Source organism: Acanthochromis polyacanthus, chromosome 14, assembly GCF_021347895.1.
Source record: "Acanthochromis polyacanthus isolate Apoly-LR-REF ecotype Palm Island chromosome 14, KAUST_Apoly_ChrSc, whole genome shotgun sequence".
Classification (NCBI taxonomy): domain Eukaryota; kingdom Metazoa; phylum Chordata; class Actinopteri; family Pomacentridae; genus Acanthochromis; species Acanthochromis polyacanthus.
This window is the reverse complement of record NC_067126.1, coordinates 6,928,671-7,217,028: the sequence shown is the minus strand read 5'-3', so window position 1 is coordinate 7,217,028 and position 288,358 is coordinate 6,928,671. Positions and strand designations below refer to the sequence as shown.

Below are 288,358 nucleotides of genomic sequence, written 5' to 3'. Positions count from 1 at the left end.
GGGTAACTAACTGACTGTAATATTTAGAGGGAAGGGGAGGTTGCATATAAGAGTATGCTGAAGGGGTAGACATGGAGTCCAAGGGCTGGCCAACAGTACCAAACTTTAAAAAACTATTCCTTTAGCTTAGCTTAGCATAAACACTCAAAACAGGGGGTAAAAGTTAGCTTGGTTCTGTCCAAAGGTATCCCTTAAAACTCATTAAAAAACAATTATATCTAGTTAAATTGGTACAAAAACCACAGTTAAAGATGGGCAATCTGGACGATGATATAACATAGATGATCCTCATAATAAACCAAATGAATTCTCCTAATACACTATGTTGTTGGAGGGGTGCACATGGGGACTCAGTTTTGTCTGAGGGCTGACCAACAGTACCAGACTTCAGAAATGTCTTTTACACACAAAATATCACACTGTTCTTTTAGCTTAGCTTAGCAAAAAGACTCAAAACAGGGGGAATTGGCTAGCTTGGTTCGGTCCAAAGCTACCTCTTAAACCTAATTATAACTAGTTTAATCTGTACAAAAACAAAAATGGAAGTTACAGGTGGGCAATGTGACGATAATAAATCATAGATGATCCTAACAATAAACGTAATGAATTCTCCTAATAAACTATGTTGTTGGAGGGGTACACATGGGTGCTCAGTTATGTCTAGCACCAGACTTTAAAAATGTCTTTTGCACACAAAATATGACACTAATCTTTTAGCTTAGCTTAGCATACAGGGATGGGATCAGCAAGTTCTGATTCTAGCGGAAAGTTGTTGACGGGGGGCGGGGGTGTGTGTGCGGCGCGGCGACTTCCAATCGCTGGTCCGTTTACAATCGTCGTTAACAAGCTATCGTTAACGTCGTTACCATTAACAAGCTATCGTTAACGTCGTTACCATCGCGCGAGAGTATCAGCGACAATAAAGTGTTCAAACTTGAAATGAAATCTGCGGAAATCCGCGGATCCACGGTAAATTCCCATCCCTGAAAAAAAGCGGAATTCCGCGAATTCGCGGAAAAATCACATCCCTGAGCATAACAACTCAAAACAAGGGGGGAACCGCTAGCTTGATTCAGTCCAAAGTTCCCTGTTAAAGCTTATTATCTGGTTTAATCTGTACAAAAACAAAAATGGAAGCTGGACAATCTGACAATATTCTAACAGAAGATTCTAATAATAAACCTCACAAATTCTCTTAATAAATGTACTGCCTTTGTTATCTAGGGTGTTAGATATAAGGGTATGCTGGTGGAGTCTCAGTTTCGGCCAACAGTACCAGACTTTGGCACACTACTACTACTCTTTTAACCAAACATGAAAAGTGGCTTTGGAGCTTTCACCAAGGAAAAGCTGACAGAGATGGAGGTTAGAGGTGAAGATCAGAAGAGATGCAGTGAGAGAGGGAGAGACGGATGGAAAGAAAGCGAGGTGGTGAAAGTAAGATGAAAGATAAGAGAAAGTGAAAAGGAGGTGAAGATGAGGAGAGGGAGAAGGAAGGAGGGCTACAGCTGGGTGACCTAGATGTTTGAGGGGAGAGAACACAACAAGCTTTCACAACGCATGACGTTATTCCTCTGAGCGCTGCGTTTCACTGTGTGTGTGTGTGTGTGTGTGTGTGTGTGTGTGTGTGTGTGTGTGTGTGTGTGTGTGTGTGTGTGTGTGTGTGTGTCTGTGTGTTATTCCCCTCTGCCGGGTCAAATCTGTAATAAGCTCGCCGCAGGATACTCCGTCCTTCCACAAGAGACACACAAAAAAACGCACACGACTCAGTTTAAATGCGGCGCAAAAATCAACACATCAGCCATCTGTGTGGGCGGATTTGTCTCTGAAGTTGAAGAAACCTGTAAGATGCCACTTCAAACAGGCATTCAGGACACAAAAAGACACAGCAGGGATTCACCGATGTGGGATTTTGAGGGCCGATGACGATTATTGGTAATCAAGAAAGACCGATAACCATTATTTGGACCCAAAATACATTCCATGTGATAGCAGAGAACCTGTCATTCATAACTAGACTTCTTCATTAATAACAGTGACTATAACTGAATATGTAAAATAAGAATAGGAGGGATTAGCCCTGTTAAACTCACTGGTGCAGAAATTGTATTTATTTATACATATTATTATTTATATATTTACATTTTTTGCTAATTTTTCGGTCATTTTCTCAATATTTGAGTTAATATAATTTTTTTTTCTATTTTGTTCGTATCTTTGGGTTTATATATATAAAATTATTGTTCATTTTCTATTCTATATTTGGGTCTTACAGGGTTAAATGATCTCCTCTGCTCAGTTTGTCTCCTGCAGTTACATCTGCTGTTCTCCATTTTATTTCTCTTTCACTGTTTTATCACTTTTATTGCCCACTAAGGTCCAGATCTTAAAGCTTTAATAATTATTGCTTTCCAGACTCTGTTTCAGGTTAATCTGTGACTGCCGCTGGCCGTTAGCATAGCATTAGCCTCTGTGAGAGATGCTAATTTCCTGCTTGAGAGACATTTCTGAGACCACAGAGTGACAACAGAGAGACAGTGCACCTGGTCAGACCTGAAGTAGAGCATTTAATTTATCAATAATCAGTCACTAAAAATACCAACGTCGACAATCAGGAGAATGCCAAATATCGGCCATGTTAATCAGCCAGGTCGATAATTGGTCCGTCCTTAAAACACAGGACAGAAAAAGGAAAATCCACAATGTACACTGAATAAATTCACTTACATGAAACCATTAAAACACAAAGGATCAGTTCAGGTAATAGACAGACAGACAGAGATGACATAACAAATCTATGAAAGAAATGTATGATTCTTTTTTGAGACAATGATTCCATCAATGAAAATTTTGAGTTACTGGAGTCACTGGAAACTCAAGACTGCCATAACATATATGTTCTTTACACGTGTGTGGAGGCTTTTGTTCATGTGCAGGGGTGCTACCTACCCTAAGATGCCCTTTCCTGCCCTCGGAGGGCTGGGCGGTTTCTGGGTGGGAGGGTTGGACCTGGACAGACCTCCTCCTAGCTTCATATTCTGCTGGCCGTTCACCTGTGGAAACACACAATGCTGAAGGTTAGCACTCGGCTCGACTTGTCTTACAAAAAGCCCAGAACCTCGTTATGTGATTTCATACTGATGACCCATGAAATCCGCTGCAAATCAGCTTCGACCCACAGAGTTCTGGACTCTACAAGGTGGTGTCCTTTGGTATCATTCATCAAGATGTTAGCAGCCAAAGTCCTGGAAGTTTTGAGTTGAGTTGCCTCACATTGGACTCATTCCAGTGCCTACCAACACCATCCATCCATTCTCTATACACCGCTTTATCCTCACTAGGGTTGCGGGGGGTGCTGGAGTCTATCCCAGCTGACTCGGGTGAAGGCAGGGGACACTCTGGACAGGTCACCAGTCTGTCACAGGGCTACATATACAGACAGACAATCACACTCACATTCATACCTACGGGCAGTTTAGAGCAATCAATTAACCTCAGCATATTTTTGGACTGTAGGAGGAAGCCGGAGTACCCGGAGAAAACCCACACATGCACAGGGAGAACATGCAAACTCCATGCAGAAAGATCCCAGGCCCAGGCCGGGATTTGAACCGGGGATCTTCTTGCTGCAAGGCGAAAGTGCTAACCACTAAATCACTGTGCAGCCCCCGACCAACACCTTATTTCTGAATTATGATTCTTCAAAACTCCACCAATGTCTTGTAATATATATAAAGAAAACATTAAACCTTTCTATTACTTTTAGTAGGTGCACTGTAAAATAAGAAATATTAAAGACACACACTTTTCTCATGAAGAAGTGTGTATTCACTGTCCTATATTTTTGTGGTGATAACTTACATAATTTTTTACATTTACAGCTCTGAAATCTTTCCATTCACTGTGGGTTAATTTTTTAATATTTTATTTACCTCTATGGAAACAGCACAAACACGAATTTAAGTAGAGAAAACTCATCAATGTGTTTCATCAACTGTGGCAAAACTATATTGCTATAAACCATAAAATCTGGAATGAATATGTACAATTTTTTTTAAGTGCCAAAAGGTGTTCCAGATAACGGGGAAAAATGGTGGCTTCAAAAGCTATAGATTTTAAACTATTTACATTTTTACAAGCTCTACAGACTCTGAGTTTCTTAAACTAACTGATGGTTGAGTCAATTATGGCTTCTCAGTTGCGTAGAGGAACTTGCATGTGATTTTTGTTGTTTTTTGCAGGATCTGGTGCAAATAGCTTATTTTTGTCCATTTTTTTTGATTGAGACATGCAGAATAAACCGGCTTTGATGAAATGTCACCATTTTAACTTTAGATTTGGTCGTTCTTCCTGAAGGAACTGTAGGAAAACCGTCCAGTTCAAGTATCGACGATTACACTTGTAGAGTTTCTGATAAATGGTGTAGTTTTGGGACTGAAAAAATGATAACATACCTTTAAAACAGACTGCTGGCTTTTACGGTTTAAATGGTTAATAGTACACGTCATGTGCAGTTAAAGCCACTAAACATCCTTCTGTGAGTTATTCATCATTCACTGGACATTGTAAAAACAGGGAGAAAGCTGGTGCAGAAAGAGGTTAACAATAGCAGTTTGTTTTTTATTTTCAGCTCACTGTCATGGGTTGCTCTGTGATCATGGCAACCAGAGAACCCACACTAAGAAAAACACTGCAGGAAGTGGGATGCTGGCATCACAGCATCCTGAATTATACACCTCTTCACCAGCAGTACATGCTAATTAAAAACAGCTTTGGAGTAGCGTTAGCTGAACTTGCTATATGACGTGTGTGATAGTGTTGATCATTTATCACACTTCAAACTGTAAACTGTTCTGTTGTTTCACACAGTAAATGCAGAGCAGGTTGTTGTTGATTAGAGATGTTTAATTCAATTTAATTACAGTTAATGATCCAATTGATTAAAAACACATTAACCGATTAGGAAGAAGATGAAGGACGTGACAAAGGCAATCATGACAAATTCTTCTGTGAAGGTTAATGGTTACCAGTCAGGAAATCAATTAACAATGCATCTAAGCCAATGTAGTGAATTATACAATCTGAGTCATGTTATAGATTGATTACTGATTGGTAATGGTTTTGATCATCAGTTAAGAAAATTGTTAAAAATTCACATCCCTAAAAAATGTCACTCGGCCATTTCTTTTGGTATTTATTGATGCTTTTGTGGGGATAGTTTACTGTTTAATACTGTAGTGACGACTGAAGCTCAGCTCATAAAATGCAACCATGACAAATTGATTGATTGATTGATTGTAATGATTAATGGTTACCGTGGTGTCATTTCTCATAGGAAGGGACAGTCTGTGTGAATAGTGTTATTCTTCATCAATCAACACCGCATCAAAGCCAATGTAGCAATTTATATCATGCAAGTCAGGATATTTATTAATCGATTATGACTGATAACGCCATTAATAATCAGGTGGGAAAGCTATTGCAAAATTTGCATCCTTAATAAAGCGTTACTGGGTCAGACTGGTCATTTCTTTCATTCCTTACTGATGAAACATGGGGCTGCACTTGCTTTGCATGTCATCATATATGCAGCGGGCCTGTTTGGTTTTTTTTTTTTGCTTGTTTGTTTTTACTTTGTCTATAAAACTGACCAACGCATTGACTTGAGACATTTTCATGTTGTAAGACTTATTCCTACTTAGCCCTTAACAGCATTTCCAGTTTTGAGTAACTTGACAGACAAATGTTGTCATTGCAGGTTTAAAGGAAAATGAATGTGACAGCCTAATGTTAAATCACATTTACAACACAGCTACCATGCATGGAACACTGAAGTACAGACGATCATTATGTGGCGATCAGCGTACGTTTGTCCATCTGTGTCTGTGAGCAACATTAGTCAAAAAAAGGGCTAACAGATTTGGATGAAATTTTCAGGGAAGGTTAGAAATGACACAAGGACCAAGTGTTTAGATTTTGGCGGTGATGCTGCTTATAGTCTGGATCCATGGATTTGTTAAAGATTTCTGTATCGTTGTAAGATAACGGCACGGCGTCACTTATCAGGACTTATCCATTGGCAATGATACAAGGAAAAATTTATTAAATTGTGGGAGTGTTTCTGAATCCCATCAATTCCCGCCGCCCGCTACAAATTTAGGTCATGTGATTTGGTATCCGTACATAAGGTAGACATGCATAACACACGCCTGTGCTCAGTACAAGGTAATTATTTATTACAGATTTCAGACGTCGTAAATGATACGACTGAGCATCCTTGGTGGAGGATTGCACTCTCTTAGTGCTTTTCTTGTTTTTGTTGCTTTAGTCAAGATATTTTACTGTTTAATAGTTTTTCAACCAGAGAAGGAGAAGGCAGTCACTCAAACTACAAGCAGTTCTGTGTTTGCAGGCAGAGAGCATTGTGGGAGTTGGCTAATAAAATGCAACCATGACAACCGTGACAGTTAACGGTTAACGGCCAGGAGATGAAAATCTGCTGGGATATCGTTCTTTTTAACCATTTAACAATGAATCTGAGCCAATGTAGTGAATCACATCATGAGTCATGTCATTGATTAATCAATTACTGATTAAAAACACTGTCAATCATCAGTTAAGAAAATGGTTCACAATTTGCATCTGTCAAGTCATTTCTTTTGTGTTGCATTTGTAACAATATTTTCTCCCTTCAGTTCCACACAACAGATGAATTTTCCTTGTATTGTGTGAAGGAGTGTTGCGAATCCTTACCTTGAACCTCAACAACCACTTAACGCGTCAATGACAGCAATGGGAGGAAGAAAAGAGGAGAAAAAAGTCGACTAGAGATTAGTGAAAGTACAACAGCATCATGCAAACATGATTAGAAACAGAGCTGGAATAACAAAACAGAAAGAGACTCAGATTAGACAAACAGCAGACAGGAAAAGATGAGCAATCTGCTGTGAAAGGATGTGAGGCAGCTCTAACAATGAGAAGTGCACTTCAATAAATAATTGCTAAAACACAGCAGCTAGATAATTAATGCTACTTGTCCCACACATGGGCTTTGTGTAGTTTTACAAGTGTGTAGTCTACATATATTTAGACACATGGTAGGTAGAAGTTCAACACACAAACATGCACATTTTGATCATGCTGTGCTTGTTGTTATTATTTGTACTATTGTTTACTATTTGTGTCACTGTATTCTGGTAGCATCTGTAAATATCTGCAAAACATCAACAAAAACGCAATTCAGAGACACTGATAACCTATAAAATGATGCAGTTTTCAAAAATACATAATTCAGAGACAGGATTACATAAGTCCAGGTCCGATGTCTTTCCACTGGATACGAGTTTTAAAGAGGATTTTTAAGATTTGCTGATCACTTTCAAAGCACTTCATGACTTGGTTCCCAGTTAAATCTTTGACTTTTTGTAGCACTACAAGCCAACATTGTTATTATTCGTATGATTGTTTTCTCCTTTGAGGACGATATTTCTGTTAAATTTGCTCAGGAAAATATCACTCCTCGTAGCGTTTTTTTAATGTTTGCACCAAGATTCTTGCTATGTGGAGTTGACAGCCTGCAACTCAATTCAAAACCTATAAAATGATGCTTTTTCAATAAATAATTCAGACACAGAATTACATAACTCCAGATCTGGTGTCTTTTCACTGGTTTTAAAGATGATTTCACTTTGAAAGCACTTCATGACTTGGTTCCTGGTTATACTTCTGCAGGCCGAAAAGCCAAAACTCTTTGCAGCTGGAGACAGAGTGAACTAGAAGCACATGCTTTTATATGTTGTATGTGTGTGAGTGCATGGCTGAGTATACATATGAGCAGATATAAATACTTCAAATGTGTAAGTGTATATACGGATGTGCATATTCTCTCTGGAGGTTTGGAATTTTGCCTGAAGGTTCACAACAGGTACGTGAGCGATTATCCCACTGAACGATTAAACTCTCTGAAATACAAGTCAGTTAAAGTATTTATTAATATTTCATCTGCTTAACTGTTGTCCTCTCATAGTGCTAAAGCCCACGTGTTGTAAACCAGCCAGGTAAGTGGGACGGATGGTGTGTTGTAAAACTAGCACAGTTTGATTTCACTTGTGAAAATAAAAATAAGGTTGTATGTAGGTTGTATCAGAATAAACTGGCATTTAACCACCTGACTAGAGCAATGTGCAATGACATTTAATACAAGCATGTGCTCCAAAAAACTCTAGTGAAAGCATTTTCTAACTTACAGACTATTGTGAATTTTAATTTCTATTTAATCAAACGGGAAATTAGGGAAATTTTGAACACTGGCACATACAAAAACTGGAAAAGGAAATATTACAAAGCATATTTCTTAGTTATAGTTTGCTTAATCCAATTCATTAGACATCCCGTTGTGCTTTCAACATACATTTAATTGTTTATTTTGTTGTCATTTTAATTCAAATTTTTCATTTGAATTGGAATATTTAGATTTTTTTGGGTGAGTATTTTATTCTTTTTTTTTACACATACTTTGACACATACTTTTTTCTAATAGTAATAACTGATAATTGGTTTTAACTTTGCTTTCCTTCAGAATATTGTCTTTTAAAGGTGCTACATTCATGATAATCTCAATCATTTTGATCAGTACTGAGATCACGATTGTTTATCACAATCATTCATAGATTTTTAGGGACAAAATGCTTTTATTGCACTAGTTTTGTTTGCATGTTGTGCAACATTCCTGCTGATATACAAGTATTTGCATCAAAATAAGACTTAAAATCATCTTAGTTGTAGGTATAATGTAAATAACACTGTAACCAAAACTCCTCAGTTGCTAAAAATCTGCTTAGCGATGGGAACTAAACTTTGCTGATGTTCCAGATTCTGGCTATGGCAGACACTAGTGATGCATCAGTGCACAGAGAAGCCTCCAGTCTCCAAAATAAGCTTGAAATTAGTCAAAAAAGGCGTTCTAATGTCCTATTTACCCAACTTGAAACCAACTGATTTTATCTAAGCAGACTGTTTTGTATGATCAATCAAGCAGTTGATTCTGTTCATTTATTGTGGGAAGCTAAAACCGTGATTATCAATAATATTTGATGCCTAGTTCTACGTAAATAGAGCTTACAGTTTTATTACTATTGTTAGAATTCACCCTGACGTTTTTATCTTTCTGCTCACCTTGACTCCGTGTCCAATATCGTCCAGCACGCTGTAGTCGATGGGCTTCCTGATGTAACGCACCGGCCTCTCGGGATTCGCCGGAGCAACGATTTTATGGGAGCGTGTTGTGTTTTTGTTGGTGGTCAGGATGCCGATCTCCCGTCGAGCCACCTTCTCCTTGTGAATGTCGACGGTCTGAAAGGAGAAAAATGGGAGTGAATATAGCGACCGAGTTAAACCACTGCAGGTTGAGTTAATAACGATCACAATAAAACATAAAATACAAAAGAACTAATGAAAAGAAGAGGCATTGGGTTGATAATGTTTGATCAATCCAATCTGAAATCCATTTATACTCAAACTCTTTACACGGAGAGTCTGCAGTCCTGCTCGTTAAAATGTAGGCATGCAAAGGCCATTGTTTGTAGTACTGCAGATTAGTCATTTATCCAAAATTCTGCCCAAATTTTGTGTCTGTGTGGTAATTACCCTACAAGGCATACTTGGTAGCAATGTTCATGTATGGAATATGCAGATACAACCTACTTAGCATGTCTGGAACAGAGTGTGGACGTCTGCGGACAAAGAAGTGGTACAAAAACAACAACTACAGCTGTCCGTGTTTGCATCCGAATAAGACTATAATCATAGCTTAAAGTGCTCAGAGTGAAAATGCTAACATACTGCCTTTGCCTACTGAAGCAGCTTCATAGTTACAATGCTCCAACGGAGGTTTCTGAAAGGTTGAGACTTCATACTCTATAACACAATATAGTAGCTATGATATAATGTGACTTCTGTGAAATATGTGATACAGAGTAGGTGACCATAGCACGAGACTTCTGGAGAATTCAGAACTTCCTAAACCGTTGATGGAAAGCATGTACAAATCAAAGCAACTTCAGAGGCAAATAGAGCCAATCTATAGCTTCTGATGAGGACTTTGAAAGCGGACAGTGGACGCATACGCAGTTTTATTCATACTATAACAGGTAGGCGATCGTTTTCTCTGTACCCCTCATACTGAAAACAGAAAAACACACAAGACTCAACAGGATCTTTCTGAAAGGATGTGATTTTGTGCTTTTTACAGAATATAGCAGTTACAGATTGGAGTGTAGCACTGTGTAAATTTTGTTGGGGTATGCTGAGCACAGTGGGCGCAGGATTTCTGGAGAATTTAGAACTTCCTGCTGTGTTTGGGAGCCATGGGTGGAAAGCATGTACAAAGCACCTACAGCAGTCAACTGCTTTACCATTACAACTCTTTAATTATGAATTCTAAAGTTTCTGTTGATGGAGAAGTTCCTCACAGAGTCACTCATCAAAACAAGCATTTGTTTACAGCAACGTTTGTTTTCCTCGGCTCATTGCAATGCTCGTGCAGGCCAATGCAGAGTTTTATAAATGACTGGATTTAAATCATACGTTCCCCCTGCAGGCAAGCATGAATTTGCCTTGAAGATGTTAACTCTGCTAATTAGCAGTAAACACAAAGACTAGCTGAGAAAGTTGTCAGTCATCGTTTGACTTAATGGATCCCCAAAGTAAAACACTTCATGTTTAGGTGAACATGAGCATCTGAACCACATTTCAAGATATTTTACTGCTATTCAATGAGCCAAAAATAATGTTTGACAGAAAAAAATTAACATTAATTTACAGAATGTTTCTCTGCTGAATGAACCTGTTGGTTTAACAAGCTGCTGATGTTTGTAAAATAACCAGAGTCACTCTTTAAATGCTTCCAAGCTGCACATTTCTCCTTTTAATACATCAAAACACCTGCACAATTCCTCAACCTTGAGCAGAAAGCCATAGACTCACTGATATTTTGATACGAAAGCTTTCTGGATGGCTTCTGTGTGTGTTTTAGCTCCACCACAGTGACAGACTTTAAATCCCTTTTGTTCTGGATGTGCCATTTCTGTCAACATTTGACTTTGCGGTTCTTCCTCATAGGAAAGTAGCTTTAATTAAAAACTTGGGGCTGCAGCTGACTATCATCTGAAACAATGATCATCTTCTGCTGCCGATTCATCTATCATATCGCTGATAGAAAGTCTGTAACTTCTGAAACTCTGCAGTGATGTCTTTCTTTTATTTTCTCACCGACGGCTCCAAAACTCCAAATTTATTCAGTGAGAGAAACACATTTCACATTGCTCTGTGCTCTCACACTCAAAGAAAGCATTTGAATATGGATGACAACCTGTTCTTCAAGCCTGCAGTCAGGACGACTATTACTCATATTTTCAGTGGTGCATTACAGGGGAATTTATATTTAGATACAGGTGGATTTACTGTTTATCTACTGTAAATTAGTTCTGTTTGGGTTTGAGACCGTCTCACAAACGAGATATACAAATAGGTCACTGGCTTTTATTTTCAGTCTTATTGGATATTTTCTAAGCTAAAACAGTGGTCAGCAAGCAGCAGACTCAAGATCTAGTCTGGACTCCAAGGTGTTTCATATTGAAATGTTAATAAATACCATTTTAACGACATTTTTTGACAGCCTGAGTGGTTCGATCATGGATGAACTATTTGCCCTGCCTGTAGCGAGAAAGAGAAACAAATGAAAGCTGTAGAAAGTGCTACAGTTAGCACACTTTGGAGAAAATTTCCTGCAATTTCTAGGGCAAAGATGGAATAAAATGTGTGCAAAGTCCAGCATGATTAATACTTAACAGCTCAACAACAGTACAACGAGCATTTTGTTGATTATGGGAAACAATAAAAAGCATTTCAAGAAGTTGCTGAATATAATCTTTACTGGGAACTAAACAATTAGATTAACTGTTCTACCGTTAATCTATGTAAATCCTTTGCGATACTTTTTCTTCTCTGCTCTTCTTAAGAACGGCTGAGGTGATTATTGCTGCTTATAGCTTTGCAATCAATCATTAAAAACTGCATCAGTGATCTAAATTGAAATGTGGTAAATAGCTGTTTTATTACAAAGCTAACGAGCATCACGATGACACCAGTGTGTGTGAACTTACAAAAACAAAAAAAAACCCAAGATGTACGGGTGTTTCAGCGTGGTGTAAAGTACATGAGCTTAAAAATTACGATATTATGATGTCAAGGTCTGGACATAATAGCCCCACGCCTGACAATGTTCAATTTGGCAGACTTTTATTTAAAGTGTTGATTATTGACTGAGTTAAGTAAAATCTGAGCTCATGGGTAACATTAGTTTTTGAGTAAAAATTCTTAAAGACGGTGAAGTCATGTTGATTTTTGCAGGGCATGGTGGTGGCAGTATCATGCTGTGCATCAATGTTTAAAGAGCCATAACGTGAGAAATAATGTAGCTGGAGTCCTGAAATTTTGCAAGTTCATCTATATGCACATCTAGTCTCCAACAGTGAAACCCTGCTTTGATAGAATAATAGAAACCAGTTACATGATGGTGCAAAATCGGTTGAAAATATCCATGTTTCTGTCTATTCTGATATTCTACCAACCATAAAATCTTCATTTTTCATCCTAAGAGGCAGAATTCTTTCCCTGTGACTGGCACCAACAGGGGCTTTAAAAATGTAGAGTATGGTGCCAGCTATGATTACAAAAAATGAAATAATTTTTCCATTTACGGCCAATATTAGGACAATAACTGAGCCGGTGGGATGCTGAAACCACTCTGTCTGAATTGGAAAAGTTTTATTATATTTATGCTGGGCTAAAAGAAAAAATCATGGTTTTCCAATTCATAGTGCTTCAAATAATTTCATGTAAAGTGGTAATTTATTTATTTTTCCTCTTAAAGTATGCCTCTGACTGGCACCATACTCTAGCTACTTTATTTCTCAAGTTATGCCAAAGTCAACATGACCACACCCATCAATATAATTTTTTATTCAGAAAGTTACAACACCTGTGACCAAAAATTTAGCAAGTTTTACTTAATAACATACGTATCCAGAGGATTAAAAAAAAAAGGTGAAATGAGGTGGAATGACCCAGTGGGTAATAAAGTCTAATTTAGAATCCAGCCTGATGTGCATATTCCTAGAATTTAAAGTACACATTGCTGCGGCACAGACATAAACAACTGCGATAGATCAACATGGTCATAATATACCATGTTTAAAAAGCATATTAACTTGTGCAATCATACTGGGCAATGCAATAGGCCATAACTGTGTCTGGATTTCTGGAATTATTCTGCTAATCTAGCTATATGTTGTTATCTCCTTTTCATAGATCTACCAATCCCTGTATAGACTCAAAAGCTTCCAACGTCATCTTTCTCTTCTGAGTTGCTGTATTTTCGGTAAAAGTAACCGTTGTTCCACATTTATTAGCCTCAGCTCCAAAATAATCAGCTTCGTTTTACCTGCTATTGCTTGAAGAACACAGAGAAACTCAACACATTGGCACAGAAATCCCAACGCTAATTAGTATTTTGGATTTTGAACCAGCATTTTTAGAACTTTATCACTCGTGTAGGTTCTTCATAGATTCAACAAAGGAGTGTAAATCAAGGTTAAGTGAACAGACTATATCAAGGTCAACTTTGAAAGTGGTCTGAGTCTGGATAAACTCTGATCTGACCTGGAGTTGGTGAATTTGCTGCAAAAGTCTGATCCCGGACTCATAACTTACAAGAATTAAAGGATCTGCTGGTAACAACAAGAATTACTTTTACTCAAAGACTGCCTCTAGTAAAAATCCAGCTTTCTACCTAGTTAATGAGTCTGTGTATTTTATAAGCTGGAAGACACATCATGAGCACAAAAAGCAGTCAAAACCTTGGCTGAACATGTCCAACTTGAAATTGAAGTATTTCTTACACAGCACAGACGTATACAGATTCAGATATTAGGAGTTTCATACGTAACAAACCTAACCTGCACCTTCGTTCTTCTTCAGAATTGGTGGATTTTCTCTATTAAGTGACTCAGTTCTCTGACACATGCTGTATCTATTTACCTACTTATGTCTATTTTATTTTTTATTTGCTTAACTTAGTCCCTATTGGGAATGACAAGTTGAGTACTTCCTCTTATAAATGATCCAAAACAAATTCTTTACATAGACTTAACAATACAGGCCTCAAAGTTGAAATTAAGTGCTCAACTCCTCCAATATTTCTTGCTATTGTGCAACCAAGAGTAGTTTTATAATATCTGAGCAGTAAAATGTTTGGAGAATGAGGTAAGAACTTCACAGATCCACACAAATCCAAAGCAAGCAACAGTGTAGAGTTACATCTGAGCCATTTCCAGGCATGAAGGGATTATTTTTCACTAAAAAAAATCCAAACATGTAACTCTGATACACAGAAATGAGTTTCTAGGGGTTTAATCAATGACTCTTGGTTCCAGATGCACCTGTAGAGTCCAGAGTAGTCAAACGTCCAACAACATATTAAGCAGGTGGTCAGAAAATAAATACAAGTGAACTTTGCACTGCTTTAGTAAATCACTGCTCACTTTCAACCACAGTACTCCATCAGAAACAGAGATACTTCAAATAAGAGCAAATGAAAACAGTACACTCATGTGGTCAAATGTCAACACAGATAATTATGAGAGACATGTAATGGATTTATAAGAGCAGCTGGATGGTATGTGGTTTAAGAGAGTTTGGGGCCACTAACTGTACATTTATAGTACAAACCTTTTTACTTTTTACAGCCTAAATCGTCTGTTTTAAATGAGACGGAGCATCTGGTCGGTGCTACAAGTGCGCTTCATGTTACACGACTGCTGCAGCTGGACATGCAAACTGCATTACAGAACATCATGTCAGTGCGATTCCTTATGCGAGGAGCCTTTGCTGCATGTAGCGCTCCGCCTAAATAACAGATGCGACTGTGTCTCGGTGAACAGAAAGCGGTAATTATGACGTGCAACCACAGCCTGACCTGACATAACAGAGACAGAAGCATCTCATTATTTCTGTATGCAGAGTATTCTGATTATACTGATTATTCAGAGGTCTGAGGAGGAGAATGGACCCTCTGTAGCCCTGAAAACTACCATTTCATTCCTTTTGCGCACACAGATTCTGCATAAAGGGACTGTTTAGGATTTCGGTGAATGAAAACGCGTCCTTTCCTACAGAAGTGTCGTCTGAACAGAGAGCACTGAGCGACTGTCAGCGCTCCCTTTTGAGCCATCCCGAGTTAGTCGAGGAATATGAATGTGTTGGACCCAGCTGCAGAGCGAGATGTGTGGGTGCAGAGTGTTGTGTAAGTCCGATCGCATCACCGCTGATGCCTCGCGATTACTACGCTCCTGGGCACGATCGCACCTTCAGGTGGTTTTATGTGACTGACCAGCTGACAAACACAAAGAAGAGATGTTTGCTTTGTCTCCTCACATCTCACACTGAAAAGAAAGTGGTGAAATTTTAGATACAATCAAACAAATAATGTAATTTCTTGAATGGGGTAATAAAGGATTCAGACAAATCCTGCAGGAGAAAGCTGGCTTTCTTGTGGCTGTCAGAATCCCCTCTCAGTTAATCTACAAAATCTGAATGTGCCGGCTTCATCTCCCTGCTCAGTTCTCCGTAAAAATCGTGACAGCAGTCTTACTAGGTGGCACAAATCTGAACTGAATGCAGATAGACACGCACAAGCAACATATTTGGAGGTGTGTGAAGCAATGTGGGCAAAGATGTTTCCACATTTCAGCATCAATATTTGTCCAAAACATCAGGCACAGTTTGCAGCTAAAACACCGACAAGGTCACGTCTATTTCCAAACTGAATGACTGAGATGAAGACAGAGCCTGCAACAGGTGACGTTAATGAGACTCAATAATGAATGTAATCCAGGAGATAAAATAAGATAGAACTTCACTAATCCCAGAGGAAGGTGTGTGGTTCACTTATTTATTATTATTAGCATTTACTTCTTCTTTTTTTTTTTTTTTTTACAGCTTTTACATGGTATTTTAAAGCTCTTTTGCACTGATGAGGACTGAGGGCTTCAATTTCATTCATATATACAGTGACAATAAAGATATGTTGACAATGAAATGATTGAATTTAGGAAATAAAGTGACAAATACACTCAGAGAAACTCTAAAACTCTGCCACATGCAGTCAGCTTTTCCAAAACGTTAACAGGAGCTGAAGTTTAGTTTGTTGCTTCCAGCTGTTTAGGACTATTTCCTCTGAGTTTATTAAACATCAGCGGCAGCAGACAGCAGCAGGATCCATCTTAAAAGTTCATGAGAGTTGCACATATTTTCATACAAGGAACAAAAGTAGTAACTTCATTGACTACTTATGATCATAAATGATCCCCAGCATGGAGACAGGACTGATCAGGATCTAACAGCAGGTCAAACTGTGGGCTTTTCATCACACTTTATCATCTGTTAGTAAACCATTAGTTACATCATAGTTGTCCCCAGGTTCAGTCCTGAATTCTATCACAGCTGTCAGAATATTTTTCTTTTACTAACTTTTAAGATGCTCATATGGATTTAGCTTCTGTTTAATGCTGCAGGTATTTAATAAAGTCAGAGGAAACACTCTTGAACAGCTGGAAGCAACAAACTAAACACTGTCTGATATGGAGAAAGTGTGACCTGCTGTTAGATCCTGATCAACCCTGTCTCCATGTCAGGGATAAATAATAATTACAAATTATTGTTGAAGTTACTGCTGTTGTTCTACATGTGTAAAAGTGCACAATGTTCTCTTTATGTAAACACTCATATGGATTTTCCTGCTGTTTAGTGCTGCAGGTATTTAATAAACTCAGAGGAAAGACTCCTAAACGGCTGGAAGCAACAAACTAAACAATGTTCTTGTCTGATCAATTCTGTCTCCATGTCAGGGAGAATTTATAATCAAAAGTAATTGTTGAAGTTACTGCTGTCGTTCTACATGCATAAATGCACACAACTTTCTCTTTATGTAAACACTCATGTAGATATTGCAGCTGATTAATGCCTCAAGTATTTAATAAACTCAGAGGAAAGACTCCTAAACAGCTGGAAGCAACAAACTAAACTTCAGCTCCTGTTAACGTTCTGGAAAATCTGACTCCAGGCCGAGCCATAAGAGTATTTCTGTCACTTTATTTCCTAAATTTAATAATTTCAGTATCAATATATCTTCATTGTCATGGTATATATGCAACAAAATTGAAAATGCAGTCCCAATCTGTGCAAAAGAGCTTTAAAATACCATGTAAAAGCTAATTGGATTAGATTTTATCATCACACATGGACGGAACTTCCAGTATTTTGGAAATTATAAATAAATGAGGCTATTAGCTATGTGGGCAGTTTAAACTTTGCTATTTGTTTAGCGTTTTTGCTTATTAATTCTTCCTGTCTCACTGTGTCACTTTGGTGGATTTGTCTGAATAAAATCGTCCGAAAAGGGTTTAAATGTACTTATTAGGTATGTTTACTCACATATTAGTGTCCTGATTTTGAGTCTTATAATGGTTTTTATCACAATGTTTTCATGGAACATTAACCTGGTTAGTGAACTTTCTACTTGATTTTAACATCATCCACGTTTTTATTTTTACTCCTGTTGAGCAGGTGGCGTACGCTGGCTTTTGAAGGCTTGTTCTGTGAAAACAGCTGCTGATAATGACGCTATGAAAGCAGAGAGTGAAACAAAAAATAGTTTGAAGTTGCAGCCAGACAGCCGAACAATGAGCCCAAACTCATTACAGCCCTCCGTTAAGCCGAGAGCTGCCGATAATTCTCCGTCTCCAGAGGCACCTTTCACATCACACGCCGTTTTCACGTAGTCATTTCAGACGTCATTACAAAAATATTGATTTCTTGCTGCTTTAAAGATCTCTGGATAGAATTCTGTCTGCTTCTACACTGAACCCCTAAGAAAATATTACCTTTAAACTGCCCGTTTATCAGACTTTTACGAGCATGGAGGTAAAAGAATTCATGTTTCTGGACTCCAGCTGCTGTAGTTTCATACTGTTGGTCTGTATTTCTGCTGAGATCTTTTCTGGGCTGCTGCACTCCATATTATATAGCGAGCAGAGCAGCGTCCAGAGAGCGCTGAACATAATTGAGCCCGCATGCATACATGATTACATATTTTGTGCTTTTACCCACGAGCCCTTCACTATGCAGAATACAGCCATGGATGACTTCATGCACCGTGCACACACATGCCGGCAGATTTTAAAGTCAACGTTTATCGATTTCAAAGCATTTTTCAGTATCAGCGTGGCTGCAGACACCTGGCTCGGATAATTAAAGCAGCGTAGGAGTGTAATGATGTTAAGTTTTGTCTGATTTTCACCAATCTGCATCATGTTACTGGTGGGAGATATTATTTACAGTTTTGGACATTTGTTTTGTTTTGTTTTTTTAATACAGTGACTTCACTAGTTATTATCTGTAATCTAACAAAACAAATCTGTACAATAAAAGTAAAAACCTATTTACTACTTTTCAATCTTTCATGTCTTTCAAATAACAGAAAATATCTGTATAATCAGGATATTTTTGCTGGTAAACATGGTTTAATTTTACAGTTAAATGTTGTATAAAATGTAAATAAAATTAGTACCATTTATTTAAAAAAATACAGATTTTTGACATGGACATTATTTACAGTTTGGGCTTGTTTTTTACAGTTAGCATGGAATTTAATACTACTGTCTGTGATTTTATTATGTGCGATTTAACAAAAATTGTTTACCACTTTTCAATCCTTTGTGTAGAATTTTTCTTTAAAATAACAGCAAATATCTGTATAATCAAGATATTTTTGCTGACAAAAACACTGTAAAATGGTTTAATTTTACAGTTAAATGTATAAAATGTAAATAAAAATAGTACCATTTATTTAAAAAATACAGATTTTTAACATGGACATTATTTACAGTTTGGGCTTGTTTTTTACAGTTAGCATGGAATTTAATACTATTGTCTGCGATTTTATTATGTGCGATTTAACAAAAATTGTTTACCACTTTTCAATCCTTTGTGTAGAATTTTTCTTTCAAATAACAAATATCTGTAAAATCATGATATTTTTGCTGATTTAAACATTTATCAAATGGTGCAATTTTAAAGTTAAATGTAATTTTTTTAAATTTCTATTCTTAAAAAAAACAAACAAACTTTTTGATATGGACATTATTTACCATTTGGGCTTGTTTTTTAGCAGTTAACATGTAACTTAACACTTTTGTTTATTATCCTGTTAGTAATTGTCTGTTAATTTAAAAAAATCTGTAAAATAATAATTCAAAAAACTATTTTTTTGATCCTTCATGAGCATAATTTTTCTTTCAAATAACAGCACATATCTGTAAAATCATGACTTTTTTGCTGTGATAAACACCATTAAATAATAGTGTCAATTTAAGCTATAAAAAACTGCATTTATAATAAAATACTTTTTTAAAAGAGGTTAGCATGAAAATTAAGACATTTGCCTCTGATTTTGTTATCTGTTATTAAACAAAAAATGGAAACTCTACAAATAATAGTGTAAAAAAACTATTTACTATTTTTCAACCCTTTATGTGCAGAATTTTTCTTTCAATGAACAGCAAATATTTGTATTTCTGCTGATTTAAATACTGTAAAATGCTGCAATTTTACAGTTAAATGTTGTACAAAAAATGACATGACAACCGTTGACATAGACAATAGGTACAGTTTGGGCTTGGTTTTGTACAGTTAACATGAAAATTAATAATTTTATCTGTGATTTTATTGTTATTTAACAAAAACAATGTGCTACTTTTCGATCCTGCATGTGCAGAAGTTTTCTTTCAAATAACAGCAAATATCAGTAAAATAATGTTTTTGTGGATTTAACTACTGTAAAAATGGTGTGATTGTACAGGTAAATATCATAATTGTTTTATTGCTATTTCTAAAAATATAGATTTTTGACATGGACATTATTCACAGTTTTGGCTCGGTTTTTACAGCTAGCATGGAAATTTATGTTTCTGTTTGAGATTTTATTATCTGTTATTTAACAAAAACTATTTAGTACTTTTCAATCCTTTATGTGCAAAATGTTTCTTCCAAATAAGGGCAAACATCTGTAAAATAATGATGTTTTTGCTGATAAACTTGTGTAATTTTCCAGCTAAAAAATGCATTACCATTGAGAACAAAATACTGACCTTTGATATTGATATTATTCACAGTTTGGGCTTGATTTTTTACATTTATCATGGAAATTAATACTTTTACCTGTGATTTTATTATCTGTTATTTACCAACAAAGTGCAAAAAGAGAAAATCTTGAATATCTGACATTCAGGATTCCTCTCAGCTTGCTTGACGCTCTCAGAAGAGCGTTAGAAGGGGAGCAGACCTGTGAGATGTGGTTGACGGAGCTCTCCATGCGACGGAGCTGCGAGGCCTGGATGTCCAGCATCTGCAGCACGTTGTTGGCCAGCGTGTTGATGAGGTAGGCCACGCTGGCCAGAGACTGGGTGGTGTAGCTCTTGGTTTCCTCCAGCGCTCGCTGCTTGTCTGTGGACTGCAGGGAAACGAGAGACAGAATCAGGACAGTAAGCCACCGTTTTATCCACATATGAAGGCCGGTAGCGGAGCGTACGGCTGATGTAAAGGGATGAGACGCAGGAACATGCTAATCATGTATTTCTTAAGGTTTTTCTTTGATTTGAATAGTCTCTCTCTGTACATTTTTGACATCAAGGGCAGAACACAACCCTGGGGAAAAGAAAAGATGTTGGAATTTCTATTGGATGGCTTGTTTAAGTGCAGCAGCTCCTTAAAGTAAAACTGTTTGTCACCCAATTACTGAAACCATTTCTGCTATGTCATTACTTTTGAAGGAGAAAAAGGGAAGGAGAGTGAAGGAGAATAAGAAAAAAAGAAAGAGGAGGAGGAGGAGGAGAAGAAAGAAGAGAAGAAATAAGGATAAGAAGGAAGAAGAAGAAGGAGAAGAAAGAAGATGGATGGAGAAGGTGAAGAAAAAGGAAGAGAATGAAGAAGAAAATAAGGAGGAGGAAAAGATGAAGGAGAAGAAGAAAAGAAGAAAGAGGAGGAGGAGGAGGAGAAGAAGAAAGAGAAGAAAGAAGGAGAAGAAGGAAGAAGAAGGAGAAGGATAAGAAGGAAGGTGAAGAAGAAGGAAAAGAAAGAAGAAGATGGATGGAGAAGGTGAAGAAAAAGGAAGAGAATGAAGAAGAAAATAAGGAGGAAAGGATGAAGGAGAAGAAGAAAAGAAGAAAGAGGGGGGGAAAGAACAAAGAGGAGAAGAAGAATAAGTAAGAGAAGAAGGAGGAAAGGAAGGAGAAGATCAAGATGGAGAAAAGGGAGAAGTAGAAAAAGAGGGAGAAGAAGAAGGAAAGAAAGGAGAAGACGATGGATGAGAAGAAGGAGAAGAAAAAGAAGAGGAACAAAATAAGGAGGACAAGATGAAAGAGAAGAAGGAAAAGAAGAGGACAAAGACACGAAGCAGAAGACGAAAGAGGAAAAAGAAGAAAGCAGAGAAGAAGAAGGAGTAAGAGAACAAGGAGGAAAGAGAAGATGAAGATACAGAAAAAGGAGAAGTAGAAAAAGAGAAAGATGAAAAAGGAGAAGAAGCAGCAGGAGGAGAAATAGGAGAAGGAAAAGAAAGAAGGGAAGAAGATGGAGAAGGAGGAACAAAAGAAGGAGGGCAAGATGAAGGAGAAGGAGGAGGAGAAGAAGCAGGAAAAGGAGAGGAAGGAGACAAGGAGGAGCAGAAGTAAAATAAGAAAGTAGAAGAAGAAGGAGGAGGAGGAGGAAAAGAAAGAAGAGAAGAAGATGGATAAAGAAGAAGAAGAAAAGGAGAAGAAAAAGCAGAAGAAGGAAAAGAAGACAGACAAGAAGGAGGAGAAGAAGAAAGAAGTTGAAGAAGAACTCCCCATTTCAAGTGTTCACAGTTTCTCCAGCAAAATGGTAGTATGCAGTAGTACTACTGCTAGTAGTCATACTACTTTAGGCTTTAACCAACAACTACTACAGCTATCCTCCAGTCGTTGAACTGTTTGCTCTACAAAGTGCTATTTTCATGACTAATTCATGTAACTTTAAAAACAGTCTGTTCTGATTAATCCCTGAATCGTTCTTCACACAGACAGACAGTAGATTCCTCTGATTTCTGCTGGAATGCCACATTCAGCATCTTACAACCACAGACCAACTGCATGTGTGTTTGCATGACTGCATGCGTCACAGTGCATCAGCATGTGTGGGACTGCATGTGTGAGTGGGTTTATGTGGTGTGTGCACATGTGTACTGTATGTGTACATAATACAGTAGTGGGGGTGTTTCTGCTCGTACATTTACTCTGATGGGGACGGATTTGAGATTTAGAGGATGTTTATACAAAGTGCGGCCATTCTGGATCAGTTTTTAATCAGGTTCAGGGTTTTAAATGATAAAATCAATGCAGGAAAGTGTTTTACATCAATTATGGTCCTCACAGCTGGCTAAAGACCGACATGTGGGCGTGTTTGCTGGAACACGATGTAGGTCAGCGCAAACTCATTCATGCCCGAGGTTGACAAGAAACACACTGACACCCACGTGTGTCTCCCGTCTACACACACACACAAATACACACATGCAAAAACACTACAACAGGAACACACATGCAGACTTTGTGTGGTAGGTCCAGATGACCCACAGCCCTACATCCACAGCCACAGCTCCCAGCGCTGCTCCATCCAACCTCTTCAATTACATAAGAAAACACTCAGCTCTGATTGGCTCCAAGTCGCACCGGCAGCTCCAAGTCAAAATAACACGAGTGAGACGGCATGAAATCACAGCGACACAGCAGCAGCTAAATAATGGACTTTTACTGCACTTAAAGTCGCAATTATTACAAACTAAAAACAATGAGGAAGTCAGAATAAACAGTGAGAGAGCAGATATCAGATACAGATATCAACATTATTCACTTTGATCAGTTGTAATTACACCATGACTGGTCAGCAATTAAATTCTAAATATCTACAAAGTCATTCTGATTAGTCTTAGTGACAAATAGAGCTTTCTGTAACTCAGTTTTGACGGATCAAGGAGTTTGTACAGAAACAGGCGGAGACTTCTGTTGAAATTTAACAGAAATTCTGATGTAGCTAAACATATCTGCAACGTGATTTCAATCAGGCAAAACTATAACTCAATCTGTTAAAAAAATAAAATTAAATAAAAATGTGCTCGTAGGGGAGCCAGAAAAAAATATATCAAAAAATGATGGAATACTCTGACGTTTAAAAACTGCAAAAATGTTGAAAAGAAAATTTAAAAGCTGAAACTAACGATATTTCTAGCTTATTTAAATCCAGAAAAGCAGTGTAATTATTATTGCTTTTTATTGCAGTAAAACTGGCTGATGTTTTATTATTATTTCTCTAAAAGAGTTTACTGTTTTTTTCAGCCCTTCATGTGCAGAATTTTTCTTTTAAATAACAGTAAATATCTTTAAAATAATGATATTTTTGCTGATTTAAAAATTGTAAAACTGGTGTAATTTTACGGTGAAATATTTATTTTTAAAAATATAGATTTCTGATGTAAACATTATTTACAGTTTGGGCCTGTTTTTTACAGTTGGCATGGAAATTGATATTTTTGTCTGATTTAGTTATGCATTATTGAACAAAAATGGTAAATTAATAGTACATTTATTAAAATTACAGTTTAAAGGTTCATTTTTTTACATTTTTTAAAAGATGAAGAATAAGACAACTACACTACACACGGGAGCGGTAAATAGTTCATGCTTTATCAACATACTAATTATCTGTGATTTAACAAAAAAATTAGAAAATCTGTCAAATAATAGTTGAGAAAAAAAACTGTTTACTATTTGTCAATCCTTCATGTGCACAATTGTTCACATGAAATATCTGTATAATCAGGATCGTTTTGCTGATTTAAAGACAAAATGATTAATGAAAATGATTAATTTTACAGTTAAACATTGTAAAAAAAATACAATTTATAAAAAATACAGATTTTTGAAATCGACATGTTTTGCGTTTCACATCATAGTTGATACTTTTGTCAGTGATTTTTATTATCGTTAAGCAAAATAGCAAAAAATCTGTAAAATAATAATTAAATATGATTTTAAAAGAAGTCCAATTCTTGCTATTTTTTTTTAATATGAACTACATAAAACTGCACTATATACATTTATGCCAGCTGTAGATCTTCCAGATGCTGCACTCTGCTATTACAAAACTTGAATTTTATTTTTGAATTTGTGAATTAAATCTCCTCTTTCAATCTGTGGACCAATTTACACTAATTTCAGTCACATTTTCAGGATTTTCATGTCAGCTAGCTCCTTCTACAGGTACACACACCTTTAATAAGACACAAATCTTATCTCCTTGACCTAAATTATCTTTTTAACTATGTCTTCCTCTCGCCTGAGTCTCCTCCTGCTCCATCTCTGCTCACTTTGCTTCCTATTCTCCCCTCCTTATCTTCTCCACCATCTCTCTTCATTTCATCCTCTCCTCCCAAACATCCTCCTATTTTTTCCTTCCCTCTTTCCCATCAGCCATCTGATGTCCTGTTAGCGGTGACCTACTTGGATTTCTGCCTCCTCTGGCCCGAGGCGAGGGCAGAGCAGCACACACACACCGACACACTGATGCTGTTGATATTTTTTTTCATTACCAACTAAGTTCGTGTACATGAATCATATCAAATCTACATGGAACCATATGCACGCTCCGATTCCTCTGACCTCTTTTTTTTTTTAACGAAGACAGACTCCGGTCGACTAGTCACGTTTATTCTCTATTATGAATACAAATAGACTGACAGCATCGACATGAAAGAGGCTTCTCTTGTAAAGACAGTTTTAGATTCAGTACTGAGCTGAAAATGTAGGCATGTTAGGATCGTCTGATCAACTCTGTAGTTAAAGGCCCAAATGAACTGAACTGAGTCACAACAAGGAGGAGTCCTGCAGCAGATGGTAGAATAAAGATCTCTGCTGCATGGAGTCAGTCTGGATTCATGAGGTGGGGTTGCAGTGAACCGAAAAACATCTTGGTCAACTGAAACCCCACCGATTTATTTTGAAAAAATGTAAAAAAAAAAAAAAATCTGCATCTGGCCACAGTAACCTGAGTGTCTCTACCTACCATATTTGATAACAGCCTAAATTAATTATAATTCAGGTTTAGAACATTATTTGATTTCATGGATTTTATTTAATTACTCTATTTTTTTTTTAGTTTATTATCTTGTTTACATATTTTAGTCTAATCAGTGTATTATTTACTATGTTTTTCTAAATTTATTACTCTGCTTTAATAATTTTTTCCCCCAGAATTTCTATTTCGCCCTTCACCTAGCTATCTGTGCTTCCTAGTGTTTTCTCATTGGATGTATTATTAGGACAGTGTTTCCTCAGTTCCTCACTCTCTGTGTTTTATCTTTATAACATGATGTTGGGGCTTGTTTGTTTTGTTTTATTGCATGTTTCCACTTCATTTTGCATGTAAAGCACTATATAATAAAGTCAGATAAATAAACATAAAAAGCTAATATTTGTAGAGTATGAAATCATTTGGACCTGCTTGTTTCATACTGAGATGACAAGAACAGCTCAACATGCACGAGCTGTCTGCAAATAAGAGGTATTATTCCACTTTACTGTCATTGCACATAGTACAATGAAGTGCTGTTTTTGCATACTACTGTGTGATAGAAAGCTGGAGTCAACCACACTATGATGTCCCTGGAGCAGGTTCAAGGTCTTGCTAAAGGGGCAGCAGCCTGGTGGTGCTGGGGCTTGAACTCCCAACCTTCTGATCAGCAGCCTAGAGCGGTATAACACCAACCACTTACAATGGACTACATGAACTCATAGAAAACAAACCGAGGGTCATAATGAAGCCCTATATTGTGACCTTTTCGATTTACTAGTTGTTGTAGCTGACATCAAGTAAGTATTCAGCAAACTCTGCCAGAAATACTGGACTAATTCTGAAGGCTATTGCAGTTTCTTATGAAAGGGCCACCTACGATTGTTCAACAAGTGATAATCTAATCGAATGAGAGCATATTTACCAACCAATCCATCTGGATGATAACGTAAAGAGACTCCAGGCACTGACAGGGTTCACACTAGGTTCTGCATGATGCTGGAGAAGTCACATCAATAAAGTACTCTGTATGAAACCTATAGCTTGTTATCTCATCACCTCAACTGGGAAACTTTATTAGATGTGTAAAGCTACTGAGGGCCAACACATTAACCTAAGCTTATGTGTCTATAGCATAGACACAAGGGTAGCTGGTTGTCGGTACGTAAAGACTCTATAAGATAAGATAGACTTTATTAATCTCACAAAGGAGAAATTTAACATTACAGGGCTCTTAGAAACAAAAACAAAAAACAGGAGTGCAAAAGTCACGAAAGTGCAAGAACAAGATAATAAATATTGCACATAATAACAACTACACAGTAGTGTTATACAGTTTGATGGCAGTGGGGATGAAGGACCTGCGGTAGCGCTCCTTCTTGCACTGAGGGTGTCTGAGTCTCGTGCTAAAGGAGATGCTCAGCTCCACTACAGTCCGGTGCAGTGGGTGGGAGCTGTTGTCCATGATGGCTGTACCGACAACAAACGACCCAAAAATTGAAACACAACAGGAAGTGTCTTGTTTGAATAGTGAGGTAGCTTGTTGTCAGTACATATAGACTCTATACATCCCTACAACCAGCTACTTGACTATTAAACCACACCAGTAAATGTCTTGTTTGAATAGTGAGGTAGCGTGTTGTCAGTACATATAGACTCTATACATCCCTACAACCAGCTACTTGACTATTGAAACACACCAGTAAATGTCTTGTTTGAATAGTGAGGTAGCGTGTTGTCAGTACATATAGACTCTATACATCCCTACAACCAGCTACTTGACTATTAAAACACACCAGTAAATGTCTTGTTTGAATAGTGAGGTAGCGTGTTGTCAGTACATATAGACTCTATACATCCCTACAACCAGCTACTTGACTATTGAAACACACCAGGAAGGGCATTCATGAAAACTTGTTTCTAAGATGGTGTTTTGATCTCAAAGTCTTTAAAGAAACACAAACTTCAGATCATGTACAGCCAGGTGAACAAGTGTTTTTAGAGTAATAAGTAACACTGTCGCTTCAAGGTTTTTGTCGGTAGGTATTGACTCTGTATTTACCGACAACAAGATACCCGACTACTGAAACATGGCACTTCCTGGTGTGTTTCGATAGTCAGATAGCTTGTTGTGTGACATATAGAGTCTGTACCTACCAACAACAAGATACCCTTGTGTCTATACTACAGACGCATAAGCATAGGTTTGTTATGTGTTGGCCCTCAGTAGCTTTATAGATCCAATAAAGCTTAGTAGACTCTATAGGTACCAACTACAAGCTATCCAACTATTGAAACACACCAGGAAGGGCCTTCACGAAAAAATGTTTTCAAGATGGTGCTTTGATCTCAAAGTCTTTAAAGAAACACAAACCTCAGACACATATGTAGCCAGGCGAACAGCTGTGGTAAGCAACACCATCGCTTTAAGAGCTTTGCGACTTCAGATCCGGCAAGATTACATCATTCATGCAGTCGACATAAAATAACCGTGAAACATCGGGAACACATAGGTGTATATTTTGTCTTAAGGGAGGAAAGGTATCCATCTAAATGTCAACAAAGCACAATAATCAGTGTCAGCAGATGAGATTATGACCAAGCTGAGTAAACTTAGCCTAATACAGTAGAGATACAACAACCAAGTTTGATGTTAGACGTCTATATTTTGGGCATTTTGTGGTAAAACGTAAACCAAATCACTTCATTTTTGGTTGCAAAACCTTAACTGCAAGTGACAGAATCCTCTCCCTGCCCTTGTTTTCTGTCTTTTTGCACTGTAAATTGTGAAATAAAGGTAAAATCTTTGCAAAAAATGTTGTAAATGGAGTAAAATGAGGACAATGTTAACCGAGAGGGAGCAGAAAGTGTCCCAACTCTTGGCTTTGACTCAGCCTCATAAAGTGGCAGCTCTGAACAGTCAGAGGTCTGTTTGCAGCTTCTGCAGAGCGACGGCCACCAACCGCCAACAGTCTGCTTTTACCTTACAAGGACAGGTTCCCCTCATTGTGTGTGTTCACCACTGCAGGAGCTATTTCCACTTCAAATACACGACATTATTCGTATATTACATTCAGTACCCAGACAGTCCTCTGCAGAAGGTTTCACGCACTGAGATCAAAGAGAGGCGGCTTTCAGTTATATTAGTTAAAAATCATGCAAAGTGCAGTAAAGCTCTTATGTTTTGTGTAATCAGCACCAATCCTTCAATCACTTTCTCTGTACTCACTCATTATGGTTTTGTTCATTCTGTCAGGCAATAAAATCACAAAATAAAGAGAAAAATTAGTCAATATGTGAGGATTCTTTTTCTGTTTCTCACAAACAAGAGCTTTTGCTAATAAAGACATATGATTATTGTTGTTATTATCAGCAAGACAAAACAAACTAATCAGTGAACATCTCTTCAATACATTATTGTTCATGTGATGCAAACTGGCATAAAAGTAGACCTAATCAATGCCTAGTTTCAATTCAATTCAATTCAATTTTATTTATATAGCGTCAATTACAGTGAAATCGTCTCAAGACGCTTTACAGAACCCATATGCCTGACCCCCAGAGCAAGCCCAAAGGCGACAGTGGCAAGGAAAACACCCTTTTAACAGGGAAGGAACCTCGAGCAGAACCCGGCTCTATATAGGGGGGACCCATCTGCCTGCTGGCCGGGTGGGTCGAGAGGGACAGAAACAAAATCAAAATAGTTGGTGAATAACTGAAGAAATCTAGCTTGGATTGCTGAAAGGTGTCCTGGGAAATGTAGAAAATGAACATTTAGGCCTACATAACAAAAGTTGGTCTTTTAATGACTTTGTGAGGACATAAAAGACCTGAGAAACAATGAATCCACAGAGAAAATAGTTTAATCGGTTAAATCTTTTCTCTCGTAGAAGTAAAAATGAAATGCAGATAAATGTATTTGTATTTCTAGTCAAACCTACTGTCTCCTGTCTAGCTCTTGAAGAGACCACAGCAATGTTTCTCATCTGTAAGAGCCGTAATTCTTTTCTTCTCGCTTTATATTTGCAGTAAAGACATCAAGAGATCCAATTAGTTTGCTGACAGTCATTATGAATTTATTTCCCCATTGGTAATACAAAAAAAATACAGGTGGGGTCGCAGTGAGAGACATCATAAAGTTAGTTATGGTGTCTTGAAAGTCGTTTTTAAGAAGCTGTCCAACCCATAGACTGTATATAAAGATGGACATAGCATCTGGCTCCAGAATTGAAGCCCACTCGGAAGTGTCAAAAAACTTGCAATATCACGCCGTCCGCTAGGGTTGGCTCCAAAAAGCTTTTGCTCCATAGACCCCAATTCATTTTTGGAAAAAATAAAATTTGATAGGCTGATTTTCTACAGCTCAGGATTTTTTTCCCGTTAGTTTTCATGGTCAAAATGAGAGATCAGGTGGCCGATCTTAAAATAAATCAATATTGAATTTTAAATAAATCGTTAAAGTTGGCGGAGCCAGGGGGCGTGGCTATACTTGATTGACAGTATCATAGACAGGTCCTGCCCCGAGTTGCTCTCCGGTCCAGCCTGTTTGATGACACTTTTTACGTCACTGGCTCCAAAAATCCAAAATGGCGACCAGGAAGTAGCAAAATCCGGGCTTCATTTTCTCTGCGTTGAAACCAACGGGTGACGTCACGGTTAGTTCACGCCTGGTCCAACCACAATGAAAATTTAAATAATTGAAAATCAGTTGGTGAGACAGTTAGTGGTCAAAACAATTTTTTTGCAATGCTGCTATTTATCAATATTTTGTTGTTTAAAGAAAATCAAAAAAATGTTAATGAACTGAGAGTGATGTGTGCTGTTTTGTTCCATAACAACCCTCGAAAACTCAGTTTACAATGACATTTGACAAACAGGAGACAAATATTTTTTACTATATCTGGGGCTGGGCAACATGTGTGAGAAAATTATTACAATAAGTTGTTTCATGTGAGCGGATATCAGTAATTAAAGACTAATTTTTGTAACCTATTTTTTTTTCAGACCAGGAGAAAGGACTTTATTTTGAATTTAACCACTTTGGCTTGTTTATCAATAATCTTGATATTACCACAATAATGAAATTAAATAAAAATAAATGTTTACGTATAAGCACAAAAACTGGGGGCAGCATTCTTAGTAACATCTCCCAGATATCCCAATCCTTTACAAATGTTTACTCTATAAAAAAATATATATAAAATGTAACTGAACCGAGAGTGACATTTCCAAATGTCTTTTAGTCCATGAGTCCAAAAACCCTTGGCAAAATCAGTTGAACGATTACAACAAAGAGGTTTATTTTGATTTTAACCACTTTGGCTCATATATATATATATATATATATATATATACACACAGGTATACATATATTAATCCTCATGCTAACACAACAATGAAAATCATATTTTGTGTTTCTATGACACACCTTAAAGTCAAACTCTCCAACACTCTATTGAACTATTTTCTTATCATTAGTCATCGTTGGAAGGCCTGGCAGATAAAACCCCATTGTTTATCGAGAACTGGAGGCAGCATTTCAAGCAGAGTAACCCAGGTGTCCCCATCCGTCATCACTTCCTCCAGCTCTTCCTGGGGGAGTACAGTTTATTCCCAGGCCAGATGGGACATATAATCCCTCCAGTGTAATCTGGGTCTGCCCCAAAGGTCTCCAACTGGTGGACTGTTCCTGAAAAACCTCCCTGGGGACACATCCATGTGGAATAACGGCCACGTGTTTGAACTATCACTGCAGCTAACAGTGATTTCCGCTGCTGATTATTTTCTTTCTCAATCAGTTAGTTGTTTGGTCTATAAAATAACAGAACTTTGTCCAAAAAAATGTCAACTGGTGTTTCACCAAGTGTTCAAATGTCTTGTTTCGCCCACAACCCAAAGATATTCAGTTCACTGTCACAGAGTTGGAAGGAAACTAGAAGTTATTCAAATTTAGGAAGCTGGAATTCAAGATTTTTTTTCTTTAAAATTACTTAAAACAATACATCAGTTCTCCAAATACTTTTCTCGATTAATCAATTGGTTGTTTGGTCTGGAAAGCGGCAGAAATTGGCTTTCAAACCAAAAGATACGAGAAATTATTCAAATTTAGGAAGCTACAATAAAAGAAATTTGCCTTTCTTTTGTTTAAAATAACTCAAAATGATGACTCAATTATGAAAATACTTAGCGATTAATGGCTCAAATCTCTTTCTTTTTGAAGCAAAAGGGCTGTGTTTCTCATTAGGGATGGATCAATACTGATACCGATGCAGATTATTGGTAATCAAGAAAGGTCAATCACTGATATTTGAAACCGATATTCATTAAATGTAATGTTTTAACAGCATGTGATAGCAGAGAACCTGTTATTCATAACTATCATTAATAAGAGTGACTATACCTGAATATGTAAAATAGAAATAGGAGTGATTGAATCGGGACGCTCCCCTCTGTTTACGTGGATTCATTGAGATTAATCAACTTGTCTCCTGCAATTCCATCTGTTGTTTTCTTAATATTTGACTGTTTTATCATTTTAATTGTCCACTCAGGCCTAAATCTTAAAGCTTTATTATTATTTTCCAGACTCTGTTTCAGGTTCATCTGTGGCTGCCTTCTAACTTAGCTGCTAGCTGTTAGCATAGCATTAACCACTGTGAGAGAAGCTAACGTCCTGGTTTCTTGTTCGAAGACATTTCTGACACCACAGAGTGACGACAGACAGAGAGAGGAGGCTGATTAGACTTGAAGCAGAGCATTTATCTGTCGACGGCCTGTAAAAACACAGATACCGATAATTGGAAAAATATCGGCTACGATAATCGGCCAGGCCCATAATTGATCTATCACTAGTTCTACCTTTGATAGAGTAACTGATCACCTAAACAGATGCTGATTGTGGATCTAAAATAATGTTCCACTAACTGCACACAAACAGAAGAGGTTTCTCACATCCACACCTGTAGGAGGCACATTTTTTAATAAACTAATTGTTATATAATTGCAAACTGCAGTCGCACTAGTCCGAGCTGCACTGGTTGAATCTCACACGACGAAAGAAGAACAAGAACCAGTTCTGCTTTAACTGAAAAAACATGAAGTCATGTCAGCCTTCATGTGCGATCAGCTCAGGTCTGCCAAGCTTCTGATCACAAACCGATCTTTTTCCAGCCCGCTTCGCCCCCGCAGGAGCTGTTCCTGGCAGAGGCGCCCAAACGTGGAGGCCGACACTCCTTCGGCTGGAAAACTAATCGACACCGTTTCCAACCCAAACGCCGGCGTCCAGCCCTCCTGCAGCGGCTCCATGTGTTTCCAATGAGCAGCGGGAGGTCGAGTTACGTTACCTCTGCCGACAGCTAACCGGTACCAGCTGTGGACGACCCAGAAGGAACAAAAACAGGACGGGACTGTGAGTCGGAGGGGAGGGACGGTCGGTACATGCTCCGAATAAAAAGGCCACTGAGGGGTGAAGAAAACGCACACATCCCACCTTTGGGATGCATGAATACGAATGCTGATTAGAAGTGGACTTTAGAGCTTCACTCCCCTCCGTTTCACATCCTGTTCACCTGTTTTTATCTGGAATTCTGATATTTTCACTTCCAGAAACTACCCAGATACTCCAAGTTTCCCTCTGAGAAGAAGAAAGCAGCAGTTTAAGTTTCTGACTGTGTACAACGGAGCTTCAACTCGTGTCTCAGCGGACATGTGGGTGGTGTTATATTGGGCTAACAGGTCTCCTGCAGGAACAGTGCATTGCATTTTTCCCCTGACAGACAATGTTAGATTAGCCGCTCGAGTGTTTTCAACCCCTGGTTTTCCCCCTCATTCTTCAAAATGAGCCAAAGTTCTCAAAGCCTCAAACATATTTTAGGATTTAATGTGCAAACGAGCTCCTCTACCTGCAAGGCCGGCATTGTTATGCACAAGAAAGAAAAAAAACCCGAGTCATCCCACACAGCTATGGGCACTCGCAGCCAGATGCTTCAGCTGAGCAGAGCATGCAAATCCACTTTAATTACCAGTTTCAGCAGAGACGGAACAGAAAAGTCAGCGCAGCAGTTCATCTCCTGCTGTTTCCTGACAGCAGCCTGATATCTGCAGACAGCTGGTAGCTACTCCGCAGGTACAGACAGACCGAACGAAGTCCCACAGACTCACATTATGTTGCCCCTTCAACCACAAATTAAGACATCATGAAGAAACAGGTCAGCATGCAGAGTCGTTTTTCTGTTTTTTACCGCTCAGATCTGACTACGTTTGAGTTCTGTTTTGGTTTGTGGTTGCAAAACTTTGATGCCAACTCATTTAGCCATTAGCAGCTTTGAAACGAACGCTTTAGCTACATCCATCTCCATCCAGATAAGCAGAAATCTGTCAAAACCAACATGCTTTAAAAGACATAAAGACATATGCACAGGAGAAAGCATGGAGGTCACTTCCTTAGCTGTAGGAAATGCTAGAGGTTTTTCTGCACCAGGGCTGAGCGACATGGCAGAAAATTACAATGAAAACAATAAAATTTTTCATTTCAGCCAATATGGATTACTATTAATCCTATTTAATTACCTGTTGTTTGTTTCTTTTTTTAAACCAAGTACAGAAAAAATAAATATTTACTTTGAATTTTACCATTTTAGTTCATTTATCAGGTATTAACTTCCGATGTTAACAGCAATGGAAACAGACAAAATGCATAAATTTACACACAATATTAAATAAGGACACAAATTAAATAAACAATGCAAGTTAAATCCAGAGGTGCCAGGATGAAAGCACCACACCACGCTGAGGTGAAGGTTTAAAGTGACTAAACTGGACTAGTATAAAGGAATAAAGCATATATAAGGGGATTAGAGGCAATTGAGTTTTATAGGGCTGGACCCGAATATCCCGAATATCCGTTCGCTACGGCACTATCCGGATATTAATTTTGGTATCCGAACAAAACACCTCAGTTTTTTCCATCGCTGTACAACCACCACTGAACCGGGTTTCTTCAGCTCAAACTTATGAATCTACAAAGAACAGCTGCAAAAATGTCAATGTCAGCCAGTAATCAGATCTGCTCAGATCATTTTCAGGCTGTCAACATTAATTAGGCTTCAGGAGAGGTGATGCTGATTCATCTAGCAGCAGCTGAGAAACTACAAACAGCTGATCCCAGATCTGAACCCAATCCTCACATTATCTATACAGGATTTGTCATTGATGAGTGGATTTTATCTTGAATTTAGATTCAAACAACCAACCAACACATTTAATTAAAGCCAGAACCTAAGTGACAAAGTTAAATTCACAAGAAAGGTAAAGTCACTAGAGTTCTGTTCTATGAAACAAGTTCAACACATCCAGACTTTCTTTGTGTAAATCGACCTAGAGAAAAACTAAAACTCCAGTCAGCGATATCAGATATCATGAAGGTCATCAGCTTTCTTTGTTAACTCTGACTTTCTGTTTCACATAAAAGGAAAAGTTTAATGCGCCATGCGACTCTTGTTCAGCACCAAATGAACCAATCACGTCCTACTTCAGTCAACAGGTTGTTTTAATGTAGAGCTACAAATCTAAAAATCTATGTTAAAAAGTTCTGCTGCTGTAAATGATGCTGGACAGGAATGCTGGTAGAAAACTGTTAATCATGTGTTAATATATTGATTTTAATGATCAATGCAGCTGATAGAACACTGATCAGAACATTGGTTATTCTACTGGTATTTATTACAGAGAATATTCAATCAATAACATTAATTTTACTTTGATTTGGACAAAAATTCAATTTACATCCTGCATTATGGGACAGTGTCAGACCTAAATACCCTTCAATACAACAGCATGTTTAAATATATGAAGTTTAAAGTTTAACAGCTCTAATGTGCAGCTGTCAGTTATCAATAATCAGCACCAGCAGTGGAAACGGACCAAACATATTTATGTGATTTCTGCATCTCCAGCTGAATACATGTCAGGTTTCCATGATGATACTGTAACTACACGGCTTCATTTGGTGGTTTTTGTAACATACAAATCAACAGGTTTACAGACAAAACTGAATCTGAATCATCAGGAAACCATTTGGTTAAAGGGAGATGGAACTCTGAACAGAACCTGATCTGGACCAGCATCAGTTACCATGGAGACCTAGTTCTGTAGCATCAGTTGCCATGGAGATCTAGCTGTGCAGCATCAGTTACCATGGAGATCTAGCTCTGCAGCATCAGTTACCATGGAGATGTAGCTCTGAAGCATCAGTTACCATGGAGATGTAGCTCTGTAACATCAGTTACCATGGCGATCTAGCTCAGTAGCATCAGTTGCCATGGAAATGTAGCTCTGTAACACATACATAGCAACAGGAAATTCTGATTTCAGCTGAAAATTATTGACTTGATGGGGGGTGGGGGGTGGGGGGGGCTCTGAAGCTGAGAGATAAAAATAGAAGTCAGACTGATAAAAATGATCAAAAACATAATACTAGACTTGTTTAAGTCAGCAAATTTAATGAAAAGTTCACTTACATGTTCTTCAACTAGAGAAAAGAGAGTTTAATTCTCACTTTGAATGAATTCTGTCCAAATGAACATATATACTTTGCCTAACTTCTTCTATATATATGTGAATGTGTGGAAAAGACCTCTGAGCTTGCATTGTGATAAAGGGGATCTTTTTAAACTTGAAAAAAAATGTAGGGAAAAAGAAAACATACACTGGACTTGTTTAAGTCAGCAAATTTAATGAAAAGTAAACTTACATGTTCTTCAATCTTTTCTCACTATCTTCAGTTCAAAAATATTTCACAAATCTATAAGAGTTCTATACTATTATGTACACTATATACAAGGCAGTTCACTGCAACACTCCTATTTTGCCAATTTTATTCTCTTTGCAGCAAGCTGTGTACGTCTCTGGACAGCCTTCCTTTTCAACTCCTGCTGGTGGGCTTTTCTTGCAGCTATTTCCTTCTCTTTCAGTGTATCTTTTGCCTTGGCACTTGAAGTAGCTGTTGATGCTGCTAGTGTAACTAGACCCTCCAGAAAAACGTGATTATGCGATCGCATGAATTCCCGCATTAATCACCAAAATGCCACTGATTATGCAGGGGTCAATTATTTCCCAAAAGGCCGCATAATCCTCGCAGAACAGCGCATAATTCCCGCATGAATCTCACATTTCCACAAAAAAAAAATAGAGAAATATGCGGGTCCCGCTTGATTTCACAATTTCCGCATAAAATGAGAAAACTATAACCAATATAAATGGAGTTGTGAGTTTTTATACGCCCGGCCTGACATCATCAGTTCGCGCATTCAAACACACACACTAGAAGCACCAGCTGATGCGGAGCGCGGCACCAGTGTTGCCAACTTAGCGACTTTCTCGCTAAATCTAGCGACTTTCCAAAGCGTCCTAGCGACTTTTTTTTTGTCAAAAGTGACTAGCCACAAATCTAGCGACTTTTTCTGCCGTTTTGGAGACTCTGACAAGAAAACTCGGATCATTCTGCAGTTACTGTTTTCAACAAGCAGCAGGTGCTGCTGTGAGCTTCTCCCCCTCCCAAAGCACAGGCTGTCAGTCCAGTAACCCCGCAGCAGTCCCAGTGTCTGATTAGAGGACACATCCCTTCGTGGCCAGACGGCAGGTGAATCGCGCATATTTTTGCACATTTCACAACTACTCGCTTGAGTTTCGTTAACATCAGCAACAATAAAGTACCTAACCGCCCCCTAAAATTGTCTCAACGGATTTACACAATTCACAGAAATGTTCAAATTTGAAATTAAATCAGCGGAAATCCACGGAAAATTGCCATGTATGGTAACGCAGTTACCATGGAGATCTGGCTCTGCAGCATCAGTTACCATGGAGATCTAGCAGGTTAAAAGAGCGACACCTTTGTTCTACTGAAAACTCCAATGTTTCAGCATACCTGCTAACAGAACAGAACTCCGTAGCCACATGAAGTCACAATGGAGTGTTTAAAGTCTAAATAATGCAGTTTACAGAACTTAAGTGACTCAAGGTGGTTTTGTAGCCATCAATGCACAAATAAATAACTTAAATCATGATCAGAGCAGATACAGTAAGATTCTTTTTATCTAACCAGATGTTCAACAGCTCAGACAGTTTGTATTAATTCTGTGAAAACATTATTATTAACCGTATAACGAGCAGCTGCCCCACTATGAATAAATCTGTGGCTGAACACGGGTCGACCCTGAATCCAAATATTTAGCCCTTAAAACAGGATCAGCGGCACCATGACATTACATAACAGCTCCCATCATCTGCTGGCAGCACAAATGTAGGACATCCTCCGAGTTAGCGCCGTTAGGACCCATTTGGACGAGAAGGATGAAGAGTTTAATGAAGTAGAAAAGAGGGCTTTTTTTGAGGAGACATGATGCGATCGCTGAGAGGAGGAAGTTACTGCTCACGAGTCACTTCAACAAAAGGGAAAAAAGGAAGATGGAAGGAAAGAAAGAAAGAAATTCAACAAAGAAAAGAATAAAAGAAGGTTACATTTAAAAAGGTGCATGAAAAGAGCATCCAGTTTAGTCTTCTGTGTAGTGAAGACAACTGTAGCACTGACGAAACAGATCCTAATGAACAAAAAAGACAAACTAGCAAAACCTTATTAATAAGATCAGCTGATCGATCCAGATAATAATGGACAATGACGGTTCGTTAGTTGCAGCTCTACCATGAGGACAGAGATGTTTCATGTCACTTCATTTCTCAGCTGATGAACCCACATACGTATGGGTTGCCATTCAGTGTCTTTTATAATATTCTCTTTATGCAGCAGCTGTATAAAGCTCAGGGCTCCAGACTAACTTTTTTTCCGAGGAGCACAGTGGCCCCCAACTTAAATTTTAGGAGCGCAAGCAGAAAATTTAGGGGTGCACACCAAAATCGACTTGCAAAGTAAATATTCACATTTCCTCTCATTTTCACTGCATTACTGATAAATACTTGCACAATAAATGCAGAGACTATGTTTTCAATTCAAAATTTATAGTGCAGCAGTTGACACAACATAACAAGAAAAGCACTCAGAGAGTGCAGTACTCAACCAAGGCTGCTCAGTTGACGTATAATTTCCGATGGATGAAATCTGTAATAAAAAAGACCTTGTGCTGAGTACAGACATGTGTTGTGCATGTGCACGTTATGCATTTATACCAAATCACATGTAAATTACTCTTATAAAGGTCTGTTGATCAGTTCATCAATTTGGCAAGCCTTTGTTTTGCTACTGTTAAAATAACCGTTCCCTTCAGGCTTTTATTTTGAAGGCATATTTTTAATGCTACTGGCTTTTATTTTGTGACCATTTCAGCAGCACAGGAAGGGTTTCTCTAAGAAGAGGTTTCTTGACATGACGAAGACGCTGCCGAAAAGTCTGAAAATTCACATAAAGATGAAAGAAAACGGTTCCACTGTTGCCGTCTAGCAACTTAGAAGCAGGTAGCTGCAATGGAGACAAACTCTTATGGTCTTTCCTGAAGAAAGGACTGAAGGACAAAAGATGAAATTGTGATGAAAACAAGGCTGAACATACATAGAGGCTTTGTGAAACATCAGGAGCTTCACCATCATTTGTCCCCTGGTCTCACACACATTGGCCCTCTTTCTTCTTCTTTGGTGTTCGTCTTCTTTCTTCTTCTTCTTTTGGAGTTAATGTCGGTTAAACCAGCTCATTTGCGCATTACTGTGTATTGGGCTGAAGTGTGGAGCAGAAGTTTGTCAGCAACAAAAAATATTCAATAGTAATTTAAAAAAATAAATTAAAAAAAATCGGCAAATTTACTGGTCGCACATGCGCGAGTAGATGAAAAATTTACTCGCACTCGCTCACATTTTGGTCACAAAATGCGACCATTTAGTCGCAGTCTGGAGCCTTGAAGCTCATATAATTCTGTGTAATTTTCATTTTCAACTGCAACTACTGTAAGAAATCCAGTTTTTCCCTGCATTTACTACAACAGTTTACTGTTACTTTGCAGGTTTTCACTGTTTTGTTAAATTAAAGATACTAATGGTGAAATCACAGAAAAAAAATGTATTATAATTTACTATTCAGCTTTAAAAAGACATACAAAAACAAGCAAAAACTGTCAGTATGCTCCACATCATAAGCCAGTAATTGTATAGATGATTTTTTTCTTTTATGTTTTACCATAAAATTACAGCATTTTCTAATGTGTTTAAATCAACAACAAAAAAAGCAAATATGTTACAGATATTTGTCATTGTTTTTTTTTTAAATATTGATAATATCTAACAAAAAATCATAGGAAAAAGAACAAATTTATATCTTGACTCTAGAAGAAAAAGGTCAATATTGGATTGTGAAATTACACTCAACAAAAATATAAACGCAACACTTTTGTTTTTGCTCCCAATTTTTATGAGATGAACTCAAAGATCTAAACCTTTTTCCACATACACAATATCACCATTTCTCTCCAATATTGTTCACAAATCTGTCTAAATCTGTGATAGTGAGCTCTTCTCCTTTGCTGAGATAATCCATCCCATCTCACAGGTGTTCCACATCAAGATGCTGATTAGACACCATGATTAGTGCACAGGTGTGCCTTAGACTGCCACAATATTGTTTCTTACAGTAAGTGAGCGTTTACATGGTCAGTTCTAAGGTTACAGGATCAAGCATCTTGTCCTTGTATTTGTGCGTGAACCAGTGTAACATTTCAAAGTTACCTCGTATTTATGCTGCAGAACCACATTTCACAGTGTCAGCGGACTCTGATGCATCATTACTCCGTTTAGAAAAGACTTGGCTTTGACTGACGGTCAAATTCACACTCACAGCTGCACAACTGTGTTGAGTATGAAACGTGGCGACGAACAGGTGAGTATTTAGAGCCGAGCGAGGAGGAACAGTTGCCGGTAACAGCATCGTCTGCCCACACACTCCTGCTGCAGTCACGTCTGCACGAACCAAACAGAGGGGGAGAATCTCTGCTATATCTGAAGACGCCTTCAACTGAAGCTAGGATCGTTTCATAGGTGCAAAAACAAATCTGCAACTTCTGAAGCACACTATCAGGCAGAAAATGCACAATATCACCAAACTGCTGCATCTCAGACTCACAGATTTGCTGAATTTCTTTGTCGTATTTGATATGTAACCCAACATCTTTGGGTTTTGAGGCTCTAATCAGGCAAAAATCACAGCCAGAAGATGTCACGATGGACTCTCACCGTTATGTCACATTTCTTTGGACTAAGCAACAAACAGATTAATAAAGAAAATACTGACGTGATGAAAATAAACCTGTTGCATCCTGACAGAAAAGCAGAACGGAGCTGCAACTAATGACTGTCTTTATTTTTAGTTTCTCAATTAATCAATTTGTTGTTTGATCTAAAAAATGGTCAGAAAATGGTGAAAAACGTGGATTCTGTCTCGTTTGTCAGATATTCAGTTTACTGTCACAGAAGAGGAAAGAAACCAGAAAATACTCACATGTAGGAAGCTGGAATCAGAAAAATTAACTTTATTTTCTGAAACTGGTTAATCGATTACCTAAACAGTTAGCAGTTCATTTCATGTAATAAATGGTAAGTAGCATATTTGAAGAAATGTCTGGCTAAGCTAATAAATTGTAGACTTTTGACATTATTTTCAGTATATCTTGTTTTCATCCTCTGTGAGGCACTTTGTGTTACTGTTTTGTATGAAAAGTGCCATATAAATAAAGTTGATTTGATAAGTCTATTAATTATCATTTTTACATTTTCAGTCATGGAATTAGGGAACGTAGCACTGTTGTTTTTTTTTTATAAAGAACTGAAATTAGTTTAGCAATTATCTAACTAGCTGGGGGATCATTTCTTATAATAATTGATAGCTAATCAACGAATCTTTACAGCTCATTTAAAGAAACGTCCTGGTAAATATATATAGTAGACCTTAAATTAGGGCTGTAACGCACATTATTTTCAGTATAAATCAATTTTCTAATAACCTTTTTTTTTTACATTTTCAGTCGTGTTTTTTCATCTTTAAAGTCTATAAAATGTCAGAAAATTGTCAAAAAATGTAAATTTTACTATCACAATTCTCATTTGTTCTAAACCAACACTCCAAAAATATTCAGTTTACTGTCATATAAAACAAAGAAAAGCAGCAAATTACATTTTAGAAGCGGAAACTAAACGAAATGTACACATTTCTGCTTGAAAACTATTTTCAGAATAGTTGTTGATAAATTCACCATTTTATTCACTAACAATAATCACTTATTTGCATCCTCAGTTTTTTCTAGCACCACTGTTACTCTTCCTTATAAGAAACAGCACCTGAACGCACCATCAGCGTTGTGAGACCACATTAGTGCTACAATTAAAAAAAATATTTTCACAAAAAAAAAACTGACCAACAACTATTTTGTTCTTTCTCATATTTACATATATATATAAAAGCTTTTCAGATGTCGGGATTCATCTGTCATAATATAATAATAATTACTACAAAGCTCATAAAACTGGTAACATTTATGTACTTAAAGCTAATTTCTGGTAAAAAAAATAAAGGAAAGAAAAATGTATAAATATGTTATTCACAGTGGGGCACTGAAGTTTTTGCCAAATACATTTTATAAAAAATGTTTTTAAAACAAATATAAATAATACAAAATATGCATATATAATTGTTAATCAAGTGTTTTTGAGTCAGGACTGTTACACTTCTTATTTCACTATTTTTGACATCTAATAGGCTAATTAACAGATCAATTAACCAAATAACTAGATAAATGACATTACAGGAAACAGGCTCAGTTCAGTATTCAAAAATCTGGTTTTCTAATTCATGTTGTCAGAAAAAAACAAAACACACCAGCAGCAGTAAAACCCTGCAGTTTAAAGCTGGAGGGTTTTACTTTATTTAAGGTGAAAACTAATTAGATATCCTGCTTCAATTATGAACCAACTAAGAATCACACCAGACTCCCATTAATACATCTCTATCTAAGGAATCCCTGCTACTTTTATATATTTCACAAGTGGCAGAAGATGATTTAAGACATTTTATGAATAAATATGTGTTCTTTAGTAGCTCATCCCTCATGTAGTGCAAAAATGAAATATTAAATCAGCAAAGTAGAAACTCTTAGACTGTCCAGCTCAACATTCATGACATCTTGCTCCAAAAACATAGAAAAAAATTCTGCAGAATTTTACTTAAATTGAATTAAATTATTATTTCAATAAAGACTTGCTGCAATGTTGTGGTTAAATTGGTTTATGGTGCAAATTAATTAATAAATCTCTATTTAAATGAATCCCTGATATGTTTTACATGTTTAACAAGTTGCAGAAGATGATTTAAGACATTACACAAATAAACAGGAACGTCTTTTTTAATGTGGCACACATAAAGTGCACAAATTAGATATTTAAATTAGTAAAATAGATTGTGTAGCTTTTTGTCCATGACATCTTGATCCAAAAATATAGAACAAGTTTATGCTTCGCTTCAATCAAAATTTCTCAACATGCTGTAATGCAAAATATACTCAAATTGAATTAGTATTATTTCAAAACAGACAGTAAATATTAAGGTTAAACTGGTTCATGGTTTAAGGTGCAAATTCATTAGATATCCTGCCACAATTAAGATCCAATTAAGAATCACACCAGACTCCCATTAAAACATCTCTATTTAAATGAATCCTTGCTTATTTTTACAGGTTTAACAAACTGTAGAAGACGCTTTAAGACACCTTACAAATAAAATCGACCCCATTTTTAATTCAGCACATATAAATTACACAAACTGAATATTAAAATCAAAAAGACTGGAACTTTTGAAACTGTCACCCCACAGCCGCCAGAAGTCGCAGCGGCGTAAACCAATTATAAAAAGTTGATTTTTCATCAAAAGAGATCTTTAAGGTGCTAAATTTAAAAGCCGAATTCCTTTTTGGGTGTCTTTTATTCATTCGGACAAAAAGTTAGCTTGGAAATTTAAATTAAACTTGACTTCCGTGCTCTCCGTAAAAGCTGACGATAACATAACGGAGTTCGGTGCGGTCATTCCAACACTCCTCTCCCCCAGAACCGCCTTCTCCACCTCCGACTACTACTACCTCCGACATGTCACTCTCCCGGGCCCGGTGTTCCGGCAAGCGGCTCCTACCTGGACATAGTTGCTCTCGCAGTACTCGGCGACTCTCTCTAGGTTGGTGAAGCTGTCCAGTAAGGCTCTCCGTCCCGCAGGAATCTCCTCCTCCAGCAGCATCTGCAGCTCCGCCATCTTTACATGGTCCAACTAACCATAGCTGCGGCGCGAGACTCCACTGTAAGTATCCCGCTGCCTTCAGGGTCCGTGGGAAAAAACGTACACCGTTGCGAAAAAAGGGGAGGGAAAGGGGTTTTTTTCTTTCAAGGAGTAGATTCAAAGCCCAAGTGGTCAGTTTGAAAATATCTGTTGATCACATGATAAAACAGAGACACAAAACAACCACAAATCACTTAAGGTCTTCAAAAATGTCGACACACGCATGAAAAATGACCTTAAACACACCAGCACACAAAACAATTACAGTGATTGCAAACAGATGTAAAATTATTTTAAATAGCTACAAACTGATGAAAACAGTAAAAATAAACACACAAAACCATTTTAAAATGACTGTATACTAATTTAAAATTACCAAAAGATGTAAAATACCCATAAAGACACCCAAGATGATAATAAAGTCACTCAACGCTACTTCAAAATGCCAAGAAATGGATGCAAAGCTGGTAAAAAAAAAAAAAAAAAGAAGATGGAAAAAAAATTGCAAACAGGTGTACATCTTCGGTAAAATGACCAAAAAGACACCCAAAATGACAAAAACAGCACATAAAATAATCATAAAGACACGCAAAAATGATAACAAAAACACAAAACTATTTCAAAATGACTGCACACAATTTAACACTGCAAAAAGATGCAAAATTACAATTAAGACTTGCAAAAAGAGCAAATGCACACACAGACAAAAAATAAATTCAGACACCATGTAAAACTGCAAAAATGTAAAATGCCCATAAAGACACCAAAATGATAATAAGGACACTGAAAGCTACTTCAAAATGCCAAGAAATGGATGCAAAACAGCTGAAAAGATTCACAAAAAAAACTGCAAATGGGTGAAAGTCTTCAGTAAAATGTCCATAAAGACACAGAAATTGAAAAAAAAAAACCACAAAACAATCATGAAGAAAATTATAAAAGTAAACTAACTCTAAAACCCAAGTAGATGCAAAATTAGTACAAAAAGGTGATGCAAAATGACACCAGACACACAAAACAATTTCAGAATGATGGCAACTAGATGCAAAATTACCAAAAAGACGACCAAAATGACAAAAGAAAATCACACAAAACAATCACAGACGTGCAAAATGACAAGAATGACACACAAAACGATCGAGAAATGACTGTCAATAGACGCAAAAATAGAAAGAGATTAAAAAAGGACCATAGAGACAGTCCTGTTAACAAAAAGCACACACAAAATGATCACAAAGACTTGCAAAAACATTTAAATATGTCCGCAAAAAGATGCCAGCCAAACTACACAAAGATGAAAAACTGATAAATAAAATGACCAAAAATAAACATAAAACAATCACAAAATAATGCAAAATGACAGAAATGACACAAAAATAATTTTTTTTAAAAACTGCTACCCTACAAAGAGATGCAAAACGACTAAAATGACACTTAAGTACTGCAATTACTGCAAGTGATCCAACTGTTACCAATTTAGACTTTAAAACTGTGAAAGACACACCTAAAAACAACAAATACACACATGATAACTTTGAAATCACCATAAATAGGCATGAAAAGACTGCAAAGAGATGCAAAACAAAGAGAAAATTAATAAAAAGAGTTGAAAAATGTCTAAAAAGAGACAGAAAACGACTGCAAAGAAGTAGCAGAAATTAAAAATCACTAGACACAAAAAGACAAAATAACTGCAGATGCATGAAAATGCACAGAAAAGACACAAAACAAGCTTTTACTGTACACGTACTGTATTTCTTTATTTACAAAATCACAGCAATACAAAGTGCTAAGTAATATGTGGCACAAAAACATACATTAAATGAACAGATAAATGATCTTTAAGTCAGAAGGAGACAGAAGAGCTTCATGCAGGGATGTCCAGGGTCTCGTCTCCTCTCGGGTATCCCTCCACCTCCATCGTCATCAGAAACTCTGCAAAACAAAAAACCAACAAGTTATATTTTCATGTAAACCAAACAGCGACTGACTCACCTGTATGGGAGGAATTTAAATCTGCTTTTCTTTGGTGCCATCTGGTGGTAAAGTCAGGAAGAAAACGGCAAAGAAAAAATCCTATTAAACTGAAAGATGCAATACATGATAATGTGCAATTTTGTTCTGTTGTTTATTTCCATGGTTTGAATGACAAAATGCATTTTTGTGTCCTCATAAAAGGAAACGATTAAAGCGTTATGTGACTTTTCTCTGTTCTAAATCAACCAATCATGTCCTACTTCAGTCAACAGGCTGTTTGCATGTAGAGCTACAAGGAATATGAAAAGTTCTGCTGCTGTACACGATGCAGGACAGGAATGCTGGTAGAAGACTGTTAATCATGTGTTTAGGTCTGAAACTGTCCCACAATGCAGGATGTAAATGGAGTTTTTGGACAAATCAAAGTGAAATTAAAGTTACTGACTGAATATTCTTTGGAATAAATACCAATAGAATAATCAATGTTCTGATCAGTGTTCTATCAGCTGCAGGAAATCAAACATTAAAACATATTTATGTGATTTCTGCATCTCCAGCTGAATGCGTGTCAGGTTTCCATGACAACACGATGCATACAGTGTGTGATACTGTAACTACATGACTTCATTCGGTGGTTTTAGTAACCTACAGATCAGCAGGTTTACAGATAAATAGAATCTAAATCATCGGGAAACCATTTGGTTACAGAGAGACGGAACTTGAACAGAACCTGATCTGGACCAGCATCAGTTACCATGGAGATCTAGCCCTGCAGCATCACTTACCATGGAGATCTTGCTCAGTAGCATCAGTTACCATGGAGATTTAGCTGTGCAGCATCAGTTACCATGGAGATGTAACTCTGTAGCATCAGTTACCATGGAGATCTAGCTGTGCAGCATCAGTTACCAAGGAGATCTAGCTGTGCAGCATCAGTTACCATGGAGATCTTGCTCAGTAGCATCAGTTACCATGGAGATCTAGCTGTGCAGCATCAGTTACCATGGAGATGTAGCTCTGCAGCATTAATTGCCATGGAGATCTAGCTCTGCAGCATCAGTTACCATGGAGATCTAGCTGTGCAGCATCAGTTACCATGGAGATCTTGCTCAATAGCATCAGTTACCATGGAGATTTAGCTGTGCAGCATCAGTTACCATGGAGATCTTGCTCAGTAGCATCAGTTACCATGGAGATCTAGCTCTGAAGCATCAGTTACCATGGAGATCTCGAGAGCTAACTCTGATTTTAAACTCAACATACCTGCTAACACACTAATCTCACTTCATAGTTCAACAAAACAGAAACTCTAAACCATCTGTGGGTTAATTTCACTCTGAAACTGATCTACAGAAAGATAAATCTCCACCTGCCTTCTGTGTAGTCAATGTCCGGCCGTGTGGAGACGACGGCCCAGGCCAAACCCACCAACAGCGCCACCACCAGGTTCACTACGATCCACGGCCGCAGGATCTGCTGCTCCGAACCCGGAGGCCTGTAGGAGGAAGAAGGAGACCTGGATTACTAACCAGGTAAAACTGGCCACATCTGATAAGTATTTTGGTGATTGTTAGAGCTTAAAATGTCAGGAAATAATATTAATATTACTACGTTTTATTAAGTTTTTTTTTTTTTTTTTAAAAAGCAACAATTCAGATTCTCACCACAGAGTCTCGTTGGCAGTGGGGTAGAGGTTGATGCGATCGCTGGTCATTTGCTGGCTGAGGGACAGGATCAGGGCTATAAAATACACTACAAACACAGAGACAGATGTTGCTAAAACACCTTAATAGCCATCTTTATTAACATCTAGTCTTCATCTTGTTGTCTCACTTACAGAAAGACGCCAGAGCAGCCGGGTCCAGGGTCAGGAAGCCTCTCAGGGCCATGGAGGCTTTGGCCAGGTTCACTCTGCAGGTCAGACAAAGCACAAAACTGTAGTTAAAGTTGTGTTTGATACAAGTTTAGTTGAACTATGAGTCAGTTTTGTTAAACCTGACCTTGGGCACTACATAAACACACTATTTAAGAAAGCATACATTCCTCTAAATAACTTAAATGGCATATCTGTTCCAGTACTGGACGTGATCGATTGGTGGTCAGCTGGCAGTTTTTGCTGTTTTTGCACAATGAGTTAATGTTCAGTATGATCTTTCTGTTAGATCCCCATTGGTCTGCATTTGTAATAGGGATCGACAAATAGTCTTGCAGGTAAAATAGAACCAGGAGTGAATAACTTAGGATGTTCTCCTCTGTTTGTGGATCCACTGATCAGTTTGTCTCCTGCTGTTTTTCACGGTTTTCTGAATCTTTCACTGTTTTATCTATTTTATTTCCCACAAAGGTCCAGATCTTAAAGCTTTATTAATTATTGTTGTCAACATTCTGTTTCTCTTTATGAGCAATAAAATCATGTTGGTCTGTTCTCTCAATAACATTTTTGACTGCAGTAACAGAAATGTGGGTACATTATCTTGTCAATTCACTGCCTTGCACTTTGTCTTCATGAGACCTTTATTCTATCTTTATTTCTAGCCTGATTGTACTTTTTGTATTTCTTGTTCTGCTTCCTCCATGCCTTTTCTGAATGTTGTTGCTGTAACATGGAAATTTCCATGTTACCATGAGTGAAAGGAAGTCGTGCTATTTGTGTTATTTTTGATTTGTTTGAGTAGCATTTTCTGCCTTTAGTTCCTCTTTTTTTTGCAGAATCTGTGAGGTTAAATGTGTCTTTATCCTTTTAGTTATACATGTAAGTTATATTATAATAGCATCCATCCAGCTGTTTCCTGGACTCACAGGATATTTGTGCATTGCCCAATCAATGTGTTTCAGTCTCCAGCCTCCAAGTTGAAACACATCACAAAAATATGTTAATAAGACGGGTACAGAGCCAAAAAAATGCAGAAATCACACCTGTAGTGCATGAATCCAGAATATGTTTCATCACTGAGAACGGGAAGAAAATCCTCAGTGACAAAATAAAAAAATAACAGCAGAATAAATGAAGTGTTGAGTGAAATAACACTGATAAATGGGTTATGAGTGCTATAATGTCACATTTACTAGATTTTATAAGGTCAGCTTCTTTATGGGAAAGTAAACAAAGTGTCACAGAATCATGGAATTAAAGTTGCACGGGTTTGATAGAACATGCTCCCTCACTGGCAGAGAGTTGAAAGATGCAACTGAAGCTTGTACAGATGAGGTGTTAAGCAGCTGTTTGCTGCAGACAGACCTGTCGAATGCAGACACGGTGCTGATGGCCAGCAGCAGGTAGAGCAGAGACTGAGCCGGGTAGGCCAGAGGGTGATACTGCTGCAGCAGGTTGGGCAGCGTGGTCATCTGCTCACCGGCCAGCACGTACACAACGATGATGTTCCACACAGCGTAGCCGGCCAGGAAACCGTGAGAGAACAGACCGATCACCCTGCAGGTGGACAACAAACCACAGGACTGCATGGTTCACTCATACTCGGTTCACTCCTTTGTTATTAAACATGCATTATATTCAGAGCTCAAGTTTCTGAGAAGTCTAAAGTGTCTCGTGGTTTTACATGTGGGTGCCCTGCTTGTTTTTTCTTGTTCTAAACGCTCTCATGATGATGCACAACTTTATATTTCATCAAAGTATTCAGCAATCAATAAATGGAGGAGCAGCAACTTTTTAAAGCTGAACGACTGAAGTACTTTCAATTGGTTTAATAACTAAACTAGATCTGATGTTTGAGAAACTCTGTAATCTTTGCTTTCATCTTAGACTGAGATTTAAGTTCTATACATCATCAACAAGATAAACATACTGCTTTTTCAGATTTCTGTCACAGGGCACATTTTACTGCACAATCTGTTAAAGAGCCCATTTAAAGTGCACAATTACAGGTTTAACATTTTACTTTTGGGATATACTAGAATATGCTTACATGAAAAACATAATTTTTCTCATGTTGTACATTGCCAAACCTCCTCTTCTCACCTTTTGAAATAGTCCCTTTCAGCGTCTGTCTCTTTTCGACTCCCCTTTGGAGAAAAAGCTTTTTCCAGAAGGGCTTGGTTGGTTGTGTACTGTAACCCCAGATCTCTGAGTATAGGGAAGCAGCTCTAGTAAAAGTCGTTCTGCTTTTAGTTTGTTTAAGGGCCAAACTAGTATGTGGACAGGCGTCATGCAAATGTGTTACATGGTGATGTAGATAAGAAATGGACTTCAACAAGGAGTTTAGAGCAGAATTTTCTAAGGGAGCGAAAGACTTCCTGTAAAATGTGCAGACCTTTTACATGCACTAAAAGGCAGCTATATAACACTCTTTTGAATTTGGTTCTGGTACTTCAACAACAGTTAAACTTTGCCGAAGTGGGTGTAAATATTTAGCAACAGGAAATCTGTGTATAAGAACTAGTTTATGTTCTGAAATAAAACTAACTCCTGGTCAACGGAACGCTAAGTGATGCAAACAAGGTGTATGTAAATATATATGTTTATGTCTGACCTGAAGCAACTGTGGACCTTCATCGCGACATCTCTGGTGGTCCAGAACTGTCTGGGGTCCATGTAGTCGTCCATCATCTCCGAGTGTCGGAGGTGATCTACTCGTTCTGCCTGGAAACGTCCTGAACACATACGGTCGTGTTTACATCATTTCAAAGGACAAGAAATTAACTTACATGCATTTCCATGACACTAATTCCAATCCTAAACCAAACTTAAGAACTTAAACTTTAAAATTGAATAATTTATGTTACGTGGGTGTTTTGTCCCAGTTGCCGATAATATTAGTAATTCAAGTACGCACACTTGTTTATGTCCAGAAAGCAGCTGCTGGGACATTCCATTAAACCAACCAGTTCAGAAAAAGCAGGGTTTTCTTGGGCAATAATTTCAGTATAATTAATGCAAAATGCCACCTTCATACTATGAATACTGCCGGGCTGCAGTCATTCTCTGAAATCCACATTTTCTCGCCATTTTTGCTGGAATTTGCACTTCCCCATTTCCCAGCTCTCCTCCACTTTCCAAACATGCAGTTTTTGGCAGCTGTACCCGACCGGCTGGAACAATTATCACAAAGCTTTGGCATGCTTATGCAGATGCACGTATCTGATGAATCGCAGTTTATAATTATATATTATCATTTTATGATCAAATATTTTTCTTGAAAACAGCAGAACGAATTTTTAGTGTCACGGAGAATCAAATTAAATGATTTTTAACACCTTTAAAAGCTTTCATTTTCGCAAAATCAATTTAATTACTATTAATGCTTTTCAATGCCCTGCAGAATCCCTGTTGAAGTACATGTAGAGTAAAGATATATCAGTATTTTGAGCCTCATAACTTCATCAGTACAACAAACAGACATGAAAGTTCTGTTAAAACCTGAAAACAAGTGAGTTTCACATCCACTCCATGTGTCACAATCTGAAGCCAAAATCTCATATTTGCTCAGCACGATTTTTGCTGTAACCAACTCTAAGCATCAATATCATGAGATGTATCTTAGTTTGAACAGTAAAACTGCAGCAGTTTAATGTAAATGACAGAGATATAGAAACAAGTATTGGTACTGTTGTCCTGCAGGTCAACCTTAACTCGTTATATAGTAAAAATCTATATATTTTCACAGTGAAACTTCTGATGTTCACATTTTCAACATTTTTGGGAAATTTTTGAACATTTTTTGGTGGAAAAAAAGAAATGTTAAAAAATGTTTCTTTAGAACATTCACATAAAAATCAACCAAAATCCAGTGAAATTCGCTGGATTTTGGTTTGTTTTTTTGTGAATGTTCTTAAAGAAAATATTAGACGTTCTACTGATATATCTGTAATCACTTCAGATATTTTTAGGATTTTTGGAAGATTTTTACAAATTTTTAAAAATATTTACAAGAATTTCCTTGCAAAATTTGGAGGATTTTTTTCAAAATAAAATTTTCAGAAATTTGGAGAATTTTTTTGCTGAATTTTTGGAATTTTTTCAGACAAGGAAACAATATTTTTTTGGTGCTCATAAATGACAGGATAGTTAAGGAAAAATATTGTGCTGGACAAATTTGAGGTTTTGGCTTCTGTGTCACCTGGAAAGGATGCAAACTTGATTTACTTGCAGTTTTTTTTTTTGTTTTTTTTTTACCAGAGCTCAACTGGGTTTTTTATGTAGCTTTATAATAGCTAGTTAATAGCTAGTTTCATGCAGCTATGAAATTATGAGGCTTAAAAATGCTGCAAAAAATAATACAAATTAAGAAGCGCAACATTTTGACCTGTGCCTATGAACTTGAAAGGCCTGTAACTCTAAAAATATTAACAGTATGAAGAAACATTTTTGCATGGTTTCATCAAATACACTAAAATTCTGATTTTGAGGGGGTCATTTGGGAGGCACTGACTGATTTTTCGTGGAACAACGTCGTTATAAACGTTACGACTCTTTGCTGTGTCTTTTTGGAAAACCCTAATATAAAACAATGGCTTAATTGTACACTGTGGTCACTTTTGAGCCTGAACTTAGTCCAGCCAGACCAAAGCAAACGCTCTGAGAGTCTCTGAGGAGATTTGGCAGGTCAGGTGAGACCTTGTCTGCCAGTGACCCACATAGACAGCAGCACTGCTTCTGCTGGATTAGAGAGGCTGCTGCTGTCAACAGGAATGCTTTCCTACAACTTCTGTCAAAAACACTAAAAAACCAGCAAAGATGCTTCCAGCTGAGCGACATTTTAACGTAATTTTGCTTTGCTGAAGTAAATAAAAGTCAGTTACTGCTTTTAAAGGCTTTTCTGTGGAGCTTTAGACCTTTAGTGGTACTGTGGAGGTGTTTTACTTCAGTGTTTGTCAAAAAAAATCCCAAATAAATGTCAGAGTACCTCCAGGTGTGTGTTGATTTTGCTGCTTATTTGCTCATTTCTAAATCTGTCTGTATCTGTCTTATACACACGTGGACAAAATTGTTGGTACCCCTCAGTTAAAGAAGGAAAAACCCACAATTCTCACTGAAATCACTTGAAACTCACAAAAGTAACAATAAATAAAAATTTATTGAAAATTAAATAATCAAAAACAGCCATTACTTTTGAATTGTTGATTAACATAATTATTTAAAAAAACAAACTAATGAAACAGGCCTGGACAAAAATGATGGTACCTCTATAAAAGATTGAAAACTATTTGACCAGAGTGACATGATTAACTCAGGTGTGTCATTTAATTGACATCACAGGTGTTTCCAAACTCATAATCAGTCAGTCTGCCTATTTAAAGGGAGACAAGTAGTCACCCTGCTGTTTGGTGAAAAGGTGTGTACCACACTGAACATGGACAACAGAAAGCGAAGGAGAGAATTGTCCCAGGACATCCGAAAAAAAATGATAGACAAACATCTTAAAGGTAAAGGCTATAAGACCATCTCTAAACAGCTTGAAGTTCCTGTGACAACAGTGGCTCATATTATTCAGAAGTTCAAGACCCACGGGACAGTAGCCAACCTCCCTGGATGTGGCCGCAAGAGGAAAATTGATGACAAATTGAAGAGACGGATCGTTGGAATTGTATCCAAAGAGCCCAGAGCAACCTCCAAAGAAATTAAAGGTGAACTCCAAGGCCAAGGTACATCAGTGTCAGATCGCACCATTCGTCGTTGTTTGAGCCAAAGTGGACTTCATGGGAGACGACCAAGGAGGACACCACTGCTGAAAAAAACTCATAAAAAAGCCAGACTGGAATTTGCAAAAATGCATGTTGACAAGCCACAAAGCTTCTGGGAGAATGTCCTTTGGACAGATGAGACCAAACTGGAGCTTTTTGGTAAGGCACATCAACTCTATGTTCATAGACTCAAAAACCAAGCATACGAAGAAAAGAACACTGTCCCTACGGTGAAACATGGAGGAGGCTCAGTAATGTTTTGGGGCTGCTTTGCTGCATCTGGCACAGGGTGTCTTGAAAGTGTGCAAGGTACGATGAAATCTGAAGACTATCAAGGCATTCTGGAGAGAAATGTGCTGCCTAGTGTCAGAAAGCTTGGTCTCAGTCGCAGGTCATGGGTCTTCCAACAGGACAACGATCCAAAACACACAGCCAAAAACACCCAAGAATGGCTGAGAGAAAAGCGTTGGACTATTCTAAAGTGGCCTTCTATGAGCCCAGATCTGAATCCCATTGAACATATGTGGAAGGAGCTGAAACATGTCATTTGGAGAAGACACCCATCAAACCTGAGACAACTGGAGCTGTTTGCTCATGAGGAGTGGGCCAAAATACCTGTTGACAGCTGCAGAACGCTCATTGACAAATACAGAAATCGTTTAATTGCAGTGATTGCCTCAAAAGGTTGTGCAACAAAATATTAAGTTATGGGTACCATCATTTTTGTCCAGCCCTATTTCATTAGTTTGTTTTTTAAAATAATTATGTTAATCAACAATTCAAAAGTGATGGCTGATTTTGATTATTTCATTTTCAATAAATTTTTATTTATTGTTACTTTTGTGAGTTTCAAGTGATTTCAGTGAGAATTGTGGGTTTTTCCTTCTTTAACTGAGGGGTACCAACAATTTTGTCCACGTGTGTATTTGGCTGCTTCTGTGTCATATATTTCAGCATGTAGAATATGATTCACACTCACGGTTCCTCTCCACAAAGACTCTGCCGACCGGCTGGCTGTGTCCATGCGGGGCAGAGAACAGGGAATGCTGGGGGATCGGTGACGGGGCGTCGGCTACGATATCGTCGTCTTCAGCTCCCAGGTCGTTGCTGTAGTGCTCAGTCGTCTTCGTCTTCCTGCCCAGATGACACAAGAAAGGGAGTTTTACACAGAGAAACTTGTATTTTAAAGTGCACTAGCTGAGTGCAGTGATGATCTGCAGCCCGTCAATCCACTTTTGTCTGGACTAGGGATAGACCAATAATCGCTGCCGATATTTGGCATTTTACAAATTATCAGTATCGTTTTTTTTGATTTTCCAATTATTGATAAATGAAATGCTCTACTTCAGGTCTGATCAGCCTCCTCTCTGTCTGTCGTCACTCTGTGGTTTCAGAAATGTCTCTGAACAAGAAACACAAACTAGGAAGTTAGCTTCTCTCACAGTGGCTAATGCTACGCTAACAGCTATAGAAGGCAGCAACAGATTAACCTGAATCACAGTCTGGAAAACAACAAATAATAAAGATTTAAGATCTGGACCTTCGTGGGTGTGAGGGCAATAAAAGTGACCGAACAGAGAAAGATTAAGAAAACAGAGAAGAATAACAAGAGATAAACTGATCAATCTCAGTCAATCCCACATAAACAGAGGAGATCATTTAATCATTCCTGTTTCTATTTTACACTTTCAGTTTGTCATACTTTATAATAAAGAAGTCTAGTTATGAATGACAGGTTCTCTGCTCTATTATGCTGTATAAACATCACACTTAATGCATATCAATCTTTTTTAATTACCAAGAAAGCCCAGCAAAAAACAAAAAAACAAAAAACATATTGTCAACCCCTCATCTAGACTGAAATATACACCAACCAGCCACAACTTTAGAACCACCTGAGGCCTGAACTCCACAGACTTCTGAAGATGTTCAGTGGTATCAGACACTAAGACATCATCAGCAGATCCTTAAAGGTTCAGAGTGGGGCCTCCATGGGTTGAGCTTGTTTTTCCATCAGAGCCCACAGATTCTAGATCAGAATTAGATCTGGAGAATCTGGAGGTCTGGTCAACACCTTGAGCTCTTTGTCGTGTTCCTCAAACATTCCTGAACGATGTTTGCAGTGTAGCAGAAAGACAGGTCGGTTTAGTTAACCTGTTTTTTCAGTTAAAGCAGTAAAAAAAGAAGATATTCTATTCCCACAAACATGAGACATTCAGGAAGCTTTGCAGTGTTTTAGATCCAGAATCAAGGTTTGTCACCACCAATAATTTCCTTTCATTGTTTTTACTGATTTTGTTAATTATCTGACACTGATTGACCTTAAAGTGTTGTATTGCTTCATCTATTTACTGCTTCGTGGTTGTTCTATTTTTCTGTACTGGCACAGTGACGACAGATGCAAATTAGCTGATAGCTAACTCTAATGCAACTACTTTTGATTGTTCATGTCCCTGTATCAATGAACAAACACACTAAAGAAACATCTACGCTACCGTTCAAAAGTTTGGGGTCATCCAGGCAGTTTCACGTTTCTCAGCATCTACATTTTCAGGAACTTGTGCTACAGTTGCTGTTCTGTAGGATCAAACCACACGGATCAGGCTTAACTCCTCTGTGCATCCAGTTCACCAGTTGTTCTTCCTTGGACCAGTTTTATTAACACCTGCTGTTCTTGAGATGCTCTGATCCGGATGTCTAGACTAAACAGATGATCCTCTGGCTGCCGGTTTTTCCTGCTTCCAACACATCCACTTCAGCAGTTGAGTGTTCAGCTGCTGCCTGATAAATCCAACCCACTGACATGTGCCACTGCAACAAGACACCATTATGATTCACTTCACCCCCCAGTGGTTTTAATGTTGTGGCTGATTGGTGTATAATTGCAGTAACTTTTCTGTTTCTTGAACACATCTGAGGCTTCATCTTTCCCACATGCAGTGACTGGAATAATAACTGGGGAACTTCTGTACCGATGTTGTCATGCTGTGAAAACTCGATAGAAAAAGGAGCAGTGGCTGTATGTGGTTATATCTGACAGTTTTAGGGGAGGCAGTAGGTGTGCAGGGTACAGATGAGGAAGCAGATACGAGGCAGGAAAGACGAATTTAGACGTCTTACATGCAAAAAGTCACAACAAAGAGGAAAGCATTTTGTTATTTAGAGGATTTTGCATCAACTTTTCCTTGATTGTCCCTCTTACTGAGATTTAGCTACCATTTAATGGACCAATTATGCTTTGTGCCTGCTTTTCAATAACAGTATTTCATCATTTGTTGTTGGTCCTAACCTCTTCTTTTTTGTCCTTCTGGTTACAGCAACAGTCGTCTCCTCTCCATCCAAGGTTGACTCGGCCATGGTGCCGTTTGGCATTTCAGCGTTTTCGGTTTCCTGGTCTGGCAAAACAAAACACGAAAGTTTCCAAGAGCAAGAGTTCTCATCATATTTAACAGCTCAGTCATTATGATAAAACATGAACTCTTCCTTAAAGATGGCGTGGCACCTGAATCTAGTCAATTTCATAGTTTGACGTGTTCATAAGGAAGAACAGCAAAACATGACATAAAGTGCATTAAAAACAGCACCATAAACGACACAAACAGGTGGGATGACCTCTTCTAGCTCTACAGTACTTATTAAATGTAGCTAAGCCATCATTTTTAATACAGCAGATAGTGTACGGCAGTATAGAAATGTAGAGAAATAAGATTAAAGTTAAGTACCCTAGGAAACAAGTTATACCTAACAAGCTCAGATCTTATGGTAGGATGAAGCAGTACTTTTTTACTAGACTTTTTAAGACCCTACAATATTTTATACTGTACCAAATTATTTGAGCAATTGAACAATTAATAAAACAACTTGTATGCAGCACAGGTTATATATTATCTTGTAAAATATACTTTTATTGCAAATGTACCAATGTGTACTCTAACACAAAAAGAGCAATTTATACTCTGTGTCTCCAGAACACTACTGCTACAAATAAGTAAATGAAAACTGACTTAAAATAAAGATAATAGAAGGCATGTTTGAGAGAAGAATGGGCGTTGAGAATTGGAAAATTCAGAAACAGCAACTCTGCTTATGTGAAAGGAAATTTGAGTGTGTAAAGTGCATAAAAATAAAATGCTTCCGCTGATTAAACCTGAGAAGGAGAACACAAAATGTTTCCTTCTTGTCATCTTAGAATTGGTATTGTTTTAGGACACAGTGTGCATGGAGGTCATCTGCAGCTGTGTTTTTTTTATAAGACATCACGAGGGGAACAAAACTGCAGCGGTTAAAGGGTTCACCACATAGCAAACACTTCCGTTTTTTCTTCTTTTGTGACGTAACAGTTTTTCTACCTATCGTAGCAGCCCTCTTCTTTTTCTTCTTCTTCTGTGGTGCTGGATCCTGCGGTTCAGGGGTTAAAGGCTCCTTGCTGTCAGAATGGCTCCTGTTGGGCCCTTCCTCCATCTCCACCTCCAGGCCCACTAGAACAGAACAGGAGAGAATCAAACAGAACACCACAGAGCGCTGTGTGGAGCTGCAGGTATTTATGAAGGTATTTACTGCCTCACCCTCTCCCTGCTCCTCTCCATCGTTCACCTCCTTCTTCGTCTTCTTCTTCTTGCTCTTGACGGTTGGCATGGTGACTTTTCTCTACGAGAGGATCAGAAGTTCAGTCAATCACAAAGATCTCCCAGCGTGCTACACACTGTCGCTCTTTTGAAGGTAATTTAGGTCACTTAATTAATCTCTGACGAGGATCCTGAGGTGGCCGGGTGGTGATGCCTGTTAGAGATAGTTGGATTATCTGTGAGCTCTGTGGACAGGTGGTGGAGCAAAGCTTTTCTACAAAGAACACCATGTGAGTGGACACTGACACCAAACCATCCTCCATTCTGGTCTTTTCTCTTAGATCTGAACCTTGAAACTTTTTGAGCTCTTCATCCAAAGGTTACTTACTTAGATTTGGGGTTTAGTCTTTTTATTTCAACAGCTACACTGTAGATCATGCTTTTGTTTTTATTAATTGGATTTCGGTTTACCCAGCTGAGAATACACACGTGGACAAAATTGTTGGTACCCCTCAGTTAAAGAAGGAAAAACCCACAATTCTCACTGAAATCACTTGAAACTCACAAAAGTAACAATAAATAAAAATTTATTGAAAATTAAATAATCAAAATCAGCCATCACTTTTGAATTGTTGATTAACATAATTATTTTAAAAAACAAACTAATGAAATAGGGCTGGACAAAAATGATGGTACCCATAACTTAATATTTTGTTGCACAACCTTTTGAGGCAATCACTGCAATTAAACGATTTCTGTATTTGTCAATGAGCGTTCTGCAGCTGTCAACAGGTATTTTGGCCCACTCCTCATGAGCAAACAGCTCCAGTTGTCTCAGGTTTGATGGGTGTCTTCTCCAAATGGCATGTTTCAGCTCCTTCCACATATGTTCAATGGGATTCAGATCTGGGCTCATAGAAGGCCACTTTAGAATAGTCCAACGCTTTTCTCTCAGCCATTCTTGGGTGTTTTTGGCTGTGTGTTTTGGATCGTTGTCCTGTTGGAAGACCCATGACCTGTGACTGAGACCAAGCTTTCTGACACGAGGCAGCACATTTCTCTCCAGAATGCCTTGATAGTCTTCAGATTTCATCGTACCTTGCACACTTTCAAGACACCCTGTGCCAGATGCAGCAAAGCAGCCCCAAAACATTACTGAGCCTCCTCCATGTTTCACCGTAGGGACAGTGTTCTTTTCTTCGTATGCTTGGTTTTTGAGTCTATGAACATAGAGTTGATGTGCCTTACCAAAAAGCTCCAGTTTGGTCTCATCTGTCCAAAGGACATTCTCCCAGAAGCTTTGTGGCTTGTCAACATGCATTTTTGCAAATTCCAGTCTCGCTTTTTTATGAGTTTTTTTCAGCAGTGATGTCCTCCTTGGTCGTCTCCCATGAAGTCCACTTTGGCTCAAACAACGACGAATGGTGCGATCTGACACTGATGTACCTTGGCCTTGGAGTTCACCTTTAATTTCTTTGGAGGTTGCTCTGGACTCTTTGGATACAATTCCAACGATCCGTCTCTTCAATTTGTCATCAATTTTCCTCTTGCGGCCACGTCCAGGGAGGTTGGCTACTGTCCCGTGGGTCTTGAACTTCTGAATAATATGAGCCACTGTTGTCACAGGAACTTCAAGCTGTTTAGAGATGGTCTTATAGCCTTTACCTTTAAGATGTTTGTCTATAATTTTTTTCGGATGTCCTGGGACAATTCTCTCCTTCGCTTTCTGTTGTCCATGTTCAGTGTGGTACACACCTTTTCACCAAACAGCAGGGAACTACTTGTCTCCCTTTAAATAGGCAGACTGACTGATTATGAGTTTGGAAACACCTGTGATGTCAATTAAATGACACACCTGAGTTAATCATGTCACTCTGGTCAAATAGTTTTCAATCTTTTATAGAGGTACCATCATTTTTGTCCAGGCCTGTTTCATTAGTTTGTTTTTTTTAAATAATTATGTTAATCAACAATTCAAAAGTAATGGCTGTTTTTGATTATTTAATTTTCAATAAATTTTTATTTATTGTTACTTTTGTGAGTTTCAAGTGATTTCAGTGAGAATTGTGGGTTTTTCCTTCTTTAACTGAGGGGTACCAACAATTTTGTCCACGTGTGTATATCTGTGAGAAAGACATCTGAGTGTGCATTTTCCCACCTTTGGTTTGAAATTTAGATTGAATTGTTTTCATATATCGACACAACTCTCTGCTCTGTCAATAAATACGGTGCTACAGTCAGCCTTAGCTTAGCATAAAGGCTCAAAGCAATGGGAAAAGCTCACCTGGCAGTGAACAAATGACTCTTACACTCTGCAATTAACATGTGGCATCTCTTTTGTATTGCATGAACTCCAAAAAAAGTGTAAATCAAGTTGGATTTTATGGATGCGCACATGCCAGATAGTCTTTATAGGTTCTTATTGTTGTTGATGAGAATAATAGGCAACAGTTAATGCGCCCGGCCAAGAAATACTTCATTTTTACCAATGGACAAAGTTGCACTAACTGTTTTCTTATAATCAACACATTAAGAGAGCAACTCTAAAGACATGCCGCCAGTTTCTCACTGACCACTAATAGAATTTCAGCAAAATATTCTCTGCAGCAAAAACAAAAGCAATTCCCCAGTAGACTACCTATCATTCATGTTGGATACATGGCGGTTTCATGTTTGGTAAATGTCCCCAGAGCTTAGAGATGTTAGTCTTATTTGTATCAGGTTTTACTGCCAGGCAGGTTTTCACATACAAGGAATTTGACTGTTTACACTATTTCTTTAAAAGTCTGGAGTCACCCAGATAATTCCATGTTTTCCATGAAAACTCACACTTTTATCCATGTGCTAACATAACTGCACAAGGGTTTTCTAGTCATCAATGAGTCTTTCAACACCATTAGCTAACACAATGTAGCATTAGAACACAGGAGTGATGGTTGCTGGAAATGTTCCTCTTTACCCCTATTGAGATATTTCATCCAGCTAGAACAGTCATTTACCACATTAACAATGTCTACACTGGATTTTTGATTAATTTAATGTTATCTTTACTGAAAAAACTGCTTTTCTTTCAAAAATAAGGACATTTCTAAGTGACCCCAAACATTTGAACGGTAGTGCAAGTACATGACAGTAAAAAGCAACAAATAGATTACAGTGCTACAAGATGAATAAGACGCAGTGTTAGAAATCAAATTAGCAGTAAGTGTTTAAAAATTACAAAAAGCATTAGAAATAGAAATATTTTCAGTGTGTATGAATGTGCAAATTGTTGCAAACATCCATGGTTTGTAGTCTTTACGCAAGGCTAAGCTAGGCTAAGCTAAGCTAATCATATCTTTAGCTTCATAATTAGCACACAGGCATTTCCCAAAAGGTTAGTCTGATTTTTTAAGGGTGAAAAGTGTCCAATGAATGAGGCCCAGTTGGTTCATGTTATATTAAATTACAGACCGTTCCTAGTTCAGAATAATTTTCCTCCTGGTTCACTCGTATTCTGTTTCTATCTTGTTTCACTCATTTTTTTCCATTTTTATCTCATGTTTCACTTGTTTTGTTCCATTTTTATCTCATAGTTCACGCTTTTTGTTCTGTTTTTTTTCCAGTTTACCTGAATAGTAACTAAAAGAATGTGAACACAAGTGAAAGAGGTTAAAGTGAAAGATGAGACACAAAACGTCTAAATAAAGTTTACAAAAATATTACTGCTCAGTAATATCAGCGAGGATTGAAGAAACAAAGCAAAACGTTGTCCTTGAAGCTAGACAAGGCATTTTTAGTGATATTTATTTAAAACCTCTACAATCTACAGCACTCACAGTCCTGTAAAAACTTCTTCCAAGCTGACTGATTTGTTGACATCTCATTTAATCCATAACAAGAAGGCATCAGACGCACAAATGACCCACTCCCAACCTGCAGAGGTAGCGTGAAAAATAACAATACAGGACTCTTTCCAGGCTCTGTAATTGGAATCAGTGACCTTTAAATCCTTTAACGAGGATCAATTGGAGGACAAGTCTGGAGCCAGAGACCGCAGTAATTCCACCTCCAACTGTTAGGATCCAGAAATCAAGAGCAGAAGGAAAGTTTCCTCTGCAGCAGTCATCGGCCGCTGCTTAGTGGCACTAAGTAGATCAATTCTGCTGCACAATGTTGGCATCAGCTGGTCGTTGGTGATATCACAGAGGAGCTGAATGGAGTGAATGAGCTGCTATTTGTGTTTTAAAGTGCGCACAACAGTGTGATGTTAGGACAGAAGCAGTGTGAGCGAAACACACTTCTTATTGGCAAAAGAGACAAGAGGTAATAGAAAAACTGAAACTGAAAAATATGAATATCTAAATTTTAATATTTAGTTCAGCATCGGCGCAAAAAGCTGCACTTAAGGACACTTTGAGAGCAGCGAATCAGTCAAGTGCACTTCAGTACGTTTTGCATTTTAAGCATATTAGTCCTAAGTGCACATAATAAATTAAAATTAAATGTGCTTTAGTGCTTTTTTCTGCATTGCATTGATGCAAAATAGTATCCTTTGACAATACACTCAAAAAATGAGTGCATTTACAGTAATAGACGGATTAATCGGTTGATCAAATGCCAGTTTAAGACAATCTGCATCAGCCGGCTATTATTTTATGAGGCCACTACACTAAAAAAATGAATGTAGAGTCTGCAGGGAGGCAGCTTTGTCAGTTTCAACATATTCAGTGAAAATGTGCCAATGCCAACGGGAAGTTACACGAGAGAAAACAGAAGCATTCTTAGCTTTTAATCCTTAATGTAATTTGCAACTCTTAATAGCCTATAAAATAGTAAATGTCTGTATAATTAGACTAATTTAGGCTGACATTGTAGTGAGGGGAGACTTCAACCAGTTAAACCAGCTTAAAGGCTCGATAAACTACTGACTCCAAGTCCTGGGAAAGTTTTGCAGATTTACCTGCTAAATAAATAAAATTTCACAATGGCATTTCCTTTCTTGTTACTAATATACTCGACAGCTTTTTACTATTATGACTACTGGGCATTACTGGTGTAAAAGACAGTTCAATAACGAAATTATGATTTATTGCTAAGTTCAACCATCATAGAGTGACATAAAGTTTTAGTACGGCTGCAATTTTTGAAAGCAAGTGATCTGAATCCACACCAAAGCTTGATGAAATCCTGCCTGTTAATTGGCAGCGACAATCATTGCAGCTTTTGTCTCCTTTTTCTTGAATTTGCTGATCAGAAAAACAATCCATATAGGACTCAAAAGTCAATCTGAACCGTGAGTTTTGGGATCCGTTATGTGTCTGAAGTGTTAAATATTGTAGCTGCCCAAACCAACAAATCACTGCCATTATATATGAGCCAGCTCTCAAAACAATCAGCACAAGCTACTGAAAAACACTGAGCATAAATGTATTAATTTTGTGTCTTTTCCAGAGTAAACCCGCTAAAAACAGGCTGTAAAACACTGAATTGTTTGGATCTGGCACACTGGTCAGCTGTGGGGCTGCAGCGAACAATTATCTTTGTTGTTTATTATTCTTTTGACTATTTTCACAGTTAATTAAGTAATTGTTTGGTCTATTAAATGTCACATAAAGCCCAAGATGACAAAAGATGTTCAGTTTACTGCACAGAGGCAGAAAAAAAGACACATTTTGACATTATTTCTTTAAAACATGATTACATTTGGTTAATTCATTAGCAAAATGGCTGCTTATTAATTTAATAATAGACAACTAATCTACAAATTGTTGCAGCTCCAGTAAAATGGCAAGGGCCTAAAATGACAAATGATATTCAGTTTACTGTCACACAGGAAGAAGAAAGACACATTTGGCTTTATTACTTTAAAAAATCATCAAATTTGGTTAATTCTTTAGCAAAATAGCTGATAATAATTAATAATATACAACTAATCAACTTATTGCTGCAGAGACTGACTGGAAATGAACCAAATCCACAGAAGAGGAGCATGACATGAGGGTAAAAGTACCTGATAAAACTAATATTTGAAGCTTTCCTTAAGATTGTCTAATCAAAGAATTTTAACACTCAACTAAAGTTGCATCTTTTCAACCAAACACCTTTCAAAAACTGCACAAATCAAACCAAATGTTGCACCATCAAACACAAGCTATCTGCTCTTTGAGGAATTAAAGAAAAGCACATTTTTAATTAAACTTAGGACCAGGGTTGCTTAAATTGTCTGCTGCTGCTCAATAGTACCTTTACTTTGGCTCACTGCCTTTAAAGGATGACCTAATTAAATGTCTGCATGAAACACATTTTTAAAGAGATATTTCCAGGTGCATTTCAGAGATTTTTGCTCACCTGTGCAGCTGATTCTGTCTGCGGCTGTAAGGAGCAAACACAGCAGATGATCCTCCTCTGTGTCTGGTGTCTTAGGATGAAACTTCCTTTTATTTCTCCGTCTTCAGTCCTTGTTTAACCCCAGAGGTGCATTCAGGATGACTGCAGGACGAGTTAAATGAAAAAACCTGCAGCATAAATAAAGTTGAGGAGGTAAAGGTGAAGCAGAAAGCAGGAACAGAGGGGGGAGGAGGCTCATGTGCAGCTTTGAGATCCTGCAGGGTTTAGACAGGGAGGTGGATCATGTGCTGAGCCCTGCCAGCCGGTCCCGCTCTGTGATTGGCTGATCGGATGTGATGTCACCTGCTGGCAGAGCTGCAAATTAGCCATGGATGCTAATAACCTCGCAACAACGCTTCCTCCAGCAGGTCCACTCACTTGTTACTATGCAGAAGGAACAGAATAAAGTTAGTCTGAGGCCAAACTTCTTTTTCAAGCACCTTTCATTCAAATATTCTCCTGTAATCCTGAAACACAATGTGAATATCAGTGCATATAAATAAACCCTCAATTATTGTTTTCAAAACAGCATCTATGAAATATGATTTCAACAAGGCATGATACACACTGAAAGCAATAAAAAGTAATTGTACTATTGTATCCTTCAAGTTAACTTCAATAAGTTTTAGACACAATGAATATCAGTGGAATTGATCTCTAAAGAATACTTGTATTTGGGGAATTTTTCTCTATTTTTGGTCGTGAGAAAGAAGTCAGAAAAGCTGAAAAATACAGGAAATCAGATGATCAGACCGTCTGGAAGCAAAGTTTTACATGATATTATATAATAAACATGTTACGCCAAGGTTAAAGTATAAATTAGCCTAAATGTTTTTGTTTTAGCTCTTAAGTGAGACTAAACTTCCTGATCTGTTACTACATCTTTGTAATTCTTTTTTTTGGTTACATCAAAACTTTTCAGAATTTCACATATTGTAAACAAAATAACAGTCCTTCTATTTCTCACTCCTCTGTGCCTTCATGTTGTTGTTTTCTTCTTCTGTGTTTTAGGCATATATTAGGCCAAACTCCTCATAAGTGGGCCTCCATCACAACAGTAAACATGGTGAAGAATGCCTTTTATTTAGAGGTACAGTCATACATGGCATTACTACTTCTACACTGGCTCCACATATTAATTTTTATTAAAACATGCAGACACTAAACAGAGCCTTTTAATCAACATGGCTTATCAGAGGGACTGCTTTGTAACTGCTTGAGGTGGCTGTTATCCAAAAAAATAAAATAAAGTTAACTAGGCTGAGGCGAAGAAGAGGAAACTCAGAGTCGACAGTGACTGAGAGCGCTAATTAACTGAACTGATCCATGATTAATATTGAATACTAACAACAATACACAAACACAATGGCAATACAATGCAGAGAATAATATGCAATTCCAGTTCCTGTGGGGTTTTGTGTGTTTTTCTTCTTCAGTTGTGTCTAATTCCAGTTTTTAGGGCTGTTTTTCTTCTTCACTTACACTGGTATTAATACACATTGTACATAACTGTCCTGCAATCACAGACTAATCTAATATCATCCATCCATTCTCTATACACCGCTTAATCCTCACTAGAGTCGTGGGGGGCTGGAGCCTATCCCAGCTGACTTAAGGTGAAGGCAGGGGACACCCTGGACAGGTAACAGTCTGTCACAGGGCTACATACACAGACACACAATCACACTCACATTCACACCTACGGACAATTTAGAGTAATCAGTTAACCTCAGCATATTTTTGGACTGTGGGAAGAAGCCAGAAAACCCACACATGCACAGGGAGAACATGCAAACTCCATGCAGAAAGATCCCAGCAAGGCCAGGACATGAACTGGGGATCTTCTAGCTGCAAAGTGACAGTTTTAACCACCAAGCCGCTGTGCAGCCAAATCTAATACCAACACATCTGATAATCTGTGCTATTGTCAATTCCCACAATTTTGCAGCTTTTTGGTAAATAGCAGCATTTTTGCCACCTTGTATCTGTAGTACTGCAGAATCATTGTATCATGACACCATCGTTATTGTTGGAAATGTGTCGTGATAGCACTGCATCATGAGTTACTGTGTGATTCCCAGGTTTAGTTTTAAAGCAAAAGGATTGTAGGGTGCATACTGCATGTCATTTCCCTGCTTCTTGTCCCACATTCGTTGTGAATCTCTTCTATAACAAGCAACACAGAAGAGTTTTACTGTTATTTCTTGACAATTTACTCTTTAACTAATGTCTTTTTCTGTGACTAGCATAAAGGGAAATTTGCATGTTGTAAAACTGTGTGAGGCATGAAGATAAACAGCATCTTAAATGAATCAAATAAAATGTTGGATTATGAAATGTGATTCAGTTCAAGTGAATAGTAACTTTAACTTGATCGTCATCTTTAGGTCACATTTTGCTTTCAAACCCTTTAAGCCGTATAAAACTGCTGGAGCTGAGCAGGTGTGCTGGTTCTCCAGTGAAGCTAACAGGTCAAAGGTCAAACCTTCACACAGCAGAAAGCAGGTCAACAAAACGAATCCTATTAGAGCCACACACATGCACACAGAGTGACCTTAAAGAGGCTGGAGTGTGCCACTGGAATTATCATGCAGTTAAAAAAAAGCTAATTATAATAACAATATAAATGCATTAAGGACATTTGCATTTAATTATGCAGTTTTAAATGATCAATTAATGTCAGCTACCAATTAACTTCACATTTCCAGCTGTTACAAGAAAAAAACATTGAGCTTTAAAAAGGAAAAATGCTTTTAATGGTTTACCGATACACTATATAATTCCTATTGTACATTTCCCTGTGACTTACACCAACAGCTGAAGTTAAATCTCCTCTTTGGGTGTTGTTATTGCAGCTTGTGACCGTACAAACACCGCTGCTTACACATTCTCCACCCACTCACTGCGTTACGTATCTGTTTTGTTGTTACACCGACGGTCACTCGCTGCCGTTTGTGTGGATGACGGTCGGGCTGAACGATGCAGGGAGAAGACACTAATCCTCCCCTTAAATCGCCTGAGCTACAGCTGCCCTGCAAAGGATTAGGCTGAGAAACACAGGAAGGTTAACCCACAGCGTCCACACCAAGTGTGGCTGCACAGCTCCATCACAGCTGCTGGAGACTGCAACCAAACAGCCGACAGCTCATTTAAGTCCAGCTGCATGCTTACTATGTCATGATTCTATTCCAATACAAGAGTTTGAATGGATTTTAATCAACAACTTACTTGTCCTGCCCCTCAGCATGCTCAGGTGACGGCTAAGCAAAGCCATCTTCAGTGTTTAACAAATATTAGCAAATTAGCTGAAGAAAAAGGACTTTACAAACTGCACTGACTGCACATTGATTGTGCAGATCCTCATTAGAACACAAAGGGAAGGACTGCACAAGAAGCAAAAAAGTCCACTGAAAGCTCTGCATTTTCCATATATGCCACACAAACGTTTATGAACTGAATAAATGCAGAAATTAATGAACTGCTTTTATTTAAAACATGCTTTTTGTATCAGAAGATGACTAGACTTGAGTCCAGTAATTCACTATTTTATCTTACAGATAAAAACCACCACATAAGATACACAACACATGGAATTAATCAACTATTTTTTTGACTAAGAATGCTTTTCAATTTAAATGTATAAGGCATGTCTATTTAAACTGCAGTTTCAGTTTTTAGGGGGATTTCTTCATTGAACTACATGCTATTTTATACATAGGTGTTTTGATAAGCATTTATATCGTAGGACATGTAACCTGTGTATGTAATTAGCATTTGGGATGTCTTTAAGATAGGATAAATAAGATAACATAAACTTTATCCCTCATTGGGGGAATGTACGTTACAGCAGCTGGATACAGACGAGGCACTAAAGAAGGAGGAAACAAATCACAAAAGCCATAAAAGGGACACTGTGTTGTTATTAGAAAGCCTTTTGGAACTTGTGCTACATAAATAAAAGGTCGTTTTTATTGTCTGTATTTTAGAACTTGTTTGGGTTATTATTTTCTTTTAGAAATGACAGTTTTTACAAACAAAAGACATGATGAGCTGGTGAAATATGAAGCACTTTTACAAGCTGCGATGTCCAAGAGTGAAGCAGTGAACTCTTTCAAACAGTACTCCCAATGTATCTACAATAGTTAACCAACAGAAACAACCACACAATGGTGGTTTAATTCCACAGTGCGTGCTCGCTTGAGTTTCAACGGCTGAGTCGCATTGTCTCAGTATGTTGCTTCACCGTCCATATTGTCATCACTGTCTGCAGCAAAATCTTCGCCATTGTCGAAATAACTGTCAATGTAGCCTTGCTTTCCCACCCCTCCCTCTTCTCCCATCCCTCCCCCTTGCCCTCCTCTGTCCTTCTCAACCCGCCCGGCCAGCAGGCAGATGGGTCCCCCCTATATAGAGCCGGGTTCTGCTCGAGGTTTCTTCCCGGTTAAAAGGGTGTTTTCCTTGCCACTGTTGCCTTTGGGCTTGCTCTGGGGCTCAGGCATATGGGTTCTGTAAAGCGTCTTGAGACGATTTGACTGTAATTGACGCTATATAAATAAAATTGAATTGAATTGAATTGAATTGAATTGAATTGAATTAAAAGCAGCTACAGGGCTAAAACAAGCACCACTAGACCTTTGACTGTAACTTTAAATGTATTTGCACACAGAAAGACAACAACAAACTCGGTGCTAGACCTACTGTGCGTCTATGGCTTGCAGACGGTAAAAATCCCACTCTGAAAGGTGGAAATTAATCTGAAAAGAAATGTTTGAAACAGTTATAATTCTGGTTTTGTGCCATTTTGTGTGCAAAGTTTGTGTTTTATCTTGTTTTGAGTTATTTTGAGTTTCATTTTCAGCATTTCTGAACTTGAAAACTACAAAACAGTTCAAATCAGCTCCAACTTGACCAGCTTAGAAGTAAAACAAACTTTGGATACACACCACTACTCCTTTGACAGTAACTTTAATAATTTGTTTATATACAAAAAGAAACCCACTAACCTAGAAACCCATCACTGCTATTAAATTCATTGTAAGAGGTAACATTTCAAAGGCTGATATGAACAGGAAGAACGATTACAGCAAGCAAAGCCTGTTTTAATCTTCATTTAACCACTTGATTGTCATTTCAAAACAGCCTTCATCGAACCACACATTGATTAAGTGGCGGGTAAGTTCTCCTATTACACGAAATAAATAAATATATCCAGATTCAAAATGACTTCGGCAACTAATTCCATTAAAACACCAAGTGATCCTACAAGCAAGCAGTGTCAATGTGTGAAAATGTTGCAGTTGCAGCTTGTGGCCTCAAGGTGTCAGCGTAACCATTCAGTAAAAAGTGTGACTTTAGATCTGGGAGTAGAACAAGAAGGCGTTAATGAAGGTGTTATGTGTTGAGTCTAGCTGACTTTATAGATCGAAGTATAAGATTTCAGACCTTTTCTAATGAAGTTTCTTGTAATTATCTCTGGTTTGGTGGTTTGAAGTCACGGTTTTAGCCATTTTAAGCAGCTTTTATCTCCTTATTTGTATGCGTATTTGAGGTAGAACAGTTCAGCTAACAGAAAAAACAAATGAACAGGTGGATTTTGTTTCAGCAGGACTCGGCTGACTTAAATGTTAGTGAATAATTAATAAAAATGCTTCCATTAACGGACATTTAGTCACATTAGAGCTCAACAACATGCTTTATGAAACACTCATTGCTGTCATTATGATTAAAGTCATGATTTTAGTGGGAATTTTAGCATTTCTTTTCCACTGAAAGAAATATAAAAATGATGATGTGACTTTTGCTGAAATATGTAGTTTCAATGATATCTGGAGAATAATATTTATCAGTCATCGATTCTCTGTGGCACAACAAAGCTTCATTTATTATTTCATTTAAGTCATTTTCATTTGAATTCATTCATTTAATTCAGAATGTGTGAGCTTATTAAATTTGTCCTGTACAGTATCTGCAAGCACCTCCTTAAAACTGAAAACATTCACAGCACAGTGCAAATACAAGAGCAAACAGTCAGTGTATCCTTCATTCAGGCTGTACAACAAAGAAATGAACAGTAAATGTGCGTCTATAATCATCTTGAAATGTGCCATTTCATCAGAATGTTGTTTCTAAATAGTCCTAATTCTGGTTTTCTGCCATTTTACATGCAAAGTTTATGTATTATCCTGTAATTTTTTATTTTTTTCAGCATTTCTGAACTTGAAAATTATGGTAAATGTTTTGGAAATTGACATTTGATATACAAAGATACACTTTGATTTTGGATTCACACAGAGAAAGGCAGTACCTATTAAAACTAAAGCATGTAAGTCATCAGTGAACAATGAGGTGCAGCTCACTGACAGAGTGCACTGCCAAGCAGCTCTGCTGCAGAGCATTACCTACTAATAGAAATGACAAAGGTTTTGACAGTTAAACCCCACAGACTTTAACAGTTTTGTCCTAACCAGTGTGTTTTTTCATATTCAAAGTTCAGACAGTGATTGTGTTGAGCACTACGGAGCAGATTTGGCCGATTTGGAGCAGAAGGAAGAGTTTGAGAGAGAGCTGCTGATGCTTTTGTCTTTTATACTTTCTCATTTTGCAAGTTTTAGTTTTACTGTTAATTGAAGTAGTCACCTTGAGGGTTCCTTCAATGCTTACAGTATCTGTTTATAAAGTCCTGATCCATGTATTTATATCATACTAATATATTTGTATTCTACATTGAATAAAGCGATTGAATACAAAACTCCAATATACATTCTATTCTATTCTATTCTATTCTATTCTATTCTATTCTATTCTATTCTCTGATGCACCAAAACGTTCTCCAGTTCCAGATGTGTAAATCTCCATGCTGCAGGTCATTAAGTTACCCTGATGGACAAACATTCTTTGTGTTTCCTGTCAGATGGATCTGTACCTTCCACCACTTCAAACACTGACCAGGCCGAGGTTGCTAAGCAACTGTTGTGCAGCATCCTGTTGTCCTGTTGTATTTACACAATGATGAGAGGCTGCACTGCTGCTCCTGAATGTGACCTCCTCTCTGAGCTGCCCGCCACACCAGGCCTCCTCTTATTCTGGTGAGAGGCAGCGACAGTGAATCAGACAGAACCAGACGTTGCTTCCACGTGTTTTAAGCATTTTTCAATTCAAAAAAATATGTCAGTGTGAGTATCTTTACTAGGGCTTAAACTACTGATTAGTTTGTTTATTATCTGATTAGTTGTTGGGTCTACAAATGTTTAAAAAATTGTGGGGAAAAAAGCCCAAGATGACTTCATCAAATGTTTCATTTTGTTTACAACCTGAAGATATTCTGTTTGCTACAATACAGAATACGAGAAACGAGAAAATATTCCAAGTTAAGAAGCTAGAATCTGACGATTAGGACCGTTTCTTAAAATTACTCAAACTGATTAATATATTGTCAAAATAGTTGACAGTTTACTTCATAGTTGACCAGTGATTAATTAATCTTTAACATAATGTTTAACATATAAAACGTTATTAACTTGGTAGCACTTAGAGAATTGTTGGATTATTTAATATAGGATTTTGAACACAGAATTGTAAGGGAGTATTTTAATGAGTGGCATCCAGTGTTTCTTTCACTATCAGGTTCCATTTGTGGCAGCAGCTGAATTAATACTGTATGTGAGGTGCTACAGTGCTAATAAATCACTGAACTGCTAGGGCGGTTGTCGTTCTGGTAGCATGGTTGTGAAGCAGGTGTAGGATAGTGGTGGTTGGTTGTCTCTTGAACAGTTATTTTGGGGATCAGAGGCTAAACATTTAGGAACCAATGTGCCATCATAAATGACTTCTACATAAGGACCAGGATCATCTGAACGATGTCACCGTTCAGTTTCTGTCCAGTCTACTTCTCTTTGGTCATTTTTGCTGTGGCTAACCAGGAAACCACACTGCTTCCACACAACAGATCTAAATGTCAGTGGAGTATCATCTCTCCTGCGTTTGTCAGCAGCAGCAGTAGCCCTATAGGGTCAGGTTAGCTATCCCTACTAGCATGCAGGTTGAACCTATTCCACAGGAGTTGTTGGAATGTTCAAAGATGAATTTCAATCAAAAAAAGATTTAGCTCCATTTCCTACCAAACCAATCATCAGATGGCTAAGTATGAATACATTTACTGTTACATCCCTAGTGGAGACCAAAATATGCCTAAAAGGAGAGGTCCATGCAGTCACTGCTCACTTTATTAGCTACACCTTGCTGGTAAAAGGTTGGACCCCTTTTGCCTTCAGAGCTTCCTTAATTCTTCGTTGCATAGATTCAACAAGGTGTTGGAAACTTTCCTAAAGAGATTTTGGTCCATATTGACATTAGAGCATCACGCAGATTTGTCGGCTGCACATCCATGATGCTAATCTCCCGTTCCACCACATCCCAAAGCTGCTCGATTGGACTGAGATGTGGTGACTGTGGAGGACATTTGAGTCCAATGAACTGTTCAAGGAACCAGTCTGAGATGATTTGAAGTTTACTGCTGGAAGTAGCATCAGAAGATGATCCATTGTGGTCATAAATCGATGGACATGGTGAGGAACAAAACCCAGTTAAGCTGTGGAGTTGAATGATGCTCAGTTGGTACTAAGTAGTTCAAAGTGAGACAAGAAAACATCCTTCACATCATTACACCAGCAGCAGCCTGAACCTTTGATACCAGGCAGGATGGATCCATGCTTCCATGTCGTTTACACCAAATTCTGACCATCTGGATGCAGAGATTGAGACTCATCGGTCCAGGCAACATTTTTCCAATCTTCTGTTGTCCAATGCTAGTCAGTTGTTTGTGGTCTTCTGTGGCTGTATCTGCTTCAAGGTCGTCGTGCCTTCAGAGATGGTCTCCTGCAAATCTGCGTATCTTGGTTGGTTATTTGAGTTACTGCTTCCTTTCAATAATCTTGAACCAGTCTGGTCATTCTCCTCTGAGCATCAACAAGGCATTTTCACCCAGAGAACTCCTGATCACTGGATATTTAGTCTTGTTGGACTGTTCTTTGTGAACCCTAGAGATGGTTGTGTGTGAAAATCCCAGCAGTAAATAGTCAGACCAGCCAACCAACAACCGTGCCACATTCAAACTCACTGCTCACTAGCAAATGTTTTTATTTCAATTACACTTGAGAAATGAATCATTTGTATTATTTGCATCTATGTTTAAATGTGATTGTGTGTAAAAATTGTTGTTTTTAACCATACGTACCATCATTCTTGGTCAGGTCTCTCTTGTAAAAGCGATCTTGCATCTCAATGAGACAAACAACTTCAGTCACCGTTTTTCTTCATTCTGATGCTCAGTTTGAACTTCAGCAGATCGTCTTCACCACATCTATGTGCCTAAATACACTGAATAGCTGCCGTGTGATTGGCTGATTTGCATTAACGACAGATGAACAGGTGAACCTAATAAAGTGTACTTGGTGAGGGTAAATACAAGACTTATTCACACTGCAAAAACTCAGAATCTTACCAAGTTTATTTGTCTTATTTTTAGTCAAAATGTCTCATCCCACTTGATTTAAGATAAATTCACTTAACAAATGACATTTCAGCAGATGGAGGGACTTGTTTTAAGACAATGTATTGTAAATATCTTGTTAAGTCAAACCATCTTGAAATGATCTTGTCTTAACCCTCGTGTCGTCCTGCGAGTCAAAGTAACCCGTGTTAAAGTTTGAAAATGTGGGGAAAAAAAAAATTCACAGTGAAACTTCTGATGTCCACATTTTCAACATTTTTGGGAAATTTTCAGACATTTTTTTGTAGAAAAAAGAAATGTTAAAAAATGTGGAAGAAAAATATTAGAACTTTTCTTGATATATATGGAGTCATCATCAGTTAGGATTTTTTTGGAAGATTTTTACTCATTTTTTTTGAAAATATTTACAATTTTGATGTTTTTTTAATTTTTTAAATTTTTTATTTCTTGCCAAAATTGGGGATTTTTTAAAATAAATATTTTCAATGGAAACTTTTAAGGAATTTTCCTCCATGAAGATTTTGCAAATTTTTTTAAATAAATTTTGGGAATTTTTTTTGTTGATTTTTTAAAAAATTTTACAGACAAGGAAACAATATTTTTGGTGAGTGTAAATGAGGACAACAGGAGGGTTAAGACACCTAAGCTTGACAATCCTGATAAGATAGAGCTTAAAATAAGTTTTCCCAGCTAATTTTAAGATCTCAATATTCTAAATATCAGATTTTATTTCAAGAAGTCTCACCAAGCCATTTTTTACTTGTTCTATCGGCAGATTTTTTTCACTTATTTCAAGGTAAAAGTTCCTTGAAATAAGTTTCTTTCCTTGTTTTGAGGGGGGCTTTTTTCCCAGTGTGTGCCTATCAGCTGCAGTAAAAGCCTTCCTTTCCACCTTCACTCACACCGTGGATGCATCCTTCACACACCGCAGACCTTTCCTCGGTGTGATAGCGTATTTTGGACTCGCCGCCTGACGCTGTCATTTGCACTCACACACAGCTGTCATCCAGAAGCAGCGCCACAATAGCCTACATATGATTCCACACAAGAGATTTCCCACAGTAATGGCTGCCAGGTGTAATGACAAGCAGGCGTTGGTGATGAGACATGACAGCGGCGGGGGATATGAAGGAGCATCTCAACACCGCGCTCGACAAAGAGAACACAAAGAGCTGTGGCTAATTACAGCTGCTGTCAACAGGCCTTATTAGAGATGCTGCTCCCTCTGCCTCCACACAATGCTGCTGCTGCTGCTGCTGCTGCTGCTGCTGCTCAACACATTATTTATAGACCAGCAGCACACGCACACTTCCACATCAGGATGTTGAACAAGTAGATTTTTTTTGGCCAGGAGGCAGTTGGCTGCTGAGCTGATTTTTTATTCTGCTTTGAAAGTAGGGAGGATTATAAAACAAGGCGCCGCAGCATCTTACATGACAAAACGTCCCAGCTGGAAGGTGTTTCAGATTTATTAACCCTCGTGTCACACTGTGGGTCAAAATTAACCCGTTTTAAAGTTTGAAAATGTGGAGGAAAAAACATTTTCACGGTGAAACTTCTGATGTCCACATTTTCAACATTTTTGGAAATCTTTGATCATTTTTTGGTAGAAAAAAAAGAAGTGTTACAAATGTTTCTTTAAGAGAATTCACATAAAAATCAACCAAAATCCAGCAAATTTTGCTGGATTTTGGTTGATTTTTATGTGAATGTTCTTAAAGAAAATGTTAGAAGCTTTACTGATATATATGGAATCACTTTAGATATTTTTAGGATTTTTTTGGAAGATTTTACTCATTTTTTGAAAATATTTACAAGAATTTTTTTTGCCAAATTTGGGGGATTTTTTTTTTAAAATAAAACCTTTAAGGGAAATTTTTAAGGAATTATTGGAATTTTCTTCCTGAAGGTTTTGCAAATTTTCAGAGATTTGGGGAATTTTTTTAGCAGAATTTTTGGATTTTTTTCAGACAATGAAACAATATTTTTGTTGCCTGTATGAGGACAACAGGAGGGTTAAGGGCCACTTCAGCCTGCATGCAATCTTTGATCTGATTCAGCCAGCACTGCAGAGAATGTAATATTCACAGTAGATATGGGTTGGAAATACTTTATGAAGTATAGTTTTGTGCCTTTTCAAGTCCTGCTTCTAAGTAAAGCACAAACAGGTGGAATCCAGATGTAGCTGGTGGATTTAGCTTTTCTAGAAGCTGCATTTATCGCATGTCGGACCGCTTTAGACACTCCTCCCCTCACACCTTTCCAATGAAGGATACAGATGCTGTCTGTAACTTCATAAAAAACGCAGTCCCACAGTCACACCTTCTTCACGTTTTCGTCGGTCAGCTGCTGTTTGGAGGTCTGAGAGTGAAAGAAGGTGTTGTAGTTCTCATTCTAGCTCACTATTTTTTGTTATTCAACTATTTGTGGTGCTTTTCATGTGAACAACCGAATGCAGCAGCAGCCAGCAGCTTCTCCCTGAACAGACAGTCTGAAAATGTGCCTTTATCTCCTCTGTTAAATGAGATCTGGTCTCCAACGTCTACTGTGGATATTTGAATCAACTACATTTAAAAAACAGATCTGCAGGGTTTCTGGGGGACTTGGTTTGCTGTTATTTAAATAAAACATCTCTCATTCTCCCGTAGCTATGACAGTCTAACAACATTTGGCTTCTTGCACATTTGATTAGAGTGTCCGAGTTGATTCATTTTCAGCTTCGTTTCTGCAGTAACAACTTCAGAAAAGCACTCGTTTTCACTTGTGAATTTATTTTCTCTATCGCAGCAAATGACTTACAGGAGCCTCCACAAACCCCAGCTAAATGAAGCTGGGCTAACGAAGCACTTTTAGGGCTCATTAACTCTGAAAGGCTCACTGTAAACAGAACGAAAGCTCACCAGCCACAACGTTAAAGCTACAAACAGACTCTCATTTCAACAAGAATAACCAAAGTGTCTGGTGTATATTCAGGTCAGGGTGATGTCATTTCTCTCAGACAAGCAGAGAACTTTCAGCAATTTATTTGACTTAGCCGCTACACAAAAACACTGGCGGATGTGTCCAAATCTTGTAAGGGTAGAAAAAATGATGATGGTCCAACAGCATGTCCCAAGAAATAATTCTGAGACACACAAAGATGGCCTTTGAAGTACTAATACCACATTGTACTCCAAATCCATCCCCTGTGCAGCAGAGTACACAAAGAGGGCAGTATGAAGAGTTCATTTGCAAAAACAGATAACTTCATTTTAGAAATTTCCAGAAAACTTTTTTTTATTGTTTTCCTGAGATAATAATAATAATAATAACAATAATAATTTAGTTTTTCTCTATTTGTGATATATTTTTCTACTGAGTCAAATCCACTCAACTTCAGTTTGATTGATATTATCTGAAGTAAACAATAAAAGAAAAAGTTTTCTGAAAATTTATCAAAACGGAGTTATCTGTTTTTGCAAATAAGTGCAGTAAAGGAGTACAGTAGAGCACAGCAAAGAATAAGGCTGTAGTGAGCCAAAGGAAATCTTGAAATCATATCTAATGTTCAACTAATCGATTGGCGACAGAAAAACAATATCGTCTTGCAGCAAGAAGATCCTTGGTTTAAATCCCGGCTTTCCTGGGATCTTTCTGCATGGAGTTTGCATGTTCTCCTTGTGCATGTGTGGGTTTTCTCCGGACGCTCCGGCTTCCTCCCACAGTTCAAAAATATGCTGAGGTTAATTGAGTACTCTAAATTGTCCGTAGGTGTGAATGTGAGTGTGATTGTTAGTCTGTATATGTAGCCCTGTGACAGACTGGTGACCTGTCCAGGGTGTCCCCTGCCTTCGCTCGAGTCAGCTGGGATAGACTCCAGCACCCCCCATGACCCTAGTGAGGATAAAGCGGTGTACAGAGAATGGATGGATGGATGATGTCCCTATAATAACTAAACAATAACTAGTGACTGTACCTGCTAGCCTTATCAGCCTAAATGAACTATAAATAAACACATAAAGATGGTATTTGAAATATATTAAATCATTTTAACTTGGTTAAATTATACTAAAATACTAGCAGATATTTACTGATATTAAATGACTTCAGAAAATAAAACTGCATCAACTGGTGATCAGAGCACAAGAACTATTCAGGAATATAATACAGACTTGTTAGTCAACCATTTTTGAGGTGTGATATAGAAACTGTAGAGTTTGTTTTCATCTGTTTGAACAAAATGCAGCCACATAAACGACTTCTTTGATTCTGTGTCAGTTAGTTTGGAGCTAACTTAGTAAATGTTGAAAACAGATTCCATCAGCTTGGGTGAGTTCAAAGTTGTGAAAACACAGAATAGTTTACAGGTAGAGTCTTCCTCCCCCATCCAGAAATAATGATAAACCCAAGAATGGTGTTAATGCAGTAATGTTTCCTTTTAAAGGTAAAACCATCGATTGACCAACCTATGAGACCTGATCAGATAAGAGAATATTGACAAAGAAAAGGACAGATCACATTTTGACCTAAGTCTCCAATTACGATAATTAAACTTTTCTACCCTCCTCTATATTAGTGTGGTTCTCGTGGATAAATCAACAGCCAAACAAAAGCACCCGGTAAATGTGTGGAATGAAGTCGCTGCCAGCTGTTGTGTACAAACGCAGACATGAGCAGTGAAGAGCCCACAGAGAGAGGCAGAGCCTGCTGTTGACACAGTAAACCTAACGGAGCCATAAATACTGCAGCCAGCCAGCCTTCCTCTCCTGCACAGGCCGCCCTGTGATTATGCATGCTCCCTGTTCAAGAGTGGAGTATAAATAGTAAAGCGCTGCCCCAAATTGTGAAATTGGTTTCTCTCTTCAGTCAGGCCCCGAGGAAACCAAAGCAGCCGTGCAAAACCTTCCCGGCTGCTGCTTAAACTTGTGGACAAACAGCAGCATTGGGGATGCAGCGGTTAGCATTCAGACGAGACGTTTCTGTCATTTAATAAACTAAAACAACACGTCACCACATTACAGCTGACAGCAGAACACAGCACTGTCAAATGAATGTGTTAATGGACTAATAGACCGGAAATGATCCTGCTTTGATCAATGTCACGAGGCTAAATGTAGAAATGATGGAATTTGCTGTTAATGATTTGAATTGATACGCCAGTGCCCTGAAAACGACGGCAGCAGTGATTACAAAGACAGCGTCTCATAAACACATAATGCCATTTCACATTAGCAAAGTCATTGCTTTTTGTTCAGGGGTCTGCTGGCTGTAAATTACAAGAATATTTCCAGGAAAGTCCAACACAATTTGGCACCAATTATGAGTGAAATGAAGCGTTACAGCTACAAAATACTTACTCATTATGTTCAAGTGTTTAAGAGAACAAAAACACAAGTGACGTTCAGGTCAACATTTAAAACACATCTGATTCTATAAAATTTCACCCACTCTGCAGTTGATGTCATATTCATTCACAACAGCTATAAAACACATGTTTATGATGGCACGGTGCAGATCCCACACGTTTAAAAGTGATCGCAGCTCCTGGATTGTGTCAGAAATGTCATAAATACGTCAAAACGACTATTTATGAGGCTTGTATTTTAAGGCTCAAACTCCATAAGATAAAAAATGAGTTAATTTCTTCATAAACAAAACCCATCCAAAGGAAAGATAAGATAAGATGAGATGAGATGAGATGAGATGAGATGAGATGAGATGAGATGAGATGAGATGAGATGAGACTTTATCAATCCCGGAGGAAATTATTTTGCCAGATATTGGTTGAAAAACTAAATTATGTAACATGAGAAAATGTAGTGCAGAAAAAAACAGCAATAAACTATAAGCACAATACATTAGCAAGTATGTAAAAAATTGTGTATTTTCAGTCTTAAATGCTATAAGATCATTTCAAAGGTCTCTATTCAATTCTGACATAAAATCCCTTTGAAACTCATGTTGCAGTACGTGTTAGGAAGGCAGTTTAAAAGACAGAGTACACATAAAGCACTGAAATTGAGAAAATTTACTTAATTACATTCCACATTCACCTACACCTCTGTTTACAGTGGATTAGTTTGTTATAATCAACATAAAACAATGTTAAACTGTGATTCTATCCCAGCAGCTGCAGCAGGATCAGCTCGGCCTCAGCGTTTGTGTGCACCTGTCTGCATCTGCAATTCATCCTCTTCTTGCATTTGCTTCAGTCTCGACACATAAAAAAAAGGAACTCCAGGCTTGGTGGAGACTGCAGTGGCAGCGTGTGCAGGCCTGCAGCAGAGCAGTGCATCCATGAAAGCCGGTGAATTCCTTTGTGTGAACTTCAGTGAGTCAGTGATTCCTCCCTGGAATTAATTTTTCTCGAGCTGAAGGAGATTCGCAAGCAGGAAGAGAGAAAAACGATCATGCATTCTGTGTGAGGCTTTACTGAAGAGAGGGGAGCCGTGGCCTAGATTTTTATTTAGATATCCTGCATGTGCGTCTACATACCTGCATCCGTTAGCGGCAGCGTGTTTCGCCTGCGTTGCATCAGGAGCAGCTCTGTGGTCATGAGCAGCTTCTTACATCATCCTGCTTGAAGCCCCTCACAAGCATTTTACACAAATCTTCAGTGGAAAAATGTGAATCTGAACAAATACAGTAAAATTTATGGGAATTTTCCAGTGAATTTTCCATTAATGTGTGTATTGTAGCCACAGGTGAATAGAGCCACAACAGCTTGGGACGTTTAATACGCCTTTGTATGAGTCAATTTTTGCTCAAAATTCATCCACATATGATGCCACAACTTCTCTTTGTTACATGAGTATGTTTTATTTTTAAATTAATCAAAAGAAACAAAGCAGAAAATGAAATAATACTGATAATATGCTTTAAATAAATGGGCCATAATTGCGCTGTTTGTGTGAAAAAAGTGCCGCTTTCACAGTTTTCTAAGGGGAACGTTTCTCTCTGTGCACCATAAATCTGAGTTCAAAGCACCAACAGTTGTAGCTCAGTATGCAACTTGCAGAAATTTGACGTGGAAACTCAAGCCTGCACCACAAATACACTCGGATTGAAGCATTTCAGGAACAAAGCTTTTCATTTCAAGTGAAAAAGTGGGCATTTAACTCAGCTTTTAGTGGGAAATGATATATCAGACACAATTTATTGAGCAGAGTATTTTCATATGTCTTAAAACACATCCAGAGGGGATATTTAATAATGAAAGAACAAGAGTCCCCTAACCTTTATGGAGGTGCAATACAAAATCACCTAATTATCATTTCTAATACATTTACAGCACTGTGGTCTTTAGAAACACTAGAAATGAAGAGGAGTGTGGCATCTTCTCCTCGTCTATCACACCGCTCACCTTCCTCCAGAAGCTGAACTAAACTCTTATCAACTCTGAGACGTACAAACAGTCTGGAGCATTTTTTCATTTCATCGTATTTAATTACAATATGTAAGTCGTGGCAGTGAGACCCTTCGGTCTGCTGCCTTCAGTGAACAGTTTCTTCATACAGTATAATGAAATAAATTAAGCAGAATGACTGAATTCTCTGTCCTCCCTCCCTCACATCGTCCCGTCGCTGAACATAACTCTTTTCTTTCTTTGTGTCCATTATTTTCCTGCAGTTTCCCCCAAGTATCCCCCCCCCCCCCCCCCCAGGATCTTAAACAGGCCTGGAGTGTTTTCACACTTAGTCGCTCAGATTATTTTAAACCCCTGGAGCGGTTTCCCTGCTTTATTATTAAGTATTTTTAAACCCGATGAAGTCTGGTAGTAAGAAATTATAATATGGTCTCAGGTTTGGGGGATGAGTTTAAACACCAACTCTAAAACTGTCGCTCATCATCATCCAGGAGCAGCAAAGCGTCAAACTAACATCTACATGAATGCCAGGACCAAAGGTTTCCCAGCAGAACACTGGACTGTAATGAGGTAATCAGTGTTGTTCACCTCACCTCCACCAATGATCGTGTGCAGTAAATGTATGTAATTAGGTCCCTAAACTTTCAAATTAAACCCGAAACGAATGCAGCAAGACTGATGTATGATTCTTTAACCTACTATTCTATTTCCTAGTCCACTTGGATGACTCTGTTCCATGCATGCACAGTACATCAGTATCTGTGCAACAAAGACTGAATGATAGCTCCTGTGTTTGTCTGTGTCGGATGGCAGTCATGATCAAGTTTTGCAGCTCTGAGACATTTAATATTTCAATTCGATACCAATTTCCTTTACAGTACACACTTCAAGTATTGTAGATTAGCTGTAGTACCTGATTGCATCACCAGGTGGAGCTTCTTACTGTTTAATGTTGTAGTGACCAAAAGACGGAGGCAGGTCTGTGTTGGCAAGCAGATAGCATTGTGTTTAGTTTGTAAAGGGGCACCATGACAAAGTCTTTTGTGACACGTAGTGAGCTACAGCTAGCGCATTTGTGTTAAATCTGATCAGGATCAGCTAAGATTAAAAAAGACACGGAGATGAGGTGTCCTGATCTGTTTTATTTTGACCCCAATTTGATTCAAGTCATTTGAAATTTAGAATCTGTCAATCCCATTTTCCTTTATAATGCACACTTCAAGTATTGTAGTGTTGTTGTAGTACCTGATTGCGCCACCAAGTGGAGCTTCTTACTATTTAAAGTTGTAGTGACAAAAAAAGGGAGGCAGCTTTGTGTTGGCAAGCAGAGATCATTGTGCGGGTTTAGCTTGCAAAGAAGCACCGTGACAAAGTTTTCTGAGAACTCCTGCTAGCGCATTTGTGTTAAATCAAACTGGGAGCAAAGATACTAAGACGATCTTTTTTTCTGCTTGATTCTCTTATCAAGTTTTGTTTTGCCCCTGATTTCATCCAAGTCATTTAAAATTTAGCATCTGTAAAAACCATTTTCCGACACATTGCACACTTCAAATATTGTAGATTTGCTGTAGTACCTGGTTGTACCACCAGGTGGAGTGTCTTACTGATTACTGTTATTGGCAAGTTGGCAAGCAGAGAACATTGTAGCTGTGATGTTTAATAAAACCTGCCCAGTGTATAGTTGTGAAACATGCTGGGATTAGTCTGACTCACTGGATGTAGGATGCAGGTTTCAGACTGCTATTGGCCTCTCAATTTAGCTGGTTATCCGCATGTTTTCTTCACTCCTGGAAACAAAAACAACAACGTCCTTGCAGCAACCTATCATGCTAAATATTTCAAATTTTTCCAAAGGAATTTGATGGTGCAGAAAGGCAGCCCTGCTCTCTACACGGAAACGTTCAACCAAAACTCATCATTATTTTGAGGGAAAGCTCATCACAAAGCCGCATCCTTCTCTTAGCCCCGCCTACAACGACTATGAGTGGTTTAAAGAAATACGAACAAGTCAGACTGGTTTTCCCCCTATAGCACGATGGTAGAGGTGTGCAGTCGGACAATTATGTATTACAGAATGTTTTGGCAATGTAAAACTACGTGTTGGCAAGTGTAGAACATTGTAGGGGTTTAGCTAGTAAATGGGCACCATGACAAAGTCTGCTGTGACGCTTAATGACCTCCGACCAGTGTACATACATGAAGAACAGCATTCTCAGCCATAATCTTAACCTTTGCAGTCTGTATCATTTGTCAGTGACTTAAAACAGCAAAATCAGTCCAGAATATTTATTCTGAACATTTGTTCAGTGTAATCAATTTATAGGATAAATCAATTATTGATTGATATTGATGCATTTTTTTGACAAAATTATTCAAATTTGCAACACCAGCATGACACAGATGTAAACAAAGAATAGGCTTAAGTTAGCCGTGATTGGCCCCAATTATAATCCCAGCATCGATATCAAGGACACCTTGAAGTAACAGATGTAGAGTTGGTGTACAAACTCTTTTCCAAACTGGACCCAAATCTCATAAAAGGAAGTGATCTATCTGTGGTCCCATCAGGCCAAAGGAAGCCCAGCAGAAACTCCCCTGTTCAAACAGTTCCTGGACTGCAGTAGGAGAACGAAGGCTCCATTTGTCGGCCAGTGAAATGAGGTTTGGCATGAAATCTCTGAAGGTTCAACTTTGGTATAACTTTGTTTCTGCTGAGTGGGTTGCTGCTGGGTGTTTCAGGCTCCAGGCTGCCAACAGCAAGACAAGCGAGGACCAGTCTGAAGCGCAGGCAGAAGGAGTGCCTTCACTTTTCTGTCTGTAAGCTTGCAGTTCATCGTGATAAACATCTGCAGAAAGGTTTTCACCTGGACTCAAACATGTCGAGGTTTTGGGATTCTTCCCGTGGCTGAACATCCTCCAAAGTTTCCAGTGTCTGCTTGAATGAACGCCATCGCTGCTGGAGGTGTGAGGATCGCGCACACACACGTATACCAATAAAGCTCAGAGGCGTGTTCAGTTGGTGTGTTCATGTGTTCACGTGTCTTCCCGGCGTGTGTGTGCGCTGTCCCTGCGTCACGCCGAGCTGAGGCTGTCGAAACCGCAGAACTTCCAGCGTTTCTCCAGAGTGGCGCCGACGCCGCTCAGCTCCTGCCTGAACATGTTGGGCAGTCGGACCATGAGACGCTCCAGCTCCCCTGCAGACACCTGAGAGACGAGTGTGAGATGGGTGAAACTAAACGCTGTGTGTGCAATATGTGATACATAAAGGTGGTAATATGTGGAGCTGTTCTTTGATAACATATACAGTCTGCATTTTAAACAGTCTGCTCATTCATTTCACTTCAATTTTATTCACGCTATCATTCAAAAGTTTGGGGTCACCCAAACAGCTTCATGGTTTCCATGAGAATTAACACTTTTATTCATGCTAACATAGCTGCACAAGAGTTTTCTAGTCATCAATGAGCCTTTCAACACCATTAGCTAACACAATGTAGCATTAGAACACAGGAAATGTTCCTCTGTACCCCTATGGAGATATTCCATTAAAAATCAGCCGTCTCCAGCTACAATAGTCATTTACCACATTAACCCTCGTGTCATCCTGCGGGTCACAACTGAAAAAAGTTTGAAAATGTGGAAAAAAAATATTTTCACAGTGAAACTTCTGATATCTACATTTTCAACATTTGGGAAATCTTTGAACATTTTTTGGAAGAAAAAAAGAAATGTTAAAAATGTTTCTTAAGAACATTCACAAAAAAATATCTGTACATGTTATACATGTAGTCACATTTGATATTTTTAGGATTTTTTTTTGAAGATTATCACTCATTTTTTGAAAATATTTCCAAGAATTTTCTTGCCAAATTTGGGGGATTTTTTAAAATAAAACTTTCAAGGGATTTTTTAAAAGAATTATTAGAATTTTCTTCCTGAAGGTTTTACAAATTTTCAGAAATTTGGGGATTTTTTTTTGCAGAGTTTTTGGATTTTTTCAGACAAGGAAACAGTATTTTTTGGTGCCCATAAATGAAGACAGCAGGAGAGTTAACAACGTCTAGACTGGATTTATTATTCATTTAATTGTAGCTTCATTTAAAAAAATGCTTTTCTTTCAAAAATAAGGACATCTCTAAGTGACCCCAAACTTTTGAACGGTAGTGTGTACAGCGCCAATTCACAACTTCTGTCATCTCACAGCGCTTCACATATTTTAAACAAAGAACCCAAAAATCCAAGTTCCCTTCGCTCAGCGGCTAATAGAGGTTAGCTAGCGTGAACTTTGGGACCAACATTTTCAATTTAGTAGGATTTTATTTCAAATGTAAGTAAATGTTTTGTGTTTCTCAATAACAGCAGAAAGCCGCGTCTTTACCTTTGAGTCCAGTCTCTGTATGTACGACCACAGATACTCGAGGTTGGCTCCAAACGGATGGACGTGGAGGAAGGTCGATATAATACCTGCAGAGAAGAAGAAGAAGAAACATCATCAGGCCAATCTTTAGTGCAAACAAGATAAACAAACTCAGCATCTTACTGAGACAAAGTACTTTATGACAGATTAGGAATGCTCAAAAACTCATCAAAATGGCCACACACATTAAAACTGGCAAAAAAATTGATATTTTAGGGGAATTGGACAAAATGGTTCCGTAGCACCACCTGGAAAATTTCAAACAGGATCTACAACAAATACGTGTCGCCTACAGCTATGAAATTTGGTAGGCATATGTAACTGGTCAAGACGCACAGAAATGTAATTGAAACCCATGTCCAAAACACAACAGGAAGTCGGCCATTTGTGTGTAATATTTTGGATGATTTTGTGTCATTTTTGTACACTTTCAAAAGCTATAAACTCAGACACGATAACCTCGAGAAAGCAGCCATGGATGATCAGAGCTTATCAAAATTCTCCACAAAAGTCTGCACTGGAAAAAATGCCCCTCTCAAAACAAGAAAAAAAACTTATTTGAAGGAACTTTTACCTTGAAATAAGTGAAAAATCTGCTAATAGAACAAGTGAAAAATGGCTTGGTAAGATTTCTTGAAATAAGATATTTACAATATTGACATCTTAAAATTAGCTGAGAAAACTTATTTTAAGCTAGATTTTACCAGGATTGTCAAGCTGTGGTGTCTAAAAATAAGCCAGACATGTTAAAGAAAATATCCATTTTTCACTCAAAAATAGATTTTTGCTTTCATGTACCCTCCTAATGTGAGATGTATTAAATTTGAGTTTTCTTGTAAAATTCAACTCAAAACAAGATAATTTCAAGATTTTTTTGACTTCACAACATATTTAAGATGTGTTGTCTTAAAACTAGTCCCTCTATGTTGCTGAAACGTCACTTGTTAAGTGAATTATCTTAAATTGAGAGGGATGAGACATTTTGAGTGAAAATAAGACAAACAGACTTGGTAAGATTTTGAGTTTTTGCAGTTTGAGGTCATTTTTGCACCGACTGCTGCATTCCTAGTGTGTACAAATGGTGGTGAAATTTGTGTTTTCAGGGATGTTAGTATGCAGGAAGATTATATCAGAGAAGGAGTGAAAACACACGTCAGGATTTCATGTTAAAACATCATTTCAAAAGGATTCTGTGTATATAGCATGAGATGTCAGCATGGATCCCGATAAACATGCTTTTAATTGTGTAGATTTACTGTTTACCATCAGTATTTAAGATCATGGGCTTGGCAAGCTAAAGGGAGAGGGAGCTGACAGAGAGGTGAGATCCACTCCAGTGGATATTAGACGTAAAGGTCCAGGCTCCAGCAGAGCAGCCAATCTGCATCCTCATGAAGCGCTGCACAGTAAACAAATGGCTGCACGGCACCATAAAAAAAAAACAAAAAAAACGCTGGCCGGAGCAGAAAGCACTCTCGTCGAGTTGATTACTTCTGAGAGGTCCTGCAAAGGTAGGCAGTCAAGCGGCGGGAGGGGCTGAAGAAATGGAGTGGCGTCCCCCCGAGGATTCGCCGTAGCCAATATTTATTTCCTTGATTTATGTGGCGAAACGTTGGCAATTACAGACGGGGCCTAATTCAATTCCTTGCAGCAGACCTGCTCACATGGAACAGCGAACCAGAGGAGAGCTGCAGGGTGAAGGAGGGGAGGGAGCCGCTCTCTTTAGCAAGCTAAATCTCCAACTCACACCAGAGAAACTCCAAACTCTGTTGATAAAACAAAGGGAAAAACCTCAACACATGTGGTACCAGAAGAAGTTACGGTGCCAACTAGCAAAGTGTAGGCTCTGAATTGTTTTCCGCTCAATGAGGGTTGATCAATGCTGCTGATGGAGTGAACACACGGATGTACAATGTGCGAGTAAAAGGGAAAAAGAAACAAACCTGATCCGTTGTTTACAACGACATTTGTTACCTGAGGATGTCCTGCACCTGATCCTGAGATTATAACAGGACCCAGTATTGACTCAATCCTAAGCCTGATCCTTTATTTACATCTGTGTCACACTGGGGTTGCAAATGTGAATAATTTTGTCATAAAATGCAGCAATATCAATCAATAACTGATTAATTTAGCAGAGAAATTACTTAGACTGGACATTTATCCTGCACCGTTTTTTCTGTTTTACATCACTAATACATGATAACGAAAGCAAAGGTTAAGATTAAGGCTAACAACACTATCTTTAATCTATGTGTGCTGGTCGGAGGTCATTAAGCGTCACAGAAGACTTTGTCATGGTGCCCATTTACTGGCTAAACCCACACATTGTTCTACACATACCAACACAGAGACTTGCACTGCCAGGCCCTTCTGCAATACATTATAGTCTACAAAACACTATGTTCTCGCTATAGGGGAAACAACAGTCAGACTTGTTTGTATTTCTTTAAACTAATCCTTGTTGTAGGCGGGGCTAAGTGAAGATTTGGTGTTCCTTTAAAATTGCGACAAGTTTTGGTGGAACATTTCCACGCAAGGAGACCAGCGTTGTCATTAAAATGGATGACGTACTTAAGGAAAAACTGCAAACTCTGTTGATAAAATGAGGGGAAAAACATCAACATATGTGATTTCTAGAGGAAATTAGGGTGCAAACTAACAAAATGTAGGATCTGAATTGTTTTCCGCTAAACGAGGGATGATCAATACTGCTCACAGGGTGGATACATGGACGCAAAACGTGCGATTTGTGAAATTAAAATGTTACATTCAGAAAATTTGGCAAGTAGTCTGTTCTGTGCAAAACTACTACATGTACATCTATTAGTGAACAGAATAAGCTCTGTGTACGATGAGGTGATATATAAACTAACCTGTTTGCTTTGCAGATCATCAGCCCTGTATGCAAACATATGGTTTACTGCAATGCGGACACTTGCATATTTACTTTTTGCAGAATTTCCACAACAGTGGGTCTGCAGCTACCATCAAGAGAAGAAAGAGTGATTTTGACAGTGGAAGAGCCCTTTTTCTCCTTTAAACCAGGAGCATACTGATGGGTTTCTATAACATTTACATGGTTGTACGGCAGGAATTCCTCCCCCAGGGTTGGACTGTAAAAGCAGAGCTCTACAGTAATGTCCTGGAGGAGAACATTCAGCAGGAATGACCTGAAGCGTGGCCTTGTGGCAGCAGCTCTGGTGCACAGCAGGGTGACTTTTCTTTGACCAGAACATCACCATCATTGCTCTCTTCCTTCCCTTACTCGCTGGATTTGGCTCCATGTGACTTCTTCCGCTTCTTCGACGTGAATTCGAGCTGAAAATCCACAGTTTTGACGCTGTTTAGGGGATTCATGGCTCATTGCAGATGGTGACATGTTTACATAACTGAACGTCTGGGAAAAGCTGCAGCATCATGATCCAAAGAGACCAATTTAAATCAGATACAACCTAGAACATTCTGTTTATGCACCGCTACAAAGGTGTCACCTGCGGGTTGTAGCTTCATATGTACTGTACAGATCTGCAGCACTCTCTCGTTTAAACGCTACGCAGTTTTTAGAACCTGCTTCATGCAACGATTGCTTGAGAACTGGCTGGAACTGCACTTTTCTTTCTGCTTTTGTCGATACACCGAGTTTAATATTTCCAGATTTTTTCCCTCTTCTTCGCGTTTCTATTTGGGGGATAATGACGATGGAAATTCATGCAGCTCTATTTGATTGTGTGTGAAAACAGGCCACATGTGTCCTTTAAAGTGATTCTTTGTGGTGGAAATCTCCCAGTAGCAGCAGCTTGCAGCAGCCAGGCAGGAAGACAGAGCGCCGGGCCTCCTCTTCTTCTTCTTCATATTTGGATTTTCTCTGCGCCTCTAAGGGAGATAAATGTGCTGCTGTTCCTGCTGCTCTCCTCTGCTGAGGACAAAGCGGTACAAATACAGATCTCTCCCTGCTCTTTCTCAATACGGCGCAACACGAGGGTTTACGAGACGAAAACAGAAAGAAAGCGCGATGCATTCGGTCCAGCTGCTGTGTGAGGCCCAGCGCAGACAGGACGGCGTGTTTGTGAGTTTAGAAGAAGACAGCGGGTTTATGTTTGAGTCTCTCCTGTGGTGGAAGGCTTCAGTCTGCTTCACCGGTTCTGCTCGAGAGCTCTCCGAAGCCGCAGACAGCGAACGCAGCGCTCAGAGCCGAGAGGAGGGAAATGTCAAGAGCTCTTCTGCACTTCATTTACGCGTCGGTGTGTTCAGTCATCTTCGACTTTCTGCTGCCAAACGCTCACAGAGCTCCTGCACGGCCTCACTGGAAATTAAATTAGGCGCAACAGCCGTCAGCCAGTTGCAGTCAAACATTTCAGAATCCCAGTTTGTGCGTGAGCCACCTGGAAACAAAACGCTCAGAGCGATAATCGAGACAAATTTACCTCCGCAGCCAGATTACATTCACATCTTTCCTGGGGTGGAAACGGCAGAAGAGTAAGAGGCAAACCGGCCAGTGGGCAAAAGGCTTCAAGTATAAACCAATATTTTCCATGAATAAGATAATGGAGAGGAAGCTCTGAACCCAAAATCTGCAAATTGTCTTTAGAAAGTGTACCACAGCTATTACATTAGTCAGACTGAAACTATATAAACAGAAACAATCACTGGATTTCAGTTTTTAAACTGATCATGTGTATTCTGCTTCTCTGTTCATGAAAATAACAAAATCTGAACTCAAAATTGTGCTTTTTCATTACAATTACTTAAATCTACATGCCTCTTTAAATAATTTACCTTTGCTTCAACCAGATTCTGTAAAAAAAGCAAAAATAAATTACATTCTTTGTTACAACCATGGATCCATTTGCCACTCAGCTTTAATCAACAGCCTCATGACAAAAACTTACGTACTTTTCAGCTTAACTAGCATGAACTGCAGGCAGTGTAACACAGATCAGACTGGAGAAAAGTATGGAAATAGTCACTAATTTAGTGAAAAATAACCAAATCTGAACTCAGAGTTGTGCTTTTCCATCAAAATGACCTTAGTTTGCATGCCTCAATAACTAATTTCACCAAAAATTAACACTTTACTTCAACCACATTCAGAAAAAAAACTAAAAATTCTGCACTCTTTGGTACAACTGCAGATCTGGTAGTGACTCAGCTATGATCAACAAAAAAAATCAGAGACTTTTCAGCTTAACTAGCATGAACTGCAGGCAGTGTAACACAGAGCAGAACGGAGAAAAAATGTAAAAACAACTTAAAAAATGTAAGAATATCTCGAGCATGTAGAGTCACTATTTGGTAAAAAAAATAATCAAATCTAAGCTAAAATTGTGATTTTTCATCCAAATTACTTTTGTCTACATGTTTCATTCAATAATTTGACAAAAATAAACACTTTGCTTCAACCAGATTCAGTAAAAAACAAAAGTCCTGCATTTTTCTGGTGACAGTAAGACCTGTGGGCACTTGGAAAATGTTTTTATGTCTAGGATTTAGGGCATTATAACTGCATCGTTCTGCACAGGAGACATTTCTGAGTTTTCTCTACTTATAGCTATGATTTTTCAGTTTCCATAGAGCTGCAGGACTTTATGTTGCAGTGAAAAATGAGCATACAGTGAAGGAAAACCGGCCAGAAACAACTCATACTCCGACTGTAGCTCACCCTGCATGGGTCGAGGCACTCATATTCCTCAAAGTGTTTTTCTTTAACGGTGCTCTGATGTCAAAATGTCAAAAATGATCAAATTCCAATAATTCTGCAAGTGAAGATGTACAAGAATTCTGCAGTTTTTGTGCCAGTCGTGACTCAGATCATTTAGAAGCACAACAGGAGCGTAAAATTGTCAAAACACGTCCAAGAGAAGTTAGAACTGATGAGAAAACCCCTCAGCCGCCTCAGTTTTCCAGGACACAGTTCCAACTTTGGACGCCAGAAGATCTGACAGACTGTCCAGGAGAGATTTGGGCTTCAGCTGCTGCAGAAAAGGAAAGAGGAGCAGCGACTTCCAAAAGCTGATGGAGGCTTTAGAAAGTCGAAAGTTTGTCCAGAATCGGAACAACTTCAGCTGAAAAAACGAACAAAAAAACAGTGGAGATGCTTCATGTGTTCGTCTGCACTCAACTGCAAAACAGTGGAGCTTTGTGCGACAACGAGGCCACAAAAAACACAAAGATGACATCTTTAGAAGCTACTGTGTGATGGATTCTGGTTTGGAAGGTGAGAAGTTACAACGAACCCTGAAATATATCATCTAGATCAGAGGCGTCAAACATACGGCCCACATTATTGTTGGTTCTAGACTTATACATTTAAAAAAATCTGTGAAATAAAAAGGATATTAAAATGGGAATGACATTAGGTATAGTTTATTCGGTTACTTTATTGATAATTTTGTGCATTTTCAAAAATACGGAAAGATAAATCTGTAAAATAAAAAAGAAAACCTGGTATTGTCATACTGCAATCTGAAAAGGATGCAAGCAAAATGACTTTATTTGGTTTTCAATGTTTAATAAAAGATATTTACATGCATGTAAACAATGGAAATACCCCCCCCCCCACACACACACACTGTTAGATTTAATAATTTATCGTAATTCGATAATTATTTTTGCCACTGATGGTATCAAATTATAGAAACATATTTACACATGAATGAAACCATTTCATCTATTAATTTAAAGAAAATATTTGTAAAATTAAAAAAGCAATGTCAATAATTTTGTGTATTTTCAAAAATCTGTAAAAAAAAACAGTGTTTTTAAAAATAATTTATTATATTATGTATATTTAACAGACCTACTCTGCTTTTACATCTCTTTTATGCTGTTCAATTTCATTTTTGGTGTTTTTATTATTATCTTTGTACCAGTATAAAAATGTATTCATATTTAAATGTTGCCTTTTATATCTTTTACCATGTTTAACTCTATTTTTTCCACTTTTGCATCTCTGTTTGGCCTTAATGACTTCTGATGAATATCCTCTTTCTGGCTCGTTATTTACAACCCTTAGACAGCTCTGTTTTTAAAATGTCCCACATAAATGACGGTCTTATTTACCCAGAAGAAGAGCTTCTTTCTCCGATGCGACTCCTCCTCTCACGATGAGTTCACCTCTTCTGTCTCTGCTGTGATAAAATGAAGGAACACATCCATTGATCCCCTGCGAACAGATCCAAAAAATAAGGTCAAATAATCCACTTTAACAACCGATATTTGACCGACACAACGCTGGAAACGCTTCTTGTATTCAAGTGGGACTGTAAATGCATGACTTCTACTGGTAATGGAGTATTTTTACTGAGCATCTGACTGTTTCTTTCAGCGCTGATTCATAGAATTACCGCGAGCACTTAAACATACGGACAAACCCTCATCATTTAATAAACGGCATCATAGCGACGCACACAAAGGAGTTTCCAGGTTTAAAGACAAACACAGTGAATACACAGCAGCTCGGCGTGTCATGTTTTATGTATCCGTGTCCGTCTGAATTCTATCAGTTTCTACTTCAGCAGCTTCTGGGCTTAAAGGTGGCCTCCCAGCAGACATGCGTATGCTCGCTGTATGTGCTAACGTGAACATAGCGGCTCAGTAAAGTGCCGTAAAGGAGCAAAATAACAGCCTGAACTCTGAGCATTTATTCTCTTCAACTCTGACACAGTTTTGAACTTCAGAGCTTGTTTGTTTTTGGACATCAGAGCTCTAACATCTCAAAATTTATCTTTTTTTTCATGCTGCAAATATGCTAACAGCTAACACATTCTAAGCACTATTTTTGTGGCGTCATCCCATAAAAAAATAATCTAATATACACAACAATTCCTGCTCAACCATCTATATTTTTTCTAGCATGAAATCCGGATACTTTTAAAGATATTTGTGAAATGTCAGCTTGATATGTCAAATATTTTCCAAAAGAATTTGTTTGAAATAGTCCCTTCGACCGACTTTCAGCTGGTTTCTTTCACGAGTTGAAATTTGAGGCTGTTTGAACGACAACATCTCAGGAACTATTAAAGATGAAAGCCTGAAATTTCCAGTGCTATATCTCATCATGACATTTATTTAGAATTTGTAACTTTGAACAAGTTGATCAAATAGTCTCTGATTATGGGTGAGTTGAAGTGGGGGGAAAAATAATCGAAGCCGTCACGAAAAGTCCCGTCTGTGAACACAAAATAACAACAAAACTGATGTACACACGTGGACAAAATTGTTGGTACCCCTCAGTTAAAGAAGGAAAAACCCACAATTCTCACTGAAATCACTTGAAACTCACAAAAGTAACAATAAATAAAAATTTATTGAAAATTAAATAATCAAAAACAGCCATCACTTTTGAATTGTTGATTAACATAATTATTTAAAAAAATAAACTAATGAAATAGGGCTGGACAAAAATGATGGTACCTCTATAAAAGATTGAAAACTATTTGACCAGAGTGACATGATTAACTCAGGTGTGTCATTTAATTGACATCACAGGTGTTTCCAAACTCATAATCAGTCAGTCTGCCTATTTAAAGGGAGACAAGTAGTCACCCTGCTGTTTGGTGAAAAGGTGTGTACCACACTGAACATGGACAACAGAAAGCGAAGGAGAGAATTGTCCCAGGACATCCGAAAAAAAAATGATAGACAAACATCTTAAAGGTAAAGGCTATAAGACCATCTCTAAACAGCTTGAAGTTCCTGTGACAACAGTGGCTCATATTATTCAGAAGTTCAAGACCCACGGGACAGTAGCCAACCTCCCTGGACGTGGCCGCAAGAGGAAAATTGATGACAAATTGAAGAGACGGATCGTTGGAATTGTATCCAAAGAGCCCAGAGCAACCTCCAAAGAAATTAAAGGTGAACTCCAAGGCCAAGGTACATCAGTGTCAAATCGCACCATTCGTCGTTGTTTGAGCCAAAGTGGACTTCATGGGAGACGACCAAGGAGGACACCACTGCTGAAAAAAACTCATAAAAAAGCCAGACTGGAATTTGCAAAAATGCATGTTGACAAGCCACAAAGCTTCTGGGAGAATGTCCTTTGGACAGATGAGACCAAACTGGAGCTTTTTGGTAAGGCACATCAACTCTATGTTCATAGACTCAAAAACCAAGCATACGAAGAAAAGAACACTGTCCCTACGGTGAAACATGGAGGATGCTCAGTAATGTTTTGGGGCTGCTTTGCTGCATCTAGCACAGGGTGTCTTGAAAGTGTGCAAGGTACGATGAAATCTGAAGACTATCAAGACATTCTGGAGAGAAATGTGCTGCCTAGTGTCAGAAAGCTTGGTCTCAGTCGCAGGTCATGGGTCTTCCAACAGGACAACGATCCAAAACACACAGCCAAAAACAGCCAAGAATGGCTGAGAGAAAAGCGTTGGACTATTCTAAAGTGGCCTTCTATGAGCCCAGATCTGAATCCCATTGAACATATGTGGAAGGAGCTGAAACATGCCATTTGGAGAAGACACCCATCAAACCTGAGACAACTGGAGCTGTTTGCTCATGAGGAGTGGGCCAAAATACCTGTTGACAGCTGCAGAACGCTCATTGACAAATACAGAAATCGTTTAATTGCAGTGATTGCCTCAAAAGGTTGTGCAACAAAATATTAAGTTATGGGTACCATCATTTTTGTCCAGCCCTATTTCATTAGTTTGTTTTTTTAAATAATTATGTTAATCAACAATTCAAAAGTGATGGCTGATTTTGATTATTTAATTTTCAATAAATTTTTATTTATTGTTACTTTTGTGAGTTTCAAGTGATTTCAGTGAGAATTGTGGGTTTTTCCTTCTTTAACTGAGGGGTACCAACAATTTTGTCCACGTGTGTAGCTGAAGACAACTACTGATGTTTTCTGAATCACGTCATAATAATACAAAACTAAACATATAGAATAACTTTAAATATGAAATACTTGGTAATTGGAATGAATAAAAGTTATTTTTGTTGAACCTTCCGTAGTGTTTGAGCAGATATGAGGAGTTGCACCACAAAACCAAAAATATTGCTAGATCCGATGGCTTTAAGATAAATAACAGTATAAATGTGGACTTTTATCATTAATAGTTGATTAGATATTGTCTTTTAAACATTAAAACACCTTTACATTCCAATGCTGTAAAACACATGAGGGAAAAAGTGGGCCAGCTTAAAATCTCTGCATAAAATTTCTCACATATCATTTTCAAAAATCTATAGTTTATGATAAAAAAATAAGATTAAAAGCAAATTAGCAACAGAACACTGATGATTTGAGATGGAATAACCCAATAATGTGTTTTATTATGAAAAGATAATATTTTAAATTCTCTGTGACTGATGAGTAACTTATTTTCTGCATTAAATGTTCTACAGTAAAAACAAAGGTGAAAACTTTCCATGTCAGTGTTAGAAAGTCCTTTTGTTATTCTTTCAGGTTGGTACATGTCTTAAAAAACTTTCACATTTTGAGATGATGCCTAACCTCATGAGAAATCACACTGACCTTCACATATTTAAATACTATTTTGCGTATTGCTTCCTCATTTTCAACATCTATTATCCAAATGAAGGATTTCAAGCAAACTCTGAATCTTCCAGCTAATTTTTTCTGCTCAGGTTTTACCTTTTCATGCAGCTCCCCGTTGGTTCCCTCCACAGCTTCACCGTTTCCGCTCAGCAGCTGCAGAGACAGAAAGAAAAAGAGAAAACAACATTTGACAAGTTACAGCCAAACTCGAGACTGAGAAGAACATTAATCTGCAACAGAGGAGGTTTGTTTTCTTTGCTGTTGCTTTATAGATTTGCTCTGTGAGAGGAGAAGGAAGACAGAAGAACATCAGTCCGACAAGGACGAGAGTGTTCGTTGGCTACATCTGGAAAATACAAAAATTCCACGAAACAGAAGCGTCCAAATGCGAACGAATCACTTTTTAAATTAGGGAAGTTTGTGCAGATGGCGGCCTGGGAACTCTGGTACCAACTGGAGACCAGAGTTCCCAGTAACACCAGTAAAAACAGAAGCAAATAGACAAGATAGCTCGAGTTTAGTTTCTGTTCTGGTTTCTAAGTACTCTTTAAGTTTAGAAAATTATGTTATGGACAGATTAATTGGACTTCATTACTGTAAGATTTAATTCAAACTCTGCTGCTCTTCATTTTTTGTCCAACTCATACAGTAATTAAGTAAATAAACATACAATTCAACTCTAAAACACATTTTCTAACTATTCCGTTAAAGTGATTTTACACCCAAAAACACACCAAACAGGATGTTAATCCTTATGTATATAGAATATGTGACAAAAGATGACTTTTTTGCCCAGTACAATCAGATACACTCCTCATCTTGAGCCTAAACTGGGCGACAACCTGTGGAGCTGAAAAACAAAAGGTAAAAACTGCTGTTCCTCAAATGACCACTAGAGGGAATGAATCCCCATAGACCCCCCCCCATACTAAATGCTCATATTTACATCTGAAATAAACACGTTTGTAGTTGGGTACAAACAGCTGTTTTGGTCTTTATAGCCAATTTTCCACTCAATGGCAACTGTACAGGTGTGTAATGTTGATATAACTCATTTGTTTAAATAGTTTTAAGGCCTAAAGTTGCGTATAATTAGGGGCTGCTCTAAATGACACAGGACAGTTCACAGCTCTATTTTTGCTACATTTCTTTCCTCATTTTTTGGGGATTAACTGGGAGTTAGGAGGAGTCAGCGTCAGATGGAAGCTGGAAAAAGCACCCAGAGCTTCCAAACCACTCTTCAGGAAACCTATGGGTGATGTAACTAATGGTTCGTCCATCTTAATGTACAGAAAACCACATCAAACATGAGAAAAGCTGCCGCTAAGTGACAGCTGCAGCTCTGCTTAGCCAGTTGTTCTTCAGCAGGAGTCTGACCACCTTCTTCCCATTGCAAAAACACACGGTTTCACTTTCAGCCAGCTGTTTTCACTCGACAGTTTCTGGGCTATAATCTGTGTGTTATTAAAACACAGACCTCTGGGCAGATCGCACGCTTTAAAACTCACAGCATGTAGAAGTATGGGATGCTGGCTGAATTTCGGAGGGTTTACGTTTGCATACAGCCCGATCTCACGAGGATTCGTGAAACTGTCACGTAAGTTTTAGTTTCGGTTTCGTGCGCACCAACACGATTTCGTCATGTTTTTCGTGCCGCTCACCACGAAATGCGCACCAATGTATTTTAAACGGCGGACTTTTCGTGCCACCCAGAACGTATTTCAAACGAATGTGTGTATTATATTTTTAATGTAAAACCATGGCGAATCCAACGCTATATTTTGCATGACATCGTCCCTAACCATAACCCTAACCATAACCATAACCCGGTGGTACACTTACCTTTTTTTTTTTTTTTTTTTTTTTCCCAATTTGCATAGGAATTTCAAGAATGTCCGGCGGCCGGCGGCCGCAAACGCGATCACACAAGCAGTATACGCCGATGGACAGCTTAGATCGTCATGAATCCGCTGGTATAAACCACTTTCAGCTGTGATTACCACAGCGGGTTTCGTTGTGAGCAACACGAAAAACATTTCGTGGTGAGCGGCACGAAAAACATGACGAAATCGTGTTGGTGCGCACGAAAAAGAAACAAAAAATTTACGTAACAGTTTCACGAATCCCCGTGAGACCGTGTTGTTGCATATGATGCATCCCTTCGTTATATTTGACACAAACATCTCCAGAACAACATCCTTCCACTGCTGCAGACGCTTCCCACGCCTCCTGTGGACTGTATGGAGGTTTTTACGACTCAAACTGCCACTTCCAGCCTCTGCTACAGCTTTAACCCCCAGGCAGGATCCTCAGGTTTGCTGTCCTCGTTCAAAGAAGCTGAATCAGCGACATACAGCTGGAAGGAGTGCGGAGAAGCTCAATATTTGCCCCAAAAGCTACAGATATAAGCTCAAGTGTAGATGAAACTGGTGATTGATGTATGTGCTTCCTTTGCCTACAACCTGGATTCATCTATAAGCACTGTAACATCTGCAAATCTCAGCCGTGAAAACCTCTGAATAAATAAAACATGCCGTCTACTTCCTACAGGATGCATGTAAATCAATGGAAGTCTGACATCAGCCCAGAATAATGATCAGGCTTGTATTATATTCAGCCCTGAGCTGACTGTAAATAAACATTCTGAGACAATCAATAGACAAAGACTGAGGGAAAATCAACATAAATTTCTATAAAAAGAGAAAATCATGTGTATTTACCCGAGAGAAGAGAACAATTCTCAAGCAGTGGAGGCAACACAACCAACCACGTGTCAATTTTGTTAAGTGTCAAGAAACTTTATATTACTATTACTATTAATATGATAATTTCTACACTGAATTTTTCATTTCACATAACCATACCTATCTGCATAGCAGTGTAGAATGGTCTACCATTCCTCTATAGAGAAATAAAATGCTTGTTTGCATGTCTTCAAACCAATCACAGTCATGTTGGGCAGTGCTAAGCCCAGGATGCAGTGATGGTGCCCCTCCATAATAGTGTTGGGTGTTTTGGTAGAACATTTACATGTAAGGAGGCGAAAACTTTCACTTAGTCTCATATCAGACCAAATAATACCTTCTAGTATATTCAACCCTGGTATAGAGGTATTAAGCAGAGTGCATATAAGCTTTCAGAAACAATCAATACACACAGACTGACAGAAAATTGACCCAAATTTCTATAAACAGAGGTAATCATCTGGATTTACCCAAAACAAGAGAACAAGTCTCAAGCAGTGGAAGCAACACAACCAATCTCATATGTTGGTGTTGGTAAATATCTGAGGAAACTGTATTGTTATGACCCATTTTAGACTTAATTTTTAATCTCAAATAGCCATACCCATCTCCACAGCAGTGTAGAATGGTCTATAATTCCTCTATAGATAAATAAACACTTGTTTGCATTTCCTTATAAGAATCACAATCATTTTTAGCAGTCCTAAGCCCAGGATGCAGTGATGGTGCCCCCTCTATAATAGTGTTGGGTGTTTTGATAGAACATTTACATGCAAGGAGGTAAGAACTTAAGCCTAAAATGGCTAATTCACCAAAATTACTGCAAGAAAAAAAAAACTCTAAAATTTAAATCTTTAACCATATAGTATTTTTTGAGATGTAAGTTGCTGCTTTGAGGTTGTTGTTTCACGTAACTTCCTTTTAGACCACTTGAATTACAAGATACTGAAAGGTTATTATTGAAGTTTTGCCCTTTAACCCTTTAAAAATACTGCCTACCACAGTTTTAACTGTTTTCGTTTGTAGAACATGTTAAATATAAAAGGATTCCGTCATCTAAAGGCACCTGACGCAGTAATCTAACACTTCACTTTGCATCTTGTAATTGATTCCAGCTTTCTAGTAAACTGCCAGAGTTTTATCCACCAGCATGTATTTATAAACCACATTCACGCTGTTTTGGGTCACACCACTCGACTCTCAGCAGGACAGCACTGAAAAACCTCCTGGCAGGGCTGTTGCCATAGCAGCCCTCATGTCTTTCCAACCCTCTTCATCCTCCATCACATTCAACCTGAGTGTCCCTTATTTGTCATGTTGATCCTGAAAGAGTCACAGCTGAGAGACGAGGGAACTGAAACACTAAACAAAAACTGACATCTGCACCAGCTGGTCCACAACCTTTATGTCCAGTACCATTAAAACATATTCAATATTATCATCTTTCAACACTGAATCATAGTCAGTTTATTTGGGCTTTTTTTTTTTGACAAGAATGCACAATTAAAGATTACTTTCACGTCAAGCTGTCATTTAATATAATATCATCAAACAGTTCATTTAATATCTAAAATGTTAAATAAGTGATAAATGATTCAGATAATTCAACACATGTGCAACCAATTGGTGCTGGAAGTCACATAATTAGTGAAATGAAAATCGTCTGAGGTCACTGAATGTATCTCAGTGATAGTAATATAAAGACTCCTGTATCTGGACGGTCCAGTCACCAGTGGATCAGTAATCATGGACAGAACTACACCATGAAAAACCAGGAACACTCCAAGAAACTCAATGAAAAGGTTTGAAAAGCAAAAGCAACATTTTGACCATCAAACAAGATACTAAGCTTGGTGGACGCCTAGCAATGCACATGACTATAAACTTGCATCTTCACTGTGAAGCATGGTGATGACAGCATCAAGACGTGAAGCATGGTGGTGGCAGCATCAAGACGTGAAACATGGTGATGACAGCATCAAAACGTGAAGCATGGTGGTGGCAGCATCAAGACGTGAAGCATGGTTGTGGCAGCATCAAGACGTGAAGTATGGTTGTGGTAGCATCAAGACATGACGTATGGTTGTGGCAGCATCAAGACGTGAAGTATGGTTGTGGCAGCATCATGACGTGAAGCATGGTGGTGGCAGCATCATGATGTGAAGTATGGTGGTGGCAGCATCAAGACGTGAAGTATGGTTGTGGTAGCATCAAGACGTGAAGTATGGTTGTGGCAGCATCAAGACGTGAAGTATGGTTGTGGCAGCATCATGACGTGAAGCATGGTGGTGGCAGCATTATGATGTGAAGTATGGTGGTGGCAGCATCAAGACGTGAAGTATGGTTGTGGTAGCATCAAGACGTGAAGTATGGTTGTGGCAGCATCAAGACGTGAAGTATGGTGGTGGCAGCATCAAGACGTGAAGCATGGTGGTGGCAGCATCATGATGTGAAGCATGGTGGTGGTAGCATCAAGATGAGAAGCATGGTGGTGGCAGCATCATGATGTGAAGCATGGTGGTGGCAGCATCATGATGTTTCTCAGCAGCAGGTCCTGGAAGGCTTGCAAAGGTTGTTCAGGTGTTCAGGCTTGATTAAGACCAACATAGAGTCAATGCTGTAATTACAGCCAAAGATGCATCTACTAAAATCTGATGTGAAAGGGATGAATACAAAATGTGACAAATGTTTGTATTTATTTAGCGCTTTAATCCAAAGCACTTTACATGATATGTCACATTTACCCATTCACACACTGATGGTGGAAGCTGCCATGCAAGGTGCTAACCACAACCCACCAGGAAGCAATTAGGGGTTCGGTGTCTTGCTCAGGGACACCTCGACATGAGCACAACGGGCCGAGGATCAAACCGGCAACCTTCCAGTTCCAAGACGGCCACTCTACCCACTGAGCCATGCCGACCCTATTTATGCAGTCAATTATTTTACGTGTTTTTAAGAGTATTTTGTTGTGAAGTCTTGTCATAAATGCTAAAATACATCAGAGTACCGACCTTGTCTCGGAGGGTGACAACCTCCCCTTCCAGGTATCGATGCTCGTCTCTTGCCTGCTCCAGCTCGGCTTCTTTACTCGACAGCTTCTCCTGCAGACTCAGGAGTTGCTGGAAAACAAACACAGATGAACAAAGAGTTATTGTTAATGGAGTTCAAGCAACATGTAGAGAAACTTAAACACAATAACGGACGTGTCTTTAGAATAAACCCAAAAGTCGTCCCAGGAATTAGGAATTAACTGGATGAACCAAGTCTAATAATTAAGGTTGAACACCTGCTGACCCCGATTATAAATGTCATTTTCATTGTTTCCCAAGAATCTATGTGAAGTAATATACAAATGAAATCAACGGACAAAACATAGGAAATTTGTTCAAGTCTTTTAAAGCAAAATTATCTGGTGGCAGCTTCTCAAATGTGCAGAATGAAGCTTCCAGTTCACAGAGATACCTGGAACTTCATCATCTGAATCAACAATTGTTTTGAAAATTCTTCAAAACATCATGATGCTGCCACCACCATGTTTCATATCATGTCTACTAAGATATTTTGCTTTCATACTTACATACATTTACTCAACTGTAGTATAAAATGCAGCACATTTACCTGTAATGGATTATTTTTACATTACCGAATGGACAGTTTCATTTCAGCAAAAGATTATTTTTTCTGTCACTGCCCTCAAAATGTCTTCAGATAATGTTGCAGATTAAAGTCGCCGCAGTAGAAACTGTTTTGTGTTCTGACTTGTTCAGTTAATAGTTTGTTTATCCAAACGACTGGACCAGAAAATGTTTGCACCAGAAGATTTTATGCTATTATATTGAAAAGTGCATAGACGGTACAGAAGTGCATTTGTTTTTATGCAAATAAATAATCTTTCTGTAGGTGTTTGTGCTAGTGAAAGTGATTTATTTTGGCTTTGGATTCAGTTGAGACTCTTGCACAGAATCCTTAAGACAGTAGAGATGAAATCTGCTTTGAAAAACTGGAAAAAGACTGAATCATAACCAGAAGAAACAGAGAGATGTAATTTTCATTGCAATTATTTTGAGCTTCATCAACATTTTAAACGTGTAACTTAAGCAAAAATTACAAACAAGCTCATGATGCTGCTCTAATGCTTTTCTGTATGGTGGATTTGCCTGCATATGTAAAAGATATGAGCAATTTACAGCTAAAAACCCTTTAAAAACAGTCAGATGAGCTCATTGTTGATGCACCGACTACAGCAGTGGTTCATTTGAACATCCATGGAACAGGAAATGTTATTTATCTCCACTAATTAGCCTGAAAAAGGAAGCTGATGGTACTGAGAAGCTGTAGAAGGAGAGTTTACTCCGCTAATAATCAGCCATCGATGAGAAAACGTCACGACTCTCATATTATGACTTTATTCTGAGCACCGTCCTGATGCTGAGGCTGTGTTTTAGTAAAGTTATGCTCTTTTTCATCATATGAAGATGCTCAACATTCACGTTAACTAACAGGTATTCACTCCGTATGTGTGTGAGTGTGCATTTAAGTGTTTTTGCTTGATCTAATTTCATCGCCAAAGTGCATCGAGGGAATATTTATTTCAGCAGAGCTCTTAGTTTGTTTGTCACGGAGCTGGAAACTAACAACAGCAGCAGGTGACAAATGAGATGCGACAGCAGCGTGACTTCAGCTCACAATGTTAGGAGTGGAGAAAGCAACACATTTACAACGGCAGAGCGTGTGTGTGTGTGTGTGTTGGCGGTTGTCTCTAATGTGTCTCCTTCTATCAGCGCTGTCACTTCAGATCGAGGAAGACAGGAAGTCGAGTCACATCAGGCTAACTCACAGCGCTAACGAAGCTCTGTGAAATGAGCGGAGTGAAGGATTATGGGAGAATTTTGGTGTAAATTCAGCTTCCTGCCCTTTTCTGCATTAAAAAAAAAACACTGTGAGTTTAAATGGTAAAGAGTATCTTTACAGAACTGAATCAAAGCAGTAATTTTTAAATCTCGACTGTATTTCTGGTCCAAAAAGAAGAATTTATGTCACTCTGATTGATCATCTTTGGGAAGTTACACTATTAAAAAAAAGAAAAAAAATTGAATAAACTGACAAAGAGTATTAATCTACATATTGACTACTAATAAAGTAGTAGTATTTATATCAATAAATAAAATAAAAGAGTAAATTGTACAAATCAACAAATGTCATGTCCATGAAAAAACAGTATTACTATAAACAGTAATTTCTCTTTTACAAGGCAAAACAATAAAATGATACAGTTTTATTGTATTTAAATGAGCAGAAGTGTAGTTATTTTACAGATATTTACCATTATTTGCAAAGAAAATTGTACATTAAGAACGAAAAATATGGATTCTAATTTTTTAACGGTAATTTTACAGATTTCCCCTCAGAGAAAAAAGTATTAACCTACATATTGACTATAAATAAAGAAAACTAAACAAAGTAAATTGTATAAATGACCAAATAATAACATTTGCATGTCAAAAAAAGTTATTGTAAATATTAATTGCTTCTTTTACTATTAAAGCATAAAATTACAGTTTTATTGTATTTAAATGAGCATAAATATAAACATTTTACAGATATTTACCATCGTTTGAAAAGAAAATTATACATTATGGACTAAAAAGGAATATACATTTGCAACTGTTATTTTAAATATTTTTCCTGTTTCATTAATTTACAGATAACTAATAAAATCACAGAAAAAAGTATTCATGTACAGTTTTAAAAAAATCTGTAAAAAAAATCAGTGAATAAAAACATAAAAAACAGTGAATATCTGTTTAAATATGGCATTTTTTTCTGATTTAAATACTTTAAAACTGTGTCTTTTTGTGATTACATTTTTGTAAAGCAACAAATTACTATTTGTAAAAGAAAAGATTGTTAATTTGGACTTCATGCACAGCTTCATCCTCTTTTTTTTCTCCAGTCAACGTATAAATTAATAGTTTTTCCTGTGATTTTACTCGTTCTTTTGCAATTCAAAAAAATGGAAAATCTGCAATAATATTTTTTCAGTCCTTAATACACATATTTTTTAAGAACAGCAAATATCTGTAAAATAATCTTTATGTTTTGCTAATTTAAACACAGTAAAATAAAATAGTGTAATTTTACAGCCAAATACTGTAAAAATAACAAATTGATGTTTGGAAAAGTACTTTTTAATGTTACAGTTATTTATAGTTTTGTCCTGTTTTTTCAGCATGTAAATCGATACTTTTTGGGATTTTAAAAGATATTATTTGTGATTTTCACAAAACAGGGCAGATCTGTAAGTGCAACTGTTTTAAAATGTATTTTCTGGCCTCTTTATTGCCAGATATTCACCTTTTTCTTGTTGATTCCTATTTACAATATTGTTCCTCTGACACACTTGGTAAATGCGTGTTGTGCAGCAGCAGAATAAGCTGATTGTCTGCAGCTGAGCCCACCTGCTGCATGTTGTGCATGTTCTGCTGCAGCAGCTGGATCTGAGCCTCTGGATTGTGGCCGTGGGTCGGGTTGTGATCGTCGTCCGGTCGGCTCGTTCCTCTCGTCTCCTTCCTCAGCAGCTCCACCTCGTTCCTGTAGGCGTCCAGCTGCCAGCGCAACGAGTCGTTCTCCTCCTTCAGGGAGGCCTGGGTCTGATCGCACACTCCTGAGGAGGAAAACATAAAATTTTATTAAGGCTCAGGTAGAGTATGGTGACAAATACTGATCAGAAAGGAGAGGAGAAAGGAGAGGAGAAAGGAAGGAGGAGAAGAAACAAGATGAAAAGAGAGCTGAGGAAACAAGAAAAAGGAATGAGAGAAGAAGAGGAAACAAGAAAGGTAAAACAAGTGGAGGAGATTAGAGTTATAAGATAAAACTATTAATACTGAAGAAAACGTATGTACCAAATACTGTTCAGAAAAAAACAGCAAGATGGGAATAAAAACAGTGTCCAATAGAAAATCATTAACATATAATAGTAAAACAAATTGTAAAAAATGTAAACAAATAGGCAAAAATAAGACTGAAAGAGAAAAATTAGAAGTAATAAAGTAAACCTAAACTCATGAAAATGTATCCAAATCACTCTATCCTATGCCTTGTTTAAAAATTCACCAAACATAAATAGTTTAAACTAACCAGATTCTGTACAATATAAAAATTCTGTGTTTTATGGCACAACCAAGACGTTTTTAGTGACTTATCTGCGAGCAACGGTCACATAGCAAAAATTAAGGAACCTTTTTGCTGAACTGCAAGAATTGTTTACACAGAGCAAACAAAAAAAGCCTTACATTAACCTCACTGTGAGTGCGAAAAGGCAAATTATGCTTAGAAAATTGCCAAAATAACACCATTCTGAGACTCTGAATTTGGTTTTGATTTTCAAATTTCTGACCTAAACTCATAAAAATGCATCAAAATCACTTGACTCTACGAGCCTGGGTTAAAAATTCACCAAAAAACAGGTTGACGCTATCCAGATGCTGTAAAAATACTAAATATTTTGTGTTTTATGGTGCAAAAGAGAAATTTTTAGTGACTCCTTTGCAAACAACAGTCACATGGCAAAAAAAATGGGGAACCTTTCGGCTGAACTGCAGGCAGTATTTACATGGCGCACAGAGGAAACAAGAAGGAAAACTAATTAAAGATGCAAATAGTAAAATATGTAGAGTCATAATTTTCTTCCTAGTATTGAATTTCATGATTCATGGCTTAATTAATTGTTGTGTTGTTTCCATAAAGGTTCAGGATTTTATGTTGCAGTGAAACATGAGCAGAAAAGTGAGCAAAACATGGTCAGACACTGCCTCTGGATCTTTTTAACTTAAATATAAAACCTTATTGCCACACATATAAATTTGCCTTGCCTTAATTGCATAAATTCAAAGAACTTGATTTTCAATAACTGAGTGCATTAGGGGCCAGTGAAGCCATGTGTTGTGTGGGTTCTTGACTTTTTCCCACACAGGAGGCTGAATTCATCTCAGAAACACACTTTAACAGCATAACTCAGTGTGAGACAAAACAACAAACGTCATGTTTTTATCTCCACTCCATTGTACCGTTTTCCTCCGTTCTCATCTTCTTGCAGGGGTTTTCGTCCGAGTCGTCGTCGGACATCTCCATCTCCTCCTCTCTCCTGATGCCCATGATCTCCTCGCTGTGGGCGTTCCTCAGCTCCTGAAACATCACAAGCAGCAGACAAACAGGGACAGCATTCTTCAGCACCTCCATAACTAATCAATCACCGATCTGATCCGTTTACCTCAGTTCAGAGAGAAGCAGGTCGTAAGCAGGACTGAAAAGTGAGCGAGGCGACTAAAACCAGGTGCAAAATGCTCCTTTTAGTTATTTGTAGGAAATTAACAACCTCCAGGAGCTTTATTTGTATGTTGTCTTTATGTTTTCAGTTATTATATGCTGCAAAATTTTTTAAAAATCTCTCAAAAAAAGGCACAAATGTGTTAGGGTGCCAAAAATTTTTTGTAACATAAAGACTTTTTCTTGGGTATTTTTGGGTTGTTTTTTGTGGCCTTGCCTCAAAACACATCCTGCTTTATCATCTATTTTCCTCTGAATGAGGTCATCATTTACAAAATAAACATCATGATTTGTTAAAAGACAATCAAAAATAGCAAATGAGACCATAAACTCATTTAAAAAATGTTTACAGATGTAATAATTTAAGTAAGAACTGGGGTCATTTTCACATAGACTGACTGCTTGTTGCAACCACAGGAGTCACCCCCTGCTGGCTGTTAGAGAGAATGCAGGTTTTGCTATGAGCAGCAAAACTTTTACTTTAAAACTCCTAGCTTGGTCATTATAAGGACTAGTCATACATGTTACATCTTATTTTTTTTCAGTACAGTCCAGTCTATACAGATCATCCATCATTTGACATCATAACTCTTCATATTTGTTTTTGTATAACTCTTTATATCAAGGGAAAATAATTTGGAATGCATTTTACCACACAGTGCTGGCAGTAGAAGCATTTTTTTCATAATTATGTCTGGAGCCACGATTATCTGATACAGTATGACTAAGAAATTGGGAAAAATATGTATTCAATTGAAATTTTGTGGCCAATTTCATACTGTAAACTTCATTTCCATTAATATTTAAACACCTAAAGAGAAAAAAGTTGATTCATTTTCTCATTAAAATGCATAAATAATAGTAATATGTTAATTTGTCATGAAGCTTTTTGACAAACATGCTTTTTATTGACCAGTCGCCACCATGAATCTACGAAGAGAACTCAAAAAATGATGTCACTGCTGCCTCTTTTCTACTACTGACACTTAAAAAACACCCGGTTGCCCACTTCACAACTCATTCCCACGGCTTTAAGGTGAAGTATTTACATGCATGTGAGCAGTAACAGAGAATCTCAGCCTGCCTGCTGCATTATCTCTCATCATTCTTACATTCCTGTGTTAATCGGCTCTCGAACATATTCATCCGCATTCATTATCTCTTCATTTATGAGCTGTGATTTCGCGGCACAATTCAGACGGTCATTTCCACGGTGGGAAAAATACGAAGGCCGTTTCCAAACAGTTTGCAAAATAGCTGTACATGTACACTTACCACCAACACTAGGCATTAAAGGAGGAGCTCACAGCTGGACTGGAGGGTTTATTCACCAGATGTGCTGCTTCATGTGCTGCCTCTTACCTCTGAATCGACCAAAACTATGAACTCTGGTGTTAACTGAGCTGACTCAGATGAAGCTTCATGATAGCTGAGATAATTTTATCATTGTACCAGATTCATTTGTCTGAACAAACAAGACAAGTGAGCTTTCTTTTTTGGTTTGTCTAGTAACTGCCACATGAAAATCAAATCATAACACAAAAGTAAAGAGATTTAGTAAAGAATCTTATGTATTAAAGTAAAATTTCAACATAAAACTTCATGTTACTGGAAGAAACAGACATCAAAATGAATGAGTTTGTTGGCAAATGCAGACAATTACAGCGTCTGCTTTTAAGGTAAAATAATCAGTCTGAACCAACATAAAATCTATAATTACAGGCATGAACAAAAGCTTCCAATCTCTTGTAAAGACCATGTGTATCATGACAGTTTTGAGTTTCCAGTGACTCCTATAAATCAGAACTTTCGATGATGGAATAATTGAAATATATAAATCTTTGTCAGAAACAGCAATCATGCATTTTGGTTCTTTCATACCGTAGATTTATTAAAGGTATCCTGGAAATATGACAAAATCTGCTTGATCAAAATTATACATACAGCAACTTTGTAGAAAGTTGTTGATCTATTTTTAGTTTTAGTTTTATGGCCTCTTAACTTCTTGAGTGATTACAGATGACTACAGCTGCTGACTCCTCTGAGTCAGTTTAATCAGAACCCATCTGATCCACTCATTGGATCTCTTATCTTCTTGTAAGTGATTACAATGGATTACAGCATTTTGGTTCTTTAATAGATTATTAATGTATTCTGGATATATGACAAAATCTGCTGGGTCAAAAATATACATACAGGAAAACAAATATTTGGTCATTTTCACCTCAACTAGAAGCCTTTGGTTTCTGTTTACAACCTTCTGGTTTCTCTTTGACTCCTCTAGACAGACTTGGTTCAGTTCTACTAAACTTGTCGTCTTTCTGACTCAGACTTGTTTCTTCATCATTCTTGATAGGTTTAAGTCAGGACTTTGGGGAGAGCAGTCCAGAACCTCTGTTCTAACCTGATGGAACCATTTCTTTACCACGTCTGATGTGTGTTTGAGCTCATTGTCTTGTTGAAACATCCAACTGTGTCCAAGATCAACCTTCCACTGTTGGTTTTAGGTTTTCCTGAAAAATATGGAGGTAATCCTCCTTCATTATTACATTTACTTTGTGTAAAGCTCCAGTTCCACAGAGCATTATACTGCCTCCACCATGTTTGATGGTAGGTTTTGTGTTCTTGGGGCTAAAAGAAGACCCAAAACAGTGTGAAACCAGTCCTAAACCAGTCTTAAAAAGATCTCAAACCAAGACCAAAATCAAACCTAAACCGGTCAAAAAAGGATGTTCAGAACCAGCCAGAATACAGTCTGAAACCAGTCCACAAACAAAACTGAAACAAGTTTTAGAAACAATACAAAAATTGGGGCCAAAACCAAACCTACACTACTCCTAAAAAAATCCAAGACAGTCTGAAAGGCAGGATCAGATCAGATCAGAAAATAAAAATAAATCCTAAACCAAATTTAAATAACAGAACCAAGACTGAAACTACTCCCAAGAAAGTCCAAAATAAGTCCAAAAAAATTTTCAAAACCAGCCAGAATTCAATCTGAAACCAGTCCAAAAGCACTTCTAGAAAGCCCCAGAACATGATACTGCCACCTCCATGCTCCATGGTAGGTTTGGTGTTCTTGGGGTTGAAGGCCTCACCTTCTCTCCTCCAAACATATTTGTGTTCAGTTTTTGGTCCATTTCACCACAGAACTTTCCCCCAGAAGGTCTTTTCTTTGCCCATGTGATCAGTGGAGCTTTAAGGTTCTGCTTCTAGATGAAGAACTTCCTTCTTCATGGATCCTCTCACCTCATGTTGATGTAACACTGTGGACACTGACAGCTTTGTTCCAGTAGCTTATCATTCATTCAGACCGGCTTTTTGATGATTCTTGGTGGACTCTTGACCATCCTGACCAATTGTCTCTCAGCAGCAGGTGATAGTTTGTGTTTTCTTCCTGATGGTGGCAGTAACACAACTGGACCATGAACTTTAGACTGACAAACACAAGATTTAGGATCTGAAGCTGCTTTGAAATGGCTCCAAGGGACTTTCTGACTTGTTAATGATTTACATTTTCAGGTCTTTTTTGAACTCCTCAGACTTTCTCATTGTAGTGCTTGAGTCTAATGAGTGGATCAAATGAGCTCTATTTAAATTGGCTCAGAGGAGTCAGCAACTGTAGTGAACTGTAATCACTCAGTAGAAGTTACAAGGTCATGAAACTAAGAAATCTTGACCAAAACTGATAATTCAAGTTGCAGTATGTTTACTTTTGACCCAGCAGATTTTGTCATATTTTCAGAAGAGCTTTAATGAATCTTTTAAGTAACCAAAATGCATGATTGTTTTGTTCTTCAGGGATTCCATGATAGAAAATTCAGAGTTATAGGAGCCTTTAGAAACTCTAGACTAGTGAGATATACATGGTCTTTACAAGTGCAGGAAATGTTTGTTTATGACTGTATGTGTTTCATATTCTGCCTGTAGAGGGCAGCGTTCACCTCCCCATTTTGTTTTTGTGTTGTGATTTGATACACATAAAACAAAGTGTGGTGTATTTTCCTTTCTTCGTTGTTTGATTTGCTTTTATGCCTGCCTTTTAACCCTGACAGAAGCACTAAGGTAAAACTCCTGCAGAGCAACAGGCTGCTGAACCCGCCGTGTTTGTTGGTGTTTTGTGCCCTCGAGCACCAGCTGAGCTGGAAATGGACAAATCCTCCCTCCTTCACACGCAGCCTTCTCATGCTCGTACTTGTTATCTCGATTTGACTGTGGATGAATAATTGATTAGAGACTTAATCCTTGAAATCACTGTTGCCATAGCAGCACCTCACACTTTCGAGGAGGCATCAGATCTTTTGCGTTACATCTGGGCTGCAGGGAGAAGGTGGGCTTAGATCAGAGGCCGCCGTCGTTGCCGGTCTGTCTGTCTGTCTTTACCGTCTGTCTGTCTGTGAAGGCGAAACATCCAGCAAAAACGACAACAACATGGGCAGCGAACACAGCAGATCTACAGGCCTGTCTGTCAGCTCTCTCCTGGGAGCTCAGAAGTGACAGCAGTGAAGAAAGCAGTGGGCCAAGAAGAGACAATAAAAAAGGGTATACCAACCTCACACTGCTTGCGCCAAATGTCTATGTTCTTGCGCTGTGCTTTTGAGAAATGGTCCCATGCCTTTTGCCTGGTGGCGGCGGTGAAAACGGCGGTGATCTGCTCGACTTTGGGGTTGAACAGGGAGGAGGAAGAGGAAGAGGAAGAGGAAGAAGAGGAGGAGGAGGAGGAGGAGGAGGAAGGAGGAAGGAGGAGGAGGCAGGGAGGGTCAAGACAAAACAAGCCATTTATGTAGCGTCGTAGCACCGACTGGAGGCTCGTACAGCAGACAGAGGAGAGACCGTGGACATTCACCGACCACAGGCTGGACCACCTTTGAACACTTCACTCCAAAATGGAAACTGTTATTGTTTGCTCAGGCCAAACTCTGCAAAAGTATTTTAAATCAAGTATTTTTGGCTGATACTCCTTTCATAATGCTGTTTATCCACTGCAGGAACTTGAGTTTTTTAAAGGGATACCCAAACCTTTGTGCATGTTCCGACAGCAAGAATTGTCCCTGGAGAACCTTGTTTAATGTCTTTATCAGTGAAGAAAATATACCTAGTCCAGGGTAAGTACTTCTCAGTGTTTGAAATAAGCTCTGCCCCTAAACATAACCTACTTTGTCATCTAATTTTTCTCTAAATTGGACAATAATTGACAAAACAAACACTATGATGTGTTGTAGGAGACTAGTGACTGAGACCATGAACTCACTACAGAAATGTTTACCAAGGTACTAAATCATGTAAGAAGTCGAGTCATTTTCATTACAATCTAACTTTGTTTTTGCAACCAGAGGAGTCGCCCCCCGCTGGCTATTAGAGAGAATGCAGGTTTGTAGGGAATCGTCCCGAGAGAACCTCGACTATCAGCTAACATAACAAACCCTTGACTGTTTTGTTACCTACATTCTAAAAGTAATTCAAGGTACCTATTCCCATTACTTAATTGCATGGTTGCGTGATAAATAGACTATATCTTGATCTTTTTAACTGGATGTGACAAGCAAGAAGTCAAGCACACTCCATATACCACCATTGGGTAGCAACTTGTCAATCATAAAGTAGCCCCACCCATAAATATACCCTGCTTTGTCGTCTTTTTTCCTCTGAATGGGAAACTAGTTTACAAAATAAAAATCATAGCACACTGAGGGAGACTGGAAATTACCAACTGAGACCGTAAACTCATCACAAAAAGGTTAATTAAGGTCATAAATCAAGTAAGAAGTCAGGTCATTTTTTGTACAGTCTAACTTGTTGCAACCAGAGGAGGCGACTCCTCTGGTTGCAACAAGTTAGACTGCTGTCTGCTGGAAAGAATGCAGGTTTATAGGGAAAAATTACTAGAGAAACTCATTCAAGGTTGCTTTTAGGGAAGAAAATTTCAGAATAAACCTTTTATCGTCCTTGTTGAGTCGCAGTTTTCTCCTCTCCTATCAGATAACATCAACTCTTGACTGTTCTGTTTCTTATATTCTATAAAGTAATTCAACAGACGTATTCCCATCATTTAATTAAATACATGGTTGCAAGATAAAATATATCTTGGGCTGACATAATATTATTGCATAAACTTAATACTGTGTGGAATTTGAGCTGAAATTTCTGTGCTAGTTGGTTTAAAACTAAATTCAAATTGAGGTAACTTAATGAAATCGGCTCTGTAACTTCATTTTAAATGAACTTTTTAAAAAAAACCTGTACCTTAATTTGAAGTATTCTTGGAAAACTTCAAATGGTTGAGACTTTATTAATTGTAACAAAAAATACCCCAGAAATTAGAGGAACGTCTAAATCTCCTAACTCAGCGAAGTATGTCATGTTGAGTCCAAACCCTATTTCTTAGAATGGACATCCTCATAGAGTTAAAGTTATGTCCAATAGCTACTATTTATTACTATTTTGTACACTCTAGTTAACGTTGCAGTCAAAGCTGTCAGACTCTACACTGCAATGGAAAAAAGGAAGGCTAAAAGGGCTGATCACAGGACTTCATCTGAAAACACTGTTGCCACCTCGCAAAAAAGTTTGTGCAGTGAAACCTGCTTTCATCAGCTGACAGAGTCCCATTAGATTCACCTAAATATGCCTCATGGCCTTTCGAGCAAATTGTGCCCAATAAAATTAAAACACTGTAGAAAATAAATGTTGAAGGTCATTCTGCCTCGTTTACACACAGCTTTGTTTGGCATCCATATTTGCACACAATATGCAGACGACACTAAACTTTACTGCAGTAATGGAAATGCTATATTGTAGTGAAAAATGAGTCAACAGTGAGTAAAAATGTGACTATTTGCAATTCAAAGGTTTCAATGAGCTAAACTGGTCTGTTTTTAATTAAAGATTTACACAGTTTGACTGTCAATACAGTCAAGCACCTGAAAAACCTGCTAGGTGATTAATTTTTTGTCTGCAATCCAAGACAAAAATTCAAATTTTTCATCATGCTTGAGGGAAATTCTAAAAAAACCCTGGAAGGATAGACAAAGCTTTGTGGAAATGAGGAGCTAAACATCCAAATTTCTGCACATTTTTGAGTGACTGAGCAGACGATGAAAGAATTGCAGCATGTGGAGTAAAGTGCTTCCAGATGATTGATAAAAGCTTTTATCTACAGAATTCCTGACGTGACTGAAAATTATAATAACAGCCTGTCAAACAGTCAAATATTTATGTGATCCGGATGTAAATTAACATGGAAATGGAGGAAGAAAAACAGAATATTAGTGAGTTATCGTTGAAGATATACACCATAAATGGCAAATATTATTCGTCCTCGCTCAAAGTAATAAATCAAATAAGAAAATAAATCCTGTTGGTGGCTCATTCGAGGGAAATTCTGGCTTATTTCAGCTTGGTGTATTTGCCATAAATGTGGCTCTATGTGCCTTTTTATTGGAAACTAATACGAGCCTCCCTAAATCTAAATAGACATGATTTGAAGTTAAAATAGAAAAGTCCTGAGTGCCTTTGCTTCGCAAACAAAAGGTAAAAACTCAGCGAAGGACCGAAAAAGGACTGAAAAGCAAAAAAGAAAATTCAAGGTGCTCTGAAACTTAGCAGCAAATATTGAAGGTTTTTCATGATTATACTCCAAAGCTCAGAGTACTGAGGGGTATTTTTATGCTGTAAACATGATCTTTGTGTGAATGAGTTCTCTGAATGTCAATATGGAAAAACTGAACCATTCAACATATGAAAGTCTTACTACTTTCTTTGAAGAAAACTCTAAATGGAGTTATGTATCTTCTTGTATTTACGAGAATCAGTTTATAGATAACAACAAAAGATGGAGGCAGAGACTCAACCAACTCTGGAGGAAAACTTCCCCAGATTTGATTCCAGACCCAGAAAACAGATGTGTCCACTGATGAGGGATCCCTCGCAGCTCATCAACGCAGACTTTTGTTTCACTTCCTCAAAATCAGCCGAAGGAAAAAGCATGATGGCCTCAACGAAACGCTTTCCATACGAAAAAGCAATTAAGAGAGTGTCCCGTCGGCAGTAAACACCAGCATCTGGTTATGTTTGAGACCCATTATGAGCTGGAATTACAGGCTTGGCTGAGAGGACACGCTACAGTTGTTGTGGGTAATCAGCCCTCGGTAAAAAAAAAACCTTCAGAAAATAAAGATAACGCCAAAAAAAATCCTCCAATTACAGCTGAAACCAAACAAACCAAACAGAAACCAAACTTTCAATTGTTTTTGGAAAGCTATCCACTTTCAAGGCTTTTTTCTGCGTTAAACATTTGAAATAATTCATGTAAAAAATTATGCTTGTTGAGTCATGTCATTTTTGAGTCCCACTTTCCCTGAGTGCAAAGACTAAGTTCCAGTATAAAAATCTCATTCAAAAACATAGGAAGTTTTACGCTTTCATTGCTTTTCATTGAATCATGGTCAAATTATTTTAGTTTTTTTTTTGACAAGGATTCACAAAAAAAGAGTGCCAAAGGGAGAAAAATCTTGGTGCTGCCACCACCGTGCTTCACATCATGATGCTGCCACCACCGTGCTTCACATCATGATGCTGCCACCACCATGCTTCTGTCAGGGCCTCCTCCTCTCCCTGCCCTTCCTGACATCCCACTCCCTTTTCCCTATCTCTCTCCCTCTATCTCTCCCTCTCCCTCTTTCTCCTCCGCTGTTCCAAGTGGAGCCAGCCATGAGGCTGGGCTCCACTTGGCAATCAGCGCTCTCCACAGAGTCCGGGCAGCTGTTGCTCATTCGAGTGATTACACCTCCTGCCATAAAAAGACCGGTTCCTGCATCCAATCTCTGCCAGATCGTAAAGTCTGCCTATGCAGTCAGTTTCCCTCTCGCATCTTGAAACCTGTTTGATAACTAAGTTTGATATTAACATTTGTTTCTCCTCTCCTTCGCCTAGAGCGACCCAGCTGCCCAGATCTCCTCCCGTCCCGCCTGCCCCCTCGTGCTCCTCTCCGGATTCCCCTTCTCGGTTCCCTCCCTGGACCATCAGACCCTCCTGCCGCCTCATCGCCCCGGACCCCCTGCGCCTGGCTTCCCCCCTCTGGCGTCCAAGCCTTCTGTCCTCCTGCCGCCGCGAGCGTCCACCCAATCCCGACCGCCGCACTCTGATCCCCCCAGACCACCCGCCGACCGCTGATCCCCGGCTCCGTCGCTCCTTCCCCGGACTCCTCCTCTCCGTACCCTCTCAGATCCTCTTCTGGCTCCTCTCCCCTCCACGATTCGCCCCACCTTCCCAATAAACCAGCTTTTCATCCTGTCTCTGCCTTGGTGGTATGTTCTCTGCTTGGGCTCGCCAGTGTGAAACCGTGACAGCTTCACATCATGATTCTGCCACCACTGTGCTTCACATCTTGATGCTGCCACAACCATGCTTCACGTCTTGATGCCGCCACCACCATGCTTCACATCTTGATGCTGCCACAACCATGCTTCACGTCTTGATGCCGCCACCACCATGCTTCACGTCTTGATGCCGCCACCACCATGCTTCACGTTTTGATGCTGCCACCACCATGCTTCACACTGGGGAAATATTGTGTGTGATGATGTGCAGTGTTTGGTGTCGCAGGGTCGAGTCTGATGGACAAAGAGCTCCCTTTTGTTCTCCTCAGACCAAATCTTCTTTAAGTTGACTTCAGAGTTCCAACATCTTCTGGTGAACTCTAGCCAAGATTTTATATGATGTTTTTTCTGCAGTTGCTTTTTCTTCACCACTCACCCATAAAACTTTGACTGGTGACAGTTCTTCCCATCTCAGCTGCTGGATGGAGCTTGTATCTTCTTCAGAGGAGTCATAGGTGTGTTGGACGCCTCCATCAATTTTTCCATTTCTTGCATGGTTGCCCAGATTTACAAAGGTTCCATATTCCTTCTGTTTCTTCATGATGGACGTAACTGTAGTCCAAAAGATATTCAGTAACTTGACCATTTTCTTGTTTCATCCCATGACTTATGCTTTTTAGTAACCTACATATGAGTCATTCCATGTCAATTCAACAAATGCTTGTTGCACCACTTTCTCAGATCCTCCCAAAATTTTTTTTGGGCTTTATTTGGGTAATTTTATGAACAAATGCAAAGTATTATGGTTATAAACATACAGTATAAGCAGTAATGATCTAATCTAATACCCATAGTCAGTCCAAACTTAATCCTCGCCTATGATTTTAGGGTTTTAAACTACTAAAAAAAGCAATTTATACTCCTTTTACATGGTCAGAATTTTTTCCCCTTCCAAAACTTTTACCCTTCTGGTGAGAAAAGTATAGAAATGAATGAAAATAAAAAAATACTGGACTGTGGAATTTCCCAAAATATCCTTATTATTTCATGGGCGACTTTATTTTGGGTTTTTCATGCCTCTATTTTAGGACTTATTCTTGTGAAAAGACATTGAAAGAATGAATTTTCTTCTTTACTAAGGAAAGTTGCATAAGGTAAAAGTTTTAAAACATTAAAATAAAGCTTATTTATTGATTTATAGGCTGTTGAACTCAGGTGTAGACCCAAAATAGCCTAACTTTAGGCATTAAAAAGTGCATGTGGGATACATGGTACGCGGTTCAAATTTTTTTTGGAGGAACTAGTATGTGTGAAGTATGTGTGAACTTACTTTCATATTTGTTTCTTGTGCCAAAGATGAGCAACTGCTGAATCAATTTACTATACATTTTGATCCTCGTTTTTGTTTTTAGGAACCATTTACATGACCAACTAAAGATGAAAGATGAATCTGAAGCATCAGCATCGTAGTATAAGTTACAAAGGGCATATCTGAAGTTAATTATTATATAGACATTGTTTTTTCTTTCATACAGTAACTGAATAAGAAGAAATGGCATCACTCCCAGACTGCATTCTCAGGACAGCCTCGGTATCGTATTTGACTTATCAGCTGAATTTGAAGATTTGCAAGTGAAATTCATGCACCCAAAAGGTCCCAGCAAGAAGTTCACATGGCCTAGAAAGGATGACGTAGTGTGGATGCCTACAGCCCACATCCTCTGTCCAATCACTGCTCCTTCAACACGCCGTGGTGGACAGTACCACATATCTGGTGCAGATGATGGCCTGATTTCAGAGAAATTCAAGCAGTTCAAAGGACAGAAATAGTGGTGTGATAAGTTGGGGACAAATTACATGTTTTACATGGGACCTAAGGCAATATAACTCATTTTAACTGCAATATATTAGTTAGAATTCCTAAAAAAAACGCCTATAAAACATAGTGCATTTCTTGGTTAAATTGGCCATGAAGGATTCAAGAAACAATGTTGATACTTCAGATATCAATTATTCGGATGTTTATTGTTATACAGACAAAGTTTCATGTTTCTACTCCATGTCCCACATTGGTTTCTGTGCCAATATATGTATGGTGTTTTTCAGTCTGTTTCATAAATAGGCATCGTTTTGAGGTCTAAGGAGACTAGCTAGCTCTTGGATATTTTTAGGTTAGAGAGAACTTTTAAGGTACTTTGAGATTTTTATAACATATGAACCTTGTTACTTATTAAAATTTGTGAAAAAAATGCCTAAATTCTTGAAAAATGCCATTTTCGCCAAATTTTTAAATTGCCCTGTACCACAGAGAAATGGGTATATTCATTCCAAATTTTTTTTTCCTGCTCTATTGTTAAGGTGTTTGAACCCTTCAGATCACTTGTAAGTCTATATCATCAGTCAGTTCCCAGTATTATCTTCCTAAATCAAGCCTTTCTACCTAACATATCAATTTCCGAGTGGAAAAATAGGGATTTAAATATTTTATAACTTAGCAAATAGCAATCATATGATGTTAAAACTTTGCAAGTAATCTATTCTTATGTTGGGATAGTTAAAAAAAAAGTTTGGAGATGATCAGAGGAGGTCATGCAACAAAATTTCCTCAGATTTGTTGAAATGAGATGGAATGACTCATATGGAGTTTCTTGGAGTGTTCTTTAGTCTTCATGGTGTAGTTCTATCCAGGAGTACAGGATTTTCCAGACACAGGAGTCTTTGTATCACTGACATACATTCCCTGCACTCAGATGATCTTTGTTTCATTAATTGTGTGACTTTTAGCACCAACTGGCTGCACCCGTGTTGAATTAGGTGAGTCAATTTAATTAATTTGACATGAAAGAGTCTTTATTTTGGTAAATTCTTGTCAAAACAGCCAAATTAAGCTGACCATGATTCAATGTTGAAAAGCAATAAAAGGAGCAAACTTCTACAGAGGGTGAATACTGTTTATAGACAGTGTAGAAGACCCCATACAGACAGATTTAGGGTAAGTATTCCAGGTTGAAATAAGCCAGAATGACCCTTTAAAGACTAGTATACGGCATTTAAACTGTGTGTCATGTGATGGGCAGGTCTCTCTCCTGGCCAGTGCTCTGTACTTACATCTCCTCACCTGCAGCTTCACTTCCTTCACGACTGATCAGGGCTGCATTTATCCAGAATGGAAGCTGACTTTTAGACTTTATACACAACAGAAGTGCCATCCAACGTCACATTTTAGGTCAGTGGATGTTGTAATGTAAACAAATAGTGAGCTAAAATTACTGCTAGACTGAATACAGTGTGACTTTTAACAGAGAAAACTTCCATTCTGAGTGAAAATGCTGCCTTTTAAAGTTTGGCTCTGACATCTCATTTCACTGTAACATCTGCAGCTTTATTTTAATTCACCAAACCTGAATGAACATAAAGCAAAATCCAAACAACATCTGTGTGCTCAGGACTTTCTCTGATCGTTTCTTAGTTTGATCTAAAGTCGACATGAAAACAAACAATATATGGACAAATACAACAACAGCGCTGTACTTACCTCCTCCAGGTTTAAACGCACAGTGACCCACATGATCTTTATATTCTGAATGAATTGCTCTGTTAAATCTGCATTAAGTGATGTGTTTATAATAATGTGATCAAAATGACAGAATCGCTCCTAGTTTTGGTTTTCCAGTTGCTTCTTTCAGCTCCTGTGAAGTAGATTTAAATTTACAAAGCTCGTCTTTTTTGTTTATTTTGGATATTTATATGAAAAACAACATAAATGAACATTATCATATCTAGCTGTTACTGTACTGTCCTAGCCTAGCTTAGCTAGACTGTATTCCTGTATTCCCGTTATAAGGGATATACGGGAATATGGGCTAGCCCTCCTCCATTGACACATTTTGACAGGTTTTCAAGCTCCGAGCAGATCAGACCGAACCAATCAGAGCACCAGAGGCGGGAGTTAACGATGCGACCGCAACAGAGCGAGGTTTCTCTCGTGCGCTTTCCTCTGTTTTGCACGGGCTGAATTTGTCCTTAAAACCTCAACAAGAAGCAGCTCTTAAAGCTTTTCTTTTTAAAAAGGATGTATTTTTAATTCCGGCAGGCTGTACGATAGAATGCGTAATGCTGCCCTCCACTGTTGAGAGGGAGAGCTTAGATTTTCCTCAGGACCCCTGTACGGCGAAGGAAGCTGTTAAAACTACAAAACATCATGGCGGAAAGGCAATTGTTAGGTCGCTTAGTGATTGCGTCACACATGTGTTACGCTGATTGGCTCTCTCCAATTCCAGCTGTGATCGGTAGTCCCGCCTCTGGGCTAGATTTGGTTCAATGGAGCAGTTCCAGACTGACTTTATGTGTATTTGTAATACACAATATAAAGGCTGTCTGGTCCCCAGGCAAGTACTGTCCTTCAGCTCTCCATATAAACACAATATTATATCCCATGATATTATATGAAATACAAACAGACCTGACTGATTAACTAAACTATTAAGGTTGAGATTCGACAATAATATTTAATATATTGATACATGATTTATTTTAATGAATGAATGAATGAATTAACTAATTTAAGATTCTACAATAATAATTATTATAGAAATTATCCTGACAAATTTAATTATTAAGGTTAAGACTCTACAACATGATATAAATTGCAAATGTACTTGCATAGCTTAAAAAACATTAATTACTATGTACTAAAACAGATGCAGAGAGTACTTCCTTATTTGAGGCATCAAATGCCCCAAGACAAATTTTTATGAAGAAATCCTCATTTTTACACCGATACGATGAATTTCTTAGTAAATTACTAATTTCTTTCACATCTTAAAATGATATTTTCACCCCTGTTTTACATTGTAGTTTATGAGATAAATAATAACTTGATTCAATTTCAGAAAACAGTCAGAAAGGAGAAATCAGAGACTATCTGGTGATTGAAGTGAAACATTTAGAGGTGGTGGAGACCAAAACGGAGCTAAAAGGAGAGTGGATTTGGACATCAGCTGGACACAAACACAATTTTAGTTTAATAATCAAGTCTGTTGCTTCATGTCTGCCCTTAGTGGCCAAAAACATTTAACATAATCATTTAGCGGTGGTGGAGACCAAAATGGAGCTAAAAGGAGAGTGGATTTGGACATCAGGTGTATATAAACACAACTCTAGTTCAAGAATTATGAATTTTCTGTATCTTCCTTCCAACAGGTTAAAAAATTACCTAATGCAGCTTTAGGTGTAAATATTTCATTGTGTGATGGTGACAGGAATGTTAAAGCAGCTAACGTGGCTTTCGGTCGCTGTGTTTTCTGATGCCGTTCTATTAAAAAGGTCACAGTGTTGACTCTGAAACCTCAGAGAGACCGACCTAATCGCCAGCACACAGCGAGCTGAAGATAATGGAGCTGATGGTGAGATGGATGGGGGAGTGTTGTCATGGAGACCAGGGCCGAGATGCTCGCAAGGAGGAGCGAACGACTCGCATCGGCTTTAAAGTGGATGTGGTAAAATGGCTTCACGGCCTGCACCTCGGTTATCTGCCGCCACACCCTGCAGCAGCGTCGCCTCGGCAGCACTCAGTGTGTCGAATGGAGCGGTGATGGGGATTACACGCAGCTGAAACTGGCCATTTATCAGCCAGATTTCTGCTGAAAAACAGCTTTTTACGGAAAGTGGGCCTGAAAATTGTTGCATTTTAAGATATGAAACATCAAACCTCAGTGTTTAGCAGCTGATAGTGTTTGAAAAGACCCCTGTTTATTTCCACCATCAAATCCAGCACTTATTAGCCAGATTATTGGAGAAATAATAAAGTGTTGGAGGTGAACTCTGTATATGGCATCAATTAGACTGTCAACAGTAAATTAAGTCCAGTTTTCATGCAGTGTTTTGAGCCTAAAATGATTTATTTTGACCTTTCAGTATTATACTGGGTGTTTTCCTGTAATTTAAACTTGGATATTGTTTAAATTTGACTGATTTTCATTTTATTTCACTTTCCAATTGAGTAGCAGTCGATCAAGAGTGAAAAATGGATGATAAAAAGTTCTCTTTTAATGAAATGTTTGTAAAATTCATATTAAAAAAAGGGGAAAAAAGGATTTTAATTCTTAATTCAAATGTGTTTTAAGTTCCATCCTTGATCAGTTTTTAATTTGTTTTGTGTGTAAAAATGTGTACAGTATGCACAATGTTTGAATTAAAATTTAGTAAAATAGACTTAGTGGTTACTGAGCACTGGCTTTGATCAGTTTCATGCACATGCATCAACTATTGTTAATCATTTTTCCTGTTTACTATTAAATTCTTGATCTAAAATACTATTTAAATATCTAATTGTGATTTACTTTTACTTATTAAACTTGTCAGTTAATGAAGAACACCAAACGTTTTGTGGTGCAAAACCAGAAAATTACACAATTCTGTAATTTGACATAATGTGCTTTTGTATGGAAAGTTGTAATATTGAAATAATCCGACCAAACTTGTTCAAAACTGAATCTGAAGAAAAAAATAACGATAAAATATGCACTGTTAAAAAATTAAAAAAAACATGCTCCATTTATTACTGCTCTTTAAAAAATCATTTACGGTTGTTTAACAGATTGTTCGTATTTTGTTAAATTACCTATAATTATTATTAAAATCATAGAAAAAACATGAATTCACATGTTAAGACTAAAACAACTCAACCAAAACTATAAATAACAACCACATCAAAAATGTATATTTTTACAAATGATAAATAATTCTTTTACAATATTTTACTGTAAAATTATACTATTTGTTATTGTATTTAATCAGCAAAAAAATCTATATTTTACAGACATTTGCTGTTAAAAGGTCCATAATAAGGATAGAGAAATGGTAAATTATTTTTTAATTGTTATGTTACAGATTTACTGATATTACACATAATACCTAGTATAAATTACAGGAAGAGAAATACGAATTTACAAGTAAATTGTGCTACAATCAAAAAAAATCTGTTCATCTAAAAACACTAATTTGATTTTTCTGAACACGTAAACATAAAATTAACACTTTTACTGCATGTAAATCAGCCAAACACTTGTATTATTCTGCAGGTATTTGCTCGTCTTTAAGCATTTTTTTTTAGTTTTTGAGCTATTATTTTTTTAAACTTTTTTTCTGATTTTCACCATTTTATTACTTTTCTGTTTTTTTACAGTGCAAAAGTTGACAAAATTGGTTAGTCATTTTTATTATGTGGGAAAATCCTTGAAAACCTTTTTTTATGAGTTTAAAACTACAGTTTCAAGGCATAATAAAAAACACAATATTTACATGTTTGCTGTTGACAAGCTGGTTGGTCGAACATGTTCAGGCTCTTGTATTACTTTCAAATTGTGATTTATTTTCTCAGTCTTTCATTTGCTCTCGTTGGTTTTTCCACCAAGTTGTTTCTTTCTGTTCAGAGATTTGTGTCTGAAATGATGAAATTCTATGAAAACATGCAGTATGAGCTGAACTTACCTGTCATTACAGCAAAAACATCCCACTCGTCTGTTGGTCTGGAAGCTTCTCTCACTCTGACTGTACGAGTTTAAAACAGTAAAATGTTCTTACACTGAGTTAAAATGGCCATCAGGGCGTTCTTGAACACCTCCTTGGCTCGCTCCATCTCCTCCTCGTGCTGAGCTTTCTCACTCATCAGCCGGCGCACGTGGCTGTTGGCCGACTGGATCATGGAGTAGAAATGGTTGGCAGTCCGCCGGTTGACTTCGCCGCGGTCGATCCAGGTGAACAGAACCGCCGTGGCCTCGTTGAAGTTGTGGTCGTCTGAGGGAAAAATGTCAGAAAAGGTGAAACAAAGTCCTACAAGGTGTTTCTTTTTTGAAAGACAGTCTCCATTCACAGCTTTTAAAACAAAACATGATGAGTTTTCTGTATTTCTGTCTCACTAAAAGCAGCTAAAAGTCCCTGAAGCTGACTTCCAGAAGTAAAAGTCCCATTCATTCTCCCCACAGACAGCCTGAGTGAATCACACTAGGAGTTTTCTAGAGTTTAGACAGGATTTGACTCTCCTGGTTGAATCATCAGCACCAAAGATGAACAACTCAGTTAGAAAATATCTGGTTCTTTGATAAAAAATAAATAAATAAAAGCCCAAAGACCTAAAAACTGAAGGAAAATATTCAACATATTCAATATTGATTTTTTTAAGGCGTATTTATACAACAAACATCCAATCACAGAGGTTGAAACCTGCCAGGTGTGTCGCTAACGAAGAAGCTTAAAAGCTAAAGATGGCAAAAGTTGAGTTTAAAGGGTTAAAATCTTGACAATGATTGAATATTTGGTAGTTATATTCATGACTGACGTAGATGAAGAGTAAATAAACTAAGCTAAGCAGGATAAGACAAGATGATGTACAGTATATTGAAAAATATTAACATTACATTCAACATTTTGAGTTTTTAGGCATGGACATTTTTGTCTTTAAAGACTTTTATATTAAAATCTGACACTGTGTAAAAAATAATACTATATAAGATCAATGTTGGAGTTAGTCATTGACAAATCCCTGACTGGTCACTAAATAAATTTTTTATGTGTTTTTTCATTCTAAAATAACTGTGGCATCATGTAAACAAACTGGCATTTAAAGGGTTAAAATCCTGAAAATGAATACATATTTGGTAGTAATGATCATGACTGATGTAGATATAGTGTAGATAAGATGAGATGAGATGATAAGATGATGAGATGAGATAAGATGAGAAGAGATAAGATACAATAAAATAAGATCAGATGAGAGGAGATAAGATAAAATAACATAAGATGAGATGAGATAAGATACAATGAAATGTAAGATGGGATGAGATGAGATGGGATGAGAAACGATATGATTGGTTAAGATAAGACGATGAGATAAAATGAGATATGATAAGATGAGAAGATATAAGACGAGATGATTGGTTAAGACAAGACATAAGATGAGATAAAATTAGATAAGATATAAAATGAGATATCTTATATCATCTTGTGAGATAGAAGATGAGATAAGACAAGATATAAGATGAGATAAACAGAAAAAAGGATAGTGGGTGTAGCACTATTAAATGTCAACATGCAGAATCGTCTTAGAACAATGATGAGGACTGATGTAGAAGATGTGTAGATCAGATGAATTTGGGTTGTAAATATCATATAGTTCTCATTCTGGTTCTGATAAATTCAATGACTACATCTTATCTTATGGTTTCTGCTGCTGCCATCAACACAAACTACCTCAGACTTTCACAGCTTTGTACACCAAACTACAGCAGATTTGTTCTGACTGTGGTTCTGTCCAGTCTGAAAACACTATGGCTGTTTTATTGCAGTTCCTCTGTTCTTATGAACGCTTCAGCTCAGCCAGTTAAAGGATTCCTGGAGACATTTTCCCTGAACTCCGTCAGGACAACATGTTAGCACCAGTCTTCATATCTTCCTCCACCACTCCTTTGTTTAATATCTGCTCCCTCATTGTTCCAGTAAGATGGATGAGCTGATTCTGCACGCTGACATTTACCAGCGCTACGCCCAACACGACCCGAAGCGGCCTGGTTCTGGACAGACGCAGTCCAATTAATGTAAAGTTGCAGGAATGTCAGAATAAATTGCAGGTTTGTGCAGCGCCACCAGCACTCGGTAATCAGTAACCAGGATACTGGTGTTTATCACGTCTCCAGAGAAATGGAGACCCAGAATTCTCTGAGCTTCATGCAAACACCCCAAATATGATCAAAACCAGAGATACTGCTGGGCCTGGAAATGAAGAAATGTGGAAGGTCCTCAGTAGTAACACAGCAGCTGTTTCATATCAATACTTCATGATGGCAGTATTGTTATTTTCTACAATTAGGGGAATCTTTGCAACATCTACATTAGAAAAACTTATATCATGTCAACAATTCTTTTGTATATTTCTTTTTTCTTAGCTTTTTCCCCCTCCATGTTACACATCACCTTGACTGCTACAACTGCAAATTTATCTTATTTTATATCACATCATATCGTATCTACTCTTCATCAACATATCTACATAAATATTTATTTGCGTTCAGGATTTTTAACCCTTTAAATACCAGTTTGTTTACATGATATTAGATATGTATTATGAATAAACACACTATAATTTTTTAGATATATTATTTTTGTTATTTTATATTTCAATTTTTATCCATATAGTAAGGGCTAAGTGGATTTTTTTTTTATTTATTTTTTTTATTATTTTTAAATGTGACACTGAGGACTTTAAAGACAAAAATATCCTTGTCTGAAAAATCTCATAAAAATTTACTTTAAATTACTATTTTATAAAATACATCATCATATCTACACCTCATCTACATACCTACACAAAGATTTCATTCTTTTCAGGATTATTAGCCCTTTATTATTAGCCCTCACAGTTATTTATGATGAAAAAACAGACTATTATTAAAATTATTTCATTAAAAAAAATCTTTACAATTATTTTCTATACAAAAAGTGCTCAGTGGATTTTTTTAAGCAGTTTTCACATTTTTTTTAGTTATTATTCTTTTTAATACTTAAAGACAAAAATGTCATAGTCTAAAAAAACACTATAAAAACATATTTTAAATGGTTAGTATTTTATATATATATCATCTTATCTGATCTTTTTTATTTTATGTATACTTTATCTACATATCTAAACAGATATTTATTTATTTTCAGGATTTTAACATTTTAAATACTAGTTTGTTTACATGATGTCACAGTTATTTATCATAAATAAACACACTGTTATTTTTATAATTTCATTTTTAAATTCTTATTTTTTCAATTATTTTCTATACAATAAATCCTAAGTGGAGTTTTTAAAACCAGTATTTGTATTTTATTTTATTTTTTAGTGTCAAGATCTTATAAACAAAAAGGTCCTTGCCTGAAAAACAATCTAAAAATGTACTTTAAATTACCAATACTTTAAAATATACATAGCTTACCTTCATCTATATATCTATTTTCAGGATTTTAACAGTTCAAATGTCAGTTTGTTTACACGTTGCCACAGCTATTTATTATGAATAAACACACTGTTATTTTTATTATTTCATTTTTAAATTCACCCACTCCCCTAATTATTTTAATTAGTGACCTAAGTGACCTAATTAATTTTCCATTCTAATAATTGTTAAGATAAGTGGATTTTTTTTTTAAAAGTAGGACTAAAAAAAGCCATGTCAGGACCTTAAAGACAAAAATGTCCTTGTTTACAAAACACCAAAGTGTCTGCTCAAATGCGTCAAAGGACATTTTTCTGAACTCTTTAACCACGTCCACAAGTAATTTCTGCTGAAGCTCAGACTAGCTGGCACTGGAGTTCAACAACTTTTAGCATTTGGTCGTCAAAGGTGATACTTAAAGATTCTTTAACATCCTCCTGAAACCATCTGCCTTTAAAGTCCTAAATGTGCTTGAACAAAGAAACTGATGAATGTCATGAAGGAGGATTGTTTTCATATTGACAGCCGCTCTAAAATGCCCGTTAATTTCATTTTCTTTTCAGAACTTCTGAGCTGAACTCCCTCCTGATCTGTATGGTGACTGAGGAGTGCGAGGTGGAAGCTGTTTCATGGGACCTTTAACATCCAGTCAGGCTAAACAAACAACAGAGCAGCGAGTGAGGACTGAAATCCCTCTCTGGGGGCGCTCGCTCTTCACGGCTCCGTGAACCACACCGCAGTCGACGAGCACAAAGAAAAGTCATTTTTGATTTTCGACTTTTCGAGCAAAGAAAAAAGCTGCATTCCGGTCTGAGCCATAAAAAGCAGCGAGTCTCTGCGGGCCTCCGTCGAGTGCATTCTCCCCCATTTGAATAACAATGTAGCGGTGCCACGGAGCCCAGAACAGAGTGAATTAGGGAGCGTTTAATGAGCTCGGTACCCGTCGCAACACAACCTGTAAGAAGACACTTTCTGATAAAGGCCCATTCACACACGGCGGCAGATTACAGTCACATTACAGCGAGCACAATGAGGCGCCGCCAAACGGGGACGACTCGGGGAATAATGGAAGTTTATTTCCCCCGCTGTTTGAGGCGAAGAATGAATTGAAAAGGGTTATTCGGAGAGAAAACATGCTTGTTTATGTTGGGTATTAGAGGATGGATGGGGAGGCTGAGCTTTGGGTGTTGGAGCTAAACTGGAGACGCAGAAGCAAATACCAGAGATTCAAAGCAACCTGCTGCTGGTATGGAGGAGATAAAACAACAGAGAAAGGATAAAAGCAAGAAACTAACTTTATTCTTATAACTGCTGTGAATTATTGCTTTTTAATTTTTTAAAATGGTGTTCCCTACAGTTTACACGACACTGTTTGCTTCTATAACTGCACATTTATCTTGTCTCAGATTTTCTTATCCAAACTCATAGTCAGGACTTTAAAGACAAAAAAAATGCCATTTTCAAAAAAAACCAAAAAACATTTAAACAGATTAAAAAAAAAAGATTAACACCAAAATTGATTCTTTTTGTTGTTTTTTTATGCAGTGTCAGATTTTTAATAAAAAGTCAAACTCAGGACCTTAAAGACAGCCATAAAAATATCAGATAGTGATCTTGTTGTCCATTTTAAGTTTAACTACAAAATATTTATTATTTTCAGGATTTTAACTCTTTAAATGTCAGTTTGTTTACCACTGCTATTTATTATGAAAAAAATTGGCAAAAATATATCACAGTCAGGACCTTAAAGACAAAAATGTCCTTGTCAGAAATAACACCATAAAATGTTATATATAAACATTATTTTCAACTATTATTGACTCATATTTTTAATAAACAGCTTATCTTATCTTATCTTAGCTGATCTGATCTTGTTTCAGATTTTTTAATACAAACTCACAATCAGGACCTTAAAGACAAAAAACTATCCCCATCCAAAAAAATAAAAACACGTAAATAGATTTTTTTTTAAAAAGAGATTAACACCAACATTGATTCTGATGTACTATTATTGTTTTATGCAGCGTCAGATTTTTAGTAAAAAGTCACAGTCAGGACCTTAAAGACAAAAATGTCTGTGTCTAAAAACGTTATATATCAACATTATTCCCCACTATTATGCACTAATATTTTTAATATACATCATCTTATCTTGTCTTATTATCTGATTTTTATACAAACTCACAGTCAGGACCTCAAAGACAAAAATGTCAATATCAAATTTCGAAATCACAGCTTTAGAAATATCCAGTATTAATCCTGTTTTCCATTTTCACAAAGTTAGATTTCTTTCTTTCTATAGTTAAACTGGAGACAGACAGAAATACCAGCGATTCAAAGCAACCTCCTGCTGGTTTGGTGGATATAAAACAACAGAGAAAACACATAAGACCACTTTATTCTTCTAACTACTGTGATTAACTGCTGTTTATTTGTATTTTTTAATGGCATTCCCCACATTTTATACTACCCTCTTTGTTGCTAAAACAGCAAATTTATCTTATCTTATGTCAGTTTTTTTTAATAAAAACTCACACTCAGGACCATGAAATGTTATTTGGTTAAAGAGACATTTCAGAAATATGGTAGTTTTCGGGAATTTTACCGTTTGTCCAAGGTCAGCGGCTAATGAATTCCTGTGGTTATGGACTTAGTGTAGGCTTCTGTTCTGTTAAAAACTATCTGAGCTTATCTAGGTTGGTTGCTCACTGTTTATTGGATCAAAAAAATGTGTAATTATGAGTCTACAAGCACCCAGACTAGTTTAAGACAAAACAAAATGTGATACTTGGTTGCTTTGCCTCATTTTTACTTTAACTGACACTACTTCGTTGAAAATGATTTGATGTCTGTATTCAGTTTTGATTGCATGTTTATTAAAATTGAACACACAGATGCAGAGAAAGGAAAGGTTATACTGACACACAATAATAAGACTTGATGATTATGTCTAATACCAGACAGAAAACTTTCATTTGATCATAAATATTACCAACTGTTGCATTAAACATGGACCATCTGTTTTTTTTTCTACCTCTGGCAGCTGCCATGGAAATATTTCTGCAAGACAAGGTTTGAAAACATCTGATTCCCACAGTCGGTGGTATTGTGTTGCCCGGCAACAGGTTACTAATACCAGAGATGTGCGACCGAATAAATACTTTAACTGTGGGTGCAAAATGATAAGTCAGTGGTGAAAAATATATTCAAAAATGTTTGGTTTCCTTATGATTCTATTTCAGCTGTTTGCAGCAGATTTTAGAATAAATATCTGGGATGTTTTACATGTAAAAATGACACCAGTTTGATTTTAATGCAGCAACACTGGAGGACGATGTTTGGTTTCCCTGATGAGGAAACAGGAAACGGTAATGAGCAGCGTTCTGGAGCTGGATGGGGTTAAATTACACCAAATTACTAACATGATTCCAGCTTCCTACCACACATATGCAGTAGTATCAGTCAGGAGTTTAGGATTCAGCCGCAGCAGAGAGGAGGAGGAGGAAGAAGATGACCTTCACACTCCTCCACACTCATCACTCAGTCATCACACCTCCGTCAGCCCACGTTTCCTTCACATATCCTCACGTGCACAGACAGCAGGTGAGAGGCAGCTTCAGAGGAGGACAGGAAGTCACCAGCATTAAAGTCAAAGCTAAAACACGGCAGATAAACGGGGTGACGCTGAACGTTCAGAGCCTGCAGCGAACCAAACATCGAAGCTGCCTTTGAAATGAATTATTCATCCTCACGGTTGGTTCTTTTACCAGACACATTCCTGCTCAGGTCCTAAACAGGGTGGAGGAAAAAACTGCTGACTCCTGTTAGAGCACAAAGTCAGTCCAGTTAAACCACGATAAACGTTTTAATGTATAAAATACTTTGTTTTAATATGAGATGAGCTTAACTGATCCCTAACTGGGGAAATTGAATGTTACTGCAGCTGGATAAAGATGAAAGTAGCAGGACAAGATTTTAAAAAAACTACAAAAAATAAAGATATAATAGTTTGTTCACCAGTTTTTCTTATTGAATGCTCACATAAAAGCAGACATTTAACATGCCATGTGACTGTTTTTCCGCACAAAATGAACCAATCATCAGTCAACAGGTTGTTTTAATGTAGAACAACGAGGAATATTAAAATATATTATAGCAAGAAGTGATGTGAGGGAGGAATGCTGGTAGGAAACTGCTAATCATGTAAATTAAGTTATTTATTTTACCACTTAGAGACTCTAAATGCAGGAAAATAAACCATTAAAAACGGGTTTTTTGCTTGAAAGTTTTATAGCTTACAATATGGATATTTATAAAGATATTTGTGAAATTTTAGCTTCATACATCAAACACTTAAAAAACCTTTTTGACTTATGCTTATTCTTTTAGGGCATATTTTTCCACTCATATGTATCTTGTATTTACTCTGCTGATAATATTTCTAAGACTTTAACTCAGCAACTGTAACTTGGGCAATTTCCCCTCAGGTACCAATAAATTATTTCTGAATATTGCAAATTTTGCAGGTTTTTATCAAGGAGACTTACATTGAAGTCGCATCGTGAATCATAATTTATCATTTTATTTTTTCAAATAAGTCTTATTTAGATTTTTATTTTGAAAATATAACATCATTCTGTACTGAAAGAGGCTTTAGACTAGTGATTAGAACCATAAACTCATTAGAAAAATGTTTACTGAGACAACAAATCACATCAGAAGTAGCCTCTTTTTCTCATAGACTTCTATACAACCTGAAACCAGAGGAGTCGCTTCCTGCTGGATGTTGGAGAGAATAATAAGACTGCAGTTTTTTCCATTTTTACATGCAGATTATGAGAAAAACAGCATTTTACTCTAGATTGAGGTTGAAAAATCAGCAAGAAAGGTGCATTCATGGAAACTAAAAGTCTAATAAATGGATTATATCAGCAGTATTGCACATCTTGTGGGATTGAAGCAGATAAAACTGAAAGTATCTTTGCGAAATCAAAGTGAAAATTGCTCTGTTTTTGTTTTACATTGTGGATAAGAGAACTTAGAGGTAACTTCATGTTTTCATTTTAATTTCTGCTCCATGTGTCCTTCTTAGTCATTATTTTCCTTAGCAACCTTTTTATTCTGTCCTCTCATTATGTAAACCATCAACATCAATGCTTTTCTTCTATTTTACCAGTGCAAAACCCCATTTTTTTCCTATTCAACACCTAAAATGATTCACCTCTAACCTCACAACCACATATTTTCAAACACACCTGTCACTTTCTGTGCAGACTTCTTTAGCAGACGCCCCAAACAACTAATAATAACTAAAAATCCCAGTTTGCCGTGTTGAAGCTTGAAAGATTTTTTTCTTTTATCAATTCCTTTATTGTCACAAAATTCCTGTTTTCTGTCACTCAGAATCTGTGGAGAAGAATCCGTCTCCGAAAAGTGAACTCACAGGATCCCACAGCAGAACAATAACAACAGATAGCTGCTAACACGCCACGTTAAATCATTATGGAGCAGCTCGACTGTAAACAAACGGGGATGTAAACAACAACAACAGGGATGTTTGTATCAGTGCAATGGAGAATATCAATAATTGTGTAGCTTCCTGAATCATTCATTTGCACTTCTTGCTATTCGATATCACAGCAGGTGGAACCAGACGGGAGATTACACACACACACACACACACACACACACACACACACTGACAATCACATTTAGAGCTTTGTTAACTGTGACCTCTAAATCGTTTTTGTTCGAGCCGATCGTGGTTTTACTCTAATATATTTGATAAAAGTGATTTTCTTTAGTCATCGTATCCATGACGACGCCAGCAGGTTTTGTTCTGCCTCCTGAATACGCATCAGATGTCTTATTTTTCACAGCTACGTGAATCAGAGTCAACCTAAGCCTGAGAGTCCAACACAGTCGGACTTTTTACATCAGCTGGCTCAACAAAACCTAAAACCCAAAACACATACAGTGAGAATCAGGAAGATGGTTATAAACTTTCTTTGATAATAAGGGTTTTTTTGTATGCTCACATAAAATTGGACGTTTGATGCATCTTGTGACTATTTTTCTGCCCAAAATGGACCAATCCTGTGCTTCAGTTGTTTTAATGGTGGACTATGAGGAATATTTAGATATATTCTGATAAAAAAGTGTCAGTTAAGTTATTTATTCTACCACTAAGTGACTCTCAATGTGAAAAAAATAAAGTATTAAAACTTGCCTGAAAATATTACAACACAAAATATGGATATTTCTGGCTCTGCTGCTCAGAGATGGGACTTTTTCTTATATTTCCAGAGACACTCACCCATAATCGGATATTATTTGATATACTTGTCCAATATTATACATTCTGTATTAATTACATGATGAGAAATAAGAGTGAAAATTTTGTTTTGTTTTTTATCTTTAGAAGTTCCTCAGATATTGTCGTTCAAAACCCCTCAAATGGAAATGTTGGAAAAAACGTGCTCAGAGGGTTGATGGGCAGTTTTTTAAAGGAAATCTCCAAAAGTATTTTAAATGTAGAACTGAAATTTCACATGTAGCTTCATCAATATGTAAAAATTTATTTTTTTCTCTTTAATAATTCCTGGGATGTCATCATTCAAATGTAGCCTCAAATTTCACTGCATGAAACCCGTGCTGAAAGTGGGTCAACGGGCAATTTTTAAGAATACAATTACCTCAGAAAGTACTCCAAAAATCTATCGAAACTTTCACAGATACCATTTTAAATACCCATCGTCAATAATCAAAAAGTTCCTAGCTAATCAGAAATGGTTGAGCAGCAGGTGATGATGAGAGGTGTCAGTTGCTAATATTAGTTTAAAGAAATCTGCAGAACAATCAGAGTTTGAAGTCTTAACTGGCTATCAACATCAGCTGACTCAGGACACTAGTTTCTATATTTTCCCGCCTCCTTCCTCACCTTTCAGTCTGTCAGCCAGCAGCGCCGCCTCGTGTTCAGAGTAGTGGACGATGGGAGGAGGTGACGGCGGCCTCAGTCGGTCTTCATGGATCTTCCGTCGGTGTCGTTCCTCCCGGGCCAGTAGTCTCTGTTTACACTCCCACTCGTACAGGTCGTCTCTGGCCTGAGCGAAGTCCACGTGGATCCTCCCCGAGTCCTTCTTATCGGTGCTGGAGCCGATTCTCATCCGGTAGCCTGGAGAACAGAAGAGGACGAGTTGTTTTCCAGCTGCACTAACACTACAAACATAACATTCACCACAGGAAGTAAAGCCTGACGCCCACCTGACAGGTAGAGGGCCTTGTCCACCATGAACTCCTCGCTGAAGCGGATGTGGCAGAAGTTCTTCTTGCTCTTGCGGATGGCGATGATCTCCCCACACTGGTCGAACACCTCCCTGATGATCTCCTCCGTGGCGTTCTCTGGCAAACCGCCGACAAACACCGTCTTACAGCCGGGAGGACGCTCACGAGTGGACGGGGGAGGCAGATCTGAAGCACGACATCATCACATATGTCATCATCGTCATCATCATCATCGTCATCATCATCCACAGTTTATATACAGATTCACATCACAACATATTATAATTGTTATTTGGTCTCACAATAATAAATATATCACACTGTATAATATAATGTAGGGTCAGGCTTTGCTATTCATACAGTGTGTTATAGTGGGTGTGGGGTCTTAGTGGTGTTCTATAGATGTTATAGTGGGAGTGGGGTCTTAGTGGTGTTCTATAGATGTTATAGTGGGTGTGGGGTCTTAGTGGTGTTCTATAGATGTTATAGTGGGTGTGGGGTCTTAGTGGTGTTCTATAGATGTTATAGTGGGAGTGGGGTCTTAGTGGTGTTCTATAGATGTTATAGTGGGTGTGGGGTCTTAGTGGTGTTCTATAGATGTTATAGTGGGAGTGGGGTCTGAGTGGTGTTCTGTAGATGTTATAGTGGGAGTGGGGTCTTAGTGGGGTTCTGTAGTTGTTATAGTGGGAGTGGGGTCTTAGTGGTGTTCTATAGATGTTATAGTGGGTGTGGGGTCTTAGTGGTGTTCTATAGATGTTATAGTGGGAGTGGGGTCTTAGTGGTGTTCTATAGATGTTATAGTGGGTGTGGGGTCTTAGTGGTGTTCTATAGATGTTATAGTGGATGTGGGGTCTTAGTGGTGTTCTATAGATGTTATAGTGGGAGTGGGGTCTTAGTGGTGTTCTATAGATGTTATAGTGGGTGTGGGGTCTTAGTGGTGTTCTATAGATGTTATAGTGGATGTGGGGTCTTAGTGGTGTTCTATAGATGTTATAGTGGATGTGGGGTCTTAGTGGTGTTCTATAGATGTTATAGTGGGAGTGGGGTCTTAGTGGTGTTCTATAGATGTTATAGTGGATGTGGGGTCTTAGTGGTGTTCTGTAGATGTTATAGTGGGAGTGGGGTCTTAGTGGTGTTCTGTAGTTGTTATAGTGGGAGTGGGGTCTTAGTGGTGTTCTGTAGATGTTATAGTGGGAGTGGGGTCTTAGTGGGGTTCTGTAGTTGTTATAGTGGGTGTGGGATCTTAGTGGTGTTCTATAGATGTTATAGTGGGAGTGGGGTCTTAGTGGGGTTCTGTAGTTGTTATAGTGGGTGTGGGGTCTTAGTGGTGTTCTATAGATGTTATAGTGGGAGTGGGGTCTTAGTGGTGTTCTGTAGATGTTATAGTGGGTGTGGGATCTTAGTGGGGTTCTGTAGTTGTTATAGTGGGTGTGGGGTCTTAGTGGTGTTCTATAGATGTTATAGTGGGAGTGGGGTCTTAGTGGGGTTCTGTAGTTGTTATAGTGGGTGTGGGGTCTTAGTGGTGTTCTATAGATGTTACAGTGGGTGTGGGGTCTTAGTGGTGTTCTATAGATGTTATAGTGGGAGTGGGGTCTTAGTGAGGTTCTGTAGTTGTTATAGTGGGAGTGGGGTCTTACTGGGGTTCTGGGGGAACAAGGTGCAGCTCTTGCAGTGGATGATCTCCTTGATGATGGGCAGCTCGGAGGGAACCGGAGGAGGAACCAGACTGATTCCTGCCATCATGGGGTTGATGGGGGCGATGAGACCGAGACCAGGATCGAACCTCTGGATGCACAGAGAGTCTGGAGGACAGAAAAGATGGAACACCTGAGTGGAACAATTATGAAAACAGTCTTTAATGCTTTGTACAAATACATGAAGGATGGACAGACATGAGGAAGCAGACTGATTTTTACTCATATCACATTTTATAGCAGAGCTGCAACGATCATCCATTCATTGGTTTGATTGATTGCTAAAAACCAAATTAGAATCTCTGACCAAAACTTCTTAAATGTGAATGTTTTCTGGTTTCAAGACATTTTCCAACATTCTGCAACAGTGAACTAATTAATTGCCAACTATTTTAATGATTGACTCATTGGTTTGAAGGTTAAATTCTCTGATTCCAGCATCTTAAATGTAAATATTTTCTTGTTTCTTTCCATCTTCATGACAGTAAACCTTTGGGTTGTGGATGAAATAAGATATTTTTATTGTCTTTGGGAAACACTGATTATGATTTTTTTTCAACTTCTGACATTTTATAATAGAGCTCGAGTCGTCAACCGTGAAATTAATCACCAGCTACTTTTATAGTACATTAATTGGTTGAAGTCATTTTTACTAAGAAAAAAGGAAAATCCCTTCATTTGAACTTGTTAAATCTGAATATATTCTGTTTCTTTCCTCCTTTATCACAGCAAATCTTTGTGTTTTGGACAAAACAACACATTTGAGGACGTCATCTTGGACATTTTTCACAGTTTTCTGACATTTCATAGTAGAGCAGCAAATGTGAATATTTTCTGGTTTCTTTCCTTCTTTATGACAATAAATCTTTAGGTTGTGGACAAAACAGGACATTTGACGTCTGATCGACTTTTTTTTGTTCGTTTGTTGTTGTTTTTTTATTCGACCACACAATTAACTGGTCGGGACAATAATCGACAGATTAATCAGCAATGGAAACAATCTGAAATAAGTGTTGGCGAAGCAAAGTTGTGGAGCTAAATTCATGTAAACCTTTGGTGTGTGTTTTCTTATTGTGTTAGTCTTTACTTGTGTGTTGCCTCACAGAGCTGCAGACTCTTGGTTAACATGATTAGTATTTGTTGATTTAACAATGCACATTAATTAAAATAGAGGGTTATCAATCATCTGTGGTCCCTGAACAGATGTTAAGAAGTCACTCTGATAACAGAATATATCACTAGATTAACAGTTCCTGACATAATTTATAAATATGCAGAGAAAATTTAAAAAAAAAAAGTGAATTTAGAGGCCAGTAAATTAAGAAAATATCCCACAGGACACATCATTCTTCATTTTAAGACACTGTGCAACAAAAACACATAATAAAAGGCAGACAAAGCAATAAAATGAAGAACATTCATGTAAGATATGAATTAAATAACAGAACATTATTTGAAACTGATTGAAAACACAAAGAGCATCAAATACATGAACCCTGTGTTCTGCTGACTTTATTTTTATTCTTAGGAACATCATTTAATCCAAACAAACAACCTTTAAATCCTGCAAAGCTGATCTACGTTCAGAACTCACAGATTATGTTCATAAAATCAAACATGTAGGCAGCAAGTTAATACAAGAAGTCATTATTTTTATTGTGTTTTTGTCCATTTCACTAAAACAGTAAAGATTCAAACAAGAAAAGATCCTAGTTCTGCCTGAACATCTGCAAAACAACCCATAAAGTCTCAACAACTCAAGAATCTTCCATGATAAACACCTTTTCTTCTATTTCAGGCTTTTTCAACACATTAAAATTCACCAATCCTTCCAGTTTTTCATCATCTGTCTACAGGCTGTGTGATACTTCCTTTACACGTTAGAAAATAAACTTCAAACAGCTGATGTGGGAGGTTTCTGACTTTTTATGGGACTGAAAAAGGAGAAATTAGCATTTGAAATGGAGCCAGATAAGCTGCTTGTGTGACCTGATTCAACTTTTAAACGCCAACAATCCTCTGCAGAAAGTCACATTTACTTTCCCCCCAAAACATTCATATGTTTTTACCAGAGAACATCTCCAAAATAACAAATTATATTTGGACTTTATTGTTCAGATGCAAATACATTCAAATGTTTTCTTGAGTCTGATCTGATGGGTTTTTCCAAGTTTTCTTCCAGAATTTATAAAACCTCAACTTAGACTTTAATTCTTACACTATGGAGCGTTCTTCTAAACCAAACTGAACCATGTTTTCCTTTAAATAAACAGATTTCTGCACAGTAACAGACAAACAACTTCTACTGTCATGTAAATATAATAAACAGAAACGAGAACATGCAATGAACAGAGAATATGTGACACTTTACCTTTTTGATTTAAATAATGTTCTTCAAGATTCTAATTATTTGAGCTGTGTCTATATAGGACAAAAAGGGCTCATTACGTCTGCACACACTGTGAAATTATTGGACCGGTATGAGACAGATGAAAGCCAAAGCATTTGACAAGAACGTTTTCATTAATCAAGACGCTGATCATAAACCGTCAACAAGATCAAACGTTTTGCAGACGATGCTGGACTGTATGTTTTTAATATCGATCATGAAAAGTCAGATTATGTCATATTTGCTGTTTTTTTTTTCAGGGACGTGGTTAAAAGATGCAACTGTTGGTCAAAAAAAATCTCACAGTTTCTTTACTCTCTGGATAAATACGTCTGATGATCATGTTCAATCCGATCAGAGAAGCATTTTCTGTTTGTTCTTTTGTAAATAAGTTGAAAATAATCTGGAAAACCAATTCTTTACTGACTTTTAAAAGCTTTGATTCTCTTTGCGTTTGTCTGTCAAAACCACTGGAAGGAAACCAGGACTAAAGGGAGGAGTTTAATCGTTCTGTCCGTTAACGGGTTCCACATTTAAAACGACGCTCAATTCATGAGTTTATCATAGTTTTATTTCGATTCTCATTCTGTGACATGAATTGTGCATGTTATGACGTCAGCATGGTGTGTTTTATTTGTTTGTTTTATTCTTTTTTGCCGTATAACTTTGCTTTCTTTCAGTCCAGTGAAGATTGTTCGGGAGCCGTAAACTAGCATGCATCCATTTTTCTTGTTTCTTTATCAGGTCACAGGCAAGAAAAGGTTGAAAAACTGTAGTCTCGTAAATCAAAAGCACAAAAATGGAGTAGAAGTAGAGCAGGAGAGGAAAGTAAAGCATCACTATCTGGGAGAAAACACAGATAAGAAAAGAGAAAATGGGGCCTGGATCTGCTGGAAAAGACAATAAAACATCATCTCCGGAGCGTTAATGGGAAAGATGAAATAGAAAAGCTCTGCGAGGAGGAGCAGAAGAAAACGTCTGTTCTCCAGGACAAAGAGAAAACGAGGAAGATAAACAGCGAGAGGACGGAGGCGACAGCAGCAATGCTTCAGCTGTCGGGGTGAAAATAGAGCAGGCAGCTTTGGAGGAGCAGCGTCGCATGTTTCCCATCTCCAACGCTACAACAACAAGGCAGCGGGAGGAACCAGACGTCAGCAGAAAATCCCTCAACGCTGCCCACACAGCCTCAGCAGCCACTGATTCAGATTGCAGCCGAGGGAAGCTGTCACACAAGCAGAGGACAAACGTCCCTTATAGTAATTTAATAGAAAGAAATGTTTCTCTTTCTGCTCCGGCCGGAGGATTGATAGAATGCACCATTGATTCGGGGTGAAAGCTTCAACTTCTGCAGCTCCAAACTGAAAAACAATCAGCAGCAAACACAGAGTGAAGCTTTTTACATTTCGAGGTGGTTTCAGATGGAGAGGGGATAAAAAACTGAGCTCTGAAGGACTAAGTGACAGAGAAGGGATGAATTTCAGAGTATTTATCCTCACGTCTGTCCTTGAGTTGGGTTTTTCTGAATGTAGTGTTGTAGAAACACGCTAAACAGTAGACCTTTGTTTGCAAATTTTATTTTTCTCTCTCAAATTCTTGCTTGTTTTTCACACAAATATTGGTGTAAATGGAGGTACAAGGACTTCTGTCCAAATATTAGCTTTTTTAGCAAATTTTCTACATTTACATGACCTAATGATGTCTTTAATAAGAGGTTTGAGTGTTTGTGTTTTTTGCAAAAAATAGACCTCTTGTGGAATCTTTCTTGGAGATAAATGATTTTTCAGCAGGTAAACATTGGTCACAGCAACCTTAAAGATTCCTAACATCTTCTAAAGCAGCATGCTTCCACAGCAGTGTTCCTGCATCTGTCCTTGCTTTGGGTTCTTCTGAAGACAATGTTATAAAAACACTGAGATATAGTCATTTGTTTCCAAGTTTCGCTGATATTTTTATGCTTTTTCTCTCTCAAATTTGTGTTTTTGTTCAATATTTAAGGAATCTTGCATGCATATATTGGTGCAAATTTAGGGATGAGGACTTCTGTCCAAATAGTAGCATTTTTTAATCACATTTTCTACATTTACAGGCCCTAATAAAGTATTTAATGAGTTCTAGTGTTTATGCAAAAATAGACCTCTCGTGGAATCTTCTTGCACCTTTGTTGGAGATAAATGATTTTTCAGCAGAAAACAGCTAAATATATTTAAAAAAACCTTAAGTTTGGAGGACAAACTGACAGTGAAACAGAGGATGACAGTGACTAAATGCTCCCTCCAGCAGCGTCCCTGAGTCTGTCCTTGGTTTGTGTTTTTCGGAACGTAATGTTATCCTTTTATAGAAGGTGAACCAGATAAAGTTCCAGCCAAAACAGAGAGAATGTCAGTTTGTACATCCACTGATTTGGTTCATATTTAAATGTCTCTGTAATTATTTAACAGATTGTCATTTCATCACTTCAGATGCGATCATTGGTACGGTATTATAAATGGCTTTTCAGCAGGTATATGTTGGTCAGCACAATCTTAATGATTCCTAACGTCTTCTAAAACATGAAAACAACAAAATGAGCTTTATGGTGAAGTTTTGGCAAAATGACAAAATTTGATATTTCCATTGTGCAGGTTTTTGTTGTTTCCAGCAGTAAAGAGGATTCTGAAAACAGTAACATGCAGACCTTCTACATCCACTCAGTCAAACTACACCCAAGATTAAAAAACACTTCTTTTTTATTTGATACAAGAGATTCATTTTTTAAAAAGAGCAGATTAAGGCAAATATGTTCTAAAGTAAAGCTTGCAGTTTAATTTAAAATGCTGATTGAGCTAAAAGGGATGGACATGTCCATCAGAATAAAATATCTCAGCCATAAATCCTGCAGCAGATGCAGTATTTATGATCCTCACAGGATGAGTTGGGATTCTAGTTTTTTGATAGGTTACCTAAATAACTGACAAATCAATTCAGAAAAATGGGGAGGGCTTCCAAAGATGTTTAAACATCTGAAAATTGCCTCAGATTTAGTACAGTGGCCCCTCAGGTCACATCACTGTGCGCTCCCTGCTGGGCTGGGAGTGTGCGGAATCACATTAGTGCCAAAATAATCAAAAGAAATAAAGGTTTGAGAGAGACAGAAAAATCTGACGAAAGGACCTGTTGTCAAACAAACAAACAAAAAACAGAACAGCAATATGTTTTCAGGTTATAAGTTTCACTTTTAAGAGCTTTTTTTTTGCTTCTCTCGCAGAAATTCTGGCTTCTGTTTAATATTTAAGAGGTTTTGCACACACATATCGGTGCAATTATTATTCTGGAAGATAAAAGGCGGGCTTTTTCTAACGGCTTCTAAAAGATGACGGAATCTTCTTGCACCTTTGTTTGAGATAAATGGTTTTTCAGCACGTACACGTCGGTCAGCACAATTCTAATGATTCCTAACATCTTCTAAAGCATGAAAACAAAAAATATATAAATATATATAAAAAACTAACTATAATATATTAAAAAACTAAGCTTGGTGTGTAACTTTTACTTTTTTTTTTGCTTTTTCTCTCTCAAATTCTTGCTTTTGTTCAGTATTTAAGGAGTTTTGCATGCATATTTTAGTGCAAATGTTCAAATATTAGCACTTTTTTTGTACATTTTCTACATTTACATGTTCTAATAATGCATTTGATAAGAGTTTTTAGTGCTTGTTTTTGCAAAAAGAACACCTCATGAGAGATGTTTCTTTTGAGATAAATGGTTTTCCAGCAAAAAACATCAAAATACATTTAAAAGGGAAAAAATGAGATTTTTTTTGTCTTTTTGTCTCACCAATTCTTGCTTTTGTTCAGTATTTAAGGAGTTTTGCATGCATATATTGGTGTAAATGGAGGGATGAGGTCTTCTGTCCAAACCTCAGAACTTTTTTGCACATTTTCTACATTTAAATGCTCCAATAATATATTTAATAGGAGGCTTTAGTGTTTGTTTTGCAAAAAAAAAAAAAAAAATAGACCTCTTGTGGAATCTTTTTGCACCTTTCTTGGAGACAAATGATTTTTCAGCAGTTATACATTAATCAGCTTAATCCTAAATATTCCTAAAATCTTCTGAAGCATGAAAAAAAATCAATATAGGTAAGAAACAAAAACAAAACTGAGCTTTATGTTTAAATTTTTACTTAGTTGTTTTGCTTTTTCTTTTTTTTGTTCAGTATTTATGGAGGTTTTCATGCATATATTGGTGCTAACAGAGGGATGAGGACTTCTGTCCAAATATTAGCATTTATTCACATTTTTCTGCCTTCACTTTCTCTGATGATGTATTCAATGACAGCTTCAAGTGTTTGTTTTAGCGAAAAGAACACCTCTCGTGGAGCCTTTGGAGATAAATGGTTTTCCAGCAGGTTTTCTGTGGTCAGCACATTCCTAATAATTCCTAGCATATTCTAATTCTCACCCAGCATCAGAGCTCCCGGACAAAGAGCTGTGAAACACTTCCTACACAGCATTTTGTTTGGCAAAAAGGAGGAAAAAAGCCACATTTTTTTTATTAGATATCTCCAGGCTTATAAAACGGAAAGAGTAAAGAAGAAAAAACACTTGGAAAGATAATCTTCCATAAATCAGGGCCTGGGCAGCCGCGATGCATTCAGAGATTCTCCAGGTCTTAGGAAAAACTCATTAAAGCATCATGTGCGATAACCTCGACAGGTAAATTACCCATCTTCCTGCTGCACATTCGTCATAATCACACAAGGCTGCTTTTGCTCGCGGCTTTTCTGCTCGGAGCCAAAGCAAGTCGAGCCAAAGCGAGTCGAGCCAAGTTCATTTCTCTGGCTGAGAGCTCGGCGACGTCTGCCAGAAACTGAAAAAACAAAACCAAGAAATGCAGAGAAGAAAAGCAAAATGCAGGAACACAGGAAGGAGAGAAACTGCCAGAAGATGGAAAAAGAAGCTCTGAGAGGAGGAAAAGGAGTATTTATGCCTTTAATTGTGAATATTTTATAACTGTGTGAGTGTTTTTAAAAGCAGAACCACCATGAGAAACGCCTGGAAACATCTGGATGGAGTTACCCTCCAGGTAAGAGTCAGAGCACACCCAGACGTATAAAGGTTTAAATTAATCCTGAATCTAGTCTTAACCTAAATCAAACTGTCTCTGGTCTCGTTTTTACCTCTGGATAAAAGCTGAGTGCAGCAACGGAAAATGAGTTTTTCAGAATATTGGTATCTGTACCTTTATTTTTCAGATTATTGATCATTTAAAAGCTCTACTTCAGCTCTGATCAGCCTCCTCTCTGTTTGTCCTCACTCTGTGGTCTCAGAAATGTCTCTGAACAACAAACACAAACCAGGAAGTTAGCTTCTCTCACAGTGGCTAATGCTACGCTAACGGCTAGCGGCTAAGTTAGAAGGCAGAGTAACCTGAAACAGAGTCTGGAAAACAATAATTAACAATAAAGATTTAACATATGGACCTTAGTGGACAATATAAGTGATAGAACAGAGAAAGATTAAGAAAACAGAAAAACGGCAGGAGACAAACTGATCAATCTCAGTCAGAAACGGAGGAAAAGTGTTCTAATTTAATCACTAATATTTCTATTTTATAAAATTAGCAGAGTTCTGAGTCACTTTGGAAACATATTTAGCCATTACGATCACATTTTTAGTATTTTTTGGATGACTTTTTCAACCATTCTCAAGGTTTTTGAGTCAGTTTGTAAAAGTTTATGAGCGTAATGGAACATTTTGCATCACTTTTGAAAAGTTTTCAGTCACGTTTTGAGTCATTTTGGAGAATTTTAAATAATTCTGAAGACATTTTTGTCAATAAATCCCACAAACAAAGGAGAGTGTCATGATTTTATCACTCCTGTTCCTCTTTCACAGAATTAGCCGAATTCTGAGTCACTTTGGAAACATTTTGAGTAATTTTGAACAGCTTTTTTAAAAAATGACTGAAGATTTCTGAATCCCTTCGGGAAACTTTTAATCATTTTGAAAAGTGCTGAATCACTTCGGAAATGTTTTTAGTCATTTCTGTCACATTTGAAGTTATTTTGGACAGTTCTGTAACAAATTTGAAAACAAATCTGAGTCACTTTGGAGAAGGTTTGAGTCATTTTGGAGAATTTTAAGTAGTGTCATCTTACTGCAGATCCTTTTGGAAACATTTTTGTCAGTCGATCCCACATAAACAGAGCAGAACGGCATGATTTAGTCACTCCAGTTTACATTTTACAGAATTTGGAGAATTCTGAGTGGCTCTGGAAAAGTTCTGAATCATTTCTGATGACTTTTCTAAAGAATTTGAAGATTTCTAGAGTCACTTTGGAAAAGTTTGAATCACCATGTAGAATTCCAGATCACCTTGGAAATGTTTTGCCAAATTTTTGGCAGATTTTGAAGAAATTTTGGATAATTCTTTAACCATTTTGGGGGAGTGACTTTCAAAAAGTTTTGAGTCATTTTAGAAACATTTTTGTCAGTGGATCCCACATAAACAGAGGAGAGTGTCATAATTTAATGACTCCTGTTTCTACTTCACATATTTAGTTATCGTCACCCTTACTGATGAAGAAGTCTAGTTATGAATGACAGGTTCTCTGACATCACATGATGCTTTTACTACAGCATACTTTACAGAAAATCGTCATCAGCACCAAATATCGGTTATCGGCCTTTCTTGATTACCAGCATCGGCGCTGAAAACCCCCCATAATGATCGACTGCTGGAAATTCACAATGACTTATTTTTAACAAATTAGAGAGGGTCCCTGATGATTTGAGACAGAATAATGCATAATTAAAAATAAATAAATAAATAAATGAGACCCTAATTACTCTAATTATTAACAAATTAGAGATGGATTTGAGACAGAATAATGCATAATTAATAAAAATTAAAATAAAGAAATAACCAATATAATATTTATAGTCACAGGAGACACTGAGTACTTTGACTTTTGATACTTCAAGTACATTTCCTAGATTACACTTAAACACTTTTCTTTAAGTTGAACTTCTACTTGAAAAAAACCTTGTATTTGTCTGAATAAGTGGAGCCACATGTTTTTGTGATCTGGATTGAAGTGACCCTTTAACACACCTCACATCCACTCGTCAACCTTTTGTTCTGTTTTGTCAGTTCTTCATCGCCTAAACGTTCCCACGTGTGATTTAAAGAGGGAGGAGACGTGCAGCTGCTGCCAGAGGTGGAGTCCGATCAGCATCACATCATAACATGTCATCGCTCTATTATTCCACCTCTGCTATTTGGTTGCTATGTTGCCGTCCAGCCCTCCTTTACAACAGCTCTGCTCCTCTTCGCTCCGTTAAATCCATGCATTCTGGTATTATTTCTGGCTTAAAACTCCACAAATCTCCCCACAATGCAGCACTTGTACAGCAGTCTTTACACAGCAGCAACACAAATCCCCCAAAAAACAATTTCATAAATAGATCCTGAGGTGAAATTAAGCCGAGAGGAGCAGAAAATGAAAGACTCGGAGCTTAGTGTAGTTCTTTGGAGTGTTGTGTTTGGATGGCGGCCACGCTGGACGCACCGCTGAGGGACAAATAAAGCTCCAGGACTTCAGGAAACTCTGTTTACATTCGACTCCGCGGGGATGTCTCAGGGTGTATGGTTTAGATATCAAGAAATGGGGACGAAATGGAGGTATTTATTGCCTCCAGATGTCTGAGGTTCGGTTGTGTTGAGCGTTTTTCCAGCCTTCGCTCTTTAGCAAAGTGTCACAGTTTGATGCGTCTGGAAAAATCTCTGCTGCATGTAAAGTGTCAGAAAAAGGACTCAGACCTTCTGTCAGTACAACAGTGTGAAAATATTCCTTTACAAAGACATTTATAAAGAGTGCATAAGTACATAAACACAAATGATATCTGCTTTGTGTTGTTAAATCATCAGTAGAGGAACCTAAAGTCTGAGTTTCAACACATTAGTCAGATAATTAATGCTAATTAATTCTTCAGTTAAATTAATAAATGTGCTATTACAAAGACAATCATTTCCCTCTTTTTCTATTAATCCCACAGACACACTGAATAAACTGTTTTCTTGACAAATCATCCAGTTTCAGATCTTTTTGACAGATTTTATAACAACAAAATGAGAATCCCTTTATTTATACTGCAGCTTTCTAAAGTTTCAATGCTGCTGCACACAGTAGACATTAATATGAGACCGATAAAACCAGGCAGACGAAACACCAAATATATTAAACGACAGAAAAAAACAAATGAAAACAATGAAAAGAATAAAAAGCACAGCAGCTCAACATGGTACCACACAGAAGAAAACCACAGTAAAGCCAGTTAAATGAGGAACTATGATGTCCTAGTTGATACTGACTAATTTACAACAATGGTGCTGGCTGGAGCTCACTAAGCATCACAGAAGACTTTGTCATGGTGCCCCTTTACGAGCTAAAACCCCACAATACTCTCTGCTTGACAACATGGAAACATCTGCCCCCTCTGGCCCCCATCAGCTCCTACAGCTGATCTACAATACTGAAAGTGTGTAACATGTAGGAAATGGTGCAGGCAGATACCAAACATTAAACGACTTGGATAAGATCAAGGGCAAAACAAAACTTGATCGGGGTATCCCTTGAATTAGGCAGGAAAAAAGATCATTTAAGTGTCTTTTTATACTAGTTTACCCTGATGTGATTTTACAAAAGTGTTCTAGTTGGAGCATCACAGAAGACTTTGTCATGGTGCCCCTTTATGAGCTAAAACCCCACAATACGCTCTGCTTGGCAACATGAAGCTATCCGCCTCCTCTGGCTGCTACAGTATTAAACGGTACAAGGGTCCACCTGGTGGTACAATCAGGTACTGCAGTAATTCTACTATTTATTTATAAAGCACATATTGCCTAATAGGAGTTGAACCAAAGTGCAGTACAAATGTAAATACCAACCCTTGAGGATGCAAATCCAATGGCCAATTATCAGATGTGAATGAAAATAGATCAAACTAAAGACATTAACATAACTCAGTGGGATACAGAAATGCAAAAGATCCTGATTTGATACAAGACAAGCGTAGTTGGTAGAGCTCACTAAAGTGACACAGAAGACTTTGTCATGGTGCTCCTTCACTAGCTAAAACCCCACAATCCCCTCTGTTTGCCAACATAGAACTGTTCATCTCCTCTGGTCGTGACGGTCTAAAACACTACTTAAAACTGGACCGGGACATCCATGGACTCAAGCAGAGAAACGGATCACCTAAGTGTATGTTTTTCTGTGAGAAACACTGATAACAGCCACACTAACGTCAGCGCAGACTGATCTGAGATCAGAGATTACCGCTGCTTTCTCTTCCTCACCTCTCGGTCTGTTTCTTTCTCTATTACAGCAGAAGATCAAAACCCTGATAACAGCCTGTTATCGCCTCTTCAGCCTGGAGCCTCATTCAGACCAGATTTCAGTGCGTAGGAGGAGGTGGTGGGATCGTAACATTACCAGCTCTGGTCAGTGATTTTTATTCAATCCAGACATCTGGGAGTCATTTTAGTGACATATGTGGTCATAATACAGTAATAATAACAATACAGCAACACAGAAGAGCTGTAATAAACACATCACATCAACAACTGTGAGTAACTGCAGGAATGTGATGCCTGAAACTGAAAAAAAGAGAAAATCATGGCTTCATATAAAAATTCCAACCTTTAAAAGTACCTTAAAGTGTAAAAACATAAAGGCTGTCGGGCGCTATCTCCAAAAAAAACTTCAAAAATGAACCTAAGCTGTCATCTTCTGTCATAAAATACTGAGTCGATGCATGTTTTTCACTAGTCATCATGATAAAATTAGAGAAATTCACTCTGATTATCGTGAAGGTGGACAGTTTGCAAATAAATCAGAAATTAACTAGATATTAAAGAGAGCTTATTTGAAATGTCTTTTTTGAAGTAATTGGCGAGCTGAATGAACACAATGCACACATTTGGGTATATTACAGGTGTAAATAAAAAAAAACAGCCACGCAACTTAGTGTCGCTAACCATGGTGTCAGAACAAATTCATTCACTATTACGATAAACAATATCAAACTAATATGACAAATAAACACCATTTTACGGTCACACATTGTAATTTTAACCCTCATAGGTACGAAATGCAGTCTCAATTGATCCTGATTTAAGACAAGTGTGCTGGGTAGATCTCACCAAGCGTCACAGAAGACTTCGCACCAACATAAGCAAGCTGAGGCCAGTAACACACATTAGAGTTCAGTAAAACATCCAGATATTAATCCATTAAAACACGTCTATTTCATTCTACTTTCCTCACATCTGCAGTATAACTAGAAAACACCTGGAAACACAGAAAAAACAGAGGACTTCCTATTACATTGCACTGTGTATCTCAAATGTAAGATATTCAAATACTGTTTTTAATTCCTTATCTTCTTCCTTCGTCTGTGCATATCTGTTTCGTTTTAACTCGGCTTCATTTGTCTCTCTTGAACTCCCAGCAAACTCCCAGCAAACTTCAGATCTGCTCCAATTTAGTGATTAATAATTTGTAATGTACTCTATGTAGTGCTGCAGTGCAATTTGTGAAAGACACGCAAAGGTGATGATCATTTTAATGAAATAACATCCACATATTGAGTGGCCGGAGGTGAAATAAAAGGAGAAGAACGTACCTGAAACCAGCTGCTGCCCGCTGATGCCCACCGGCATGATGCCAAGGTTGTTCATGGCCGTGGCCCAGGCTCCATGGTCGGCTACCGGGACGCTCAGGTGGTTCTGCTCAGCTCCCAGACTTCCTACACCATCAGCTGCTGCACCACACAAACCAAACACAGAATCAGAGACTTTCTGATACTTAGATCATCTTACGTTGGGCCGAGCGCATGTTTTTCTCTGGAAATCAGTATGAAAAAAGTAACATTAATATGACATCTATCAGAGAAGAATTGTTGCATTTGCAGCTTTCTGACTGTCCCTGAATGCATCATGCGTGACGTGTGGTTCTATCACGACCAAATCTCAGATTACAGCTGTGATATTTCCTCAAAATCCCTCTATTCTAGATGTCTTATTTAAAATTCACCAAAACTTCCTGCTGTGGATCAACGCTTGCAGACCAGACTAAGCTAAAGTTGTTTTCCAACTCTAGGATGTGTCCACAGATGAGTCCCTGAGTGTCCCCACTGCAGGGAAATGAAAGAAGTGGTTCACGTAGATAAATATCAGGGCGTCTGAATTGATGACTTCATCACTTTCAAGCCGCATGTGGAGAAACTTGTGAAGAATCTGAGGCTAAAACTGGGTGAAGTGGTGTTTTTCTTTTAATGCAAAAAAGCAGCTTGTCACTGCAATTTTTTACAGAGATCTTCTGTATATGAATGCTTCTGCTCAATGTCTTCAAATGGTTGACACTGTTTACCATGCTTCTCTGAGGTTTATTATGAAGTGTCGACACACCACTGCAAGTTACACTCTCAGGTGGAATGGCAGCTTTAGCCAGCAGACGGATCCTTCATTGGCGTACTTTCACATAAAAGACAATACTTGGACCACTGCCCGCCTACATTTGGTCTTTAACTGCCCAGAAAAGTTCTGATCTTCTCCCTCTCCATTCACAGATCTGTCCCATGTGGCTTTACTGAATTACACCTTTTGCAGAAAGGCTGGAAACTAACCGAGTTCATCTGCTTTTGCGCTTTTAAATCCAAACTGCGAGTTCTCGAGGCCGATTCCACAACACGCACTTGTTTGTCATAACGTGCTTTTGAATGTAATTTTTTTTTTTAGCTAGTGTCTTAATTGTGTTTTAATTTTGTGTTTGCTGCTCCCTATCTTGGCCTGGACTGACTTGACAAAGAGGTTCTCAGTCTCAGTGGGATTTCTCCTGGTTGAATAAAGGTCAATAAATAAGTAAAACGTTTAATAAATAACTATATCTGTGCTGCTCAGTGGAACCGTGACTTCACTGGCAACCATCAGTCACATGAAAAAATCCAGAGATGTTTCAGGTGCAGACAGTAGTTGGGTTTTTTGCAAAATAAAAGCGATATTTCTAAAATTTCGACAAAGTATATATGCGCTTTGAACGTGTTCCATTGAAGGTTGTTCTGGGCAGAAGCATCGTAACTCTCGTAAAATATCATCCTGCGAGATTTCACTGCAGGAAGATGGACGCCCAAAACCAGTTTCTATCTCCTTCTAACACTCTGCATTCCTCTGCTGTTTGCTGTCTAGTATGGCAGTGATGTTTTTCTCAAGAATAATGGCAAGAAAAGTCTCGGTCTCCTCTTCTGTCCATACGTACCGCGGTATGTTTACTCTGAGAGAACTGGTCATGTGACCAGGTACGTCATTTCCGTTGACGTATAATTGCGGAAAAAGTGTTTCCATTGCGCTTTTGCGATATTTTTCAATATCGAAACGTCTGAAAAACCACCTCATGAGAGCATAAAAACTTTTTAGCGATATTTTAGTCCTTTTTCGAAATTCAGGTGTTTCCATTACCAGTTTTTTATTGTACTATTTACATTTTGCGCATATCTAAGGGTAATGGAAACGCAGCTAGTGTTTCTGTAGCATGTGAAGTATTGGTGACAGCTGTGAGCATTTTTTTTTTTTACTTTTTTACAGAACTTGATGTGAATGGTTCATTTTTTAACCATTTTTTAAGTGACACAAGCTGATTGATGAAATATTACAATTTTAAGGTTTGATTTGCAAAAGTTTTCTGACAAGTTGAAGGTTTTTGCAGTTTCTGGCTGTGATGCATGGTGTAATTTTGATATTAACAAAAAAGGTAAGACTGGGGAAATTCAAATATTACACCAGCTAGAAAAAAAGAAATTCATGATGACCCAAAACACATTCATCATCTCCTGATGTCTTTCCAGGAAAAACGGGGCAGAGTTGAAAATTCCAGCATAGAATTTTTTTAGTTTTTTTACACAATCTGGAACTAACAGTAGAATTTTCTTGCCAATTTTTGAATGAAACCAGCAACACAAAGTGATTTTGATGAAATATCCTGACTTGAAGCTTAGATTTGGTTCTATTTTCTTGACGTCACACACGATTAGTTGAGAAATCACAGATAATTTGAAGATCCTGATTTAGATTTTAATGAAATATCAAGATGATGAAGCTCAAAAAGACAGAAAAAAATGACTGTGATAACTTTTATAGCCTGATTGTGTTTTCAGTTTTGCTGTGTTTCATTTATTTAGTAAAAAAACGGCTTCAAAGATGAGGATTAATGTCGTCTCTGGGGAGCGTTCAGAACAGGATTGTGTCAGTTTTCCTGCCCTCACAGGGAAAACGGTTGCATCTCATATTCCAGCAATTTAGAGAGCAGAATTTTAATTTCCCACGCACCGCTGGCCATAGCAGGAGCTCTTTTCTCTGCTCTCTCTGCAGTGCTGTCATCAGATCCTTCCTGGGGCTGATGGAGGGACGGAGGCTCTGAGCGACGGCTGGGCTCATCCAGTCACAGTCCACCTGTTTGACGGGAGAAGAAGGAGTTAAAATAATCCCAGAAACCGGAGATGAATCATCGAGCCGGCGGCTGACGCAAAACCACAGAAATCTTCAGCTAATTAAGAGGCGAAGTTACGATCCCAGCTGACTCTCAGACAGGAAAAGCTGCTTAAAAACCACAGATACGTTTCCATGACTTCAGAGGATTCACATCTGTTCACTGCTGACTGGTTACCTGCAAACCAACGCCTCAATCACCTCAATAATCTGCTTTCTGTCCCCATAACGTGACAGATTTAGGTCCCCAGAACATGAGTAACACCCAGAACACACACACTCACTTCTCAGCAGTGCTTCCTAATCTCTGAAAACACACACACACACACACACACACACACACACACACACACACACACACACACACACACACACACACACACACACACACACTCAGCCTTGATGCTGTGTGTTGTTGGTGGGCCGGCATCTCGGTCATTACCACTTCCCCACCCCTGTGCCGAGCCGAGCCGTCGAAGCCTCACGGAAAACATCAGGGGAACAAAGTGACAGCGCTCCGGCTCCCAGCTGATCCCTCGTTTCTGTCTGACAGGCGCAATTCAGCCGCGTCCGTGTCGCTTATCAGCAGAAATCACGCAGGGAAACACCCACTGTGATTGTTTCCTGCAGCCTCGGCAACCGTTTGGAATAAATCAGCTCAGATTTTACAGTTTTACATGCAGAAGTTTTAGAATTTAGGCTTAATTTCCACCGCTTTGGGACTAAATTCACTCACTGGCCGTGTTATTAGATACACCTGCTCAGCAGCCCAATGCATTTATGCATGCAGACGACCTGCTGAAGCTTCTTTAGGATGATTGGGAACAAAAGATTGGCATCATGGATGTGCAGCTGAGGATTGTGCAGCAACTGTGATATCATCATGTGAAAATGGACCAGAATTGGAGGCAGTTCTGAAGGCAAAAGGTGGTCTAATCATAGACTGTATATATACAGTCTATGATTTTCCCTATATTTCCTAATTATTTGCATTATCACAAAATGACTGAAATGTGTCTGAAATGACAGAAATCATTGAGAAACTCACACAGGTTAGTCTAAAATGACTCAAATGTGTCCAGAAATAATCCAGAATCAGTAGAAAACAACCCAACAATTTGTCATTAAAGAATCTGTGCAACAACATTGATACGTGCAACATTGTTATTTCCACATCTAGATGATTTTTGGACCATTTGAACTAGTATTGGGGTTTATTTTTGCTTATTTGTTTCCTTTTTTACTGTTATTTCTTGCTGCAACAATGCTAATTCCTCAACTGTGGGATTACTAAGGCTACTGTGTTGTATAAAAACATCCAAAATGACTGAAATGTGTCTGAAATGACACAAATCATGTAAAAAAGAAATCACACAAGTCAGTCTAAAATGACTCAAATGTGTCCAAAATATCACAGCATTAGTAGAAAATGACTCAAAAATCAGTCATAAAAGAATCCACGGACCACCACACACACATCTAGATGATTTTTGGATAATCTGAACTAGTACTGGTGTTTATATTTGACTTATTTTCCTTCAGATATTTCTTAAATGTTTGTACCATCCCCTTTGCTGCTGCAACAATGCAAATTCCTCCACTGTGGGATTAATAAAGGCTCAATATATTGTATAAATTTGTCTAAAATTACTCAAATGTGTCCAAAAATAATGCAGAATCAGTAAAAAATGACTCAAAAATCAGTCATAAAAGAATCTACGGACCACCACACACACATCTAGATGATTTTTTTTTGACAATCTCAACTAGTACTGGTGTTTGTTTTTGGCCTATTTTTCTACTAATATTTCTTAAATGTTTAGCACCACTGCTGCTGTAACAAAACAAATGCTACCATATTATAATCCAGTGATAGTCATCTGTGCTGTCAGTGTGAGGAGCTAATGGATGCTAATGCTAACGGATAATCGTACAGTACATAAGTGTTGCATGAGATTTAATCGGATTCCTCCTCTGATTGTGTTAATTTTTGGTGGTCTAATTAATGTCCTTTATGTTGCTGAGTTTCCATCCATGAGATGAGCAGAAATATTTCCATTAAAGGATGAACAGGAGCTCCTTACGGCTGGAATTATCGCTGATGTTGGGGTGAAAAATGATCCTGATGTTAAAATCAGTCAAAAAAATAAATCCACACCAGGACTTAAGCTTCCATCTGGACTTTGAACGTCTCATAGAGGCTTCACAGATCCACAGAGCGACACTATCGGGTGTTTTTCATGCCGAACACGTCGCCTCCTCGGCTCTGCAGTAATCACCATCGTTCACATCTGACACCAGGAAGCCAGCCGAGCCCAGCGACACATCCCGCTTTAATTGAGACACAATCATATCAATGACTTTTCATTAATGGCCGTGTAGTTCAGAGAGGCTTTCCAGCCAAAACTCCACCATGTGCACTTTTCATGAATCTTAATTATAAACCTGATGAGTCGACCAAACGTGAAGCTTTAGTCAACATGTTTGCTGCAAAACAGATCAGCTGCTTTGGAACACTGAGGACTCAAGATTTACATTTATAGACAATATAGAAGACTTTACAATGCACGAACCTGCACAAAAACACACCTCCAATCTGAGTGTGACTTTAAAAACCTCCTAAAATGAACAGAAGAAGACCACACACACACACACACACACACATGCAGTATATAGAAATATGTATATATAAATCCTGCAGGCAGAATTAGGTCTGTGGTGATGTGGAGGGATTGTGGATGAAGCAGCAGCTTATGACAGACTGAGGATCCAGCTTCACTGCAGCAGCAGAAGTTCATCACTTTATCCGAAGAATGGTTCATCTCACCAGTAAACGCTCATTGAACCACTGAAAATATCTTCACAACTATCAGATTTATCAACATCACATTTTGCAAAAACATCTTACTGATTTACACGACTGTCTTCGTACGTTGAATTTCCCAAAAGTTGCGATTTTTTGTACGGTTTCTACGAAATCCGTGATAAAACTGCCCTAAAATCCCCACTGAAATAAATGGGAAGTCAACCGGACAGCTGCCAAAACCAGCCATCTTTGATCCCTGTATCTCTGCCATACTTTACAGTAGAAACTTCATTCAGAGTGTAAACAAGTTACAAGGCTTTGGATAATGTCCCTTTAAATCCATGTTTTGACATCTTTTACAGTTTTTAAGCAGTCACAGATTAGGCTTTACGGATTTTTTTGAAAATTCTTTTAATTGTCGTGATGTCGCCCAGGCACTTTATGAAAAAAACTACAGTTAACCTCACTTCCTTCCCACGTTTTCCTCTCTACATGGACCATTTATGTACTAAAATGTAGATATTCTTGTCCTTTTTCACCCAGTGTGAGCCTCATTGCTGTAGGACTTATAGTTTTTTCATAAATCCCCTCAGACCTCTCAATGTCTCCCATTATATTGGAGGTGATGTACAATCAGCGAATGTAAACAAAGCCGTCCTATAGCGCCGCGTCACGATGTATTCATCCGCTTCGCTCAACAACTAGTTCCACGTAACCAGTTCAGACAAAACAGCGGAACACTGTAGGTCGGGGAACCACTGTAATCTTAGTAATTTCATTGGTTCTATATTTGAAAAAAACATACAGAAAAAGACTGCATGCCTATCTAAGCTGATTCTTTTCCATTATTTTACAGCAGATCGGTGCTGATATTTTTATAATGTAGAACAAAAATGAGCAGAAATGTTGAGTGGCTGATGTGAAAAGTCGGAGTAAAATTGGACTTTTTCCTGAATTTGCATCAACATGTTCCTCTGAGCGACGCAGAGAAGCAGGTTGATGCAGAGCTGATGTAAAGTACGACAAGACACACACCTAACACACACTAACACACACTAATACACACCAACACACACCAAACACACACTAACACAGACACACTCTTTATCCAGGTAGGAACAACGGTGTGCTTAATGGGCCGCAGCAGACAGTTACTTGAAACCTCCGGCTACGTTTCTTCTCTGTTCGGCGGTTTATCTGCTCGTCTCGACCTCGTCTGTCTAATCCGTCTAATTTTCTGTGTGCTGAACGTGTTTGTGGATGTAATGGACCGTCGCAGACTGGAAGACATCATCATCTGTGATGTGTCTTCTTCACTGATTCTCTCCTCCCTGCATGTAAACTAATAAATATATGGATTATACCGGGAGGATTTACAGTTTATGGGTGTTTCTGCAGCTCACGGATCACAGAGGAAGCAGTTAAAGCATTTAGATCTAAACTATAAAAACAATAATATTAATATGATTTGCAATGTCATTTCTCATTAGTTTGTGTAAAATCAGTTTCTGTAGCGTTTCATGTTGTGCAAAAAGTCATTTCTCGACTTTACTATTTGAGTTTCATGTGTAATATTTCATTTTTAAGCACAAATTTGTCAATATAATGCGTGATATTTACTTTTCATCTCATTTTTCCGTTGCAATAGTTCATCTTATCATGTGTGATTCTGTTTATTACCTTTACTATAATTTGCAACATTATTTTTTCTTCTATTCTAGCCTTATTTTACGTTACTTGTTGTATTTCTATGTTAAATCGTACTTTTATATCATTGCTTTTCTACTTTTTAGGCACTGCATTCCTTATGTTTTGTCTGAAGAAGCTCTTTGTACAACTTAGACTTCAGGTTCTTCCAGTAGATTATTTAACCTCATCTCTAAGAAGCTGTTCTGTCTAAAAAATGTAGGATTTTTACACTTTAATGCATGAAAAGCTGCACTGTGAGGTTTAAACATGTAGGATATTTACTGGAAAAGTGCTTGTGTTCACTATGATGTTTTAAATCTCTGTACTTTTATTCTCCATATTATACACAATATTGAAACTCCCAGCAGTATGTTTGTTTTCTTTTTTAGGGATATCAGCTCAGCGTAGGATTACCATGACAACAAGCATAAATAAAAATGAATGAAGCAGTGATTCTGCCTTGATAAGCATTAAATAAAGCTTTGAGGGAAACTGAGAGAACATCGATAAGATGCGAGAAACAAACTACTGTTGGACAAACTGTTGAACTTAGTGAGTAAAATGCTGCAAAATGTAACAGGGAAGTTTTCTGTAAATGTTGGGAAGCAGGAAGCATGCTGGGAGTGAAATGTTTAGGTGGAGGTGAGTAATTAGTGCCACAGGAAAACTGATGAAGCAGTCGTCTGATGGCTGTTTAAACCTGGAGGATGTTTGAGGACAGCGAGACGCTCAGAAGACCAAACATCAAAGCAGCAGCAGCAGAAAATGAGTGTTCTGTTCCGACCTGTCCTCAGTCTCTGCCTCAGCCGCTAATTGCTGCCTGTCTCTCGCTGATTCAGCCTTTTTTTTCTTTGCAATTTTGGACTCCGGCTAATTATGAGTCTGAACGCGAGGCAGTAACCTGATGAAGTGATAACGACTGTGGAGGAGAAACAGAGACACAGAAAACAAACACTGACGTCACCGAGAGGCAAGAACACAGATCAGTGTGATAGCAGGAATGTAGAATTTAGAGATGTCTCTGTTTAATCTACTAGATCTCCATGGTAACAGATGCTGCAGGGCTAGATCTCCATGGTAACAGATGCTGGAGAGCTAGATCTCCATGGTAACTGATGCTACAGAGCTAGATCTCCATGGTAAGTGATGCTGCAGAGCTAGATCTCCATGGTAACTGATGCTACAGAGCTAGATCTCCATGGTAACTGATGCTGCAGAGCTAGATCTCTATGGTAACTGATGCTGCAGAGCTAGATCTCTATGGTAACTGATGCTGCAGAGCTAGATCTCCATGGTAACTGATGCTGGTCCAGATCAGGGTCTGTTCAGAGTTCCGTCTCTCTTTAACCAAATGGTTTCCTGATGATTCAGATTCTGTTTAAGCTGTAAACCTGTTGATTTGAACGTTACTAAAACCACCGAATGAAGTCGTGCAGTTACAGTATCACACACTGTATGCATCGTGTTGCCATGGAAACCTGACATGCATTCAGCTGGTGATGCAGAAATCACATAAATATGTTTTTATGTTTGATTTCCTGCAGCTGATAGAACATTGATCAGAACATTGATTATTCTATTGGTATTCATTCCAGAGAATATTCAATCAGTAACTTTTATTTCACTTTGAATTGGACAAAAATTCCATTTACATCCTGCATTATGGGACAGTGTCAGACCTAAATACCCTTCAATACAACATCATGTTTAAATATATGAAGTTTAAAGTTTAACAGCTGTAATGTGCAGCTGTCAGTTATCAATAATCAGCTGCATTGATCAGTAAAATCAATATATTAACACACGGTTAACAGTTTTCTACCAGCATTCCTGTCCTGCATCATTTACAGTAGCAGAACTTTTTAACATAATAAATGTTTATATTCCTCATTATTGTCCATTAAAACAACCTGTAAGATGAAGTAGGACGTGACTGGTTCATTTGGTGCAGAAAAAGAGTCACATGGCACGTTAGACTTTTCCTTTCATGTGAATTTAACAGAAAACACTTCAAGTATTGAAAGTAAAATGAAGTTAGTGACTCTATAAGAACACAATCTGCCTGTAAAAAGCTGAACTGTGTTTAACAGAAGCTTCCCTCCTGTTTTTTTCTCTCTGTTTACACATTTTTCTGTCCATCGCTTCTTCATTCTGAGAGTCAAACTGGACGAAACTGAACTCAGCGGAGAGTTTCTGCTCACTTTCACGCACCATAAAATATTCACAGCTGAATGCGTGTTCAGTGTTTTATTCATGAGCTCACTTAATCTGAGTCATTCACACAAACACACCATCAGGAGCTTCTCGCACGCTCAGACATACATGCACAGATATACCTGATTCATACCTGCTGCTGCTGCTGCTGCTTCTTTTTTAAAAGTCTGGAGTGTTTTAAAGCACTATAGTAAGGTGGTGCTGCTGTGATAATCAGTTAAATCAGTCATAGACTAACTTTCTGCCTTTACTTTTTACAACACCTGAGCCCTTTTCACCTCATACAGTGTCTTTATAGCCTTACAGACTGATTTTTACGAACTGGTGGCACATTTTTAACTACGATCAGGTCCTGCACCTCTATGGAAAAAGAACAACCACGACTAGCACTTTGTGCTACTTCATGTATGAAAAGTGCTATAGAAATAAACTTTGATTGATAGAAGGATGTATCTCAGAAATGTCTTTAAAATGCCAAAAATCCTTAAAAAAGACAAGAAAATGCATTTTTTTTAGCTTGTTTTAGAAAAAAAATGGCAGAAAATTTCATAGATTTTGTCCCACAATATACACATAAATAAATAAATAAGAAAGAAAGATGAAATTTCTAACTTGTTTTTGAAAAATGGAAAAGTATTTACTATTTTGTATGTTTTTATTATAATTTTTATTATGCATTACATATAATAAAATATAATAAAGTATATAATAAAATAATGTACTATATATAATAATAATAATAATAATAATAATGTATATAATAAAAAATTCTAATAATATGACAAATTATTATTATTTTAATGTATTACTTAATTTTATCCCCTATTTTTCATCATTTTCCTTCAGATAACATAGTTTTGGTGGTAAAATCCAAAAGCAAATGCCAAATAAAACAACAACTTTTTTTTTTACATTTATCCTGCACACGCTGATGCTCTTATTATGTTTCTAAACTTCATTACTTCTTGAATGTCTATGCATGTGAGGGAAAAAGTGTTTTATTTTGTAGTATTTAGTGCAGGGACAATAAAACCTTCTTATTCTGATTTACTGGATGGTTTAATCTCTGTGTTGCCAAACTTCTGCGCTAAATTACTGCAGATTTAAAGACAAACACTGAACTGAGGATTCTTCTTACACATGTTCTCTATTAAACTGAGCTCAGGATATCCGTCTTCTTAAAGAAATGACCCATAAACCTGAATAAAAACTGCTCCTTTTAGAAACAGCGTTCCAGTTCCTCAGAACGTCTTTCAGTGAATTCCATCTTAAAGCTGTTAATGGAGCGAGGCGGCGGTCCCCTGGTGGAAATCTGTAAACATTCACTCATCAAAGACGCCCCGTTTTCCAGGGACGTCGCCTCATCAGCAGAACGCCGATGAACGATTACAGATCATCACTTTCCTGTCAGACTCCAGAGACAACGAAAGTTTCAGAGATGGTTTTAATTCACAGCCTGACTCTCGTTTCAGTGAGTTCACTGAGTTTGATGGCAGGTGAAGGTTTCATGTCTGCCTGCTTCACTTCCTCCATGTTTTCTGCTCTCGCAGCATCACATGCAACACCAGAAATAACCTGCTGAAGGCTGCTCTCATGCAACAACCACAGACGTCTTAATGCTCACAGAAACGTTCCAAATGTGGACTTTAATATGTAAAAAATTTCACATGAGAAACAATGAAACAAACAGCTGATTTGAGATTTTCTAGTCGTAATAAACCCTCCAATTCCCACCAGTTCTTTAAAGAATTATCTGCAAAATAAAGGAATCAGATAGATCTTTTTGAGTTGCAGACATCTTTGTCACATGTTGACTATAATAGTGTTTTATCAGTTTAATTTAAACTCATATTTCTGAATTTTTTTATTTAAAAGTAAATTAATTCAACAACTACATTTTTCTTCACCTCAAAGATTTCAAGTCCCTTCATCTACCAACTGAAGTACTTTTCAAATTTTGCCAACTTAAAAAACTTCAGAATTCACAGTGATGTAAATTAATCCTGTAGCACACAAATAACATTGAAAAGCTAGTAGGAACAACTTCATTCTTACGAGTTCTTCTAAAGTCACGTACATAGGCGTTAGTTTAGGGGGGGACGGTGGGGATGTGTCCCCCCACTTTTTGTCAGGGGTCATTTTGTCTCAACACATTCAAATTCTTCACATGTAAGCCGTTGTAAACCCAGTTATTTTCAGCAGTATAGAAAATTCCGACGCTCCTGAACACACCATCCGCACTCGGCCGAGAGTTGCACAGACATGCAGCACACCTTCGTAAGGTAAAAAAAAAACGTGCAGATGCTAAATTTGCGCCCGTGCCAAGTGGAAGCTCCGACTAGACGCGTGCAGGGGCAAAATTTCGGCCCGGGTGAATTAGTGCTATAGCGGCCCACAGACCCCTCTACTTGTATGTGCCGATAGCTCAACACCTTTGGTGTGGTGGTTGTGAGTTCAAGTCCAGCTTTTGGCATTTTGCCGCCGTTCTTCGACATTTTCTCAAAGTGCTGTCTTACCAACGACACGGAAGCATATGAGAAAAGCAGGCGTACCGCACCAATGCTAAACTTTGATCTCAAGTAGAGGGCCACAAAATATCATCCCACGGGCCGCAGTTGGCCCACGAGTTTGAGACCCATGATTTAAAGCATTATTATTATTATTATTGTTATTATTATTTTATGACTGGAGCGGCCCAACAATAAAGCGGCCCACCGGGGATATCCCCGGTGTTCCCGATTACCCAGCACGCCACCCAGGGTGTGCATTTCCATCTGACAATGGCTGTGGTCTCCATCCCCCCCCCCACTTTTAAAAACAAACTGACGCCCTTGGTCACGTAGCATAAGTAAATGCTGGTGTGGTTCGAATGTGAGCACCATCGTCTACGGTTAGCAGCAATTCTGGTAGAATTCCAGTTCCTGTGATCTCTTTGATGTCGTCAAGCCAACTCGCTGCAGGTCTACCTTCTCTTCCGTTAACCATCCCTTAAATGATCGGTTTACCAAGGCAGTGAAGTCCAGTCGCATGACCAAAGCAGCTGAGTTTCCTTGCCATGACGTTAGCCTGCAGTGTTTATCGACTCCTAGCTTCTTGAGTACAGATGCGTTTGTTCTCTTGTCTGTCCATGGTATCCTCAGGATCCTACCACATTTCAAAAGAATCCAATGTCATTGATCTGCTGACTTCATAGTCCAGGATTTGGAGCCATATGATGACCTTGCAAAGGCTGTCTGACCTTGAGGGATGAAGGAAGTTTACTTGTTCATAACTTGGTCATGTTTTGCACTACGCTTCAGGTTATTGCTAGTCTTCTTTGATCTCTTGGGTGTGGTTCCATTTTGCGTTGACGACTGAACCCAAGAACTCAAAACTTTCCACCTCTTCTATTCCATCACTGTCCAGAGAGAAGATTCTATCTGCATCACTGTGGCTATCGCCAACAACCACGATTCTGGTCTTTTTCTTGTTCAACAACAGTCCCCTTTCTTCACTTCTTTTCACTGCTCTTAGCAGGTCCATCAGTTCCTTGCTATTAGTACAGACCAGAGTGAAGTCGTCAGCATATCTTCAATTTGATATCAGTTGGCCAAATACTTTAACACCTCCGTGGCATTCTCCAAGGGCATCTCTCATGATCTGTTCAGTGTACATGTTAAAAAGCTGTGGAGATAACATTCATCCCTGTCTGACCCCTCTTACAGTCTGGAACCCGTCTGTGTCGCCTCTGCTTGTCCTTACAGCACACTCCTGCTCTTCATAAAGTCTACTGATAAACTTCATGATGTGATTGGAAAAACCCATTTCCCTCACGATATTCCACAGCTTCTGGTGGCAGATGCAGTCAAACGCCTTGTGGTAGTCGATACAACACAAGTATGGAGGTACAGAGTGTGCATGGCACTTTTTATGAGTTATCAACCAGTCAATGAAAGTACCTTTAATTAAAGAGGGAAAGTAAATTTTCCAAACTCATTGTAGTTTGTTGGTTAAGCACTGTCTTAATTCAAAAAGATTGATGCAAATTGTCACGTTAATACTTTTTGTTGAGCACAAACATTAGTTTTGACAGTGTAGTACTTCACAAATGAGGCTAAGTAAACCCATTACTACTACATTACTTATACTTCTTATTGATTTATCATAAAAATGGTCCCAAAACTGGAAGAAGCAAAACTAGACTAATATCTTCTTACCAACAGTTGATAAAGATCCAATTTGTAATGGCTCATTGATGAGTTTTTAAAATAATTTTTGCACCAAAATGGAGCTTTGAGGAGCAGAAGAGCACCAGTTTACAGTCCGCCACTCTTCTGAAGAGTTTTATCAAGAGCTGATAAAATGCCAGCAGCATTTACTGACCATCTAGAACCTCATCTGTTTGAGCTCGTAATGTTTATCTGTGTCTTAAAGCCAATAATTCATGGCTTCTATCTAGTGATTTACAGATGTTTACAGTAAAAAACTGGAATTATCCTGTTATTTAATGTTAAATTTGTGAGAAAAATGGTTAATTACTATTACTTACTGCTGTATCTATTGTGTAAAAAATCATACAACGAAGTAAAGACTTTTAACACAAAGACTGACCTAAACAGTTTGTATTTTGTCAAATTCTCTGGCATCTTTCTGCCTGAACATTTGTCCAACATGCTGACTGCTTACTGAGCAGTGCTGAACTGTACATAACGTTCACATCAAAAAATCTTTCTTATCCTACAGTGGAGTGTTGTTACTTAATTTTACAGACTTTGTCCAACAATTACTGCCCTAAAATATTTTCTTTTGTCAAATTCTCTCACGTCTTTCCACCTGAACACTGACTGAGTATTTACTGAACATCTAATCATTTCTAGACTTTGCAAAAAGTCCAACCAACGCTTCATGTGTGTGAGTTTGTGATGTTTTGGCTCATCTGTGCCTTAAAATCCGTCCACTAATCGAGAGATATTTGTGATGGTTTTCTGCTATGAGTTAAAACACAGAGCTCATCTTCACCGTTACACATCACTTTCAGATGCTGAATATTCTGTCAGAGCTGACGTCTACTTCACAGATCTGCATGGAGGCTATTTTTTAATTCATGACAATTTTGCATGGCACACTGTAAATAGCAGCATCCTCCCAGGGATGCCCTGTGTCTATGGAAACGCTGCAGAAATCACTCATTAGGCATGTCAGTGTATTTATGTTACATCACCGCTGCAGCCTCCGATCACTACTCCGATCAAACACCCACTTTAGCCGAGAAGTCAAGACTTATTCTGGTTTTATACACCCTGTGCCAAATTATTAGGCAAGTCGGTTTTTTGTCCAAATCATAGTCTTAGAAATAAGTCTGGGCCTTCCCACTTTTAAATAGTCTTCTCCTACGCTAACTTTGTATTGTCAGACATCATTTCAAATTATATTACATTTAAAGCAAGAAAACCACCACATATGTCAAAAGTGCATGTGCCAAATTATTAGGCAAGTTTTAGCTTTCATCAAAATGGGACAAAAAAAGGACTTAAAGGCTACAGAAAAGAGCCAGATAGTTCAGTTGCTGTCAGAAAGACTTACTCCCAATAAAATTGCCAAGAAATTGGGAAGAGATACTAGAACCATCAAAAAGTATATCAAAAACAGTCAAGATGGCAGAAAAAAGCGAGTTGAAAAGAAAAGAAGAACGTTATCATCAAACGATCTGAGAAGAATTAAGCGAGAAGCAGCCAGATGTCCGCTGGCATCAAGTTCTACCATCTTTAAAAGCTGTGACTTACCTGAAGTTCCTAGAAGTACCAGATGCCGCATCCTAAGAGAGTACGGAACAGTCAAGAAATCACCCAAACAGCCTCCACTCAACAAAAACCACAAAGAAAAACGGTTGGAATGGGCAAAACAGCATTTGCCTAATAATTTGGCACAGGGTGTAAAGGAGTGAACATTTAGTTTTCACGGATAGATGGATGGATGGATGGATGGATGTTTTGTTGACCCATCCATCCACCCCAACCCTCCTTTTTCCGTCTTCATGTCTCTGTTATGTCATAACTTCACCACCAATTTAGAATAATCAGTTAACCACAGCATGTTCTTGGATTGTGGGAGGAAGCTGGAGTACCCAGAGAAAACCCACGCATGCACAGGGAGAACATGTAAACTACATGCAGAAAGATCCTGGGAAGGCACCGAACCAGGGATGTTCTAGGTGCAAGGCAAAAGTGCCATCCACTACTCCACCGTACAGCCCATCGCTAAAGACTAGTGTTCTATAAATCAATTCAGCACCACTGATTATGATGACAGATGCTCACAAATGACCACTAGAGGTTGTTTAACATAGCTAGGGGTCATAATAAACTGTTTGCTATAGATTTGTTTTAAAAAAACAATAGATTTTTGCATTTTATTTGGAGGACTCGGTTAATTTTTCATCATAAAATTAATGAAAATCTGGATTTTAGTGATGCAGAGCAGCAGGTTGGTTACCATGTTTTCTTAATTCAGCATGTTTCAGTACAAAAACATAAAAAATATGTAAGTGAGAGCAGCTTTATCGGGAATTCAGCTGCATTAAAATAAAGTATAGGTGAGCACAGAGAGCAGGAGAGAAGCTAACAGATGGAATTTAATAAAGACGGACTAAAACTGCAGCGAACAAAAAAACAACTGACGTCAGGACAATTCTGCCGATTAAAAATATTGATGTTGTTTTCAGCATCGCTAATTATGACAGAAAATGCTGCAAAATGGCCACTAGAGGTAGCGATGGGTCATAATAAACCGTTGGCTGTAGAGAAAACTCCTGCATCATTCTGTAGGGAAATGAATAACACATTAGATATTAACATTTTATTTCCAGACTTGGTTCATTTTTACTTCTCCAGAGGATCTTGTCCGTCAATCTGAAAACGTTTCTGCTTTGCATCACTCAGCGCTGTCACTCCGAGTCGCTGCCCTTCAGTGTGTTCGGCTGCAGACTACTCTAATCAGTGGACGGAGTGCAGGAGCTGCCATCTCCACTGCGACTGGGACTCCTTCTTCACCCTTCAGCCGGGCGACAGGGTCACGGCCCAGATATCAGTCAGCGCTGGCTACGGCAAATTACTCCTAATAAAGCCTTTAGAAAGGCGCCATTAACCACAGAGGCTTCAGCCACGCCGGCAAATCCAATCAGGCCCAATCAAATCAGGGAGTCGGTAATGACGGGCAGAAACAAGGAGCGCATCTCTGCATTTAACATGTGAACAGCCATCAGAGAGGAAAACATGCTGGCAGCTTTTCAGCAGCTTATCAAAGAGCACAGCTGGTTTCCTCTCAGCTAGAGGACGAATCGCTTCAGAAATAAATAAAAAAGCAAAGCAGAGGAGAGGAGAGAGGCGTTAAAGCTAAGCCAATTAGCTGATTAAACAGTCGCTGGACAGAAAGTGATGTTTTAATAAAGCATCAGTCAATTTAAAACCTTTCCATTATGGTGATGTGCTGCTTTGTTTTTTGTCAATGGAATTTTCACTTTACGGTGCTTTTTTCACTTATTTGTTCATAGTGTATGCTACAGTTTATTGTGCATTTTGTATTTTAATGTGTTTTTACTTATTTATTCATTTATTGTTACCTTTCTTGTCAACTATTTCTGCTTATTTTCTTGTATTTGTGGTCACTGTCTGCTACTGCAACAACATTATTTACATTTGATCAATGAAGCATTTCTGTTCTATTCTCTACACTAAATCCAAAATTGAAATGAAAAGTCACAGTGATAGTAGGACTCCTCTAACCACACTTTGTTCCATGAACATGTCAGACCACAAGGAATCAAGATCAGCGCAAACTGAAGACCTTATTCTTGAAATGAAGTTAAAATGGACCACTGGGTTCCTTTCTCTTTATTTCTACGTATTTTCCGGTGATTTATTTCATCTAACTAAATCAAAGCTGTTGGCTATGAACTTTTTGTTACACAGATGTAATTGACTAGTTAATAGGAAGGATGATATTTGACTATTAATGTTCGTTTTTATAGAGGAGAAGCTGTGGCCGATTTGTTCCTTCACATTGTGTTGCAGTCTGGTGTTTTTATTATGTTGTCTGAACGTTCTGTTTTTGCTTCATAATGCCAGAGTTCTGCATTATGAAGTAAGTTCAACATATCCACACTTTTTTATGGAAGTTCAGACATATCAGGTATCGTGGATATAGTTCTAAACTTTCTTTGTCAGACTTTCTGCTTCACATAAAAGTTGAATGCATTTAATCTGCACTAAATGAACCAATCATGTCCTACTCTCGTCAACAGGTTGTTTTAATTTAGAGCTACGAGATAAATATAAAAGGTTCTGCTATTGTAAATGATGCAAAAGAGGAATTCTGTAGCATCCGTTACCATGGAGATCCAGCTCTGCAGCATCAGTTACCATGGAGATCTAGCCCTGCGGCATCTGTTACCATGGAGATCTAGCATCAGTTACCATGGAGATCTAGCCCTGCAGCATATGTTACCATGGAGATCTAGCCTCTGCAGCATCTGTTGCCATGGAGATCTAGCATCCGTTACCATGGAGATCTAGCTTTGCAGCATCAGTTACCGTGGAGATCTAGCATCTGCTACCATGGAGATCTAGCCCTGCAGCATCAGTTACCATGGAGATTTAGCAGATTAAAAAGAGACATCTCTAAATTCTACATTCCTGCTATCACACTGATCTGTCTCCTTGCGTTTCGGTGACGTCAGTGTTTGTTTTCTGTGTTTCTGTTTCTCCTCCACAGTCGTTATCACTTCATCAGGTTACTGCCTCGCGTTCAGACTCATAATTAGCCGGAGTCCAAAATTAGCAAAGAAAAAAAAGGCTGAATCAGCGAGAGACAGGCAGCAATTAGTGGCTGAGGCAGAGACCGAGGACAGGTCGGAACAGAACACTCATTTTCTGCTGCTGCTGCTTTGATGTTTGGTCTTCTGAGCGTCTCGCTGTCCTCAAACATCCTCCAGGTTTAAACAGCCGTCAGACGACTGCTTCATCAGTTTTCCTGCTCGAGTTTCTCTGCCTTTTCTCAGCTTTTAAATCTTTTCATGAAAAGAGTTCACACTGTACTTTCTTCAAACACAACTCTGAACAGGTTTTGCGATAAAATTCAACTCGGTAAAGGCCGATTTTTCAGGAAAATGTAGAAATATTTTCTAAATATGACCACTTTTTTGCGGTTAAATTATTTTTAACATCTGCAGAACATCATCTGTTCAGAAAAGCAGCACATTTCAGACACAGATGTTTTAAAAACTGCACAAATATCTCACCCGACAGTGTTCTTCTCTGGAAATCAGACATGAAAAAAACAGATGTTAACTCTTCAGCAGATGGTTTTGGAATGGACAGAAAACAACTTTAAAATCCAATTTACGTTTCTCTACTCTAAGAAATAAAATCTTGAAAATACTAAAAAAAAAAGTGCTGACAGGTGCTTCGAATTTCTGTTCCAGACTTTCACAGTTTTCTTTGTGTTGTTTTGTTCTGTTTGAATCGTATTAAATAAACATGTTTGCTTCTGCGTTCTGAGCAGAAGTCACTCAGCTATTAGGATCCAGGGATTTTATACATAAATTACAATGAATGAATTCATTTTTAATGTGAAATGATGGCAGATTCAAAGAGTTTAATGCCACAAAACACTAAATCCTGTCTGTATGTGCGCTGACTCAGCAGGGATAGTATTTAAAACAGAAGAATTGATCTGGGAGTATAAATATTTGAAAGCAACACAGGAAGCCTTCCTGCGTTATTTTAATCCTTTAATTTTAAGCTGTCACCTGCTGCCTGACTTTTTGAGTTTCCCTTCGCATAAATAATAAATATCTCCTTAAATTGATGCAGAAAAAAATACAAATTGAAGCATAAAAATTCACCAGAAGGCAGGAAATGAAGTGGTTGAAGCTCAGATTTCCCCTGAGAGGACGAACAGATCGCTTAGTTAATGTGTCGCTCCCTGAAGGTCTCATTAAATGCAGAACCGTGGACATCTGTCACTTTGAAAAGAAGGAAATAAAATCATTTCAACAAAGTGTACACTGTCAAAACAAACTAACAAATAAATCCCATAATTTGGCATTTTCATCTGCCCAGGGACTACAGTTGGAAACTTTATAGCTAAAACTGGTACATTTACAGAAATGTTGATTAATGTGCACTGTACCTGTTCAAATAAACTAATAAAATAAAATAAATAAAATAAAAAGTGTAAAAATCTGGCAGCAAATAATATATTAAAAAACGTAGTGTTCAAATGTTACGTTCACTGCATAAATTGTGAACATAACAGAAAAATCTGCATAATTATTATATTTTTTGCTAATATAAATACAATAAATTGTATAAATGAATACTTTCTGTGATTTTCGTAGATATTCTCAATACATAATAATAATACATATAATAACTATACAATTTCTAATAATAATATACATAATAATATTAAAACAAAACGACCTTTAATATATTATATATTATTAATATATTTAATTTATTTCTTTCTTTTTGGTCATGTCTTTCTTCTTTACACCGTACAAGTTTTTGAAAATCAGTTTTTAGATGTATTTTATTTTTTAAAAATAGATTTACATTGTTTTGTCAATAACGAGTAAAATCACAGATAGAAAGGATTAATTTAAATAAACAATAAAAAAAAAAACAGGCCAAAAGTGTTAAAAAAAGAAACCACATCAATATATATTTTTACAAATGGTAAATAAAATTAAATTTTATGTCTGAATATAAATACACATACATTTTTTAAGCCTGAAAAAATCTAAATATATAAAATATTAAAATAAATTATATATAAACATAATATTATATGTATAATATATTACAATGTGCATACACAATATGTAATATAATAAACAGAATACATAGAAAAACATATATATATACAATTTTAAAATATTTACAAAAGGTTTTGAAAAATAATGTGTTTTACATATTTTATTTTTTTTAGCTTTCTTTGTTAGATTACAGATAATGTTTAATGTTTAATATCTGCTAAAGTCACAGAAAAAAAAACATTAATTTACATGTTAAATTCTAAAAAAAGAAGCAAAACCTGCACAAAACGTCCATGTGAAAATCTGTATTTTCTGTTTTTTTTAAATAAGAAACCTAATTTTTACAGATATTTGCAAATTACAAAATCATATAAATGCTTTATTCCACATTTTCTTTTAAACATTTTTATTTATTTATATTTTATTTATTTATGTTTTGCAGAATATGACTGTAAACTATATTTTTGATCTTTAAACTGTTGGCCATGTCATCAAGACAGTTAAAGAGGTACAAATCTGCCATTTTAAAAATAATTTTCTAACATTTTCTTGAACAAACGAGCCTTCAGTGTATCAATTATTCAGGAGAATAGCTGTCAAATTAATCTAAAACCTGAAAAGATTCTCCTGTGGTTGGGTTTGGAGGTAAAACCAGAACACTTGTCTTAATGTGCTCTCATGAAGATTTGGAATCTCGTAACAAGTGATCAGATAATGGCAGCTCCAGTCCAACAGCATCACCATTAGCCGTCAGATCTGTGCAGCCTATTAGGTGAGCGTGGAGCAGACCGCTAATGTACGGTTTGAGTCGGTGGCGGAGCTGCATTAGTCAGAGCGCTTCATCTCAGTTACAGCGCTGCAGCTCTTCAGCCTCCAAATCAATCCACCGTGGATTGCTTAAAATTCAAGCAATGCTATTAGTGCGGCTGCGGCTCGTGTTTCGAATCCATTTAATCCACTTAAGGCCTGAGAGGCAGGAGGAAGAGGGGGAGGGTCAGGGTAGCTGCCAGTTTGAAATAAAGAAAAAAAACAGATGGAAACGGAGGTGTTTCAGACTAATGAGATGGTCATGAAAGACGGGAGCCTTGTTATTAAGACTATATCTGAACTATCTCTCAGCAATACTCAACAAGATGGCGTTCATTTACATGAGAAATATGCCAACATATTATTATTAACTTCCTTCCCACTGCTGTCAAGTGCTGCTTAAAGGGAATCTGTAGAAATTTTTGCAAGATATTCACTTTATTATGAGATTAATAAAGTATATATATCTAAAAGAAAGCCAATGAAAACACAGGGATGGTAACGATTGATGGGAAATGTGTGAATAAGATTTTATCTGAATTATCTCTTAGCTATGCCCAATAAGATTTCATTTATGTACATTTGAAATATGACAAAATGTTGTTTCTGCGCAGCGTGCACAACATTTACAACAGCAAAGCCACTTTAAACAGCCCTTTACCTTCTATCCTCACCCTAACCAGTGCAGGCAGATATCCACCCTACCTGAGCCTGGTTCTGCTGCAAGGGGCTTCCTGATCAATGGGACTTTTTTTCTTTTTCACACTGTTGAAGTAAACTTTGGATTTGTTAGGTGTCTTTGTATAAATGTTGAGAGGAATCAACTTTATTAAGTAATTAATAACCTACATGAATTGTTAACCTTTACCTTCACCCTAACTGGTTGAGGCAGACATCCACCGTACCCAAGCCTGGTCCTGCCACAAGTTTCTTCTTGAGGCAAGTTTTTTCTTTGTCACTGTTGAAGAAAACTTTGGATTTGTTGGTTTTCTCTGTAGACATTTTACAAGGTATTTATCTCATTATGTAACTAATAACCTGTACGAATTGTTACCCTTCACCCTCACCCTAACTGGTCGAGGCAGACATGCGCCCTTTCCGAGCCAGACTCTGGGAGTTTATTTCTTCCTGCTATTGAAGGAGACTTCGGATTTGTTAGGTTTCTCTGTATAGATTTGGTTGTTTTTGTTCGTTTCTTTATTTGCTCTCCAGTTCTCTCTCACCCCAACAGGTCGAGGCAGATATCCACCCACCCTCAACCTGGTTCTGACGGAAATTTCTTCCTGATAAAAGGGAGGTTTTTTCCTTCCTGCTGTCGCCATGTGCTGCTCAAATGGAATCTGAAGCAAACTTTGGATTTGTTTGGTTTCTTGGTAGAAATTTCTAAGGTCTTTACCTTGAGAAGGGCTTTGGCATGACTCATGTTGTGACTTTGCACTATAAGAATAAAACTAAATTGAATTAAAAGGTAGAGTCAGAAAAGTACCCTTAAAGTAATGCTATCAACTGTCTAGACTGTTAATGCTAAATGAAGAGTAAAATGGTGTGTCCTATCGTCTGCAGTTTTTGGTAGAGAAGAAGTTCTGCCAACATTATCAGACACACTAGTTAAGCACCTTTTCTATCGTTTTTGTTGCATTTCAGAACCAACAAGCAATTTGTACATAATTTTGTGCCTCTCTCATAATGAGAATATGATATTATATTATAGGATACAACACACAATCACAGAAACGGGACATTTCTACTATGAGTTCAGGTCGGTTCTGTTCCTTCGTGAGGTAGTTTCACTTTCTATTCTACAAACGTGAACACTAACACACACACACACACACACACACACACACAGGGCTGAATTATTGGTTTAAAGTGACAAGTGGCCACAGCCATTTGCTGCGACACGCTGCAGCTTGTTAGAGGTGGGAAACAATGGCAGCCAACAAATCACTGTTTGTGCCATGATGAAGTGATGGAGGAAGCTCTGAATCAGCCTCATTACGGTCAGACTGGATCCAGACGGCTCAGTCCAGCTTCTAACTGGGCTTAAACAATAACTTTATGTTCTATTATTGCACATTTATGTCCCTCCACATGTGTTTTCAATCAGTTCCTAATCAGTATCAGTTTAAATACAGAATGCAGGCCTTTCTCTATAACCAGGTGCTGCTGTGTAATGATCCAATGGTTTTGGAAACTTATTTCACTTCAGCTCCAGCTCTTTTGCTGGCTACTTGTTAAGGAAACTATTACAAAAACTCATTTTTGGGCTATAAAATTTACACTAAACAGGAACAAGTTTGCTTTTTGCTATGGCTCTTTATGGCCAGTTGTTCAGTAAAAGAGCTTGTGAAACTTTTCTCCTTCACTGCCTCCTTATTGAATCATCACTGAGGATTAAAAACGATGATTAGTTTTGTTCTTAAAGTCAGTTTAATGAACAGTAGAGTTCAGGTGTTAGTGAGACAGAAGTTTTATGAGGCTAGCTAGCTACCTCTTTGACATCTAAAGGTGATATGCACTGACACTGCAAGATCCAGCTGGTTGCACAGAGCATTCTGAGGGTTTAGCTAGCAAGGGGCCACCATGACAAAGACTTCAATGATGGTTAATGACCTCTAACCAGAGTTTTTGTATTTCAGACAAGCTGGAATCGACCAGGATGGAGTTTCTTTGCACCCATATCAATGTTCATTAATTGAAACATCAATATTAGGACAACACAAACAAAGGTAGATTCTGAAAAAGAAGATATATGAGAGAGAAACAAATGCTGTAACAAAAACATGACTTGGTTAAGATTAGATACTGTTCAGTCTGACGTTACGGAGTAGACAAGTTGACTCTACATTGGGCCGTAATCTAAATATGGCATTCCTTACAGCTCAATATATACCCAAGGTTGAAGAGAATCCTCAGAATTGATGCTGCCGGTGCTCACATCACTGTTTCTCATTGTATCATTTCTCCTGATATCAGTAAACCTTATTCTCAACATAAGCCATCTGAGTCTCCAGAGTGTCTCTGAATCTGCCTCCTCATTCGTCTCTCGACATCACAAATAATATTGATCTTATGGTTTAGATGAAAGTGTTCAGTGTGGTACTGCACCTGTTAAAAAGGTGGAAAAACAAAACTTGAAAGTCGATAAATTCAACTGAAGAGAAGTATCACAGCCTGCACTGCTCCACAACTAGAGAGAGAAGATAAAAATCTCTCATGCTTTGTGAAAATACTTCAGCCTGAGTAAAAACTGGAACTTGGCCGCAGGACTAAAACCCTGCTGTGTTCTTTATGAAGGTGGTGCATTAGACGATGCTCTACTGTCTGCTTACATTAGTCCAACACTCAGAGAGCTGCCGGGCTGCTGCTGCTGAAGTGTTGTGTATTTGACGATGGTAATGATGAGTGAAGACACGGCTCAGCTCAGACAAACTGAATCCACAAACACAACAAACTGTTTGCACACCAGATTCAATCACTTCAGACTAAACTGTGAAGTGTCCACCTCTGATATGAAGCAGACTCATCACATATTGTGATAAGAGACACGAACAATAGCAAAATGTCTTGACAGAGCTAAACTTTGAGGGAACAGAGAGTCCAAAAGAGAGGATTCCTAAATTGAAAATTACAGTTGCTCACGTTAAAGTCCAGCGTTTTGTCAATCCGTCCATCTACCCCAACCTCATGTCTCTACAATAACATCCCGAACTGTTTTTAATGATATGAGGGCTTGGATTTAAATGGGGTCTATTTTGAAAATCACACTTACTAAAATCTGGCATTTTGACCACCCGTCCATCCACCCCAAGCTCATGCCTCCATAACAACCTGACCCTCTCCTTTCTGCTACTAGAGGGCGCAAAAAACATCCTACAGGACTCCTTTTAATGGCAGGATGGGATTCTGACATAAACATTTTATTTAGTTGTAGTCTTTTTTTAAAATAAAGTCATCAAGAATTTTTTAAAGTATTTTTTAATCTTGATGATGAATGACTAGGTCTTTAGGATACATGACAAAATCTGCTAAGCTGAGGAACGATATCACAAACATGAAAAAGAGCTAAAGCACTGACCTGAACTCCAAGCTCTTACACTGAAAAACACTGCTGCTCACGTCAAAGTCCAATTAGACCCGTCTATCCAACCCAACCTCAGGCCTCCCTAACAACACCACCTGACCCTCTCCTTTCCTTCTGTCCTCATCATTTCTGCCACTTGAGGGCGCACAAAGCAACCTATGGGATTGTTTTCAATGGCAGGATGGGATTCTGACAGGAACTTTTTATGTAGTTCTAGTCTATTTTTAAAATAAAGTAATCAAGAATTAGTTTTTTTTTTTAGTCTCGATGATCAGTGACTTGGTCTTTTGGAATTATGACAAAATCTGCTAAGCGCTGGAACAACACGATGTACACGAAAAACAGCTATAGCATTGACCCCGACTCCAAACTCCTACAGTGAAAATCAGTTACTAATGTTAAATTAGGGCGTTTTGTCGACCCGTCCGTGCAGCCTGACCTCAAGCCACCTGACTGTCCATCCTCATCACTTCTGCCACTAGAGGGAGCACAAATAATCCACTAGAGGGAGCACAAATAATGTTCTTTTTGCTTTAAAAGAACATTATTTCGTGGAGACAGGGTTGCCCCAATGGCAGCGACCTTCCACAGCAGGACAATGTGAAAATATCACTGCAAAAACTGTTCAGGAATGACACAACGAACACGAAAACGAGCTAAAGCATTCACCCGGATCAGTGTTTTGTCGACCCATCCATCCACCCCGACCTCAAGCCTCTACAGCAGCACCACCTGACTCTCTTTTTTGCCTCCATCCTCATTTCTTCTGCCACAAACAACCTAAGGGACTGTTTTTAATGGCAGGACAGTCCTGGTTGGTCTATAAACAGGATTGTGACAGTGCAGAGAGTGTTTACTTCTGCAGTATCACACACCGTCGCACACGTCTCCAGGGGAAGGGAATTTTAAATGTCACCGAGCTGTGTGTGTGTTTGTTGCAGTGTGTGTTAGTGTGTGCTTGTTGTAGTGTGTGTTGCAGTGTGTGTTAGTGTGTGTTTGTTGCAGTGTGTGGGTGGCAGAGCCTCCAGCAGGCGACAGCGCTGAGTCACAGAAAATGACCAGATGGTGTTGGAGACAGAAAGAGAAGGCAGAGCGGCAGCAGGGAAAACGAGACAGAGGGGAGGACAAGGTAAACACTGAGAGATGGGGGAGAGAGAGAGATGACGGGGGAGAGGAAAAAAAGAGCAGCAAAGCAGACGAGAGCGACAGCGACAGAGGGGGAGAGAGTGCTTTGTAGCTAGCATTCCTCCAGCCGTGACTGCTCTCTGCATTTTAAACACCTTCCCTTCTGTCGCTGGCTCTGCAGGACGACCAATTAGCATCGCACACACACATGCAGCCGGAAAATAAATCCCGCCGTTGAATATTTACATTCGTCTGGCACAAAGACAAGAAGAGCCGTCCACATTCTGACCACAGAGGAAAATCCATGAGAGCAACACCAGTGATTGTGGTTTCACTCCAACTCAACAGACCTAATAAAGACGAGTCAGGTTTAATCCTCGTCTTCTGGAGAATGCGGGCAATTCTGCAAAATGACAATGATGATGAAGTATCCAGAAACTCCTTTCAGACATGCACTCATTTCCAGAACCCATCAGCATCGTGTCTGAATGAACACCCTGCTCACGTTTCCGTAAAAGTTGCAACTGCAGGTCGGACATCGTAGCATTTCTGCATCATTTTTAACACAAGTCTGAACTGCACCCTTTCATAGTAACGGACCCCCACACACAAGAAGCAGCACTTCAAACTGTATGTAGTAACTAAGGACAGGCTATTTCCACAATTCAAACACATCACAAAGAGTCTGCGGCTCTATCAGCGTCAGGATCTAACATTAAGTCACAATGTGTCCTTTTTGTTGTCACAGTGTAGTTTGTTGCTTCCAGCGGTTTAGGACTATTTCCTTTGAGTTTATTGAATGTCTGCAGCTTTGAACAGCAGCAGGATCCACATCAGAGTGGTGCCTATTTGTGCACGTAGAGCAACAGCACCAGTTTTGAAGTTGCAGGTATTCAATAGACTCAGAGGAAAGACTCTAAACAGCTGGAAGAAACAAACTACACTGTGACAAAAACTACACATTGTGACTTATTGTTAGATAGATCCTGTCTCCATGTCAGGGATACTTATTATTAAGATTTTTATTGAAGTTTCTGTTGCAGTTATACATGCTTAAATATGCATAACTCTGTCTTTGGAGATGCTCATATGCAACAGCAGCAGGAGTAATTTCATAATTTCTCAAATTATCACGTACATGGAGACAGGATTAGTCCAGGTTAGGATCTAGCGGTAAGTCACAATGTGCACTTTTTTGTCACTATGTAGTTTGTTGTTTCCAGCTGTTTAGGAGTCTTTCCTCTGAGTTTATTAGATACCAGCAGCATCAGACAGCAGCAGGATTCTTTTCAGTCATAGAGACAAGATGGATCAGGATCTAACAGCAAGTTCTTTTACCGTTAGAAAAGTTTAATTATCATCACACATGGACAGAACTTTCAGTGTTTAGGTAATCACACATAAACCACACTTTTAGTTGTTTGGAGACCTTTTAATCTCCTGCTTCCATGAACTAATCAATTCAAGTCATGCCAGCAGCAAACATGCTCACAATCACCATGCCAACATGTTGATATTTACCATCTTAGAGCTGAAAAGATTAGTTGATCGACAGAAAATTAATCCGCACCCATTTGTGGTCATAATAACTGATTTGTCCAGTTTCCAACCACACTGTCAAACAACCTCCAGTTCTCAATTATGAGCATTCACAGTTTATGTTGTGATGATATGTGACAGTAATCTGAAAATCTTTCAGTTTAGAGCTGTTACACCACGGCTACACTGAACATATGTAGACCATTCAAAGAATGAATGAGCAGCAGAATGTGTCTTTATGCTGGCTACACCTGAAATGTACGTAAACTCGTGGTGAAAGAAGTTTTAACAAGTTTGTGCAACAGAATGTGAACCTCAGACTCCTGCAAAATTCCCCACTGTGGGATTAACAAACGATTATCTAACCTTTACTTGTTTTAAGATGACAAAGTTGAACTCTGCAGGCTTTAAAGGATAAAGTTACTAAGCAACCGACTGCTGTTGCTGGCAGAATAAATGCCAATTGAACCCAAAATGGAAGCCTTGCTTGAAGCAAAGCTGTCATTTCTTACATACTGGTAGTTTAAAGACATAGAAACACTTTACTGGGCATTTCTTTGCAAAAGAATACACATGTATCATGCAAAAATGACATACGCGGTGCATATGCAAGTACATACCAGCTGTTGTCACACCTGGAGGAGTCCTGCAGCTTCAGGTTTAATCTGAGAAGAAAAGACACAAAAAGACAGAAGATATGAGTTTAAGAAAGTGTATTTGCGAGAAATTCAATTCTTGATGGACTTCACAGCCCAAATGACCAAAATCAACATAAAAATAACACCTGCATGTTGCTGATAGGTGACAAAAACACCGTTTAGTTTGAGAAAATAATCATCAGATTCAAGGGTTTTAACAGACGGTCTGCGTCCATCAAAGCTTTGAGAGATTGATCAACTATCATGTGATCGATTATCTGTTAGCCTCCTTGTTTGTAATATCTGTACAACCATCACTGGATAATTTTACTACTGCAGAAAACCAACAGCGACCATGACGACATTCTGTTGTTTCCCAAACAGACATGAAGATAAACACAGCCAATAATAAAAACCTCAGACGTGTCAATATTTTTTTTCACTTTTGTATTATCTACTTTCACTGCGAGGTGCAATTTGTGTGTGTGTGTGTGTGTGTGTGTGTGTGTGTGTGTGTGTGTGTGTGTGTGTGTGTGGGTGGGAAATGATAATTATTCATAGTGACAGCCAAAGAAAATACTCCGACTCTAACGTACAGCTTTTTTCATTTCCGTCCTCCAAGATAACAAAGCAAGATGGCAAAATGTGACCTTGTGCTCTTTATAGGAAAAAAATATAAGCTACTGTAATTTCAGAATATAAAAAAAACATATTTTTCACATCATATCCTACAGTAACCCTGAAATATCTAGCAAGCTGCATAGAAGCACTGCTTGCATTTATACTAAGATACAAAGACTTTGAATGTTTTAAGTCAAAATAAGTGTCTACAACCAAATTCTTTGAAATATTAATCAGGCAGATGTTTCAAATTAAATTTGAGACTAGTTGGTGAATATAATGAAAGATTTAGCAGCTAAAGAGGCAGACACAGCCTTCAGGAGGTGGTGGAGCCCAAAAACAGAGCTTAAAGACAGTAAATATGCGACTTAGACTCATCAGGAGGACACAAAGACAAATACAAATGGCTTATTGTGTAAATCCATGACTGATGGATGTGAAATAAGTAACATAAGTATGTTGAAATATAATGATATGTGATAATTATGGTATTCATAGTGTTGAAAAGCAAAGGTTTGAGGGCAGGGAGTGATAATAACAATAACAGTAAGTTTATTTATACTTTATCTTTTTAAAACAGAGCTTGAAAAGTTCTTTACAGACAGAGCAAAGAAAAGAACGAAACTCAAGAAGAACGTCGAGCAACAGAAGGCTGATTAATCCAAACAGAAGGCGGAAAACCAGATCGGTAAAAGTGTAAAAGCAGAGTTCAACATGCTAAGAAGATTTTCAAAATGAATCAATACAACAACACCAGATAAAATACTAAAACTCCCCATCCAGGCCTGGACTGGCAATCGGGAGAGGCGGGACTTTTCCCAGTGGCCTGCCTCCTTATTGGCCTGCCTGGACAGGCCAGCCACGGACTGGCAGGCCAATGAAAAAAAGTTGATCGGCTTTTTGGCAGACAGGCCAGAGACAGCAGTGCTAGAAGCCTTACAGAGTACACGCCCACCCTCCTGTCACTCACACAAAGCACGTGCTCTGAGCTCTAAATCAGAAGGATAGGGATTGGTCAAAGTGACATTTTTTCAGAAGAAACGTGCCATGATTGGTTAGTTGCTTTATGGCCCGCCCCTTCAACTGGAAGGGGAAGCATGCAGAGAGTGGAAGGAGCGGAGATTATGGAGCACCCTCAAGTAAGTTTACAAACGGTCGGTTCTTCTCACAAATGCATCATCAGACTTCAAAGGCCAAAATATAATAAAAAATGTCTGGCCCAAATAAGCTCCACAGGTGTCAGGTGGGTTGCAGGAAGCCTGAAAACGTTTGAGACCCCCTCTTCAGGTAGAATAGGCAGTTGACTTACAATTTTCAGTTATAAAATGAACATTGGTGTTTGCATATACTATTAGCTATGACCAGCTGACATCTAAATGATTTGCTGACAAAATAATATTTTTTTTTAATTCCACATGTTCTATAAATAATAGGAAAAGGAAAACATTGGAAAAAATGGTGAGGTTAGTGAAGAGATTACAGAAGAGAAAAGTACTGGACTGTATGGAGCTGTCGTTATGGTTGTGCTTAATAGACTTACTGTGTTTAGTAGTGTTGTAATTGCTATGACATAACTGTAAAAGGCATATTTTTGGAAGGAAAAAAAACAAAATTTTGGTGCATTATCCCACGTGACACAACCCTTGCGGTGGCGGAAGTGGCCTGACTGATTGGAAATCTCCCGGCCTGAATTTCTTTCCCAGTCCGGCCCTGTCCCCATCCAAGGAAGAGACAGAACACGTGGAATAAAACAAAGTAGAGGGTAAAACCATACAGTTCATAACAGTATTAATAGTAAATAAACAAACAAATAAATAAGTGGAGGGGAAAAAAAGAAAAAATATCAATGAACTAGATAAAATTGAAAAATCTGTTTGACAGCAAAACTAAAAATATCACCCATATACTGATGACAGTCACATTTAAAAGAATCCAAGTTGGACAGAAAACAAACAGATGGCTTTGCTTTTACAGTTTGATGTTTTGTTGTCCCGTCAATCCACCCCCGTCTCCTCCCAGCTTGGACTCCGTGTCCACATACTTTTGGACATATACTGGTTGTGTTTTTAATCCACAGGAGACACAGAATCAAAGACTACAGAGGTAAAAAAAAAAAAAAGAAAGAAGTCAAAATAGATCAAATAAAAAAAATCAATGACAGTCACAGTTAAAAGAAACCAAGGTGGTGAAAAAACAAATGTATGTGATGTCTTGTTGGCCCATCATTCCACCCCGACCTCCTCCCAAAGTGACCTCACTGCTGTGATCCACTTTTGGAGATATTTTGGTAATTAAATCCACAGGAGACACATTCCACAAAATCAAAAGACTACAGGGGCAAAAAAAAAATAACACTCTAAATTTGCAATGATACAAGATTTATAAAAAAGAAGAAATAATTCAAAAAGAACAAGTGACGAGGACGGAATCAGAAAACAGACAGGAAGTGCATTGGTTGTGTGTGTTTGTGTGATCACAGCTTTGTATTACGGTGGTGCTAAATGGGCTGATTGACAGAAGCAGCGGGTTGAGGCGGCGCCGTCTGTTCCCATCCCCTCTAATTAAAGTCACGGAAAACTGAAAGTGACAGAACTCGTCGTTGAGCAGCCGATACCGAGGAGAGGACACTCTCTGAGGCCCGGATACGACTCCACATGATGGAAATGTGCACCTCAGATCTTTGAATCAAGCTGCACTGACGACCTCCAGAAAACGTCCACATCAGAAACAACCAATTTACACTTTCAATGATTTAGCTCTTTTAACCTACATCAATCCTGATCCTAGCTATAAAATATTAGTTTATTTTCAGGATTTTAACCCTTTAAATGCCACATTGTTTACATTATGTCATTGTTCATTATGGAAAAAAGAAAAATTGATTTATTTTCCATATAGTAAGAGCTTGGTTTTAGTATTTCTATACAGTGTCTACAAATGTACACAAACATTTAAATTTTTCTCTGGAGGCAGGAAGTACATGTTTATGTTCAGGCAGCGCCTCGACAGAAGTGGGTTTTGCTATTTTCATAAGGACCCTCGGTCACATAGCAGCCTTAAACTCCAACTAGAACCTCAATCACCTGCTCAGACGAGCTTCCATTTATAGTTCACCTTAAATATCATTTTGCCTTCATTGATGTTTTCAAACACAACAAGAAGTGCTAAATTCTCCAGATATCCTGTGCTAAATCCACCCGCCTGCAGTTCTTATAATACAGCAAGAAGCGACAAAACAAATAAAACCTGCATTTCCTCCATTTATCCAAATGTGAAAAAATGGCACAATTTAGTGGTAAACAGTAAAAAAAGAAAATAACCATTTTGACACCAAATCTCCAGAAAAACACTAATCAAATGGAATGCATGATTTCATAACGTGAAAAGATGAACAAAATGGCAGTTATAATGGGTTTCAGTGGGGTCATTTTTGTCTTTAAGGTCCTGAGCGTATGTATAAGCACAGCTGAAATCACCTAAAAATCCAACATGAAAAGAACAAAGGCTTAATTAAACCATCTTTACACATGAAAGTGTGTTGAAAAAGCCCCTACAGCTGCATCTGGATCCACTTGAGGTCGACTAAACGACACAAAGTTGCGCTGATGACATCCTTTACTGCTACTTAGCAGCTCATTTAAACTTCAGACACAAGCCAATCTGGGCCGCCGTCAACAATATGGAGGACATCTGCCACGTTAGACGCTCCGAATCTAATCCTGCCTTAACACCATGTTCCCAATCAGCAGGACAAATAGCATCCAGACGACTGTGATGATCTCAGCAGCTCTGAGGGAGGTGAGCAGCTGACGGAGGAGATCGCACGGCAGCGGAGCAACGCTGTTCCCAGTTCAGAGGATTCTCCCAGTTTGGGTCGTACTGGGGAGGTTTATACAAGAACACAGAGAGAAATCTGGTTGTACTGAAGATTCTTCCATTTATGTGCACAAAAAAGTTTTTACCCCTGCTGTTGTTCTCATTTACAGGCACCAAAAAGTTTTGTTTCCTTGTCTGAAAAAAATTCAAAAATTCAACAAAAAATTCTCCAAATTTCTGAAAATTTGAAAAACCTTCAGGAAGAAAATTCTGACAATCCCTTAAAAGCATCCCTTAAAAGTTTTATTTTAAAAAAAAATCCCCCAAACTTGGCAAGAAAATTCTTGTAAATATTTTCAAAAAATTTGTAATCTTCCAAAAAAAAAAAAAACTAAGGTGATTCCATACATATCAGTAAACCTTCTATTGTTTTCTTTAAGAACATTCACAAAAATTTGAAACAAAAAGATTTTTATGTGAACGTTCTTAAGGAACATTTTTAACATTTCTTTTTTTCCACCAAAAAATGTTCAAAGATTTCCCAAAAATGTTGAAAATGTGGACATCAGAAGTTTCACTGTGAAAATATATAGATTTCAAACATTTTAAACTTTAAACTGGGCCAACTTTGACCCGCAGGATGACACGAGTAACCTGGCAATAGCCAGATTAATAATTGTGTAGTACTTGATAGTACTCCACAATATCAATCTGGGACCGCTCCATGTAAATCCGTTCGGAGGAAAGAGGCACGGATTGGACAATGCAACAGTATGTCCCGCCTCTGACAGGTTTGTTTTTAGCCAATCGCGGGATCTTCACAACGAGCGGAGCCAATTGGTAGATTAAACTCTTACCAAAACCCGTAGGTAAAAAAGCACAAACATCTTTACCATCCAGAAATGCGAAAAGCGCCTCTCGTTGTTCTTCCTTCAAAGAAGCGATACGAGATTCAGCTAAAACTGACTTTATAGCAGCATCTACACGATCGTTGTCCTCCGTTGCCATGTTTGTTTTGATCTACTGGCGCTTGGTGTCGTCTTCACACCCGGATATCCCGCCCCACACACGAATACTGCCGCGTGATTGGCCCGTGCCAACTTGGTTCTGTACGAACAGTGAATGCGGGAGCGGAGCAAGATGGTTTCTTGAGAGATTTGTGAACTCACAAATATCGCGAGAAATCAACTTGCTGGCAAGGTTACGACACGAGGGTTAAAAGTAAATCTGGCATCTCTGTTACTGTAAATGTGACTGTTGATCTGACTTGTCATAATTAATATTTTGGGAAACCGTCTTGTCTACTACAGATTTGAGTAGATCAGAATTTCCATGTTTCCAACGTATATTTAACTGATTTCAGGTTAATTCCACCGCTGTTACAATTGAAGCTCTTACATTGGTCATTTTAAGGACTAGCCATCCATTCTATAGCATATTTATTTCAAAAACTGTCTATATTATCTAGATTTTCCTTCATTCGATGTAATAATACTTGCAGATTTTTTATATTAGCCTTCATATCATGGGAAAAACTACTCTGCCGAGGAATGTGATGGCGTGCGTTTGTCCTTCTTTGAATCTGTTTGTCTGTCTGTTACCAACATTACTCACAAACGGACCAAAAGATTTGGATTAAACTTTCAGGGAAGGTCAGAAATGACACAAGGACCAACTGATTAGATTTTGGCAGTGATGCGTCTTGTAGTCTGGATCCACGGATTTGTTCAAGATTTCTGCAGCGTTGCGAGACAGCGGCACGGCGTCACTGTAACCAATAGCTTCACAAGATTACTTTGATTGGTTACGAAAATAACATTTAAACGTTTAGTCAAGTGAATTCAGAATTTTAAGGTCTGAAAAAGATCATTTACAGCTGAAAAAGACAAAATGATCAGATTAAATTGATGCACACTAACAGAAAAGTTGGTTAAATTCAGCAGAATATTTGATGCCACAAAGAATAAACACTGACAGTTTCTTTCTTTGCTTTTTCAAGTCTAATTTTAGCTTTTTATTTAAATTCCTGTGCTCTAATCCCTGGAAATTGCTATTTCTGCCACCTCTTAAGTCATTTTTTCATATTTAATTAGTTGAGGGGGCATTCCCAAACTGAAATGAGGGCATTCAAGCTGCTCCTTTAAAAAAATAACAGAATCACTCCAATTTTGACTGGAACAGGAAAAGGCGTTTTGGTGCGCACTGAATGTAACGGCAGGGAAAATCAGAACCAGGCGAAGTTTCTGCGGCGGCTTCCAGAAACCTGATGAGTCGTCCAGATGTTTTGGCTCACGGCTCCACTTCAGCGTTTATGTGAGTATGTGAGCGTTTGTGAGTGAAAGACAGAGAGGACGGTGAATTAAATGACCATTAACCCCAATTTCTGAGCCTCTTCTGAGGTCAGTTAAACAGTAGAAAGACAGGAAGTTCTATTTCTGACTTACACACTTTACTCTATTTCTACCTTTGTGAGGACATTCACTGACAAAAGCATTCTTTCAATTCTCATCCCTAACCTCACCTGAATCCTAAAATCAAGCTTCGACTGTCAAATAAACCAAGCTCTGGTGAAATATCTTCACTTTCTGAAGTCTAAACCTCACGTTGGTGATCAAAAAGACAGAATAAACTGCTCATTTCTTCTTTGCTTGTCCTAAATAAAAGAGGAGATCTGAGTCACCTCTAATCGTTCTGAGTCATCCGTCCATCTCCACTTAATTCTGTCTCGCTGTGAGTCAATAACCACCTAAAAGCACCTTTATTTTTGGTCGATTTCTGCTCCAGCTGTTGCCTTGCTGCTGCAGGATTACGACTGGGTGGAGCTGGAACGATCCGACCTCGGTTTAAAGAGTCAAAGTGAACTCAGCGGGCGGCTCTGAACTCGAAGAAACGCTGCGATAAATCTGTCAGCTCGCACTGAAAACACGGTGAAAGGGGAGGATTTTCTCCACAACTTATCAGTCAAATAAAAGATCAATACACAGACAACTTAATACTCTCCTAAAGTCCATCTGTCATCGAGACAGATTTGGATTTTTAGTCTTATGGACGACTGCGCATGCGTTTTGTAAAGGCAGAAGCAGTGCATATCATCAAGAAACAGTGTGGATGGTTGAACTTATTGAAACAATACAATCTTCTGAAATAACTAAAGATATTTTGTCAGTGTATTCTACAACCCCACTCCATTTTTTCTACGCATTTAACCCTCCTGTTGTCTTCATTTACAGGCACCAAAAAATATTGTTAAATTGTCTGAAAAAAATTCAGCTAAAAAATTCCCCAAATTTCTGAAAAATTGCGAAACCTTCACAAAGAAAATTCCAATAATTCCTCAAAGGTTTCCCTTAAAAGTTTTATTTTTTTTTAAAAAAATCTCCCAAATGTGGCAAGAAAATTCTTGTAAATATTTTCAAAAAATGAGCAAAAATCTTCCCAAAAATTACATTAAAATGTAAAAACCTGTTATTTTTTTTGCAGTTTTTGTGAATAAATTATCAAGAAAAATGGATTTGTGTGGTATTTTAATGGCATGTCATCCTGTTTTGTAAATCTGTGCTGTTTCCATAGAGGTGCAGATGCAAAAGACACCCAGAAACTGGAGTACAGACGGTTAATAAAATGCTTCTCCCGATGTGAAAGGCTGACACAAAACAACCGAGTCGTTACTTATGCACGTTATGAGAACATCGGTGTATTTCTACTTCATTTGTGATAATGTTTTGCCTCTATAATCTCCTGGGTTGACCTCGAGGTCTTGTGTGTGTCTAGAAAACCTCCAAATGAGGAAACATGAGAGGATCCGACAATTCTACAGTTTCATGTGGCAGATGCTTTTATCCAAAGCGACGTACATCTGAGAGTAAATACAGCACAAGCAAGGATCTAGTCTGGAGAAAACAACCTGGATAAGAGCCATGAAACAAGTTCAAGAATCATAATAGGACCGTGGACCCTTAAAGACTGAGAGATCAAATAGAGTTTGGTAACTCGTTCCACTGGGGAACCACAGATCCTGATCATTCACTACCCAAACCCAACCAACACCATCCATTTTAACTTCCACATTCCTGTTTCAGAAAAACAGTAAAATAAAGTACGACATTTTAAAGATAATATACCGGACATGCCACAATTGGAGGACATTTGGACTTTGAAATGTTTGAAAAATAAACCTTCTCTTTTACAGTTTTCTGCTCTATATTCATCAATAATAGGTAATAAACTATCAAAGGCTTGATTGGTTCAGCTTACACATCAATGGTACCATTTTTATTCCATGTTTTCTGTGTTGTTTGCTAAAGCTACTCTAATCACAGTAACAGGGATGCTAATCCATGCTAATGTGATCTTTTTCTCGGCAGCAGAAGCTAGATATTTAGCTAGCTGTTACTGCTGACCAAGAGGACAAACTGACTGATGGAAAACAGTCCAAAGAATGAGTCTGATCCTGGTAATATGAGGTAGAGTGAGACGTTCAATCAAGGCTGACAATGCGATGAAAATATGAAAAATAGAAGAGAGGACATAGCTTAGCTCTACTCATTCTGTTTGATAATGTTAATTCCAACGTTTTTCACTGTTTTCTTTTTCCTCTTCCAGCTAAAAGGTTATGCTAGCAGGGTTGTTGTGGGACACACATTCAATGAATAATAATTATTATTTAGAATATTATGTTGATTAATTTTTCCCCATTACAAGAAACATCAATGAAAAAAATACCAAAAAGGAGATTTAAAATTCATTGTAACTGTTTTATTTGAGATTCAATTTGGTCATCGGGGTGGGGGTGGGGGGGACAAGAGAAAAATGGCGTTTTAGGGGGAACTCCAGACTGATTTGGTGCTTTTAAGAATATTTTAAAAAATACAGTTTGAAATCACTTTTAAAACCAAATAAGTTTTTGTGCTGGATGTTTTACCCACAGTGACCACAAGAGGCAACGACAAGCCAATTCCATACCTAAAAAAAACACATTTCAGCTAATTATTTAATTGAAGTAATATTAATGGTACATTTGATTTAGAAAGATAGAAGACTGCAAGGATTCGGTTTAACTGGACTCACTGACAAACGTCCATCTGGTCATTTCATTGCAAAAACACGCCCATAGTTACGTTTTCGTTTTTTTTGCTTGCGACATTAAGCGGTCATGTTTATGTTACAGTGACAGCGCCCTCTAGTGGATGTTATATTACAGTGGAAGCAAAGAAAAAACAGTTGGTTGACGTTGTTATCGAGCCAAAAAAAAATCAATATAGAAAGGAGGTCAGAGTGGATGGACGGGTCGACAAAACACTGGGTTTCTTTGAGCCTTTAATGACAGTTTTATAACCTCAGCTGCTTCTGTTTTGTTGTTATCATGATGCTACAAGTCCACAAATGTTAACAAAGTGATTGCTTTAACCCAAACTATGATCTTTCCTTAAACGTAACCAAGCTGAGCTTCAGTAGAAATCAACTGGACAGAGCTGGAGCGACTATAAATTCTGTCATTGCACATTCCTGTTTCTTCTGTCCACAGTTTGCTGACGCTAGCAGAGGAGCTGCAGCGACTAAACTGGAACACAGAGCAAGAAAAAACAGATTACAGCTTCGTCCCAATGATGCCTTTTATTGCTGGAGAAAAGCCCGGGAGCAGCGAAATCACAGCAGGAGGGAAGACGTTCATTTCTTATCACCATCCGACACACGTAGTAGTGCCGAGAGAGTAATTCTGCCATCTGAGAAACAATAAAGTTTGCAGAGTCGTACAAACAACCGACGCTTTTCTGGGCCAAAAGCTGCTGAGGCATCACTTCACCTGCAAACTTGTCCATGTGTGCTCATACATATGCATCCAGCCCATAAGCAAAGCTACACAAACAACAGGAAGGCGTCTCACTGCAGCTCTGTAGCTCAGCCGGTGCTCAGTAACACAGCAAAACACACATCCAGGCCTCTACTGGAGCGTCTCTGGTGGATTTTAATGGGAGCAATGTTGCGTAGAGGCGTTTATTCACCAAACGGCGGCAACTGCTACTCACACCAACCATTAAAGAGCAGCGTCAGAGGGAGAGAGATCGGAGGAGGCATCGAATCAAAGAGGCGATAAGGCTTCCCTTTGTGCACAGAAAACCCCACCGTGTTTCCTCATACATGCAGATAGAGTCTTTGTGATTCGTCGGCGCGCGGCTCCATTGTCACATCCGGCGTCCATTCAGCACCTCGGCTCAGACAATTTGTCGATGGGGATGCATGTGGCGGAGAGGCTCCATTGTGGCTCCGTCAAAGCAGGTGGAGAGGCATCTTTTTATTTATTTTTTTAATGAATAAAGCTGATATTCATGAGATATAATATTACACGTGTTTGTGTCAAAGCCGGAGGCATCGGTGGATGTAATTCCTTGTCACTGAGCTTCGGTTTGTGGCTCGGCATTGTGCTAAAAGACTCATTCTCCCTGTTTATTTCCCCTGAGCTGCCGGCAGCGGTTCATAGCGGGAAGGTATGAGGAGGCCCGCTTCATCGTTTCCAAGCAGAAAATGCCAAAACATTCTCTGGTTTGAGCTTCTGGCATGTGCAGAGTTTCTGCTTTTCTTCGTCCTGATTGAGTGTAAATATTTGGTCGATGAAACGAGCAACCCAAGACAGAATGGCGGACTGAGAATTTAGAAATTGGTGTTTTTATCACTATAATTTCTAACATTTTACAGATTCAATAAAAAAAATCTGCTAAGAAAAGGAAAATAATTTGTCAAATGAATTACTCCACCAAGGAGGCAAGCCTTGGCAGAGTTATGTGACGATCAGTGTTGGTTTGTCTGTCTGTCTGTCTGTTAGCAACATTACTCAAAAACGGACAAACAAGTTTGGATGAAATTTTCAGGGAAGCTCAGAAATGACACAAGGACCAAGTGATTAGATTTTAGCGGTGATGCAGCTTATAGTCTGGGTCCACTGATTAGTTAAAGATTTCTGTATCATTGTAAGATATCAGCACATTGTCACTGTAACCATGACAACAAGTGATCACTACATCAGCTGTCTGCTGATGATCACATGATTGTGATCCGACTACAAATCCACCACTGAGGACTTATCAGGACTTATCCATCAGAAATGATACAAGGAACAATAGAATAAACTGTGGGGATGTTTCTGACTTCCATCGATTCCCGCTGACCGCTACATATTTAGGTCATGCGATTTGTAATGCATATATAACATATACATGTGCAACACATGCCTGTGCTCATTTTGTTTGCGGGTACATCTATATTAAATGGACGCATTCTACAGTGCTGTGATTTCCGCCGCAAATTTTTCAAGATTTCAGCCGAAATGATGCAACAACTGAGTGCATTTCTTCTTGATAATAGTTTACTTGCTGTCAGTAAGTGTATCCATCAAATCAATGAGTGGATGTGGCAAAGTTTTCTCCAGCTCAGTGCAGACAAGACTGAAGTGACTGCATTTGGCCCCAAAAAATGAAAGGTCAAAGATCAGGTCTTGCCTCAACCACTTGTCACTAAAAGTTACAAATCAAGCCAGAAGCCTCAGTGTCAGTATTGACTCAGACCTGAATTTTAACAACCATTTGAAGGCTGTTACTAAATCTGCCTATTACCACCTGAAGAACATTGCTGTCTTAACAAGCAGTTGGTCCAGAATGCTGCTGCCAGAGTCCAAACTGACACCAGGAAACTCCAATCACTACACTAGCTTCCTGTCGGTCAAAGGATAGAGTTCAAAATCTGACTCCTGGTCTGCAAAGCATTGAATGATCTTGGACTAAAATACAAGAAGTATGAATTATAGAGTAAAACAGTTCCCACTGAACTAAGGCATAGTGGTATAAAGTACTCAATTAGAAGTACTCAAAATTAGATTGCACGTAGCATTTTTTCATTTCTCATTTTCTCTTTGTTGAGTGACGTTGAACGGTCATATTCTGGTGTTCTAGTGGATGTTTTACTATGAAAGAAGCAAAGAGAAAAGTAATTTGGCATAGTTATAGAGCCAGAAAGGTATAGGGAGGAGGTCTGGGTTGATGGACGGGTCAAAAAAACACCAGACTTGAACATGTTTCTTTGAGCTTTTAAGGACAGTTTTAAAACCTCAACTGCTTGTGTTTTAAGGCTATAATGATCCTGAAGGCCTCCAAATATTACAAGGTGCCTATTTCAGCCTAAACTGTGATCTTTCCTTAATCCTAACCAGGTTGTTATCATAAAATGTTACTTAATGCGCTATTTATGTTGTTATTTTATTTTTGTGTCACATCTGCTACTACCATTACTCCATTGTGTCATATCAGTGCCACAAATCATTTACATTGTCATTTGTCTGAGCTTTTCTATGAAACCATCGCCCCATTAACAAGACAAATCAACGAGGTTAAGCTTCTCTCTGTAATCTCGTGTTTCTGCAGATTCACTACAAGCTTCAGCTGCAGGTGTTTCTGAGCTGTGAGCAGTAAAACATGAACCAAATCCAACTGCAGATGTTGAGCATCGTGGCCATAAAAGACATTTTTTCCAGAGGCGAGACACGTGTAGAGGAGCCTCGGACAGTTTGCTAACACGGTTGATGTTCTTCTGCTTGACCACGTTCATGGATGTGACACCGCCGTCTCTTCCTCCCGCCGCTGTGAAGTATTAAAGCAGACAGCTTTAGAGCCCAGACCTCCCAAACCGGAGAAACACGAACGAAGATCAGCGAGAGAAAATGTTCACAGAGGAGTAAAATGCAGTAACCTCAGCGTTCAGACCGCAGAGGACACGTCAAGGTCGAACCGCACAGCAGTAAATTATTCACCAGCCGGGAAAAACACACAAAGACTCCCCTTCACTCTGCAGTAAGTACAAGCACACAACCAGACAGCCAGAAAGTACTTTTATATATGACATTACATATGTTTCCTGAAAGAAACGTAACAAAAACTGGAAATGTTTCATGTTCAGTGACAATATTTTGACTAAAAAAAAAGCAGAATTTGCACATGTGTATATTTATTTATCTGTTTATATCTTTTACTGTTAAACACTTCTTTCTATTTTGAGTCGTTTGCTATATTTTATTTAATTTTATGGGCTTATAACTGGCATCACAGTGCGTAATTTCATGCCATCTCATGTTGATGTGTGTGCTGGGATAACAATAAAGAACCTTGAATATTATATTATTCTTTGCTATATTATAATGTATTGTGAATGTTACAATGTGATTTATTTTATTTTATTTTTTTAATTATTATTAGACATTATTCCTTGGCATCCACTTAGACACTTGGTGTTTTTTATTGTTTTTTAAGAATTATTTCCATTGCATTTTTATCCTCGCTGTAATTGTGCATATTTCGCTAACCTTTGTTTTTTGCGCTCTGGCAAAACATTTTTCTACGGGATGAAAAAAGCTGATCTTATCTTAAAACATAATTTCAAAGTCTGTAACACAAACAAGACCAATACTAAAAGACTAATATTTCTCTTCAAGTTAATATATTTATTTGTTCTATACATGTGTGATTACTATGAATATTAGTACATTTATTTCCCATAGTTTGACTCCTGAGAATGAAGTAATGTTGTCAGTTTTCTTTCACAATCATCACTACTTGGTTGCAATAGTGTATTCAGGTAATTGCAGGTATTTAAAAAAGTACCTGTATATCTTGAGGAAAAAACTTAGATTTTCCAAAATTAAAAAAAAAGTTTTTCTGAGATAACACATTCTTAAATTCAGCAGAAAAAAATGGGAAAATTGTAAGTTTTTTTGTCAGATATTTTCACTTGGAAAGTTGGATTAAGCCTGAACACACCACTAATAAAGAGGGCACTTCACACACGTTTGTCGGTAGTGAATCAACATGTCCTGTCCTTTATCTATTATGTTGAGTGAATTCTGGTAAAACAGGACACGTGGGGCAGTTTGCAATAAATATTTTTCTTCATAAAAGTGCATGTTGCCACAGAAACACATTTAAATGCTGAAATCAGTTCTCACTTTGACATGAGGGAGTCTTTAAGTAAACATTTGCCATAAAAAGCCAAATTAAACTGAACATGACTGAATGAAAAATTAAAGGGAGATAAATACCTATTTTACATGTTTCGTTACTTTACATTAATTTTAGAAATCTGTTTTCACTTTGACATGAAAGAGTCGTTAATTCAGTAATTTCTCACCAAAAAAGGAAAACAAATTGACAACGGTTTTATGTTGAAAAGCAATAAAAGGAGAAAATTCCAAGGGAGGTGAATGCTTTTGCTGTCACATATTTTAGATTTTTGTTTTTCATTCCTTGACATTAATTTATAAATACCTGATTTCACTTTGACATGAAAGAGTCTTTGTTTAAATAAATTCTCAACAAAAAGCTAAATTTAATTGATGACGACTGAATGTTGAAAAGCAATAAAAGGAGAACAGTTCCAAAGAGAGGTGAATACATTTTATATGTGCTGTATGATATGGAAATATAGAAATTTAGCAATGTGTGTGCAGTTCTTTGTTGGAGTCGGGCTCTTTTAAAGGGTCAACAGATAAATCTGAATTCAAATAATGTGAGCTTTCTCTTTGGCTTTACTGTTGTTGTGAAATATCAGATCATTTGTTCTCATTTGGCCTCAGCAGCAGCAGACAGTCAGACTGGATTCATCTTGAGTTACAGAGCAAAACATTCCCCACTGAAGTAAAGTATAAAGCAGGATAAATCAGACGTACTCAAGATTAGATTGCACACTGCAGAAAGTACAAGTACAACAACAACGAAATGCAGTTTAGCATCTCACCAGAAGGGCATTTTTATAGTATTTACAGTCATGGCCATAAGTTTGGACACAAGTACCATGACGCTTGTGAATCTTAGAAAATACCACAAAATTGTCACTTACAATACAGTACACAACTCCTGAGAACTATATTAAGTTTCATATTTTAAAAAAACATCAAAAGAGTTTGGTGTCATGTTGTTGTTCTTACCAAATTCGGTTGTGAAAGTACTGCATTTTTTTGTTATTTTCTTCTAATATTATGTTTTGGGAACAAAGTTGTTCCAATTGTTGGAATTTATTGATAATATTATATCCCTTGTTGATTTGTTGACTAATTAAACTGGTGCTGTCAAAAAATATTAGTTATGTTCTGTAATAGACATCAAAACAGACATAGGAAGTCATGCTGTGTCCAAACTTATGGCCATGGCTGTATATATACATATTTATATATACTGTAACTAACGAGCAGCTTCACCTTAAGATTGTACAGTTTGTTAGTTAAGTTTTTGTCTGAAATAAATGTTTTTTTCTCAGACTTGTAGCCTCTCAGACCTTTGAATTCTTATTATTTACAAGCAGCTAAAACACTCTGCAGCTTAATGAAACCACCCTTCAGCTCAGATTAAGACGAGTCTTTACAGGGAATAAATGGAGCGATTAGAAAATAAACCTGCGAGGAAGCGGCTCACAGATCTCCACCGATAATAAGGACGTCAAAAGTAACGGCTTAGTTTGGATTTACAATGAAGCAAAACAGCGAGAAAATTTTTAAAAAGTAGAATATGTGCAGCTGTAAGTGGCTGCATGTGGATTAAAAGCAGAAGCTGCATGATGAAACCCTGACAGCCCCTCCTCCTGCCGACACGTTCGAGGACCCGTAACTTTCCATTTCAATAGGCCCACGAGCAGAGCGAGCTGCCGGGCATCGATCTGTTTTTCCTCAGGTTTTATGGAGGGCAGGAGGAGGGAGGAGGACATGTCAGATTTTCCCTCAGCTGGATGGCAGGCAGCGGCCGGTCTAGACATGAACTCACCGACCGCAGGACGAGCCTCGGAGACAGGAAGGCTGGAGGTGAGGGTTCGCGGCTGCAGCCGGGATTTAAAAGCTTCTCCCGGCTGCTGGTTTAACCCCTAAAAACACATCTCTGGTAAATGTTTTCCATGAGAATAATCCTGTCATGTCTTTGAACGGCTCAGATGTAACTCTATACTGTTGGCTCCTGAAGAATGTAGATCTATGAGCTTCTGTCTCCACTTACTGCTCCAATACTCACTGCAGCTCCAGCACACCAGCTCACGCAACTCAATTCATTCAGTTAGAAAAATCTTTATTTGTTCTTTGGGGGCAATTTAAAGGCACGTAGAGCAGATGGACACAGAATAATAGCAACAACAGCAGTAGCATCCATGTGGTGGTTAAAATAGGAGCAAATAAAGTTAAAAATGTAATATGCTGAGATATAGGTGTAAATGGTACAAGGGTGCTGCTAAAACTATCATCATTCCAGTAATTCAGCTGCATATATTTGAACTGGAAAACAATTCTGAAGATTAACGATGCAAAAAGGTCCACCCTGAAAGCTGACAGGATGTTCCTCAGGTTTGTTTTAAACTGTAAAAGACTGAATCTGAGTATTTGAGACGGTCGCTGACTGCTTATTTAGTTCATTAAGTGTCTTCCATCATATAATAACACAAAATACAGAGTGTCCCTAAAGTCTGGACACATAGTAAATCTCAAACTATATATGTTTTTGGCTCCATGGATTAAATATGACTTTGTTGAAAGGAGAAAGAGTTGAACTGGTACTTCTCAGTGGACGAGAAGGACGGACATATGGAAGGACAGGGTTAGGGATGTGATATTTTGGGGCCAGTATGAATTTTAGCCATGATCAATTCTTTAGTTTCGGCTGATCATCTGCTCATCCAGAACGAAGTTTGTCCATGACACTGTCTGTTTCTTTAAACTTTTTAATCTTTTTTAATCTATATATCCATCTGTCACTGAGAAGTACCAGTTCTACTCTTTTTTTCTTTCGACAAAGCCATATTTAATCTGTGGAGGCAAATAAATTGTAGTTAATGAGATTTTCTGTGTCCAGACTTCAGGGAAACCCTGTAGATGTGTTAACAAGATAAAAAATTAGATATTTTTTGCTGTTTTTTTTTTCCCTGCTAGTTTGTTTGAAAGGCGTGTCATCTATACAAATTAAAAATTGCCAAAATGACATCAAGGCAATTGTTGTTCAACAAAATGAGACGTTCTCCCCTCCACAAAATGGCACAAAGTGAATGGAAAGTAGAGATTAGGCACAGACCGATCATCATGGCAGATATTTGATGTTTTTCCAGTTATCTGTATCTGTGTTTTTATTGCCAGATAATTGATAAATTAAAACAACAGTGAGTAAGAACGAGACAAATATCCAGAAGCTACTTGTAGGGTTAGAGTAAACTGCAGCCTCAATCACTTCTGATCTGCACAACCTCAAACAGAACAAACACATTTAAAGGAACAGTCTGGGATATTGGGACATTTGCACGATTTTCCACCAGTCCGTGACCTCCACTATCTCCTGTGACTCCCACTTCATCATACAGAATCTTTCGGCCCCTCAGATTGTCTTTTACCTCCATCTGACCTAACAGATCTGTGTTTTCCTCCCGATGATGCCATCCCTCCTTCCTGCCACAACAAGCCGCCGCCGCCTTTCCTCCTGCTCTCTCCTCCAATTGTGCTCCTCTCACTTCTCTTTCTGTTTTTCTGCCCCTCTCTCCTTTTTCTCTCTCTTTTCTTGCCTTCCTCCCCACCAGTCACGGTGATGAAGTGGCCAGTGAGTAGCCGTCTCTGCCGGTAATCACCGCGGTAACTCATGGCAGCGCCGCGGCGCCGGCAACACGCCATCCATCACCGCCTCCGCTGCTGCAGGAAACTGATATATCAAGATGTAAATTCTGGCCCTGCTGCTGCTCCCCTTTGCCTCACCGCTGTCTCCACCGAGGAGGGAAACATGGAGGACATGATGGGGGAAGGGACGGAGGGGTGAGGACGGAGAAAATGAGGAAATGGAAGGAGAAAAGGTGGAGCAAATACAAGGAGAAAAGATAAGAAGGATGGAAAAGGGAAGGGAAGAAAAGAGCAACGAGGGAATTTACTGCAGCAGAGGAGATGGAGAGGAGATGGGAATAAAGGAAGAGGAGAGGAGAAAGGAGGAGAAAGAGTGGAGGGAGGAGAAGGCTGAATGCATGATGGTGATGGCAGCATTAATCCATTCTAATCCTGCCTTATTGCCTTTTCTCAGCCTGCAGTAAACACACAAACACACTGACAGAGGAGGAGCATTTCAGCCCTCCAATGTTCGGGAGAATGTTGGAAAATCATTGAATTTGGTAAAAGAATTTTCACTCACTGGGTACACCTGTTCAACTGCTTGTTAACACAATTAGCCAATCAGCCAATCACAACTCAATGCATTTGTAGACAACCTGCTGAAGTTCAAACTGAGCATCAGAATGGGGAAGAAAGGGGATTTAGGTGACTTTGAACGTGGCATGGCTGTTGGTTGGCTGGTCTGAGTATTTCAGAAACTGATGATCTACTGGGATTTTCACACAAACAACACCTCTAGGGTTTAGAAACAGAAACCATCCAGTGAGCAGCAGTTGTGTGGATGAAAATGCTTTGTTGATGTGAGAGATCAGAGGAGAATGGGCAGACTGGTTGGAGATGATGGAAAGGCAACAGTCAGTCAAATAATCAACCAAGGAATGCAGACTACCATGTCTGAGGATGCAACAACCTTGAAGATGTTTTACAGCAGCAGAAGTCCACACTGGGTGCCACTCCTGTCAGCTAAGAACAGGAAACTGAGGCTACAATTCACACAAGCTCACCAAAACTGGACAATAGAAGATAAATATCATCAACACTTTTTGCACTGATGCAGCTCCATACCATCACACTCCCACCTCTGTGCTTCACTGTCAGGAATATGCTTTCACTGTGGTAGTCCTGGTTAAGAGAGACACAAAACTGCCACAAAAAGACAAAAGATGACCACAAAAGACAAAATTACCACACCGAGACACAAATTAAGCACAGACAGACGCAAAAGCTCCACAAAGAAACACAAAACAAGCAGAAAGACACTGGAAATAAGCACAAAGAGACACAAAATGACCACAACAACTCTCGAAATGCCACTGTGCTTCATTATCAGGACCATGCATTCACTGTGATAAATGTTCATCCTGAACACACAACACAAACCTTAATGGACTACAGCAGCAGAAGACCACACCGGGGCCATTTCTGTCAGCTAAGAACAGGAAACTGAGACTAGAATTCACACAGGTTCACCAAAAATGGACAATAAAAGACTGGAAAAATGTTGCCTGATCTGATGAGACTTGATCTCTGCTGCGGCATTCAGATGGTCAGAATTTGGTGTAAACGACATGAAAGCATGGATCCATCCTGCCTTGTACTAACAGTTCAGACTGCTGGTGGTGTTATGGTGTGGGGGATATTTTCTTGGCACACTTCGGACCCCTTAGTACCAACTGAGCATCATTTCAACTCCACAGACTACCTGAGTGTTGTCTGTGTAGGTTCTCATTCATCCAGGTCATGGTTATCCAAAGTAGTTTAAATCAATCCACTGGACTTCCTTGAAGACGTTTCACCTCTCATTTTCTTAAGTCCAGTGGATTGATTTAAACTACTTTGGATACCTGAGTGTTGTTCCTAACCATGTCCATCCCTTTATGACCACAGTGGACCATCTTCTGATGCTACTTCCAGCAGGATAATGCTCCATGTCACAAAGCTCAAATCATTTCTTTCTTCAACATGACATGAGTTCACTGGACTCCAACTGCCTCCAGTCATCAGATCTCAATCCAGTAGACCTTTGGGATGTGATGGAACGGGAGATTGGCCGGAAAATCTGCATCAACTGTGTGATGCTATCATATCAGTATGGACCAAAATCTCCGAGGAATGTTTCCAACACCTTGTTGAAAGTATGACACCAAGAATTAAGGCAGCTCTGAAGGCAAAGGGGGTCCAACCTTTTATTAGCAAGGTGTAGCTAATGAAGTGACCTTTGAGTGTATGTCACACATAAAAGAATGCATACATAATGTTATTTGAGCCTGAGGATGTGAAGAATAGGTTATGGTAATCCAAGGAGCTTCAGTAAAAAAGCAACTGAACCTCAACAATCTAAAAGAGAAGTCCGGGTTTAGCTCCTTTAATGCCCTCAATGGCCAAAACTTGCTTCCTACATCTTCGTAGAATCAAACAGAACATGTTGGCTCTAATGTCGACCGATTTGTTTTTGGAAGGGGAGACTGAGAAACATAGAGAAATATACGACAGTTTAAAAAAACAACACATTTTTCTGACCTCTTTTGTTGAATTATTTGTCTTAGTTTGCTGTATTTAAGAGGTAAGTAATAGTGTTTGAAAAGCAACCAATGCTGTGTAAATACTGTGTTCCTGGACTGGTAGTGATGCATTTTATATCAAAAAGAAAAGACTTGCTGGAGCTGAAAAATGGGGCAAACGTAAGCAGAGTGGGCAACAGCATCCAGGAGGATGATGGAAAAAGTGAGGAAGCATCCAAGAAAAGATTCTGATGCTGCAGACAGAAGAAGCCTGAAAGAAAACCTTCAATTTATGGCTTCAATATGATTCAGGAGTTGTTGTGTGATTATTATCTGCCAGAAGGGGGAGACAAAAGCTCTGCACTGCAAGTTTGAAGACAAGTTTGCAAATCAGGAGATCGATATATCGGATGGACAAACAAGAACAAAGTCAGAATGAGTAGAAACACCATGAGAGGCTGCAGCTTTTCTTGATGCAACACTTTTTATCTCGTGCACGGAAACCTGCAGTCATGCAAACTATCCAACTATTCCCTTGCAGCACCTCAGGCTTTTCTGACGAATCCTGACCGTGAACTCTTCCAGGCTCTTTAGCTAAAAGCCACATTTGACTCTTGACCTGAGAGACTCCCGCAAAAGCAGCCGAAGCTGACGACAATATGAGTCACATCAGCGCATCAGATTCTAGACAGATTTCCAGTGTTGATGCTCAGATTACTGTAAACTCCTGTCTGGGCTGCAGTCAAACGGGCCTCAACTTCAGTCCGTCTTCATCGCCTCCGTCTGTCGGAGTCCATCAGCAAACAACGGCAGAGCAGAGAGTCAACAAAACAAACAAAAGAAAGAAAACAAAGAAAACAACTCCTCCTCGGATCGTCGTTTCACAGTACTTTACCGGCTTTCTCATCCGAGCAGCTCCTCCTCTGGAAACCTTCAACTCAGGCCAAGAAATAGTTGTTGGTCACAAACACCAAAAGCCAAAGTCTCTGCGCCTCTTTTCATCTCTTTCCACTGCTTTAGCATGAAAATACAAGTTAACCACCGAAATCTGTTCATGACACAGGCCATCTGCAGTGGCATTGACACACATTAGTATGTGGGTTTAGCTGCCATTACAGCATATAGAATAACATTTATGACTTAATATGTTAACTGTGCCCCAAATCAATCAAATAAAAAGAGTGTATTTGCAACTGCAGACAGTAATAAAAAGCTCCTTGTGTCATATTTTAGTACTTTTAACCCTTGAGGCAAGTTATCTTTAATAAGCAGTTACCACAATCACACCTCTCATCAGAGCTACAAGCAGTAAAAACAGCAAAAAATGTTGGATTTTCAGTTTTTTGATCTAATTATCTCGAACTCCTCATGTGTGACATCCCATTCAGTTTCTTAACATCCAGATCACTTTATTCTACATGTGTCATATTAAATAATCTCCAAAACTTACACTATTTGCTTTAAATAGATTCTGTCAAAAAGAAAAAATTCTCGACTCCCTCTCATAACCGTGAAGCTGTTTTTGACTCAGTTGCAACCGACGGTCACAAATTGAAAATTCAGTGAGTTTTCAGCTGAACTGCAGGCAGTGTATGCAGCAAGCAGAGAGATGAGTGTGGAGAAGAGCTGCCAATTGCTAAACATAAATAAATATATAAATCTTGAACAAGAAAAAAGAAACTAATTTTTGGTATGAACGAGAGGAAAAATGGAGATAATTCTCCCAGAGTAATTTTTTTACTTGCTATGAGCTTTTTTAAAAAAGTCAAAAACCCCCTCAAGTGAGCTTTTTTTTTTGTTTGCGAAATTAGATTTTCTTTTATTATTTTAACAGTTTGCGTTGACTTTTTCGATAAGATACTTCAAAGTACACATAAAAAGGCATTTTAGACACGGCTGGTCATGCTGCGTATGTTAATTAGTTCAGCTACAAACAGCACAACAAACTGAGCATCTCAGCGATTAAGCTACAAGAAAGTTTCCCAAAAAGTCTTCTAGTGACCTAAAATTGTGTTTGCTTGTAGTGAAATACAACAAAAGGCACAGAAAAAGCAGTGTTTAAAATAAAACTCTTGTACATGTGGACATGGTCTGACTGCTCAACGTCAGCAGCCTTATATCCATCTTTATTTGCAGAGCTCTGTAATGCAGTTCTGCTCTAAACCTGACACTCAGGTGCTGCAACATCACATTAATGTGACAGTATTAAAGGATGCAGCTACATGGTTTAATACTTCAATCTTATAAAATAACCAAAGAAAGAAACTACACAATGCACACATGAGCAGAACAGGAACAGCCTCATATACGCATTCATTTGCAGAAGTTTTGCCAAAGAAAAAAATGCAGTTCTGCACTAAACCTGACACTCAGGGGCTGCAGCATCACATTACTGTTACAGTTTTAACAGTGAAACAGCAACAACAAAATACAAAAAGAATATGTATTTATGATTCTAGCATCCCAGAGTTCTATAAATGACTGCTAAAGTTTAAGTCATCTGTGAACAGACCTCTGAAAAGGTAACAAGGGATGCGATTTCAATATATGATTTCATCTACCTTTTTAAACTGCGAAAACTAAACTAAAAGCGACATTATTTAATGTTTTAATCCTATAAAATAACCAAAAGAAAGAAACTACATGATGCAGGCATGCACAGAACATGAACAGCCGCACATACATGTTCATCTGCAGAGCTTTGCTGAAAGAAAACGGTGAAGTTCTGCATTAAACCCGACACTCAGGTGCTGCAACATCACGTTTTCTCAGTTTAAGCATTTAAAGAACGCGGCTACATGACTTAACGCTTTAATCTTATGAAATAACCAAAGCAACAAAACTACACAATACACACATGAGCAGAACATGAACAGCCTCACATACGTCTTCATTTGCAGAAGTTTTTGCCACAGAAAATTGCAGTTCTGCACGAAACCTGACACTCAGGTGCTGCCACATCACATTACTGCGATGATTATAACAGCAACAGTGACACAAAACTAGAAAAAATATACATACTTGCTATTCTAGCATCTCAAGAGTTTGCCATTTTCAGAGCTTTTGCCATCAAAACTCTCCAAAGTGCTACAAAGGTGAACAGCTGCACAACAAACCCAGCATTCAAGCTAATAAATGTTTGTACTGGAGGATAATGAGACCACATGATGGTTGGACTACAAACTTGTGAAACGCAACAACAAGGAGGAGCTGTCAGCAGAGATGTGGTCGTTAATGTCAGATTCAGGTACAGCAGACTCTATAAATTAGCATTACAAAAGACAGTCAAGATGAACTCACTGTTGAGCCGCTGCAGCCACCGTTCACGTCCAAACGTCCCTGCAGAAACAGAAAGCAGAGTTCATCATTAGCTTCCTGCATCGGGGCTCTTGGAAATGTCTTAACGAGGTAAATGTGTTTCTGTTGCTCAGATCTGTTCAGGTTTGAACCATGACATCACTTCAGCCCTCCCACCCACCGGGAATGAGAGTCACTAATAAAACCGACGCACGATTTACTGCACACACACACACACACACACACACACACACACACACACACACACACACACACACACACACACACACACACACACACACACACACACACACACACACTGACCTTTCTAAATAAAGGGTAAGAAGCAACACAAACCCACAGGGAAACAAAAGCAGTAAAAGCGACCATGAACAAAGAAGCAACACAAAGAGCCGATAACAGCTCGACAAAACTCAATCACCCCAACGACAGCAATGAATCAGTGCATCAGCCAATCAGAATTAAAGCAAATTACATCATACAGGGTTTATGTTTTGGTATAAAGTGTTCCAGGCTTGTAAAGTGTCACTAACAGATCATACAGAACCAAATAACTTGCTGCTGAATTCAACTATGTGATCATTTAACGTATTAAAGGTGTGTGAACTTAAAGAAAACAGTCAAAAGTGACCACTTTGTGCGTCTCTATGGTTATTTTGTGTATTTTTGTGGTTGCTCCGTGTCTCTTTATGGTTGTTTTGTGTATTTTTGTGGTTGTTTTGTGTCTCTTTACGATCGTTTTGTGTATTTTTTGTGGTCTTTCTGTGACTATTTTGAGTCTTTTTGTGGTTGCTTTGTGCATTTTCTCAGCCTTTTGTATCTCTTTGTAGTATTTTCATGTCTCTGTGGTATTTTTGTGTTTCTTTGTGGCTGTTTTGTGTATTTTTGTGGTTGTTTTGTGTATTTTTGTGGTCTTCGTGTCTCTGTGGTTGTGTTGTGTATTTTGCGGGGGGGGGTTGTTTTGTGTATTTTTCTCATCTTTTTGTGTGTCTTTGTGGTTGTTTTGTGTATTTTTCTGGTCTCTTTGTGGTTGTTTTGTGTATTTTTGTGGTTGTTTTGTGTATTTTTGTGGTCTTTTTGTGGTTGTTTGTGTATTTTTGTGGTCTTTTTGTGGTAGTTTTGTGTATTTTTGTGGTCTCTGTGGTTGTTTTGTATATTTTTGTGGTTGTTTTGCGTATTTTTGTGGTCTTTTTGTGGTTGTTTTGTGTATTTTTGTGGTTGTTTTGTGTATTTTGTGGTCTTTTTGTGGTTGTTTTGTGTATTTTGTGATCTTTTTGGGATTGTTTTGTGTCTCTGTGTGGTAGTTTTGTGTAGTTTTGTGGTCTTTTAGTGGTATTTTTGTGTCCCTTTGTGGTCTTTTATGTCTCTTTGTGGTTGTTTTGTGTATTTTTGTGATGTTTTTGTGGGTGTTTTGCATCTCTTTGTGGTTGTTTTGTGCATTTTTGTGGTCTTTTAGTGTTATTTTTGTGTCCCTTTGTGGTTGTTTTGTGTCTCTTTGTGGATTTTCTGTCTCATTTTGGTGTTTTATGGTTGTTTAATGAGAGCCGGCATATCATTTTAACAGTAGCTCCACGTTCACAGATGAGCTGAGCCATAATCAGACAGTTATTGTTTAGTGGGCGGTCAGTTCCGCTCACAGCCTGAAAAAATACAAAATTAAGAAATCAGCAAGACTACAACACCATGCAAAGTGATGCAATTTTCTGTTATTTGCTGGATAAACGAGTAAAAAAATTGCAAGAAACTCATTTGAAGGACATTAAAGCATTAAATAAATTGTCGGTAGTGGAGCTCAGTGTGAACAGAAAGTGACTGGCTGCTGTTTAATGTTCAGCCAAGTGAAGAGTACAGTGTGTCAGAGCCAGAGAGGCCCATATGGCATGGAGTGTTCCTCGCCAAAGCAGCCCAGACTGGAATGAACCAGCCCAGCTTCTCTCTGCAGACAGGATGGACCAGGATGTTGTCACCGAGGGGGAATGGACGCCTAGTGGGGTCTGAAAATATCATCAGAAATCCCGAAAAACATGCAAAAATGACGACACTGCAACTGAAATGCTCATAAGTCTTCAATCAATTATATCAGTGACACTCGGAATGAATGGTGGAGAAAAAATTCTGTCTCTTTGTGGTGATTTTGTGTATTTTTTTCATCGTTTTGTGTCTCTTTGTGGTTGTTTTTTGTATTTTTCTCATCTTTTTGTGTCTCTTTGTGGTGATTTTACGTATTTTTCTCATCTTTTTGTGTCTCCTTGTGGTGATTTTGTGTATTTTTCTTGTTGTTTTGTGTCTCTGTGGTTGTTTTGTGTATTTTTCTCCGCTTTTTGTGTCTCTTTGTGGTGGTTTTGTGTATTTTTCTCATGTTTTTGTCTCTCTGTGGTTATTTTGGGTATTTTTCTCATCTTTTTGTGTCTCTTTTTGCTGTTTTATGTATTTTTCTCGTCTTTTGTGTATCTTTGTAGTGATTTGGGGTATTTTTCTCATCTTTTTGTTTCTCCTTGTGGTGATTTTGCCTATTTTTCTCATCTTTTTGTGTCTCTTTGTGCTGTTTTATGTATTTTTCTCGTCTTTTTGTGTCTCTTTGTGGTGGTTTTGTGTCTCTGTGTTTGTTTTTTTGTCTCTTTGAGGTTGTTTTGTGTGTCTTTGTGGTGATTTTGTGTATTTTTCTCCTCTTTTTATGTCTCTTTGTGGTTGTGTGTATTTTTCTGTTCTTTTCATGTCTCTTTGTGATTGTTTTGTGTATACTTCTCATTCTCATCTTATAATATAATCAAAAATCCTGCAAAATGTGCAGAAATGACAAAACTGCACCTGAAATGCTGATAAATCTTTAATAAATTATATCACTGTGACACTCAAAATAAACGGTCTAGAAAAACAAACCACAAACGGAGCAGTAAAATAAGCGTAAAGTGTGGAAATGACACCGTTTACCTGAGCAGCAGGTGAGCTGTTAACCTTCCCTCTCTGTCTTTAAATATCTTTCCTGCTCACATTCCTTTCATTCCTTCATCTCCTGTGTGTGTCTGTTTTATTTATCTCCTTGTTTTCGCTCCCTTATTATCACCTCGACGACGCCAAACTGATTGATATGCAAATGCTGAATAAATCTGCATATCGTTTAACGAGATCACCGTCCCTCTGCTGCGGCGTCTGATTGCACCTGTGAAAATAGGAGTGATATATGTGGATCGTACGGAGAGGAGGGCAGTTTTACCTTGTTGGTGACCTGAGATTAGAAGGCTTGGTAATTTATTCGTGTTTCTTCTAATTAGTGGCTTTAAAGAGCCCATTTTCTGCATATTTACAGGTTTATTTTTGTCATTTCGGGGTCTACTACAATATGTTTACATGCTTTCATCCTGAAGAAACACCTCATTTTTGATCATTTTGCATTTTCCCGCAGCACATCCTTTAATCATCTGTTTATAACGCTCAAATTTAGCTCCTGTCTGTTCAAGGAAGAAGCTAAATCTGCTCTGATTGGTCAACTGGATCGATGTGTACAGTGACCAGAAGCAGAAGCAACTCTAGTGAGGAAATAATGGTGGAACGAAAAGGAGGACGTTGCTCATTCTTTGTTTACAGGCCAAGCTAGGCTAGCTGTTAGCTAGGCGCTATGCTAACGTGCTACCTGATGACATCGATAGGTAGCAGAAAAAAGCCTGGACTTCATATGAGATGTTGCAGGCAGATAAGAAGCTGCGTTTTAGGCTAGCTGCTAGCTAGGCGCTATGCTAACGTGCTACCTGATGACATCGATAGGTAGCAGAAAAAAGCCTGGACTTCATATGAGGTGTTGCAGGCAGATAAGAAGCTGCGTTTTAGGCTAGCTGCTAGCTAGGCGCTATGCTAACGTGCTACCTGATGACATCGATAGGTAGCAGAAAAAAGCCTGGACTTCATATGAGGTGTTGCAGGCAGATAAGAAGCTGCGTTTTAGGCTAGCTGCTAGCTAGGCGCTATGCTAACGTGCTACCTGATGACATCGATAGGTAGCAGAAAAAAGCCTGGACTTCATATGAGATGTTGCAGGCAGATAAGAAGCTGCGTTTTAGGCTAGCTGCTAGCTAGGCGCTATGCTAACGTGCTACCTGATGACATCGATAGGTAGCAGAAAAAAGCCTGGACTTCATATGAGGTGTTGCAGGCAGATAAGAAGCTGCGTCTTCTGAGACAAAATAACTCCTTTTGGGGTTGAATTTGCAGACAGAATCACAAAAACACGACTGATAAGCTGTCAACGGAATAACTTGTTTTTTGTTTTTGTGTGACTGTTTTTACTGCAAACTTTTTTTCTACCTATTTTTGGTCCCGGAGTTCTATAAATGGCTGCTAAAATTAAAAATTAAAAATTTTGAATATATTATTTCATAATAGACCCTTTATTTGTTTACAAACATTGTGACGTTTTTTGTGGGCGGGGCTTATGCTGGAAGCAAAAGCGGAGTGAGAAGTCAAGCAGGACTGGGAGTATATAGTTTGCGCTGGGAGTTTGCCCTGCAAACTCGAGCATTTTTAACCCATTAAACTTCAGTGTACCACTGGCGGTACACCTACTAATTTGCATAGGAATTTAAAGAATGTCCGAAGGCTGCAAACGCGATTATACAAACACTATACGCCGATGGAAAGCTTAGATTCTCATGAATCCGCCGGTATAAACCACTTTCAGATGTGATTACCACAGTGGGTAATATAAACACACTTGTCCGACAAACAACGAATATCCATCCATCCTTTCTCTGTACACGGCTTTAACGCACACAGCGCGACTCACATTTCCGGGTTCATTATTACACACAGATAAAAATATTCCACAAAAAACGGCCATAATCCAACCTTGGACATCCAGACGACACAAGCCAGTAAAATACTTTGTCCAAAACATGTCTTGAAGTCGGTATATAATTCACGAATCAGTTGTTTTCAAGGAAATGCACCTCACGATGCGCGTCCAAATTCCCTGTATTTCTCGTCATATTTAACGGGTTATTGTTTTTGATTGTATTTTTTTCTGTGTCTTGTTGTGTCCTTGTTCTTATGGTGTGTGTATTTGAACCCAGTGTCTGGAATAAAGCTGAACTGAATTGAATTGAATTGAATATTTTTTATTTACAAATAGAATATTAGCGATTTTTTGTACTGAAAACGGCTGGAATTGACTGCAGCTGATCGTCTCTGTCCAGTCTTTTCGCCTCAGTGCATTTAACCACAACTGTCTTCGTTCCCTCTGAGCACGAGTGTTCGGTGGAATCCTATAAAACTTTAATTTGCGTTCGCCGATGTCATTCCTCCTATTCTGGCATCCAAAAACACAGCAGGACGACATTTTAGAAAAGTTCATAGAGCCTAGTCCCTCAGTCTTTCGCCTTTCGGTCACGGCCACGGGCTTCCTCTTTTGCCTCCAGCTAAAGCTGTGACGTCATTCGTGACGTGAGTCATTAAAGGGTCTATACAGCTGCATCTACTTGATAAACACTATCATTCAAAAGCTTGGGGTCACTAAGAAATGTCTTTGTTTTTGAAAGAAAAGCATTTTTTAAGTGAAGATGACATTAAATTAATGATAAATACAGTCTAGACATTATTAATGTGCTAAATGACTATTCTAGCTGGAAACGGCAGATTGTTAATGGAGTATCTCCATAGGGGTACAGAGGAACATTTCCAGCAACCATCACTCCTGTGTTCTAATGCTACATTGTGTTAGCTAATGGTGTTGAAAGGCTCATTGATGATTAGAAAACCGTTGTGCAGTTATGTTAGCACATGGATAAAAGTGGGAGTTCTCATGGAAAACATGGAATTGTCTGAGTGACCAGAAACTTTTGAATTGCAGTTTAAATGCAGATTTAAAGGACACAGTTTCGTTATTTAAGGTTTTATTCCGATCAAACTAACAAAAGAAAGAATTGCACGACGCACACACATCATAATCACCAAACAGCATGAGCTCTATTAACTGGTTCTATTTCTAGCCTTCTTTCCAGTCTAGTCCATTTGTAAAGTGTTTAGCAGCAGTCGAGGATTTAAATCCGAGCAGTCTGACGATGCGGCCCCTTCATAATTACTGGATTTAAACGGCAGCAGACATGAGAGCTTCGAATCCACAAACCTCGTTAATAACTTTAATAAAAACACACTGACTTCCTGCTGCAGAATGAAACGTTTGTCTGAACAAACTCCAGAGTGTCCAGAACAAACCTGCAGCATTTCTATTCGTCAGGCAGCGCCGGCGTCACAACGCTGCTGCAGCTAAACACTAATTGTGTGTTTTGTGTGCGTTTCGTCTCCGTGGCCTCTGCTTTGCGTTGATCAATCACGGCGAGGCGAGGTGATGTTCCTTCATCCACCTACTGGCTCCATCGTGTTCCTGCGAGGCCTCGAATAAATCACCGTTAATGACACCGAGACGAAGAGCGAGGAAGAGGAGAGCTGTTTGGTTAAATATTCTGTTCAGCTTGTTGCTTTTGGAGAGTTTAGCAGGAATTCACCTGCCAGCAGCAAAATGGTTGGAAAACCTGCAGCAGCTGAGCGATTTTCTGATTTTCAGTTTTGTTTGTGCGTTCTTGTTATATTTAATAGCAGATATTAACCAGTGAAATCAAAGAAAAAATTATAAAACTTACATATTTATTGTGAAAAAACTGTAAATACTCTTTGTTTTATTTGGTTATTCCTTCTTTTACAATACTTGACTGTAAAAATACACAGTTTTTGCTGTATTTAAAGAAAAAAACGATGTATACTAGAGACTAAACTTTCATTAAATAATATTTTTTCAAATGTCACTAGACAGACTCATCTTGTTTTGTTAAATTACAAATCATAGTCAATTATATTACAGAAAGCGCATTCATTTGCAGGATTATTGTCAATAAAACAGGCCCAAACTGTAAATGGTAATTTTAAAAAATAATTTTACAGCATATAAATCAGCTAAAAATATCATTATTTTATAGAGTATTTCTGTTTTTTTTAAAAGGAAAAATTATGCTTTTGATTTAAAAATGTCATAGAATTTTTTTGACTGTTCAGTTTTTTCCTGTTTTGTTAAATTATATATAATAGGTAGTGGAATTACAGGAAAAAATGTATTAATTTACATGTTAACTATAAAATAAACAAAAAAAATAAAAATGTACATACATATTTTTGCTGATTTAAATATAGTTTTTTAAAAAATATTTTACAAATTTGTAAAAAAATAAAAATAAATGAATAAAAATCCAGATTTTTGAAATAGACATTAATTTTTGTTTTGTTTTTTTCGCTTTAACTTTATTTTCTCTGATTATACTTGATATTATCTATAATTTCACAAAACAGGAAAAATGTGTAAACTAACAATACTTTTCAATACTTAATATGCATATTTTTTTCCTACAAACAATGCAAAAAAAAATATCTGTAAAAACAATTATAATAATAATCTAATTTTAAAACAAATGATCCTTGATGAAAATGCAGATCATTCATAGTTTTGACCTTTTTTTTAATTTTTTTTATAATAGACCCATTTACTGTTGGTAAATAAAGAGGGCTGCGCGCGCACCCTGGCAACAGAAGTATGCCGGCTCGCAGTGGCTTGTCAAGCCATGCGGGTGCATTATTAGTAAAAGATCGCGAAAAATACTTTAAAAAAACTCACTTTAACAAATGGCAAGAGGCTCCCACATCCCTGTACACTTACCAAATGGGACTGTGATGTTAGTAAGTGGCCTGATATTTATTTATATTTAGTTGACAAACCTAGCATGTACACTAGTTTTGTATTTTGATGTCTGAAATCCTACCCAGCCAAAGCCAAGGGCAGACGACTACGATGTATGAGGCATGGGTGATCATCAACAAAGTGGAGAACTACATACACACAGCAAACTGTACCTGTATGGCGGCGACTCCAGCCGCTTTATTATTTGTGTCCCCCTGTCACAACAGTCTTTTATTAGTGGCTCTAATCATGTGGGAACCGACAGCTCGTCAGTATATTTTGCGCTGATTTCACTTTATTTGCCACAACAGAGCACACGCGTGCATTGTTGATGGTATCCTCCTTCCAATCCACTCCCGTGATAGCCTGGAGCCACAGCCGCCTTCGATTGCTCTGAAACGGCCGAGAGCCTATTAGCATGCGGTAGAACTTATGTCCCTCTTGAGTATTTCGGTTCGTACAACCAAAAACACAACAACTGCATGATGCCGACAGTTCATCGTTAGCTTTTAGTTTTGCCGTGTGGTGCGAATAATGCCAGGTAAATGATATGAAGCGTTACTTCTGTTGCCATGATGCGCACGCAGCTTGTTGATGACGTAGGCTCTAATGGGGTCTATAACCATGTAGATAAACACAGTTTTTCTGTGATTTCACTACTTATTGTTTGTAATGTAGCAAAACAGGAATCATCTGTACAGTAACTGTTGAAGAACTATATAGCTACACCACTTTTCATCCTGTAATATTTGTTTCAAATAACATCAAATATCAATAACAGATGATGCGTTTTGCTGGTTTAAATCCAGTTGTTTTGCTCCATGCTACATGTGAAGCTACATCCAGTAGCCGACTAGCTTAGCTTAGCATAGACTCTGTAAACTGTGAGTCTGTGCAGGAGGTAAATGAAGCATCTTTTTCCTGACAAACAGCTGCAGGGAGCCGTGTTTAAACTGTTCAAGCCGTCGTGTTAATCAGCAGCGGCTCGTCTAATCTGTGCTTTCAGTGAGATAAACAGGAGAAGCTGCTAAGACGTGTTTCCTGTTAGCTCTCTGCTAATCAGCGATGGAGATAGAAAGATTCATTAGTTTTGCTCCCAGAACCTCCTTCATGAAGCCCGAACAGTGAAAAGCGGGTTTAAGTTGCGGAAAATGTCTCCGATCGAGGTTTTCCTGCAGCACAATGAGGACGGGCAGAGTGTGTGATTGGATGTGAAGTGCAGAGAGAGGCCGGCTTGGTGTGTAAGTGGAAAACCAAACGCCCCGCTACTCTCACTTTACCGCACTCAGCTGCTTTCAATTCCAAAGAAACGACCGGTTCGGAGGCTTGAACTCGTACGAATGTGCAGCAGGTTTCATGTGAATGTGACGTAATGGAGAAAACAAACCTGTAAAATCCTCCCAGAATGATGAAAACTAATAATACAGCTGCTCTGTGTCTGTTTTTATTGTTCTTTAGCGTTTTTGTGGTTGCTTTGTGTCTCTTTACAGTCATTCTGTGTCACCTGCCAGAGGTTTTATGTTTTTTTGTGGTTGTTTTGTTCTCTTTTGTAATTAACTCGTATCTCTTTGTTGTCATTTTGCATCTTTGTGTAATAATTTGGTTTTAATTTGAAGTCATTGTGCATCATGTTGCAGGATTCTACTCGTGTTGTCTGTATTATCACTTTGCATCACTTTCTTGTCATTTCACTCGTCTGTTTTGTCCTTTTTGGCAGTCTTTATTGTCATGTTGTCTCTATTTCTGGTAATTTTGCATTTCTCTTGCATCTCTGTGTCATTTGTTGTCACTTTATAGTTACTTTGTATGTCCCTTAAGGATTTTTTCCTCATTTCTTTGTTGTCATTTCGCATGTCTCTACAGTCATTGTGCGTGTCCCTTTAGTCAAATTTTCAGTTTTTGTGGTTGTTTTGCGTCTCTTTATGATAATTCTGTGTCACCTGGAAGAGGTTTTTATGTCTTTATGTGGTTGTTTTGTGTTCCTTTGTAACTAATTCTTGTCTCTTTGTGGTTGTTTTGCATATTTGTGTAATAATTGTGTTTCTATTTGAGGTCATTCTGCGGCTTTTTGCAGCTCTCGAGTCATGTGTCATCTCTGCCATCACTTTGTTGTTATTTTGTGTGTCTCCATAGTGATACTTGTCTGTTTTGTCTGTTTTTTTCTCTTTGTGGTAATTTTGCATCTTTATGCACGTCTCTGTAGTCATTTTGTCTCGCTTTCAGATCATTTTGCATATTTTGTAATTATTTTTTTTGCATGTCTATGTTGCCAATTTGAAACTCTTTGAAATCATTTTGCATCATTTTATTATTATTATTAATCATATTGTACGTCCCTGTAGGCATTGTACTTGTCCGTTCTGTCATTTTTTGGCTCGATTTGTGGTTGTTCTGCATCTTTTTGCATGTCTCTCTAGTCTCTTTTCACCTCCACAGTCATTTTGTGTTTCTCATCATTTTGCATGTCTCTATAGTTGTTTTTAGTTAGTTTAAGTGCCCCTTTAGTCAGTTTTTGGTCCTTGTGGTTGTTTAATGTCACCTGGCAGAGATTTTTTATGTCTTTATGTGGTTGATTTGTGTTCCTTTGTAATTAACTCGTGTCTCTTTGTGGTCGTTTTGCATCTTTGTGTAATCATTCTGCATCTTTTTGCAGCGCTCTCTAATTACTTTATATCTCTGTCATCACTTTGTTGTTATTTTTTAGCTCTCTGTAGTCATTTTACTTGTCTGTTTTGTCATTTTTGGCTCTGTTTGTAGCCATTTTGCCTCTCTTTGTGATAATTCTGCATCTTTGTGCATGTCTCTGTTGTCATTTCGTCTCTTTGAGATCATTTTGCATATTTATGATTATTTTTCCACGTTGATGTTGTCAGTTTGCAACTCTTTGAAATCATTTTGCATCTGTCTCTGGTCATTCTGCATCTTTTTTGCACATCTTTTGAGTTATTTTTTATCTCTCTTTCTGGCCATTTTGCATCTCTGTAATGATTTTGCATGTCAGTGTTGTCAGTTGTCAACTCTTTGAAATCATTCTTATCTCTCTGTGGTCATTCTACAACTTTTTGCACGTCTCTCTAGTCATTTATTGTCACTGTCATCATTTTGCATCTTTTTCCGTCACTTTGTTGTCATATTGAATGTCCCTGTAGGCATTTTACTTGTCTCTTTTGACATTTTGGCTCTCTTTGTTGTCATTTTGTCTATTTGTGGTAATTTTGTGTCTAATTATTTTGTCAGGCTTTCTCTTTGTGGTCATTCTGCATCTCTGTAGTCATTTTTATCTCTCTGTCTGTCTATGTCATCATTTTGCATCACTTTGTTGTCATTTTACATGTCCCTTTAGTTAATTTATTTGCTCTTTGTTCCTCATTTTCTGTCCTTTAATTTATTGTGCACGTCTCTGTAGTCGTGTTGCATCACTTTGTAGTCATGTTACATTAATTTGTTGTCATGTTGCAGATCTCTTTAGTCACACTGTCTCTTTTTGAGGTAATTTTGCATCTAATTATTGTGCATGTCTGTAGTCATTTTACATGACGTTACTAAATATATATGTCTCTGTATTAATTTTGCACCTCTTTGTTGTCACTTTGCATGTTCGTATAGTCATTATACATGCCCCTTTACTGTTATTTTCTCTCTTTGTCATCACTTTGCAGCACTTTGTTGTCATATTACACATCTCTGTAGTCGTTATAGATTTCCCCTTGAGTCATTTTGTCTGTCTGTTTGGTCCTTTCATGTCTTTTTATTTATTTTGCACCTCTTCGTATTCATACTGCATGTCTCTTTAGTCATTTTGTCTCTTTTTGTGGTCATTTTGTGTCTAATTTTGCATGTCAGTGTTGTCATTTTGCAACAATTTGAAATAATTTTGCATCTCTCTTGGGTCATTCTGCGTCTTTTTGCACATCTCTTGAGTTATTTTTTTCTCTTTGACTCCATTTTGCATGTGTTTAATTATATGGCATGTCTATGTCGTCATTTTGCGTCTCTTTGCGATCATTTTGTTTCTCTTTATGGTCATTCTGCATCTTTTTTGCACATCTCTTTGCTCACGTTGTATCTGTTTGTAGTTACTTTGCATCTCTTAAGTTGTAATCTTCCATTTCTCCGGTCATTTATCGTCTCTTTATGGTCATTTTGCATCATTTTACTTGTCTGTGTTGTCATAGTACGTGTCCTGTTTTCTTTCTCTCTTTGTGGTGATTTTGCATTTCTCTTCAGTCATTTTTGTGCGTTCCTTTGTTGTCATTTTGTGTGAATTTATTGTTAATCTTGCAAATAATGTTGCATCTCCTCGTAGTCATTCTGTGAGTCCTTGTCCTTGCTTTGCATCACTTTTGAGACTTTTTTTATGGTCATTTTGCACCCGTTTACAGTTATTTCATTTCTCCTTGTGGTCAGTTTGTGTCACAGTTTTGAGTCTGTTTGTTGTTATTTTGCGTCTCTTTGTCGTCTTACATGTTGAGCCTTTGTTTCTGTTCAACTGAGCTTCCAATAATTGACCTTCCACCTTTCCTGACCTGTCCCCTGAGCTGTTCATTGATCCACCTGCGACTGTAATTTAGAGCTTTTTGCACTGCAGCTTGAAGAAAAACAGACAAAAACAAACAAATCCATCATCGTAAAGTGACAACAGAGATGCTGCAAAAACAGAAATAAACAAAGTGAAAATCCAGACATCAGGCTGCACATTAAAGCTTTTTCTCTGCATACATTTAGGAGTTATCAATAACAATGGAAGCTCTGACAGCTGACTGAAGCTCATTCGTCCAATTTTCTTAACAGGATTCCTGCTTTCCATGTTCCTGTGGAGCTCACAGCCGGAACATCCCCCAAAGTAAATGATCATTTATTCATCTTCAGATGGCTGCTTGGCTCAGACCTCCTACTGCTTCTGCCTGTCCTCCTCCATTATTAGATTCAACAACACACTGACACTATAGTTTGACCCACACATGCACACGTCAATTACACGCTGCAGCTTCCAGTAGCAGCTGATTGTTCATTTATGCAGCAGCATCGATTTCTATGTTTAGGTGAAGTATAAATAGAAGCGGCGGTGTATAAATAGATGAAGAAATGTCAGGATGTACAGCGCTTGGCAGGTATTTTAGGCTCGCTGCTTCCTGGAAATTATCTTTAGATGCAATTAAACTGCAAGAGCAAATGTATTTTAAAGGAAATGCACATTTTTTTTCCCACCAAAATATCTTCAGTTGCAGAAAAAAAGTGACTTTTGTTGTCTATTTTACTCTAAATGGGACTGAATTTTACTAAATGAACATCTTGATGTATTGAAGGACACTTGAAATTACCAAATGAGACCATAAACTCTTTGGAAAAATGCTTCCTGAAGTAATAAATCAAAGGAGAAGTGGGCTCATTAACTCATAGACAAATTGACTTCTTTTTGCTATTGGAGGAGTCGCCCCCTGCTGGTCATGAGAAACAATGCAGGTTTACGCCACTGTTTAGGCCTGGGATGAGTCTGGAATCAGTCACAGCATGAGTCTATTCACCTTATTTTAGTTGTGTCCAAATGTCAGATTCCAATTGTTCCACCCTATACAGTCACTCAAAGTATCCCACTATGCACCAGGAAAAGCAGTGACTAGCCAGTGGTCACTATTAAATAAATATGTACTTGAATATGCATTTTCAAATTGGTTGAGATGTGTTTTTTTTTGTGTCAAGATGTATTTTATAATGTTAAGACGTATTTTGTAGCATCTAGTATTATGATGTATTTTCGAGTGTTAATGCATAATTTTTAGTCTGTTCAGATATATTTTCGAGTGATAAGGAGTATTTATTGAGTTGAGACGTATTTTATAGCATGAAGATGTGATTTTTAGTCTGTGAAGACACATTTTCTAATTTGAAGACGTATTTTCTAGCATTAAGATGAAAACTACACTGCTAAGACGTATTTTCCAGACTGTTTAGTCGCATTTTATGCCATTAAGTTGCACTTTACCTAGTTAAATCGTATTTTGTAGTGTTAAGACGTATTTTCTAGCATTAGCACGTATTTTTTACAGAATATATAACAGGCAGCAGACAAATCCATGAGTTATGATGCCAAAATAATAAAATTAAAAATAATTATTATTATGTTTAATGGAAGCAGAGCAAAGCAACACAACACAAACAAAGAAAAAAGTTATTTTCACTATTTAATTTTGGAAAATACTCTTGGTTTAAAGTGAATTTAACACTAAAATGTTGCTGGGTTCACTAATATAGCCAACATTGATCTGATATGTTTTAATTGAGCGACTGCAGTGATGGAATTAATAGAGCCAGTCTCAAGAAGTGTCTGAAAGTGTGTCTTGCTGAGGTGTTACATACATAGCTATAGTAGCTCATAGATAGAAAGGAGGGAATGAATGGATGATTACATCTTTTCTGTACCCTCTGTGGATGTTGTCACAACCGGGACTCCTGCTTCTCCACCAGCTGAATGTTTGGTTTATTGTCCTGCAGCAGATCGACGATTCTGGCGACGGATAAGAACGCAAACATCCAACATTTCTGCACCGCTCTGGGCATCGGCTGAGGAGGAGGACCGACTCATAAATCATGTGTCAAATTATAACTTGTCAGTAGTGGCAGAGCGTCATGTTCGCAGCTGAACACAGAATTGACTCTAATAAAGCCCAATTACAGCACGCCGCTCCTGCATGCACAGAAAGTCATATAGAAAAATATCACCTTTTGATGCTGGCCTCAAATTGAATTCTGAAATAAGCCATCATACACTTATTACTCTCCATGAGACACAGCTGATTATCCCTGTGTGCTCAAATGGAAATATTCCTGAATGAGAACAAAGAGATTTCACGCCGCCGCCGCCACCGCCGCCACCGCCGCCACCGCCGCCGCCGCCCACGCACACATACACACAACGTGCACGGGCAGCGCTCCCATAGGACGCTCATGGAGACTCCCTCCAATAAAGAGGATTATAGATTTTGCCCTGTGCACCCGAGTGTTTCCAATGAAATAACGGCCTCCTCCTGCATAACTCATTAAAATTTAAACCATCCCCCCCTTTCAGCTGAATATCACTGTACTGCTCTGCATGCATTACGGCGTTCGCACGGAAAAATAACCCGGCCGTGTGTGTGTGTGTGTGTGTGTGTGTGTGTGTGTGTGTGTGTGTGTGTGTGTGTGTGAGAGAGAGAGAGACAGAGAGAGAGAGAGAGAGAGAGAGAGAGTCTTCTGCATTGCAAAGGGTGTGAGAAAATTAGAAAGGAAGATAAGGAGGAAGTGCGAGCGAAAATGTGTTTCTATCTTTGGTGGCCCTGCAGGCTCAGTGGTTGGTTAAAGATTACACACACGCACGCACGCACGCACGCACGCACGCACGCACGCACGCACGCACGCACGCACGCACGCACACACACACACACACACACACACACACACACACACACACAAATCCTGAAATAAGGAGGAAGCAATGAGGTGAATGTTAAATTTAAATTTATCTCGGAGTCGATGGTGGAGGCAGGAAATACATATTTATGTTAAAGCAACACCTCGGCAGAAGCTGGTTTTTGCTATTTTTGTGAGGACTCAAACTGACATAACATCCTTGAACTCTCAACATGAACACCTGGTTGGACGTTCCTCTCAAAGTAGCTTCCATATTTCTTCCACCTCATGCCTTTAAATAATATAACTTTGCCCTCATCGATGGTGCAAAAAACACAAAACGAACTTCTGAATTCTCCAGATATCCTGTGCTGGAGTCCAGTCTATAGCTAGCTGCTATATCCTGTAAAACGTGCAAAGCTATAGTCTTCAAAAGGACCCAAAGGCAGCAGATGTGTTTTTTTCCTGTTCAATATGAGGTAGAAACCAACCTATTCTATTAGTAAAAGAAGCACATGCATGACTGTTCTCCACTTTCATTGGTCAGATGGTACGTTTTTAGCATTAAAAGAAAAATCTGCATATATTTAATTCAATTTACAAGCAATGCAGCACTGTAGTGATGGAAATCTGTAGTGATAAATGTTATTTTTATATTACAGAACAGGTCAAAGTGTTGCTTCACTGTTCAACCATCTGAATATGAAACAGTTTTAAGGTGTTCTTTTTAAAGTTTTTACTCACTGGCAGTTCAATTTTCACTGCAAAATAAAGTTCTGCACCTCTGTGGAAACAGAACAACCATGACTAGAAGTAGAAAGAACTGTTCTGGTGCAGTATGACACAGTTATTATGTCATGAATCCTAAAAGCAGAAAGCTGAATTTCTTTGATTATTTATTTTTTTCACCAAAACTGAAAAATGTTTTCCCTTTCAGCTCATCAGCTGTAGACAGATGTTTCACCATGCTGAATGCATCTTGCTCCTCTGTTTACTGTTTCTCAGCCATGCTGCATTTTACAGATCAGGCATATTTTACTTCATTCTGAATTTGTGTTCATTCTTGTCTCCTGAACATTGTCTGCAGTTCAGCCTAGAAGTCATAGATTTTTTATTTTTTTAACTTGACTGTTGGCTGCAGTTGAGTTTGTAGTTTCTCCCCAAAATGGTGTTTTTTATGTTATTTACAGGATATGAATTAGATCAACTGTTTATTTCTGGCATGAAATATCACAATTTTAAGCTTATATTCAGTTAATTTTCCTGATGGAACAGCATCTCACACGTGATTAGTTCAAGCACTGTTAGAAAGCTGAGAATCAGTGAATTTTTTCTGTTTTCACAGCCTCTGGCTCTGATAAGTGATGCAATTTTGGCAATTTTTAAAAGAAGTTAACCTGCCTTTTGAAACCTGAGTCAGACGGTGAAAGACAATCATTGAAACTGTAATAAAGGGTTGTGTAGACATAAGGTGGTTTTATTCCAATCTGTGTTTGTGCTTTAATCATGTAAAATGTCAGTTACAGTTAAGCCTGACATCATTAATACCAGAATTTTAACTTTCATTCATAGTTGATTTCCATTAGAACTGTTTGGAACGGTGCAGAAGCAGTTTCAGAGTATGAATCATTTTGGACACTTTTTTAAATGACAATGTTAAAATGCATATTGTCACATATTCATGTCATTTCCAGAAAGAATAAACCTATTATGTCATGTTAGAATAAATGTGCACTATGAATCAAAATGTGGTATCATTTTTAGCTTAAACTTGAAGAAAGATCTATAAATCACATGTTTTTATCTTATGCAAACAAGAGTGAAAATTAGAGTAAGATTAGGCGATGCTTTTATAAATTAACTCACTGACTCCATGTCTGTGAAGCTTCATTTCCCAACAATGCAGCTTGTTCTAATTTATTTCAGTTCATTAAAAAAAAATAAAAAATCACTTCTCACAAAATGTTTCCAGAAACTTTTTTTGTTTAAAGGCTTCCAAGTGGAAAACTCTCAGCTCAGTGCTTGGAGTTCAAGTAATAAGACCTCAAAATGTGCTGAAAATGACTGACTGGCCTTGAAAGCGTTTGATTTCTGGTTAAACCGCAGCAGCCAAACGCTCTCCGGCTGTTCCTGGATCAACACTTCACATCCTGGACGCAGATCTGTGTTGATTGAGCTGCAGCCTGACAACGACTCTACAAGGACTTCTCAGTTTGACGAGTTCACAAGTTTAAAAAAAGAGGCTGGTTGGTACGACGCACAGCAGAGTTCATGTTCTGCAGAGCTGCACTACTCTGAAGCTCCTCTTCACAAAAATAAAGTCTTTCTTTCAGCCTCAAAGCGCTCGACCCCGAGGCAAACTCTGAACCAAAGTAACACTCTGTGACACCTGCACACAGAAAGCTAAAGAACCAGAATTTGTCATTTCCGATATCGAGGACGAAGCGACGAGCATGGAAAGAGTTATCTCAGATTTTTCCCAGTAAAATATCCTTGTAACTGTTTAATTTTTTAAGGAGGCTCAAGTTGTTCTGCTGGAGTGAAGAGAGTTGATGGTTCGCTGTGGTTCTTCAGTCAGTCAGCGGTTTGAAAAACAGCAAATTAGTCCAGAACTGAAGAGTTCAGACAGCTAGAAGTCTGCCTGAATGATAATAAGCTGCAATGCAGCCTTCATGCAACACAGGCAGCACAAAGTACTTTAACATTACACATAAAATACCAAATAAAAACTATAACAATGAATACGATACAAAAGGAAAAGTGCAGCCAAAGTAAAAATATGATGTGGTTAATGCACAAAGGATTTTTAGTAACTTTGGAACAAAAGTTTTACCCTGTTAAGTTGAAGAAAAGCATTTTACAGTCAACATTTTATGACGTCTGCACTCTTTTCTTGAGTCTGTCAGCCTTACTGTGTCTGACAGATGTAGACTGTAGATGCGGGTGGATGTGAAATCTAAATCTATTGTGGAAAATGTAACTAGATCCGTATTTATACTACTTTTCATTTTTTAGCTTTCACTGGATTTTGTGTTTTCTTTAAAGACAGTTTCACCATAAAATGATGCAGAAAAGGCACAAAATAATGCATGAAAATGACCAGAATGCAAGAACAGCATTCTGTTGTGTTTGATGGTTTGTTTCTTCGCAGCAGATTGTTGATCAGACTAATTAGCAAACTTAGTGGGGTGACACAGACAGTACATGATGTACTGAGCCGGTCCTCTGCTGTTACTAAGCAACCTGCTAATTTAAAGAGCTGTGGGAACTTTCAGCAGGAGAGTTTACTGAATGACGTGACCAACATGCAGTAAATCCATCACTGAATCTGTACGTAAACCACAAACAACTGAAAGAAGGCGGTAAACTGCTGAGCCACGTTCCAGCAAAAGATTCACCATTCATCATGACACAGCTGTAGTTGGATCTTAGGAGACGAGTCGCCTTCAGAGATGAAGCCCAAAGACTGAGGTGATACTCAGAGAACACTTTAGTCCTGAACTCCACAAAAACAAAAGAACTTATGGCAGACTGTTTGGAAAGAGTCTCTGCCTTCAGGTTCCTGGTACACATTGATGAAGATCTCTCCTGGCCTACCAACACCACAGCAGCAGTAAACAAGGAACAGCAGTGATTCCACTTCCTGAAGATCGTGCAGGAAACGCTGCTAGTGTCCGTTTACCACTGTTCTGCCGAGAGCATGCTAAAGACTGTATCACTGTATGGTTCTGACAGGAGAACCCTCCAGAGGACCATCAACTCCACCCAGACGATCATCAATATTATCCAGAGGCAAATCAAACTGCAAACTTTGTCAGAAAAATCGCTATTTGATTTTCCCAAATCATTCATCCCTTTTCAGTGGGTGTCAGTGTGTAGCAACAACTACTCTCGATGTAAGAAGAAGTTTCTGTGGCTTGTATTTGCTTAAATCTCGCTCGGAGGCTAATTTTGAGGTTCACATTGCAGCTCCAACAACCCTGTCGCCTAAAGATGACTTTAATTCACAGCAGATCTGTAGTTCTGGCTGTGGTTGGTCCACATTATCAGGAACACATGCTTAAAGAATCAAAAGTACAGTTTACTCAGTGACCCAAAGGAGCCCTAAATTATTCAAACTTTAATCTTATACTTGGTTAAAGTGGAGCTCTGTTTTCTTAAAGGGCTGCGGCTAATGACCGTCTCCACTCTGGCTTCAGCCGCTGATAATTTTCTTCATTAATCAGCTGATTTGTTTTCTTTGTAAGGAGATGGATTCCAGAACCCAAAGTGAAGCTTTCACTGTGTAAAATTATTCACTTTACTGTACTTTAAGACAAGGAAAAGTGTAAAATCATCACATTTCAGAAGCTGCAACCATGAAATATCCAACAAGTCACTATGAAAACCGACTTAAGAGATTATTGAGTTACAAAAATAAATCAACTAACTGAAAGAGAATTAGTTTCCAACAGAACGTCTTTTAATATTTTACTTTTCATCATTTTCTGTACTCGAGTTCTTCAAGTGTTTTTGTGTGTAAAATATTAATTTTTATTGTAACCGGTAACTCCAGCTGTCAGACAGATGAAGTGAAATGGAAATGCTTTGACACAGAACAGACCCCTCATGACCCCGAATGGAATAAGTGGTTATGAAAAAGGAGACTATGTGGTTGTATTTCTGTTTTTTTACTATTTCTGTAGCTCCTCGTTAAGAGTGGTGGAGAATCTGAAGGAAAAATCGTTGAGCTCTGCAGTCAGTGTCATGAAAAACATCTGAAAAAGAAAGAGAATGATCTAGCACGGCCAGTGGTTGAAGAAATATTCATTTTCATTCCTTTCAGTTCAGTTTCTGCTGAGTTTTGCTGTTATTTACTGTCACACTAGGGCCTCTCTGCTCTGTTTTACTGTTGTGTTTGAGAAGGAGTAGAAAAGAGATGGTAGAAGTGAAGATAATGTTACTGGAGCTGACAAGAAATTGTTTGCTAAAATGTCATAATGTCGCTTTTTGGGGAAAAAACAGGTTTCTTTCACTTCTTAACATGATATTAGGATGGAATTTCTGGGAAACGGGGTTGTTGACAAGGTCAGTATTGCAAAACTAAACAAAAACGTGCAATGAATTCAACTCCATACAGTCTAGTAGAATTTAAACACGAACGTTCATGAACAATCTGAACAGAGAATTCATCCAACTTTCATGTAAATGTTTTAGCATGTGCAGAGGAATTGGAATGAAACATAGGCGTCATTCAGGGCTTTGACAGAGCAGCAGTGTTACATATTCCAGTCCAGGAAAAAGCTTCAGACTATGTTCCTTTTGTACAATAAAGCTGCCACAGGAATCACCTGCTTTAGATGGAGCATGTCGGAGTGTGACTTAGCCATGCTCTAAATACCACAGACTACAGAGCGGAGGCAAGAAGCACCAGAAGAGGAATGATGTGGCCTATTTAACCTCTGTGTTCTCTCTTTCCAGCCCCTCCAGCTACTTTCCTCTCCGGTTAAAAAGGTTGAGAGATGAACTCTGACGTCTCCCTGCAACACGGACCAGACGTCCAAGAGAACAATTCAAACGCAAAAAAAAGAAAATGCATGTTTAATGCTCAGCTCCGGAGCCAGCAGAGGACGAGACAAAGAGGAAGATGCCGAATCAGATTTTAATGTTTGTTCTGGGTTTTAAAATTAGCTTCTTCCAGACTGGTTAAAAGGCTAAAGAGCATCCTCTAAACGCTACGAACAGATGTAGAAATGAACATGTTTCACTGTGGAAAAGCTCAAGTCATTATATTAAAAAAAAGCTGCATTTTTCAGGACAAGCTGCATCAGCTTTGGGGTCGGGCGAGGACTTGACTCTGGTTCAGTAGGAAAGATGTGACTTTCCATCAGCTGCAGAGCCAGCAAGTTGCCATGAGAAACTAAGACACAAACACAGTCACATATGGAGCAAAAAATAATATCGAAAACCAACATTTAGGAGCTCAGTGGTTTATATAATAATAATGAACTTTATTCCAGACTCAGGTCCATACACAAAGTACACAAACAATAAAACAATACATTAAATAAACAACACAAACCAGTTAAATAACATATAAGCATCTATTCCCGTGCTTCCAAAAGCGTGACATATATTTTGTGTCACTTAGTGCAGGCATCGCTAGGGCCATAATGACCCTGTTTCTTGACACTTTAAGACGACACATAAAACTATACATACTTTTCCTCAGGATGGCATAAAAAGTTGGCACATTACTATTTATGAACATGTGACTAATACTAGTCCATCTCGGATGCTTGAGTAAAATCCTAAAAGCATCATTATGTGCCACCTGCAGTTTCCTCATCTTTGCAACACTGTACCTGCACCACAAATGTGCTGTATACAATGGTGTGCAGTAGGATCTAAACAGAGCAATCTTGACATTATCCGTACATTTACAGAATTTCCGAGCAAGCATATTAGCTTGTGCATACAATTTACGGCACTGACGTTGAATGTCATTATCATCATATAGATCGTCTCTGATCACATGTCCAAGATACCGGAATTCACTAACAACACCCAGCACTTGGTCTGCTAGCACGAATGAGGGAAATTCTGACTTCTTGTCCTCTTTCGTTCTTACAATTAAAATAACACTCTTCCTTGAATTGAACATGATATCATATTCTACACCATAAAAAGAACAAATTCTAAGCAGTTGTTGTATATGTGTGAGCTGTGTGCTAATGTATAGATGGCTGACACGTAACACTGAATAAATGAGTGTAGAAACATGAAAACGGCTAGAATTTGACCCAATTGTTTCATCCTGCTGTTAGAGTTTACACTTTTATACCATCAGGGTTAGCTTGATTTCCTGCATATTTTCTGAAGTTTTTACAATTTTTGCACTTTTACATGCATCCATTTTTGTGTAATGTGTTTTATCAGTTAAGTTAATAAAATAATATTGTGTATTTCAATCAGTCACTGAGCATATTTGACAACAGACTAAAAATAGCTAGCTCCAAACACTGCTGTTTGATGCTGCAGGTGTTTAATAAACTCAGAGGAAAGACTCCTAAACAACTGGAAACGATGAACTAAAGCTCTTTTAACAAGTTCAGCTAACGTTTTGTCAAACCCTCACACATGTTTTGTCTTCATGGCAGTTATTTACATGGACATTTAAGTTTGTAATAAATGTGAAATTGGACAGAAACGTCAACGAGAAACAAGATTTTGACATGCAAACTGTCTTTTCTGCTCTCTGTGATGTTTTAGTATATTGGTTTGTGGTTTCCAGCTCTTTAGGAGTCTTTTTTCTGAGTATATTGATGTTATTTTTGCTCAATTTCTAATCAACACAGCATCCTACCATGCCATAGATTTTTAATAAACTCAGATAAAAAGACTCCTAAACAGCTGGAAGTGACAAATTAAACGTCAGTTATTGTTTTGTCTTCATTCCAGTTATTTTTATGGACATTTCAGTTTACAATCGGTGTAAAACTGGATACAAAAGTGAACAAGAAGCAAGATTTTAACACACAAACTATCCTTCCTGCTCAGTGTGATGTTTTTGCACCAATACTGATGGTATTTTTGCTAAATTTCTAATTCATGCAGGATCCCATCACTATGGTTCTGATATTGCCAGATTCCAAACAATCTCCTCTATGCAACTATCAATGGACCTCTCTACTGCCAGCATTTCATAATGAGATCCATATAAAAACATAATTTTGTTGTATGATTTTTTCCCCTTGTATAAAAACTGCTATAACCTGCAAATATTGTTATATCAGATGAAGACAAATCTGGATAATCTATGCTGTTATTTAAAAAAAGAAGTCAATTATGTCACTACTGAATGTAAAGTAAAAAGTGTGTGTCTGTCCTCGGCATTTATCGAAAACTATTTATCCTCTTTAGGTCACATTTGGCGTCTGTGTTGCTGGAGATATGAAGAAGAGTGGTGTCAAGTTTGACAGTGTTTGGATCTTGTTTGATGTTGTTGTCATTATAAAGAAACTGCAGTTAAACAAAAGCTAAATATATGTGGGGTAGCTCATGTCATGCACACAGAAATGTTCAAAAATTAGGCCAGAATGAGTAAAGAAAACAGATGAATATTGACTCAAAAGCATGTCGTGTGATGATAACGGCGCTCTGTAACATCTGGATGGTTCTGTTGTCTCCACCGTGAAGCACTGAACCAGTCCAACATCCTGTCTTCTGTCTAAACCAGAGACAAACCAAAACCCTGCAGCTCTGAGCTGATCCGAGCCTCTCAGGTCACCAGGTGAGCTCGCAGACAGATGCATTCTGGGAGCTGTAGTGTGGTGTGAGACATGGCTGTGGGGGACAGGGGGCTGTCTAATGGCATTCATCAGCCAAACCATCCGAGCAGAAGACGCTCTCAGCAGCCATTACTGTCACACTCTGCACACACATTAACCCTGCAAACAATGAGAGGCAGCACAGAGTTCAGGCTCTTTACTCTCCACAAGAATCCACCGCTCAGCTTCCTGCTGCCTGGACGTCAATTAATGCAACTCTGTGTCCTTCATAGACTCTTATAAGCTGGTCGTATTTGTTTTCTCCAGGCTAAAATAGCCTCCACAGTGTATAAACCTGAAAACAAAAAGAGGCGGAGCTCCAAGTCACTTTCCTGATTCAAATCACTTTGTTTGGTTCAGATGTAAGACTGATTATTTCCTAAGCTAAGTGCTAGCATCATGTTCAACAGTCCAAAGACCCTTTACTAAATGAGCACAACGTCATTCAGTCTTCAGTTCAGCACAAACCCTGCTATTATGAGCACCGAACATGAAGCTAACAACCCAGCATCCTGTTAGTTATGACTGACTTATGAGACTGAGACAGCGTCTGCGGCTATCGCTGTCTTTTAATAAGCCTTTAATGAGGAACTGTGCATCATACATGGGCAGACAGCAGCTCTCTGCTGATAGCGAGAGGAGCTATAGTGCCTAAATGCTCCTGATTAGGCATCTAGCTGTCACCGTTTGTTTATTTTAAAAACTGAATTTACAAAGATTTTTATGTAGATCATAATTAGAAAATGGGGATTTACAAATGTGAGCAAATATGTTTCAGTTTTCAAGAAATTTTAGTAAAAATAGCTAGCTTCAAAGCGTGATGCTAAAACGGAAAATTAAGGTATTTAATAGACTCAGAGGAAAGATTTCTAAACAGCCAGAAGCAACAAAGTAAACTTCTGCTCCTGTAAATGTTTTACTGACATCTATATTACATTTATTACAGGTGAATCTTATTGTTTTGACCTGTTACCTGGCAGTAAAATTTTATTTTTAGACACATTTCAGTTTGTAATAGATGTGGAAAAAAAGCAAAAGAGTAAGCAAATGGTCTTTTCCAGTCTGTGATGTTTTTGTACCTACAGCCATGGCCATAAGTTTGGACACAAGTACCATGACGCTTGTGAATCTTAGAAAATACCACAAAATTGTCACTTACAATACAGTACACAACTCCTGAGAACTATATTAAGTTTCATATTTAAAAAAACATCAAAAGAGTTTGGTGTCATTTTGTTATTCTTACCAAATTCGGTTGTGAAAGTACTGCTTTTTTTGTTATTTTCTTCTAATATTATGTTTTGGGAACAAAGTTGTTCCAATTGTTGGAATTTATTGATAATATTATATCCCTTGTTGATTTGTTGACTAATTAAACTGGTGCTGTCAAAAAATATTAGTTATGTTCTGTAATAGACATCAAAACAGACATAGGAAGTCATGCTGTGTCCAAACTTATGGCCATGGCTGTATATTGTTGTTATGTTTACTCAGTTTCTAATCAATACAGTATCTTATTATGATGCAGGCATAATAAATTCAGAGGAAAGACTCCTAAACAGGTGGTAGGAACAAACTAAACTTTAGTTAACATTTTGTCAAAACCTCAGACTTGTTTCATATCCATGGCAGTTATTTTTTATAGACATTTAACTTTGTGATAGATCTAAAATTGGAAAGCAAAGTGAACGAGAAACAGGATTTTGAAACGCAAACTGTCTTTTCTGCTCTCTGTGATGCTTCAGTATATTGGTTTGTTGTTTCCAGCTGTTTAGGAGTTTTGTCTCTAAGTATACTGATATTATTTTTGCTCAATTCCTAATTCATACAGTATTCCACCGTCATGGTTCTGGTATTGCCAGATTCTAGACAATCTCTCCCACACAACCATGAAAAGATCTCTCTACTGCCAGCATTTTATTATAAGATGTGTGTAAAAACATAGACATATAAGTAAAAATATCTATCTTCAATGCGTGATGCTCACATAAAAAAGTCAGAGGAAAAACTCCTAAACAGCCAGCAGCAACAAACTAAACTTCAGTTAATGTTTTGTCAAAACCTCAGACTTGTTTCGTCTTCATTGCAGGTTTTTTTTTGACATTTCAGTTTGTAATAGATAGAAAAGTAAACAAGAAACAGGATTTTGACACGCAAACTGTCTTTTCTGTTCTCTGCGATGTCTTTGTATTTATTGGTTTGTTGTTTCCAGCTGTTTAGGAGTCTTTTCTCTGAGTATACTGATGTCATTTTTGCCCATTTTCTAATATATATAGTATCCCACCATCATGGTTGTGGTATTCCCAGATTCTAAACAATCTCCTCTACACAATTAAATAAAAAAAGATCTCTCTACTGCCAATATTTTATTATCAGATGTGTGTAAAAATATCTAAGTAAAAAATAGCTATAGCTTCACACAGATCTTGCAGATATTTAATAAAGTCAGAGGAAAGACTCCTAAACAGCTGGAAGCAACAAACTAAACTCCAGTTAATGTTTGTCAAAACCTCAGACTTGTTTGGTCTCCGTTGCAGATATTTTTATCGACATTTCAGTTTGTAATAGGTGTAAAACTGAATAGGAAAGCAGATTTTTGAGGTGCAAACTATCTTTTCTGCTCTCTGTGATCGGTGCTGAAATGTGGAGAAAGATTTCCTGATAATCCTTTACACAACTTGAAGTGCATCGGTAACTGTTAAAACGATGGCATGAATTTAATTTTGTCATGTTGACAATAGTATGGAGATGTTACTTGGTCTGACCTACATGGTAACACTAAGAAACCAGGGTGCTCAGAAACTCATTAAGAAAACCTGATAAATTAGAACAGCAACGTACAGAAAGGAGGTCAAGACTCAGACTTTATTTACATATTTCTGTAATTATATTTCCTTCTCTGTAAACACTATTTGTCTGTGTTGATACATGCAATTATACAGTGCAGTTGATGTCCTCAACGTGTATTTGTGTTGATTTTGTTAGACGTCTGGACCATGACATAATAATTCTATCCGCCAGCTGTCTGTCTGTCTGCTCACCAGATGTTGGGATGCATTTTTGTTTTGCTGGTGTTGTTGTTCAGGTGTTTTACTGGTCAGAGTTCTCGAACAAAACGACCCAAAAACACGAATGTTTACGCAAAACGTCGACCCTTAATGTAGTTAAAGCGCCAAGAATGAAACCCAGAGTTCAGCTGGGGATAGTTTTGTCTGATTCTGCTTAATTTTCAAGGTAAGAGACAGATCACAGGACTCGAAGTGAAGGGCAACAACAAACGAGAAGCACTAAACCCTCCTTCACAGTCTGTTCCGATGAATTTGGAGCAGGATCTTAATGCTCAGCCCCGCTTGGCAGCAGGTTCAAACATTTTTTTGCAGAACCCTGGGATTATCCGCATCCTCAGGCTGTTGTTTTTTTCTCCAGCAGATATTCAAAAGAGCACAGAACCTGGCTTGAACTTTTGCAGTTTCAGACCGCGACGTTGCATCACGAATTAAGCACGGAGCCGGTTGGCAGAAGCTCAGCAGAGTGAAATCAGGGCAGCCGCAACGTGTTCATTAAGACGGAGCAGGTACGATACTGAGGCTCTTTGGCAGCTTGTTCCTTCTATTGTTCCCGCCGCTGGTCGCTGTAATGATCCCTCTTCTTTGTCCAGAACAGTCTGCTCGCTAATAAAAGCTCATCCCTCACTGTCTGAGGCTGACCTGTGGCTGTCAAAGTGATGCCGCTGCCGCCGTGCAGCATCGCATATAGAGGAGAGAAGGTTTAGAATGAGCCGGTTTTACTTGAGGTGTCCTTACAGTGGATTCATGATAGTCCAAAAATAAAAACATGGACATGTACTTCAGGATGTGGGGCATCCAAGGGAATAATTGGTTTAGATCTAAAATAAACTGTTTTTAAAATATATATTCTAAAAATCCTATTTGCTACCATTTTAACTAAAGTGCATCATCCAGGCAGTTTAGAGCTAACTTCATGCTAACAGTTTAGCCTCACATTGTAGCTCAGTAATGTGCTAACACACGTATGAAACAGTTTGACTTGTTTCAGATGCAACCCTCATAAAACCATAAACGTGAAAAATGTACTTTTAACAGCAGAAAACTGCTTCGTTAACTAAAATGTGCTGAGCTTAACTGCACTAATAGAAACCTTCGACTCGTTTCTATACGCAGTAAATCTGTGTTGCTGAATTTGTTTTGACAGCAGGGAAGCAGCGGATCACAGAGCTCCCTGTTTGGATTGTTTTACAGCTTTAGAGATCAGATTCAAGAAAAAAAGAGAGAAAAATGCTGTCATGGCTGTCAGCTGCTTTAATTATAAACACACAACTGCTTTGTTTCTTGTCACCACAGCGCTTGCATTGGAGATTTAGCGAATTGGGTTATTCCTCCTGAATTCTGAGGTTTGCTTCTTGTGAAATTTAAAGCAGGATTATGTGAAAACTATGTGGTTATGCATCGCCAGTTACATTTTGCTGCAAGTACAGATCATTCTCTTTAAAACTGTCAAGCAAGGACATTAGTGAGTGCAATATTAGTTGCTATATTTAATGCTCTAATTGTCAAAATACACAACTACATGAGTGGGTGGTTATTTGTAGAGATCACAAATCAACCAAACTGTAAAAGAGAACATAACTGCTGCTAAGTCAGGAAATGATCTGTCTGGCTGAAGATCGGATTCAATATTGAGAATTTTCCCATTTATAAGAATCATTACTTAGTCTGATCTGATCTTGGGTTTAAGAAATACATAAAAAATGCCACCTTTAGCTCTCTTTTAACACCATCTTTTGGTAATAAACCCTAAGGAAAAGTAAGATCTATCACTGAGACAAGAGACTGTTTTTCATTTACAAACTGGAAAGTTGCAAATATGTCGACAGTCAATTTATCAGTCAAATGTTCACCAACAATGTGGAAAAATGATTCGATCTGTAGCCCAAACTGTGAACTTTGTGATCCGTTGCTATAACAACATAGGTAGATCTACTGCACTTTTATAAACAACCTGAAAGGTGGACTATGAAGCATGTATGACAGATCCAGACAATGTATAACCTGGCTTGATCAAACCTAAATGCCTAGTCAGAGTTACGCTTCTAAGCAAACTAATCAAACATTAGATGGGTCAAACCTTGGTGAACGAGTAGTACTTAAACTTCAAAATGACATTTTCCAAACAATAAACAAGTAAATTTGGTTCTCAACCTGAACCAAGCTTCTAACATGTTGAAGTGTCTAACAATCTGTAGTTTTGGTTCCTAAACCGAACTGGAAAGCAAATTTAAAACCAAAAGTACATCAACAGAATGTGAAACTTAAAACTGTTTTCAATCAACAGACTTTGTCTCTTCTTTTAAGCTATTTTCAGCCCCTGTTTTGACATTTTAATTGACGTTTAATCACCATTTTCTGTATTTTTCAGTAACTGATTTCAGTTGTTTTCGGTAACTGATTTCAGTTGTTTTCAGTCACTTTATTCATTTTCAGTTCCTTTTAGTTCCTTCTTTTAAGGTATTTCCAGTCCCCATTTTGACACTCACTGTACTCTGTCATTTCAGTCACTATTTTCTGCAGATTTATGTCCTGCATTTTCATTCACTCTTCTCTGATGTTTTCCGGCCTTTTTAGTCACTGATTTCTGTCATTTTATTACTTCTTTTCAGTCCCTTCTTTCGGTTGTTTTCAGTCACAATTTTGACATTTTAAGTCACTATTTTCTTCACTGTTTTCTGTAGTTTTTAGTCTTTTTTTTTTTTGCCCTTTCAAATCCCTGTCTTCTGACATTTCATGAAGGTGGTGCACGAAGACAAAACCTGGTCTTTTGAGTGGAAGTCTGATCACAGGTCATGAATTATTTAAGAACAAAATGATGTCCCCCGAAAATGTAATTTAGACGTCAGTTTAATTGTGTAGCAGTTTAATTTTGTGGAGATTGGACTTCCTCCTGTCAGTATGCGTAGACTTGTTTGACCTTCAAGTAATCACTGTCATTCCTATGCAAAAACGTGATCGCTTTCCCTTGAAATATGATAATTCTGCAGCTTTTGCATGAACATTTGGAGATGAAGGAGGCAGAGAAATCATCCAGAGAGAAACCAAACCCGACACAGTGAAGCCCAGATAAAAACAAACCTGAGCTGCTGATTCATACCAGCTGCTCAATGAAACAAAGATCTGCCGTGTGGCGTCTAAATGGATGCGTTTGTGCACCACAATGAATCTTACGCAGATACACATCGTGTCAGACGCCTGATGTTTCACACACACCTGCATTTAACCCTGCAGACGGAGGATGAAGGCTGTGATTGGTGGAGGAGGGCGTGGGAAATGGAAGTCATGTCATCCTTCTTCGGCCGGCCTAATGGGAAGAGCAAGAGCTGCCGCTTATCTCCAGCCTCGGCTAAACCCTCAGCAGCACACATGCAGCGGCGTTTCCATCCCTCAGAGGACGCCGCATTGACTTCTATTCATTACATTCATCGGCTGGAGTAATAAAACCGCACACACTTACAGATGTGGAGGGAAGAACAGGCAGCTTGTCTCTTTCCTCTCACTGAATCTGCAGCTTCGGGGCTTGTTTAGCATTAAACACATCATTTACATATTCAGCTGGATGGTCAGTCGCTGCCTGACCTTGTGTTTGTAGTTGGCAGATAGAGAGAATAGAGCAGAGATACAGAGTGAGGAGAAAGAAACTGGTGTCTTGAGGTTAGCATTGTTCGAAAAATATGCCACGAAACATATTTTTACATAATACTACACCTATACTACTTGAGGATGTTGTTGTCGCTTATGTTTAGTGCATATAAAGATCAATAATCTGCGTAGAAGTCATTATAAACTGCAGAACATGTCTGCTAATCTTCATATTTTACACTTCCAGTGTTGGTAGAATACATCAAATGACTATCTTTTGTTGCTGCTGTGGCCTGTGTCATGTGTTTTGATTCGTTTATCAATTTATTATAGTCATCGTAAAATATGACAAAATCTGCTCTTTCAAAAGCTGTGTTAATCAAATTTTCTAATTGGCATCACCTCTTAACTTCCTGGAATGGCTACGATTGACTACAGCTGCTGACTCCTCTGAGCCAATTTAAATAGGGCCCATTAGATCCACTCATTAGACTCACGCCACACCAAGCCAGATGGAGAGAATAGAGCAGAGATACAGAGATACAATGCTGGAGGTTAGCATTGTTCAAAAAATATGCTATGAAACATATTTTTACATAATACTACACCTATACTACTTGAGGATGCGGCTATCTCTGATGTTTAGTGCATGTAAAGAGCCATAATCTGTTTAGACGTTATTAAAAATTGCACAACATGCCTGCTAATCTTTATGATTTAAGTTGCCATGATGGTCAGCTATATATCAGCTAATTATCTTTTGTTGCTATTGCAGCCTGTGTCATGTGTTTTGGTTCGTTTAGCGATTTATTACAGCTCGTCTAAAATATGACAAAATATGCAGGGTCAAAAAATCGGTTTTGATCTCTTGTAGAGAGAGAAGTCCAGTTGATTTCTACTGAAGCTCCTACGACTACCATGACCTGGATTACCGAGAATCCATACGGACAGATTCCATCATAGAAAATTCTGAGATTCATTGGAAATTTGGTGAAAAACTAAAGACACACTTGTTTAACGTGCTGCAGCTGCAACTAGCAAAAAGCCACATTAGTAACGCGTTCAGTGCAGCCAAAGTGTTGCATTCTAGGACATCCTATAGATGTTTATAAGGCACTGACCGATGAATTCCTTGTGCATCTACTTATACAGATTATTTTGTCTTAATGTGTCAGTGGAAGAACCATTTAGCTAGCTCAAGAGATGCTACTACAACCACAGTTTCAACACTGGGTCTTCTGGGTGGATGTCCAGTTGTGTGTTTATACCGCCATCCTTCCTGTGCAGCCAAAGTGTTGCATTCTAAGATGTCCTATAGATGTTTTTAAGGCTCTGATTGATAAATCCCTCATGCATCTACTTATAAAGATTATTTTTGCACCAATGACTCACTGGGAGAACCATCCAGTTGGTTGAAGAGTTGCAGCTTCAACCACAGTTTCCACTCCAACTACTTCTGCCTCTTTGAATCTCTGCAGTCGACTCCTGTTGGTGGAGGACAACTTCCTGCCTCCTCGTCTCTGCACAACTGAACACGGAAGCATCACGAGGACATGGAAGCAGCAATATTTATTAACACGCTCTGACTGAAAGCCTGCAGACGGAGCTGTTAAAGACATCGTTAGGGTCAGACACAGTTTGGGAACGGGCCAACGGTTCAACGAAACCCTGCGACGTCCAACGCGGATGGAATTCTGACGGACCACAATCCAGTCAGAGCAATGGATCGTCTTTCCTCATCACGCTTTCTCCACATGGCTTGAGACGAGAGGAAAGAAGCGTTTTATTTGAAGCAGCTCAAAAGATCAGGAAAGACAAATACTGGGCTCACGCTCGGATTCTTCGGGCGTCCGAAGACGACCGAGCATCCAAACAGCCGAGACGAATTAGACGTGGATGGAAACCAACGTCTGGCCATAAGCACATAAATCCCAGAGGACTTTTACTGCATCTGTCTCCACATATGGCAGCATTTCCCCTCCAAACTGAACTCTGTCCACTCAGCTGTGACATCCAGGCTTTAATTTAGGTTTCATTTAACTAAAAAGCACCAAAGCCAAAATTAAAAAATGTCAGTTCAGGTAAAAGTCCTGAATTCAAGCATGAGAAACACAATGATGAGTAGAAGAATGTAGTTTATTTTGTGTGGGTATTGTGGTTTTTGAACATAAAACATCTATTAAATGTGAAACCTACTCCAGTACTTGATTCTGTTGGTTTATATTTTACTGTAATGTTGGTGCTTTAGTCCATTTTGCTGCTAAATTCAAAGTTAGCTGATTAAAATGATGGTCTAACGTTCAAGGTTTCAACTTTTTATTCCAGGTTTTTTTTTTCCCATAAACAGACTAAAAACCTCCAGATATTCAGCTTATAATGAAATAAATCAGAAAAACTAAATTAATGCTGGAAAATGTATCAATTGTTTGTCTTTTCTCAGTATTTTTGGCTAATTTCTGGATTTTTGGGGGGTTGTATTTCAGAGTAAATTGGCATTTTCTCTTTTCTCTTTGTATCTTATATATCAGGAAAAAAATAAATTGATAATCCATTTTGCTGTGCCTTTTTCAGAAGTTAAAATGAGTTAATTGACAAATATGCAGCTGAGAGACTACAAGTAAAAAAACAAAAGAAACAAATATTGTGAATCTGTCTTCAAGCTCCTCATATGTAAGAATTTTAGGTTTTTTGTGGTTTGTTACAGTTAGAAATTGATTTTTTTTGTTGTTTTTTCACATTTTATCGACAAAATGTAGAACTTTTTAGCTAAACAAATAAAGAAATGGCAACATTTGCTCATTGTAGCTTCTTAAAAGTCACGATTTTAGGATTTTTTTCAATCAAATGTGAAAATAAAGTGAATATTTTTAGGTTTTGTACCATTGGTCTGACATTTGAAGATGGTCCCTGCAGGCATTTTCATTTTCATTTTTGACAAAACGGCCAGTTAGTCAAATTAAATTAACCATCAAATAACAAAATCAGTTGTTAGTTGCTGCTATATTCTTTAAATTTTTAAGACAATTTGGTTGTTTTCCACATGTGATGGTTTTCGGCTCTCTTTGTTGGATGTCAGAGGAATGTTTTTGACTTTTTTAATGATCAATTGGTAATTTTAGTCACATTTAAAGTAAAACCTACTGATATTTTGTTGCTCTAGGTTCTCAAAAGGGAGAATTTTATGCTTTTTTTTTTGTCAAATAACATTAAACTGAATATTCTGAGGTTCTGAACTGTTAGTCTGACATTTGAAGACTGCACTATTAAGTTATATATTTTTGTCATTTTACAGCAGAATATTCACATATCTTCTTGCTCTATGTTCTCAAAAGTGATGTTTTTAGGTTTTTAAATGAAATGTAAAAGTAAATGGGATATTTTTTATTTTTTAAAACAAAATCAGATGAAATCAATAAATCATTTTTAGCTGCAGCCCTACGTCACTCTGGTCCTGGTCGACCTGATAAAATAAAGTTTGGAGTAGATTTTAAGGACAAAAGTGCTCCAAATGAACAGACGGATGAATCAATAATAAAAAATAATCATTAGCTGCAGTCTGTATCAGCTGCTGCCTCTCAGACGGGCAGGAAATAAATCCTATTTCCTGCCGCTCTCCTCTGCAGCTTTCAGCACAAATCAGATTTACTTGATGTGTAGCCAGAGAGAGACCACACACACACACACACACACACACACACACACACACACACACACACACACACACACACACACACACACACACACACACACACACACACACCAGCCATTGTGTGAATTAGACAGCACTTCAGTCACAGCAGCTCTTCCCCTCCGGCTGCTTCCTCCATCCCACTGATGGCCGACTTCGTTTGATGTGTGTGTGTGTGTGTGTGTGTGTGTGTGTGTGTGTGTGTGTGTGTGTGTGTGTGTGTGTGTGTGTGTGTGTGTGTGTGTGTGTGTGTGTGTTCCTCAGCTCTTCCATCTCTATACGTCTCTCTACACTCTAAAAAGCAGATCAAGGGACCTAATTAAATGTATAATAGCAAAAAACAATATTCTAATTTACTGACTTAGAGAAACGTTCCATCAACTTCACTTTGTGTTCAATCTAAACTCTAATTCCTGTCTTAGTCGATTACAAGCAAGGTTCAGTGGTTCAAAGTAATCATTATTACTTTCCTCTTTAACAGTAAACTGATTTTTAAAAATAAATTTATATTTTTGCATTTTGTCTGACAACTTTTTTTTAATTTATGATATTTTTAGTCATGTTTGAAGCAGAATATGCTGACAGTTTTGTGATTTATGATTGTAAAAGTGCAGATTTTGTGATTTTTAAACTGAATATTTCTAGGTTTTGGAGTGCTGCATGTCAGTAAATTGGATTTTTTTTCTGTATTTTTGGCATATTAAGGAGAAATTGGACAATTTATTTTTATATATAACAGTAAACTCAATATTTTTTAAATACTTTAATCATATTTAAAGTAAAATATGCTTAGATTTTCTTGTTTGATGTTGTCAAAAGTAAGGATTCTATGATTTTTTTTTGTAAAATGTGACAGTAAACTGATTATTTTTAGGTTCTGGACTGTTGATCTGACATTGAAGATAGAAACCCTACATTATTACATGATCATTTTGGTCACTTTTAAAGCAGAATATGCAGATATTTTCCTGCTCTATGTTCTCAGAAATGAGGTTTTCAGGATTTCTTTTTATGAAATCCATCCATCCATTCTCTATACACCGCTTTATCCTCACGAGGGTCATGGGGGGTGCTGGAGCCTATCCCAGCTGACTCGGGTGAAGGCAGGGGACACCCTGGACAGGTCACCAGTCTGTCACAGGACTCTTTTTATGAAATGTCAAACTAAATGGAATATTTTAGGGGTTTGGACTAAAAAAAAAATCAGCTGAAATGAATAACAAACTCTTTTTTGGACTGTTGAAGACGTATTCTTGGACTCTGACAGGCATGTTCAGTATTATTTATTGGACTTTTTCCAGACAAAACGATCAAATAATCAAATTAAAATAACCATCATAAAGAACATCAGCCGTTAGCTGCAGGTTTTAGCTTTCTAAAGGTGATGTTTTAGGTTTTGTTGTCTGTCAGAGGAATGTTTTTTTGATGATCAAATGATCATTTTAGTCATACTTAAAGCAGAATATGCTGATATTTTTTGTTCTACGTTCTCAAAAGTGACGATTCTGTGATTTTTTGTCCCATGTGACAGTAAACTAAATCTTTCTAGGTTCTGGACTGTTGGTGTGCCACCTGAAGACGGTCCCTGCACTATTAAATGACAATTTTTGTCAATTTAAAACAGAAAATGCAGATATTTTGGTGGTTAATGTTCTTGTTCTCAAAAGTAATATTTTTAGGACTGTTTTTTAACAAAATGTGAAGGTAAATGGAATATTTTGGGGAGTTTGGACTAAAAAAATCAAGTATTTTGTTGTATTTTCTACTAAACTAGTATCTTTTTTTTGTATTTATGGCATTTTAAAAAACAAAACAGACATTGCTTTGTCCAGTAGAGATGCTGAAATGTTGGCGCTGTACAGGCACAGTTTGTGACTCTTTTGATGGATTTCAGTCCAGAAATATCTCTTGATCTTAAAGTGAAATCAGATAATCCATTCTGACACTAAGAAATGCGTTTCTAGTCGCGTTCCTTAAGAAGTCTGTGAGCATCAGCGCTGCCCGGCTTCAACACATCACCCTGCTCTCTAAATACAGGAAGCACATAGGTTTCTCTCTGAGCCAGACGCTGCCCCGCTGATCTCACTGAGCCGGCTGTAAATCTACCGGTCTGATGTATACGACAGCGAAAGAAGACCAGCTGTGAGGAGAGAACACTGGTCCAGAGCCAGAAGTCAGTCAGAAGCTTCGTCTGTGGGTCGATGTGCAGCTGGCAACGCTCAAATAACCGTCTGAAGAGGAGCCCGCCTCGGTCACATCGATCCATTCCTCCTTGTCCTGACCTCAGCCATCAGGACAGCACGTCCAAAGAGATGATTCTACCAAAAAACAGACTTTATACCCTCAGTTTATAAGATTCCTAATGCTTCCCAACAGCCTACGGTGAATATTGGAGTCTGTAAATGTGCAGGTTCGGACAAGTTGGCTCAAATCTGACGCCCTCCTCACACTCGACTCATGAGGAATGATCTAATTTAATTACATATTTGAAGGCAGATCATGTTAAAACAGAATATATTGGCATTTGAAGTATTTGTATAACACCTGGAACAGTTTGGATAATAAATCGTTTAACCTCCAGACCCACTGGCAGGTTTAAAAGACATCTTATCTTTAAATAAATCACAAATATTACACCATTTATCAGAGCTGGAAACTGCAAAAAACAGAAAAAATGCCACATTTTCCAACTTTCCAATGATCCTGCAGCAAATTATGAGTCACGTGTGGTTCTATCTGGAAAATTCACCATATCTAACCTTAAAAACGCGATTTTTTCGGCAAGGTCACTTTATCCTACGTGTCAGAGATAAACAGCTCTGCACCAGATTCTATGCAAAAACTAAACAATGTCAAATATCACCCTCTTTTTGGTTTGCTACAACTATAAAATGGGATTTTTGTTGTTTTAAACTACTGTTTGAGTGAATGAGGCAGCATAAAAACAGAAAGAAGAAAGAATTTTTTTGTAAAATGAGCTCACAGTGAGTAAACATGCAATGGGAGTAAAGAAAAAATGGCATGAAGTAGATTGAAGTTCAATCATAACACTACAAAAAATGGCAAGAAAACCAATCTGAGATGCAATTATTATCATCTTTTTAGTCTTCTGTGTCTACAAGATGTGATTTTTGTTGTTTTAAACTGCTGTTTGAACAAAACAACACAGAAGCAGACAGAACAGGAAAATGTTCTACTGAGAAAAGTACATGAGTAAAGTTATGGCATTGTAACTGTACGATACTACACACAAGAGTTGTTCATATTTTTAGCCATGATTGTTCTGTTTCCATAGAGGTGCAGGACTTTATATTGCACTGAAAAAAAGGTCTACGGTGGGGAAAAATCAAACAGGAGCAAAAATATGCCATGAAAAGGAACATATTTTTAAACAAAACAGTTAAAACGTTCATCTGAAGTCCAAATATCATCACGTTTTCAGTCTTCTATGACGCAGACTTTTGTTGTTTTAAACTGCTGTTCGAACGAAACAAAACAACATCAAAATAGAAAGAGGCATAAAAGGTTTATAAAATGAGCTCACAGTCAGGAAAAACGGCATGAAACGGATTGAAGTTCAACAAGAAAACTACCACAAAATGACAAGAAAACCCAACTGAAATGCAAACTTCATCATCTTTTTAGTCTTTTATGACAGTAAATGGTGTTTTTTGTTGCTTTAAACTACTGTTCAAACAAGCAGAAGCAGAACGAAGCAGGAAAACGTTTGCTCTGAAGAACACTACCTGACTAAATGCACTCAGGCTCCACTGCTGCTGTGTGAAAGAGAAGCAAACCGAGAAGCACTTTAGGTTAAAGTGCTGCATAAACGCTTCCATATATTTAATTTTTTTGGTCCCCACAAGGTGAGCTGGATGTCAGACTCGTGTCCTTGCAGATAGATGAACCTCCGGGTCACACAAACACCGACAGAAAACCCTCGGTGGAGTACGAACACCGGCCAGGTCGTCTCCTGTGAATAACTCCTCGTATGGTGGAGCTCGGCCTAATGCCTCCACCGTATCTCCAAATACCACTGCAATTAGCGACAGTGGTCCCCGTTGAGCTCTGCAGCGTGGGGTCGATTAACGGCGGTGGTGGAATCAGGCAGAGAGACACGAGGAGGATGGATAATCACATTAGAGCGGCTAACGGGATGCCTTTTTGCAGCACAATGTAATGAGATGCTGCAAACATAATGACGACAGGAGAAGGTCGAGGAGGATTCTGGGCTTTGTTTTCGTTTCCCGCTCTTTTCCTGCGAGGCCACACGGCAGCTCGCTAACCTCTGGGAGATCTGGCTGCAGCAGACGAAGCTCTCGCAGCAGAATCTGACACCCTCGAGGCCGTCGGAGCTTCGTCAGGGACTCCAGAGGTGATGTTCTGCAGCCGTGTCGGCTCGTGATGCAACAGCCGGCTGTTTGCCTGCAGACGATAACGACGCTGCTTGTTGACGATGATGAGCGGTGTCAGGAATCAGTGGCGCTCATTCACACGACCGGATTCAGGTTTCACTCTGGATACTCACTGATTGCACGGCGGAAACGATTAATCCAAGAGCAGAGCGACATGAAGTGACTGTAGCGGCTGAAAAAACTGAGTATCCTCAATGGTTTCTTCGTATTCACGTCCATTTGGTCATGTTTGCAATGGCAAAAGCTGCATGTATGAACTACTGATCCATTACTGTTCACCATTTAACATTATTATTTAGTTTCACCTGGCTTTTTCAACCATTCAATTGCAAATTTGAGCTATTTATCTGGTGCTACTATTGACTTTTCTTAACTCAAAAGTCTTTAAAGTCAGTTTGGTTGTTGCTATTTTAACATTACCGGTTAGCTTTATGTTTGTTTTTCAGCCATTCAGTTGCAAATTTGAGCTATTCATCTGAGTATTTAATTGTTTATACTTTAAAATAACTAATCTATCTGTTTATATGAAAACTGAGTTGAAACAAGCTGGTTTATTATGTAGTAATAAAGGATTTTTAGTTTTCTCAATCACATGATGCAGTGTTCAAGTGCTACTAGAGACTTTTCTGAACTCAGAACCAATTCTGCTGACTTTGTTGACTTTCCATCCGAAGCTTAGTGGACGGACGTAGCACAAAACTTCTGGAGAATTTACAACTTCCCACTGTGTTTCGGTGCAGCTCATAGAAAGCATAAATCATCTCAAATTCTTCCCAAGTGTGTTGACTTCTTACCCTAAGCTTGAAAGACAGACGTAGTATATGAGTATATAAGTAAGATATGTGGAGAATTTAAAACTTCTCCCTGTGCTTTGGCGCAGTTCATGGAAAGCAAAAAGCACTTCTGATTTTGCCCAAGTTTGCTGACTCCACGTCCAAGTTTAGTGCACATAAATGGCACAAGATTTCTAGATATTTTAGAACTTCCCACTGTAAAATACCTCCAATGCTGTCCAGGTTTGTGGGCTTTTCATCCTAAACTTATTGTACAGATGTGTCACATGATGTCTGGGGAATTTAGAACCTTCAATGTGTTCGGCGCAGTTCGTAGACGGCGTAAAGCACTGCCACTTCTTCCGAAGTTTGTAGACTTTCCATCACAAGACAAGTGGGTGGACTTAGCACAACATTTCTGGAGAATTTAAAACTTCTCCTGTGTTTCAACACATGACCAATTCTGCTCAAGTTTGCTGATTTTATGTCCTAAGCTTGGGAGACAGAGGTAGAACAAGCTATCTGGAGAATTTAGAACTTGTCACTGTGTTCACAGAAAGCCTTAAGCACCTTTAATTTAGCACAAATTTGTTGACTTTCTGTCAGAAGCTTAGAGGACGGATGTAGCACAAGATTTCTGGAGAATGTAGCACTTCCTATTACTGTTCATTAAAAACATAAAGCACAGGCAATTATGGTCAAGTTTGCCGATGATTTGTTCGAAGCTTAGTGAACGGCCATGGCAAAAGATTTGTGGAGATTTTAGAACTTCCCACTGTAAAGCACCTCCAATGCTTTGTGGACTTTCTGTTCTAAACTTAGTGGATGGACGTAGCACCAGATCTCTGGAAAATTTAGAACTTTCCATTGTGTTGTGGCACAGTTCATGGAAAGCGTAAAGCACCTCCACCTCAGCCCACGTTTATTGACTTTCAGTTGTCAGCTTAGTGGAAGCAAGTAGCACTAGATTTCTGGAGATTTTAGAACTTCCAAATGTAAAGCATCCCAAATTCTGCCCAAGTTTGTGGAGTATCTCTTCTAAACTTAGTGTACAGATGTGGCACAAGATTTCCAGAGAATTTAGAACTTTCCACTGCGTTTTGATGCAGTTCATGGAAAGCATGAAACATCCCCAAGTCATTCAACTTTGGATGCAACTCTTTAAATGATAACTTAATAAGGCGTCTCCATTTTATGAGCAGAAAGAAGAACAAGAGTATAAGACAACACAAACTACAGACAACATAGGTCCAATTAGCTTATTACAAGAAGTTAGAAATCACATGGGAACCTCATGTGGCTCCTACAGCTGTTGTGATATCGCTGCTACAAACAGACAAATAGTTTTTCAGGGGAAATGTAAAACATATGAAGCTGAAGGCTCTTACAAACTCTGCTAGAGAGTCTTAGTCAGACTTGGACATATGGTGAAATTTACATGACGTGGACCTCAGAAAGCCTGAAAGTGCCTTTAAAGTGTTTCCATACTGTTTATAGTGAGCCAGAGTCAATCATCCCTGAAACCTGCAGCAGTTTCTCCTTTTTTTTTTTTACCACCATGGAGGGAATAATTCATGACTAAGACATGAGTTCATAACGTTTCCCAACTCTTTACAGACTGTGTGAAAACTGAGACTGACTGACAGGCAAAATGCACAAAGTGGCTGTTTTATTGTGTTATACTATATTTAATGTTTCTCACGATGAATCATTTAAGGTGGCTGTAAATGATATTTCTGCACTAACACTTAACAAGACAGCATGGACACCCTTCACCAGAGGCAATGAAAGAACCACTAAATGGTTATTATCTGTGATCGACAGTGCAACAAGTTCACCCTCAATTTTGTAATTTATTGAGTTGATATGTTCTGAATGATTAACGTAGAACGTAATAAATCATTTCTGCTGTGTTTATCTTTCTAAAGCTGTAGCAGTTTTCAAAATGAGGAGTAAATGCTGTTTTCCGTCATAGTAGAAGCTAAAACACACATTTTTGATGAAAATCCACCATCCTTTCTTTACATTAGTGCTTATGAAGAGTTAATAAAAATTCAGATCCAATAGAATCGCTGTCATAGTGTTGTTTCTGCTACACCATGCAGAAAAAAGCTCTAAAAATCCGCTGTTTCGCTAGCTGATGAGCAGCAAACAGCACAGAAATGCAGCTGGCGAACATACATTCATGAACACCTGCTATCACAACCCGGTCTCACGGGGATTCGTGAAACTGTCACGTAAGTTTTAGTTTCGGTTTCATGCGCACCAACACGATTTCGTCATGTTTTTCGTGCCGCTCACCACGAAATGTTTTTCGCTGTGGTAATCACGTCTGAAAGTGGTTTATACCGGCGGATTCATGACGATCTAAGCTGTCCATCGGCGTATACTGCTTGTGTGATCGCGTTTGCGGCCGCCGGCCGCCGGACATTCTTGAAATTCCTATGCAAATTGGTAAGTGTACCACCGGCTTATGGTTAGGTTATGGTTATGGTTATGGTTAGGGTTATGTTTAGGGACGATGTCATGCAAAATATAGCGTTGGATTCGCCACGGTTTTACATTAAAAATATAATATACACATTCTTTTGAAATACGTTCTGAGTGGCACGAAAAGTCCGCCGTTTAAAATACATTGGTGCGCATTTCGTGGTGAGCGGCACGAAAAACATGACGAAATCATGTTGGTGCACACGAAACCGAAACTAAAACTTACGTGACAGTTTCACGAATCCCCGTGAGATCGGGCTCGCTATCAACACACATCTGTATCCAGTAAACCACATGTAGACGAGGAAAAACATGTGAACGCACACGGACACATTGTTCTGATCTCAGCAGCTTTAAATCTAACAAAACAGGTCGGAAAGGTCAAGCTAACTCTGGCTAACTCCTGCTAACTTAGCCAAACAAAAGCTACAAGTCATAGCAGTGATGTTAGCTTGGAAACAGACAAAAAAATTACAGGAAATAGAGCAGAATTTCTTTTTTTTTTTTTTTATAAACCCAAATCAAACAGCAGGAACAAGAACTCACAGTGCAGATATTAATATAGAGACAGCATACATGCAAACACGTGCTAGTAAAGCTGTATAAATGGGAACATAGTTGAGCATTTAGCAGCTAAAGAGGTAAATATCTGCTTTAGGAGCTGGTGGAGACCAAAACAGAGCTCCAAGAGAAAGAAAACTAGACAGTGATGATATATCAGTAACACTAAATATGAAAAATCTGTATCATTGTTCAATATTATGATGACAATATGCCTTAAAGTAAATAACTAAACAAGGGGTGCAAGTATAAAACAGTTTCCTTATCTAATAGTCAATGCTAATGTTAGCTCTTTACCCGCCGACATTCGTAATATTCACCATAAAATCAGCTCAGTTGCACGAGGAACAGATAAACACCAGATTACTACATTATAAATTAAATGACTTATCTGGAGTGATTGGCCCCCCAATAAATAGAGTATTCCAAGAAAATCGAGTTTAGAATGCAGCAAATGAGCTGCAAAGTAAATAACTTTTAAAGTCATTAATTTATTAAGAGCAATTAGAATAACCATCATACCTGATCTATATGAGGGAGTGACTTGAGCACTGTAGTTACTTTTAATAGTTTTGTTTACATATTCATGTTGTTGAAACAATGAAAATCAGATTCATCCATCAGCTAGAGTCTGTCACCTTTGAACTCAGAGAAAATGCATGTAATGTTTCTTTTGAGAGTTTTTCTTAACACTAATTTTGCTCTTAAAAACTCACAGATTTTGAATATTTAATGACTAGATATCTGTTTCTTTTCTCGTTTAACACCAATTTGTGGAGGAATTCTTGCAATTTTCCTTAGAATTTGCAGGAAATCAGCTGGAGTTTAGTTTAAATGCATGGTCAGTGTACATGCTGTGTGAAATCAGGAGAATGGAGCTGCTGAAGGTCTCCATGGTGACGCCCAGGACAAGCAGCAGCATCAGCAGCAGAAGAACCAGAAGCCAGCCTGGAGGAGATTTTATCCTCAGGATTCTTCAGAAGTGCTCTAGAAGAGGAACCTTCTGCTCATTTTAACGTTAGTAATCTCTTAATAGCAGTTTGAGATCAAAATAACCATCATACCTGATCTATGACTTGTTCATTGTAGTTATTTATAATAGTTTATTTACATATTTATGTTATAGAAACAATGAAAATCTGATTTCCCTTCAGCTAGAGTCTGCAGTTCGTTCAAGTTGAGTTCAATGTAAGTTGACAAGAGTAAGAATTTGCTGCTTCTCTCGGTTTTGAAGTGAATATCTTTGGGTTTGTTGGTGAATTTGTAACCTTTCCACTCAGATAAAATGTAATTAATAGAGAAGATTAATCAGTAATTATAGAAACAGTAGCGTCCACTCATGACTGACTGCTGCTAGAGGGATAAATATGAGATAATATCACAAACTCATGATAAATCCTGCAGTCGTATCCTGTTTGCTGTTGGTTTTAGTCAGACAGCTGCTACATGACGCCGTTGGTTGTTAAAGTTCCTCTCCACAGTGCTGAGGATGTCGCCGCGGTGACCGGTTACTAAGGGCAACGTTGTGTTATGAGCTGCTCTGCATCCTGAACTCTGACTGTGAACTCTACTGAAGTAATTCTGAGGAAACGATGATCTTTAACTTCTCCAGAACCAGGCTGCAGACGTTTTATGACTCAGTAGATTTCATCTTGCTGCCAAGAAATGCCAAATTCTGTGTCAGGCGACTAAAAACCAGCTCCTTCCTTCCAATCTTATCAGAGATTTTAACAGCTGATCTCTGAGAAGAGGTCATTGGAGAAATCTAGAAGACCTCTAAAGGAGGAGAGTTTAAACTTTGTTTTTTATCTGTTTTATGTTTAAAACTTTATTGTAATCAAGTTTGGTTCAACCTGTCCAGGGTGTCCCCTGCCTTCACCCGAGTCAGCTGGGATAGACTCCAGCACCCCCCATGACCCTAGTGAGGATAAAGTGGTGTATAGAGGATGGATGGATGGAAGTTTGGTTCATTTAATGAGAAATAATAACAAGGCTGACAGTACTAGAATGCTTTGTTTTAGTCCAAATACCTTTAATTATCACTCAGACCTGCAGCTCTTTTGAACCATGTTGGATATTTATTACTAAATCTAAGTTTTAGAGACGCTTGTTGTATATTTTGGAAGATTAGGATATCAAAAAATTGAAAACAATGCAAAAAAACACAACAATAATAAGATAAGTTCGATAATAAACCTCAAATGGTTCAATATTTTATGATCATGTCCAACAGATGAAGATTTTACACATAAAGATCATGTGAGATATTAAAAATACCATTATCATGTTAGTTTATTTGACTGTTTTTCACATAACTGGAGCTTTGTCCAAAGTTATGATTGGACTTTTGTCTCTTCTTGATTTATTTGACATCTTTAGTTATTTTCTGCAGAAAATAATAAACTGAGCGGTTAAAAAGCAGCTTATAATGTCAGATTTTTCCATTATTATTCACTTGAATGAAGCATATTCACAATAAACTCAAATATTGTGGGTATATGATAACTGCAGCTCACATTTTCTCAGTTTCTCTTCAATCATCATCAAATTTATGCTGCACTTCTTTCTCCATTTGGTTTGTTTGACATCTGTAGTTATTTTCTTCACAGATGAAGATTTTAGGTTAGAGAAAGACCATCTGAGCTGTTTAAAAGCAGATTCTAATGTTAGTTTTCTAACTATTTCTCATTTAACTGATGCATATTTACCTAGTTTTTCCATAAAAAACTCAAACAGAATGGGTATTACATAACTGGAGGCAACATATTCTCGAACACTAAATGTGGCCAAATTTAAGCTGCACTTCTTTCTGCACTTGATTTATTCGACATCTTCAGTTATTTTATGCAAAAAATACATACCAAGTTGTTAAAAGACAGCTTGATATGATAGTTTTTCTTTCTATTTTTCATTTGAATGATGCATATTCACCTATTTTTCTTCTTAAAAACTCAAACATAATGGATATATGATAACTACAGCTCACATTCCCTCAGTTTCTCTTCAATCAACACCAGATATAAGCTGCACTTTTCCCTCCACTTGATTTATTCAACATCTTTAGTTATTATCGGCAAAAATAATAATAATTTAAGCTGTTGAAATGCAGCTTATTCTGGTAGTTTTTATTTTTATTTTTCACTTCATTCATGCATATTTGCCTATTTCTTCCATAAAAACTCAAATATTATGAGTATTCAATGAAATGGAGGGAACATTTTCTCAGTTTCTTTCTAAAATAACACCAGATTGTTCAAACTAATACATGCATTTGTTTCTAGTCTGTATGAATTTGACATCTTTAGTTATTATTGTCCGTGCAGATGAACATTTTACACATAGAAAGATATGCTGAGATGTTAAAAAGCACTTTTTCTCTTCACACTATGTTTCACTGAACTGATTCCTCCCTGTGTTTGTCTGTAATTAAAAGATTTGCACATGAAAAAAGACCCACTGAGCTCAGATTTTCTTACTTCTTTCATTTTATACGAGTTTTTCTCTTAAAAACTCACACATTCTGGATAGTTAACGACTAGAACTCTGTTTCTTTTCTCATTTAACACCAATTTGTGCAGGAATTCCTGCAAATATTCGTATAATTTGCAGCTAAACGTGCAGGAAAGCAGCCCGAGGTGACTGTAAGTGTATAATTGGTGTGAAATCAGGTGGATTGAGCTGCTGAAGGTGTCCAAGGTGACTTAACGGCAAGGACAAGCAGCAGCAGCAGCAGCATCAGCAGCAGAAGAAGCAGAAAGCAGCCTGGAGGAGATTTTACCCTCAGGATTGTCCAGAAGTGCTCGAGAAGAAGCTCCTGCTGCTGTTTGGACACTTTCAACCTTCACTCTGACCGCTTTCTGTCTCTCTTTTAGCAGAAATAAAGCCTCCAGCTGGGTCACTTTTAATTGGAAATCTGTTGAACAAAAGGATCCAGAGCCTCATTGTTCCAAACACCCCTGTTTCTGGCTCTGGTTCTGGTTCTGGTTCAGCTCTACCTTCAACCAGCATCTCCACCTCCAGCATCAACTTAGAATAAAACCCCGCTCATCAAAGCTTCCATTCAGCTCCACCGCTCCGCTGTGATCAGGACCGGAGCCGCAGCAGCGAGAAATAAACAGAAGAATAAAGAAAAACCGGTGAGGAAGCGGCTCGGTTTCTCCTCACCGGGTCTCTTACCGGTGAAGTTCGGTTCCTGGTGGATGAAGCGCGGCCGGGATTAATCCGTTTAATCGGTGCCGGAGCCGCGGAGGATCCTCTCCGGCTTGTGGTGCATCAGACAGCAGACACGGAGCCGCCGCCGCTGCCGGTAGGACGGAACCGGAGGCGCGTCCCCGACACGGAGAGAGAGAGAAAGAGAGAGAGCGAGAGAGGGAGGGGCGTGCACGACGGTCCGGTCCGGTCCGTCCGCCGAACCGGAGGATCCTGGAAGAGGATGGAGACTGATTTACAGCAGGAAATTATACATATGTGTTAAAAATAAATGCATAATAGACTCTTTTTTTTTTACACTATTTATCATTAATTAACCAGAAATCAACCAGTCAGGCAGAAAATTAATCTTAAATAACTGATTAAGTGTTTCATTTAGGAGCTTAACTGCTATAATTTATTGGGCAACAATTAAAAAAACACATCAGCTGATCAAAATAAAGCTATGAAAAACATTACATCAACATATATACATTTTTTTCATTGTTGATCATTAATAACCAAAAATCAATTCCACAGGCAGAAAATTAATCTGAAATAACTGACTCATTGTTTAATTTTCAAAGTTTAAATGCTATTTAAGTTACACAAAACCATCAGCAGATCAAAAATAAAGCCATAAAATAAACATCAATCATCAATAGCTATCTAATTTTTTCACTTTAAATCAATATTTACCCAGAAATCAGCCAGCTAGGCAGAAAATTAATCTCAAACAATTGCTAAAGTGTTTAATTTTGGAGATTAAATGGTAAAATTTACTGCTCAAGAAAAAAAAACACTGGCTGATCAAAAATAAAGTAGACATTACATCAATATAAATACACATTTTAGTGTAATTTCAGTTCATTTATTACATTTCTGTGCTGTATTGCACTTAGATGTCATTTTAGGTATTTTTTTTCTGGGCTATTTCTGACCTAAGAATTACCTTTGGGATTTAGAAAGTTTTATCGTATCTTTTCGCATCATAACATAATGCATCGTAGCGTAGCTTAGCTTAGCATACTGTAGTGTAGCGTATTGCAGCTTAGTGTATCATGGCTTAACGTACTGTAGTGTATTGAAGCCTAGCGTATTGTAGTGCATCGTTGTAACGTAGCATAGCATATTGTAGGATAGCATATCACATCGTAGCATATCGTAGCTTAGCTTAGCATATCATAGCGCATCCTAGCATATCGTATCATAGCATATTGCATTGTAACATAGCATATTAACGTATTGTAGCATATTGTAACATAGCATTTCATAGCTTATCGTCTCGTAGCATATCGTAGCAAATTGTAATGCAACGTATCATAGCCTAGCGTATTGTAACGTAGCACGTAATGTATCATAGCACATTGTATCATACCTTAGCATATTGTAATGTAGCGTAGCATAATGTAATATAACGTATCTTATCTTATTGTAACATATCATAACAAACTTTTTGACTGTTGGTCAGGTTTATAATATGTGTTTATATTATCTATATTAGGCTGCTTTTTTTTGTTTATGCTTAATTTTTAAAGGTAATGTTGATAAGTGTTGGTAGCAGCTTTAGGGGGAAAGTTAGGGGAAGTAAAGAAGCAGATTGTGACAGTGAATGCATGAATATCCAGAGTGACTTTGACCTCCGTCAGAATACAAACATTCAGCTTTTCACCCTCCCTGTCAGTTTGCACTTCTGCAGACTTTCCTGAAAGACTTGCACACAGTTGCACAATGAAAAAAACACGGTGGTCCTGTTCTGCACAGAATTAAGGCAAACCAAGCAGGGAAGACAGCTGTTTGGAGGTTTATCTGAAGGCGGCAACATCACAGACAAGGTTAGTTATGAGATGTTTGCAAAGCGGTTTAAACGTTTGGTTGAATGTCTGCACAGGATTTTCAGATGTTTGTGGAAAAATTGACTGAGTAGATCATCAAACTGTCCCAAAGTGTCAAATTCACTTCAAAAAGAAGCAGAAGAGAGTTGAAATGATCCCATTCCTTCAGTTTTTCAGTGACTTTTGTGTCATTTTAATGATAAATCATGACTATTTTGCAGGGGGGCACCATCACTGTATCCTGGGCTCAGCTGCATCCAAGACTACTGAACTGTGGCTGGTTTAAAGAAATACAAAGAAGCCACACAATTAAATAGATAAAGAAATGAATGTATAAATAAAGACATATTTGGCAAAAAGGGTGCCAGAAAAATATGATAAAATTTGATGGAAAACAGGGATAAAATGGTGAAATTTAGCTGATTAAAATATGATAAAATGGTATAACTTTACAGTCAAACATTGTAAAAAAAAAACCAAAAACTACAGTACGGATTTCTGATGCGCACATTATATTCAGTTATTTCTTTCTTCTGTTATTTAATAAGGTTATATCTGTAATTTAACAAAACGTGAAACACCTATAAATTATTAGAAAAATTTACTGAAACAAAATACTTTTTCAGTCTTTAACGCACATATTTTTTCACCTACACTGTACTACATAGATTTGCAGCGTTTCCAGGTAGAGAGCAAAAAAAGACGATAATAAAGGAGGAAATTGTGGAACTTGGCAACCCAGCAGATCCTCTGAAGGGCTGATCTATAACTGAGCTTTAACAGAAATGTCTGCATGATGTTTTTAGCAGCATCACTGTGATATTTTTCTGACAGATGACCGATGGAGCCTCGTCATACTTTAAAATCTGAGTCCAGCAGTCAGATCGGCCTCATGAATGTGTGCTAAAATGAATTCCTGTTCAGCAGCAGCAGCAGCAGCAGCTCTGTAACCTTGGCAGGACACATGACAGCAGCTCCAGTCCCAGAGGACGCAAAGTGAAAGAAGAGGCGTCTGCTGGGACCGAAGCTGCAGCCCGACGGTCCTGATGTGGAGAAAATCAGAGTTCAGGACTAAAACGGCAGCAAAAGAGGAAAAATATAGAATAAAGTCATGATTGCATGTTTTGTAAGCAGCTTTGTATGTCTACAACTTGTCAAAATATGAGGAAATGCAAAAACACTGAAGGTTGGATGTGGTGGAATCAGAAGTGGACATCTGGCGCCTCCTGCTGGACGTTTACAGCAAATACAGCAGTTTAGTTAAAGTATAAATACTGCAGTTTTTTGTTGCTTTGTAAGTTTTTAATGACATTTTTTGTCTCCTTTTGTTTTGTGTCATTTGTCTCATATTATTTCTTTTATTTCATTTTATTTTGTCGTTTTGTGCCTTAGTTCTGTGATATTTTCTCATGTTTCTGTTGTTTTCAAATTCAAATAAATGAAAACAAATAAACCAAAGTAAATATATATCTGCATGTAAGTACTTCTCTGGATCATCTACAACTGCACCACATTCTGACTGCTGGATGTTGCTTTGGTTGTTCTGATTTTAACTGGATTCAAAGTTTCTGCAGGTTACAGTAGCTTCATACTTCACTGATCCTTTGCAGGGAGTGATGTTGTTGTAACAGCTACAGTCACATTATAAGGACACATCATGTGCTGAACAGAAAACATTTGAGTACAGAATCTATTTGCAGAGGTGCCAAATACACTGAAACTCTGAAGATGTGTGGAAAACAGTGTGCAAAAATGTACTACAACAAGCATGTCCACCAGATGGCGCTGTGACCGAGAGTGTATTTTGGCCTGTGGATCTGATCGTAAAGTTTTGTGCACATTGGAGCATGTGCAGGTTAGTTACAGAGCATTTCCTGTCCATCCAACAGGTGGCGCTATCACTCTGACAGTGCATTGGTCTGTGGATTCTTCAAAGCTGGACTCTGATCACACATTTAAAGTCTGAGTCAGACTGGAGCGTGCAGAGGACAGGTACACAGCAGCTGATGTTTCATGGCCAACAGTCAAAATCCAGCGTAGTTAAAGCATTTGTAGTAAAAGTAGTCAAGCACACAGGCTTCAGGCAGGTAAAGTATCAGAATAAAAAGCACACAAATATTATCAGCTTCAAGTAGTTCAAGTATTAGTAGTGAAAGCAAAAAACGGATTTTTAGCTTCATCTAGTTCAAGTATTAGTAGTACAAGTACAGAAGTATTATTAGCTTTATGTGATTAAAGTTTTAGAAGTAAAGGTACTGAAATATTTTTAGCTCCATGTAGTTAAAGTATCAGAAGTAGAAATACTCCAGTATTTTAGCACCATGTATTTAAAGTATCAGGAGCAAAAGTACACACGTATTATCAGCTTCACATAAAGTATTAATAGTATAAGCACACAAGTATCAGCTTCATGTAGTTAAAGCTTAAGCAGCTTTATGTGGTTGAAGTTTTAGTAGTAAAAGTACTAAAGTATTTTCAGCTTTGTGTATGTAAAGTATCAGCAGTAAACAAGTGAAATTGTAAAAAATAATACTAATACTTTATGAGTATTTTAGTCGATATAACGTCAGAGCTTTGATGTCAGAACAGTGAAAAATGTTGATCTGTGTTTTTAAGGTCAAGAGGATTTTCAGTCACCAGAAACCAGAAAAAAACTCATTTAATACATTAGAAGGAAAGTATTTTTACTCAGACTGATTAATCAACTACCAAAATAGTGGATTAATTGATTAATGGCTTCATCAAGTCCACTGATCGCTGCAGCATCAGTGAAAGACAATCGTGTATTTTTAAAATTAGAACATCTGAATGTGAGAAGTAGCTGCATCTATGAGCTAAATGTGGTCCAGTAGATAATGAAGCACGTCAAGAGTAATGAACTAAAAGCAGAAGCTGACCAACGATGAGGCCTCAGACTCTATCATCAGCTCAGTTCTGCTCAGCTGATCTGACCAACATCACGACTGCTTCTGCAAAAAAAAAAAAAAAGTCATATGTCTGGATCTGATCAACAAAAACATGTTTGGTCTGTCACACAATAAAATCTTTTCATCTGCTCTGGCCTCCAGGAAAACTCCATCAGCAGAAGTTTTTAAACCTTTTCTCTGAAGGTTTGTGCTACTGAGAACCAGTTTAATTACACAATGACTCTGTGGTGAACAAACAGCCCTGAGAAGTTCCACATCCTGGTAATCAGGTTCACTCAGCAAACAAACAACATTCCTGCAGCTAAGCCTTCTAAAGCCCTACCAAACTCCGTTCAAAATCTGCCAGTTTTAAACACAAACTAAAACTCCATTCAAGAACCTGCAAATTTAATAATGTCAGCTAAAGGCATAAACTCCAATTAAGTTTAAACACGTATCAGACTCCTACAAACTGAACAATATAAGCTAAAACATACAAACTCCATTCAGTACCAAACTCCATTCAAAAATCTTCAAATTTGGATGTAGGCCAAAGACATAAACTCCATTTAAGCATCTACCAGTGTTAAATACATACCAAATCTGTTCAGAAATCTACCAGTTTAATGTCAGCTAAAGATGTACCAAATGCCATAAGCAATGTAATGTATAATATAATGTAATAAAATATATATAGAATATATAAATATAAATGTAATATATAATAATGTAATTCAATATAAACTCTATTCAAACGACCTAAATCACCGACCAAACTCCATTCAAGAATCTACTAATTTAATGTAAATGTCAGATATTCCACATTAGGAGCAGCAGCTTCTGTTTAAGGCTGTTCTTCTGTGCGTAAAATGATAAAATCTGCATTCATGTTGAACTTCTCAGCCAGACGTTGGTTGCAGCTGATGTTTTTACCACAGTTACGGCATATTCCTGCTGTTGTGTCATCATCTGACCTCCGTGATTGTTCAGCAGTTGTGGAGGAACTCGCTCTCTGCAGAATTTCCACTCCCGTGCAGGGGTTTCCAGTCTGGGCGGAGCCACGCAGCGCAGCAGGAAACTCACTCCGCTGTAGTTTCTCAGTTATTTCTGCAGCCCAACATGTTCCTGCTGCCGGACATAAAAGCAGAGCAGCGGACTGAACTTCATCCTCTAACCAGGAACCTGCCCGGCTGTCCGGATGGCTGTGGCCGTGCTGGTGGACCTGATCCACGGCTGCTGTCCGGAGCGCACCGGCACGTCTCTGCTGGAGGAACCCGACCCGCATGTGTTCCTGCTGTGCGGGAAACTTCACCGCAACAAGTCCGGTTTTCTGAGCAGAAACGTTCAGGTTCTGGACTCGGACTCCACCGCGGAGTGCCTGTTCCGGTTTAAACGGACCCTGGACCGGCTGGACCTGAGCTCGGTTCGGGTTCTGACCACCGCTCGGGGCCGAGAGGTGCTGCTCCGGTACCAGGAGCTGCTGTTCACCGCCGTCTACACCTTTGAGTACCAGCTGAGGCCCGAGCATAGCCTCACCTGTACCGGCTGCGGAGGGTCCGCCCACCCGGTCTCACCTGCAGCCAGAGTCCGTGAAGAAGTGTCCGGGTTCCTGCAGCAGCTGCCGGCGGTGGAGGGAGTCACGGTGCTCAGGTCCACTCTGATCCCAGGTCAGTTTAACGAAATTAAATTATCTTTAGACATAAACATGCAGGTAAACAGCTTTCCTCATGTAGTCATTAAATTGGTAAATATTTAAATGGACTATGGTACTAGTTTGTCCAAAATTATCATTAAATTAGTTTAAATTTGAATGGACCTTGGTGTTAGTTTATGGCATGTTATTATTAAAATGATATATATTTGAAAGGCTTTTAATATGGGTCCCATTATCATTAAATTGGTGGATATTTAAATAGATGTATCATTAAATGGTATTTATTTGACCAAAATTTGCTATACGTCTGTCCCAAACTATAATTAAACTGGTGAATAGTTGAATGGACCTCGCTATAAGTTTGTTCCACAGTATTAAATGGAGTTTGGTGTGAATTTGTTCCACAGTAATATGACCTTAGTAGGTATTTTAATGGACGTTTTGTCATTATTAATAAATTGGTATATGTTTGATTGTTGGGAATTTAAGTGATTAAATTTGTAGATATTTGCTTGAACTTTGGTATGACTTTGCATCACATTATCATTAACTTGTCACGTATTTGAATGGGCTTTGGTATGATTTGTCTTATAACATCATTAAAATGGTCCATAATGGATTGGAATTTGGCATGTGTTTGTCGCACATAATCAATAAACTGATATATATTTGAATAGAGTTTGGTAGAAGTTCGTCACAACAATACTGGTAGATATTTGACTGGAGTTTGGTATGCATTTCCTCTTTCTGTACTTCTTGGTCGACGCTTAAATTCAGTTTAACTCATTAAAGTCAAAGTTTCAAGCACCATCCCTTCCTGGACATACTTCATATACAAGACAAAATATATACCCACAATGCAGCAGATTAATTCATATATGCAGAAAAAGTGACAATAATTTATTATCGATCTTTTATTTGTGGAGAACTCACACCAACCTACGTGCTAATACTTACTAATGAAAGGATAACTTCTATCTACGTCCATTTAGGACTCCACTGGGATAACATAAGAAGACTCTACATCAAACTCCACTCAGTTATCGACAAATTCAACGATGCTTTTCAAATTTAACCTCAGACAGAACACCTTGTATGAAATGATGTTGGATGTACCATAAAATTAGCAGATTTTTGAGCTGGGTTTGGTTCGACTTTATCTCCATTTCTATCTTTTCCCGCTCTTTTTGCCTCAGACTGCTTCGGTCACGGCTTCAGCACTCGTACCGGCGGCATCTCCTACATCCAGACTCTGTCCTCCATGAATCTGTTCAGCAGCAGCCGGAGGAGGGACCCCGTCGCCGTGGTGATGGAGAACCGACGCCGACTGGGCCTCACCGCCGGTTTCCACCCTCGACCGCTCCGTCTGGTCAAGGTGCTGAACTGTTTTTACCCGAGAAACCCAACATCAACCTGCTCCAGGATGTGTTTAACCTCCAGTAAAACTACATCATGACGTGAAGGGACAGTGTTCATGGATTAAAGGTCCAGTACAGGTGTGTTACCACAAAAACAATCTACTTCCCAGTTTAAACAGAACTTTTTACTTTGGTTCCTACAGGTGAACCACGCCAGTGACGTCTGGGTTTTGGGGAAAGCTGAGCCGGAGAGCTACGATTCCATGGTGACCAATCAGACCGGGGTCGTCTTGGCGGCTCCGGGGGCCGACTGCATGCCGATCCTGTTCGCTGACCCGGTTCAGAAGGTCATCGGAGCTGCTCACGCAGGTACATGCTGTATTTATGGAGATACTGGAGAGATAAAGGTCAACAGGTGTGAAAACGATTTGAAAACATTTCTTCTTGTAATTGAAAACCAAGTGTGGCAGGAAAGATAGTAAACTAAAGATAAAGAACAAACTCTGGTGTCAGATTTGACATTAATTCCTGGAGATGTTCAGTTCTACTTTTATTTTGAAAACTAGATCATTTTTTTTCCAGAATAAATAATGCTGTTACTGCCTTCATTGCACCTTTTATTTAGATTTTGCTGCCCCCTACAGGATTTTTCTAGAATATCTGAAAGAAAAAATGTGACAGATTTTAAATGAATTCCTGGAGATGTTCTTTTATTTTGAAAACTGGATCACTCTTCCAGAATAAATGCTGCCATTACTGCCTTTATTTCACCTTTTATTTAGCCTGTGGTGCCCCTGGATGATTCCCCTATAATATCTGAAAGAAAATGTGATATGTAATAGATTAAATGAATTGAATGCATCTAAAAATGTTTAACTTACAGGTTGGAAAGGGACCCTGATGGGGGTTGCCATGGCGACTGTGGATGCCATGGTGACAGGATTCGGTTGCCGGTTGAGCGACATCGTGGTGGCGGTGGGACCGTCGGTGGGAGTTTGTTGCTTCACTCTGGAGAGGCAGCAGGCAGTGGACTTCAGCAGCATCCATCCAGACTGTGTTCCTGATCCAGAGTCTGACAAACCGCACGTGGACATCCGCCTCGCCAACAGGTAGCTACTACACAACACAGCAGAAACAGGGTTATTATATGATAAAATATAAAAAAACATGAGGGCGAACCAGTCAGAGTTACAAAATGACAAACTCAGAACACATGCTAAAACTATGAGGGTCTACAGGAATGTTAAACAGATTACATTTTATTTGTTGAGGCCTTAAAAAGTCCTTACTGTGTGTTGTGTGCGTCATTTCCTGTATTTCTTCTGGTAACATGTTGGAAATTAAACATGGAATGGTTAAAATATGTTTTGTTTTTGAGTCCTTCTATATGCAGGTGATTTTTATTCTGTGTTCCCAGAGTTCTCCTGCAGAAAGGCGGCGTTCTACCTGAGAACATCCACGACAACACAATGTCGGACCGTCCCAGCGTGACTCCTTGTACATCCTGTCACCCCGAGAACTTCTTCTCCCACGTCAGAGACGGGCTAAACTTCGGCACTCAGGTGGGCTTCCTGTGGATCAAAGAAACAGAACCAGAACCTGGACCTCCAGCCGGCCGACGGGACGGATGTTAGCTGGACTTTGGTGCTTCGGTTTAGACAATTTTAGAAACAATCACTTCTTTTTTTCTCTTGAATTGAAGCAGAGACACTGTGATTACACAATGATACCAGCAGGCGTCAGTCATGATGCAGCCGAGCTGAGAAAGATAAGAACCATGGATGGGACACTGACACAACTGCTTTTCTCGATGAAACACCTGCAAGATGTGGTTCTAAATCCTCAAAGATTCTTTGGTAGAACAATACAGTTATGTTCTTAGAAGTTCAGACTTCCCTACCTCAGTGCACCAGCGCTGGTTAGAAGCTACCAGTTGTTGGAAGACACATCCAGCATGGTGAAACATCATCCTAGAGTTGATGTTCAGAGTAGAGTGAAAAACACCAAGTTTGTAGAGGTCGTACAAATGTAAATGTTAAATATCTGGAAGGTTTGGAACTTCATTTTTCTCTCTAGTTTTCGTAAAACCTGTAGGCTCTTCAGACAAATTGAAGAAATTCAACTTTAGTTTTTGTCTTTTTCAGGATTTGTGGTCTCGTGACTTTGTAAAACTGCACAAAAGACACATTAGTTCTCTCTGCCTCGAGCCATGATTGTTCTGTTACCATAGAGGTGCAGGACTTTATACTGCAGCAACAATGTGATAAGAACACGAAAAAAACTGCCCAGAAACTGATTGGTTAGCCGAGCTGAGAAAGATAAGAACCATGGGTGGTCCACGAGCTCAGCTGCTTTTCCTGATAAAACACCTGCAAGATTTGGTCTTAAATCCCCAAAGATTCTGTAGTACAGAAATACATTTATGTTAACGGATCAGAACTTCCCTACCTCAGCCCAACAGCGCTGGTTAGAAGCTACCAGTTGTTGGAAGACACATCCAGCATGGTGAAACATCGTTGTAGACTTGATGCGCAGAGTAGAGTGAAAAACACCAAGTTTGTTTAGGTCGGACAAATGTAAATGTTAAATATCTGGATTATTTGGAGCTTATTTTTATCCGTAGTTTTGGCATAACCTATGGACTCTTAGAAAAATGTTGGACAAATTGATTCCAAAATCCCAAATCGGCAAAATTCAACTTTTAGTTTTTGTCTTTTTTAGGATTTGTGGCAGCGTAAGTTTGTAAACTTGAACAAAAGACGTATTTTCGTTTTCTCTGCTTCTAGCCATGATTGTTCTGTTTCCATAGAAGTGCAGGACTTTATATTGCAGTGAAAAATGTGACAGCAGCGGAAAAAAAAAAAAACTGCCCAGAAACTGCTTGGGCAGCTGAGAACCATGGGTGGTCCACTAACTCAGCTGCTTTTCTTGATAAAACACCTGCAAGATTTGGTTCTAAATCCTTAAAAGATTCTAACTTCCCTACCTCAGCTCACCAGCACTTTCTAAAATCTAGGAGTTGTTGGAAGATTCGTCCAGCATGGTGAAACGTCTGTCTAGAGTAGTAGAGTGGGAAACACCAAGCTTGTAAATGTTAGCAGAGTTTGGAGTCTCCTTTATTGTGTCTATTATTGATGACTTAAAAATGTTGTACATCCTAAACCCAAGTTTGTTAGATTTTTGTAAATCAAATAATCAGAGAAATTGTACATTTTAGTTTTTTTTAAGATTTAATACATTATAGCTGTAAAAAATAGCAAAAAAAGTCTGATCTGAAATGCAAACATCGTCTTTTTAGTCTTCTGTGACGATAAAATTTTAGTTTTTTTAAACTGCTGCTTGAATGAAACAACACACACACACTGATTCCTTTCAAAAAATAAAAATCAAAGAAATTCACTTTGTTTTTGTGGATTTATGGTGGTATAACTTTGCTGAAATAAAAACTAGTGGCTCATCTACTGTATATCCTCAGAGTTTAAATTAAGGCTGAAAAATATGCAAGAAAAATTCACATTTCAGTATTATGATTATTAATATGCATTTATTCTCCACTGTAACAAATGTCAGAATTACACACGTGGACAAAATTGTTGGTACCCCTCAGTTAAAGAAGGAAAAACCCACAATTCTCACTGAAATCACTTGAAACTCACAAAAGTAACAATAAATAAAAATTTATTGAAAATTAAATAATCAAAAACAGCCATCACTTTTGAATTGTTGATTAACATAATTATTTAAAAAAGCAAACTAATGAAACAGGCCTGGACAAAAATGATGGTACCTCTATAAAAGATTGAAAACTATTTGACCAGAGTGACATGATTAACTCAGGTGTGTCATTTAATTGACATCACAGGTGTTTCCAAACTCATAATCAGTCAGTCTGCCTATTTAAAGGGAGACAAGTAGTCACCCTGCTGTTTGGTGAAAAGGTGTGTACCACACTGAACATGGACAACAGAAAGCGAAGGAGAGAATTGTCCCAGGACATCCGAAAAAAAATGATAGACAAACATCTTAAAGGTAAAGGCTATAAGACCATCTCTAAACAGCTTGAAGTTCCTGTGACAACAGTGGCTCATATTATTTAGAAGTTCAAGACCCACGGGACAGTAGCCAACCTCCCTGGACGTGGCCGCAAGAGGAAAATTGATGACAAATTGAAGAGACGGATCGTTGGAATTGTATCCAAAGAGCCCAGAGCAACCTCCAAAGAAATTAAAGGTGAACTCCAAGGCCAAGGTACATCAGTGTCAGATTGCACCATTCGTCCTTGTTTGAGCCAAAGTGGACTTCATGGGAGACGACCAAGGAGGACACCACTGCTGAAAAAAACTCATAAAAAAGCCAGACTGGAATTTGCAAAAATGCATGTTGACAAGCCACAAAGCTTCTGGGAGAATGTCCTTTGGACAGATGAGACCAAACTGGAGCTTTTTGGTAAGGCACATCAACTCTATGTTCATAGACTCAAAAACCAAGCATAGGAAGAAAAGAACACTGTCCCTACGGTGAAACATGGAGGAGGCTCAGTAATGTTTTGGGGCTGCTTTGCTGCATCTGGCACAGGGTGTCTTGAAAGTGTGCAAGGTACGATGAAATCTGAAGACTATCAAGGCATTCTGGAGAGAAATGTGCTGCCTAGTGTCAGAAAGCTTGGTCTCAGTCGCAGGTCATGGGTCTTCCAACAGGACAACGATCCAAAACACACAGCCAAAAACACACAAGAATGGCTGAGAGAAAAGCGTTGGACTATTCTAAAGTGGCCTTCTATGAGCCCAGATCTGAATCCCATTGAACATATGTGGAAGGAGCTGAAACATGCCATTTGGAGAAGACACCCATCAAACCTGAGACAACTGGAGCTGTTTGCTCATGAGGAGTGGGCCAAAATACCTGTTGACAGCTGCAGAACGCTCATTGACAAATACAGAAATCGTTTAATTGCAGTGATTGCCTCAAAAGGTTGTGCAACAAAATATTAAGTTATGGGTACCATCATTTTTGTCCAGCCCTATTTCATTAGTTTGTTTTTTTTAAATAATTATGTTAATCAACAATTCAAAAGTGATGGCTGATTTTGATTATTTAATTTTCAATAAATTTTTATTTATTGTTACTTTTGTGAGTTTTAAGTGATTTCAGTGAGAATTGTGGGTTTTTCCTTCTTTAACTGAGGGGTACCAACAATTTTGTCCACGTGTGTAAGTGATTTTCACTGCAGTCTGTAGGGAAAAAAAATCATGTTTGATTACATCTGGAAATTCTTAAGTAATCTGTGTAGCACCAGAACGCTTCAGTTCTAACGGCGTTTTATGACACATTTAAGGGAAAAAAATTGCATCTCAAGTGATCTGGATTTTTCAATTTCAATAATATTTCTGTTAATTCTTCAGTTCTACTTTAAACAGACTTTCAGGTTAAAGAAAAGCAACTTTGTCAACCCAGATTTTCACATAAACACTTGTGACTCTAGAGGGCGACAAACTCGACTCAAATTATTATTCAGTCTTTAGGCCTATTTTTCTGCAATTAAAAAAAAAAATCAACAAAAGTACTTTTAAATGAATGTGATGTCCTGTTTTTTTTTACCTCATGTGATCTACAATGAATACTTGTTTTGGAATGCATTTGTTGACGTAATTCAAAATAAAATGGTTTCACGACTTTTTCTTTATTGAAGGTGGAAAATGATTTCTGGGTTTCTTTTAAAAATCTGAATTCAGCTTTAGACTGAGAGCAGAAGAAGAAATGAGAGAATCTGAGCTGAATTCTTGTTTGTGTTGTCAAAAAAATTAAAAAAAAAGCTATTAAATCAAGAGTTAAACTACAAAATAAAGGTCAAACATTTATTATTAGACAATGAATAAATAAAGATCTTGTGAAATTATGTGAGATTATAAAAATATGGATAAAAACCGAGACTTCCAGTGTTTAATAGAAGCTCTGCTGATGAATAATGATGTTAAATCTGTGCATTAATTAAGCTTGTTTAATTTCAATGTAATCAATTTGAACTGCAAAGTGGATTTAATTGAACAGATTAATTAAGAGCTGCAGCACGAGGTCAAACCAACAGCTGCTGTGGGTTTATTAAAGAGGGAAAATCTGCATTCTGGTCAGAAAGCTGCAATTTTTGGAGAGTTTAGTTACAAAAACATTTTAATATAACAACTTTGATTCAGCATATTTAATAATATTCAATAAATAAAACACAAACAGGCGTTTCAGGGATACAGACAGCATTTATTCTGACAAGACAAAAGTCTCGATTTGTCTTAAAAAGCAGCCCTTTTTCTAAAAAACAAAAATAAACGTAACAAAGATCAGCTGAGAAACGCAAAGTGTTTTTAAATGAAGGTTTTTGTTCCTCATCACTGCATAAAACGTCATCCGGATTTCACCAATACTGACTTTTAGGATCATTTTTCAAAGAAAATCTGATTTAATTTCAGTTCAGTGCAACTTCAAACATCTTTATAACAAAAAAACAAAACCATCTCCTTCAGTTCAGAGTCAGTTTTTAGGTGAAATTCCTCCTTAAAATAATAATAACGACAATCTGCACTAAGTAATGACAGGACGCTCTACAGTGCATGAATCCTAACACTTATGATTTATAAATAATGATTCCAGCATCTTTACTGCAAAAAAAAAAACAAAACATGGATGAAAACACAGACGGACACAAACACCCGGTGAGAGCTACATTTCAATAAATATATAAATAAACAAAGAATAAAACCGTCCTCGGAGGCTTCGTTTAATCTCTGGTTCCACTGCAGCCAAACGGAAACGTTAAGGCCGGTTCTTCAGGTTTAGTGCAACACCGAGCACGACAAAAAGCTGCATTCAAGGAGAGTTTCATTCCAAAATCCATGTTTTACTCAAGATTTGTCCCTAAAATGAGTTTTCACTGGTTGAGTTTTCGGTATAAGTCGCCTGATTCATGCACATCACTGATCTTATGTTGTCAGCTCAGTCTTTTTGCTGTTTGCATTTTTTTTTTACTCTTCGTAAATGTTTTGTGTGTCTGTGATGTTGTGTGGCATCTTTTTATAGTTATTTTACATCCAGATGGTGGTTTTGTGGTCGTCTTGTGTGTATTTGTAGTTTTTTTCATTTCTTTGTGGTCATTTTGTGTCTTTTTGTCGTTGCATTGCATCTTTTTATTGGTATTTAGTGTGTCTACAATGTTTGTTTGTGGTCATTTTGTGTGTTTCTTGATCATTTTGCATCTATTTGTAGGTGTTTTGTGTGTGTGATGTTTGGCATCTTTTTGTAGTTATTGTCTTTATGTAGTTGTTGAGTGTCTATATGGTGGTTTTGTGACCATCTTGTGGTTATTTGTAGTTCTTTTTCATCTCTTTGTGGTCATTTGGTGTCTTTTAGTGTTTGTTTTACAACCGTTTGTAGTTGTTTTGTGACTTTTAGTGTGTCTAATGTTTTGTGAAAATTTGTCTTTATGTCATGTTTTTGTATCTTTATGGTCATTTTGTGTGTTTTTGAAGTTTCCTTGCAACTCTGTAGTGTCTATATGGTGTTTTCTGTCTTCAGGATCATCTTGTGTGTATTTGTAGTTCCTTTTTTTTGTCTATTTATGGTTATTTTGTAGTTATGTTGCATCTATTTGAAGGCGTTTAGTGTGTGATGTTTTGTGTCTCTACGTAGTTGTTTAGTGTTTATATGATGGTTTTGTGTGTATTTGTAGTTTTTCATGTCCATGCATGGTAATTTTGTCTTTTTATAGTTGTTTTGCAACTTTTTGTAGGTGTTTAGTGTGCCTTTCTAGTTCTTTTTTGTCTCTTTGTGGTCATTTTGTGTCTTTGCTCGGTGTGTCTATAGTTTTTGTTTTTATGTAGTTCAGTATCTATGTGGTGATGTAGTGGTTTTGTGTCGCTTTGTGGTCATTTTGCGCATTTTTGAAGTCGTTTTGTAACTCTTTAGGTGTTTACTATGTCTATATGGTGTTTTCTGTCTCTTCGTGATCATCTTGTGTGTAGTTGTAGTCTTTTTTTGTCTATTTATGGACATTTTAAAGTTGTTTTGAATCTATTTGTAGGTTTTTTGTGTGTCTGATGTTTTGTGTCTGTCGTCATTTTGTATCTATATAGTTGTTCAGTGTCGTTCTGTCTTTTAATGATCATTTTCTGTCTTTCTGTTAATTTCTCTGTAGTTTCTTTGTAGGTGTTTTATGTGTTTCTGTGGTCATTCTGGATCTATATGGTACTTTTCTCTCTTTTTAGGATCATTTTGTGACTTATTAATGTCTCTTTAGTCTACTGTCGGTGTTTTATGTATCTCTGATCATTTGCATTGAGTTATGTGTGACTGCAGTCGTTCTGCTTTCTTTGATCATTTTGTGCCTTTTTGTGGTTGTTTTGTATCTCTCTGTAAACATTTTGTGTACTCTGTCATTTTGAGACTCCTTTAAGTTTTTTTGTGTCTCCACATGTTCATCTGGCATCTCTCTGTGGTTGTTTTCAGATAGATAGATACTTTATCAATCCCAAGGGAAATTCAAGAATTCATGTCTGATTTATGGGGTTTTGCATCTGTTTTTGAGTTGTGTGAAATGATTTAGGTGTCTTTGTCATTTTGTGTCCGTCTTTAATCGTTTTGATTTCATTTAGTAGATGTTTGGTTTTGCATTTGTAAAAGAACAAAAAATAAATTCCATCTTGATGGTGGAGAGTTGAGAAAATAGTCCCAGAATATTTTAAATCTCAACTTAGGATACCTGAATCATAAAATCCAGCAGATTCCAAAACCAAGCTGTCATAAAGTAGTTTGCTCTCAAATATTACAAAAAGGACCAACAGGGAACAAAGCATTTTGGAATGAAACTTCAGTTGAGGATTAGAAACAGTCAAAGAGATAAAATAATCCTCTCTTAAAAGGTCCACTTTTCTTCCAGAGTATTTTTCCACACAAACATGAGCAAAAACAAAAGAGATGAAATAACCACCAGAAATCTCTTTTTATCGTGATTTAAAAAAAAACAAAAAGATTTTCCCTGGAAACGTATCGTCACTTCAGTCACATCACATTTCATACATTAAGGTATTAAAAGCACATTTGTTCTGTTTCAAACAAACAACTCGAATACCGTGCGACTCTTTTTGGCTGTAGTTTCCTCCTGCATATCATGATGAAGGTGTTCCACTGAAGCAGTCTTACAAACAATCACTACTAAACAACGCAACAAACTCACGAAAAGTTTCCTTCATTGCAGAAACGATCAACAAAACATTGCAATCTGTTTGTTATAAAACCGTCCTGAAGTGTTTTCAATAGATACTTAAATGATAATAAGCCCAGATGGATTCATGTCAGCATGTTCTCTGGGTTTAGTTCCTAGAATCTCTGTGGCATTAACATTGTTTGGATGTTAAGCCCAACTAAACCACAATCGTACCTAGAAAACTTTGGAAATTCACTATATTTCTAGAGGGGGCGTGGTTTGATTTTCATATTATCACAACTTTCTTTGGGAAATGAGAAGACCTAAAGGAATTCTACCTACATGTTTGCAGCAGGAAGTAAATAAAGTCGTGTGGAGAGAGTTTTACGACCCAACAAAGTCCATGCTTGGGTGTAGAAAGGTTGAGGAACTTTAAAGGTGGGTTTCTCGACTCTGAATGCTGCTAAACGGTGTTTTCCCACCAGGAACTCCAGACAGGTTGTTCTCCTTATGGTGGACAATAATCAGGGTCTTACAACCAATAAAGTCTATTTTGAGGGAATCTGACGGTGTCCTTCTCTTGAAAAGTCTCAATTGTGTAATTTTCCCACAGATTTGACCCCATTCACTGGAGAAACTTTCTCAGACTGCACAGTTACAATCACAATTTTGGCTTCTGACAATGAAATGATCTGATGTTTAAAATGCTCAGTTCATGGAAAACAGACCATGTAGATAAAATCACTTGGACTTAGCTTGAGTAAATCTGACATTAGATGGCTTCATTTTAGTCTTTAAAAGCAATTTTTGGCTGCAAACAAGTCTGAAGAAACTAAGTGGAGACTAGAAGCTTCCCTGTGCACAACCACCTAGCTAGTTTGACCTGCATGTGAGGCGTTTAGGGAACACTGGTACGTTATAGCGTCTGCTGTTAAGCAAATATTCAACATATGAGGAGATTTGGGTGCAGGTTTATGTATATTTTGCCTCTAAAGATGCACTGAATTCAGCATACGTAATTTAAAGTCATATTGTGATGCAAAGATTTGTACGTTAGCAGGAATGTGACACGAGGAAAATATTTTATACATTTTGGACATTTTCTCAAAGTTCCTACAAGTTTTGAAATTTTTTATGAGTTTTGTGTCGATTAAATCCCATAATTTCATATTTCATTACTTTTTACACCAAATACTTTCTTAGATATAAGATATAGTAAGTTATAGTGTCTGTTAGCCAGATATTCGACATGGGAGGAGATTTAGGTGCATTTTTAAGTGTACTTTGCCTCTAGAAGATGCACTGATTCAGGAAACAGTTTAAAGTCGTATTCTGATGCAAACATTGGTACGTTAGTAGGAATATGGCACAACAAGGAAAATATTTTGTCACTAAAATGGTGAATAATCACATTAAAAAAAATTGGAATTATTGTGTTGGCCATAACTGTGCAGCCCGACTTGTCCCCTGAGGAAAGTTTTTGGACTTTTCCTCATCGTAAATTAAAGTTGCTGCATATTTCGAAAGTTTTTCACAAGTTCTGGGTTGATTAAACCCCAAAACCTCATATTTGATTACGTTTTATACCAAACACTCTTTCATATATAAAATTGGAAGTCATAGCGTCTGTTGATGAGCAAATGTTCGACATATGAGGAGATTCGAGTGCAATTTTACGTTTATTTTGCATCTAGAAGATGCACAGAATTCAGGATTATTTATTCTGATGCAAATATTCGTAAGCTGGCAGGAATGTGGCACAACAAAAAAATATTTTCTGGACTTTTCTTCAAAGTAAATTAAAGTTCCTGCAGGTTTTGAAAGTTCTTAATGAGGTTTGGGTCGATTAAACCCCAAAATTTAAGATTTGATTCTGTTTAAGACTGAATAATTTCTTATGTACAACAGAAATAACAGATTGGGGAAAAATTCTGACAACCTAACAGCCGCCTTAATGTGCACAGTGTCAAATTGTTAAGATAATTTCTCAAAGGACAGAAACTTTGACCCCTATGAAGAAACAACAGTGACTGACAGCTGAACAAATCTTGGTAAACGTGACATGAAATCCACTCACAGCAAACGAGGTAATGAATTAAAACTCACTGACCGGTCAGGAGGAGGCTGAGAAACTCCGTCCACCTGAGCCGCCTCTCAGGAGAGATTCACATTTATATTTACATTAAAACTTCTCTGCGTAAAATATCCTTCAAGCTTAGAAAACTTCAAACAGTTCAGCAAACCACACAGATCCTCGCGTCGCCTCATTCGGAGGAAGGAAACTGTTCTTTCAGCTCACGGGTTAAGAAAACAGTATTTGCAGCTTTAAAATCATCCAGCTGCACGTAAAATGACGTCTTTTATTTCGTGTTCGGGCAGCTGGACTAAGGAATCGTCTTCCTGATCCAGTCGATTTCTCATCAAGATTTTCAAATGTGTTTGAGAAGATTCAGCTAAAAAGACAGATTTATCTCCTCAGAGGGAAATAAAAAAGAAAAAAAGGAGTTTGATGAAGGAGGATGATCCCAGGTTCAAGTAAAGTTCAAAATCTGGGTAGAAGCCAAAGCAAATCTGTCACTTTTCTGCACAGTTGGTGGAAAAATACAGAAAAACAGAGACAGTTTGCCGTCTTGGGGGCAAAGAAATGATGTGATTTGTCGTTTCCAAACCAAACAACCTGATGTTGCAGAAGAAGGTGAACTTCCCTGATTGTTTTCATGCACTTAAGTAACCTGATCAGTAGAAGTGTTTCCATTTAACTTTCAAGAAAACCTGAAAAGAACGTTTAAATGTGACAAAAGAATTAAAAACTAGGCTGTGTAGAGTGGCTAATAAAACCTGATGTTTGCAAACCGGCAACGAACCTCAAAGCAGATGAAGACGGAAACAAAAGTTTGGTCATTTTTAAGAGGAAAATGGAGAGAAAGCTTTAAGAATTGTTTTAAATCAGTAAAATTGAAGGGTTTGGAAGCAGAGTGGTCTGACCCACTTTCTGTAGTTTTTGAGAATAATGGGCTCAAAGCTTTGGGTTTTCTGGAATGGTCTCACGTTCACTGTAACAATATATTTGGGTTGTGGGTTAGACCACTCTGCCACTAAAATATAGACCATTTTTAATCATTTTCAGTTCATTCTGAACAGATTTGAGTAATTTTAGTCAATTTTGAGAGTCATTTTGGGAAGATTTTGTCATTTCTCACAATTTTGGGGTAATTCTGGACAAATTTTCTGCAATTCTGGATAATTTAAGTCATTTTTAGATACATTTTGAGTCATTTTGGATGATTTTTAAAGCATCTTGGACAAATTTAGTGTCATTCTGGATCATTTTTAATCATTTGAGAGAAAGTCTGACTGATTTTGGAGAACTGTTCAGTCATTTTGGACTATTTTCATGTCTAAAATTTGTCATTCTGAAGAAATGTTTGTCATTTTAGACCATTTCTGGGAAATTTTCTGTAATTCTGTATCATTTTCAAGTCATTCTGAATCATTTTTGAAGCATCTTGGACAATAAGGATTTGGAAGCAGAGTGGTCTGACCCACTTTCTGTAGTTTTTGAGAAAAATGAGTTCAGAGTATTGTGTTTTCAAGAATGGTCTAACATCTGAAACACAACTGTAACGCATTTGGGCTATTGTGGATTAGACCACTCTGCCATAAAATATTACAGAAATTACATAGAACTCAGTCTGGATTCTTTAGTGGGTCAGACTGCTCTGCTTCTAACCCTCTAAACTACAATTATGCTTTCATGACAGTTTGTAGCGGCCATGTTTAAGGCCATCTTAGCTCAATAGCTCTTTTTTTGAAGAAAATCAAGCATAAAAACATATTTTTTGCAAACGGTTATGGAACTTTGTTGTTTTCTCAATACCTTGAAATGTGCCTCAAACACATGATGGAAACACAGCTACTGTTACAGCACAAAACATGTTTATAAGCACTGTAATGAAGTAATCACTCAAGAAAAACAAGAATTGAAGTAATTACTCAAAACCACAATTAAAACATCTCAGATAAAACATCTGATACCATTTTACATTAAATAACGTAGTGAAGCAGACGTAACTTTAAAATAAATCAACTAATTTCCCTGAGAAACTTTGAGTTCCTTGGAAAGTTCCTGAATATTTGCACCTAAAATGAAGTTTCTGGAGTTTTTGTTTTTTTGGTGGAAACACTGCTATAAATATACAGACTAAACCTCTATCTACTTTTAAATCTCTAATCTTTGTGAACGATGTTTGAACTGGCTGATTAAGGATTTTATTTTCGTTTTTCTACTTTATTTAGTCTTATTTTATCTCTTTCCCCATATGCTACGACTGTTTTTATTATTTTATCTCCCTGGTCTGCTTTTATTTTTAATTTTTGGTAAGCACAATATAAATAAAGTTTATCGTATTATGTATTTTAAATTTATTACAATTTTCTCTCTTTGTCATTATTAATTAATCTTACAATTAATTGTTCATTTTATGGATTAATTAATCAAATATGCAAAACAAAAAGCCCCAAAATTTTGCTAAAATATAGAGCTTATTTTAGTGTCTTTTTTAAAATCAATTTTGCTTCAAAAATAACTGAAATAATCTGTTATTAAGATAACTATTTATTGTGCACCAGTGTTCTGTTGATCAGCTAATCAAGCAGTGGTTTCAGTTACTCCAGTGCACTTTTAGAGATGGTAGAGATACTTAATTATGTAAAATAAGTATTTATATCAGTACTTTGCAATCATCTGAATGTGATATGAAAATAACAGGTACTGATGCATCCCAGTGTGCAGAATTTGGTTGGCATTTTGCACAAATCTGCAAAAAAAAGCTTAATTTTTCACGCAAAAGATGCAAAGAAGGTCCCTTTTCATCAAACTTGTTCTGTTTCCTGATGATTCAGATATCCACATTAGCTGCCACGTAGCTGCTCACCAATGTACTTGTTCAGGTGGCATTAATAGAAATCTACCTGAAAAATCAGCTTTCTATAATCCTGCAACCTGATTAAAAAGGGCTTGTGTGTTTAAATGGAAGCTGGATGATACTTAAGTGCATGTAAACACACTGAATGGAGCTTCAGTGAAAGGATCCCTGACAGATGAGGATATAACGGTGTGATAACAGAGAACAGACCGAGGAATGGAAAAATGAGGACTGTAGGAATGAAGGAAGGAAGGAGGAAGTAAGAAGAGGAGGTTCTTCAACGAACAGTAAAAAGTGTAGACGTCTGCGGTCCAGATCCTCGGATGTCGACAGTACAGAGAGTGGTGAGCAACCTGGTGTTTTATCAGCTGCAGTGGCAGAGCAGAAGTCCGGCCACCAGGGGAAGCAGGTTGAGCAGCAGCAGCCACAGAGTGAAGCCCAGACCTGGAGAGCTGGAGCATGGATCTAAAACCACAAAACATCTCACTTTAACAGGTTTAAAGCATAAAACTGTCATCATCCAGCCGTGGTCCCCTGCCTGTCCTCTTTCCTCTCTTCTCCTTTCTCTCTCCCTCCTTACTTCCTTTTCTCCTCTCTCTCCCATCTCTCCCTTGCTCTCTCTCCTGTCCTCTGCTCTGTCTCTTGGCTCCGCCCCCCTCTGTGCTGTGCTGCTCATCACAATAATTTCCTCCAGCTGCAGAGGGACCACAGCTGGAGGTGATCAACAATCAGTGGCAGCTAAAGCCTGGCTCGCCCCACCAGTCCCTGCTGGTTCATTGTTGCTGCTGACTCCCGTTCAGCCACCCTGCCTTGCTGTTCCCCTCGCTCGGACTCGTATTTGCAAGTCGAGCTTTTTGTTTGTTTAATAAACTCTTGTTTCAAACACCGGTCTGCCTCCTGTGGTGCCTGATTTTTGGGTTCTAGTCTACCTGCCTCTTGACAAAAACGTCTCATTAACACATTTAAAGCCTAAAACGTCTCGTATTAACACATTTAAAGCCTAAAACGTCTCGTTAACAGGTTTTAAAACCTAAAAAATCTCATACTAACGCATCTAAAAACCTAAAACGTCTCATATTAATAGGACTAAAGTCTAAAATGTCTCATTAACACGTTTAAAATCCTAAAACATCTCATATAAACATATGAAGAGTTCATTTGCAAAACAGATAACTCCGTTTTGATAAATTTTCAGGAAACGTTTTTATTGTTTACTTGAGATAATATCAATCAAATTGAAGTTGAGTTGATTTGACACATGACAAAATAGAGAAAAAATAAATTATTAGTGTTGTTATTTCAAGTAAACAAAGACTTCTCTGAAAATTTATAAAACGGAGTTACCTGTTTTATACAAAAACATCTCATATTAACACATTCAAAGCCTCATATTAAAGCAATTAAAAGCCTAAAACATGGATCATCTACTGGCTCTAGGAGGTGGTACATCAGAGTTTATATGGTGTTTTATGGTTTATTTTAAATTTTTAATGTTTTCATATAATCTGTTTTCTGTCATATTTGCAATTTTATTTATTTTTCAATTGTATTTTAGGAATCTTTTAAAAAAAATGTTATTAATTACATATGTTTTTTTTATTTTGTTCTCTCTTTTTCTATATTTTTAAGAGTTATTCTTTGTTTTTAGTATTTTTAAAATGTCACTCTTTTTCCAATGCTCATACATTATTTTTCAAATTCTGTGTTTGTTGTGTGTTGAACTGTGGCTAATCTGTACTGTGATCAAGAGCTGATCCTCGAGATTTGCATTTATTTGATCCTGATGGTTTTATGTTGAATTAATTCAGCCACCACTAACATCTGCTCAGCCACTAGCTTACAGCTACAAAATCCTGCATAAATGTAGGCGGAGGACTGGTGACACTGACCGATGGGGTTACTCCTGGAGGTGTTGATGGGGGGCAGCTGGTGGGGCAGGGGGCAGTCGTCACAGAAGTCGGTGCAGGCGGGGCAGATCAGGACGCCGTTGTAAACCCAGTCGTTGACTCGGACGCTGACGCTCAGCAGCTGACCTTTACGGGAACACTGGAAGGATCGATCCTGGACGAAGACCGTCAGGCCCTGAGACGAACACGACACCTGAACACACACACCATAAACATGTAGTAGTACTAATAGTACGAATAGTAGTAGAAGCAGTAGTACAACGCAAACACGACACCTGCAGGACACTAGACATGAAGTAGTAGTAGCAGAAGGTGGTAGCAGTAGTAGACAAATATATCTAAAAATGCTGATGTCACTCTATTCTGTCCCACATCATAACATCAGTACGGTGCTAATTTAGCATGCTAAATAAACAGAAACAGCTGCTAAATAAGTCAGAAGCTTGTTAGCTTGGCAAACTAGGAACATGTTTTCTGCAGAAATATGCACAGGATGTGTGTGTTGTTACTACATAATGTGGAGAATTAATACATGACTCTGCTGAGGACAGGTAGGTAAAGTTAAATTCACTGTAAATCTAAAGTAAAGCTGAATCTGTAAATTTCTTCTGTTGGGATGCTAGCTGCTGATAGTTTAGACGCAGAAGCTGAAGTGCTGCTTTTAGAGCTTGCACCAAGCTGTACATGTAGATAAACGTTTGAAGAAGTGAAAAAGTGACCTCTGTTTCCTTTTAGAGATTGTTAATTATCGTCACATCTTGTGGGTTAAACTAGCTGTTCACTGCTGAGAAAACTTTACGCTTTTAAACAGAGAAGTGAAACTCAAGTGTCTCTTTCAGAAATTCATTAAATGTTGTGACGACACACAGAAAGCCGAAAGACTGACGTCACCTTGTAGCATCCGGAGCCCCAGTCGGGATACGTCATCTTCCTGGTGCACTGCTCCATCACAAAGGCTGACTTCTGGTACAGACACACCGATTCTGGTCCATACTGCTCTGCTCCGTAGTTCCTCCACCAGTCTGGAAGCAAAATATTCACACAAACAGCACCGGTGTTAGCATGTTAGCATCAACAGAAGCTGGAAGTTACACTCATGAAGTTAAAAGAAAACAAGTTAAACATCGAAGGTGACTAAACATTTCTACAACTTCTACAAACTGATAATCTGACACAGTGTGGTTGAACGACTTCTCTGTCAGGCTTTCTGTTTATTTTTCCGAATAATTGTGCACAAGTGCAACACTAAGAAAGTATAAAAGTCCTCAAGGAGAGATAGTCTGAACATTTTTGGAAATGTAAATGGAGATCGAGCTCTGCAGCATCAGTTACCATGGAGATCTAGCTGTGCAGCATCAGTTACCATGGAGATCGAGCTCTGCAGCATCAGTTACCAAGGAGATCCAGAGCGCCAGCTTCATGACACTGGAAACTTTAAACTCTCCATACCCGCTAACCCACTCCTCTCACTTTGTTGTTGACGTTACCTGGCTGGTTCTCAGAGACCCTGCAGTACGAGTTCCTCTGGTATTCTCCACTCAGGTGCCAGCTGAACTCCTGGCTGAAGGGACAGTAGTCGGCGATCTCCACGGCGCCGCCGAAGAACGACAGCTGATCGGCAGCAACGTCTGGGATCCGCTCAAAATACTGACAAACAAAAACACACAGAATCACTGACAGCATACAGACAACCAGCTCATAGTGTAACGGACCACACAGCAAATACTATACAATATGAAACTAATGGACAACAAAATGCAAAAGCCAAAGTATTAACAGATAGCCTAATCCACGGCAGTTATGTAGTTTTAAAATGTTTCTTTAAATAGAACTAAGCACTTAGTCATTTTTTAATGTGGGCATATTTTTCATTTTTGGACCAATGGCATCATGAAAATTTCAAGTTTTTATCTTCAATTGTTCTTGTTCAAACAGCCTCAAATTTACAGTAAATTGTGCTGAAAGTTATCTTGGAAAGCATTCAATATATCAAACTAAAATCCATAAATATCTTTATAAATAATCCATATTTTACGCTATCAAATTTTCAGTCAAAGCAGAAATTCTTCAAAAACTGTGATGATTTGAGCTGAAATGACCTGAAGGAGTTTATCAGGACACCAAGAGCTGTCCCAGTTAAACCTCTGCTCTGCTTGTTGTTAAATATAGTTGTGATTTCCCCGTTTTGTTCTCGTGTACCTGGTACTCCAGCGGCAGCTCCTGAGGGTATTTCTGCAGGTTGCAGACGGCCACAGCCAGCTGGTCCTGTCTGCAGGTCAGCTGTAGAGGAGACGCTCGAACCGTGTCGCAGTACGGAGTCACAGCGTGTCGTCTGCAAACAACATCGCTGGTTAGGTGAAGGACAGGGAACTTTTGAAGAAAGTCAAGAATTAGTAGGTTTAATTTTGAAGGGGAAACAACAATAAAAATAGACAAATGCGGCTCAAAAAAATGCTAAAAACACCACATGGCTGACATAGAATAACTGGCAGACTACATTTTCTCTCTTTGTTTCTCTTGATGCATGACACTGTTCACTGGGCTGTTTCTGGTACATTAAACCTGAATTTAAATCATTTTCAACTCATTTACGGTGGAAAAAAGGATAATTATGAACCTATTTTTTGATGGAAAACTGTAAAACCTGCAAACAGTGAGCCTTGAGAAATTGTGGAAGATGTGCTCTCAGCATTCATCCAAACCTCCAGTTTTTTACTCAGAGAAGAGCTTGGAAGCATTTTGATTAATGGACAAAAAAAATATTGTGCAGCACAAACAGTAGTGATTCAACACGTGCCGTAATAAACACAAAAGATAAGAACCTGCTGTTTTGCTGTGCACAAACTGATTATATCTCAGGAACTATTAAAGTTAAATAACTCAAATTTTCTCATCATGTCACTGAGTCTGCAGTATGAGCGGATCAAACAATCTGTGTGTGAGTTGAAAATTTGAAGCCTTCATGAAAGGTCTCCTCTTTGAGCCCATATTAACAGAAAAATGATGACGCAGAAGTCAACCAGTGATATTTTCTGAACCGTATGTAGCTTCATGTCACACTAATACCAAACAAATAAGGTCAAAAATGAAGTTATTTTTGACGTAAAGCTGTTAAACCTGCAAACAGTGAGTTTTAACTTCCAAGAAACGCCCTACACAGTCATCCACGCCTCCAATGTTTAACCAGAAAAGACTAGAAAGTTGCTTACTGGACTTATATATTGCGCAGCACAAACAGTAGTGATTCAACAAACGTGTCCCTGAAGATGACAGAAACAGTAAGAATCTGCTGTGTCTGCACTTTTCTCACAGAGAACAGAATGCTGAGGCAGTGATATCTTAAAATATTCTCTGGTGTTTCAGTTTTAAGGCTTCAAAAAATGTATAATCAGGCCTGATGCTGTTCAAAATACTGTGGCAGAATTTATATATGATGCAAATTAGCATGTCGAATATTCAGGGTTGAATTAAAAAGGACAGTACTACAGGGTAAAACATAAAAACTAAGTTTTGCATTTAAAATCTAACTTCAAAGTGTCTGCACATTACCAGCAAAAATGTACATAAAATATGACACTTTAATGTGTAATCTCACACAAACATGCTTAAAAGATTAAAATAAGGTGCAGCAAAGTAACAACACTAATTTGTACTGTTTAGAACTTGAACACTTTAGTTACTATATGATGATAAACTTACTTTTATACTTAATAAATCTGCATATCATATTTTCAATTTTCAAGTTTGTTATATGTTTTTGTTTTAATTTTGCAGAATTGCAAAATTAATCTTCTTTTGTCTGACCAACATCCAAAACCACAAAGAAACTCAAGTTAACTACTAAAGATAAGCAGGAACTCCTGAAATTTCAGAAGATAAAACCTCAGAATAAGCAGCATTTTGCACGTTTTTGCTTGAATAATGACTAATTGTTGCAGTACATGCTTGTTTTAATCCCAGATTTTTCCCTGGAAAATCAGTGCAGGCAGGAAGTAAACATGACACTGATGTAATTTAAAGGACACAACCTATTCTTTGATTTTAAAACTTGCATTTGCTGTCCAGAGCAAAAACAACACTTTTAGAGAACGAAAATTAAAAGAAAATGAGCGGCAACACTTGTTGCCAGCGGGATTAAACGACCAATGCTTTACAACTAAAGTTTTTTGTGATCATGAGCATTAAAAAAAAGTGTTAGAACAGTGTTATTGTGACCTCTGTCTCTGTCTGTCCATCCAGAACTTGCAGCTCTTCATGACAAAGTCGCAGCCGAGGCCGCGGCCCCAGTCCAGCCTCTGAGCCAGGCTGTAGTTGGCTCGGTACCAGCCGCTGTCCTCCATGATGGCCAGCGTCAGCCGAGAAAACACCCGGTTCTGGGTGTGGGAGCCCGTCATCGCCTCGTTCTGCAGGAATATAAGAGTGAATACGAAGGAGAAAAGCGAACTGTTTACCACCAGATAAGCCCAGAGAGCCTGTCTGACCTCCAGGAGTCTCTTCTCCCAGTGGTTCAGCTCAGTTCCAGTCCCTCCCTGGTTCTCCAGCTCCATCCCCTCCAGGATGGGGCAGTTAAAGTGTCTCCTCGCCTCCTCCTGGAGTCAGAAACAACACATACATTAACGGTAGTAACAACCCAAACTACAGCTTCCTCTAATCTGACTTTTATATTACATTCTTGTCAGCATTTTCCAGCCTTTTCTAGTACACACACATCTTCATATTACAATTTAGTAACATAACCTGGACATGAATTAGTGAACACGTCCTGATGGCATCAGTCAGCAGCTGAGTTTGAGTCCGATACTCATAAGTCACAGAGCTCAGTTAAAAGACCACAATGATGCTGAATGACCATAAAAATGATGCAAAATGCCAAAGAACAGACATAAAATGACAATAAAGTGGCACAGAAGGACTGTAAGGAGACACAAAATGACAACAAAGAGGCACAAAACTACAAATAAACAGAAAAGGGTGAAAATATCTATTAATAGATAAAATGACAACAAAGAGGCACAAAGCAATTAAAAACACACACAAACACTGTTAAAATGACTAAATAAAAGATAAAAGAATTACAAAATGACATACAAAAATTTAAAAATTACTATCAATAGACACAAAAAAGAAAGACATAAAAACTACAAAAAACACACAATAAAAAATGTTGAAAAATTACTACAGAGGCACAAAACGACAACAAAATAGACACAAGATGACTACACAAAACCACTACAAAGAGGTAAAAGACAACTACAAAAAACACACAAAACATATGAAAATGACTACAAAGAGACAAAACAATTACAAAAAGACTCAAAAACTGTTGAAAAATGACTAAAAAAAGACACAATGCAAACTGACCCAAAACAACCACAAAGAGACCTAAAAGGGCACCAGAGACCACTGCAGTCTGGATTCAGATAGTTGACAGAAAACTAATTTGATTAACCACTTTAAATGGGACTTATTTCTTCTTTTTATTTTCTAATGTCGACATTTCCTGAACCCACACAAGCTGCTTCTTACCACAACCCGAGGAGTGACGAGGACGTGGACTTGGTGTCGGACCATCACTCCTCCTCTGATGTCCCAAAGCCTGCTGACCCTCCGGATCACCGCCTCGCTCCACTGGTACAGACCCAGACTGGAACAGGTTTAACACCAGGAGTTACAACAGCTAAGATGAGCAGCTTCAACATTTTCAGTCCCAACATGAAGATAAACTAACCAGCAGTAAGCTTCATGGTCAGCAAGAAAAGACATTTTTATGTTCAAAAAATGTTGAACTACTCCTTTAAAACATGAACACTGCAGCATAGAGCTTCTGACAGTCGGAATAATGTGACAAACGTTGCCTACAGTTGCGAAGTAGTTTCCATCCACTTATAAAGATCATGTATATCATGGTTTCTGACTGAATCATTAAAACCAATACGTCTTTATCATACACAAAAAAACCTAAATAATGCATTTTGGTTCTTTCATAGATTTATTAAAGGTCTTCTGTAATATGCTGAAACTGTTGGGTCAGAAACACACATACAGCAACTTCAGTTGTCAGTTTGGATGATGTAGAATGTCGTGTTTTGCGGCTTAACTTCACTCCTGAGTGATTACAATCGACTACAGCTGGTGACTCCTCAAAGCCAGTTTAAACAGGACCTCACTGGATCCACTTATTAGACTCTGTGACAAAGATTCATGTGCTTCAATGGATCCATCCTAGAAATTCAGACTTCAGTGAGTCACTGGAAACTCCAGACTGTCATGACATGCACGGTCTTTAACAGTGCACTGCTGTTGATTTCTAAGCTTTTTAGATTCCAGTTTTTCCTCTGAACCTTGAGTATTTTTTTATCAGCAGCATCTGAAACTTTTCTTGGAAACTGCCTCAGTTTTTCCACCATAAAGTACTAGTTTCTGAGCATGCTCCATTCTCCTCAATACGCAAACCACATCTAAACTCTGGTACGCTGCAACATACAGATGACTGTTCCTTTAAATGCTAAAGTCCTGTACTCTAGCTTTAGACTTTCGCTGACTGAAACCATTGAATCTAAAGGTAGAAATGCTTTTACAGTACATTTTTGACACTTATCACCCCTGTTTGTCCAAATCTAACTGTAAAATCTGCTCCACAGAGGACACAATGAGCCACATACTAACAGGAAACTCATTTTTTAGTGAGCACTGCATTAAGGGGAAACTAGATGTTCTCCCCTCTCTTGTAATAGCTTTCTGCTGATACAAAGAATCACGGTCATGCAAAGTAAGAGTTTGATTAACAAACCTCTCGTTGAAGGCAGGCAGGCCGCTGACGGAGCGAGGAGTCAGAGGTTTGCCTTCGTCGTCGTGGTAGAAGGCGAACAGGCCGGCTGAAAACCCCTGATGGGCGGAGGTGAAAACAGCACTTTAGCGACATTTGTATCCTCGAAAATCCTCCACATACATTCTGTTCTGAACCCGGTTAAAGCCTGATCACACCAGAGTTTGTCATCCTTTCTTATGATTAATCAGAACACGTAAAAAGCAGGTAAATTAGGAGTTAACAAGATTGAGCTTTCACCCCTTCTTAATGGATTTGTTAGGATTTGTTATTTTACTCCATTAAGACGGGGTGAAAACTCAATGTTGTTAACTCCCAGTGGGGAAGTAAATGCTCCAGTACAGAGAAAACAAAGAAGCTTAGAGAGATGCTGTCGCTGGCTTGCATTAACATCACGAACTACATGTCTCAGAAAAGACAGTCAGAAAAACAAGCTGTCTGGTGTGGCCAGGCTGTACTCACTGGGCAGGTTAGAATAAGGAGCAGGTGTACAGTGTCTCCTGCCATCTGTGCAGGGGAATTAATCATATTCTGACCTAGAAACCATCAAATCTGCAAGTACGGACTCCTTTCCCCTGACTTCAGCCTTTGAAGCAGTGCTGTAACACTCCAAATTAGATACAAACTCATTAAACAAATGCTTCTTCCAGGTAGTTGGTTTATAAGCAATTTAGTAATTTCACCCTTCTGAGACGGATTAACATCCATTCCACCACTATAGGACATGTCTTCTAACATGGTTGTTTAAGAAATGAGAAGCTCCTCACTGCATCAGCTCGGGTTAAAGAAGTTGTTGCAGCTGAAACGTATTCATCACTGCAGTAATTATCCAATGGAAGGCTTTTATCTACTTGCTTAGTAAATCCAATGGCGACTTTTGCTTGGACATGCAGTGTACTTAATTCCACTGCATTTGTTCTTAATAAACACAAAAGTCAGACAGCCTAGTCTAAGTGTTGCATAAAATAAACTGCAAAGCATTAACTGTAATCCAGTTGAGTCTAGCTAAGGTTAAAGGTAAACTTTCCTTTCAAGACTAAAAAGCTCGGTTTGACAGATGACGTAAGAACAGTGATGTTGTACTGACCAGAGCGTGGATGATCTCATGTTTGACCGTGGAGAGCATCCCTTCAAACTCCTGAGGCTGAGAGGAGATCATGGCGGGACACAGGTTGGCGTAGCCGGCTATAGGTCTGAAAACACAAACTCATTTTAGCTCATATCATTAGATATTAACAGTTTCATTTATTTCTACGCTAATTTTAAAACCAAATTCAGTTTTACATGTTAATCTTGAAATTCTGACTAGTTTAAAGGTTGGACTGCTCTGTTTTTAGGCAGGAAAAGTCGTTTTTTGTTTACTTCAGTGGCATTAATACGTTGTTTCTGGCCTCACCTGTCCAGCTCTGCCTCCAGCTGGCAGTAAGCAGCATAGGCCACAATGTTCTCCTGACCACAGCGCTCCGTGGTGATGCCGCTGACGTACAGCACGAAGTCGGACCCCTCGACTCCGGGGCCGTCTGGAGGCCCTGAGGGGCCACAGGACTTCCCAGATTCACTGCACACCTTGCATTGCTGGAGAGGAAAATGCAAAACAAGAGTAAACTAAGGGACCAAAATCTAAGATAAGATTAAACTTTGTTAATCCCAAAGGAAGTTCTTGTGCAAGATGTTTCTCAAAAAAAAAAAAAAACCCAAAATGGCAAAACATATGAAACGTAGAGCCTAAAAAGTAGAAAAGCAATAATATATACAGGGTTAGATCTTAACACTAGCCCACTAGCCCGTGGCTAGTGCACACATCCACGGGCTAGTGCAAAATCTCTGCTACTAGCCCGTGTTGGCTAGTGCAAAACTTTTTAAATTCACTCTATTTCTATTGTAATGCATTGTTGATGTCATTGTTCATTGACACAGGTAACTGTGTTGCACCATGATAAGTGCTTAACAGAATCTGTAACTTAGGGTAGATGGCAGGGCAGTAAGGTGGGGTGATGTCAGCCATGTTTGAAAAGTTTGTTTGAAATGTGAGTGAGGAGATTTGCAGTGAATTTGCAAGATAGCATAGCTTTTAATGGGCTTACCCAGATGGCCAGTGATTCTGAGCGCAGGGAGCATAACCTGGTGAGTATGGAGATTCAAGAAGTCTCAAAATCTGTTAGTTTTTTAGAATTGAAATACATGTGACTTTCAGATTGTGAAACAGGTGTTCCTTAGTGCTGTGTCAGTTAGTTATGAGCATAGTAGGGCTGGCCCGAATAGTGTTTTCTGGCCTCTGAATAGTCGGGCCCTATTAAAGACTAATATCCAAATATTCGTTCCGCCCCATAACGTCCGATGGAGGGGCTTCAAGTAACGGGCTAGTGCAACATTCTGCGGGCTAGTGCATTTTGCAAGCTACTAGCCCGGGTGGCTAGTGCAGAAAAAAGTTAAGATCTAACCCTGATATAAGTCTAATACATTACTGCAATACAATAAGTAGCTAAAATAAGGCTAGACTTTAATAGAAGAGTAAAGAAATCAGAAAATATTCACATTTAAAAACTGGAATTAGATATATTTTTACATTTAAAAAATAAATATATGTAAAAATTGTAATTTTTAAATAAAAAAGATTTAGAAATCCCGTTTTTAAAATTTTTGCAGGTCAGCATAAATAGTGTTTGTCAGTAGATCTTTTATATTGTCTACAACCCCCCCAAAAAATCAGTTTATTTTAATAGAAGAGGAAAGAAACCAGAAAATATTCACATTTTTTAAAAATGGAATTAGATACATTTTTCAAATGCTAAAGAAATTACTCAAACTGATTTATTATTATTATTATTTATTTAGACTTTTTAATGTTTTTCTTCTATTGTAAATACCAGCACAATTTTGTACCTTTTTTCTTCTATCAGTATGATTTACCTGTTGTTCTGCTCGTTATTTTTGCACATTAAATTCCTTTTTCTTCTTAAATTTAACATGTGTGAGCTACCAGGTATGTTGAATTTCCCCAAATGGATGAATAAATTATCTATCTCTAATCGATCATTAAATAGTTGGTGATTAATGTAATAATTGACCACTAATCGATCAGTCGTAGCTGTTTTCAGTAGCGAGCCTCGGATGTTCTGCAGTAATAACAGACACCAGAATTAGAGGTTGCAGCTCTATTATTAGCTCCTGCCCAGCATCCACAATAATCATAATCTGATTAACATCCTGACAATACCCTTCTTTTATCCTTTCAGCCTTCCAACTCTGCTCTATGCTCGCTCCACTGTGAAGGCAGCGGTGGCTCAGGAGGTTAAGCAGCTAATGAACGATTGGCAGTTAATTCCTCCTGACCACATGCACACTTCTAAAAGATGGTGAACCCCAAAACTGGTAAATTAGCCGCAACTTTAAGAATTTACTCTTTGTGCAACGAGGATTTTCCACTTGAAATTGCTGTTTTCTTTCAGTTATCTCACCTTACAGTGGACAAAATAAAGGTCTTGTAGTGTTTTTACTGCATTGGTTCACGCTTAGAAACTCCAGGTTTCACCTTAGTTATAATGTTAATGTTTTTGCAAAGACTGTATATGAAAAGTGGACATAAAAAAAGAAGCAAATGCAGCGGCATCTTAAACCTGCCTTCTTTGTAACAGCCAGCAGGGGGCGACTCCCCTGCTTGTGTTGAGAAGATTAATTTATTCTCCTTTGACTTGTTACCTCAGGAAACATTATCCCAAATAAATTTATGGTCTGAATCGCTTGTTTCATGTCTCCTTTAACCCAGCATGGTGCTAATTTTGTGGATTATGGCCTCGTTTAAAGAGAAATAGACAAAAAAAGAAGGTTATGCTTAATTTGCTAATGTGTGATAGATCTCAGCCAAATCTAGTCGTCGCTCTTTGCTTTTGGTTTGAACGGTCAACTAGACAAACTCGAGGCTTTAAAACGTTTGTCCACAAACCAATCGGTGACGTCACAGTGACTACGTCCACCATTTATACACAGTCTGAGGCGGTCAGCTTCAGTTGTCGTAGCTGCATCTGCTTTCTGATGATGGATAAATAGAAAAGACTGCAGTTTTGTCAGGTGAGGCTACTCTGTTACTGTACAGGTGTGAAAATTAAATTCAGAAACACAAATCGCCTGATTCAAGTCCAATATTCACTCTGTATTCGCTCTGGGGAACAATTGGCTCTTTAGCTGCTTTGGCTGATATTTTCATGCCGCCTGGCAATCAGTGAAGGTGCTAAATTATTAAAGCACGTTGACACTGTGTGAGTGTTAGCCGCTGTTAGCATTTTAGCTCTGAGTCTGAGAACAACTCAACAGAGCTGCTAGCATGGCAGTAGACTCTATGTTTGTTATTACATTATACATAGATAATCTGATTGTAGCCCTTCCTGACCTGCAGGTGGTGCTGTGGCACGATGACGGGGCCACACCGGGTGACGTCTGCACAGGCGTCCTGGCAGTAGCGGTGAGGGTCATCTCGCTTCCGCATGTACTGGTTGGTTGCACATTGTCTGAGGCGACGGGAACAACAAACACTAAATTAACTCTGCATCAGGCTGCCAGAGAAAATACAATGTTCTAGTTGCTTCCATAAACATGTCAACATCTGACACTCAGACTAGAGGAGTCTAAAGACTGCTTAACATTTAAACTGAGAGAATATATGCTGAAAATGGAACAAACAAATAAATAATGATGCAATATTACAGATTAAGGTACAAAGCAGTATAATATAGTCAAAGTTAGCCTAGATGTGTTGCAGGTATGCAGCCGGAAAAGGAGGACTTTAAATGTATTATACTGCTGTATAATGCATCAATACTCAAAACACAATAATAAAGCACATTGGACATAATTGAGTATATTCTGACACTTTTGTACCAAGGTAACCTATTGAATGCTGCACATACAGTATCTCTACACAGTGGTAATACTGTTTTTACTTGTGCAAAAAAACTGAAAACTTGTTCCAACACTGTATTATGTCTGCAACTAAAAATTATTCTAAAGGTTTAATCTGTCCACAAATCAAAAATGATAATTTTATCATCTGGGATGAGGAACTAAACCAAATGATATATACATTCACATTAAATCTCTATTTCAGAAGCTAGATTTGGAGATTTTTAGCCATATTTTCTTTTTGAAAACTACTCAAACTTGATTGAATAGTAAGAATGTCTCATAATTGGCGTGTAGTAGTTCTACACTATTTGTAGCAAATTTAATTTCTAAATGCAGTCAGATTGAGGTTTTTTCCATTTTAAAGTCAAGTGTTTTTAACCAGAAGAGTCACATTATTGGATTATTGGACCCTCAAACATGCTGACTGGTGCCAGACCACCTACCTGCTGAGCAGCACAGGTCCAACCCTGCGCCTCACACTGAAGGCTCTCTGCAGGTAGTCGATGGCCTGAGGAAACAACTTATCCTGAGGAGGAAATAAACACAACAACAGCTTCAGTTGATTACGCCTCCAACAGTGACATCCTGGTGTACAGACCTACTTCATTTCATTCACAGCAGGTGAGCAAAAACAATGTTTGTCAGCTGATACTGTGGTTTCACCTCACTGCCCAGCTGAGAAAAAAAACAACTTCTCTGTGACAGACGTTTGATAACAGAGTTCTGTACTACGAAGTGAGATTAGTGTGTTAGCAGGTAGGCTGAGCTCAAAGTCAGAGTTTCCAGTATCATGAAGGCTCTTTAACCTGCTAGGTCTCCATGGTAACTGATGCTGCAGAGCTAGATCTCCATGGTAACAGATGCTGGTCCAGATCAGGTTCTGTTCAGAGGTTCATCTCTCTTTAACCAAATAGTTTCCTGATGATTCTCTGAATGATTCAGATTCTGTTTTATGTGTGAACCTGTTGATCTGTACGTTACTAAAACCACCAAATGAAGCCGTGTAGTTACAGAATCACACACTGAATGCATCACATTACCATGGAAACCTGACATGTAGTCAGCTGGTGATGCAGAAATCACATTGATGTGTTTTTATGTTTGATTAGCTGCTCAGTCCGTTTCTACCGCTGGTACTGCAGCTGATAGATCACTGATAAGAACATTGATTTATCTATTGGTATCACATTTATAAACAAATACAATAAAACTCTCAGGTGTTCCCTCACCTTCACCAGTCTTCTCTTGTCTGCAGGAAGCCTGTTGAGAAACATAGAAAAAATCACTTTCACTTAAGTTCTGCATTTCAAGAATCATAAAGAAACTGCTTTATGATTGTTTAGAACTTGTTTCTATAACCTGTCCCTGTTCATATTAGTGAGTGCTCTAAGCTGCTGCTGCACTTCTTACTGGTCAACACTGTTGTCATAGATGATCTTTATCTTCAGCTGAAGGTCATCAGGAGAGCTTCTTTTCGTCAAACGTTCAGGCTTCAAGTAAACATGATGGACGACCTAAAAGCAAAAACATAAACTTCAGTGTTCTAGAAAGCAAATCAGTCCACAGGAACTGGCTGTTTCTTCTATTTAGCAACTAGAGGTCAGACAATTTCAGTTTTTTATGGATGTATCAGTGCTGGTCTGACCACAGAGGTAAACATTTGATATTTATGATAATCAGAGCAGTCTGAGGCCTCTGAAAATAAATTTTGAATATGTATAAATGTTGTCAAACATCTTCTGGGCTTCTAAAATGTTGCTGAGTAATTATCTTTCTGAAATTCCGATGCAAACTTCAATGATTTGAACCTAAGGATAAAACACGACACGAACTGTGGCTCGCATTTTAGCAATACACTTAATACTAATAAAAACATGACACAAAGAATGCATGATTGATCCCTTATTAATTGAATTTTAGTGCAAATGAAGGTTTACTCAATATTATGTTTATCGATGCTGTGATTTATTAAGAAGAAATCTACCTGGAAAGCTCTTCATTAGGTGTCAACTGCTTACTGGAATGGCCAATGATCAGATCTGATACGGAGCATTTGTCCAGTGATCAGAATCACTTTTTTTTTTAACTAATTCCAAATTAAAATAATTTCAAAATAACTAAAAATGTGCTACTTTTGCTCTGATGCAGCTGCCTGTCTCTGTGCAATGTCTCGCCCACAGCTGGTTGCAAATATGCAGAATAATTACATACAACTTAATGCACATGTATGTACCTACAAAATTAGAAAAGTCGTAAAATAATAACAAAAACTAAAGGATTAACAGCCTATATAGCACTTTAAGAACCAGCTGTTGTCTTGAATGTGCTGTATAAGAAATAGTTTTGAAAGTCTACAAAAGCTGAACTATTATCTTGTTATCTTGAATACATAGGACCTTATTTTTTTTAATTTTAATGACTTGTTTTATAGCAAAGCACTTTGTAACTGGGGCTATACAAATAAAGCAAGGAAAGGGAAAAATATAGGGAAACGTCTTGTAAATAAACAAATGTGAAATCTAAACAAAAAAAATAAACAAACAAATACCAGTTATTGGTGTCCCAGATAACTAATAATCGGTATTAACCCTGAAAAAAAAACATAAGTCCCTATTTTTTATAATTTATATATCGTTTAAAACACCTGGCCTTTGTGAATAAAAAGTTAGGAATGCAAATGTGATACTTGCAAAGATTGCACTTTTATTGTGAAGAGCTCTACCTGGATGTGTTATTTTCTTGTTGCTAGGGAAACACAGGGTGAAGATGAACAGGTAAAGCTACTGAATGAACCCTTAAATCACTGCTGTCACATTCTACTGTCTGTGAGCTCGACAGATGCTGCACAGTAAACCACTAAGTAGCTTCATGTTAGCCTGTTAGCTTGCTTGCTAACTGTGTAGCAAATCTCATTCAGGTGAACAACAGTCTTTAAATAATGTCCCAAAAACAGAATTTCACTAAAGAATGAAAAATAGTGTGTGCCACGAAATACATGACAACGCACCGGGGTTGTAAAATGTTATTAAATCGTATAATATACAATATAAACAGTTAATTACCCATGACAGCTAGCATGCTAGCCTAGCCCTTCGCTCCACAGTGCTAGCTTAGTTAGCTTAGCTTAGCCTAGCTTAGCTTATCGGACTAACAGGGCTGACAGCCGCGGCTCACCTCGCTCGGAGCCGGCGCTCGGTGCTTACAGGTACCGTGACAGCTCGCCAGCACAGTCAGGAGGGAGAAGACGAGGACAGGGCCGAGGAGGAACCGGGACACGGACGGCTTGCCATCCCCGTTCAGCCTCGGCTCCATCCTCCGACCTGCCCGACGAGCGAGGCTCGGCAGCCCGACGTCAACAGAACCTCCGCCGGTCTCGGTCCGGTCGCCTCGGCGCTCGTTTCACTCATCGCTTGTGGGGTAAATCAGAACATGTCAGCATCCCGCAAAAAGGAGTGACGCGTAGCTGGTTGAATGTGCAGTCAGGAGGCAGCGGTGGTGGCTCTAAGCCGGCCGGTAAACGGGGAGATGAGCGGCTGACAGCTGCGGCGGCTCCTGGTTTGTTGTCCGGAGTCAGCTGGGAGAGAGAACCGGCGCCCCGAAGATCCACCTATGAAAAGATGAGTCACTCAGACGGAGATGTTTGGTACGGTTGTCGGCTCAGCACTACAAAGATCGTCTATTAACAGATGGCTCGGAGTTCATAAAATGATGATTTTATTCTGCTGTTTTTATAAAAGATAATCCCTGTTCTAACCCCAGCAGATTACGTATATATTCTGTATATGATGTAAATGTTTCTGTTAAATCTTGTGTATCTTTGTGGTAGATTTGATTTTTATTTATGTCTTATGTTGTAATATAATAAAGCATTACAATCCTGTAAATCTTATTTTTGTAAAAATAAATAAATAAAAAAAGGAACCAGACTGTTGAATCTCCACCTATATCTTTGCTAATATCATCTAAAAAGTCACAGAATTTATTTTTATGTCTCCGTAGGGTCATTTTGTGTCTTTGTAGTTGTTTTGTGTCCTTTTGAGGTCATTTTGTATCTCTGTGTGGTACTTTTTGTGCATTTGTCGTACTTTAGTTCCTCTTTGCAAAAGAGTTGTGTGTCATGGGGATCATTGTGTCTCTTTTTGGTAGTTTCATGTCTATTTGGGGTTATTTTGTTATTCTTTAAGGGACTGTGTCTGCAGCTATTTGTGTCGCTTTTGGGCAATTGTGTGTCTCTTTGTGATCATTTAGTCTCACCTTGTGGATGTTTTTTTGTGTAGCTGCAGTAGTTTTGTGTCTCTCCGCGGTAGATTTGTGTCTATTTGGGGTAATTTTGCTATTCCTTAAGGCCATTGTGTGTCTCTGTGGTAGTTTTTTTGTGTATCTGTAGTACTATTGTATCTCTTTGTGGTATTTTTATGGTTCTTTATGGTCATTTTGTGTGTCTTTGGGTTAGATTCGATTTTTTTTAAATCTTATGTTAGACTATAATAAAGTACTATAATCTTGTAACTTTTATTATTCTGTTGTCATGTATTGAGCCAGACTGTAGTATCTCCAGTAGATGTCACCACACCTCTGTTAGTATCATCTAAAAAGTCTTTTCTCAGATTTTACCTTTATTTAAAGGTGTTTGAGTTCTTTCCAGTCTTATGTTGATCTTATTCTGGACTGTGTGTATTTTTCCTCCCACTTCATTGTATCACATCACGTTTATCTACTACTTATAGAATGTGTTCTGTATGAATGTATTGAGCACACTATAGGAAACGAAGCAGTTTTATGGTATTTTTGCTTTTTATTTTACAGATTTATTCTTTTATTCTATTTTTTAAATACACAGAAATATGAATTTTACATATCTAAAGTAAGAACATAAAACCTGCAAACTGTCAACTACAGAAATGTACTCAACAAAAATA

At 38.1% G+C, this 288,358-nt stretch overlaps 5 protein-coding genes and 1 long non-coding RNA gene across 8 annotated transcripts in view; 2 read left to right on the top strand and 4 right to left on the bottom strand.

The window, feature by feature from the left end:
* The window catches only part of LOC110959571 (abl interactor 2-like), a 63,578-nt gene extending 19,962 nt beyond the window's left edge, over positions 1-43,616 (bottom strand). The window contains exons 1-5 of one of the 2 annotated variants that reach the window (XM_051958840.1): positions 43,424-43,616; positions 20,459-20,626; positions 9,175-9,351; positions 6,754-6,771; positions 2,950-3,053 (exon numbers count right to left, since the gene is read on the bottom strand). In XM_051958840.1, coding sequence (XP_051814800.1) covers positions 2,950-3,053; positions 6,754-6,771; positions 9,175-9,351; positions 20,459-20,626; positions 43,424-43,540 — 584 coding nt within the window. In that variant the 5' untranslated portion in view covers positions 43,541-43,616. The remainder of the gene's footprint in view (positions 1-2,949; positions 3,054-6,753; positions 6,772-9,174; positions 9,352-20,458; positions 20,627-43,423) is intronic. The other variant, XM_051958841.1, reaches the window with a different exon arrangement.
* Positions 43,471-56,607, top strand: LOC127537111 (uncharacterized). The gene is made up of 4 exons (XR_007946596.1): positions 43,471-43,585; positions 46,926-47,073; positions 47,381-47,458; positions 56,497-56,607. It is a non-coding gene; the product is annotated as an uncharacterized LOC127537111 (long non-coding RNA).
* Positions 45,304-64,481, bottom strand: tmem237a (transmembrane protein 237a). The gene is made up of 11 exons (XM_022206466.2): positions 64,075-64,481; positions 57,745-57,826; positions 57,529-57,657; positions 56,469-56,574; positions 54,159-54,313; positions 50,029-50,149; positions 48,780-48,971; positions 47,379-47,452; positions 47,206-47,293; positions 46,915-47,036; positions 45,304-45,499 (listed from the first exon to the last, which is right to left on the bottom strand). The coding sequence occupies exons 2-11, from the start codon at positions 57,812-57,814 to the stop codon at positions 45,432-45,434; spliced, it is 1,125 nt and encodes a 374-aa protein (XP_022062158.1). The 5' UTR covers positions 57,815-57,826; positions 64,075-64,481; the 3' UTR covers positions 45,304-45,431.
* A 15,132-nt stretch (positions 64,482-79,613) lies between these two features.
* Positions 79,614-248,100, bottom strand: enox1 (ecto-NOX disulfide-thiol exchanger 1). The gene is made up of 17 exons (XM_051959456.1): positions 247,928-248,100; positions 201,748-201,786; positions 177,841-177,885; positions 152,003-152,125; positions 149,305-149,442; positions 136,189-136,353; positions 134,531-134,737; positions 134,208-134,441; positions 123,876-124,088; positions 111,527-111,633; positions 106,716-106,833; positions 105,108-105,313; positions 101,661-101,768; positions 95,999-96,055; positions 92,446-92,548; positions 85,345-85,430; positions 79,614-84,170 (listed from the first exon to the last, which is right to left on the bottom strand). The coding sequence occupies exons 4-17, from the start codon at positions 152,010-152,012 to the stop codon at positions 84,039-84,041; spliced, it is 1,884 nt and encodes a 627-aa protein (XP_051815416.1). The 5' UTR covers positions 152,013-152,125; positions 177,841-177,885; positions 201,748-201,786; positions 247,928-248,100; the 3' UTR covers positions 79,614-84,038.
* A 5,645-nt stretch (positions 248,101-253,745) lies between these two features.
* Positions 253,746-259,091, top strand: lacc1 (laccase (multicopper oxidoreductase) domain containing 1). The gene is made up of 5 exons (XM_022217602.2): positions 253,746-254,347; positions 255,531-255,709; positions 255,896-256,061; positions 256,576-256,801; positions 257,110-259,091. The coding sequence occupies exons 1-5, from the start codon at positions 253,879-253,881 to the stop codon at positions 257,324-257,326; spliced, it is 1,257 nt and encodes a 418-aa protein (XP_022073294.1). The 5' UTR covers positions 253,746-253,878; the 3' UTR covers positions 257,327-259,091.
* Positions 259,092-261,923: 2,832 nt separating this feature from the next.
* Positions 261,924-287,109, bottom strand: lmln (leishmanolysin-like (metallopeptidase M8 family)). 2 transcript variants are annotated; one of them, XM_022219586.2, is made up of 16 exons: positions 286,614-287,094; positions 284,850-284,953; positions 284,669-284,699; positions 283,883-283,965; positions 282,928-283,045; positions 279,937-280,115; positions 279,628-279,733; positions 278,505-278,599; positions 277,241-277,358; positions 276,196-276,303; positions 275,930-276,117; positions 273,914-274,046; positions 273,202-273,361; positions 272,606-272,736; positions 271,697-271,907; positions 261,924-270,272 (listed from the first exon to the last, which is right to left on the bottom strand). In XM_022219586.2, exons 1-16 carry the CDS (start codon positions 286,749-286,751, stop codon positions 270,172-270,174), a joined length of 2,004 nt encoding a protein of 667 aa, XP_022075278.1. In that variant the 5' UTR covers positions 286,752-287,094; the 3' UTR covers positions 261,924-270,171. The 2 variants fall into 2 exon arrangements, with proteins under 2 accessions (XP_022075278.1, XP_051815415.1); XM_051959455.1 differs by having other exon boundaries at positions 275,930-276,303; positions 286,614-287,109.
* Between the last annotated feature and the right edge of the window lie 1,249 nt (positions 287,110-288,358).

Coding starts and splice junctions, on each gene's coding strand:
- tmem237a (XM_022206466.2), bottom strand. CDS start 57,814: ATGCCAACCGTCAAGAGCAAGAAGAAGAAGACGAAGAAGGAGGTGAAC. Junction 47,037..47,205: donor ACTGCCAACGAGACTCTGTG/GTGAGAATCTGA, acceptor TTCCTCCTACAG/GCCTCCGGGTTCGGAGCAGC. Junction 45,500..46,914: donor GGACATTGACTACACAGAAG/GCAGGTGGAGAT, acceptor TTTGTTTTGCAG/AGTTTCTGATGACGATGGAG.
- enox1 (XM_051959456.1), bottom strand. Junction 111,634..123,875: donor GATGGCCATTTTAACTCAGT/GTAAGAACATTT, acceptor TCAACCCCAAAG/TCGAGCAGATCACCGCCGTT. Junction 106,834..111,526: donor TTTGGCGCAAGCAGTGTGAG/GTTGGTATACCC, acceptor GTGATGTTTCAG/GAGCTGAGGAACGCCCACAG.
- lacc1 (XM_022217602.2), top strand. CDS start 253,879: ATGGCTGTGGCCGTGCTGGTGGACCTGATCCACGGCTGCTGTCCGGAG. Junction 254,348..255,530: donor CAGGTCCACTCTGATCCCAG/GTCAGTTTAACG, acceptor TTTTTGCCTCAG/ACTGCTTCGGTCACGGCTTC. Junction 256,802..257,109: donor GACATCCGCCTCGCCAACAG/GTAGCTACTACA, acceptor CTGTGTTCCCAG/AGTTCTCCTGCAGAAAGGCG.
- lmln (XM_051959455.1), bottom strand. CDS start 286,751: ATGGAGCCGAGGCTGAACGGGGATGGCAAGCCGTCCGTGTCCCGGTTC. Junction 276,304..277,240: donor TCGTCACTCCTCGGGTTGTG/GTAAGAAGCAGC, acceptor TTCTGACTCCAG/GAGGAGGCGAGGAGACACTT. Junction 271,908..272,605: donor GGGGCTCCGGATGCTACAAG/GTGACGTCAGTC, acceptor GTGTGTGTTCAG/GTGTCGTGTTCGTCTCAGGG.